Source organism: Mobula hypostoma, chromosome 12, assembly GCF_963921235.1.
Source record: "Mobula hypostoma chromosome 12, sMobHyp1.1, whole genome shotgun sequence".
Classification (NCBI taxonomy): Eukaryota; Metazoa; Chordata; class Chondrichthyes; order Myliobatiformes; family Myliobatidae; genus Mobula; species Mobula hypostoma.
The window spans coordinates 784,973-1,073,330 of NC_086108.1; the positions used below are offsets into that span (position 1 = coordinate 784,973).

At 44.4% G+C, this 288,358-nt stretch overlaps 2 protein-coding genes across 5 annotated transcripts in view; both read left to right on the plus strand.

Moving 5' to 3' along the window:
- The window catches only part of ppp1r37 (protein phosphatase 1, regulatory subunit 37), a 169,439-nt gene extending 128,891 nt beyond the window's left edge, over positions 1 to 40,548 (plus strand). Inside the window, exons 10-13 of the mRNA XM_063063474.1 lie at positions 10,351 to 10,517; positions 23,243 to 24,236; positions 31,071 to 31,163; positions 33,854 to 40,548. Coding sequence (XP_062919544.1) covers positions 10,351 to 10,517; positions 23,243 to 24,236; positions 31,071 to 31,153 — 1,244 coding nt within the window. The 3' untranslated portion in view covers positions 31,154 to 31,163; positions 33,854 to 40,548. The remainder of the gene's footprint in view (positions 1 to 10,350; positions 10,518 to 23,242; positions 24,237 to 31,070; positions 31,164 to 33,853) is intronic.
- Positions 40,549 to 97,721: 57,173 nt separating this feature from the next.
- On the plus strand, positions 97,722 to 227,015 carry clasrp (CLK4-associating serine/arginine rich protein). 4 transcript variants are annotated; one of them, XM_063063476.1, is made up of 21 exons: positions 97,722 to 97,994; positions 109,257 to 109,397; positions 109,532 to 109,629; positions 110,815 to 110,916; positions 118,412 to 118,491; positions 120,316 to 120,400; positions 125,087 to 125,229; positions 143,687 to 143,783; positions 144,982 to 145,060; positions 147,051 to 147,124; positions 149,779 to 149,820; positions 155,813 to 156,031; positions 170,727 to 170,975; positions 176,983 to 177,186; positions 178,749 to 178,788; positions 186,701 to 186,761; positions 187,471 to 187,529; positions 202,143 to 202,189; positions 206,428 to 206,510; positions 224,611 to 224,638; positions 225,449 to 227,015. In XM_063063476.1, exons 2-21 carry the CDS (start codon positions 109,299 to 109,301, stop codon positions 225,489 to 225,491), a joined length of 1,932 nt encoding a protein of 643 aa, XP_062919546.1. In that variant the 5' UTR covers positions 97,722 to 97,994; positions 109,257 to 109,298; the 3' UTR covers positions 225,492 to 227,015. The 4 variants fall into 4 exon arrangements, 3 of the variants coding, with proteins under 3 accessions (XP_062919546.1, XP_062919548.1, XP_062919547.1); XM_063063477.1 differs by lacking the exon at positions 97,722 to 97,994 and adding an exon at positions 98,201 to 98,260; XM_063063478.1 differs by lacking the exon at positions 186,701 to 186,761 and having other exon boundaries at positions 178,749 to 178,792.
- The last annotated feature ends 61,343 nt before the right edge of the window (positions 227,016 to 288,358 follow it).

Sequence of the window (288,358 nt, forward strand, 5' to 3'; positions counted from 1 at the left end):
GCTCAGTAGGTGGAGCAGCATCTGTCCAGGGGAATAGACAGTCGTCCTTTCAGGTGCAGACCCTTCATGTAGATGAAGGGTTCCCAACTTGGGTCCACGGACTCCTTGGTTAAAAAAGTGATCTACATCAGTCCAGATGAAGGGTCCTAACCCAAAGACGTCAACTGTCCATTACCTGCCATTAATGCTGCGTGACCTGCTGAGTTCCTCCAGCACCTTGTGTGTTGCTTCAGATTTTGAGAGGAATTGGCAGGCAAGAAAGTTGAGAATCAGGATTAAAAGTAAGGACTAAAATTTTTAAAAATTCTACTCAGCAGGCTATGAATCTTTGGAATGCTATCCACTAGAGAGCTATGGGCACTCAGATATTGAGTCTGTTCAAGGCTGAGATCAGTGAATTCTTGATCACTGAAGGAATTAGTCCATAAGACATAGGAGCAAAATTAGACCACTGGGCCCATTGAGTCTGTTCCGCCATTCAATCATGGCTGATCCTTTTTTTTTCCCCCTCCTTAGCCCCACTCACAGTTACCTTTGATGCTGTGGCCAATCAAGAACCTGTCAATCTGCGCCTTAAATACACCCAACGACATGGCCTCCTCAGCGGCCCGTGGTAACAAATTCCACAAATTCGCCACCTTCTGGCTAAAGGAATTTCTCCACATCTCTATTTTAAATGGACGCACCTCTATCTGGATGCTGTGCCCTCTTGTCCTAGACTTCCCCACCATGGGAAACATCTTTTCCACACTTGCTCTGAATAGGCTTTTCAACATTCAAAAGGTTTCAATGAGATTCCTCCCCCCCATCCTTCTAAATTCCAGCAAGTACAGTTCCTCATATTCCCAGAATCATCCTTGTGAACCTCCTCTGAACCCTCTCCAATGGTAGCACATCTTTTCTTATATGAGGAGCCCAAAGCTATTCACAGTACCTATTCACCAGTGCCTTATAAAGAAAGCCTCAGCATCACATCCCTGTTCTTATATTCTAGATCTCTTGAAATGAATGCTAACATTGCATTTGCCTTCCTCACCACTATCTCAGCCTGCAAGTTAATCTTTAGGGTGTTCTGCACAAGGACTCCCAAGTCCCTTTGCATCTCAGATTTCTGAATTTTTTCCCCGTTTAGAAAATAGTCTGCACATTTTCTTCTTCAACCAAGGTGCGTTTTCCAGCGTTATATTTCATTTGCTGCTTTCTTCCCATTCTCCTAATCTGTCTTAATTCCTTTCACACCCTTCCTGTTTCTTCAACAGTACCTGCCCCTCCACCAGTCTTCGAGTCATCTGCTTACTTGGCAACAAAGCCATTGATTCCATCATTTAAATCATTGATATACAGCATAAGAAGAAGTGGTCCCAGTGCAAACCCCTGCAGAACACCACTAGCACTGGCAGCCAACTGGAAAGGGATTAGGGATCCTTTTATTCCCACTCATTGCTTCCTACCAATCAGCCAATGCTCTAACCATGCTAGTAACTTGGTAAGCAGCCTCATGTATGACACCTTGTCAAAGGTCTCTGAAAATCCAAATATACAATATTCTCTGCATCCCTTTTATCTCTCCTGCTGTAATCTCCTCAAAGAATTACAACATGTTCGTCAGGCAAGATTTTCCTTTAAGGAAACCATGCCTGACTTTGTCCTATCTTGTCCTGTGTCAACATCTACTCCATAACCTCATCATTCACAATTACCTTCAACAACTTCCCAGCTACTGAGGTCAGGCTAACTGGTCTATCATTTCCTTTCTGCAGCCTCCCTTCTTTCTTAAAGAGTGGAGTAATATTTACAATTGTCAGGCCTCCGGAATCATGCCAGAGTCCAATGATTCTTGAAAGATCAGTACTAATGCCTCCATAATCTCTACTGCTACCTCTTTCAGAACCCTAGGGTGGAGTTCATCTAGTCTGGGTGACTTATGTTCTTTTACGTCTTTCAGCATTTTGTGCACCTTCTCCCTTGTAATAGTAACTGCACTCACTAATACTTTATACTTTATTGTCGCCAAACAATTGATACTAGAACGTACAATCATCACAGCGATATTTGATACTGCGCTTCCCGCTCCCTGGATTACAAATATTAAATATTAAAAATAGTTTAAAATTAATAAATATTTTAAAAATTAAATTATAAATCATAAATAGAAAAATGAAAAGTGAGGTAGTGCAAAAAAACCGAGAGGCAGGTCCGGATATTTGGAGGGTACGGCCCAGATCCGGGTCAGGATCCGTTCAGCAGTCTTATCACAGTTGGAAAGAAGCTGTTCCCAGATCTGGCCATACGAGTCTTCAAGCTCCTGAGCCTTCTCCCGGAGGGAAGAGGGACGAAAAGTGTGTTGGCTGGGTGGGTGGTGTCCTTGATTATCCTGGCAGCACTGCTCCGACAGCGTGCGGTGTAAAGTGAGTCCAAGGACGGAAGATTGGTTTGTGTGATGTGCTGTGCTGTGTTCACGATCTTCTGCAGCTTCTTCCGGTCTTGGACAGGACAACTTCCATACCAGGTTGTGATGCACCCCAGAAGAATGCTTTCTACGGTGCATCTATAAAAATTAGTGAGGGTTTTAGGGGACAGGCCAAACTTCTTTAGTTTTCTCAGGACGTAAAGGCGCTGGTGGGCACTTACTTCTCTTCCCTCACACCCTTCAACATCTGGCAAACTGCTAGTGTCTTCCACAGTGAAGATTGTTGCAAAATACTCATTTAGTTCATCTGCCATCTCCTTATTCCCCATTTTTATTTCTCCAGCTTCATTTTCTAGCAGCCCTGTACTCACTCTCATCTCTCTTTTTCTTTATATAATTGAAAAAGCTTTTTCTATCCATCTTGATATTGTTTAGAAACATAGAAAATAGGTGCAGGAGTAGGCCATTCGGCCTCCAGACTCAAAGTACAACAAGATCATCCACCTTATTTCTTATACTCCATGCATTGAGGTATAACTCTTTTTTCTGCATTTGCTACCCTTTTTGATTCTGCATCCCTAATGCACTGATACTCACCCTGCTATCTGCAATTTTGTCCTATCATCTGCCTGCCCTTCCTGATAGTCTGACTGCATGCTTTCTTTGCTTTTTTACCATCTGTCCTATCCTGAGTCCCTTCACTCTGGTTCCCATTCTCCTGCCAAATTAGTTTAAACCCTGCCCAACAGCTCTAACAACCCTGCCTGCATGATATAGATGCAACCTGCCCCTTTTGTACAACTCATACCTTCCCTCTGAAGAAATCCCAATAATCCAAGAACCTGAAGCCCTGCCCCCATACCAGCTTCTCAGCCACACATTTATCTGCCAGATCTTTGTACCCTGGAGGTCCTGCTTCTCAGTTTTCTGCCTAGCTCTCTAAATTCTCCGTTCAGGACCTCATTGCTTTTCCTTCCCATGTCATTGGTACTAATATGTACCAAGACATCTGGCTGCTCTCCCTCCCTCTTCAAAATGCTGTGGATGCGATCCGAGACATCCTGACCCTGGCGCTTGGGAGGCAACATACCATCTGGGTGTCCTGTTCACGCCCACAGAATCTGCTGTCTGTTCCTCTGACTATTGAGTCCCTTATCGCTACCACTCTCGCCTTCTCCCTCTTTCCCTTCTGCACCACTGACCCATCCTCAGTGCCAGAAACCTGGTTTCTGGAATTGAAAGATAAAGAAGTGCAGGAGGGTGCTGGAATCATGATCTTATCCTTTAGCACCCATTCAAGACTCCATTGCATCTGCTCTGAAAACACTGAATTCTCAATGTGCTGTGCCAAAGCAAACACTGCTGCTGTTTGACTATCAAGCTTGCTGATGTGAACTGGGGCGATCGTTCAGTATATTGTCTTTGGCTGTATTATTTTTGGGCTAAGAATTCAGAGGAAAGAAAGTTCACTCAGATTCCTAATCCCATTTTGCTTTCCTTTTGGAAGTGTAGATAATACAGGTTAATTTTTTATTTCAAAGTATGCTTTAATTTTTTTATTTTTATTTTGAGATTCAGCATGGCAACAGGCCCTTCTGGTTCAATGAGCCCATGCGACCCATTTACACCCACGTGATCAATTAATCTACCAATCCGTACGTCTTCGGAATGTGGGAGGAAACCGGAGCATTCAGAGGAAACCCATGCAGTCATGGGGAGAACATACAAACCCCTTACAATAGGGACAGATACAGAGGGGAATTGAATGGAAGAGAAGTGAAGTGATGCCACAACTTTATAATATATTGGTCAGGCTTCAGCAGGAGTATTACATGCAGTTTTGGTCACTGTGCTGTAGGAAGGATGTGGTAACGCTAGAGAGGGTACAACGAAGGATAGGTCATTCCTGTTATGTGGAGAGACTAGATCTATTTTCCATGGAGCAGAGTTGACTTAAATTGAAGAATATAAAAGGATGAGGGGTATAGAGTCTGATTTATTTATTCAATTCAAGTTTAATTCTCTTTCAACCGTGCATGAATACAGCCAAAAGAGACAGCATTACTCCAGGGCAAAGGTGCAAAACACAATACCAACAGCCACACACAGCACAAAGCACATATAGCGCATACAAGATAGCAAGCACATGTAAGACATCAGTAAAGTACAGCCACACAAAAAAATAGTCCAGACCCCGAGTCCATGAATGCCGCAGAAATCTGCAGTCGACCACAGTACAGCTTGTCTTCTGCCAAGCGAACACTGCGGGGCGATACTGAGTCCAGCCTGGATGCCGTGCCACACCCCTCCCAGTGAGTGCACCAGCTTCAGTGCCTCTCTCCAAGTCTCTCTCAACAGGCTACTACAATGCAGCTTGAGGCCGAGTCCGTGAACGGTGCAGAAATCTGCAGCCGACCAGAGTACAGCCTGTCTTCTGCTGAGCAAATACTTGGGGGGATAGGGGCAGCACCGACTTATCACGTGTATATCAAAACATAGCGAAATGTATCATTTGCATTAACAACCAACACAATCTAAGCATGTGTTGGTGGCAGCCCACAAGTGTTGCCACACTTTCCAGCACCAATATAGTATGGCCACAGTGTTAGATCGGGTACAGTTGAATTGCCTTGGAAGAGAGGGCTACAGGCCAAATACTTGAAGAGGGGATTAGTACAGCTGGTCATTGCCCACTTGTCAGTGTGAACATTGTGAGCTGAATGGCCTGTTTCCATGCTGTATGACCCTGATTTTGTGACAATATTCAAGTCAATATTTTCATAACAATTTATGTTATTAATATTTCTTAACATTAGCAGTTTATCAGTTATCTACTGTATCCAGTGCTCCCAATGTGGCCTCCTCTACATCGGTGAGACCTGTACTGTACAAAAGTCATAGGCACATTTATATAGCTAGAATGCGTAAGACCTTTGCACAGTACTGTATTTGTTAACATGGAGTGGAGAGTGAGGTGGTAAATCTGGCAGGGGCAAAGGATTTTGGGAATGACGTGTGTGGAGCACTATGGGAGGAATGTGGGGCAGATGGCAGAGGAGGAGTTCCGGGGGTGGAAGGGACTGTTGGGGGGTGGTGCGGCTGCAGACATATTCAGCTCTGAGACACCAGGCAAAGTCATTTGATTCCAAACTATTGATTTATTGATCATTACAGAATGTCTCTTTGGTGCTTCCCACTCCCTTCCCTCTCCCTTCCCTTTTTCCCAACTGTGATTCCCCTCTCTCCACCCTCGCTCCCACTTTCAGTCCACAATAGAGACCCATATCAGAATCAGGTTTATCAACACTCACACATGTCGTGAAATTTGTTTTTTTTTTTGCGGGGCTGCAGGAGTACAGTCCAATACATGAAATTATTACTGTACTGTTCAAAAGTCTTGGGCACTCTAGCTATATATATGTGCCGAAGACTTTTACACAGTACTGTAGATTGGAAGACTACTTTGTTGAAGACCTTCACTCCATCTGCAACAAGCACGATTTCTTGTTGCCAGTCATTTTGATTCCAATCCCCATTCTCATTCCAACATGCCTCTGGTCTTCTCTACTGCCACAATGAGGTTGCTCACAGGTTGGGGGAGCAACACGAATGGCACGAATATTGATTTCTCACAGTAATTTCTCTCTCCCTCCACCTCCTTTCTTTTTCCATTCCCCATTCTGTTTCCCTTCTTATCTCTTCTCCTCACCTGCCTAGCACCTCCCTCTGGTTCCCCTCCTCCTTTTCTTTTTCCTATGGGTCACTCTCCTCTCCTATCAGATTCCTCCTTCTAGAGCCCTTTACCTTTTCCACTTTTCACCTCCCAGCCTCTTATTTGATCTCCCACCCCACCCAGCCACCGAGCTACCTCCTCACCTAGCTTCATCTATCACCTGCCAGCATGTACTCCTTCCCCTTTCCCCACCAGCATAGTCTGACTTCTTCCGCCTTCCTTTCCAGTCCTGATGGAGTGTCTCGGCCTGAAACCTCAGCTCTTTATTCCCCTCTGTAGATGCTGCCCCAACCTACTGAGCTCCTCTTGCATTTTGGGAGCGTTACTGATGTTATTAATTGTTGTTCCTTTACAACCTAACACATCCTTTTATTCCTACATCCTACATGCCAAACACTTCATTCCTTGTAATGTAGAAGATTGATAGAGGTATACAAAATTTTGAGGTGTATAGATAGGGTAAATGCAACATTCCACTAAGGTTGGGTGGGACTATAACCATAGATTAAGGTAAAAGGTTAAAATTTTAAGAGCAACCTGAGGGGAAACTTCTTCACTCGGAGAGTAGTGAGAGTGTGGAGCGAGCTGCCAAAGCAAGTGGTGTATGCGAGCTCAATTTTAACGTTTGGAAAGGTACATGAATAGGGAGGGGTATGGAGGGATATGGTCCGGATGCAGGTTGATCGGAATATGCACTTTAAATGGTTTTGGCACAGACTAGATGGGCTAAAGGTTCTGTTTCTGTGTTGTACTTTTCTATAACTATTCATCTGTGTTCTCAGAGATTTCAGCCAACCTGTGTCACACAAAATTGACTCGTGCATGGTGTCTTTAAGATATTCTTCTGAAATACATCTTGCCCTACCCACTTAGTAAAGCTGGCAGACAGATTGTGAACCAGTACACCACCACATAGGCGCCTATCTTTTTTATCACTAATTTTTTTTTATTGCAACACCAACAATTTACATTCAATACAACCATTTGCCGATCACATTTTGACTGTTTAACCCGGCCACCCCCCAACCTTCATCACCATCCCCCCTCCACCCCTCATCCTCTTCCTCATCCCCATCCCCCCTCTACCTCTCTCCCCCCCAATCCCTCGCCCCTCCACCAACCAACTGAATAGTAGTACATACACAGACAGAGCACTCCTATTTTAACAGAAGATCTTTTAAGTTAGATATCAAATTTATCCACATTGAGATTGTGTTTGGTCGTGCATCATTTACTCTTGCTAATGATAGTTCCAGGTAAGAAATGTTCTAAAAGCTCTGAAGCCAGTGAGTACTTGAAATATCATGGGGAGATTTCCAGCGCTGGACTACAATCTTCTTAGCTGCAGTTAGGCCTGTCAGCCAGACTTTGCACATTTTTTCCGTAAGAGAAAGGTGGGAGACATCATTTAGAAGATGTACAGCAGGGTCCATTGGTAATTGTACCCCTGTTAGTTCTGTAAGAGTACTGGTAACCTTTCCCCACAAACCAAAAACCCCTGGACATTCCCATACAACATGTATAAAAGAGCCAACGGTTCTGTGGGGGCAAAATGAGCAATATGGGTCAGGAACCAGTCCCATTTGATGTCTAATTCTCGGTGTTAAATATGCTCTATGACAAAATTTCAAGTGTATGTATGATTTGGGTTTTTTGAAACAGCGGCAGCATTATCCCAAATCGCATCCCAGTCTAAACCTTGTCCTAATTCAGATATGTCCCTATACCAAGCTTTCATTCCTGATGTGGGCATATATTTCTGGGAGTTTAATTTATCATAGATATATGACACTATCTCCCCTGGAGCACTCTGTATCCAACTTAAAATGGGATGGTCCTTTAAAACTGACCCCCAGGGAATGCCATAGGCTTTACAAGCTGGTCTTACTCTAAAGTAGAAGAGAGTGTTTATCAATATTATATCGAGATATCAGTTCTTGAAAGCTAAGGATAGTACTTGCCCCATTAATATCTTGAAGAGTAGTAATACCTTTATCCTCCCAAGTTCTGTTAGTGAATGGTTTCCCTCCTCTTTAGAAGATGATTATTGTTCCATAATGGAGATGATTTGCACCATACGCTTTTAAATTTTAGGAATTTTTCTGCTGCTCTAAACACTTGTAGCATATGGGTTAGAATTGGACCGTAATACAAATCACATGTTTTGGTAGACATACCTATAAGGAGAAAGTCCTTCAACCTTGTTGATGCTATTAGCTCTTGTTCTATGTTTTTCCATGATGAAACTTTATCCTCCTCCATCCAATAGCTAAGACTTTTTAATAGAAATGCCCAGTGATACAATTTAAAATTTGGTCGTGCCAATCCCCCATCCGACTTTTTGAATTGTAGAGCTGACCACTTTATATTGGGTCGTTTACCATTCCAAACATAGCGTCGTAGTAAGGAGTCCAGTTTTTGCCAATATCCTGCTGGAGGTGCAAGTGGGATCATTGAGCTGATAGAATTAATGCGGGGTAAGATGTTCATTTTAATGACCGATATACGGGCTGGGACTGATGCTGGCAGGTGTCTCCACCTATTAATATCATCTTCTATTTTTTTTTTCAAAATTAAATATAAATATAAATAAAAATAAAAATAATAAATAAATAGTAATAAATAACAAGAACATGAGATTATAAGATGAAAAGTTCTTAAAATAAGATCATTGGTTGTGGGAACATCTCAATGGAAGGGGCAAATGTAGTTATTCCCTCTTGTTGAAAAGTGAGATGGTTGAGGGGTGGTAACTGTTCTTGAACCTGCTGCTGCGAGTCATGAGGCCCTTGGCAGCAGTGAGCCGAGAGCCTGACCTATGTGGTGGGGATCTCTTGACAAGGCTTTGTTTCATTGGCCAACTGTAGATCATGGAGTTTATCCAGAATGTGATAGAGCCTTTACTTCTCAATGATAACTTTGTCATTGGCCAGATTCTATCCTGCAGAACTCACCAGTCAGTCTCTGGTTAACATTTTCTCTTTTGAGATCCAGCTTTTTGTAACATTCATTGCCAAAAGTTCAAAGTAAATTTATTATTGAAGTACATACTGCATATGTCACATATGCAACCCTGCGATCCATTTTCTTGCAGGCAATTTCAATAAATCCATAACAGCATGGTACCGTGGTGGTTAGCTCGATGCTTTGCAGACCTGGCGACCTGCTGCCTGTTAGAAGTTTGTATGTTCTCCCCATGACTGTGTGCTTCCTCAGTGTTCTCCGGTGTCAAAAGGCATACCAGTTGTTGGGTTAATTGGTTATTATAAATTGTCCCGTAGTTAGGCTAGGATTAAATCAGTGGTTGCTGGGCAGCACGGCTTGAGGAGCCGGAAGGGCCATTCCACGCTGTTTTTCAGAAAAAAAGAATAATAACCATTATAGAATCAATGAAAGACTGCACCAACTAGGATGTTCTACCAGTGTGTAAATACAAAAAGAAAGAAAGAATAATAATAAATAAATGAGCACTAAATATCGCAAACAATGGCTGGGGAGTTCTTGAAAGTGAGTGCCTAGGTCATGGGAAAATTTCAATGATGGGGCATGCGAAGTTGAGTGAAGTTATTGCCTTTGGTTCAGGATTCATTGTCAATGGAACTAATTCCCAGAATTGTTTATCTGGCAGGGTGGAGATGTGTCTCTACGAAAGGAGTTGAAAGGCACTCCTTCCCTCTGCTAACCTGCGGGTCACCCTTGGGTAAGGTGCAGATCAGGGTCATATGAAGCCACACGAGCAGGTGGTGGATGGTCATATGAACAGCTGGTGCATATCACAATCCTGGTTATGCAACCGCTGATGCCAGGCCAGGCAGACAATCTCTGAAGAGTATTGATAATGGCTGGGGTCACCCATCTTGTAAAGACACTGCCCAGAAAAAAGCAATGGCAAACCACTTCTGTAGAAAGATTTGCCAAGAACAATCATAGTCTAGACCATGATTACCTACGTCACGCAACACCGCACATAATGAATGAATGCTTACCTGGCATCATTCTGGGGCTGCCTTTGTGCAAAGGACCATGTAGGTACAAGAACGTGAAGTATTGTGCGAAAGTGTGGTGTTCATGCTGTATGACTTTATGACCAAGGTGGTTTACTACCTTGTTTTCAAGGGCAGTGAGGATGGGCGGTAGTGCTAGCCTTGCCACTAACGTGCTGATGCTGGGGAGCAAACAAATATAATGCCATGGTCTTTTCTCCCAGGTGCCGTGGCTGTGGCGGAGTTCATTGCTGACAGCCCCCGTCTCCTCCGGCTGGATCTACGAGAGAATGAGATCAAGACTGGTGGGCTCATGGCTCTCTCGCTAGCTCTCAAGGTCAACCATTCACTGCTGAGGCTTGACCTGGACCGGGAACCCAAGAAAGAAACGGTTAGTGTTTTTACAAATCAAATACTCAATCTCTTAAATCTCACATTCCTTTCCAGAATCCCAGATTTGGAACTTACTGTTCTACATTCTCTTCCTACATTTCACAAAGATCTTAAATGTAAATGTAAATGAGCCATCAATTCCTGCTTCATTCCTGATTTCAGTTACATTGCCATGGGATGGTGGTGGGTGGAAGCAAGACAGAAAGTACACTCAGTGACTACTTTAGGTATTGCATGCTCCTGGTCTCCTGCTACAGGAACCCATCCACTTCAGGGTTTGACATGTTGTGTTCAGAGGTTCAGAGATGCTCACCTGCACACCACTGTTGTACATATGGTTATTTGAGTTATGTCACCTTCCTGTCAGCTTGGATTGATGATGAGGCTGCCCTCATCGTCGCTGGTGACTTTAATAAAGCATCACTCCGTCAAGTCCAATCAAGTCTGTCCGAAGTTTTATCAATACATCCAGGTGAGCACAGGGGGAGATAAACATACTCGACCAGTGCTACTCGCCCTTCTGCAATGCTTATAAAGCACTCCTCCGCCCGCCATTTGGAAAATCGGATCCCTGCTCCATCTTGCTTATACCGATTTACAGGCAGAAGGTGAAACACAACCGTCCGCTGTTGGTCCGACCAGTCGGTCTCCATGGTACATTACTGCTTTGATTACATCAGCTGGAATGTCCTTCATGATGAGGATGTCTCCAGGTTCATGGAAGGGGTCACGAGCTTCATCCGGAAGGGCATCGAGGATATTGTCCCCCAAGAGTCGGTCAGGGTCTATCCAAGCCAGAAACCGTGGATCAACAGTTCCATGCAAGCAGCACTAACTGCGTGAGACAGAGCTTGCATTGCTGGTAATCAGCAGGAACTCAAGAAATACAGCTACAATCCGCGCAAAGTCATCAAGGCAGCAAAATGACAATACACGAACAAGAACCAGACACAACTCTTCACCAACAACAAATGCAGCTTATAGCAAGGTCTGCACACCATTGCAGCCTTCAAAGCTTAAATGCAGCGGTGTTTCCAACATTGCTGCCTCTCTCCCAGATGAGCTAAATCTTTTTTACACTTGTTTTAACATCACCAACATTGAGCCCCCAAGGAGAGCCGCCAAAACTACCTGCACCTTGGTCATCTCTGAAGCTGAAGTACGCAAGTGTTTCCAACGAGTGGACAGTTGTAAGGCTGCAAGACTGGATGGCATCCCAGGGCGGGCACACAGGATGTGCTCTGCACAACTGGCAGACATTTTTAATCTCTCCCTCTCCCAGTATAGAGTGCCCTCCTGCTTCAAAGCATCCACTATTGTCCCTGTACCTAAAAAGACCATGTCTGAACGACTGGCGTCCTGTTGCACTCACCTCAATAATAAACAAGTGCTCTGAAGGGCTGGTCATGCAGCCTGCTACCACCCACACTGGACCCCCTACAGTTCGCCTACTGACACAACTGATCGACAGTTGATGCATTAGTAGCCACAGCTCTACATTACTGTCCTTACACATCTGGAGAAGGATGCTTATGTGAGAATGCTGTTTTTGGACTACAGTTCAGCATTCAACACCATAACTCCAGGCTTGACAAGAAACTCAGAGACTTGTTCTACACCCTGCCCTTGTGTAGCTGGTTCCTGGACTTCCTGTGGGCTCCCTCACCTCTGTCCCTCTGACCCTCAACACAGGGCTATGTACTAAGCCCCCCTCCTTTACTCTCTGTATACCCATGACTGTGTCACCACCCACAGCTCCAATCAGCTAATTAAATTTGCTGATGATACTACATTGATTGGCCTAATCTCAAATAATAATGAGGCAGCCTACAGAGAAGATATCATCACCCTGACACAGTGGTGTCGAGAATACAACCTCTCCCTCAATGTCACAAAAACAAAGGAGCTGGTTGTGGACTACAGGAGCAATGGAGACATCAATAGACATCAATGGATCTGGGTTGAGAGGGTGGACAGCTTTAAGTTCCTCAGCACACACATCACCGAGGACCTCACGTGGTCTGTACATACCGGCTGTGTGGTGAAAAAGGCACAACAGTGTCTCTTTCACCTCAGATGGTTGAAGAAGTTTGGTATGAGCCCCCAAATCCTAAGAACTTTCTATAGGGGTACAATTGTGAGTATCCTGACTGGCTGCATCACTGCCTGTATGGGAACTGTACTTCCCTCAATCGCAGGTCTCTGCAGAAAGTGATGCGGACAGCCCAGCACATCTGAAGGTGTGAACTTCAGCCTATTCAGGACATTTACAAAGACAGGTGTGTAAAAAGGGCCTGATGGATCATTTGGACCTGAGTCATCCCAACCACACACTAGTTCCAGCTGCTACCAACCGGGAAACGATACCGCAGCATAGAAGCCAGGACCAACAGACTCTGGGACAGCTTCTTCCACCAGGCCATCAGACTGATTAATTCATGCTGATACAATTGTATCTTTATGCTATATTGACTGTTCTGTTTACATACTCATCATCATCATCATCATCATGTGCCATACTCTGCCAGAGCCTCGGTGACCACTTTCTTCTGCGATCTGTCGGCAGTCAAACCTCTTGTGTCTCTGGCAGTGAGGCTGGTCCACTTCTTGATGTTGTTGATCCAGGTTGTCCTCTGTCTGCCTCAGGAGGGGGTTCCTTCTACTCTGCCTTCAAGCACAGGTGCGTTCCAGTGTGTCATCAGTTCTTGAGATGTGTCCAAAATAGCGAAGTTTCCTCTGGATAATGGTTTCCAGAAGTATTGGTTTTGTTCCATTCTTTTCTAGATGAAATTGTTGGATCTCCTTTCAATGTATGATACCCTGAGGATCCGTCTGTATGTCCACAGATCAAATGCTGTCAACTTCTTTTCATCAGCTGCTTCGAGGGTCCATGTTTCACAGCCATATAGGGTTACTGGCCAGACGAGATTCTTGAGGAGGCGTATCTTGGTGTCAGTGCTCACAGATCTATCTTTCCAGATGTTCCAGAGTTTGGTAGTGCTTGTGCGTGCCATTGCTAGCCTTCACCTTATTTCCTTGCTGCATTCGTTTGTGTCATTTAGTCCTGCACCAAGGTATAAAGGAGGACACTTCTTCGATCTTGTCGTTTCCGATGTAGATGTCAGCTTGAATTGCAGTTTTACTTATCACCATAACTTTGGTCTTTTTGCCATTTATCAGCAATCCAAATTCAGCAGAGACTTTTGCAACATTATTGAGTAGCGCTTGTAGGTCTTCTGTTGTGGCTAGCAGGGCTGTGTCATCTGCGTATCTCAAGTTACTGGTGGTTCTTCCTCCTGTTTTAATGCCCGTGTTGTCTGGAATTGCCAGTCTCATGATCATCTCAGTGTAATGTTAAAAAGGTGTGGAGAAAGGACGCAGCCTTGGCGGACTCCTTTCCCGTTGCAGAACGATTCAGTCTCGCCAGATGTGGTCCGAAGGCTGGAGGATTGCATAGCATACAGTGTTTCTAGAAGAGACACTAGGCGTGGTGCCATGCCCAGTTGAATCATTGTTGTCCACAGTTTGGTGTATTGGACACGGTCAGATGCCTTTGAGTAGTCTATGAAGCAAATGTACAGGGGGGTATTGACCTCTCTCATTTTCTCCATTATTAGGCACATGTTGAAGAGCTGGTCCCTGGTACCTCGGCCACTCCTGAAGCCAGCCTGTTCGAGTGCAATTTCTCTATCTACATAGTTCTTTAGTCTCTCAGAGATGATTATGAGTAGAACCTTGCTGGCGTGTGTTATCAATACAATTGTTCTGTAATTACTGCACTGCAGGAGGTCCCCTTTCTTGGGAATAGGAATGTAGACAGATTTTCACCAGTCTGTTGGCCATTTGCCAGTTTTCCAAATGGCACAGACAATGCGGTGCAAGATGTGGGCCACTGAGGTGCCTGTTGCTTTCAGTAGTTCCGCAGGTATGTTGTCTGGACCAGATGCTGTATTCTTTTTAATCATCTTGATTGTTCTTTCTGCTTCTGACAGTAGTGGCTATGGTTCATGTCCTAGTGTTATCCAGTCAATGGCTTTGTCACGGTCTTCATTCTCGTGATTTTCGTAGAGTTTCTTCGTGTACTCGAGCGGCCTTTCCCTCACATCTGCATCTTCTGTCAGTATTTTTCCTCCGTCATTTTTGATTGCACCAATTCGTAGTGTGAAGGTGCCGGTAAGTTCTTTTACTGCAGCATAACTATCTTGCTGTTGTGCTGTTGCCTTGGTTAGCCTCATTTTCCATGTTGGAGCAGATGCATTGTAGGTATGCCTCTTTGTGAAGCCTGCAGTGTCACTGGACTTCACACTTCAGCTCCTTGTATTCCTTACTTGTTCCTTTCTGACCTTTCACCAATCTCTTCTTTTCTACTGCATGCAGCGTTTTATTTGTGATCCATTCTGTGCTTTTATGCTTGCGTCGTTTTGGAATGTGTTTCTCTGCTGCTGTTGTCAATGCACCTCTTGTTGCGTTCCAAAGTTCTTCTGGTTCGACCTCTTGTAAGTTCAGCAGGGCTTCAAAACCATAGCAAACCTCTAAGCTGAAAGAGTTTGGTATGTCTGAGAGATCATATCTGACTGGTGGTTTTGCTTGTTTAACGTTCTTAAACCTGAGCTTCATCTTGGCCAACAGCAGTATCACAGTCAGCTCCCAGATGTGTCCTGCGTTTCAGAATATTTGATCTCCATCTTTTGTACATACTATTTACAACAAATTACTATAAGTTGCACATTTAGATGGCGATAACGTAAAGATTTTTACTCATGTATGTGCAGGATGTAAATAATAAAGTCAATTCAATTCAATGGATTGGCCTGGTTATTCTCCTCTGACTTTGTTTTTGCCCACATAACTGCTGTTCATTGTTTTTTTGTTTTTTGCACCATTTGCTGTAAACTCCAGAGACTGTTGTGCATGAAAATCCCAGGAGATCAACAGTTTTAGAGACACTCAAGCCACCCCTTCTGGTACCAACAATCAATGGTCAAAGTCACCTAGATCACATTTCTTCCCCATTCTTATGTTTGGTCTGAACAACAACTGAGCTTCTATGTGCATTGAGTTGCTGCCACATGATTGGCTGATTAAATATTAAATATATGCATTAATGAGCATATATACACGTGTACCTAATAAAGCGGCCACTGAGTGTAATCATGACTGCTGGCTACTGAGAGTTGGAGCTGCCATGATAGGCCAGTTGGCCTTTTCCAGATCTCAGTTTTGCGTGGTTGACTATAGTTTTTTTTTAAAAACCTTTTTCCCTAGATGTCTCTGTTTGAATCACGGGGTGCAGATACAAGAATGCTTTGTATGGCAACACACATTGAATGTTTGATGGTGTACAGTAGAAAGGGAATTGTAGTTGTTAAAGAAAGCTATTCATGAGTAGAAGATGCATGTGAGCTTTACGGGAGAGGGTGTCTATATATGAGATCTTTGGTGGACTGAGTGTGACTTCCCAATAGGGTCGGTCGGCTTGATATTCTACTGGCTTTGTCATCGAGAGACCTTGGTGAAGATGTGAGACAAGACACGTGGTTGAAGTGAATTGGGGAGCAAGAAGCCATTTGCTGCCTTAAGCCTTCCCTGCCATTCGTTCAGCTCACACTTCAAAGTTCAATGTAAATTTATCATCAAAGTACACGTACCTCACCACGTACAATCCTCAGGTTCATTTTCTTATGGACAAACTCAATAAATCCATAATAGAATTATAGCCATAATAGAATCAATGAAAGACCGCAATAACTTGGATGTTCAGAGTGCAAAAGATGAAAAAATTGTGCAAATATGAAAAGGAAGAAATGATAATAAATAACTAAGCAATAAATATCTTGAAAGTGAGTCTATTGGTGGTGGGAATATTTCAATGATGGAGCAAGTGAAATTGAGTGATGTTATCCCCTCTGTTCAAGAGCCTGATGGTTGAGGTGTAATAACTGTTCCTGAACCTGGTGGTGTGTATCCTGAGGCTCCTGTACCTTCTTCCTGATGGCAGCAATGAGAAGAGAGCATAGTCTGTGTGGTGGGGATCTCTGATGATGGATGCTGCTTTCCTGCTACAGTGTTTCATGTAGATATGTTCAGTGGTGAGGAGGGCTTGGGTACTTTGGTGCCAATATCCACCCTGGTTCTATAGTCCTTAATACCTTGTCTTACAGAATCTATCAACTTTCCATTTCCAATTACTAATCAACTATCAGAGCATTTGATTGCTCTGGGCCAGAATAAGGGGGGATCTCATTGAAATCTATCGAATGTTGAAAAGTCTGGATAGAATGGCTGTGGAGAGGATGTTTCCTCTAGTGGGGGAGTGTAAGACCAGAGGGTACAGCCTCAGAATACAAGGACATCCCTCCGGAACAGAGATGAGAAGGAATTTCTTTAGCCAGAGGGTAGTGAATCTGTGGAATTCATTGCCACAGGTGGCTGTAGAGGCCAAGTTTTTGGGTATACTTAAAGCAGAGCTTGATAGATTCTTGATTAATGCTATGGGGAGGAGGCAGGACAATGGGATTGAAAGGGATAATAAATCAGCCATGATGGTATGGCATAACAGACTTGCTGGGCTAAATGGCTTAATTACAAGCTGTGCCAGCCTGAGCACACTCAAATATTTTATCGTAATATATAGAATATTGAAGAGTGTAGCATAGTCCATGCCCTTTGGCTCACAGTGTTGTGCCAACCCTTCAACCTACTCAGCAATCTATCTAACCCTCCCCTCCTACATGGACCAGAATCCTCCATTTTCCTTTCACCCACATGCCTATCTAACAGACTGTTAAATATCCCAAATCTGTCAGTCTCTCCACCACCCCACAGCAATGTATTTCAGACACGTACCACTCTGTATGTAATAAACCAGCCTCTGGCATCTCCACGAAACCTTCCACGTTAAATGGATGTCCTCTGATATTGGCCATGGCCATCCTGGGGGAAAAGGCACTCTGTCTGTGCCCCTTGTACGACTTTAGCAGGTTCAATGGTTCAACTTAGTATCAGAAAATGTATATAGTATACAACCTGAAATTCTTGTACTTTGCAGAGATCCACGAAACAGAGAAAGAAACCCCCCAAAGAATGAATGACAGAAAACATTGGAGCCCCAAACTCCCCCCTCCCCAACGCACAAGCAGCAACAAAAGTATCGACCCCCCACCCTCCCACTCCCCGTACTTACCCCGTCATGTAAGCAATATCAAAGTCCCCAGAGACCATGATCTAAAAACCATCAAAAACTACTGACCATCCCAACACTTTGATGCTTCAGACACGCTTCCTTTCCCCCTCCCTCTCTCTCTCCCTCCCTCTCTCTCTCCCTCCCTCCCTCTCTCCCTCCCTCCCTCTCTCCCTCTCTCCCTCCCTCCCTCCCTCTCTCTCTCCCTCCCTCCCTCCCTCTCTCTCTCCCTCTCCCTCTCTCCCTCCCTCTCCCTCTCTCTCTCTCACATGAGGGAGAAAGAGATATTGCTGCTGCAACAGTGAGTGGGCAGATCAACAGCTCATTGTTTCGATGTTACAGTCCGCCGTGTCACTTATCCAAATTCTCTCAATTCGAGGACCTACAGCCTTCCACTCACTATCTCTCGAGTGCAGGGGCCTTCTTTTGATAGCTGTGCTTACTGCCGACTATCTCAATGATTCAATCTCCCGCAAAACTTCAATCGGCAAGACCAGTGAGAAATTGGGTGGTCCACAGGGCCGCGCCCCGAAGGCGCATGACTTCCCGGCTGCTCCAGGAGATACTGCTCAGCGAGTTCCGAGAGTGAGTACCCACTGCCTGTGAAGAACCTTGTTTGAGTGCAGCTGTACATCACGGATTCCGACAGGATCCTAGCCACCTTGAAAAAGAAAAGAAAAAGACATGAGAAGAGGGTTTGCCTCTCGTCCTCCTTCACTCCAAAGCAAAATGCCCTAGCTCAGTCAACCTTTCCTCATAAGATATGCTCTGTAATCTAGGCAGCACCTGGTAAGCCAGAGACTTTTCTTACCAGGGCAGAAATGGCTAATACAAGGAGGGGAGGGGCATAATTTTAACATGATTCAAGAAGAGTATCGGGGGATATGTCACAGGTAGGTGCTGAGTGTATGGGTGTATTGTTGCCCTGCAGTTGCGAGTTCCTGACCAGCTTCACTCGCCTCAGCATTGGATTACAGACTCCAGTTGTGCCTTGCAGCCATCGGGCTCCTGACCAGCTTCACTCACCTTCGCACTGAACTGGTTCCATGGCAATGGACTCACTTTCAGGGACTCTGCGGTTCATGTTCTGTGTTTGATTTATTTACTCATTTATTGTTTGCACGCATTGGATATTTGTCTCTCTTTGGTGTGTGTGTGGGGCGGGGGGGGAAGGTTCATGGATTCTCTTGTGTTTCTCTTTGTGGCTGCCTGCATGACGATGAATCTCTAAGTTGTATATAGTATGCATACTTTGGACGTAGAATGTTTTGCCAGGCATGATGGTATAGAAACATAGAAACATAGAAAATAGGTGCAGGAGTAGGCCATTCGGCCCTTCGAGCCTGCACCGCCATTTATTATGATCATGGCTGATCATCCAACTCAGAACCCCGCCCCAGCCTTCCCTCCATACCCCCTGACCCCCGTAGCCACAAGGGCCATATCTAACTCCCTCTTAAATATAGCCAATGAACTGGCCTCAACTGTTTCCTGTGGCAGAGAATTCCACAGATTCACCACTCTCTGTGTGAAGAAGTTTTTCCTAATCTCGGTCCTAAAAGGCTTCCCCTCTATCCTCAAACTGTGACCCCTCGTTCTGGACTTCCCCAACATCGGGAACAATCTTCCTGCATCTAGCCTGTCCAATCCCTTTAGGATCTTATACGTTTCAATCAGATCCCCCCTCAATCTTCTAAATTCCAACGAGTACAAGCCCAGTTCATGCAGTCTTTCTTCATATGAAAGTCCTGCCATCCCAGGAATCAACCTGGTGAACCTTCTTTGCACTCCCTCTATGGCAAAGATGTCTTTCCTCAGATTAGGGGACCAAAACTGCACACAATACTCCAGGTGTGGTCTCACCAAGGCCTTGTACAACTGCAGTAGTACCTCCCTGCTCCTGTACTCGAATCCTCTCGCTATAAATGCCAGCATACCATTCGCCTTTTTCACTGCCTGCTGTACCTGCATGCCCACTTTCAATGACTGGTGTATAATGACACCCAGGTCTCGTTGCACCTCCCCTTTTCCTAATCAGCCACCATTCAGATAATAATCTGTTTTCCTATTTTTGCCACCAAAGTGGATAACTTCACATTTATCCACATTAAATTGCATCTGCCATGAATTTGCCCACTCACCCAACCTATCCAAGTCACCCTGCATCCTCTTAGCATCCTCCTCACTGCTAACACTGCCACCCAGCTTCGTGTCATCCGCAAACTTGGAGATGCTGCATTTAATTCCCTCATCCAAGTCATTAATATATATTGTAAACAACTGGGGTCCCAGCACTGAGCCTTGCGGTACCTCACTAGTCACCGCCTGCCATTCTGAAAAGGTCCCGTTTATTCCCACTCTTTGCTTCCTGTCTGCTAACCAATTCTCCACCCACACCAATACCTTACCCCCAATACCGTGTGCTTTAAGTTTGCACACTAATCTCCTGTGTGGGACCTTGTCAAAAGCCTTTTGAAAATCCAAATATACCACATCCACTGGTTCTCCCCTATCCACTCTACTCGTTACATCCTCAAAAAATTCTATGAGATTCGTCAGACATGATTTTCCTTTCACAAATCCATGCTGACTTTGTCCGGTCATTTCACCGCTTTTCAAATGTGCTGTTATCACATCCTTGATAACTGACTCCAGCAGTTTCCCCACCACCGACGTTAGGCTAACCAGTCTATAATTCCCCGGTTTCTCTCTCCCTCCTTTTTTAAAAAGTGGGGTTACATTAGCCACCCTCCAATCCTCAGGAACTAGTCCAGAATCTAACGAGTTTTGAAAAATTATCACTAATGCATCCACTATTTCTTGGGCTACTTCCTTAAGCACTCTAGGATGCAGACCATCTGGCCCTGAGGATTTATCTGCCTTCAATCCCTTCAATTTACCTAACACCACTTCCCTACTAACTTGTATTTCGCTCAGTTCCTCCATCTCACTGGACCCTCTGTCCCTTACTATTTCTGGAAGATTATTTATGTCCTCCTTAATGAAGACAGAACCAAAGTAATTATTCAATTGGTCTGCCATGTCCTTGCTCCCCATAATCAATTCACCTGTTTCTGTCTGCAGGGGACCTACATTTGTCTTTACCAGTCTTTTCCTTTTTACATATCTATAAAAGCTTTTACAGTCCGTTTTTATGTTCCCTGCCAGTTTTCTCTCATAATCTTTTTTCCCCTTCCTAATTAAGCCCTTTGTCCTCCTCTGCTGAACTCTGAATTTCTCCCAGTCCTCAGGTGAGCCACTTTCTCTGGCTAATTTGTATGCTTCTTCTTTGGAATGTATGTAGGGACGTTTAAGAAATTCTTACACAGGCACATGGATGATAGAAAACTGGAGGGCTGTGTAGAAGGGAAGGGTTAGATTGATCTTAGAGTCGGTTAAAAGGTTGGCACCACATCATAGGTGGAAGGGCCTATACTGTGCAGTGTTCTCTATGACCACTGGAGCTCCAAAATAATTTGAAGCACTTTAACCTGAAGCCTCTGAAGCTTGAAACATTCCAAAGTTTAAAAGTAAATTTGCTATCAAAGTACACGTACGTCGCCGTATACACCTGACATGCATTTTCTTGCAGGCATGCTCAATAAATACATAATAGAATAATAACTATAACAGAATCAATGAAAAACAGCAACTTGGGCATTCAACTGGTGTGCAAGAGACGATACCATTGCCATCACCTTCCACCTGGCCCTAACCCACCTGGACAAAAAAGACACGTACGCTCGAATGCTGTTCAGTTCAGCATTCAACACGATCATTCCTCAGAAACTGATTGGAAAGCTAAGCCTACTGGGCCTGAACACCTCCCTCTGCAACTGGATCCTGAACTTCCTGACTGGGAGACCTCAGTCACTCTGGATTGGAAGCAGCATCTCCAACACCATCACACTGAGCACGGGTGCCCCCCAGGGCTGTGTGCTCAGTCCACTGCTGTTCACTCTGCTGACCCACAACTGTGCTGCAACACACAGCTCGAACCACATCATCGAGTTCACCGATGACACGACCGTGGTGGGTCTCATCAGCAAGAACGACGAGTCAGCATACAGAGAGGAGGTGCAGCGGCTAACGGACTGGTGCAGAGCCAACAACCTGTCTCTGAATGTGAACAAAACAAAAGAGATGGTTGTTGAATTCAGGAGGACACAGAACAACCACTCTCCACTGAACATCGACGACTCCTCCGTAGAGATCATTTAAGAGCACCAAATTTCTTGGTGTTCACCTGGCAGAGAATCTCACCCGGTCCCGCAACACTAGCTCTATAGCAAAGAAAGCCTAGCAGCGTCTCTACTTTCTGCAAAGGCTGAGAAAAGTCCATCTCCCACCCCCCATCCTCACCACATTCTACAGAGGTTGTATTGAGAGCATCCTGAGCAGCTGCATCACGGCCTGGTTCGGAAATTGCACCATCTCGGATCGCAAGACCCTGCAGCGGATAGTGAGGTCAGCTGAGAAGATTATCGGGGTCTCTCTTCCCGCCATTACAGACATTTACACCACACGCTGCATCCGTAAAGCAAACAGCATTATGAAGGACCCCACACACCCCTCATACAAACTCTTTTCCCTCCTGCCATCTGGCAGAAGGCTCAGAAGCATTCTATGACCAGACTATGTAACAGTTTCTTCCCCCAAGCCATCAGACTCCTCAATACCCAGAGCCTGGACTGACACCAACCTACTGCTCTCTACTGTGCCTATTGTCTTGTTTATTATTTATTGTAATGCCTGCACTGTCTTGTGCACTTTATGCAGTCCTGGGTAGGTCTGTAGTCTAGTGTAGTTTTTGTATTGTTTCATGTAGCACCATGGTCCTGAAAAAGTCTCATTTTTACTGTGTACTATACCAGCAGTTACAGTCAAAATGACAATAAAAAGTGACGACTTGATTTGATGTGTTTGTGCATGTGACCTCCTTTTAGAGAGGCATCCATTAACTTGTCATTATAAAGTATCTATAAAATATAATACAACAGGCCAGTTCTGTAACTGATAGCTTGTTAGGATGCTGGAGCAGGAATCCAGTTGCAGACCCAGTACTGTGCACACAGTGATATTAATTGAGTAACAAATCCCGAGGTGCAAACGAAGTCGACATCAAAGTTCAGGCAGAGATCAGAACATCCAGAGAGATCCAAAAACCAGAATCGGGAAATAGTCAGAGTCGATTTTCAGATGGGCAGAGTACAGATACAAATACTGGAAAGGCTCAGGAAAATTCCCTGGCACAATCTGGCAGCAATCAGGTGAAAACACAGGACTGAAATACACTGAACAGTAAACAGAGAGGCAGGTGATAGGTGGAGCACAATGAGACCCAGGCGGCAGCAAAACAGGTGATAATGAGAAACAGATGATAATGGAGTACTCAGTAACACAGAGGCCGGAGCAGAGCAGAGCAGGAGTGGGGACAGGAGCACATGGCAGTACAAAACCACAGACTGACAGCTAGGGGGAAACACTCAAAAAGACAGAGTTCAACTGGAGGTACTGACATAGCTCTCCATTTCTCTTCTCAGGTAAAGAGCTTCATTGAAACTCAAAAGGCCCTGCTCACCGAGATCCAAAATGGTTGCAAAAGGAATTTCATTCTTGCAAAGGAAAAGGAAGAGAGAGAACAGAAGATGCGACAGTCTGCCTCAATGCCCGAGATCTCCGTGACTCTGTGCGATAAGACAGATGAGTTGCAAAATGTCCAAACCTGCCCAAGGGGCGAGGAATCAGGAAATGGAGGTGCCCAGGGAAGTGTTCCGAACATGACTGAGGACACTGAGCACTTGGATGGTGCTGATAAATCGAGGGTTTCTACCCTCTCCGTGGAATGTAATTTGACTGAACAAGATGAATCGGTGCCACAGGCTGGTCTGATCAAGCCACTTAACTCTGAACAACAGCAGGCTGCTTCAGAAATGCCTTCTGGGAAGGAGTCTGTCACGGATTCCAAGGCCGATGGTGTGGATAGCCCAGCCACAGTTGATAACCCGCAAGATAACACTGAATTATATCCTGCAAAGTCGGAAAGCCCAGTCGCTGTCAGCCCGCCAGTGGAGGTCCCGTCACGAAACAATGAGAGGCTTGTATCCAGCCCAGGGAGAGGACACAAAGTCTTTGTGGTGACCAGAGTGGAAAGCCCACCGGAGGACCCCAGTAATCGTGACGCACAGTGGGGAGAAGAAGCACTGCAGAGCGAAAAGAATAGGACCACAGATAATGAGGCAGAATCCCCCTTGGAGCCTTGTCAAGGTTCAGTACCAAGCACTACAGCAGCTTACACAGTTCCAGCCCCAGCCTCGGAAAGAAGTCTCCAATCCAGGAGCCTGCCGAATCAGGAAAAGCCGGTAGAGTACACTGAGCATGACTTTGAGACGGTCTGTGCTAAAGACTGTGATCATGTGATGCATGGGGGCACCTTACCGAATGGATTCAAAGCCGACCTTGTGCATAGACTGCCTGAATTAGCAGTGTTAGCAACAGGGACGGATGACAAAGTGTTGAGCTGCCACATCGAGCAAGGTAAGGGTTATACTCTTGTTAAGGATCATTCTCGGGCTGTGTAGTAGTAATGCATAAACAGATGCTGGAAATCTAAACAACGCACACACAAAATGCTGGAGGAAGTCGGCAGGTCCAGCAGCATCTATGGAGAGAAATAAACAGTTGACTTTGCGAGCTGAGACCCTTCTTTAGAACTGAGAAGGAGGGGGGAAGATGCCAGAATAAAAAGTTGTGGGGTGAGGAGGGAGAAGGAGGCAAGCTGGAAGGTGATGAGTGAAGCCAGGTGAGTGGGAAAAGCCAAAGACTGGAGAAGAAAGAATCTGATAGGAGAGGAGAGTGGACCAGAGGAGAAAGGGAAGGAGGAAGGGACCTCAGAGGGAATAATGAGCAGGTGAGAAGATATAAAAGGTCAGAGTTGTTGTTCGTCCATCGTTGATGTCGATGAAGACCTCGACACTATTATTGATGGTGTCGAGACTAGCGCTTGATTTGGATTTAAGTGAAGGAAAGTTGTGCAGTGTCAGCCTCACTCTCTCTTCCCAATTCCCATCTGGGTCCAGTGGCAAGACAGAGTCGAGGCGGCTGGAGATGGGACTAGGCGCAGTGGATGATCAGGGCAACTTCTGTTCTACACGTTCCACGATGCTTGCAGAGACTGCCTTCTTGACCATTGGACCTTCCATTGGTCTCATCTGCTCAATCCACCGGAGTCTGTCTTCACATGCTGGGATAGACAACTCCCTATCTCACCGAGGGTTTGAGACCCGTCGGCTACCCTCACCTGGTTTAGCCGGCTCGTCGAAGCCATTGCCCGGGGTGTGGTCGCTGTCGCATGCAAACAGCTACGGGGAGCCACAGGTGAGAGCTGAGTGCCAGGTGGGGACCAAAGGTGGATTAACCGCCTTGAAAAGGACACGACGTGTTCCCCCACCAGAGGTGCTACCCCTCCCTGACACCCCATACACCCCAAAAGGTCAGAGTGGGGAATAGAGGAAGGGGGGGGGGTTGTTTACAGGAAGGAGAAATTGATATTCGTGCCATCAAGTTGGAGGCTACCCAGACAGAAGATAAGGTGTTGCTCCTTCACCTTGAGGGTGGCCTCCCCTTGGCACTAGAGGAGGCCATGGACCGACGTGTCGAAGCAGGAATGGGAATTGCAATTGAAGTATTTGGCCATCAGAAGTTCCCACTTGTGGTGGATGGTGCAGAGCTGCTGGACGAAGTGGTCACCCAATTTACGATGGGCCGCACCAATATAGAGGAAGCCAACCACGGCTGACAAGCTCAATCTGCCCGAAGTGACTGGTTTTATGGCACCAGTAACCTGTCTTTGCCCCTTCTCCTGTCAGTAGAAATGGTTCCACTGGGCTTAGTATCCAAGCCATACATGAAGGCCAGGATCTGGAATTTAACTTCCAACTGATTCTCCATGGCTAGTGAAACTCGAAATTGGATGTTGGATATTCTCAATCCTATTGAAACTACATAGGAAGACAGCAGCTAAATGTTCCTGCTATTAACTAATTGTTAAAGGTGTATCCCTGTCACTTAAAGCACATTGCAGGACAGATCTTTTTTGTCTATTACCCTTCTGTTTTATAGAGTCATAGAATTCTACAGCACAAAAGTGGGCATTAGGTCCATCTAGTCTGTGTTGTTCTATTATTCTGCCTAGACCCATCGACCTGCACATGGACCATAGTTCTCCATACCCTTCCCATCAAATGATTGCATAGACTATGTTACTGCAATGCATTTTTTACTGGCCTTCCAAAGCAATCTCTTGACAAAGATCAACATTGCTCCTAGACTTTTAAATGAAGCCAGGATGAGGGAGCTTATCACTCCCGCCCTAGCTATGCTGCATGGGCTTTTAGAATTGATTTTAAAATTCTCTTTCGTCAGAATCAAAATCAGGTTTAATATCACCGACATATGTGATGAAATTTGTTTAAACTTGTTTTTAAAGCCTTGTTCTCAATGGTCTGAGTCTGGAGTACAGAATCACTTTTGCTTTTTTAATCCTGCTCGCACTCTCAGGTCTTCTTTTGCCAGGCTTATAAATTTAAACAATCTCCCTCAAACGATAATTGGCAGGTCACTTTTTTTTGAACCACATTCCTAAATTGTGGAACTCAATACTAAATCTGTAAGGGATGCAGACTCAGTTGGCACTTTTATACGCCAGTTCAAAACCTATTTATTTAACCTTACTTTTAACTAACATTTTTTATCTTTTATTTTCATGTTTGCAATTAATCCCATTGTAAAGCACTTGGAATCACATCATCATCAGGTTTTTGCAGCTGTGGGGTTCTAACATTTTCTGTCATTTATTCTTCGTTTTATTTTCTCTCGGTTTCATGGATGTCTGTGAAGAGTATGGATTTCAAGTTGTATACTGTAAACATTCTCTGATATTAAATTGAACAACTGTATGAAAATTGCTCCATAAATAAGTTGTTATTATTATTATTCCCATCCATGTACTTATCCAAAATTCTCTTAAATGTTGAATTCAAACCCACATCCACCACTTTTGCTGGCAACTCGTTCCACACTGTCACCACCTTCATGTTCCACTCAAATCTTTTGCCTGTCTCCCTTAACTCATAACATCTGGTTCTAGTTTCACCCCACCTCAGTAGAAAAAGCCTGCTTGCTTTTTATCTTATTTATACCCCTCATAATGTTGTATATAAAATTTATACGAATCAGTTGTAAATTCATGGGCCCATCCTCAATACAATAACAAAAGGGGTGTACCTTGGGTGTCTGGAGTTTGTACTTGTGGAACAGACATCAGTGTTAAACGTTCAGGAGGCTTCTGCTAGTTGAGATATACTACCATTATAAATGTGAAGTTCTGTAGATCTGCCTGACTATTTTCAAAATGTTAACTTTGGGTGAGTGATTATAGTAGTTGAGTCTGTAGTTAGTCATTTGATGCTTTTCCAGTTCCAGCTTCTGTGTGTCAGTCACAACACTGTAATATGACAGCTCAGTCAAAGCAGGAGCTGAATTCCTTGGTTTTATTGGTAATATGGTGGAATGCATGTTGTCCCTTCTACATCATTCTGCACCCTGTCCTACCTTTCATGTTACAGGTCGACCTTCACTAATCCGGCACCATTGGGACCCAGGGAGTGCCAGTCACATTAAGCATAATCAGTGCCGGATTATCAAAGGAACCGGATTACGGGTAGTCGGATTAGTGAAGCTCAACCTGTACCACTGTTTGTTCGTTCGTTATATGCTGTGTCATATGACAAAGATTGTTGCTTCCAAATTTTTTCTATAGAAGTGGTTTGCCATTGCCACCTTCTGGGCAGTGTCTTTACAAGACAGTTGACCCCACCCATTAGCAATACTCTTCAGAGTTTGTCTGCCTAGCATCAGTGGTCACATAACCAGGACCTGTGATGCACCAGCTGCTCATACGACCATTCACCACCTGCTCCAATGGCTTCCCGTGACCCTGATCAGGGAGGTGGGGGCTAAGCAGGTGGTACACCTTGCCCAGACTAGCAGAGGGAAGGAGTGCCTTACACCTCCTTTGGTAGAGACATATCTCTACCCCGCCACCCCATGGACCACAATGTACTCTAATCCATAGAGTCATAGATACATACAAAAAAGAAACATGTTTTTAAGCCTACCAAGATAGCACTGACCATCAACAACTAATAATACAACACCAGTCCCATTTTTTTTAAAACTTCTCCCCACATTCTCATTGGCTCCTTGCAGTTTCTACCTCTCACCTACACCTTGAGCAAATTACAGCGGCCAATTAATCTATCTGGGTGGTGGGGTGGAGATACATCTCTTCCAAAGGAGGTATCAGACACTCCTTCCCTCGCTGGCCTGCAGGTCACCCTTGGGCAAGGTGTAGCACCTGCTTAGCCCCTCCAACCCCACCCACCCTCCACCCAGTCAGTGTCAGGCGAATCCATTGAAGTAGGTGGCAGATGGTCATATGAGCAGCCAGTGCATATCCCAAGTCCTGGTTATGCAACCACTGACTCCAGGTTGAAAATCTCTGAAGTGTATTGCTGATGGCTAGGGATCACTTGTCTTGTAAAGACACTGCCCAGAAGGTGGCAATGGCAAACCATTTCTACAGAAAAATTTGTAGAGAAAAGAAAAATCATGGTCATTGACCATGATTGCCCATGTCTTACGACATGGCATATAATGATGATGATGAACTAACCTACCAACTCACACATCTTTTGAGCAGGTGAGGAAACTAGAGCACCTCGGGGGTGGGGGGAAGCCTGAGTGGACAGGGGAAACATGCAGACTCCACTCAGGGAGCAGCAGAGGTCAGGAATGAACAGAAGTCGTTGGAGCTGTAATAAGACTAGGCAGAATCACAGTTTGGCTTGGAATCAATGGGCCAAAGGGCCTGTTTCTGTGATGCTATGACAAAGCATGTAGGGGATTGGGGAATATGACATGGAAAATTGATGTGCGCCAGCCTTGGTTTTAAATGGTGAAGTTGTCATCATCATCATCAGCTGCCGTGCCCAGTTTGAGCTTTGACTGCCATGGCCCACACACTCCTGTTTCGGGTCAAGTGTACCAATTCATTGGTGTTCATTTCCAGTTCTCTGGCTGCTGTCTCCATCATCATTTATCTTTTGTCTTCCTCTCGCTTTCTTCCCTTCAATCTTCCCCATAATTACCGTGCATTTTAACTGCTCTTTCCTAATCACATTTCCAATGAAGTTACGTTGCCATTTCATGATCTCATACATTATCTCTCTTTTTGTGTTTGCTCTGTTCATGACATCCTCGTTAGATATTCGTTTCGTCCATGATATTCTTTGCATCCTCCTCAAAAACCACATCTCTGCTGCTTCAATTTGTTTCCTCATGTTACTAGATATTGTCCAACATTCTGAGCCATATAACATAACTGGATAAACATAACATTTCAGTATTCTGAGGTGGGTTGTCATGCCTAGTTTAGTATTGGTCAGTATACTCTTCATTCTCGTAAAGATGTCTTTTGCCATCCCCATTCTTCTTTTGATGTCCATATCACATCTGCCATCTGATGTCACCCAGCTTCCTAAGTAGCAAAAGTTCCGTACTTGTTTTATGCCTTCCCCTTTTATTCTCAGCCTGCAGATAGGATTCTCCTTCTTTTTGGATATCACCATACATTCTGTCTTTTTGCAATTGATAGACTCATTTTTGCACTTTCTTCAACAATTATATCAATTAAATTTTGTAGTTCTTCCTCCGTACTTGCAATTAACGCAGTGTCATCTGCATATCTAAAATTATTGACGTTTTCACCGTCAACTTTGATTCCCAAGATGTATCTTGTTTTTTGTAATATTGTTTCACTGTACACATTAAATAAATCAGGGGAGAAAACACACCCTTGTCTGATGCCTGTCTTGATTTTCGTAAACTGACTCACTTCTCCATCTATTCTTAAAGCGGCAGTTTGTTCCCAGTACAGATTTCTGATTAGGCAGAGGTCTTTCGAATCTAGATCTAGAGTTTTCTGTAATATTTCAAATAACTTATTGTGCTTCACTTTATCAAATGCTTTTGTGTAGTCGATAAAACAAACAAATCTTTTTGCACTTGAATAGCTCATTCTGATAGTATCCTTAACATCAATATTGTGTTTCTTGTACCTTTGTCTTTCACAAATCCACATTGTTCTTTGCCTATTTCAGCTTGTGTCTTACTTTTAGCTCTTGTCATCAAAATTCTCAGAAGTATCTTTGTGATGTGACTCGTTAAACTTATGGTCCTATGTAATTCACATTCTAATGCTCCAGGTTTCTTAGGAAAAGTGATAAATACTGATTTTGTCATCTCTTCTGATACTATTCCAGTCTCATAAATGTTATTGATTAAATCAGTAAGTTTTTCAATTCCATAATCTTCAAGGGCGATAATTTGTTCTATTACTAATTCATTAGGACCTGCTGCCTTTCCTTTCTTCATCTTATTTATTGCATTACAGACTTCAGATTTTAAAATACTTGGACCTTCAATGTTTTTCTTAATTTTTAGTTTTTTCCTCGATCGTCTTCAAACAATTCCTGAATATACTCAGTTCATCTGTTCATAATCTCATCTTTTTCCATGATAATGGTACCGTCCTTTGCTTTCAAAATTCCACCTGAAGAACAGAGGAGCTTTTTACCAGTGATATTCTTGATTTGTTGATGTAACCTTTTTGGATCAGTAATAGGGATTCTTTCTATTTGCTCACATTCCTGGTTCAACCATTCTTTGGCTTTTTGACATAAGCTTTTAACTTATGTCAAAAAGCCAAAGAAGAATGGTGAAGTTATAATGAAATAAATATGGAATGAGTAATTAATGAAGTATTAAATGGCAAAACAGTAATGAAGAACCTTATTGTCTATTTTTGCCCTCTTGTACAATGGGAAATCAGGACTTCAGTATGTTTTCTTGCTAATATTCTCCCACCTTCCCCACTGTTCCTTCCAACTATTCATTCCTCACTCAATTAATGGAAATGTTGATATTTCTGCACTCCACACTGTGCAAAGGTTAGTTTCACGAGCCCACCACTATCCAGGACAGTTAACAGGGCTAGGGTAGAATATGGGTCCAGGTGAAGGGTTTCGGCCAGAACGTCAATTGTTTACTATTTTCCATGCCTGCTGAGTTCCTCCAGCATTTTGTGTGTTGCTTTGATTTCCTGTATCTGCAGGCTTTCTACTGTTTAGAATATGGGACTTTAATCAATTGAACCATTGCAAGCTTCTTAATACTCTAAAATCCAGTTGCCTTTTTCATTTCTGTGTTCTTTCCCTCTCTGTTAATAGATATGATTGTTTTTTTTTAAAGAGTTTACAAGTCCTAAAACTGAAAAGGAGTTGGAGAAGTTACTGCTGGAAGCGAGCCAGGAAACCTGTCGTGAAACATCCTGAAGCTGAGCCGGTAAGGAGGTTTCCCATTTCTAATTTTTAAAAAAGACATTAAAAACCCTATTGATGAATCGCATGACTGGACTTGCTGCAAACGAACTAAAACTCGGGTAAGAGGAGGAAAAAGCTACAACAGCTTCTTCCAACAATAGGTGGCTAATTTCTCTGTTGAACAACACCTGTGAGTCTTGTTTGATCTGACCTGTGCTTGACTCCAGGCCCTCACTGATATCATCAACTGACCTCTACATATATACAATCAAATGAAACCGCATTCCTCCAGACCAAGAAGCACTCACTCAGAATACATTTATCACAAATAGCACAATAAACAAAATATAACCACAAATAACTTTGTAAAATATAATTCAAATTTCATATAGCGTTCAACACAGGTATACAATAAACAGTACAGTAAATAGCTCACTGTCCTAGTAACAACACCTCGGTGATGGCAGGGTATTCATTAGTCTTGTTCCTGCACTCACACTTAGTCCTAGTTCAAAGGCAGTTAGCCATGTACAATAAATTCTGGGCTTGCCAATGATGTCCGCATTCTGTGAACAATAAATTTATAACATCTACACTTTAGAGTCATAGAAAAGTACAGCTCAGAAACCGGCCCTTCAGCCCATCTAGTCCGTGCCAAGCCATTTAAACTGTTGACTATCATCGATCTGCACCAGGACCAAAGCTCTCCATGCCACTACCATCCATGTACCTATCCAAATTTTGCTTAAATGTCTAAATCAAGTTTGCGTGCACCACTTAAGCTAGCAGCTCATTCCATACTCTCACGACTCTATGACTGAAGAGGTTTCTCCTCATGTTCCCCTTAACTCATGACCTCTGGTTGTAGTTCAACCCAACCTCAGTGGAAAAAGCCTACTTGCATTTACCCTATCTATACCCCTCATAATTTGGTATACCTCTATCAACTCTCAATCTTCTGCATTCTTCTACGCTATTCATCTTTCCTTATAACTCAGGTCGTCCAGACCTGGCAACATGCTTGTAAGTTTTCCCTGTATTTATTTATTTTGCTTAAACAGTCAAAAGATCTCTGCCTCATCTGCTCTGTATAGCAGGAAATGTTTCAACAGCCCTTTACATATAGAAACAAGTTCTGACCTGCTTCCTTTCTGAGAATCTTTTAAGCAAAGAGATTTTGTCACTAACTTTTCGACATGAGGCGATGGTCATTCTCAGTTATTTGCCAATTTTAAACCTTTTATTCGAATTTCTTTTATCCTGCCCCATAATATGAGTGGCAAACACTGCCTGGTTCGTCACAAGCTTTTTGTTTCCTTCCATCCAGTCCACAATGTGTTGGTTCAGGAAGACTGGATACTTGCTAACCTGACTGTTCTCTTTTCTCTCCTCTCTTCTGGGAGAAGATACAGAAGCTTGAAAGCCTAAGCAACCAGATTCAGGAATAGCTTCTTCTGCACTGCTGTCAAATTGTGAACAGCTTTGGGCCCCATATCTAATGAACCAAGATAAGAATGAGGAGGAGGTGGGGGACCCCAATGAAACCTACCAGATATTGAAAGGCTGGGAAAGAGTCAACATGGAGGGTCCTGAAGGAGGGTCTTGACGTGAAATGTCTATAGATGCTGCCTAACCTGAGTTCTCCCAGCATTTTGGGGAGTTTTCGATAGTGCGAGAATTTAGGACCAGAGCCTTGGAACAAAAGGACAACTCTACAGAACAGATGGGGAGGAATTTCTTTTGCCAGAGGGTAATGAATCTGTGAAATTCATTGTCCCAGATAACTGTGGAGGCCAAGTCATTGCATATATTAAAAGTGGAGGTTGGTACGTTCTTCATTAACAAGGGAGTCAAAAGTTAAAGGGAGAAGGAAGGAGAGGGAAAATAAATCAGCAACAATGGAATGGTGAGTAGACAATGGGCAAAATGGCCTGCATCTGCTACAGTGACTTATTATGGACTTCCATACCAACCAGCTCCTTCACATTCCCTTTCCAGTGGTACTGTCAGGTTCTCCAGCTCCTGATTCCAGCTCTTGGTCTTCTATGATTGTCATATCAGCATTTCTTTTTACACTGCTCCAGACTGCACTCTGAACTTCCCACCATTCTGCTGTCGTATGTATTATTGTTGTGTTTATTACTGCCGTCTGCACTGTGAGCCTCCTGCAAGCAAGAATTTTCACTGCGCCCTGGTCTTGATGGCAATAAACTAATCTGAATCCTATCCCAACGTTGTCGTCGTCAAACTTTTCTGCAAAAGTTGTTTGCCATTGCCTTCTGGGTAGTGTCTTAACAAGATGGGGGACCCCAGTCATTATCAATACTCTTCAGAGATTGTCTGGTGTCAGTAGTCGCATAACCAGAACTTGTGATATGAATCAGCCGCTCATATGACTCTCCACCACCTGCTCACAAGGCTCCTCGTGACCCTGATCGGGGAGGCTAAGCAGGTGCTACACCTCGCCCGAGGGTGATCTACAGGCTAACAGAGGGAAGGAGCACCTTACACCTCCTTTGGTAGCAATGTATCTCCACTCCAGCACCCAAATCCCAACATACCGATATTTAAATTACCTTCCTCCAGCATTCCAAGGAGTAGGTTACATGGTCACAAGTGTGTAATTGGGCGGTGCGGGCTCGCTGGGTCAGAAGGGCCTGTTATTGTGCTGTATCTCTAAACAAATTAAATATTTTTTGTCTTCTTCGACAGTGTCCTTTGGGTCCTGCTGGATGTACTGAAGCTGACCTTGAAGATGCCTGTGCAGTTCCCCCACCTACCTACTCTCCAATCCTTCTCCTCCTCAAAAAAAAACAAAAAAAAAAGATTTTTCTCTCCGACTTCTCCTCACTGCCTCTCTCACGGTGTCAGACTGCCCACCGCCGACCTGCGTCACTCATCGCCTGCAGCAACGGCTCATTCCATCCCTCCTGCAGGGAATGAGTTCCTGCTGACCTGGTTTCATTTTGGTTGGAGTGGGTACCAAAGACGTGTCACCCAGGGGAAAAGAGGTTGGCTTGCAGTGTGCAGTCCAGTGGAAGGGTGGTTCCTCCTCACTGGGATGAAGCTGTCCCGACACAAGAAGTGTCATTGTCTAGAATCTGAATGAGTCAACCCCTTGCACTATAGATTTTCTACATTATATTGTAAATGTATTGCATTATATTGTAACAAGGCTTGGTTTAGCCAGTGAACTGCATTTCCCTATTTCCACTATTGACGTTAGTCCTAGCAAGAGGTAGGACCAATATGTTCCCCTTTCCCAAAACTGACTTGTCTCCACTGTGTCTGTCTCTGTGTTATTGACACTATTTGTTTGTGGATGGTGGGGATGAAAACATTGCACTAGTAAAGGGAATTTTCAGCCCAGGTACTCTTTATGGTATATCTCACCATGAGGCTTTCTCCTTTAGAAGCTATTTAGGTTGGTCTTTATTGATGTTGGTTTAATGTTTTGAGGAAGTGGATCGTGCAAGGCATTCGCAGCTTGAACACTAGGATCTTCATTTAGGAGTGTGGTCGCACTGAGGTTTGTACCTGCTGGGAGCGATCTCGTTATAAACCATGTAAATAGCTGTACATGGTTATTGATCATCTCAGTGACCTACAAGCAACTGGAGAATAACTATTTGAAGTTTAATGATTTTGGTCAGTGACACTAGTCAGAATCACTACAGAACAGATCATTGGTTCGCTGTTGCATTGAATGTGGGAGCTAGCTGCGTGCAAATTGGCTGTGACCTCCCTTGCTTTATAATAACAATCGCACATCAGAAGTTATTGTCTGGATTGAACTTTGTGGTGTCCTATGCCCATAAAGACACCAAATGCGTGCAAGTCCTTTCTTTTCTGGTGATGGTCCTAACCCTTATGTAAAGTCAGTCATTCTGTGTGGATTTCTGCATTTTCTTGTCAAATTTTCAGGGAACAGGAGGCTGAAAGTGATGGAAATCACTTTAATCATGATTCTTGACTCGGTTGCCAAAAATGCCTAGTGATTTTTTTTTTAAAGTGTGGAAAAATAGTGATTGTGCTCTTGCGATCAATCAAATTTACACAGGAGCTGTTTTCGTTTTGTCAGACAGTGACATTTAAGACTAAAATTGCCCCTGGTAATGGATTAGACTGCAATACTTAGGGAACCTCCCTTGCTCTGTGTGAGTTTCCTGGCACAAGCACTGCTTATTTTAAACACCACATCAACCAAAACTGATGATTGCTCAAAGCCAAAGCCACGGCGTCATTCCATTCTTCCTGCTGCGAGCCGTTTGCTGGGCAGCTGACAACGCCGCCTCTGCGGCGCTGTCTTTCCAATCAGTCAGAAAATTTATCTTGAAACCTTTGGTGTCTAGAATGTGCCGGAAAACCACCACACATCTGGCAACAAATCTCTGGGCTGGCTCCTTCATAGAGCAGCCATTACAAGTATTAAACAATTTCCGTCCATCATTTTTGATTTTGCTTTCGATATCAGGTACCAAATATTTTTGCTTTTTAATGTAATATTTTGGTTCCCCGATATGTCAAATAAGGCACATGGCTTCAAGCTTGTGCAGTATCCCTTGCAATGACCTGTCTACTGAGAAGAATGGTCTGTATTTTGGCTTGGCTGAGAGAGAAATCACACAGGATCCGTAAGCTTTGATGTTTCCTTATACTGTCTCTGGGTACACTATAGAACTACATCGATCTCTTTCTACACTGATTCCTGGAAGGATTGCTTTGTGGTACAGAGTAATAAACAAAAGCAAAGTGTGATATTGATAATATAGATCAAATTATTGATGATTCAGTCCCTCTATCTCATGCGATGTTTAGGGAAAATAAAGATTAGCTTCTTTGATATAAACTAGAGTTATCTTACCCAGCTTTAGCCGCAGTGTCGCATTACCTCAGTATTAATTTACTGCCATTTAAAATCAATTTCAACTTCAGCCTATTCTTTTCAATTGAAAGAAATTTCCACTCGGAAAAGCTGTAGGGGGTCAGATGGAAACTGGTTGCCTTGTCTGTGACAGGCGTAATGTGCAAAGAATTAAGGCTCTATTTGGTACCACAGGGACTAGACTGGGTCAGGAGCAGGATATTTGCTCCCAGTTCTACCTCGGTGAAGATGTAGTGTTTACGCTCACTGTGTTACACTCTTTTCCTTATGCAGAAAAGATTTATAGTCATAAAAATGGCAATAAGGAAAGGTTAATAATAATACATCCAACTCTAATGGAATAGAAACTAGCGTGTTTTGTAGAGAAATGAATGCTTCAATTCAGGCTATCATATCAACATTAATTCATTAAGGCTTTCCTTTTATGTGTTATTGTCTAGGTCTGAAGTTTTTATAGGTGTGTGTGTGTGTATGTATGTTTGTGCGTGGGTGCACGTTTGCTTGCCTCACATGGGAGATAGGCTTGTGATTTAGAGAAGGCAAGCTGACCCTAGCATGCTGAGCAGCGGGTATATGTTACCCGGGCACGCTTCACAACCTCAGTTGCAGCTCAGGGTGTACACGGATCATCATTTGCCAACTCCTGACCCCAGCTACGAATATACAGGCTGCTTTTAAAATTCCTGTGATGGTTGGTCCCTCTGACTTACAAGCAAACAATGAGGCACTAGCCTAGATCCTACCAGAACTCAGCATCTTCTCTAAGACTTGCAAAAGAATCGTGACAAATAGGAACGCATGCATGTTGCAAGTGGACACAGACCAAGCTGAAACCACATGACGGACAATGCAAAGTTGCAGAAAGACCAATACAGACCGACTTTTCTATGAAGTGTGTAAGTCGCAATGTGCAGTCATTGGTATGAATCAGCATGTGGTCCGCGTGTATGACCAACTGGAGAAGCTCTCAGGATGGTAGTGGAGAGAGGAGAACTTAGCACATCCTCATTTCTTACTAGTGCATCTACAAAGTCTGCCTGCGATACGAGCGGTAGGTTGTTGCTCCAAGAGTTGTATCTGACTGATCCCAAATGAAACTGGTGGAGTCATCTACCCTATCATCTGAGTGCTCGACTGCAGAGCTGGTCTAAAAAGTGCAATAAATGCCATGCAATGAGCATAACTGCATGCAGGTTACACTTGGACATGTATAAATAAACTGATGCTGTGACTTTCTAGCCTTTAAATGCAGAGAATCTGCATATAGCATAACACTATGTATAGAGGTACGTGTTAACTTGTGTCACAGGGCTGCTTAAAGTCTGATTCTATATTTTTTTTCCCTGATGTGTACTCTTGAGGTCTTGTTGTAATAATTGTGAATTGTTTTTCTTCCCCTCCCCCCCCCTTTTTTTTGACTGATTCACACACTTGAGGAGTGACGTGGCTGATGCAAAGATGTTACTTGACACTGTCCGGGCACTGCAGCAGTCTGGGGAAGGAGTGGGGTTTTGCATCCTGGCAACAAACTCTGCCAGATCCAGGCTGTGATTACTACTTTTTGATTTCAGTGGGTCTTGCTCTCATTTTAAAAACTCAGCACTGAACATCCTCCATTGCAGGTTAAACATCTGCTGGAGCTCCAAATCCTCTTCATAACATGTTATGAAGGCATCTAGGATCGACGTCTGAAATAAATGGGTAGATACAATGGGCCCAACAGTGGGGAGAACAGCCCTTCTGAGAAATAATACACTACAGTGACATAATTAGCTTTGGTTTACATTTCCTGCTCAAAGCAATTAAAACGAGTGCAATCCCAGACACACTGTCAATGTAATGAGTCTGGGATCTTCCTCACAATGAGGGTACATTTATTCACAACTGTTGTTCAGCAGCATTCCAACTGCATCCCTTCGAGGCTATGTGTATGAAGGCGAATACTTCTGAAACCATTTACTTGTCCCTAAATTACCCAAAGGGCTTTTAGTTTTAAAATGAGCTAATTTGTTTGTGGACTATGCAGTGAGATTGGTGGATGTGTTTGGATCCATATTGAATTTTTTTTTATTATTCTTAAGCTGGATTTGGGAATCACTGGTGGAGCTCTTATTTGTGGAGTTCTTTCTATTACCCTTGAAAAGTGGTGGTGGGATTAGAACGCAACATTATGTTTTCCATCTACCCTTGAGAAGATGGTGGTGGTATTGGAAACTAATGAGGACTGTCTGATTCAGGGCAGGAAGGGAGTGACAGTATTATTTTCTACTGAACCATGCTGGGTCAAGAAACCATCACATCCCCTCCCACCCCCAAGATTAACTTGCACTCATGCAGGTCAGTGATGGACTTCCCAGTAGGGCAGAGAAAAATTGGCCATGGCTCTCAACATTGGACTTGTACTGAGTCCTGGGTTGGATGCCTCCCCGCCACACACCCAAGCAGTGTCTCTGGTCAGATAACTGAATGCCAAAAGGTGTCACCACCTTTGTCAGAGGAGGGGAGGAACCTGAGGCAAAAAGCGTGTTTGCAGTGTTAGGGCAGTGATCACAGTGGGCCAGATGTCTGATTCCACAGGAAGGGAACCTGAAGGAAACAGGGACAAGATCTTGAGGATGAATTGGGTCATGGCACGTTGCAATTTGTAACTCACAATGTGATCAGAAATCAGAGAGGGATGAGTACCATTTTCCCCACTGAAACACAAGATGCAGAGGCTGGTTGATGGAGATAGAAGGGAAACCAACTGATGATTCCTGATTCTACTTTATTAAGCAATTGTTATGGTTTTAAGAATTACGTGAGGTGACCTTTCTGGATGGAGAATGCATCAGCTGCAACACTACTATCTGTGGGTTCAGAACATATCAGCTTGGTTCCCCACCGCCTGACCCAGCACAGTACTCTGGACAAAGCCAGCACCAACTCCATCCTTGTATACTGACCCCTCATTGCCTCATAGTAACCCTAGTTGGTCCCTATACAAAAAAACTGTCCACACCTGATGCAGTTTAAGTATGTTGAGGATTTCCTGTTTCCAGCAATACTTTGGACACAGGTGAAAGATTTTCAGTGCTGTGGAAACTTAGTGCAATCTGCCTGTAAGTGTTGTAGAGTACCAAAGTAAATCCAGGAATTTGTGATTCCACAGTTTAAAATAATTTCCACAAATGACACAGATGACTACTGAGAAGCCCAGCCAATCCTGGGCCAGTTATTCTGTTCAAGAGTTGACTCTAACTAACAACTGGGAGCCAGGCTAAAAATCTTTCCCGCACTGATGTCTACTAGCTGATTTACTTTTTCTTGTGCCTTCACTACCTCCCACCTTTTATGCAGCTTCTCATTGTCATGGGGTAATTTCATAGGTTGTGGTGGGATCCTTCCTGTCCACATCAAGCTTAACACAGCACTCTGTGTCTCTGTCTGCCTCTCCCTATCTCCCTCTCCTCCCACCATCACTTCTCCAATTCCACCTCACCCCTCACACTCCTTTCTCTTTTTCTTTTCTGTTCCATACCCAACTCTCAACCATATAATTTCTTTTGCTTCCTATCTGAAGCTCCCTGACCACAACACTGGCATTTAAAGTCACCACAGCTGTCGCTGTCACTAAGCCTAACCCACTGACTGTAAAGATGGCCAGTTACTCAGACCAACCTCTGCCATATCCTCCTGTCAACCTGAAGACTATCACAATGGTTATTATTTTCCGGAGAAATCATACACTTTGTATTTCTTTAATCAGCTCATAGGAACTGCCAGTATGCTGTGTTTTGAATCCTTTGTTAGAGTGCACCATGGAAGTATTGGGGGTTCACCTGGAGTTGTTGCTTTTTGTCCATGTACCTGTGGGTGACAGAGCATGCATCTCCGCCCACAGTCTGTCCATGTTGATGCCTCCTCAAGTACCTGCACTTGTACAAGCCACTTGATTGGTCTGTTGATTCTGTTGAAGTGGATGTACCCTCCACTGGGCCCCTCTAGGTCTCTGAGATGAACCTAATGGAATTATGTGAGTTTTAAACATCTTTGGATTTATTCAGAATCTTGGGTAATAATTACAATTAAAAAATTCTTTAAGTTAAACTGAGTCATTTTGCTGTGCTGCTCTTCCACTATATGCATTGCTGGCTGGGAATTCAGTGATTGAACTGGCTGACGCAATGGAGCCAGCTCTATCATGGGCACTAGCTTCCTTACCATTGAGGACATCATCAAAAGCTGAACCTCAAAAAGCAGCATCCTCACCATCCAGGACATGCCCTCTTCTCATTACTACAATCAGAAGCCTGAAGACGCTCACCTAGCATTTTAGGAACAGCTTCTTCCGCTCTGCCAAAAGATTTCTCAACAGTCCCTGAACACTACCACACTATCTTCCTCTTTTTTATATACTCCTTGTAACTTATAGTAATTTTCCTTATGTATACCATTGTACTATTGCCACAAAACAGCACATTTTCTGAAATACATCAGTGATAATAAACCTGATTCTGATTTACAGACCTCACTTGAGGTATGTTTCTCTCAGTGCCCTAACCCAGTCAATTTATCATTGCTCTTCCTAGCAGTGTTCTTTCTTTCTAGAGTTGTCTGGGATACAGTTATCTCTGGTGATCCTTTTCCAGGCATTCACAAGAACTTAGTGAGATAATGTAGCCATATAAGACACAGGAGCAGAATTAAGCGATTCGGACCATTTAATCTGCTCCTCCAGTCAATCATGGCTGATCCCAGATCCCGCTCTCAACTCCATATACCTGCCTTCTCACCATATCCTTTGATGCCCTGACTGATCAGGAAACTATCAACTTCTGCCTTAAATATGCCCACAGACTTGACCTCCACCACAGTCACTGGCAGAGTTTTCCACAAATTCACTACTCTCTGGCTTAAAAAATTCCTCCTTACCTCTGTTCTAAAAAGTCACCCTTCAATTTGGAGGCTATGCCCTCTAGTTCTGGATACCCCTTCCATAGGAAACATCCTCTACACATCCACCATATCGAGTCCTGTCAACATTCGGTAGGTTTCAATAAGATCCCCACACATTCTAAATTCCAGTGAGTACAGGCCCAAAGCTGTCAAACACTGCTCATTTGTTAGCCCCTTCACTCCTGGAATCACCCTCGTGAACCTCCTCTGGACTTTCCAATGACAGCAAATCCTTTCTGAGATATGGGGCCCAAAACTCTTATCAATATTCTAAGTGCAGCCTGACTAGTGTCGTATAAAGCCTCAGAATTGTCTCCTTGCTTCTATATTCTATTCCCCTCGAAATAAATGCCAACATTGCATTTGCTATCTTTACCACAAACTCAACCTGTAAATTAACCTTCTAGGAGTCTTGCCTTCTGGAAATCCAAGTAATTGACATCCACTGCCTCTCCTTTGTCCACCCTGCTTGTTAGTTCCTCAAAGATAGATCTGTCAGGCAAGATTTCCCTTTACAGAAACCATGCTGACTTCAACTTATTTTATCATTGGTCTCCAAGTACCCTGAAACCTAATCCTTAATAATAGATTCCAACACTTTCCCAACCACTGAGGTTAAGCTATAATTTATTTTGCCTTCCTCTGTTGTTAAAGAGTGGAGTGACATTTGCAATCATCCAGTCGTCCTGGACCATGCCAGAATCAAGTGATTCTTGAAAGATCATGACCAATGCATTCCACATACTTGGATCCTCCCTACAACCAGCCCCAACCTACTTCCCCTGCAGTTATATATACACACACACACCATTTCCACCTTGGTGATGTTGCCCAACACAGCAGCTGCTGAATCCCACTTCCCTGTCTTTGTTACCTCACGTTTGACAATTCCAGCGCTGAGGAGCGGCCTGCAAGTATCGCCACACTTGCTGCGACAATGTAGCATGCCCACAGGATACTGAATCTAACCCATACATCTTAGGCATGTGGGAGAAAACTGGAGCACCCAAAGGAATCCCACATGCACAGATCACCCACGTCATATGAGACAGCACCTGCCCCAACCACCTCTGGCAGACCATATACCCATCATACCCTGTGTAAAGAAATTGTCCCTTGGGTTCATTTTAAATCCCTCCCACTCACCAGAAACCTATACCCTTCAGTTTTGGGTTCCCTTTTCCTCAGAAACAGACAATTAATGTTCACCTTGTCTAGGCACCTCATGACTTTATACACTTCTATAAGATCATCCCATAATCTCCTATTCTCCAAGCAATAATGTTCTAGCCTTCCCATCTCTCCCTGTAACTCAGGCCATCTAGTTTTGGCAAAATTCTTGTAAATCTCTTATCCCCTGCCAGCTTAATTACATCTACACTATAACAGGGTAAGAAAAATTCACCACAGTACACTACTTAAGGCTTCGCAGAGATCTTGTACAACTGACATGATCAACATCATTATGTGCCGTGTTGTATGACTTGGGTGATCATGGTCTTTCCACAACCATTATTGTTCTTGGCAAATTTTTCTACTGAGGTGGTTTGCCATTGCCACCTTCTGGGCAGTGTCTTTACAAGATGGGTGACCCCAGCCATTATCAATACTCTTCAGAGATTGTCAGCCTAGCATCAGTGGTATGCACCAATTGCTCCCATAGCTTCACGTGACCTTGATCGGGGTGGGGAGTGTGCATTAAGCAGGTGCCACACCTTGCCCAAGGGTGACCTATAAGCTAGCGGAGGGAAGGAGGGTCTTACACCTCCTTTGGTAGAGGTGCATCTACACCCTACAATTGTAATATCTCCAATTCATATGCTCAAAACTCTGACTGATGAAGGCAAGAATCTTGGTTAATATGTTTAAATCTAAGTCTTTACTATCTATTTGGACATACTTAGAAGATTCTTTGGTACTTTAGATTATGAAGACATGCAGTCCTCTTTTATTGTCATTTAGTAATGCATGCATTAAGAAATGATACAATATTTCCTCCGGTGTGATATCATAAAACACAGGACAGACCAAGCCTGAAAAAAACTAACAAAACCACATAATTATAACATATAGTTACAACAGTGCAACAATACCATAACTTGATGAAGAAGTTCATGAGCACAGTAAAAGTTCAAAGTCTCTCAAATGTCCCACATCTCACACAGACGGGAGAAGGAAGAAAAACTCTCCCTGCCATACCCGACCATGGTCCGACTCTGAGTCATCTGAAAACTTCGAGCTCTGATCAGCTCTCTGACACCAAGTACTGAGCGCCATCTCTGTCCGAACAATTCGACCTCCTTCTTGGTCACCAACAGCAGGCAAAGCCGGGGATTTTGAGGCCTACCCTGTGAAAGATTCCGGACCGCGCAGTAACAACGGCAGCAAACAAGCGTTTCAGAAATTTTTCCAGATGTTCCTCTGTGCTTTCACGTCCATCTCCATCAAATCAGAATTGCCCATGGCCCCTATTTAGTAGATAAGATATCATTTTTCATCGGAGGGCTGCGCACACGCGGTGTGCTGCTTCTCTTCTCCTCCCGCCATTAGATACATCATTAATAGAAACATAGAAAATAGGTGCAGGAGTAGGCCATTCGGCCCTTCGAGCCTGCACCGCCATTTATTATGATCATGGCTGATCATCCAACTCAGAACCCAGCCTTCCCTCCATACCCCCTGACCCCTGTAGCCACAAGGGCCATATCTAACTTCCTTTTAAACATAGCTAATGAACTGGCCTCAACAGTTTGCTGTGGCAGAGAATTCCACAGATTCACCACTCTCTGTGTGAAGAAGTTTTTCCTAATCTCGGTCCTAAAAGGCTTCCCCTCTATCCTCAAACTGTGACCCCTCGTTCTGGACCTCCCCAACATTGGGAACAATCTTCCCGCATCCAGCCTGTCCAATCCCTTTAGGATCTTATACGTTTCAATCAGATCCCCCCTCAATCTTCTAAATTCCAACGAGTACAAGCCCAGTTCATCCAGTCTTTCTTCATATGAAAGACCTGCCATCCCAGGAATCAATCTGGTGAACCTTCTTTGTACTCCCTCTATGGCAAAGATGTCTTTCCTCAGATTAGGGGACCAAAACTGCACACAATACTCCAGGTGTGGTCTCACCAAGGCCTTGTACATTAAGTGTGGAACACACTATTTTCTCTGTATCCCTGCATCCATATATCTAATGATCCCATTGAACAGCAGAGTCATGTGATCCACCTGTGTCCCAAGCAATAGTTTCTCAAACATTCGGTTTTGCAACAAGACCCAGAAACTCATGATTTTTTTTAAAAAGTACAGTAATCTGAAATAGCAGAAAATGCCAGAACAATCAGGAGGTCAGGCGGCATCTGTGGAGAAATAAACGCTTTATAGAACATGGAACATTACAGTGTTGTACAGGCCCTCCAGCCCACAATGTTGTGTGTTGCTCACCTCACTACAGGAAGGATATGGATACTATAGGAAATTTACAAGGCTGTTATCTGCATTCGAGAGCATGCCTTATGAGAATACATTGAGTGAACCCGGCCTTTTCTCCTTGGAGAGATGGAGGATGAGAGGTGATATGATAGAGGCATATAAGGTGATGACAGGCATTGATCATGTGGATAGTCAGAGGCTTTTTCCCAGGGTTGAAAGTTGTTTAGAAGTAGGTACAGGGGGGATGTCAGAGGTAAGTTTTTTTTACACAGTGAGTGGTGGGTGTGTGGAATGCACTGCCAGCAATGGTGGTGGAGGTGGATACTTTTAAGAAACTCTTAGATAGGTACATGGAACCTAAAAAAACAGAGGGCTATGTGGTAGGGAAATTCTAGGCAGTTTCTAGAGTAGGTTACATGGTCGGCACAACATTGTGGGCTGAGGGGCCTGTAATGTGCTGTAGATTTCTATGTTCTATGTTGTGTTGAACTTTTAAACTACTCTAAGATCAATATAATTGTTCCTTCCCACATAAACTTCCTTCTTTCTTTCATCTAAGAATCTCTTGTATTTCTCTGATGTATCCTGGCAATGTGTTCCACACACCCACCACTCTGTTAAAAAAAAAACTACCTCTGACATCCCCCTCCCCTATACTTTCCTCCAACCAGATTAAAATTATGCTCCCTTTGTTTCAGCCATTTCTCTCTGGGAAGAATTCTCCAGCTATCTACTAAAACATCTTATCATTTTATACACCTCTATCAAGTTACCTCTCATCCCGCTTCTCTCCAAAGAGAAAAGCCCTAGCTTGATCAGCCTATCCTCATAAGGCATGCTCTTCAATCCAGGCATCATGCTGGTAAATTTCCTCTGCACCCTCGATAAAGCTTCCACATTCTTCCTATAATATAGTGACCAGAACTGAATACAATAATCCAAATGTGGTCTAACCAGACTTTTAAAGAGCTTCAGCATTACCTCACAAACTCCCGCCCAATGAAGGCCAACACATCATACACCTTCTTAACCTGGTATTTGGTTTTCTAACCGTGAACATCTAAACTCAAAGACCTTAAGCCCAATTGGATATAAATAGCCACAAGTGCTCTCCCTAAAGGGTGTTGCCCTTTCTTCAAAGACTAGTTTACTTCCCTGTTTATTCTCCATGGTGAGCTTAGCTGCTAACACCCACTATTCATGTGGAAGAGACATCCAGCTAACAAAGTAGTTTAAAATAGTTCATTTATTTTCAATGATACATATATAAACCCAAACAACATTCTTAAAACACACTTAAAACTCACAAAGGATTTCTACCTTAAGCACTTCTAAATTACAAACCATTTCTAAAACACAAAGGATTTTGAAAGCAGTTACAATTCCTATAAACTAAAAAGACATGCAAAAGATGCAGAAATACAAGTCATCTGTCACAGAAACTGAAGCAAGAGGAATGGATTCTAATTCACCCCATGTTTCTTTCACGTTTCTTGTTGTTTCCTAACCATTCCTAATAATCCTGCACTGCTCTGTACATTCATACTGTTTCTCTGGCACTTTGGTGAACATACACATATAATATTTCCACAGATACCCTTTTTACACAAATGGTCTAAAAGTCTCTTTGGAGATACATTTACCAGCTTACACACAATTAAAGCCGTAAAGCTAACTTCCTTGAGTACATAAACCTTTCAACTATAAACACATCACTTATTTGATATGCAGTACTAAATGATACCATCTATCTGATCTGCAATGTTCCTTGAACTAAGCAATTTGGTCAGCTTGTCTGAAACAAATGAAATTAAATAATCCATTGTTTTACACTGCACTTTTTGCTTGGACTCGTGCTATGAGCCAGCAAATCTGAGCTATAACAGAGCTTGTTTGCTAAGCTGTGTTTTTAACCTCACTGTCAGGGTCCAGATCAAGTCCTCAGCATCCTTAAGTGGGAGGGTGAACAGCCAGAGGTTGTGGTCCATGTAGGTGCTAATGACATTTGTAGGAAGAGTGCCAAGGTTCTGCAAAGTGAATTCAAGAAGTTGATCGCTAAGTTAAAAGGCAGGACCTCCAGGGTTGTGATCTCAGGATTGCTACCCATGCCACATGCTAGTGAGGCCAGAATTAGGAAGATCATACAGTTTAACACATGGCCAAGAAGTTGGTGCAGGAGGGAGGGATTTAGATGGGGCTCTTTTCTTCCAGGGAAGGTTGGACCTGTACAGAAGGGATGTTTGAACTTAAAATGGTCTAGGACTAATATCCTAGAGCGAAGGTTGATCAAGCTGCATGACTGGCAGCCCAGTATTCTGGGATTCTGTTGTTTTAGATGGAACAGAGCAGGAGGGATTAAAGGAGTGGTGTTACTAGTCAGGGAAAATATTACAGCATTGCTCAGTCATGACAGACTGGAGAACATGTCGAGTGAAGCACTGGAATATGATGGTAACCAAGATGGGAGAGCAGAAACCTGATTGGATGAGGGATGTTCCAGAGGGGTATAAATACCACTGGACTAGACATGCTCAGGTACCATCCCTGATGAAGATCGCGGAGTTTGTCATCAAAATGTTGGTTACAATTGATACCTGTACAACACGGGTGCAGTGCCAATTGTTTAGGTGCCGGGGCTGTACGAAAGGTGATTGATAAGTTCGTGGCCTGAGGTTATACAGCTCTCGTTACATGCATGTGCATTTCAACTCTTTGAGTGATTATGCAGAAAATTTGAAGTTAATAACTTTTGTGGTATTTCTGTTTCAGATAATTGAAAATTGCTAGGTTTTCTAAAATTGACTCCTTCCACCTCAGGCCATGAACTTATCAATCATCCCTCGTATATCACACCCAATTTGTGTACCTGCTCATTTCATGCACTGGGCAACTTCCTTGCCCCGTTCATGTAATAAGCAGGTACACAAATTGGGTGTGACATATATATATGAATAGGGCTTCTTATAATGTCAAGCACTAAACCAAGATGAAAGAAATATATGAATTCCAGAGCTCCACACAAATATAGTGAGAGTTAAGACATTAACAAGACTATAGCCTATCACTACATTTCAGTGTATAACTGGTACAATAAAACATATAATATTTAATTTAATAATATGACCAAGTATTGCATGGCTGCACTCACTAATTATTGTAAAATATAATTATCAAGCAAGTGAAGAAAAAGATGGTAATCATGTATTTTACCAATTTAAAAGTAATTGTCTACTTACCAAATGCCACCAATGAGAAGTTTCACAATAATTTCCACAAAAGGTCAGGCGTAATATGTGTTTGGGGGTCTGAAGCAACTCTTGTCCTGGTGTCATCTGTTGATCTGTGGTACCGCAGCCATGATGTGACATACGGCTCAGGATTCCACAGAACTAGAGGAGGTCCATGTAGTTTAACAAACATAGGTACTGATACATGATCTATGAGAATCCTTGAGCCTGTTGTTGTTATTATCAAGTTCATGTGACTGAATGCTCTCTCTCACTCAGCAGTACTAATAGGAATAACTTGTGAACAGCTCAGAAATGGATGTAAATCTTGGGGGATGTGGTGTCCATGATCCTCCACATAATCTCTGAAGGCATTTATTACAGAGGAAGAACCTCTTACAGAGAGATGATATTGCAGATTCTCCATAATTAGGCGGTATTTCAGCATGCTAGTTATCTTTATCAAGGACACACATTTCATTTAGCAGGGATTTATACATACTTTGAGGTTTAGAAGTTTGAGAACCTTTCAAGGATGTTGCCATGAACATACGGTGCTGCAAATTGTTTATAAGACTAGTGAGAAACTGTAGATAATTAATGGAGACAATTTTGTTTTTGCTTGTTAAGGTAATTTCTCCAAACTTCCCCTTTTCAACTGCCTCTTGAGTGAGTTTTTGTACCAGGTTGCTCTTTCAGTCCATGCAGTGATCTTAAGCTCTGTTGGATCAGTTTGTTTGCATAAACAATCGTAGTAGTGTGTTTCTGTAAACACTCTGACAGTAAACCAGGTTCATGCAACATGCCATACATTAGAGCTAAGTCCAATAGAAACTGTTCTGAAGAGAGTATTTTCAACAGACCTTCATAGGTTTTTCTGTCACTCCCAGATCTTGTTTCATCCTTCATTGCTTTTTCAAAATGAAAACGCAGTGCTTCATAATTTTGCCACACTGCTGAAAGTGCTCGAAACGAGCTAGCTACCCACCTGGTGCCCAGAACACGGCCTATTTTGCAAATTTGTTGTTCTGGTTGAGAGGCACATTCAGACAGTTTCTTTTGATTTAGAGGTGATCTACTGTAAACAGAGTACAATTTCTCCATAAATGATTGACAATGATTTATTACATGAACTTCTCTCACCTAATGCTAGTTCTAATCTGTGATTAAGACAGTGCCAAATTATCACATCAGGGTAATGTTCCTTGAGAATTGTAGCAACACCAGATTTGACACCAAGCATTATGCTCGCCCCATCACTAGCAAATGCTACAAGGTTCTCTTTCAAGTAAGAGTCATCAAACCCATGGTCATTGAGACAGTTCAATAGATGCTCAGCAATAGTTGCAGCTTTCTGATCAGGCAGTTCAATTAGATCTAAAAACATAAAATGGGGATCATCTTCCTTATCACTTTCTCATTTCAAATAAACTATTAGGGCAGTCATGCACTTTGGTAGTAGAAATAAATGTGTGGACTATTTTCTAAATGGGGAGAAAATCCAGGAATCTGAGATGCAATTGGAATTGGGAGCCCTTGTGCAGAACACCCTGAAGGCTGACTTGCAGGTTGAGTCGGTGGTGAGGAAGGCAAATGCCATCTTACCATTCATTTCAACAGGTCTAGAATACAAGAGCAAGTATGTGATGCTGAGGCTTTATAAGGCACCGGTGAGGCCTCACCTTGAGTATTGTGAACAGTTTTGGGCCCCTCATCTTAGAAAAGATGTGTTGGCATTGGAGAGGGTCCAGAGGAAGTTCACAAGGATAATTCCAGGAATGAAAGGGTTATCATACAAGGAATGTTTGATGGTTCTGGGTCTGTACTCACTGGAATTCAGAAGGATGAGAGGGAATCTCACTGAAACCTTTCGGATGTTGAAAGGCCTAGACAGAGTAGATGTGAAAAGTGTGTTTCCCATGGTGGGAGAGTCTAAGACAAGAGGTCACAGCCTCAGGATAGAGAGGCACCCTTTCAAAACAGAGATGTGGAGAATTTCTATAGTCAAAAGTTGGTGAATATGTGGAATTTGTCACCACATGCAGCTGTGGAAACCAGCTTGTTGGGTGTATTTAAGGCAGATATTGATAGATTCTTGATTGGACACGGGATCAAAGGTTACAGGGAGAAGGCCGGGAGCTGGGGTTGAGGAGGAGATTTCAAAAAAAAGGATCAACCATGATTGAATGGTGGAGCAGGCTCGATGGGCCAGATGGCCTAATTCTGCTCCTTTGTCTTATGGTCTTAATGCTCAGGCTTGTTGATTCATCAATGAGAACAGAAAATTTGTCATTTATCTGCTTGATATGCTGGCAAATTTTCTTTTTCATATTAATGGCTATGTGATTAATTATCTCTGTAGCACTAGTGTGGGAATGCAGTCCAATTCCAATGTCAATACCATTAATTGTTTGAAGTTCCAATAAGTCAAAGTGATCAAAGTATGGTCTGTCATTCTGAGCTAAATAATATGCAGAATGAAAAATTGAACAAGTTGCCTTTAGATGCGAAGCATTCATAGTGTCACATAATTTTCCAAGAACATCTTCACTAGCTATACTTTCAGCACTTAGACCAGCAGTGTGAGCTTTTGATAGTCAGTGATCAACAATTTTTTTTTCTGAGCGACTTCAAGCGTATACTTCGATCGGCTCCATAATAGGAGACTTGGTACATCTGCCATTCATTTGAAAGCCTCAAACCCTTAGAAGTGAAAAGTATCAGATTGCTTTTGTTTGCAGTTTCACATACTTTACATTCAAGTTTATCATCCTTGAAGTCTAACCAGGGATAAGTTTCCTTCTTTTTCTTCCACATTTCTTCAGTCCAAACATCTGAACAGGGATACAATTTCTTCGAAGGACCATTACTTTCAGAACTGCATTAGGACCCGGTTAGAAAATTTGAACTAGAAGCAGGCGAAACACAGTTTTTGTCACTTTTACTGTTATCACTTTTGCTGTAAAAATAGGGGACAAGTTCTCCTCTACAATCACTCTGAGCACCGGTGCCCCACAAGGCTGTGTACTCAGCCCCCTGCTGTACTCACTGTACACCCATGATTATGTAGCCAAGTTTCCATCAAACACAATATATGAGTTTGCTGATGACACAAAAATTGTAGGCCATATCTCGGGTACTGATGAGTTTTGAGTACAGAGAGGAAATTAAGAACCTGGTGGCATGGTGCGAAGACAATAACCTATCCCTCAACGTCAGCAAGACGAAGGAATTGGTTGTTGACTTCAGAAGGAGTAGCGGACCACACGACCCAATTTACATCGGTGGTGCGCAAGTGGAACAGGTCAAAAGCTTTAAGTTCCTTGGGGTCAATATCACAAATGACCTGACTTGGTCTAACCAAGCAGAGTTCACTGTCAAGAAGGCCCACCAGCGCCTTTACTTTCTGAGAAAACTAAAGAAATTTGGCCTGTCCCCTAAAACCCTCACTAATTTTTCTAGATGCACCATAGAAAACATTCTTCTAGGGTGCATCATAACCTGGTATGGAAGTTGTCCTGTCCAAGACTGAAAGAAGCTGCAGAAGATCGTGAACACAGCACAGCACATCACACAAACCAATCTTCCGTCCTTGGACTCACTTTACACCGCACGCTGTCGGAGCAGTGCTGCCAGGATAATCAAGGACACGACCCACCCAGCCAACACACTTTTCCTCCCTCTTCCCTCCGGGAGAAGGCTCAGGAGCTTGAAGACTCGTACGGCCAGATTTGGGAACAGCTTCTTTCCAACTGTGATAAGACTGCTGAACGGATCCTGACCCGGATCTGGGCCATACCCTCCAAATATCCGGACCTGCCTCTCGGGTTTTTTGTGCTACCTCACTTTTCATTTTTCTATTTTCTATTTATGATTTATAATTTAAATGTTTATATTTACAAATTTTTACTATTTTTAATATTTTTAACATTTAATATTTGTAATCCAGGGAGCGGGAAGGGCAGAATCAAATATCGCTGTGATGATTGTACATTCTAGTATCAATCGTTTGGCGACAATAATGTATAAAGTATAAAGTATTAGTCTCTTGTACGTTATTCTTGTTACACTCCTCAGCTTGTTTATGAAAGAAAGAAGTTAACGTTGTTTGCTTCGAAGCCATAGGGTTGTTAGAGAGAAAGATTTACTTTTGTATTTGCGAGTAATCCATGGATCACCACAAATGTAGCCTTATTAATACGACTGAGTGGGAGCAGACAGCAAGGCCCACAGCACTTAGCAGTGTCCGTAAGCAGGTATGAAAATAACAGAAATAAAGCAACACACATCAAAGTTGCTGGTGAATGCAGCAGGCCAGTCAGCATCTCTAGGAAGAGGTACAGTCGACGTTTCGGGCCGAGACTCTTCGTCAGGACTAACTGAAAGAAGAGCTAGTAAGAGATTTGAAAGTCGGAGGGGGAGGGGGAGATCTGAAATGATAGGAGAAGACAGGAGGGGGAGGGCAACCTGATGGCATAAACATTGACTTCTCAAACTTCCGCTAATGCCCCACCTCCCCCTCGTACCCCATCTGTTATTTATTTATATACACACATTCTTTCTCTCTCACTCTCTCTCTCTCCTTTTTCTCCCTCTGTCCCTCTGACTATACCCCTTGCTCATCCTCTGGGTTCCCCCCCCCCCGCTTGTCTTTCTCCCCGGACCTCCTGTCCCATGATCCTCTCATATCCCCTTTGCCAATCACCTGTCCAACTCTTGGCTCCATCCCTCCCCCTCCTGTCTTCTCCTATCATTTTGGATCTCCCCCTCCCCCTCCAACTTTCAAATCTCTTACTAGCTCTTCCTTCAGTTAGTCCTGCCGGAGGGTCTCGGCCTGAAACGTCGACTGTACCTCTTCCTAGAGATGCTGCCTGGCCTGCTGCGTTCACCAGCAACTTTGATGTGTGTTGCTTGAATTTCCAGCATCTGCAGAATTCCTCGTGTTTGAGAAATAAAGCAAATAAGCTTTTTACACTTTTAGCCACCTAAGTTGGAGCCATGTAATCAAGTATGAAACAAGAACGTCTGATGAACGATTGGTAAAGCCACGAATATTGGTGAATATTAGTATCAAAAGCGGTAGGTTGGCAACTCTGCCTCGTACCGTTTCTCTCACAGAAATGGTTGGACAGGAAGTGTACCTGTGTGTGTGGATACTCACAATATCCTCACACATCGGGTATTACATGGTTAGACCAATACAGATCCTGTTTAGTCTTTAAGTATATAAAAAGTGAAAGAAGCTTGAATCTTTACAGAAATTATTGTCGTATCTATACAAATAAAAAATGTCGTATTTTGGAAGTGACAATTGTTAACCGGGAGAAGAGCAACTATTTGGGAGGTTTGGAAATGTGTTTCATATCGTTCATTTCCTCACTAAATTACTCTTTTTCCTATCAACACAAAGAGAAAACGAGCCTCGTTCCATGCAACTATAGTTGGTGGAGCTCGGCCAAGGGGTTGATCTGCTATTAATGATAGCTGAAATGAAGTAAAACTAGCTTATAGCCTAGAAATGTTGTTTTTTCCCATTTGGCTTGTAAAAATAACTAAATTCACTTTATCCAGATGTAGAAGAGGATTTTGGATGATTACCTTGAATATTTAATCAAAATCAGGTTGAAGATAAGTGAGCAGTGAATTTTTCTTTCATTATTTTCGACTTTTAACCTTAGGTTTCGATGTTCATTCCTTGCTTAATATAGCTCCTACCTGGAATCCAATGGTACCCGTTGGAAAGAGCAGAAAAATGCGTACACTTGTGTACAGTCGTCCCTCGGCAGGAGAGAGACTGAAGGTCTGTGAAATGGCGGGAGGCTACAGCAGGGAAAACAACGGGTCGAGCGAGGACGAATTTCACAAATACCTAAATAAAAAACAGTCACAGCCCCAGGATTCCACCAAAAACGATCAAATATACTATCCTAATGTTATTAGTGGTATTTTCCCCACCAGCCACCACCCCTATCCACAACATAGTCATAGTCATACTTTATTGATCCCGGGGGAAATTGGTTTTCGTTACAGTTGCTCCATAAATAATAAACAGTAAGAGAACCATAAATAGTTAAATAGTAATATGTAAATTATGCCAGCAAATTATGAAATAAGTCCAGGACCAGCCTATTGGCTCAGGGTGTCTGACCCTCCAAGGGAGGAGTTGTAAAGTTTGATGGCCACAGGCAGGAATGACTTCCTATGATGCTCTGAGTTGCATCTCGGTGGAATGAGTCTCTGGCTGAATGTACTCCTGTGCCCACCCAGTACATTATGTAGTGGATGGGAGACGTTGTCCAAGATGGCATGCAACTTGGACAGCATCCTCTTTTCAGACACCATCGTCAGAGAGTCCAGTTCCATTCCCACAACCTCACTGGCATTATGAATGAGTTTGTTGATCCTGTTGGTGTCTGCTACCCTCAGCCTGCTGCCCCAGCACACAACAGCAAACGCTATCGCACTGGCCACCACAGACTCGTAGAACATCCTCAGGATCGTCCGATAGATGTTGAAGGACCTCAGTCTCCTCAGGAAATAGAGATGGCTCTGACCCTTCTTGTAGACAGCCTCAGTGTTCTTTGACCAGTCCAGTTTATTGTCAATTCGTATCCCCAGGTATTTGTAATCCTCCACCATGACCACACTGACCCCCTGGATGGAAACAGGGGTCACTGGTACCTTAGCCCTCCTCAGGTCTACCACCAGCTCCTTAGTCTTTTTCACATAAAGCTGCAGATAATTCTGCTCACACCATGTGACAAAGTTTCCTACCGTAGCCCTGTACTCAACCTCATCTCCCTTGCTGATGCATCTAACTATGGCAGAGTCATCCGAAAACTTCTGAAGATGACAAGACTCTGTGCAGTAGTTGAAGTCCAAGGTGTAAATGGTGAAGAGAAAGGGAGACAAGACAGTCCCCTGTGGAGCCCCAGTGCTGCTGATCACTCTGTCAGACACACAGTGTTGCAAGCACACGTACTGTGATCTGCCAGTCAGGTAATCAGGAATCCATGATACCAGGAAAGCATCCACCTGCATCGCTGTCAGCTTCTCCCCCAGCAGAGCAGGGCGGATGGTGTTGAACGCACTGGAGAAGTCAAAAAACATGATCCTCACAGTGCTCGCTGGCTTGTCCAGGTAGGCGTAGACACGGTTCAGCAGGTAGACGATGGCATCCTCAACTCCTAGTTGGGGCTGGTAGGTGAACTGGAGGGGATCTAAGTGTGGCCTGACCATAGGCCAGAGCAGCTCCAGAACAAGTCTCTCCAGGGTCTTCATGATGTGGGAGGTCAATGCCACCGGTCTGTAGTCATTAAGGCCGCTGGGGCACGGCGTCTTCGGCACAGGGACGAGGCAGGATGTCTTCCACAGTACAGGAACCCTCCAGAACCTCAGGCTCATGTTGAATACATGGCAAAGTACTCCACATAGCTGAGGGGCACAGGCTTTGAGCACCCTGGTACTGACACCATCCGGTCCTGCAGCCTTGCTTGGGTTGAGATGTTTCAGCTGTCTTCTCACCTATTCAGCTGTGACGCCCACCGTGGTGGTTTCGTGTGGGGAAGGGGTATAGTCATGAGAGCAGGGTGGGGGACTGTGAGGAGGGGTAGGAGGGGAGAGTGGAGTATGTGTTGGTTGGGGGCCGACAACAGATGGCTCATGTGGGGGATGGGCAGGGGTCACAATGTCAAATCTGTTAAAGAACCCCCACTTCTGTATAATTCCCTCTATTTAATATGCGGCGAGAAACCCACTGGCTGTTGATGGAGTCGCAGCGTTTTTATAGTTGCTCCTACTCTACTTAATTTATCGTTTCCAACTTGTTTTGAAAACTTACTTTTAAACGCAACATTGTTTTACGATGAGTCGTGCCAAAGCTACTGAAAAAGAAAAGAACCCTCCTGTAACTTTGGAATCTATTATGGAGACACTTTGGAAGAATAAAAATGAACTTTCGGAGGAGCTCCAGCAGAAATTCCAGCAACTCCACGGGTAAACGAATGGATGTAAAATTGGATTCTATTCAAAAAACTTTAAGTGAACATGATAAGCGGATAAAAGAGAATGAAGACACTTTGACGATGTTGGATGTCAAGATTGATGACCTGGAAAAGATCTGTGATAAACAGTCAAAGGTTAATGAAACATTAAGACAGAAGATTATCGACTTAGTAACTAGAAGCAGAAGAAATAATTTACGTATTCTGGGTTTTAAAGGGTTAATGGGAGGCAATCAGCCTTTGGAATATTTTGCAAACCTTTTGGCTAATTTATTTCTGAATATTTTAAAATCTCTACCTAAAATAGACCGAGCTCATAGACTGCCAGTACCAAGACCTCCTCCAGGAGAACGACCCCGTTCACTGATAATTTGTCTTCACAACCTTCAAACAAAGGAACTATTAATTTATGAATCTCATCGGAAAGGTATGATTGATTATGAAGGCCAGAAGATCAGAATTGTGGAGGATTTTTCACCCGAGGTGTTGAATGAACACTTCAAATTTTAAAAGTTTATGTCGGAGTTGTATAATAAAGGTTTTAAACCCTCTCTTTGTTACCCCACTCATCTTAGAATCATTTTGAAAAATGGCTCTCAGAAATGGTTCCGTTAGACTCAAGAGGTGCAGGATTTCTTAATTTCCGAATCAGTAGCTGAAGTTTAACTATTCAATAATTTCCTACATAAATCTAAGTTGTGTCTGCCTGATGGATACTTTTTTTTTAGAATTAGCAGTCTAACTGTTCATTACTTTCTTTTATGAACAATTTTTTTTTTACTTTTGGTATATCTTAGTATCTAATTTTTTTGTACTTTTATTTCTTTGCTTAGAAAATTAAGGACTTAACATTAGTAAGTTTTCATTGAGTTGATACTTTCCAAGTTAATATGTTCTGATTTTTCTTAGTTCTTTTTAATACTTTATACTACATTTTTTCATGAGGTTTTTTTAATAGGTTTAATTTTGCTCTGTTTTTTGTTGTGTCTTGTTGGAATGCAGTTAGCCTTGGAAATTTTTTGAAGCTCAGCCAGTAGATTGTTTTGGGAGGGTAATGTTGGTAGGTTTAGCTGTCGACTGCTGTTTAGTTGACTTTCTCTCTTTGGGTGGGGGTGGGGGTGGGTTTTTTCTTTTCTATCAGCTGTTTGGTTCTCTTAGCTTCATTTGTTGCTTGGTTACTTTATCTTAAAGCTCATTGTTTGGATTTAATGTGCATTCCAGCGGTTTTTATTCTAACCTCTCTTTTAAGCAATATTTAAAATGGACCATACTATTGATTTACTTAGTTTTAATGTGAAAGGATTAAACCACCCTGTGAAATGTAATAAGATATTTAATTATATTAAGAAATTGAATATCTCAATTTTTTTTACAAGGAACACATGTTCATAAATGTGATAATTTACGTCTTTTCAGCCATTGGAAGGGCTTACTGTTTTATTCCTCCTTTCAGGCTAAGACCAGAGCAGTTTTGATTCTTACAGACAATTCAGTTTCTTTCATTCAACATAATGTAGTGTCTGATACCAATGGGCGTTTTGTTATGGTGTCAGGGAAATTAGATAATAAATTAATGGTTTTTGCTAATTTGTATGCCCCGAATATAGATGATCTAGGCTTTTTTGAACACTTTTTTTCGCTTTTACCAGATTTAAGTCTGTGCTCTCTGGTTTTAGGTGGAGACTTCAACTGTTGTTTAGACCCTGTTTTAGATTGCTCCTCTTTTAAACGATTGACTTTTCGTAGATCTGCCTCCTTTATCCAGCCTTTTTTAATGAAATTGTCATGGTCCGGTCCGTGAAGTCCACATTCTGGTTTACAGTCCGGTCTATCGATCCTTGTTCTGGGTTTTCCTGTTTTCTCCCATGATCTGTTGGGTGCCTTAATTGAGGCACCTGATTCTCGTTGTGGGCTGGCACATAAATACCTCTTAAACCTAGGATTCCCTGCTAGACTGTTTCCTTCCCCTCCCCATCTGAATCCCTGGCAGTCACCTTAGCAGTTTATCTCAACAGTTACCTTGGCACTAATCTTCGTCTGTTACCTTCATCTACTACCTTGCCTGCAACCTCGCCTGTGTCCTCATCTGTATCGCCATCTAGTTCAACCACTGGAGTGACACTGGAGCCTTGCCACTCCAAGAAACTATCTATTGTTGAGTTTGGAACTATCTCTTTGTGTCCCTGTGTTTAGTGTCCGTGTCAAAGAAGAGTCCCGGCCCTAGGTCCTGTTCCCAAGGAGGGGTCCGAGCTCTGTGTTCTGTGTTCCTGTGTTCCAAGTTCCAGGCACCATGTTCCAGTCCCATCCAAGTCAAGGCTTCGTGTTCTCGTCCCGTCCAGGAGTCCCTCAGCAGCTTACCTCGGTTAGTGTCCTCAGCAGTCATCCTGGCCCTGCGTCCTGGAAAGGGTCCTGGCCCTGTGGAAGCATCCCGGTCCTGCGTCCTAGAAAGGGTCCCGGCCCTGTGCTCCAAGGAGGAGTCCCGGTTCCGTACCCAAGAGCCTAACTAAGCCAAGTCCAAGAGCCGAGCCAAACCTAGTCCAAGAGCCATGTCCTGCCCTGGAGTACCTCGTCCAGTCCACGTCCAAGGCTCTGTGTTCCTGTTTTCCAAGACCAAATCCAGGCACCGTGTTTCATCCCTGTCCAAATCTGAGCTTTGTGTCCATCATCTCGTTCTGGTGCCTCGCCCAGCCCAAGAGATCCTTGCCCAGGGATTTTCCTGCTGGCCGCTGATGGAGTAACAGCTCTCTGCTGCTGCTTCTAATTTACTTATTTTTCTCTCCAACCTTTTGAAATTCTACTGTTAGATGGGTTATTATTTTACTATGACTAATAAAGCAGCTTTGGAAGCTATTATGGGCTCAATTCAAAAGCTTACTGAGGAGTTTCAACAGTTCAGAAAAGAAATCAGCACTGAAATTAAACAAATAGGTACGAACTAGAAGATATTCAAGCAATTGTAACCGAATATGATAAGAAGATAAGTGAACGTGAAGATGTTATTACTTTACCGGACGAGAGAATGGATGATTTGCAAAAGCTGTACGAAAAACAATCCAAGTCCAATTTAGCTAATCAGCTGAAACGGTTAGACCAAGGGTATGCCTTGGCTCCAGAATCTGCCTTATATAAATGATGTGTTGAGACTAAAACTAAATATGATCTCCTTTTAACTTATCCAATTGAAACCCAACTCCTAAAAGATAAAAGTCAATTTTATATTCATGGAGATTAAAACAGGTAAATTATTGGCTGATCAAATTAAAACCTTAATAGCTAAACAGTAGATTAGAGAAATATGCAAAGCTAATGGGACAACTGATTTAGAAATAAATGATACTTTTAGAGAATTTTACTCTAAACTCTATAGTTCTGAATCTTCTGAGGATAACACTGTAATGAACAATTTTTTAGATCAACTAAACATTCCTACAATTTCTGCCGATAACAGAAAGTTGTTGAAACAACCTATTTCTTTTGAGGAAGTTGTGGAGGCTGTGCGCTCATTACGTTTGAGGAATGCTCCGGGTCCAGATGGATTTTCTGGAGATCTTTTCCTCACTGCTTATATCTCATTTATGTTCAGTTTTTTCGGATTCATTTAAGCAGGCTTCCATTTTGCTCATTCTTAAAAAGAATAAGGATCCAACTGAATGCTCTTCTTATAGACCAATTTCTTTACTTAATGTTGATACTAAGATCCTATCTATAGTTTTGGCCCATAGAATTTAAAATATTTTACCATCTGTCATTTCTGATAACCAAACTGGATTTATTAAAAATCGATATTCTCACTTTAATATTCGTCAGTTATTAAATGTTATTTATTCTCCTTCTAACATGGTATCGGAATGTGTGGTATCCCTAGATGCTGAGAAATCTTTCGATAGAGTTGAATGGAATTATTTATTTAAAACTTTAGAAAAATTCAATTTTGGACCCGTTTTCATTCAATGGATTAAATTACTTTATTTAGCTCCTTCCGCTAGGGTTATCACTAATTCTCATAATTTGAAACCACTCAAGCTTCAACGTGGCACTAGACAAGGCTGTACGTTGAGCCCTTTGCTTTTCCATCTGGCCTTAGAACCCTGAGCCATTGCCTTTCGAGAATCTAATGATATCACCTGTATTTTAAGAAGAGACATTATTCATGAAGTCTCGCTGTACGCTGATGATCTGCTGCTATTTATTTCCAATGTTGAAACTTCATTACCGCATGTGCTTTCTTTACTGTTTTAGCCAGTTATCAGGTTATAAATTAAACCTACATAAAAGTGAACTTTTCCCTTTGAACAATTTGATACCAACAAATTCTAACCTTCCTTTTAAAATTGTAAAAAACCAATTTACCTACTTAGGTGTAACAATCACTAAAAACTATAAATGTCTACTTAAAGAAAATTTTCTTACCCTATTGAATCACGTAAAAAGGATACTATTAAATTGGTCACCTCTTTCGTTATTGCTGATTGGTCAAATTAACTCTATCAAATTGAATATCTTACCTAAATTTATACATCTTTTTCAGGCATTGCTGATTTTTATTCCTAAATTTTTTTTGACTCTCTTGACTCTATTATATCTTCTTATATATGGAAGAATAAACATTCTAGATTAAATAAAATTCATCTTCAGAAAGATAAAAAGAATAGAGGATTAGCCTTACCAAACTTTAGGTTTTATTATTGGGCAGTTAATATAAGAAATCTTACATTCTGGTTATATTACATAAGTCATGAGAATTGCCCGATGTGGGTTTCTTCAGAAGCTAACTCTGTTAATAAATTTTCTATTATTTCTCTTCTTGGATCCTCACTCCCTTTGTCTCTGAGTAAGTTAACTGATAATCTGGTAGTTTTTTTTTAGATTATGAAGACACGTAGTCCTCTTTTATTGTCGTTTAGTAATGCATGCATTAAGAAATGATACAATATTTCCTCCGGTGTGATATCACAAAACACAGGACAGACCAAGACTGAAGAAACTGACAAAACCACACAATTATAACATATAGTTACAACAGTGTAACAATACCATAGCTTGATGAAGAAGTCCATGAGCACAGTAAAAGTTCAAAGTCTCTCAAATGTTACACATCTCACGCAGACGGGAGAAGGAAGAAAAACTCTCCCTGCCATGCTGACCACAATCCGACTCTGAGTCATCCGAAAACTTCAAGCTCTGATCAACTGTCCGACACCGAGTACTGAGCGCCATCTCTGTCTGAACGATTCGACCTCCTTCTCGGTCGCCAACAGCAGGCAAAGCCGGGGATTTTGAGGCCTACCCTCCGAAAGATTCCCAACCACGCAGTAACGACAGCAGCGAACGAGCGTTTCAGAAATTTCTCCAGATGTTCCTCTGTGCTTTCACACTTTGAGAATTTGGATACAATTCTGAAAATACTTTGGCTTATTGAGATTTTCTCTTTCGAGTCCCATTTTTTCTAATTATTTTTTAAACCTTCTATGATTGATGTGGCTTTTAACAAATGGGATAGATTAGGTATTAAATGCTTTCAGGACTTGTTTGTAGAGGGAAATCACTTTTCGTTTGAACAACTGTCTACTAAATATAGTTTACCCAAAACTCATTTTTCTCGATACCTACAAATAAGAGATTTTTTACGGTCTCAAATAAGTACATTTCCTAAAAGTCCCAATAAGAATCTACTAGATGTAATTTTTAATTTGAAACCTTTCTATAATGGATCTGTATCAAATATTTATAATATGCTGTTGGGAATGAGAAGTGTTTCTTTAGATAAAATTAAAAATCTTTGGGAACAAGATTTACAGACTTCAATATCTGAGGAAACTTGGCATCAAATTTTCAAATTGGTTAACACTTCATCGTTATGTGCCCCCCACTCTCTCCTACATTTTAAAGTGGTCCATAGGGCCTATATGATCAAGGATAAGTTGCCCCATTTTTATTTAGATATATCACCATATTGTGATAAATGTAATAATAGAGAAGCTTCACTCATTCACATGTTTTGGCCATGTCCGAGTCTTGGAAAATATTGGAAAGAAGTATTTCAAACTTTCTCGATACTTTTCAAAGTAAATTTTAAGCCTAATCCTTTGACCGCTTTATTTGGTATTGTTGGAGGAAAGGATATTATTTTGGAGAAATCTGATTTGCACATTTTGGCTTTTATTTCTCTTATGGCCAGAAGGATGCTCTTGCTTAAATGGAAAGATACAGCCCCTCCTATTCACGGTCAATGGTTACATGATGTGATGTCATGTTTAAACATAGAGAAGATTCGATGCTCAATCTCTGAATCTAGTCAAGACTTTCAAACATTCTGGGGACCTATTCTGAATTATTTTCAAAACCGTTGATTTGTTGTTAAAGCACAGATGATGATTTATAACTTTCTTTCCTTCTTTTCTTTACTAATCAGTTTCGGTCTTGGTAGTGGGTTAGATTTTTTATATAATAAAATTACTATATTTCAATGTTATGAATTAATTAACCTGTATGAATATAGAGTAAGGAGTCTTCATATGCAATTTAGTATAATGTATTAATATATATTTTTTCCTGTATTCTGTATTCTTATATATAAATTAATAAAAATATTAATAAAAAGGAGGGAGTTCCTCGCCCAGGCCGGTGCTGGGGTACCTCATCCTGTGCTGGTGTACCTCATCCTGTTCTGTAGCCACGTCCTGTCCTTGCCAAGATCCTAGTCCAGACTCCTTGCCTAGACCCAGGTTCCGGTTCCAAGTCAAGACCCAGGTTCTGAGTCCTTGTCCGGACTCTGGTTCCGGAGTTCCGAGTTCCTAGTCTAGGCTCCTTGTTCCTAGTTCCACCTCTGGGTCCTGTGCTTCTAGCTCAAGTCCTAACCCAGGCCTTGAATCCTAGTCTTGTCCAGGGCCTGTGTCAATGTCCAGCATTGTTTCTTCCTGACTCACCTTGCTGTCTCGATAATCCTAGTCCTGTTCCTAGAACTTCAGTGTCTGTGTCTTGCATTTGCGTCCGCTACCAGCGCCCCCCTTGTAACAGAAATGTGATTTTGTTGATGTTTGGCACTTTTTGCATCCAACAGATAGAGAGTACTCATTTTTTTCTCATGTTCATCATACGTATTCCAGGATTGATTTTTTTTTATTGATAGACAATTGATTCCATTGGTTCAATCCCGTGAATATAAAGAAATTGCTGTTTCAGATCATGCTCCTGTGTTTTTATCTTTAAATCTTCCGGGTGTCTCCTGAATAAACAGATTCTGACGTTTTAATCCAACTCTGTTATCTGATAAGGATATTAAAAAATTTTTGAAGAGACAAATTACTCTTTTTTTTTATGAGAATACGCCAGAAGAGACTTCTAGTCTTATTTTATGGGATGATTTTAAGGCTTATATTAGAGGACAAATTATTTCTGTTACCGCAACTGTTAAGAAAAAATAAAGAGAGAATTGAATTAGCTAATCAGTTGAAACAATTAGACCAAAAATATGCTTTGGCTCCAGATCCTGCTTTATATAAAAGACATGTTGAAATTAAAACTAAATATGATCTGCTTTTAACTTATCCAATTGAAACTCAACTTTTAAAAGATAAAAGTCAGTTTTATGTTCATAGAGATAAAACGGGTAAACTATTGGCTAACCAATTAAAGACCTTTATAGTTAAATGCCAAATTAAAGAAATATGTAAAGCTAATGGTGATAAAACATCTGATCATTTAGAAATAAACAATACTTTTGGAGAATTCCATTATAAACTTTATAGTTCTGATCCTCCTAAAGATAATATTGTAATGAAAAATTTCTTAGATCGATTAAACATTCCTACACTTTCTGATGATAATCAAAAATTGCTGAATCAACCCATTTCTTATGAGGAAATTGCAGTTGTTCACTCTTTGCAATCGGGGAAGGCTCCAGGTCCCGATGGATTTTCTGGAGAGTTTTATAAAGTTTTTGCCTATTTAAATTTGGTAGGTTGCCGCAATCTTTTTATGAAGCCTCTATTTCGCTTATTCTTAAGAAGAATAAGGATCCAACTGGATGTTCTTCTTATAGACCAATTTCCTTACTTAATGTTGATACTAAAATTTTATCTAAACTTCTGGCTCATAGAATTGAAAATACTTTCCCATCTATTATTTCTGATGATCAGACTGGATTTATCAAGAGTCGATACTCCCACTTTAATATTCATCGTTTATTGAATGTTATTTATTCTCCTTCTAAAGAGATATCGGAATGTGTGACATCCTTAGATGCTGAGAAAGCCTTTGATCAGGTTCAATGGAATTATTTATTTAAAACTTCAGAAAAATTTTTAACTTTGGGCCCGATTTTATTCAATGGATTGAATTACTTTATTTATCTCCCTCCACTCAGGTTCTTACTAACTCTCAGAATTCTAAACCATTTAAACTTCAACGTGGAACCAGACAAGGTTGTTCTTTGAGTGCTTTGCTTTTTGATTTGGTCTTAGAACCTTTAGCTATTGCCTTCTGGGAATCTAATGATATCACTGGTATTTTAAGGAGGGGTATTACTCACAAAGTGTCGCTCTATGCTGATGACCTTTTGCTCTACATTTCTAATGTGGAGTCTTCTTTACCTTCTGTACTTTCTTTACTCTCCTGCTTTAGTCAGTTTTCAGGACATAAACTTAACTTTCATAGGAGTGAACTTTTTCCTTTGAATAATTTGGTATTAGTTAACACTAACCTTCCTTGTAAAATTGTAAGAAATCAATTTACTTATTTGGGCTTAACAATTACTAGGAATTATAAATTCCTTTTTAAAGAAAATTTTTTTACACTTCTGAATTATGTTAAGAAGGCACTATCAAATTGGTCACCTCTCTCTTTATCATTGATTGGCCAAGTTAATTCTATTGAAATGAATATTTTGCCTAAATTTTTATATTTATTTCAGGCCGTACCTGTTTTTATTCCTAAATCCTATATATGGAAAAATAAAATTTCTCAATTAAATAAAGTTCATTTTCAAAAAGCTAAAAAGAATGGAGGTTTAGCCTTACCCAATTTTAGGTTTTATTACTGGGCAGTCAATATATGAAATCTTATGTTTTGGTTATATTATATTAATTGAAAGGACTGTCCAGTGTGGGTTTCTTTCGAAGCAAATTCTGTTAATAAATTTTCTATCATTTCTCTTCTCAGATCCTCAATTCCTTTATCTTTAAGTAATTTAACTGATAATTTTGTAGTTAAACACGTTGTGAGGATTTGGGTACAATTTAGAAAATATTTTGGTTTATTGAGTTTTTTCACTTTCAAGTCCCATTTTTTCTAACTATTTTTTTAAACCTTCTATGACTGATGTAGTTTTTAAAGAGTGGAATAGATTGGGTATGAAATGTTTTCGGGATTTGTTTGTTGGAGATAGTCTCTCTTCATTTGAACAACTGTCAGCTAAGTATAGCCTACCCAAAACCCACTCTTTTCGTTATTTAAAATTAGAGACTTTTTGCGTTCTCAAGTACATACATTTCCTAAAAGTTCAGATAAGAATTTACTTGATACAATTTTTAATTTGAAAGTCTTCCATAATGGATCTCTGACTAATATTAATGGAATGTTGTTTGGAATGAGAAATATTCCTTTAGACAAAATTAAAAATCTCTGGGAACAAGATTTACAGATTCCAATTTCTGAGGATACTTGGAATCAAATTTTTTTAATTGGTTAAAAATTAAAACTTCATCGTTATGTGCCTGTTATTCTCTTCTACACTTTGAAGTGGTTCATAGGGCCCACATGACTAAAAATAAGCTGTCTGGTTTTTATTCGGATACATCTCCCTATTGTGATAGATGTAACAATGGAGAAGCTTCACTAATCCATATGTCTTGGACTTGTCCAAGTCTTGGAAAATGTTGGAAGGAAGTGTTCCAAACTTCTTCAGTGCTTTTTAAAGTAAATTTTAAACCTAATCCTTTGACTGCCTTATTTGGTATCGTTGGAGGAAATGATATTATGCTGGAGTCACATGATTTGCATATTTTGGCCTTTATTTCTCTTATAGCCAGGAGGGCATTGTTGCTGAAGTGGAAGGATGCCTCTCCACTTACTCATACTCACTGGTTACATGATGTTGTGTCATGTTTACATTTAGAGAAGATCCGCTGTTCAATTTCTGAACCTAGACAAGATTTTTTAACATTGTGGGGACCTTCTTTGAATTATTTTCAAAATCTTTGATTTGCTATTAAGCACAGATGTTGGCTAACAATATGTTTTATTATATGTTAAGAATTTTTTCCTTTTCTTTTTTTTAACCAAACAGCTGGGTTTTTTTTTCTGGTAGTGGGTTTAGATTTCTTTGTTTAATAAAATTACCTCTTTTCAATATTATGTTTAAACTTAATGTATACGGATATGGTGTAATAAGACTATATTTGTGATTCCAATATATTGTGATCGATATATATTATATATCCTACTGTACTCTGTATTCTTTTATGTAAGAAATCAATAAAAATATTGAAAAAGAAGATGCGTCCGCTGTTAAATTTGCCGCTTGTTACAGAGGTACCGGGACAGCACTCCAGCAGCACTGCTCCCCTGCTGTATGAGGCTGGAAACCTGAGAAGAGTTTTTTCCTCAAACTTACAGAGTTTTTCAAGGAAGTTACTCTTAGATAATTTTGGGTAGATAATTTGTTTACACTTAAATCATTTTGGCCACCAGACTTCTGTTTTAACTGTTTGCCAATGCGCTTCCTAAAAGGGTGTGAACACCAGCCATAGTTTGACCTAATGCTGCAGTTTCGAAGACAGTATCATCTATACATTATAAATATTAATTGTCTTCTATGTTAGCATGGGAAATGCCAAATAAATGTATCGTAGACTTAACTTACATTCCTAAAGGCTGTGGATACCAACCCAGACACGTTGGCGTTAGAAGGAAAGGATGGTGTGATATTTTGTATGCAGCTTCAAAAGAAAGTATTGTCTATGCATTGTCTGTAACTTTTTAAGTAGCGGTTGCCTTAGTGTTTAGCATATAAATATCGAGCACACATTTAGCTAGCAGACCTTTCTGCGGAAAGCGTCTCCTTCCGTATGATGCCTGCTGTACCTTGTTGTGTTGAATAAAGAAGCTGCTTTGTATCTACCGGTGACTCTGTCTCTCCAGTGATTTCATCCACGCTACAACAGTTACCAGGAAAGATGATGAAGGCAAGGCAGTGAATGTTATCTACATAGACTTTAGCAAGGCATTAGACAAGGTCCTGCATGGTAGATTTGTCAAGAAGGTTCAGTTGTTTGGCATTCAAGATGAGATAGAAAATTAGATTGGACGTTAGCTTTATCGGAGAAGCCAGAAAGTGGTAATAGATGGTTGCTTCTCTGACTGGAGGCCTGTGACTAGTGGAACGCCACAGGAATCGGTGCTGGGTCCATTGTTGTTTGTCATCTATATCAACGATCTGTTTGATAATGTGGTTAACTGGATCAGCAAATTTGAGTGTGACACCAAGATCAGGGGAGCAGTGGACCGCGAGGAAATTTGTCATGGCTTGCAGCGAGATTTGGACCAGCAGGAAAAATGGGCTAAAAAATGGTGATTGGACTTTAATACTGAAAGGTGCAAGGTTTTGCACTTCTGTAGGATCAACCAGGGTAGGTCTTACAGGGTAGGGCACTGAGGGGTATGTAGAACAAAGGGATCTGGGAATACAGGTCCATAATTCATTGAAAGTTTCATCACAACGTAGATAAGGCCATTAAGAAAACTTTTGGCACATTGGCCCTCAGAAATCAAAGTATTGATTACAGGAATTGGGGTGTTATGTTGAAGTTGTATAAGACATTGGTGAGGACTAATTTGGAGTAGAGTGTGCAGTTTTGGTTGCCTATCTACAGGAAAGATGTAAGTAAGGATGAAAGAGTACAAGGATGTTGCTGGGTCTGGAGAACCTGTGTTAAGGGAAAGGTAGAATAGGTTAGAATAGGTTATTCCTTGGAATGTAGAAAATTGAATGGAGATTTGATAGAGGTATACAAATTATGAAGGGTATAGATAGGGTAAATGCAAGCAGGCTTTTTCCACTGAGGTTGGGTGTGACTACAACCAGAGGTTATGGGTTAAGGTTTAAAGGTGTAAAGTTTAAGGGGAATACGAGGGGAAACTTCTTCAGTCAGAGGGCGATGAGAGTGTGGAACGAGCTCCCAGCATAGGTGGTGCATGTAAGCTCAATTTCAAAGTTTAAGAGAAGTTTGGATAAGTACGTCGACGATCGGGATATAGAGGTTATGGTCCCGCTGCAGGTCGGTGGGAGTAGGCAGTTCAAATGGTTTGACATGGACTAGATGGGCTGAAGGACCTGTTTCTGTGCTGTAGTTTTTTTATGACTCCAAAAGAAATATACTTTATACTTTATTGTCGCCGAACAATTGATGCTAGAAAGTACAATCATCACAGCGATATTTGATTCTGCGCTTCCCGCTCCCTGGTTTTCAAATATTAAATATTTAAATATTTAACATAGTAAAAATCAGTAACTATTAAAAATTTAAATTATAAATCATAAATAGAAAATAGAAAAATGGAAAGTAAGGTAGTGCAAAAAAACCGAGAGGCAGGTCCGGATATTTGGAGGGTACGGCCCAGATCCAGGTCAGGATCCGTTCAGCCGTCTCATCACAGTTGGAAAGAAGCTGTTCCCAAATCTGGCCGTACGAGTCTTCAAGCTCCTGAGCCTTCTCCCGGAGGGAAGAGGGACGAAAAGTGTGTTGGCTGGGTGGGTCGTGTCCTTGATTATCCTGGCAGCACTGCTCCGACAGCGTGCGGTGTAAAGTGAGTCCAAGGACGGAAGATTGGTTTGTGTGATGTGCTGCACCGTGTTCACGATCTTCTGCAGCTTCTTCCGGTCTTGGACAGGACAACTTCCATACCAGGTTGTGATGCACCCTAGAAGAATGCTTTCTACGGTGCATCTAGAAAAATTAGTGAGGGTTTTAGGGAACAGGCCAAATTTCTTTAGTTTTCTCAGGAAGTAAAGGCGCTGGTGGGCCTTCTTGACAGTGAACTCTGCTTGGTTGGACCAAGTCAGGTCATTTGTGATATTGACCCTGAGGAACTTAAAGCTTTTGACCTGTTCCACTTGCGCACCACCGATGTAAATTGCGTCCTGCGGTCTGCTACTCCTTCTGAAGTCAACAACCAATTCCTTTGTCTTGCTGACATTGAGGGATAGGTTATTGTCTTCGCACCATGCCACCAGGTTCTTAATTTCCTCTCTGTACTCAAACTCATCATTACCCGAGATACGGCCTACAATTGTTGTGTCATCAGCAAACTTATATATTGAGTTTGATGGAAACTTGGCTACACAATCATGGGTGTACAGTGAGTACAGCAGGGGGCTGAGTACACAGCCTTGTGGGGCACCGGTGCTCAGAGTGATTGTAGAGGAGAGCTTGTCCCCTATTTTTACAGCCTGGGTCCTGTCTGTGAGGAAGTTGAAGATCCAGCTGCAGATCTGAGTGCTAAGGCCCAGGTTCCGGAGCTTAGGAATCAGTTTATTTGGAATGATGGTATTAAAGGCAGAGCTGTAGTCAATGAAAAGGAGCCTTACGTATGCGTCTTTATTCTCCAGGTGTTCTAAGGAGGAATGTAGGGCCAGAGAGATGGCATCTGCCATTGACCTGTTGCTCCGGTAGGCGAATTGCAAAGCGTCGAGGTTGACCAGTAGGCTGTGGTTGATGTGTGCCATAACCAATCTCTCGAAGCACTTCATAGCAATTGATGTCAGAGCCACAGGTGGATAGTCATGCAGGCATGTCACCTTGCTCTTCTTCAGCACCGGGATTATCATTGCCTTCTTAAAACACGAGGGGATCTTAGACTGAAGCAAAGAGCAGTATTAATATTAATTGGATATTTACCCAAGCAAGGCTGCAGGACGGGATGGTGTCAGTACCAGAGTGCTCAAAGCCTGTGCCCCTCAGCTATGTGGAGTACTTCGTCATGTATTCAACCTGAGCCTGAGGCTCCGGAAGGTTCCTGTGGAAGACGTCCTGCCTCGTCCCTGTGCCGAAGACGCCGCGCCCCAGCGACCTCAATGACTACAGACCGGTGGCATTGACCTCCCACATCATGAAGACCCTGGAGAGACTTGTTCTGGAGCTGCTCCAGCCTATGGTCAGGCCACACTTAGATCCCCTCCAGTTCACCTACCAGCCCCGACTAGGAGTTGAGGATGCCATCGTCTACCTGCTGAACCGTGTCTACGCCCACCTGGACAAGCCAGTGAGCACTGTGAGGGTCATGTTTTTTGACTTCTCCAGTGCGTTCAACACCATCCACCCTGCTCTGCTGGGGGAGAAGCTGACAGCGATGCAGGTGGATGCTTTCCTGGTATCATGGATTCTTGATTACCTGACTGGCAGACCACAGTACGTGTGCTTGCAACACTGTGTGTCTGACAGAGTGATCAGCAGCACTGGGGCTCCACAGGGGACTGTCTTGTCTCCCTTTCTCTTCACCATTTACACCTTGGACTTCAACTACTGCACAGAGTCTTGTCATCTTCAGAAGTTTTCTGATGACTCTGCCATAGTTGGATGCATCAGCAAGGGAGATGAGGCTGAGTACAGGGCTACAGTAGGAAACTTTGTCACATGGTGTGAGCAGAATTATCTGCAGCGTAATGTGAAAAAGACTAAGGAGCTGGTGGTAGACCTGAGGAGGGCTAAGGTACCAGTGACCCCTGTTTCCATCCAGGGGGTCAGTGTGGACATGGTGAAGGATTACAAATACCTGGGGATACAAATTGACAATAAACTGGACTGGTCAAAGAACACTGAGGCTGTCTATAAGAAAGGTCAGAGCCGTCTCTATTTCTTGAGGAGACTGAGGTCCTTTAACATCTGCCGGACGATGCTGAGGATGTTCTACGAGTCTGTGGTGGCCAGTGCTATTATGTTTGCTGTTGTGTGCTGGGGCAGCAGGCTGAGGGTAGCAGACACCAACAGAATCAACAAACTCATTCGTAAGGCCAGTGATGTTGTGGGGATGGAACTGGACTCTCTGACGGTGGTGTCTGAAAAGAGGATGCTGTCTAAGTTGCATGCCATCTTGGACAATGTCTCCCATCCACTACATAATGTACTGGTTGGGCACAGGAGTACATTCAGCCAGTAACTCATTCCACCGAGATGCAGCACAGAGCGTCAGAGGAAGTCATTCCTGCCTGTGGCCATCAAACTTTACAACTCCTCCCTTGGAGGGTCAGACACCCTGAGCCAATAGGCTGGTCCTGGACTTATTTCATAATTTACTGGCATAATTTACATATTACTATTTAACTATTTATGGTTTTATTACTATTTATTATTTATGATGCAACTGTAACGAAAACCAATTTCCCCCTGGGATCAATAAAGTATGACTATGACTATGACTATTTACCTAGAACTGTTTGTGATCTTACATGTGGCAGCTGTTGTGTTTAAAACACAAGCTTAGCAAACATGAGCAAGAGGCCTTGGAAGCAAATATCCATCACAAATCACCATACCCTCTTACACAGCAATTTTGAGGGATCTGTGGACGTGCACCTCAGTATTCCTCTATTACTCCCACTGCTGAGAATCCTGGCATCAAACCTGCAGCTTGCTTTCGGCTTTGACCTTGCAAAGTGAATCACTTCACACTTTTCTGGATTGTGCTCCATCTGCCACTTCTCCACCCAGCTCTGCATCCTGTCAAAATTAGTTAACGTTTTAGGTCCAGATCAAAAGTTGTTGCCATGGAAATTTGTAGGTGTCAAAGCCATGCCTGTCTTGCTCTGGGATATGTGGAATTTTTACCCACTTTCCCAAATCTTTATCCAGTATATAATATTGAATCAATAATGCGTCAAATCTTTTTCTGGTGCATTGCTCTTGCTTCCTGCAGTCACAGACAACTGAAAACTGTCACCACTTTTGCTGACACTTATCCCCTGCCCTCAATTTCCCACGAGTCTTTCCTCCTCTTTCTACCTCCATCTCAAGTGATAGGCTAGCCTCAAAAATCCTTTAGCCACCCATAGATTCCTACAAGATCAGACCCCTTGGTCCTCCAAGAGGACCACAACTGTGTTGTGGTCTGGAGGCTCGCACGCCTCAATGATCCAGGCAGCTATGGTGACTGGAATCGGGGCTTTTTGCTGTGGCTCTTGGCAGTGCCACCCATATTATACAGGTTAAAGGGTAGAGGCCAGACTAAGAGTGCTCCACTGGTCCTCCGGGTTTGGGAGGTTCAGCTCAGGGCTAACAACCGTGGCTGGTCAAACAAAACTGTTATAGAAACAGCAAACAATAATCTTCAAGATGCATGCAACAGTATTCCTGAGTCTCCACCCGGGACTTGCATGACTGACAGTAGTGAAAACCGAGAGGAAGCTACGGACACGATGAATGAAACCCTGAACACCACCAGAGACGGAGACCCTTCACTGCTGCTCTCAATGCTAGCAGGTGTAATGAGCAGTACGTAAGGACACATAATGATCTTACTGCCTGTAAGGAACCCCTCCTCCTGTAGGGATTGCACCATTCAATTCTCTCATTTCCTCCAACTGCCTTGTATTCTCTGTGGACACCTTTGCAACATCTTCCATCCACCGTCAGAGAGGAGGTACAGGAGCCTGAGGTGCTGCAGTGAACATTTTGAGAACAGCTATTTCGCCCACACCCCCACACCCAGCATCATCAATCATAGAACAGCACGGGAATAGGCCACTCAGCCTACAGCATTGAGCCAAAAATGCAAATCAGTACACCCAAACACTAATCCCTCCTACCTACACCATGTCCACATCCCTCCATCTTCCTCACATCCACGTGCCTCTCCAAATGTCTCTGCCCCTACCACCAGACCAGGCATCCGCCCTACGCCCGGATCTTGTACTGTGGTCAACGGAAGACAAGAAAATAATTCTGGTTGAGCTGACTGTGCTGTGGGAAGAGGGATGGGAAGAGGCCCACGAGAGAAAGGCCTTGAAGTACCAGCCCTTAGTGCAGGAGTGTAAAGACGAGGGATGGTAGGCATGGTTGTTCCCTGTGGAGATCGGCTGCAGAGGTTTCCCAGTCAAATCAGCATGGCTGTTGTTGTCAGATCTGGGCCTGGACGAAAGGAGCAAAAAACAAGTAGCTCGTAGGATGGGGGAAGAGGCAGAAGGAGCCTCTTGTTGGATTTGGAGTAGGCGAGAGGAGGGGAGCTGGAAGCCAGGAGCAGATGGGCAGTGATTTGGCCACCACTGCTGGCCCACCAACTGGAGAGTGTTGTGGTTAAGGGTCGAAACACTCGGTGAAGGTTGGGAACCACCTGATGACATCTGCTTCTGGCTGAAGGCTACAGTTACCTTATAAAGTAACTGGAGAATGCACCCTAACAGGTGTTTGTAACAAGTGTCCACTCGATCTGCCTCTCATAACCTCGATCAGATCTCCCCTCAGCTTCCAACACTCCAGAGAAAACAACCCAAGTTTATCCAGCCTCTCATGATAGCATATAATTCTGAACACTAACTTATTATTCTGCTTTTCCATTATTTATTTATTTTTGTCACTAATGGTAATTTTTATGTCTTCCACAGTGCTCCTGCAACAAAACAAGAACATTTCACAAATGCAGGCAGCATGTTACTGTAGCAGTCCATGTAACACTATTACACTCCTACTGACCCAAGTTCAACCCTACTGCCCTCTGTTAAGGAGTATGCACATTCTCCCCGTCACTATTTACGTTTCCTCCAGATCCTCCATTTTCCTCCCACATTCCAAAGACGTATGGCTTAGTAATTTAGTCGGTCACATGGGTGTAAGCGGGCGGTGCAGGCTCATCGGATCAGAAGGGCCTGTTTCTGTGTTGATTCTCTAAATTAAAAATGTTAGTGATGACAAACTGATTCTGAATCTTATTACATAGAAACATAGGAAATAGGTGCAGGAGTAGGCCATTCGGCCCTTCGATCCTGCACCACCATTCAGTATGATCATGGCTGATTATCCAACTCAGAACCCTGTACCAGCCTTCCCTCCATACCCTCTGATCCCTTTAGCCACAAGGGCCATATCTAACTCCCTCTTAAATATAGCCAATGAACTGGCCTCAACTGTTTCCTGTGGCAGAGAATTCCACAGATTCACCACTCTCTGTGTGAAAAAGTTTTTCCTAATCTCGGTCCTAAAAGGCTTCCCCTTTATCCTCAAACTGTGACCCCTCGTTCTGGACTTTCCCAACATCGGGAACAATCTTCCTACATCTAGCCTGTCCAATCCCTTTAGGATTTTATACGTTTCCATCAGATCCCCCCTCAATCTTCTAAATTCCAGAGAGTATAAGCCTAGTCGATCCAGTCTTTTATCATATGAAAGTCCTGCCATCCCAGGAATCAATCTGGTGAACCTTCTTTGTACTCCCTCTATGGCAAGAATGTCTTTCCTCAGATTAGGGGACCAAAACTGCACACAATACTCCAGGTGTGGTCTCACCAAGGCCTTGTACAACTGCAGTAGTACCTCTCTGCTCCTGTACTCGAATCCTCTCGCTATAAATGCCAGCATACCATTTGCCTTTTTCACCGCCTGCTGTACCTGCATGCCCACTTTCAATGACTGGTGTATAATGACACCCAGGTCTTGTTGCACCTCCCCTTTTCCTAATCGGCCACCATTCAGATAATAATCTGTTTTCCTGTTTTTGCCACCGAAGTGGATAACCTCACACTTATCCACATTAAATTGCATCTGCCATGAATTTGCCCACTCACCTAACCTATCCAAGTCACCCTGCATCCTCTTAGCATCCTCCTCACAGCTAACACTGCCACCCAGCTTCGTGTCATCCGCAAACTTGGAGATGCTGCATTTAATTCCCTCATCCAAGTCATTAATATATATTGTAAACAACTGGGGTCCCAGCACTGAGCCTTGCGGTACCCCACTAGTCACCGCCTGCCATTCTGAAAAGGTCCCGTTTATTCCCACTCTTTGCTTCCTGTCTGCTAACCAATTCTCCATCCACATCAATACCTTACCCCCAATACCTTATTCTGAGCCCTGACGATATGCTAACCCAGTGGACACTGCCATGTTTTTATCAGGTACCACTACTCATCTCCTCTGGAGAGATAAAGAACCACTTGGGCACTACAGTAGCGTAGTGGTTAGTAAGACACTATGACAACTTAGGGTGTTGGAGTTCAGAGTTCAATTCCTGTCATCCTCTGAAAGGAGCCACTGTACGTCCTCCCATGGAATGCAGGAGGCTTCCCTAGGTGCCCTGGTTTCCTTCAACAATGCAAAGATATACTGGGTTGGATAATTGTCCCGTGAATAGGTTAGGGTTAATCGGGGTTGTCAAGGGTTGTCAGGACAGTGCTGCTCAAGGGGCTGGAAAGACCTACGCCACGCTGCATTGCTAAATAAATGAATAATTCAAGGAATGAAGAACAATTTCCTTGGCCTTCAACTTAAATCCCACCAGCATCTGCACTCAATGGATTTTCCTTCACAACATACAGGTCCAACAAGACTCCACCACAGAAACATATTCATTGTGTTCGAGTGGCATCTCTCCCCAGTGATGGCGGGGGGAGTCAGCGAGGCCATGGGATCGCTGGTTCCTTTCCTTGGAAGGACTGTTTTCAAGCGGTATCTCTCCCCAATGATGGCAGGAGGTCGTTTCTCAAAATTCTATGATTTATGTGATTATTGGACTGTTGGGGGTGGTTTGGGGTTTGATGTTCTAACTGCCATTTTCCTTGTGGGCAACCTGTTAGTCTTTTGTGGAAGGAAGAGTTGGGGCTGGGCGGTTGGGATTTGCGAGTTTTTGTTTCTTTTCCTTTTGGGGCAGGTTGATGTCTTTACTTTCAATGATGGCTGTGGTTTTTCTGTATTTCATGTCTATCTGGAGAAGACAAATATCAGAGTGCATTGTATTCTACATACATATTTTGACAATAAGATGAACCTTTGAACCTTTGATATTCCCCTTCCTTCTCATTCAGCAACAAACAACTCCTCAGACGATGGCACTTTCCCATAACCCTCTCCTTTCCACCATCCAGGCACCTTCCAGTTGGTCCTTCCAGTGAGGGAGCTCACCTGCACCTTTTCCATTTTAACGTACCACATCCAGAACTGGCAAGGTGGTCTCCTTGGAGACTTGGTGACCACTTTGTAGAAGATCTATATTTAATTTGCAAGAGTCATTAACAACAAATTGGGTGAGAAACGTAGTGTAGTTATAACTACTTCCATTAATCAGTTTGTTTTCACCAATTAGTGATTTTTTTTTAGATTATGAAGACACGCAGTCCTCTTTTATTGTCATTTAGTAATGCATGCATTAAGAAATGATACAATGTTCCTCCAGAATGATATCACAGAAACACAAAACAAACCAAGACTGAAAAACTGACAAAAACCACATAATTATAACATATAGTTACAACAGTGCAAAGCAGTACCGTAATTTGATAAAGAACAGACCATGGGCACAGTAAAAAAAAGTCTCAAAGTCTCTCGAAAGTCCCATCATCTCACGCAGATGGTAGAAGGGAGAAACTCTCCCTGCCATGAACCTCCAGCACCGCAAACTTGCCGATGCAGCACCCTGGAAGCACCCGACCACAGCCGACTCTGAGTCCGTCCGAAAACTTCGAGCCTCCGACACCGAGCACCGAGCACCATCTCTGCCGAGCGCTTCGACCCCGGCCCTGGCAACAGGCAATAAGGCAAATCCGAGGATCTGGGGCCTTCCCCTCCGGAGATTCTCGATCGCACAGTAGCAGCGGCAGCGAAGCAGGCATTTCAGAAGTTTCTCCAGATGTTCCTCCGTGCTTCTTACGTCCATCTCCATCAAATCAAGATTGTGCACGGTACCTACTTAACAAATACCGATATCATTTCGATATCATTCCGCCATCTTCTCCTCCCCTTGTTCTATCCACTCTTACCTCACCACAACAAATGAAAATTGACTGCTCTTTTCAAATACAATCCAAAGACAGAATATAGAAGAGTACAGCGAAGGAATGAGCTCTTCGGCCCACAATGTTGTGCTGAAACAGCTAAAAAGGAAATCAAAAACACCCAAACACTAATCCTTTTTAACCTACATAATATCTACACTCCTCCATCTTGCTTGCATCCACATGCCTATCCTAACAAATCTCAAAAGTCTCTATCGTATTTGCCTCTACAACCAGACCAGGCAATGCATACCAAACATCCACTGCTCTCTGAGTATAAAACTTAAACCTCATGTCCCCCTTGAACCTAGCCCCTCTCAACTTCAAAGCATGACCTCTGGTATTTGACATTTCTACCCTGGGAAACAGATACTCTCTGTCCAGTAAATCTATGCCTCTCTTAGAAACCAAAACCATAGAAAAACTACAGCACAGAAACAGGCCTTTTGGCCCTTCTTGGCTGTACTGAACCATTTTCTGCCTAGTCCCACTGACCTGCACACGGACCATATCCCTCCATACACCTCCTATCCATGTATCTGTCCAATTTATTCTTAAATGTTAAAGAAGAACCCGCATTTACCACCTCGTCTGGCAGTTCATTCCATACTCCCACCACTCTCTGTGTGAAGAAGCCCCCCCCTAATGTTCCCTTTAAACTTTTCCCCCCTCACCCTTAACCCATGTCCTCTGGTTTTTTTCTCCCCTTGCCTCAGTGGAAAAAGCCTGCTCGTATTCACTCTATCTATACCCATCATAATTTTATATACCTCTATCAAATCTCCCCTCATTCATCTACGCTCCAGGGAATAAAGTCCTAACCTATTCAACCTTTCTCTGTAACTGAGTTTCTCAAGTCTCGGCAACATCCTTGTAAACCTTCTCTGCACTCTTTCAACCTTAGTAATATCCTTCCTGTAATTTGGTGACCAAAACTGAACACAATACTCCAGATTCGCCCTCACAAATGCCTTATACAGACTCATTATAACATTACAGTTCTTAAACTCAATGCTTTGATTAATAAAGGCCAATGTACCAAAAGCTCTCTTTACGACCCTACCTACCTGTGACACCACTTTTAGGGAATTTTGTATCTGTATTCCCAGATCCCTCTGTTCTACTGCACTCCTCAGTGCCTTACCATTAACCCTGTATGTTCTACCTTGGTTTGTCCTTCCAAAGTGCAATACCTCACACTTGTAAGTATTAAACTCCATCTGCCATTTTTCAGCCCATTTTTCAGTTGGTCCAAATCCCTCTGCAAGCTTTGAAAACCTTCCTCACTATCCACTACACCTCCAATCTTTGTATCATCAGCAAATTTGCTGATCCAATTTACCACATTATCATCCAGATCATTGATATAGATGACAAATAACAATGGACCCAGCACTGATCCCTGTGGCACACCACTAGTCACAGGCCTTCACTCTGAGAAGCAATTCTCTACCACCACTCTTTGGCTTCCTCCATTGAGCCAATGTCTAATCCAATTTACCACCTCTCCATGTATACCTAGCAACTGAATTTTCCTAACTAACCTCCCATGCGGGACCTTGTCAAAGGCCTTACTGAAGTCCATGTAGACAATATCCACTGCCTTCCCTTCATTCACTTCCCTGGTAACCTCCTCGAAAAACTCCAATAGATTGGTCAAACATGACCTACTTCGCACAAAGCCATGTTGACTCTCCCTAATAAGTCCCTGTGTATCCAAATTCTTGTAGATTCCGTCTCTTAGTACTCCCTCCAATAACATACCCACTATCGGCGTTAAACTTACTGGCCTATAATTTCCCGGATCACTTTTCGATCCTTTGTTAAACAACGGAACAACATGAGCCACTCTCCAATCCTTCGGCACTTCACCTGGAGACACTAACATTTTAAATATTTCTGCCAGGGCCCCCGCAATTTCAAAACTAGTCTCCTTTCTGCCAGGGCTCCTGCAATTTCAACACTAGTCTTATCTCTTGAAAAGCCCCAACAGATCTCCCCTCAAAGTTGGGTGCTCCAGAGACAAGCAACGCAGGCTAATCCAGACTCTCATGACGGTACATGCCCTCTAAACCGGTCAGCATCCTGGTAAATCTCTTCTGCGAAGGCCTCAAAGGCGGCAGCATTTGTATGTGGACAGTGAGAGCCTCTATGGAGGCGAGACAGTCAATGATTATGTTTACTGCAGAGATGGGATGGGGATTGTTATTGTTACTGTATTTTACTGTGAGGGAGGGGATGGGGATTGTTATTGTTACTGTATTTTACGGTGGGGTAGGGGATGATGATTGTTATTGTTACTGTATTTTACGGTGGGGGAGGGCATGGGGATTGTTATTGTTACTGTATTTTACTGAGGGGGAGGGGATGGGGATTGTTATTGTTACTGTATTTTACTGTGGGGGAGGGGATGCGGATTGTTATTGTTACTGTATTTTACTGTGGGGACGGGAATGGGGATTGTTATTGTTACTGTATTTTCCTGAGGGAGAGGGGATGGGGATTGTTATTGTTACTGTATTTTACTGTGGGGGGGGACGGGGATTGTTATTGTTACTGTATTTTACTGAGGGGGAGGGGATGGGGATTGTTATTGTTACTGTATTTTACTGTGGGGAGGGGATGGGGACTGTTATTGTTACTGTATTTTACTGTGAGGGAGGGGATGGGGATTGTTATTGTTATTGTTACTGTATTTTACTGTGGTGAGGGGATGGGAATTGTTATTGTTACTGTATTTTACTGTGGGGAAGGGATGGGGATTGTTATTGTTACTGTATTTTACTGTGGGGGAGGGGATGGGGATTGTTATTGTTACTGTATTTTACTGTGGGGAGGGAATGGGGACTGTTATTCTTACTGTATTTTACTGTGAGGGAGGGGATAGGGATTGTTATTGTTACTGTATTTTACTGTGGGGGAGGGGATGGGGACTGTTATTGTTACTGTATTTTACTGTGGGGGGGACGGGGATTGTTATTGTTACTGTATTTTACTGAGGGGGAGGGGATGGGGATTGTTATTGTTACTGTATTTTACTGTGGGGAGGGGATGGGGACTGTTATTGTTACTGTATTTTACTGTGAGGGAGGGGATGGGGATTGTTATTGTTATTGTTACTGTATTTTACTGTGGTGAGGGGATGGGAATTGTTATTGTTACTGTATTTTACTGTGGGGAAGGGATGGGGATTGTTATTGTTACTGTATTTTACTGTGGGGGAGGGGATGGGGATTGTTATTGTTACTGTATTTTACTGTGGGGAGGGAATGGGGACTGTTATTCTTACTGTATTTTACTGTGAGGGAGGGGATAGGGATTGTTATTGTTACTGTATTTTACTGTGGGGGAGGGGATGGGGATTGTTATTGTTACTGTATTTTACTGTGGGGGGGGACGGGGATTGTTATTGTTACTGTATTTTACTGAGGGGGAGGGGATGGGGATTGTTATTGTTACTGTATTTTACTGTGGGGAGGGGATGGGGACTGTTATTGTTACTGTATTTTACTGTGAGGGAGGGGATGGGGATTGTTATTGTTATTGTTACTGTATTTTACTGTGGTGAGGGGATGGGAATTGTTATTGTTACTGTATTTTACTGTGGGGAAGGGATGGGGATTGTTATTGTTACTGTATTTTACTGTGGGGGAGGGGATGGGGATTGTTATTGTTACTGTATTTTACTGTGGGGAGGGAATGGGGACTGTTATTCTTACTGTATTTTACTGTGAGGGAGGGGATAGGGATTGTTATTGTTACTGTATTTTACTGTGGGGGAGGGGATGGGGACTGTTATTGTTACTGTATTTTACTGTGGGGAGGGGATGGGGACTGTTATTGTTACTGTATTTTACTGTGAGGGAGGGGACGGGGATTGTTATTGTTACTGTATTTACTGTGGGTGAGGGGATGGGGATTGTTATTGTTACTGTATTTTACTGTGGGGGAGGGGACAGGGATTTTTATTGTTACTCTATTTCACTGAAGCGGCGGGAATGGGGATTGTTATTGTTACTGTATTTTACTGTGGGGGGGGACGGGGATTGTAATTGTTACTGTTTTTTACTGTGGGGGAGGGGATGGGGATTGTTATTTTTACTGTATTTTACTGTGGGGGAGGGGATTGGTATTGTTATTGTTAATGTATTTTAAAGTGGGGGAGGGGATGGGGATTGTTATTGTTACTGTATTTTCCTGAGGGGGAGGGGATGGGGATTGTTATTGTTACTGTATTTTACTGAGGGGGAGGGGATGGGGATTGTTTTTGTTACTGTATTTTACTGTGGGGAGGGGATGGGGACTGTTATTGTTACTGTATTTTACTGTGAGGGAGGGGATGGGGATTGTTATTGTTATTGTTACTGTATTTTACTGTGGGGGAGGGGATGGGGATTGTTATTGTTACTGTATTTTACTGTGGGGAGGGGATGGGGATTGTTATTGTTACTGTATTTTACTGTGGGGGAGGGGATGGGGATTGTTATTATTACTGTATTTTACTGTGGTGAGGGGATGGGGATTGTTATTGTTACTGTATTTTACTGTGGGGAGGGGATGGGGATTGTTATTGTTACTGTATTTTACTGTGGGGGAGGGAATGGTGATTGTTATTGTTACTGTATTTTACTGTGGGGAGGGGATGGGGACTGTTATTGTTACTGTATTTTACTGTGAGGGAGGGGATAGGGATTGTTATTGTTACTGTATTTTACTGTGGGGGAGGGGATGGGGACTGTTATTGTTACTGTATTTTACTGTGGGGAGGGGGTGGGGACTGTTATTGTTACTGTATTTTACTGTGAGGGAGGGGAAGGGGATTGTTATTGTTACTGTATTTACTGTGGGTGAGGGGATGGAGATTGTTATTGTTACTGTATTTTACTGTGGGGGAGGGGACAGGGATTTTTATTGTTACTCTATTTCACTGAAGCGGCGGGAATGGGGATTGTTATTGTTACTGTATTTTACTGTGGGGGAGGGAATGGGGATTGCTATTGTTACTGTATTTTACTGTGGGAGGGGATGGGGATTGTTATTGTCACTGTATTTTACTGTGGGGAGGGGACGGGGATTGTCATTGTTACTGTTTTTTACCGTGGGGGAGGGGATGGGGATTGTTATTGTTACTGTATTTTACTGTGGGGAGGGGATGGGGACTGTTATTGTTACTGTATTTTACTGTGAGGGAGGGGATGGGGATTGTTATTGTTACTGTATTTTCCAGAGGGGGAGGGGATGGGGATTGTTATTGTTACTGTATTTTACTGTGGGGAGGGGATGGGGACTGTTATTGTTACTGTATTTTACTGTGAGGGAGGTGATGGGGATTGTTATTGTTATTGTTACTGTATTTTACTGTAGGGGAGGGGATGGGGACTGTTATTGTTACTGTATTTTACTGAGGGGGAGGGGATGGGGATTGTTATTGTTACTGTATTTTACTGTGGGGAGGGGATGGGGACTGTTATTGTTACTGTATTTTACTGTGGGGAGGGGATGGGGATTGTTATTGTTAGTGTATTTTACTGTGGGGGAGGGGATGGGGATTGTTATTGTTACTGTATTTTACTGTGGTGAGGGGATGGGGATTGTTATTGTTACTGTATTTTACTGTGGGGGAAGGGACGGGGATTGTTATTGTTACTGTATTTTACTGTAGGGGAGGGGATGGGGACTGTTATTGTTACTGTATTTTACTGTGGGGAGGGGATGGGGACTGTTATTGTTACTGTATTTTACTGTGGGGAGGGGATGGGGATTGTTATTGTTAGTGTATTTTACTGTGGGGGAGGGGATGGGGATTGTTATTGTTACTGTATTTTACTGTGGTGAGGGGATGGGGATTGTTATTGTTACTGTATTTTACTGTGGGGGAAGGGACGGGGATTGTTATTGTTACTGTATTTTACTGTGGGGGAGGGGATGGGGATTGTTATTGTTACTGTATTTTACTGTAGGGGGGACAGGGATTGTTATTGTTGCTGTATTTTACTGTGGGGGGGACGGGGATTGTTATTGTTACTATATTTTACTGAGGGAGAGGGGATGGGGATTGTTATTGTTACTGTATTTTACTGTGGGATAGGGGATGAGGATTGTTATTCTTACTGTATTTTACTGTGGGGAGGGGATGGGGATTGTGATTGTTACTGTATTTTACTGTGGGGAGGGGATGGGGATTGTTATTGTTACTGTATTTTACTGTGGGGGAGGGGATGGGGACTGTTATTGTTACTGTATTTTACTGTGGGGAGGGGATGGGGATTGTTATTGTTAGTGTATTTTACTGTGGGGGAGGGGATGGGGATTGTTATTGTTACTGTATTTTACTGCGGGGGAGGGAACGGGGATTGTTATTGTTACTGTATTTACTGTGGGGGAGGGGATGGGATTGTTATTGTCACTGTATTTTACTGAGGGGGAGTGGATGGGGATTGTTATTGTTACTGTATTTTAATGTGAGGGAGGGGATGGGGATTGTTATTGTTACTGTATTTTACTGTGGGGGGGACGGGGATTGTTATTGTTACTGTATTTTACTGTGGGGAGGGGACGGGGATTGTTATTGTTACTGTTTTTTACTGTGGGGGAGGGGATCGGGATTGTTATTGTTACTCTATTTTACTGTGGGGGAGGGGATTGGTATTGTTATTGTTATTGTTACTGTATTTTACTGTGGGGAGGGGATGGGGATTGTTATTGTTACTGTATTTTACTGTGGGGGAGGGGATGGGGATTGTTATTGTTACTGTATTTTACTGTGGGGAGGGGATGGGGATTGTTATTGTTACTGTATTTTACTGTGAGGGAGGGGATGGGGATTGTTATTGTTACTGTATTTTACTGAGGGGGAGGGGATGGGGATTGTTATTGTTAATGTATTTTAAAGTGGGGGAGGGGATGGGGATTGTTATTGTTACTGTATTTTACTGTGGGGGAGGGGATGGGGATTGTTATTGTTACTGTATTTTACTGTGGAGAGGGGATGGGGATTGTTATTGTTACTGTATTTTACTGTGGGGGAGGGGATGGCGATTGTTATTGTTACTGTATTTTACTGAGGGGGAGGGGATGGGGATTGTTATTGTTACTGTATTTTACTGAGGGGGAGGGGATGGGAATTGTTATTGTTACTGTATTTTGCTGTGGGGGGGGACGGGGATTGTTATTGTTACTGTATTTTACTGTGGAGGGGACGGGGATTGTTATTGTTACTGTATTTTACTGAGGGAGAGGGGATGGGGATTGTTATTGTTACTGTATTTTCCTGAGGGAGAGGGAAAGGGGATTATTATTGTTACTGTATTTTACTGTGGGGAGGGGATGGGGATTGTTATTGTTACTATATTTTACTGTGGGGAGGGGACGGGGATTGTTATTGTTACTGTATTTTACTTTGGGGGTGGGGATGGGGATTGTTATTGTAACTGTATTTTACTGTGGGGGAGGGGATGGGGATTGTTATTGTTACTGTATCTTACTGTGGTGAGGGGATGGGAATTGTTATTGTTACTGTATTTTACTGTGGGGAGGGGATGGGGATTGTTATTGTTACTGTAATTTACTGTGGGGAGGGGATGGGGATTGTTATTGTTACTGTATTATACTGAGGGGGGGATGGAGATTGTTATTGTTACTGTATTTTACTGTGGGGAGGGAAGGGGGACTTTTATTGTTACTGTATTTTACTGTGAGGGAGGGAATGGGGATTGTTATTGTTACTGTATTTTACTGTGGGGGAGGGGATGGGGATTGTTATTGTTACTGTATTTTACTGTGGGGGACGGGATGGCGATTGTGATTGTTACTGTATTTTACTGTGGGGGAGGGGATGGGGATTGTTATTGTTACTGTATTTTACCGTGGGGGAGGGAATGGGGATTGTTATTGTTACTGTATTTTACTGTGGGGGAGGGTCAGGGATTGTTATTATTACTGTATTTTACTGTGGGGGATGGAATGGTGATTGTGATTGTTACTGTATTTTACTGCGGGGGAGTGCATGGGGATTGTGATTGTTACTGTATTTTACTGTGGGTGAGGGGATGGTATTTGTTATTGTTACTGTATTTTACTGTGGGGGAGGGGATGGGGATTGTTATTGTTACTGTATTTTACCGTGGGGGAGTGGATGGGGTTTGTTATTGTTACTGTATTTTACTGTGGGGAAGGGGATCGGGATTGTTATTGTTACTGTATTTTACTGTGGGGGAGGGGATGGGGATGTTATTGTTACTGTATTTTACCGTGGGGGAGGGTCAGGGATTGTTATTGTTACTGTATTTAACTGAGGGGGAGGGGATGGGGATTGTTATTGTTACTGTAGTTTACTCAGGGGGAGGGCATGGGGACTGTTATTGTTACTGTATTTTACTGAGGGGAGGGGATGGGGATTGTTATTGTTACCGTATTTTACCGTGGGGGAGGGGATGGGGTTTGTTATTGTTACTGTATTTTACTGTGGGGGAGGGGATGGGGATTGTTATTGTTACTGTATTTTACTGTGGGGGAGGGGATGGGGATTGTTATTGTTACTGTATTTTACTGTGGTGAGGGGATGGGAATTGTTATTGTTACTGTATTTTACTGTTGGGAGGGGATGGGGATTGTTATTGTTACTGTATTTTACTGTGGGGAGGGGATGGGGATTGTTATTGTATTATACTGAGGGGGGGATGGGGATTGTTATTGTTACTGTATTTTACTGTGGGGAGGGAAGGGGGACTTTTATTGTTACTGTATTTTACTGTGAGGGAGGGGATGGGGATTGTTATTGTTACTGTATTTTACTGTGGGGAGGGGATGGGGATTGTTATTGTTACTGTATTTTACTGTGGGGGAGGGGATGGGGATTGTTATTGTTACTGTATTTTACTGAGAGGGAGGGGATGGGGATTGTTATTGTTAGTGTATCTTACTGTGGGGGAGGGGTGGTGATTGTTATTGTTACTGTATTATACTGAGGGGGAGGGGATGGGGATTGTTATTGTTACTGTATTTTACTGTGGGGGAGGGGATGGGGATTGTTATTGTTACTGTATTTTACTGAGGGGAAGGGGATGGGGATTGTTATTGTTACTGTATTATACTGAGGGGGATGGGGATTGTTATTGTTACTGTATTTTAGTGTGGGGAGGGAATGGGGACTTTTATTGTTACTGTATTTTACTGTTAGGGAGGGGATGGGGATTGTTATTGTTACTGTAGTTTACTCAGGGGGAGGGCATGGGGACTGTTATTGTTACTGTATTTTACTGAGGGGAGGGGATGGGGATTGTTATTGTTACTGTATTTTACTGTGGGGGAGAGGATGGGGATTGTTATTTTACTGTATTTTACCGTGGGGGAGAGGATGGGGATTGTTATTTTACTGTATTTTACCGTGGGGGAAGGGATGGGGTTTGTTATTGTTACTGTATTTTACTGTGGGGGAGGGAATGGGGATTGTTATTGTTACTGTATTTTACTGTGGGGGAGGGGATGGGGATTGTTATTGTTACTGTATTTTACTGTTGGGAGGGGATGGGGATTGTTATTGTTACTGTATTTTACTGTGGGGAGGGGATGGGGATTATTATTGTTTTATACTGAGGGAGGGATGGGGATTGTTATTGTTACTGTATTTTACTGTGGGGAGGGAAGGGGGACTTTTATTGTTACTGTATTTTACTGAGGGGAGGGGATGGGGATTGTATTGTTACTGTATTTTACTGTGGGGGAGAGGATGGGGATTGTTATTTTACTGTATATTACCGTGGGGGAGGGGATGGGGATTGTTATTGTTACTGTATTTTACCGTGGGGGAGGGGATGGGGTTTGTTATTGCTACTGTATTTTACTGTGGGGGAGGGGATGGGGATTGTTATTGTTACGGTATTTTACTGTGGTGACGGGATGGGAATTGTTATTGTTACTGTATTTTACTGTTGGGAGGGGATGGGGATTGTTATTGTTACTGTATTTTACTGTGGGGAGGGGATGGGGATTGTTATTGTATTATACTGAGGGGGGATGGGGATTGTTATTGTTACTGTATTTTACTGTGGGGAGGTTAGGGGGACTTTTATTGTGACTGTATTTTACTGTGAGGGAGGGGATGGGGATTGTTATTGTTACTGTATTTTACTGTGGGGGAGGGGATGGGGATTGTTATTGTTACTGTATTTTACTGTGGGGGAGGGGATGGGGTTTGTTATTGTTACTGTATTTTACTGTGAGGGAGGGGATGGGGATTGTCATTGTTACTTTATTTTACTGTGGGGAGGGGATGAGGATTGTTATTGATACTGTATTTTACTGTGGAGGAGGGGCTGGGGACTGTTATTGTTACTGTATTTTACTGAGGGGGGATGAGGATTGTTATTGTTAGTGTATTTTACTGTGGGGGAGGGGATGGGGATTGTTATTATTACTGTATTTTACTGTGGGGGAGGGGATGGGGATTGATATTGTTACTGTATTTTACTGTGGGGAGGGGATGGGGATTGTTATTGTTACTGTATTTTACTGTGGGGAGGGGATGGGGATTGTTATTGTTACTGTATTTTACTGTGGGGAGGGGATGGGGATTGATATTGTTACTGTATTTTACTGCGGGGTAGGGGATGGGGATTGTTATTGTTACTGTATTTTACTGTGGGGGAGGGAAGGGGGACTTTTATTGTTACTGTATTTTACTGAGGGGAGGGGATGGGGATTGTTATTGTTACTGTATTTTACTGTGGGGGAGAGGATGGGGATTGTTATTTTACTGTATATTACCGTGGGGGAGGGGATGGGGATTGTTATTGTTACTGTATTTTACCGTGGGGGAGGGGATGGGGTTTGTTATTGTTAATGTATTTTACTGTGGGGGAGGGGATGGGGATTGTTATTGTTACGGTATTTTACTGTGGTGACGGGATGGGAATTGTTATTGTTACTGTATTTTACTGTGAGGAGGGGATGGGGATTGTTATTGTATTATACTGAGGGGGGGATGGGGATTGTTATTGTTACTGTATTTTACTGTGGGGAGGTAAGGGGGACTTTTATTGTTACTGTATTTTACTGTGAGGGAGGGGATGGGGATTGTTATTGTTACTGTATTTTACTGTGGGGGAGGGGATGGGGTTTGTTATTGTTACTGTATTTTACTCTGGGGGAGGGGATGGGGATTGTTATTGTTACTGTATTTTACTGTGAGGGAGGGTATGGGGATTGTTATTGTTACTGTATTTTACTGTGGGGAGGGGATGGGGATTGATATTGTTACTGTATTTTACTGCGGGGTAGGGGATGTGGATTGTGATTGTTACTGTATTTTACTGTTGGGGAGTGGATGGGGATTGTTATTGTTACTGTATTTTACTGTGGGAGAGGGGATGGGGATTGTTATTGTTACTGTATTTTACTGAGGGGGAGGGGATGGGGATTGTTATTGTTAGTGTATTTTACTGTGGGGGAGGGGATGATGATTGTTATTGTTACTGTATTTTACTGAGGGGAAGGGGATGGGGATTGTTATTGTTACTGTATTATACTGAGGGGGGGATGGGGATTGTTATTGTTACTGTATCTTAGTGTGGGGAGGGAATGGGGACTTTTATTGTTACTGTATTTTACTGTGAGGGAGGGGATGGGGATTGTTATTGTTACTGTATTTTACTGTGGGGGAGGGGATGGGGATTGTTATTGTTACTGTATTTTACTGTGGGTGAGGGGGTGGGGATTGATATTGTTACTGTATTTTACTGCGGGGTAGGGGATGTGGATTGTGATTGTTACTGTATTTTACTGTTGGGGAGTGGATGGGGATTGTTATTGTTACTATATTTTACTGAGGGGGAGGGGATGGGGATTGTTATTGTTACTGTATTTTACTGTGGGAAGGGGATGGGGATTGTTGTTGTTACTGTATTTTACTGAGGGGGGGATGGGGATTGTTATTGTTACTGTATTTTACTGTGGGGAGGGGATGGGGATTGTTATTGTTACTGTATTTTACTGTGGGGGAGGGGATGGGGATTGTTATTGTTACTGTATTTTACTGAGGGGGAGGAAATGGGGATTGTTATTGTTAGTGTATTTTACTGTGGGGGAGGGGATGGTGATTGTTATTGTTACTGTATTATATTGAGGGGGAGGGGATGGGGATTGTTATTGTTACTGTATTTTACTGTGGGGGAGGGGATGGGGATTGTTATTGTTACTGTATTTTACTGTGGGGAGGGGATGGGGATTGTTATTGTTACTGTATTTTACTGTGGGGGAGGGAAGGGGGACTTTTATTGTTACTGTATTTTGCTGAGGGGAGGGGATGGGGATTGTTATTGTTACTGTATTTTACTGTGGGGGAGAGGATGGGGATTGTTATTTTACTGTATATTACCGTGGGGGAGGGGATGGGGATTGTTATTGTTACTGTATTTTACTGTGGGGGAGGGGATGGGGATTGTTATTGTTACGGTATTTTACTGTGGTGACGGGATGGGAATTGTTATTGTTACTGTATTTTACTGTTGGGAGGGGATGGGGATTGTTATTGTTACTGTATTTTACTGTGAGGAGGGGATGGGGATTGTTATTGTATTATACTGAGGGGGGGATGGGGATTGTTATTGTTACTGTATTTTACTGTGGGGAGGTAAGGGGGACTTTTATTGTTACTGTATTTTACTGTGAGGGAGGGGATGGGGATTGTTATTGTTACTGTATTTTACTGTGGGGGAGGGGATGGGGATTGTTATTGTTACTGTATTTTACTGTGGGGGAGGGGATGGGGATTGTTATTGTTACTATATTTTACTGTGAGGGAGGGGATGGGGATTGTTATTGTTACTGTATTTTACTGAGGGGGAGGGGATGAGGATTGTTATTGTTAGTGTATTTTACTGTGGGGGAGGGGATGGGGATTGTTATTATTACTGTATTTTACTGTGAGGAGGGGATGGGGATTGTTATTGTATTATACTGAGGGGGAATGGGGATTGTTATTGTTACTGTATTTTACTGTGGGGAGGTAAGGGGGACTTTTATTGTTACTGTATTTTACTGTGAGGGAGGGGATGGGGATTGTTATTGTTACTGTATTTTACTGTGAGGGAGGGGATGGGGATTGTCATTGTTACTTTATTTTACTGTGGGGAGGGGATGAGGATTGTTATTGATACTGTATTTTACTGTGGAGGAGGGGCTGGGGATTGTTATTGTTACTGTATTTTACTGAGGGGGAGGGGATGAGGATTGTTATTGTTAGTGTATTTTACTGTGGGGGAGGGGATGGGGATTGTTATTATTACTGTATTTTACTGTGGGGGAGGGGATGGGGATTGATATTCTTACTGTATTTTACTGCGGGGAGGGGATGGGGATTGTTATTGTTACTGTATTTTACTGTGGGGAGGGGATGGGGATTGTTATTGTTACTGTATTTTACTGTGGGGAGGGGATGGGGATTGATATTGTTACTGTATTTTACTGCGGGGTAGGGGATGTGGATTGTGATTGTTACTGTATTTTACTGTTGGGGAGTGGATGGGGATTGTTATTGTTACTGTATTTTACTGAGGGTGAGGGGATGGGGATTGTTATTGTTACTGTATTTTACTGTGGGGAGGGGATGGGGATTTTTATTGTTACTGTATTTTACTGAGGGGGGGGATGGGGATTGTTATTGTTACTGTATTGTACTGTGGGGACGGGATGGGGATTGTTATTGTTACTGTATTTTACTGAGGGGGAGGGGATGGGGATTGTTATTGTTAGTGTATTTTACTGTGGGGGAGGGGATGATGATTGTTATTGTTACTGTATTTTACTGAGGGGAAGGGGATGGGGATTGTTATTGTTACTGTATTATACTGAGGGGGGGATGGGGATTGTTATTGTTACTGTATCTTAGTGTGGGGAGGGAATGGGGACTTTTATTGTTACTGTATTTTACTGTGAGGGAGGGGATGGGGATTGTTATTGTTACTGTATTTTACTGTGGGGGAGGGGATGGGGATTGTTATTGTTACTGTATTTTACTGTGGGGAGGGGATGGGGATTGTTATTGGTACTGTATTTTACTGTGGGGGAGGGGCTGGGGATTGTTATTGTTACTGTATTTTACTGAGGGGGAGGGGATGGGGATTGTTATTGTTACTTTTTTTTTACCGTGGGGGAGGGGATGGGGTTTGTTATTGTTACTGTATTTTACTGTGGGGAAGGGGATCGGGATTGTTATTGTTAATGTATTTTACTGTGGGGGAGGGGATGGGGATTGTTATTGTTACTGTATTTTACCGTGGGGGAGGGGATGGGGATTGTTATTGTTACTGTATTTTACTGAGGGGGACGTGATGGGGATTGTTATTGTCACTTTATTTTACTTAGGGGAGGGGATGAGGATTGTTATTCTTAGTGTATTTTACTGTGAGAGAGGGGACGGGGATTGTTATTGTTACTGTATTTTACTGTAGGGGAGGGGATGGGGATTGTTATTGTTACTGTATTTTACTGTGGGGAGGGGATGGGGATTGTTATTGATACTGTATTTTACTGTGGAGGAGGGGCTGGGGATTGTTATTGTTACTGTATTTTACTGAGGGGGAGGGGATGGGGATTGTTATTGTTAGTGTATTTTACTGTGGGGGAGGGGATGGGGATTGTTATTGTTACTGTATTTTACTGAGGGGGAGGGGGTGGGGATTGATATTGTTACTGTATTTTACTGCGGGGTAGGGGATGTGGATTGTGATTGTTACTGTATTTTACTGTTGGGGAGTGGATGGGGATTGTTATTGTTACTGTATTTTACTGTGGGGAGGTAAGGGGGACTTTTATTGTTACTGTATTTTACTGTGAGGGAGGGGATGGGGATTGTTATTGTTACTGTATTTTACTGTGGGGGAGGGGATGGGGATTGTTATTGTTACTGTATTTTACTGTGGGGGAGGGGATGGGGATTGTTATTGTTACTGTATTTTACTGTGAGGGAGGGGATGGGGATTGTTATTGTTACTGTATTTTACTGAGGGGGAGGGGATGAGGATTGTTATTGTTAGTGTATTTTACTGTGGGGGAGGGGATGGGGATTGTTATTATTACTGTATTTTACTGTGAGGAGGGGATGGGGATTGTTATTGTATTATACTGAGGGGGGGATGGGGATTGTTATTGTTACTGTATTTTACTGTGGGGAGGTAAGGGGGACTTTTATTGTTACTGTATTTTACTGTGAGGGAGGGGATGGGGATTGTTATTGTTACTGTATTTTACTGTGAGGGAGGGGATGGGGATTGTCATTGTTACTTTATTTTACTGTGGGGTGGGGATGAGGATTGTTATTGATACTGTATTTTACTGTGGAGGAGGGGCTGGGGATTGTTATTGTTACTGTATTTTACTGAGGGGGAGGGGATGAGGATTGTTATTGTTAGTGTATTTTACTGTGGGGGAGGGGATGGGGATTGTTATTATTACTGTATTTTACTGTGGGGGAAGGGATGGGGATTGATATTGTTACTGTATTTTACTGCGGGGAGGGGATGGGGATTGTTATTGTTACTGTATTTTACTGTGGGGAGGGGATGGGGATTGTTATTGTTACTGTATTTTACTGTGGGGAGGGGATTGGGATTGATATTGTTACTGTATTTTACTGCGGGGTAGGGGATGTGGATTGTGATTGTTACTGTATTTTACTGTTGGGGAGTGGATGGGGATTGTTATTGTTACTGTATTTTACTGAGGGTGAGGGGATGGGGATTGTTATTGTTACTGTATTTTACTGTGGGGAGGGGATGGGGATTTTTATTGTTACTGTATTTTACTGAGGGGGGGATGGGGATTGTTATTGTTACTGTATTGTACTGTGGGGAGGGGATGGGGATTGTTATTGTTACTGTATTTTACTGTGGGAGAGGGGATGGGGATTGTTATTGTTACTGTATTTTACTGAGGGGGAGGGGATGGGGATTGTTATTGTTAGTGTATTTTACTGTGGGGGAGGGGATGATGATTGTTATTGTTACTGTATTTTACTGAGGGGAAGGGGATGGGGATTGTTATTGTTACTGTATTTTACTGTGGGGAGGGGATGGGGATTGATATTGTTACTGTATTTTACTGCGGGGTAGGGGATGTGGATTGTGATTGTTACTGTATTTTACTGTTGGGGAGTGGATGGGGATTGTTATTGTTACTGTATTTTACTGAGGGTGAGCGGATGGGGATTGTTATTGTTACTGTATTTTACTGTGGGGAGGGGATGGGGATTTTTATTGTTACTGTATTTTACTGAGGGGGGGGATGGGGATTGTTATTGTTACTGTATTGTACTGTGGGGAGGGGATGGGGATTGTTATTGTTACTGTATTTTACTGTGGGAGAGGGGATGGGGATTGTTATTGTTACTGTATTTTACTGAGGGGGAGGGGATGGGGATTGTTATTGTTAGTGTATTTTACTGTGGGGGAGGGGATGATGATTGTTATTGTTACTGTATTATACTGAGGGGGGGATGGGGATTGTTATTGTTACTGTATCTTAGTGTGGGGAGGGAATGGGGACTTTTATTGTTACTGTATTTTACTGTGAGGGAGGGGATGGGGATTGTTATTGTTACTGTATTTTACTGTGGGGGAGGGGCTGGGGATTGTTATTGTTACTGTATTTTACTGTGGGGAGGGGATGGGGATTGTTATTGTTACTGTATTTTACTGTGAGGGAGGGGATGGGGATTGTTATTGTTACTGTATTTTACTGAGGGGAGGGGATGGGGATTGTTATTGTTACTGTATTTTACTGAGGGGGAGGGGATGGGGATTGTTATTGTTACTTTTTTTTACCGTGGGGGAGGGGATGGGGTTTGTTATTGTTACTGTATTTTACTGTGGGGAAGGGGATCGGGATTGTTATTGTTAATGTATTTTACTGTGGGGGAGGGGATGGGGATTGTTATTGTTACTGTATTTTACCGTGGGGGAGGGGATGGGGATTGTTATTGTTACTGTATTTTCCTGAGGGGGACGTGATGGGGATTGTTATTGTCACTTTATTTTACTTAGGGGAGGGGATGAGGATTGTTATTCTTAGTGTATTTTACTGTGAGAGAGGGGACGGGGATTGTTATTGTTACTGTATTTTACTGTAGGGGAGGGGATGGGGATTGTTATTGTTACTGTATTTTACTGTGGGGAGGGGATGGGGATTGTTATTGATACTGTATTTTACTGTGGAGGAGGGGCTGGGGATTGTTATTGTTACTGTATTTTACTGAGGGGGAGGGGATGGGGATTGTTATTGTTAGTGTATTTTATTGTGGGGGAGGGGATGGGGATTGTTATTATTACTGTATTTTACTGTGGGGGAGTGGGTGGGGATTGATATGGTTACTGTATTTTACTGCGGGGTAGGGGATGTGGATTGTGATTGTTACTGTATTTTACTGTTGGGGAGTGGATGGGGATTGTTATTGTTACTGTATTTTACTGTGGGGAGGTAAGGGGGACTTTTATTGTTACTGTATTTTACTGTGAGGGAGGGGATGGGGATTGTTATTGTTACTGTATTTTACTGTGGGGGAGGGGATGGGGATTGTTATTGTTACTGTATTTTACTGTGGGGGAGGGGATGGGGATTGTTATTGTTACTGTATTTTACTGTGAGGGAGGGGATGGGGATTGTTATTGTTACTGTATTTTACTGAGGGGGAGGGGATGAGGATTGTTATTGTTAGTGTATTTTACTGTGGGGGAGGGGATGGGGATTGTTATTATTACTGTATTTTACTGTGAGGAGGGGATGGGGATTGTTATTGTATTATACTGAGGGGTGGATGGGGATTGTTATTGTTACTGTATTTTACTGTGGGGAGGTAAGGGGGACTTTTATTGTTACTGTATTTTACTGTGAGGGAGGGGATGGGGATTGTTATTGTTACTGTATTTTACTGTGAGGGAGGGGATGGGGATTGTCATTGTTACTTTATTTTACTGTGGGGAGGGGATGAGGATTGTTATTGATACTGTATTTTACTGTGGAGGAGGGGCTGGGGATTGTTATTGTTACTGTATTTTACTGAGGGGGAGGGGATGAGGATTGTTATTGTTAGTGTATTTTACTGTGGGGAGGGGATGGGGATTGTTATTATTACTGTATTTTACTGTGGGGGAGGGGATGGGGATTGATATTGTTACTGTATTTTACTGCGGGGAGGGGATGGGGATTGTTATTGTTACTGTATTTTACTGTGGGGAGGGGATGGGGATTGTTATTGTTACTGTATTTTACTGTGGGGAGGGGATGGGGATTGATATTGTTACTGTATTTTACTGCGGGGTAGGGGATGTGGATTGTGATTGTTACTGTATTTTACTGTTGGGGAGTGGATGGGGATTGTTATTGTTACTGTATTTTACTGAGGGTGAGGGGATGGGGATTGTTATTGTTACTGTATTTTACTGTGGGGAGGGGATGGGGATTTTTATTGTTACTGTATTTTACTGAGGGGGGGATGGGGATTGTTATTGTTACTGTTTTGTACTGTGGGGAGGGGATGGGGATTGTTATTGTTACTGTATTTTACTGTGGGAGAGGGGATGGGGATTGTTATTGTTACTGTATTTTACTGAGGGGGAGGGGATGGGGATTGTTATTGTTAGTGTATTTTACTGTGGGGGAGGGGATGATGATTGTTATTGTTACTGTATTTTACTGAGGGGAAGGGGATGGGGATTGTTATTGTTACTGTATTAGACTGAGGGGGGGATGGGGATTGTTATTGTTACTGTATCTTAGTGTGGGGAGGGAATGGGGACTTTTATTGTTACTGTATTTTACTGTGAGGGAGGGGATGGGGATTTTTATTGTTACTGTATTTTACTGTGGGGGAGGGGATGGGGATTGTTATTGTTACTGTATTTTACTGTGGGGAGGGGATGGGGATTGTTATTGTTACTGTATTTTACTGTGGGGGAGGGGCTGGGGATTGTTATTGTTACTGTATTTTACTGAGGGGGAGGGGATGGGGATTGTTATTGTTACTTTTTTTTTACCGTGGGGGAGGGGATGGGGTTTGTTATTGTTACTGTATTTTACTGTGGGGAAGGGGATCGGGATTGTTATTGTTAATGTATTTTACTGTGGGGGAGGGGATGGGGATTGTTATTGTTACTGTATTTTACCGTGGGGGAGGGGATGGGGATTGTTATTGTTACTGTATTTTACTGAGGGGGACGTGATGGGGATTGTTATTGTCACTTTATTTTACTTAGGGGAGGGGATGAGGATTGTTATTCTTAGTGTATTTTACTGTGAGAGAGGGGACGGGGATTGTTATTGTTACTGTATTTTACTGTAGGGGAGGGGATGGGGATTGTTATTGTTACTGTATTTTACTGTGGGGAGGGGATGGGGATTGTTATTGATACTGTATTTTACTGTGGAGGAGGGGCTGGGGATTGTTATTGTTACTGTATTTTACTGTGGGAAGGGGATGGGGATTGTTGTTGTTACTGTATTTTACTGAGGGGGGGATGGGGATTGTTATTGTTACTGTATTTTACTGTGGGGAGGGGATGGGGATTGTTATTGTTACTGTATTTTACTGTGGGGGAGGGGGTGGGGATTGATATTGTTACTGTATTTTACTGCGGGGTAGGGGATGTGGATTGTGATTGTTACTGTATTTTACTGTTGGGGAGTGGATGGGGATTGTTATTGTTACTGTATTTTACTGAGGGGGAGGGGATGGGGATTGTTATTGTTACTGTATTTTACTGTGGGAAGGGGATGGGGATTGTTGTTGTTACTGTATTTTACTGAGGGGGGGATGGGGATTGTTATTGTTACTGTATTTTACTGTGGGGAGGGGATGGGGATTGTTATTGTTACTGTATTTTACTGTGGGGGAGGGGATGGGGATTGTTATTGTTACTGTATTTTACTGAGGGGGAGGGGATGGGGATTGTTATTGTTAGTGTATTTTACTGTGGGGGAGGGGATGGTGATTGTTATTGTTACTGTATTATATTGAGGGGGAGGGGATGGGGATTGTTATTGTTACTGTATTTTACTGTGGGGGAGGGGATGGGGAATGTTATTGTTACTGTATTTTACTGAGGGGAAGGGGATGGGGATTGTTATTGTTACTGTATTATACTGAGGGGGGATGGGGATTGTTATTGTTACTGTATTTTACTGTGGGGGAGGGGATGGGGATTGTTATTGTTACTGTATTTTACTGTGGGGAGGGGATGGGGATTGTTATTGTTACTGTATTTTACTGTGGGGAGGGGATGGGGATTTTTATTGTTACTGTATTTTACTGAGGGGGGGGATGGGGATTGTTATTGTTACTGTATTGTACTGTGGGGAGGGGATGGGGATTGTTATTGTTAGTGTATTTTACTGTGGGGGAGGGGATGGTGATTGTTATTGTTACTTTATTATACTGAGGGGGAGGGGATGGGGATTGTTATTGTTACTGTATTATACTGTGGGGGAGGGGACGGGGATTGTTATTGTTACTGTATTTTACTGTGGGGGAGGGGATGGGGATCGTTATTGTTACTGTATTTTACTGTGGACAGGGGATGGGGATTGTTATTGTTACTCTATTTTACTGTGGGGAGTGGCAAAGCGATTGCCTCAGAGCCTTGGCAGTCTATTTTTAAGCCAGGCATGGATTTTTGGTAATAACTGTTCCTGAACCTGGTAGTGTGGGACCTGAGGCTCATTGTGGTGCGTGAAGTTATGCACACTGGTTCAGGAGCCTGATGGTTGTGGGGTAATAACTGTTCCCGAACCTGGTGGTGTGGGACCTTAGGCTGCTCTACCGCCTGCCCGATGCATGGTTTGAAATTTTGGGGTCATTCCTGAGTTTGGCTGCAGGAAAGTGAATCTCAGTGTTCTATATGTTGATATATATACACTTTCATAATAAGATTTACATTGAACTTTCATGATGGGTGCTATGTGGTGGCGGTGCTCTGTCGATGATCTCCTCTCAAATACTTAGCGCCCAGCCAAGATCAGTCCACAATTTATTAGGTTTTTCTTTTAGGGAGTTTGCTGTCCTCAAACAGGTCACAACAATAATTGCGTAATTCCCGTGATATGGAAATATACCATGGTCAGATTAGAGACTTCAGATGCGGGAATCTGGAGCAACACACAATGTGTTGGAGGAACGCAGCAGGTCGAGCATAATCGGGAGGAAAGGAATTATTTTCTTTCTTGGTTTTGTGGCTGGCTGGAAAAGAAAAATTTCAGTTCTATACGTTGATAATAAATGAATCGCTGAACCTTTTTGAATTTTTGTTTTTTTTTGGTCGGGACCCCTGCCTTCAAGACTATAAGAATGGAAAACATCGTCTCGGCCCGAAACGTCAACCGTTTGCTCTTTTCCATATATGCTGCTTGACCTGGTGAGTTCCTCCACCATTTTATGTTTGTTGATTGGATTTCCAACATCTGCAAATTTTCTCGTTTTTGTAAAACGTCCTTTATCATTTTGCCCTGGAACTTGTGCTAGCGAGAGAAATGCAAGGGGGAAGATTTCCTCTGTCGGATATGAGCGGGGCAGAAGTGGCTTAACAGGGGGCGGAAATGGTCGGGGGAATATTTTCGGGGCCGCGATCCCAAGGGGGAGACTAAGATGGCGGAGTGAAGAGCGAGGTGGAATCTGCTGAAGGTAGTTGGGACGAGGAGATCGCGGGAGCGGAGCGGGTCAGGGCGAGCGGTGCTGCCCTGAGCTCCCCTCTGAGCAGTGGGGAATGAAGCTGGTAGCAGTGGGGCGGTGGGAGAAGGGTTCGCGGGGAAGGGAATGGCTCCTGGGCCCTGAAGGGGCGGGTAACGGGGAATGCGGTGAATAGAGGGGAAATATTTGGGAATTAGAGTTTACTGGGCCATTGGGGAGTGGGATCGCAGTGATCGAGGTGTTCTCGGAGGAATGGGGAGTGGAAGAGCTGGGGATTGAGGTCAGTGGGTAATGAATGAGGTCAGTCTGTTGGGGTAATCAGGGAACTGGACATGGAGGCAGGATTACTTGGCTATTAGGCAGAGTTGGTGTCACGGTGAATGAGGTGATTAGAAACGGTGGGGTTACTGGAGGAGGGTGTCATGGGGGACTGGAGGAGTAAGAGATTGAAGTCTCTGGGTAATGAATGGGGTCAGTCCTTGGTGGGATGATCGGAACTGAGCAATTGAGCCGGTGTCATTGGGCAGACTGGGGTCACGGTGAATGAGGTGATTAGAAACGGTGGGGTTACTGGAGGAGGGTGTCATGGGGGACTGGAGGAGTAAGAGATTGAAGTCTCTGGGTAATGAATGGGGTCAGTCCTTGGTGGGATGATCGGAACTGAGCAATTGAGCCGGTGTCATTGGGCAGACTGGGGTCATGGTGAATGAGGTGATTAGAAACGGTGGGGTTACTGGAGGTCTGAGGAATGGGGGAGTGATTGAGGATTGAGTTCAATGGGTAATGAATGGGGTCACGGTCGTGGAGTATTCAGAGAACTGGGCAATCGAGTTGGTATCATTGGACAGAACGAGGCCACGGTGAATGAAATGATTAGAAACGGGAGGAGAGATGAGAAAATTAGATGGCAAGTATGGACTGGAATATAGAAAGGGGAGGGAACAGACCAAGGCTGGGATACAGGAAGGTGTGGAAGTCATAAGAGTGGATTGAAGTTGAGTAGCTGAGAAATGAGGATAAGGGCTGGTGAATAGTCTGTGACGAGTGGAGATGGGAAAGAAACATAGAAATATATGGATAGTTTCGGGGAGGTGAAGTGGATGACTGGGGAGTTAGGGGCAATAAGTCATGGATGGTGTGGAACAGGGAGGAGAATGGGGTGGGTTTTGGGACCCAGCAATACTGATGACTTGGAAGTCCAGGACTGTAGACAAAAAGGGAAGATTTATATTCAGTGGCACCTTTCCCCATTTTGGGAAGTCTCAGCGTTCTTGACACCCACCTAAGTACTTCTGAAGCATAGTCATTTTTAAAGATTATATTACCTCTAAAATTTTGGCCACAGTGATCCGCTGTATTTATTTCTGGATCTCAATGCTTAAGAGCAGCAGTTCCCAACCTTTTCTATGCCTTGGACCCCTACCATGAGCCAAGGGGTCTGTGGACCCCTGTTTGGGAACCTCTGCTCGAGAGAGACACCGTGACACTGGAGATGGGGAAATCACCAGTTAGCTGGGGTTGCTCTCATTGGAATGGAGAAAATAAAAAGTCTGTTGCAAAAGTCCAAAGTAAATTTACTGTCAAATACATATATGTCGCCATCTACTACCTGGAGATTAATTTTATTGCAGGCATTTACAGAAAAATAAAGAAATTCAATAGAATTTATGAAAATCTATCCATAAATAAATCTGACAAGCAACCAATGTACAAAATAAGACAAATTGTCCCAATAATAAAATGAGTAATATTGAGAACATGAGTTGTAGAGTCCATAGATGGTGGAATCATTTCAGAGTTGTGGTGAGTGAAGTTGTCTATACCAGTTCAGGAGCCTGATGGTTGTAGGGTGATAGCTGTTCCTGAACCTGAGGCTTCTCTACATGAGTTATAAGGAAAGATTGAATCAGTTAGGACTTTATTATTTGGAGCATAGAAGATTGAGAGGAGATTTGATAGTGGTATACAAAATTATGGGGGGTATAGATAGTGTAAATGCAAGCAGACTTTTTCCACTGGGGTTTGGCTGGACGGCAACCAGAGGTCATGGGAAAAGGGTGAAAGGTGAAAAGTTTAAGGGGAACACGAGGGGAAACTTCTTTACTCCGAGGGTGGAGAGAATGTGGGGGGTGTGGAGGGCTGTGGTCCTCGTGCAGGCCGATGGGAGTAGCAGTTTAAATGGCTTGGCATGGACTAGATGTGCTGCTTCTGTGCTGTACTTGTCTATAATTCTACCTCTTGCCTGATGTTCATAGTAGAGAGTATGTCCTGGATGGTAAGCTTTCTGCTTCTGGCATTGAGCACTCTGAGTTTGTTTGTTCATTCGTTATGTGCCATATCGTGTGACATGGATGATCATGGTCTTTCCATGACCATGATTGTTTTTAGCAAGTTTTTCTACTGAAGTGATTTGCCATTGCTGCCTTCTAGGCTGTGTCTTTACAAGACGGATGACCCCAGCCATTACCAATACTCTTCAGAGATTGTCTGCCTGGCGTCAGTGGTCGCATAACCAGGACTTGTGATAGGCAGCACATTCTGAGCGTTAGTTTATCTAAGGGAGATGACCCAAATGCTGTTATCCCTTATAGAATCACCAATATAAGATGTGCGTGGATGTGTGTGGAGCTGTGTTTCCACAGGTACACTTCTGTAGCTGGATTACTAACCCCATCTGGAATTGATAGTCTCGGACCCCCTTCACTTCCCATCTCCTGATGCACCTCCAGCTTCGTTCTCCCGCAGATGATGATCAGTTCTTTGGTTTTGTCGATATCGAGTGAGAGGTTCTCCGTGATTCCCTCCTGGGAGAGGTGAATTGTAAGAGAGGCCAGCAGTTATTTCTACATCAAACCAGACAGTATTGAGTAGAAAGTGTGACTGCAAGTAAGGGGAATCCAGGAGATGGCTCTGGATCGAATCGATCTGGAAGAATCGGAGCTTGTCCAGTGTCTGAGATTCTTGCTCCCTGTGTGGGTGTAACAGGGGTCTGTTGGAATGATGAACACTCGTAGTTTAAGCAGGGAAGAAAACTGTAGTTGTAATTGGGGATAGTCAAGTCAGGGGAATAGACAATTCAGAATCAGGTTTAATATCACCAGCATATATTGTGAAATTTGTTAACTTTGCTGCAGCAGTACAATGAAATACATAATTATAGAAAAAAATCTCAATTACATTAAGTATATATATGTCCGTTAAATAAGTAGTGCAATAAAACAGAAATAAAAAAGTAGTGAGATAGTGTTCATGGATTCAATGTCCATTTCGAAATTGGATGCCAGAGGGGAAGAAGCTGTTCCTGAATCATTGAGTGTGTGCCTTCAGGCTTCTGTACCTCCTTCCTGAAGGTAACGAAGAGAAGAGGGCATGTCCTGGGTGGTACGGATCCTTAATGATGGATGCTGCCTTTCTGAGGTACCGCTCCTTGAAGATGTCTTGGATACTATGGAGGCTGGTACACGTGATGGACTGACTAATATTATGAGTTTCTGCAACTTACTTCGATCTTGTGCTGCAGAACCCTCCCCAAAAAAACCCTGTCTTGTGATGCAGCCAGTCAGAATGCTCTCCATGGTACATTTGTAGAAGTTTTTGAGTGTTTTAGTTGACAAACCAAATCTCCTCAAACTCCTGATGAAATATAGCCGGTGTTTTGCCTTCTTTATAGCTGCATCAATAGGTTAGGTCCTCAGAGATATTGACCACCCAGGAACTTGAAAATGCTCACTCGCTCCACCCCTGATCCCTCTAGGAGGACTGGTGTCTCATCTTACCCTTTCTGAAGTCTACAGTCAGCTCTTTGGTCTTGCTGATATTGAGTGCAAGGTTGTTGCTACAGCGCCACTCACAAAGGCACTGTTGCCAGCCTGGTGCCCGGATTTGGGACATCTCAGTCGTTGACCTGCAGAGGAATTCAGAGTGGGAGAGGAAAGATCCTGATGTCATGGTCCATTAGAAAAACAAGGAAAGACAGAAATTGAGTAGCTCGGGACTGAATTAAAGAATAGAACCAAAAAGTTAATCATCTCTGGATCTGAGTCATGTACAAATTGGCGCTGGGTTAATAAGATTAGAGAGTTAACCGTGTTGCTCAAAGATTGGTATGGGAGAAGTGTGTTTGAAATAGTGGGACATGGGCACTAGAGGGAGCAGTTTTGATGGGGGTGGAATCCACCTTAACCGTGGTTGGACCAGGCGGGTTTAGTTGTGTAACTAGTCTGTGGATGGGGCTGTAAAATAGGTAGTAGGGGTGGACAGCAGATACAGTCAAAAGAAAAGAGATGATAAAAGTTTTATAACTGCTAGTTCATTACTTCCTCATTTATATACTGAACATCCCCAGTGATGAAGGCAAGCATTCTATATGCCTTCTTTGCCGCCCTGTCTAGTTATGTTGTCGCTTTTGACAAGCTGTAGACTTGGAGTACAATTTCCCTCTCAGAATCAGGTTTAATATCAGCAGCATATGTCGTGAAATTTGTTGTTATGCGGCAGTAGTACATTGCAATACGTAATAAAACTAAATTACAGTAAAGTATATGTACAGTTGCAAGAAAAGGTTGTGAACCCTTTTCTGCATTAATTGCTCATAAAATGTGGTCTGATCTTCATCCAAGTCACAACAATAGATGCACACAATCTGCCTAAACTAATAACACGCAAACAATTGTACTTTTCATGTCTTCAGTTGAAAACATTGTTACATCATTCACAGTCCAGGCTGGAAAAAGTATGTGAATCCTTGTATTTACTAACTGTTAGAACCTCCTTTAGCAGCAATAATCTCCCCCAAAAGTTTCCTGTAGCTGTTGATCAGACTTGCATAGTGGCAAGGAGGAATTTTAGACCATTGCTTCATATAAAACTGTTTTAGTTCATCAATATTTCTGGGCTATCTTGCATGAACATCCCTCTTCAGGTCACGCCACAGCATCTCAATTGGGTTAAGGTCTGGGCTCTGACATGGCCATTCCAAAACACAAATTTCCTTTGTTTTAAGCCCTTCTGTTTTTGATTTATTCTTGTGTTCCAGATCATTGTTGTGTTGCATCATCCAACTTCAGGACTGTGACCACATTCTCTTGTAAAATGTCTTGAAACATATTTGAATTCATTGTTCGCTCAATGATTGCAAGCTGTGCAGGCCCTGAGGCAGCAAAGCAGCCCCAGATCATGATGCTCCTTCCACCCTGCCTCACAGTTGGGTTGAGGTTTTGGTGTCGGTGTGCATTCTCCATTTTCTGCCAAAAGATTCGACTTTTGTCTCATCTGTCCACAGAACATTGTCCCAGAAGCATTGTGGAACAACCAGGTGGTCTTTTGCAAACTTGGGATGTGCAGCAATGTTTTATTTTGGAGAGCAGTGGTTTCCTCCGTGGTGTCCTTCCATGAACATCATTCTTGTTCTGCGTTTTTCTTATAGTGGACACATAAACAGAAACAATAGCATGTTCTGGAGATTTCTGCAGGTCTTTTGCTTTTACCCTTGGGTTCTTTTTCACCTCCTCCAGCATTGCACATTGTGCTCTTGTTGTGATCTTTGTAGGATGCCCGCTCCCAGGGAGAGTAGCAACAGTACTGAATTTCCTCCATTTGTAGACAATTTCTCTCACTGTGGACTGATGTCTTTAAAAATGCTTTTTTAGCCTTTTCCAGCTTCATGTATCTCTACAGTTTTCATCTAAGGTCCTCTGAAGGTTGCTTTGACTGACATAGCAATGGTGCACATAAACATATCTTTCTTGAGAACAGCAGGCTCTGTCAGTAACCTGGCTTTGTCATTTTTTATAGGGCAGTGCACCTCTACAAAAAGTAGTGAGGTAGTGTTCGTAGGTTGACTGTCCATTCAGAAATCTGATGGCAAAGGCGGAGGAGCTGTTTCTAAACCACTGAGGCTTCTGTACCTCCTCCTTGATGTAGCAATGAGAACAAGGCATGACCTGGGTTATAGGGGTCCTTGGTGATGGACGTGGCCTTTCTGAGGCCACGCTCCTTGATGATATCCTGGTTACTGTAGAGGCTAGTGCCCATGATGAAGATGACTAAGTTTACAACTTTCTGCGGCTTATTTTGATCCTGTGCAGGAGCACCATACCGAATGGTGATGCAGCCAGTTAGAATGCTCTCCATGGTATACCTGTAGAGATTTGTGAGTCTTTTAGGTGACATGCCATATCTCCTCAAACTCCTAATGAAATATAGCCACTGTTGTGCATTTTTTTGTAATTGCATCGATATGTCAGGACCAGATTAGATCTTAAGAGATATTGGCACCCAGCAGTCAAGAGAAAGAGAGTCACTGAAAGTCTAGAAAAAAATAAGAAATTAACTTCAGGCATCATGTGGAGATTGAGAAGATGGGTGTTGAATACAGGATTAGGTATGTATTTGATTGCAAACAGTATATGCTAGATGAACCCTTTAGTGCGGATAGAAATTGGTAGGTACAGCATTGTGGGCATCACCAAGTTGTGGCTGAAAGAAGATCATATTTGGGAGCATAACATAGAACCTGTCCTAATCCACATTTACCAGATCCTTTCTAATACCATTAAAACTAGCCTTTCTCCAATTTAGAATTTCAACTCAAGGACCAGTCCTATCCTCCATAATTGTCTTGAAAGTAATGGCATTAGGATCAGTAGGTGCAAAGTGTTCCCCTACACAAACTCCTGGCGCCTGCCTTGTCTCATTCCCTAATGAGAGATTTAGTATCCCACTCTGTCTACTTGGATCTCTACACATTGACAAACTCTATACCATCCAGCCCTTTTACAGTGTGGGAGTCCCAGTGGAAAGTTAAGATCACCAACTCTTCTAAATCCAGTGGATTGTTGGATGGTTTATATCTCAGTAATGTGGTTATCCTTTTCTTGTACCTCAGTTCTACCGTATAGCCTCACTAGACAAGCTCTGCAGTCTGTCCTGATTGAACACTGTTGTGATATTTTCCCTGACTAGTAATGCCCACCTCTCCTCCTTTAATCCCTCCCACAGTGGACCCCCAGAATATTGAGCTGCCAGTCGTGCCCCTCCTGCAGACAAATCTCAGCAATGGCTACGATGTCATCATTCCAGGTGTTGATCCATCCCCTGAGCTCAGCTGCCGTTCCTATCATACTTCTTGCTTTGAAATATATTCAGGTCGGGACACTAGTCGCACCATTCTCAGCCTTTTAACTCACTGAAGTCTTACCAGCATCTGCCTTCGAAACCACTCCACTAACTGTTCTGGCCCTCTGGTTCCCATCTTCCTGCGACTCTAGTTTAATTGCCCCCACCTCCCCCCATGCAGCACGAGCAAACTTTCACACTAGGATATATTAGTCCCTCTCTGGTTCAAGTGCAAACCACCCCTGCTGTACAGGTCCAGCCTTCCCTGGAAGAGAGCACAATGGTCCAAAAATCTAAATGTCTAGCTCCTGCACCAATTCCTTAGCCACGCGTTAAAACTATGATCTTCCTAATTCTAGCCTCACTAGCATGTAGCACGGGTAGCAATCCTGAGATCACAACCCTGAAAGTCCTGCCTTTTAACTTGGCATCTAACCACCTGAATTCACTCTGCAAGACTTCACCAGCCACCCTACCCAAATTGTTGTTAACAACCTGGAGCAGAGCCTCTGGCTGCTCACCCTCGCATTTTACACATGTTACATACTTGATCTGAGATGTACCTAACCCTGGCACCCAGGAGGCAACGTACCATCTGGGAATCTTGCTCTCATCCTCAGAACCTCCTGTCTGTTCCCCTAACCACTGAATCCCCCATCACTACAGCTCACCTCTTCTCCACCCACCTTCTCTTCTGAGCCACAGGGCCATACTCAGTGCTAGAGATCTGACTGCTATGGCATTCCTCTGCTTGGTCAAACCCTCCACTGGTATCCAAAGCGAAATACCCGTTATTGAGGGGAATGGCTACAGGGGTAACCTGCACTGGCTGCCTATCGTCTTTTCCCCTCCTGATGGTCACCTAATTACCTGTGTTCTGTACCTTAGGAATAACTACCTCCTTGTAACATCCAAGGATACACATTGTATTTAATAGACAGACAGATAAGCAGAGGGAGTGGAGTTGCTCTGTTGGTAAAAATGGAATCAAATGCTTTGTGAGAAGCAATATAGGGTCAGAAGATGGAGAATCCTTGTGGGTAGAGGTAAGAAACTGCAAAGGTAAAAAAAACAACAGTTGTATGCAGTACCATGCAAAAGTTGTAGGCACCCTAGATTTTTTAGGTGGTTTCAGATGGTATGGCTTCCATGGAGCTGTGATCTCAACGTCATTGAGGCTCTCTGGGATTCCCTGGAGATACAGAAATAAGGAGACAGCCAAAGTCTGAAGAGAGCTTTTGGTACATTGGCCTTTACTAATCAAAGTATTGAGTATAAGAGCTGGAATGTTATGATGAGGTTGTATAAGGCATTGGTGAGGCCGAATCTGGAGTATTGTGTTCAGTTTTGGCCACCAAATTACAGGAAGGATATAAATAAGGTTGAAAGAGTGCAGAGAAGGTTTACAAGGATGTTGCCGAGACTTGAGAAACTCAGTTACAGAGAAAGGTTGAATAGGTTGGGACTTTATTCCCTGGAGTGTAGAAGAATGAGGGGAGATTTGATAGAGGTATATAAGATTATGATGGGTATAGATAGAGTGAATGCAAGCAGGCTTTTTCCACTGAGGCAAGGGGAGAAAAAAAACAGAGGACATGGGTTAAGGGTGAGGGGGGAAAAGTTTAAAGGGAACATTGGGGGGGCTTCTTCACACAGAGAGTGGTGGGAGTATGGAATGAGCTGCCAGACGAGGTGGTAAATGCGGGTTCTTTTTTAACATTTAAGAATAAATTGGACAGATACATGGATGGGAGGTGTATGGAGGGATGTGTGCAGGTCAGTGGGACTAGGCAGAAAATGGTTCGGCACAGCCAAGAAGGGCCAAAAGGCCTGTTTCTGTGCTGTAGTTTCTATGGTTTCTATGATGCTTGGAATAACCTACCAGCTGATTTTCTTCTAAACCTGAAAGGTAGTGTACCCAAGGGAATTGACGCAGTTTTGGTCACACCAAATATTCATTTGATATAGTTTTTTAGTGTTTACTGCTCTTTATAGTATTTTTTGTGATATTTAGGAACTTTTAGTTTCATTATTTTTGAAAATGGCTTCATTTCAGAATTTTTTTTTAACATGTGGATACAATAGGGTCTTAAGACCCTCTTAGGTGGGTAAATGGAGCTTAGAAAAATAGAAGGTTATGTGCTAGGGAAATTCTAGGCAGTCTGTAGAGTAGGTTACATGGTGGGCACAACATTGTGGGCCAAAGGGTCTGTAATATGTTGTAATTTTCTATGTTCTAGGTAGCTAAGACTTGTGCACTTTTATAGGCTTTCGCATAATAGCCAACAGATTACAACAGGGGATATAAAATGTAAGGAAGGCAATGTTACAGTGGTCATGAGGGACTTCACTATGCAGGGACACTGGGAAAATCAGGTTAATACCATAAGATATAGGAGCAGAAGTAGGCCATTTGGCTCATCGAATCTGCTCCACCATTCAGTCATGGGCTGATCCAACTCTTCCAGTCATCCCCACTCCCCTGCCTTCTCCCCATACCCTTTGATGCCCCGGCTAATCAAGAACCTATCTATCTCTGCCTTTAATACACCCAATGTCTTGGCCTCCACAACAGCTGCTCGTAGCAACAAATTCCACATATTTATTACCCTCTGACAAAAGTAGTTTCTACACAGCTCTGTTCTGAATGGACGCCCTTCAATGCTGAAGTCGTGCCCTCTTGTCCTAGACTGCCCTGCCATGGGAAATAACTTTGCCATATCTAAGTATAACAAACTGCAAGTGCAAAAAGAAAGAAATAATGATAATAAATAAGCAATAATTATTGAGATAAAGAGTCCTTGAAATTGAGTACATAAGTTGTGGGAACATTTCAATGATGGGGCAAGTGAAGTTGAGTGAGGTTATCCCCTTTTGTTCAAGAGCCTGATGGTTGAGGGGTAGTAACTGTCCTGAACCTGTTGGTGTGAGTCCTGAGACTCTTGTACTTTTTACCTGCTGACAGCGGTGAGAAGAAAGCATGTCCTGGGTGGTGGGGGTCCCTGATGAAAGATGCAGCTTTTCATGTAGATGTGCTCAATGGTTGGGGAAGGCTTTATTCATGATGGAGTCCCTTACTTTATACTTTATTGTCGCCAAACGATTGATACTAGAACGTACAATCATCACAGTGATATTTGATTCTGCGCTTCCCACTCCCTGGATTACAAATATTAAATATTAAAAATAGTAAAAATTAGTAAATATTAAAAATTTAAATTATAGGTCATGAATAGAAAATAGAAAAATGGAAAGTAAGGTAGTGCAAAAAAACCGAGAGGCAGGTCCGGATGTTTGGAGGGTACGGCCCAGATCTGGAGTAGGCCATAGCCACTAGTTTTTGTAGGATTTTCCATTCAAGGGCATTTGTGTTTCCATGCCAGGCTGTAATGCAGCCATTCAATATACACCCCATTGCACATCTGTAGAAGTTTGCCAAGGTTTTAGATGTCATGCTGAATCTTTGCAAACTTCTAAGGAAGTGGAGCTGCTGATGTGCTTTCTTTGTAATTGCACTTGCGTGCTGGGTCCAGGCAGCTCCTTCGAAATAGTAACAAGCCCCTTTCCTCTCAGGACCGGCTGATCTGGCTCATCCTGACTCTGGTGGGTAAGGGTGTGTCCTCTGAATTCCCAGCCTTATGATAGTATAAATAATGTACATAGCATGGAAAAAATCACCCAACAATCTCGGCAATATCGCTTGACTAGACTTCTAGTCATCTGTTGTGATGTTAGTGTCAGATTTGATTCATAATGATCAAATTGAGTTACGCAGCACAGAATCAGGTCCTTTGGCCCAATGTTAAAGATGCTTTTGTAATGCATGCTGTACCTGACAATGATGCAGGATTATAATTGCAACCTTCCTTTTCAGGCTTGCAGCCCTTGACTACCTTGCCTCTTGTCCAGGATCAGGATGTGGCACGAAGCGCGAAAACACGAGCGCAAGCTGCGTGGGATGATGGTTGACTACAAGAAGCGAGCAGAGCGGCGCAGGGAGTACTACGAAAAGATTGTGAGCTTGTTGTAACCTTCACTGTTTCGTGTGTGTTTTTTGTGGTAGATATGTTAAAATAGAAACTTCTATAGATTAATAATGTTTCAGTGCATGGTTAACTATTGTCTTGTAAATGGTATTTTGGATTACAGAAGAAAGATCCAGCGCAGTTCCTGCAGGTTCACGGCCGAGCTTGTAAGATCCACCTGGACTCTGCCGTGGCCCTTGCTGCAGAAAGCCCCCTCAACATGTAAGTCGGGATAGAAGCTGTTCTTGTGTTTGATGATATGTGCTCTCAAACCTTTGTTCTTGCTGCTTGACAGCAGAGGGGAGAAGAGAGAGTGACTGGGGTAGTGCAGTTGGAATCACAGACATGGAGATGATTTATGTCCAGTGTGAATTTGATGGACTCCCCTCTCTATTCCCATAGATATTTAATTCCTTCCTTAAAGAGCGTTAGATAAGTTTAAAAGCAAGGATGTAATGTTGAGACTTCATAAAGCACTGGTGAGACCTCACTTGGAGTATTGTGAGCGGTTGTGGGTCCCTTATCTAAAGAAGGATGTGCTGACATTGCAGAGGGCTTGAAGGAGGTTCACGAAAATGATTCCAGGATTGGAAGCTTATTATATGAAGAGTGTTCGGTGGCTCTGGGCCTTTACTCACTGGGTTTCAGAAGAATGAGGGGGGCGGGGACCTCATTGAATCCTATCGAATGTTGAAAGGCCTCAACAGAGTGGATGTGGACAGGATGTTTCCTATGGTGGGAGAGTCTAAGACCGGAAGACACACCCTCTGAATAGCGGGGCGTCCTTTTAGAATGGCGATGAGTATTTTCTTTAGCCAGAGAGTGGTGAATCTGTGGAATTTGTTGCCTCAGGTGGCTGTGGAGGCCAAGTTACTGGGTATATTTAAGGCTCTTGATTAATCAGGGTGTGAAGGGATATGGGGAGAAGGCAGGAGATTGGTTCTGAAAGGGAAAATGGATCAGCCATGATGAAATGGTTTGATGGGCCAAATGGCCTAATTCTGCTCCTATATGTTATAGTCTTATTGTCTTAGATCATTAGTATGTTGTGTGCTGTATCATATGACATGGCAATCATGGTCGCCCACTAGCAATTCTATAATTTCCTTATCAACATTACCATTATCAAGTTATGCAGTATTGGAAGTACATTCCTGTTTCTTTATTTTTGGTGGTCTTAACTGTGGATGGAGTCTGGCCAGGAGTTGTAAGGCACTCCTTCGCTCTGCTAGCCTGCCGGTTACCCTTGGGCAAGGTGTATTCCTGCCAGCCCATTCTGTGCACTGAAGGGAATTCTGCAGTCTGCTCTGTGAGGACTGATTCTTGTATATGTGATTTAGGCCATCACTGTCCGATTCACTTTTGGCTTTCAGCCTCACTGAATATTGGCTTACTTCATTTTCCTAGGATGCCGTGGCAGGGCGATACAAACAACATGATCGATCGATTTGATGTCCGTGCTCATCTGGATTATATTCCCGAGTATACTCCACCTTTCCTAAGTGCTCTGTGAGTATCCTCCATAAATGATAGCAATGGGTTGTGGCTGATGACAGGGTGGGAGTTGCAGGTCATCCTCCATTCCTATTGCCTGTTATGCCGCTGGTGTCTGGGGCAGCAGTGAAGGTCCTCCTTCTCTAGTGGTGTTCACCGTGCCAGTAACTTTCACAACTCTCAGTCATACAAGTCCCATGTGGAGACTCAGCAATACCATCGCACTGCGATGTAGAAAGATTCTTCATTGCTGCTTCCGTAACGGTTTTGTTTTACCAGTCAGGATTGTTAGTCCTGAGCTGAAGGACTGGTGGATCACTCTTTGTTTGGCCTCTACCTTTCGACCTGTTTGGCATGGGTGACCCAAAGCACAAAACCCTGACTCCAGCCAACGTAGCTGTCTGGATCATAGAGGCATGTAAGCCTCTAAACCCTACAACAAGGCTGCAGTCCTCTTGGAGGATTGTCCTCCGTAACCGATAGCAATGGATAGTGACTGATGGTAGTGTGGGGTTTTCTCCCAAGTCAAAGTCCGAAGTTCAGAATTTGAGAAGGAGAATCTAAATTCAGATGTATCAGTGTAGTAAAGGGAATTACAGAGGCATGAGAGAGGAGGTGGCCAGAATTGATTGGAAAAGAACACTGGCAGGGATGATGGCAGAGCAGCAATGCTGGAATTTCTGGATGCAATTCAGAAGGCACAGGATATATACATCCTAAAGGAAGAAGTATTCTAAAGGCAAGATGACACAACCATGGCTAGCAAAGGAAGTTAAAATCAACATAAACGCCATAGAGACGTAATATAATAGAGCAAAAATTAGTGGGAAGTTAGAGGATTGGGAAGTTTTTAAATACCAGCAGAAGGCAACTAAAAAAGTCATTAAGAAGGTAAAGATGTAATATGAAAGTAAGCTAGCTAATAATATTATAGAGGATACCAAAAGTTTCTTCAGATACATAATGTGTAAAACAGAGGCGAGAGCCGATATTGGACCACTGGAAAACGATGCTGGAGAGGTGGTAATGGGGAACAAGGAAATGACAGACAGACTGAATAAGTATTTTGCATCATTCTTCACAGTGGAAGACACTAGCAGTATGGTGGAAGTTCCAGGTGTCATGGGTCATGAAGTGTATGACATTACCATTACTAGAGAGAAGGTTCTTGGGAAACTGAAGGTAGACAAGTCACCTGAACCAGAGCCTTTTCTGGTTGGCTGCCAGTGACTAGTGGTGTTCCATAGGGGTGTCTGTTGGAATCAATTTTTTTTTACATTATATGTCAGTGATTTAGATAATGGATGTTTCCTGTGTTTGGAGAGTAAGACCAGAAGACACAGACTCGGAGTAGCGGGACGTCCTTTTAGAATGGAGATGAGGAGGAACTTCTTTTGCTAGAGAGTGATGAATCCGGAAATCATTGACACAGGTGGCTGTGGAAGCCAAGTCTTTATGCATATTTAAGGCAGAAGTTGATAGATTTTTGATTGGTCAGGGCATGAAGGGATGCAGGAGGAAGGCAAGAGATTGGGGCTAAGATAGAAAATGGATCAGCCATGATGAAATGGCAGAGCAGACTCGATGGGCTAAATGGCTCCTATATCTTATGGTAAATTTATGATCAAAGTACATAGCAGAAGGACTTGAGACAGATTAGGAGAATGGGCAAGAAAGTGGCAAGATAAATACAATATTGGAAAATACATGATCATGCACTTTGGTAGTAGCAATAAATGCAGGGACTATTTTCTAAATGGGGAGAAAATCCAGGAATCTGAGATGCTTTGGGAGTCCTTGTGCAGAACACCCTGAAGGTTAACTTGCGGGTTGAGTCAGTGGTGAGGAAGGCAAATGCAATGTTAGCATTCATTTCAAGAGGTCTAGAATACAAGAGCAAGGATGTGATGCTGAGGCTTTATAAGGCACTGGTGAGGCCTCATCTTGAGTATTGTGAACAGTTTTGCGCCCCTCATCTTAGAAAAGATGTGCTGACATTGGAGAGGGTTCAGAGGAGTTTCACGAGGATGTTTCCAGGAATGAAAGGGTCATCATACGAGGAACGTTTGATGGCTCTGGGTCTGTACTCGTTGGAAATCAGAAGGATGGCGGGGGGGAATCTCATTGAAACCTTTCGAATGTTGAAAGGCCTAGACAGAGAAGATGTGGAAAGTATGTTTCCCATGGTGGGAGAGTCCAGGACAAGAGGGCACAGCCTCAGGATAGAGAGGCACCCTTTTAAAACAGAGATGCAGAGAAATTTCTGGTGGTGAATTTGTTGCCACGTGCAGCTGTGGAGGCCAGGTCATCGGGTGTATCTTAAGGCAGAGATTGATAGGTTCTTGATTGGACATGGCATCAGATGTTATGGGGAGAAGGTTGGGAACTGAGGCTGAGGAGAAGATAAAAAAAAAGGATCAGCCATGATTGAATGGCAGAGCAGACTCGGGCCAGATGGCCTAATTCTGCTCCTATGTCTTATATACAACCAAACAGCCAATGTGCAAAGAAGACAAACTGGGCAAATAAAAATAAACAAATAAATCAGTACTATTAAGGATGTGAGTTGTTGAGTCCTTAAAAGTGATGGTTGAGGGGTAATAACTGTTCCTGAACCTGGTGGTGTGGGACCTGAGGCTCATTGTGGTGAGTGAAGTTATCCACACTGGTTCAGGAGCTTGATGGTTGTGGGGTAATAACTGTTCCTGAACCTGGTGGTGTGGGACCTGAGGCTCATTGTGATGAGTGAAGTTATCCACACTGGTTTAGGAGCCTGATGGTTGTGGGGTAATAACTGTTCCTGAACCTGGTGGTGTGGGACCTGAGGCTCATTGTGGTGAGTGAAGTTATCCACACTGGTTCAGGAGCCTGCTGGTTGTCGGGTTCCTGATCCTGATGGCGTCGGACCTAAGGCTCACGTATCTCCTGCCTGAGAGCATGGATTTGATGATGGGGAGGTCCTTAATGATGGATGCTGCTTTCTTGCAGCAGTGCTCCTTGTAGATGTGCTGAATGTCCACAACTGCATAAGCAGTTTCAAGTTCCTGGGTGTCAAGATCTCTGAGGATCTAACCTGGTCCCAACATATTAATGTAGTTACAAAGAAGGCAAGACAGCGGCTATACTCTATTAGGAGTTTGAAGAGATTTGGCATGTCAACAAATACACTCAAAAGCTTCTTTGGATGTACCATGGAGAACATTCTGACAGGCTGCATCACTGTCTGGTATGGAGGGGCTACTGCACAGGCCCGAAAGAAGCTGGAGAGGGTTGTAAATATAGTCAGCTTCATCTTGGGCACTAGCCTACAAGGTACCCAGGACATCTTCAAGGGGTAGTGTCTCAGAAAGGCAGTGTCCATTATTAAGGACCTCCAGCACCCAGGTCATGCCCTTTTCTCACTGTTACCATCAGGTAGGAGATACAGAAGCCTGAAGGCACACTCTCAGCGATTCAGGAACAGCTTCTTCCCCTCTGCCATCCGATTCCTAAATGGACACTGAACCCTTGAACACTACCTCACTTTTTTTATTATATAGTATTTCTGTTTTTTTGCACTATTTTTAATCTATTCAATATACGTATACTGTATAAAGTATATGAAATAATGTTTGCTTATTATTTTTTTCTTCTATTTTATGTGTTGCATTGAAGTAAGTTAACAAATTTCACATCACCTGCTGGTGATAAACCTGATTCTGATTCTGAAGTGTGGGCAATGTAAAATTTAAGAGGGAGTTGAGCCGAAATAGCTTCCTTCTGTTATATTAGGAAATAAAGAAAAATAGAAAGGCTACAAACCAAGAACTCCAAGGTAACATTAAAAGTACATCACAAAAACACACCTTTTGGCCCATCTCAACCATTTAAATTGCCTACCCCCATTGACCTGAACTGCACCTATATCCCTCCTTACCCCATCTGCACAAGCACCTCTATGCACAGTTATAATGAAACGGCCCTCTTGCAGCAGCATTACAGATGCATAGTATTATATAAACAGCATTCACATGAAAAACATAAACAACGTGTTTTTTACAAAAATAATGCAATTAGAATTTTGAAAAAGCACCGTCAATTTTAGTGATCAAGGTGTTCAAAGCATCTTGCTAATTTTTCGTGATTCGGGTTCGGTCCTGATGAAGGGTCTCGGCCCAAAACATTGACTCTTTATTCCCCTCCAGAGACTCTGCCTGACCTGGTGAGTTCCTCCAACATTTTCTGTATGTTGCCCAAGTTTTCCAGCGTCTGCAGAATCCCTTGCGTTGTGGGTAGAGTTGTGCTGGCTGGTTCAAGAATTGTATTGTTGAAGAGAAGCTCTTGAACCTGGTGGTGTGGAACTTCAAGCTTCTATCCCTTCTGCCTGATTGTATCTGCGAAAAGGTGGCATGGATGGAACAGTGGGGATTTTTGATGATAGACGTTGCCTCCTGAGCTACTACCAGTGATAGGGAGGGATGTGCCTGTGGTGCTTCTACTCCCCTCTGCAACTTTTTACATTCTTGAGCTTTTGAATTGCCATTGCGAACAGTCAGGCAAAAACACAGGCTATAAAACACAAAAACAAAGGAGTGCATATTCTGTTCAGCTCAGTGCTCAATATCTGCAGGCTGCCCCAATTCAAAGTCACCCAAAAATAGCACCAGAAAAAGGAGCGACCAGAAAGTATCTCATCATCTGAATTACAATCCAAGCCACAAACCTCGTTGATAAAACCTTAACACGAGAAAATCGGCAGATGCTGGAAATTCAGGTAACACACACAAAATGCTGGTGGAACGCAGCAGGCCAGGCAGCATCTCTAGGAAGAAGTACAGTCGGCATTTTGGGCTGAGACCCACCAGCATTTTGTGTGGGTGTTGCTTGATAAAACCTTGCCTCGGCACCATCCTCTGACAGCATCGAAGGGGAGAGAGAGGTCATTCAAGTGAAGGGACAGTCCTTCAGGAACAGCAAGTGAGGGGGGAGAGAGAGAGAGAGGGAGAGACCATCACATGCAAACGCCTTCTCTGGCAGCAGCGAGCAAGAGGCGATGGCACTGAACACTTGCTCGCCTTCTGCAGTCGCCCTGGTGTTTTCAATCTTCCTCGCCGCATTAATCGGTAAGAAATGGAGTCAAACATGGGCTTGTGCCCGGCTTGCAAGCTTCTCGGCTTTTAGAAGGCCACTTGTCTCCTGGCACCCACTTGGAGACAGCAAAGCGCTAGATCATTCAATTGGCCCCAAAAAAAAACACCATCAGACTGTAGATCACAGGCTCCAACAGTTCCAGAGCCACATTTGAAAGAAAAAGAAGTGAAAGAAGCAGTTTCTTGGGCCATCTTGAAGATGTTGATCATGTTACATTGTTCACTAGTGCCATCCCAGGCATTTAAAGCTACTGACCATCTCCACTAATGTGGACTATGCACATTCACGATCCCTCTGCAGTGGTTTGCTACACAAATACAGTGGCTGGATAGGTCCCAAAAGTGGATGAAGCTGAGCTGATTTTAGTTTCCTGAAGTCGACAGAAGAGCTGCAGTATTATCATCAGAGGGTGGAAGGCTGGGAGATGTTGAGTCAGATGCTGTGCCTCCAGCTGGAAAGTGAATGTGTGATGGAGGACAGTCTGCGTGAATATCAGTGCTGAAAGGGAGCTGTTTGCAGTGACCCAGTTGCCTTGACTGATGACACTTCATTGAAGTGGAGTTCAGTAGCTTGGGGAAGAGGGCTTCTTATTGTGATGGAACAGTTCCAAGAGACTGACTTCAAGAATAGCAGGAGAAGAGTGTGGGATCGAGGGCTTTGTATATCTGTATACAAAAGAGGAATGCAGTAGAACAGAGGTATTATAGAAACAGATCTATAATCCCTTGAAAGGACTGTCATTGATATATAGGGTCATAAAGAAGTTTTCGGCACATGGGCCTTTGTATTGAGAAGAGAAGTTGGATGTAATGTTGAAGTTATATAAAATGTTGGTGAGGCCAGATTTGGATCGTGCATATCTGCTCGCCTACCTACAAGAAAGATATCAATAAGGTTGAAAGAATACAGAGGAAATTTACAAGGATGTTGCTGGGCCTTGAAGACCTCAGTTATAGGGAAAGGGTGAAGTGGTTAGGACTTTATTTCCTGGAGCATAGGAGAATGAGGGGATACTTGATAGAGGTATACAAAATTATGAGCAGTACAGATGGGGTAGAAGAAAACGCAAGCAGGCTTTTTCCATGAAAGTTGGGTGAGACTAGAACTAGAGGTCGCAGGATAAGGGTGAAAGGCGAAATATTTAAGAGTAACCTGAGGGAGAACTTAGAGAGTGGTGGTGGACACAGGTTCAATTTCAATCTTCAACAGAAATTTGGTTAAGTATAAAGATGCAAAGGTTATGGAGGGCAATGGTCCATGTGCGGGTTGATGGGACTAGACGATGTAATAGATCAGCATGGACTAGATGGGCTAAAGGGTCTGTTTCTGTGCTGTAGTGCTCTGCGTTTACAGAACCCATCTCAGGCCATCTGTATCAGTTCAGAGCTATTCCACTAATTTCCCCTGTAACCTTAAAAGATTAAATATTGGCTTTAATTGTCTCACGTACATCGAAACATTAATAGTAAAGTGTGTCTTTTACGACAACAGCCAACACAGTCACAGGATTGTGCCTACCATTAACTGAGGAGTCTGTGGACCCCAGGTTGGGAACCCCTGCTTTAGAGAAAACACAAACATCCTGCTCACTAAAAATGACCTTGTCGGAAAGCGCTGCTTATTCAACAGGGTGAGACCTCGTCTTCTGTGGAGTGACAAGATGCGCAGCACATCGAGAAGTGCCATTTGCACAACACAGAGATGCAGAGAAGCACACACAAAATGCTAGGGTAACTCAACAGGTCAGACAGCTTGTATGGATAGAAATAGTCGACATTTCAGGCCGAGAGTTTGAGGGTGCAAACATAATGAATCCAGGAGATATCTAAGCAACACACACCAAATGTTGGAGGGTTCAGCAGGTAAGGCAGCATCTATGAAGGGGAATAAACAGTGGATGTTTTGGGTTAAGACCCTTCATCAGGACAATTTCTAAAATTGGCAGCAGATAAGTATTTTAAGGAATTATCTTCTGAAGAAATGGATGATTTTATCTGAAGGAACTTGGAGATATTTCAAGCACTAGTTTTTAATCTTTAAATAGAAATTATTCACCAAATATAACAAGGTAAACATTTATACATATTCAAGGTGTGAAAGCAAATAGCATCTAGCAGTTCAGCCAGTAATTTGTACGAGTTTATTTGTAGAGTTGTAAAGGCAAATAAAGCTATTAATGAACAAACGTGTTGAAATTTTTGGCACATTCGGCCTACTGTGTCTGGGCCAGCTGAAGGAAAGCAATCCAGCTGAATTCCACCTTCCAGGTCAACAGTCTTGTTGGCTCCTGTGACTCCAATTGATGCAAATACCTTCCAGAATTTCAGTCTGCATTTCCTTATTTAGAACATGCAACCAACCTTTATTTTCCTGTTTCCAGCTCTCCAGAACATGACAATGATGAACGGAAATGTAATTATGAGCGATACCGAGGTTTGGTTCAGAACGATTTTGCAGGCAGTAAGTGTTGAAGCATCTGACTCACTAGTTTTTCGTTGAATTCTTAATAGATTTTTTCTTCCCCAATAACTCAGTGAGTTGATTGCATTTGATCTAACAAGAACTTGACCTGTTTCACATAGTTTACTCCCTTTGTAAATCGTCCTTCCTGCACCTTTTCCACTTCGTCATGTGTACTTAATTCAGCAATTGGCTGACTCTGTGGGAGAGGAAGAGTGAAAATCGGGAGAAAAGCACTCTGCTGCTATACTGATGAGTAATTTGTGCTTGCAACATTTTTGTGAAGGCAGTGATCTCTCTTGTTTTGAGTTCCTGGCTTTTAATTTTAGAAACTAGACCATAAGACATTTGGCCTATCGAGTGTCTCTGCTATTTCATTACGGCTGATCCATTTCCTTCTTAACTCATTCTTCTGCCTTCTCCCCATAACCTTTCGCTCCTTGACTAATCAAGAACATTTCAACTTCCGCTTTAAATACACCCAGTGACTTGGTGTCCACAGCCACCAATGGCAATGAATTCCACAGATTCACCACCCTCTGGCTAAAGAAATTCCTCCTTATCTCTGTTCTGAATGGATGTTCTTCTATTTTTTGGCTGTGCCCTTTGGTCCTAGACTCCCCACCAAAGGAAACACTGTCTTCACATCCACTCTTATCTAGGCCTTTCAAAATAAGGTAGATTTCAATGAGGTTCCCCTTCATTCTTCTCAATTCCAGCGAGTAAAGACCCAGAGCCTCCAATCACTGCTCATATGATAAGCCTTTCATTCCTGGAATCATACTCGTGAACCTTCTCCAATGTCAGCATATCCTTTCAAAACTGCTTACAATACTCCAAGTAAGGCTTCACCAATGACTCAGCATTACATCTTTGCTTTAATATTCTAGTCTTCTCGAAATGAATGCAACATTGCATTCACCTTCCTCACCACTGATCCTACCTGCAAATGAAATTTTAGGAAATCCTGCACAAGGACTCCAGAATCCCTTTGCACTCGGAGTTTTGATTTTTCTTCCTGTTTAGAAAGTGGTCTGTGCTTTTATTCCTTCTACCAAAGTGCCATTTGATTAAAGAGCACAGTAGATGCTCTTCGGTCCACAATGTTGTGCTGAACTTCTAACCTACTCTTAAGATCAATCTAACTCTTCCCTTCTACATAGCCCTCCATTTTTCTACCATTCATGTGTCTATCCAAGAATTTCTTAAATGTCCCTAATGTATCTGACTCTACCAGCAGCCCCGGCACTGCATTTCACCATTCTGTGTGGGGGGAAAAGAAACTTAACCTTTGACAACTGTTATACTTCTCTCCAGTCACCTTAAAATGAAGCCCCAATGTATTAGCGATTTCCACCCTGGGAAAAAATCTCTGGCTGTCCACTTTATGTATGCCTGTTATCTTGTACGCCTCTTTTGTTTAGAGCAGTCACCTGGCTGATCTTTATTACCTCAGTGGGACAACACAGTAACGTAGTGGTTAGCACAATGCTTTACAGTACCAGCGACTGGGGTCCAATTCCTACCACTGCCTGTACGTTTTCTCTGCAACCGTGGGTTCTTCCCACAGATTGTTAGGTTAGTTGGTCATCATAAGTTGTCCCGTGATTAGGCTAGAGTTAAGTCGGGGATTGGTGTGTGGCGTGGCCAGAAGGGCCTATTCCGCACTGTATCTCAATAATAGTAATAATAACCTCCAGCCGCATGGTGAGATGTAGCCAGAGGTGATAAAGATTAGCCTGGTGAAGTCACCTGTGGGCCCAGTGAGTTATCTTCTGTGTGGCCACCAGCCTCCCGCCACTCACTTTTCCCTTTGCATTCCAGTTGCTGAGGAGCAGTGCCTGTACCAGATCTACATCGACGAGCTGTACGGAGGCATGCAGAAGCCTAACGAAGATGAGAAGAAGAAGTATGTGCAGGGTCCAGGGGGAGGGAGGGTAGAAAAATGGAATGCAAAACAACTATGCATTGTCTTTTTTTTTTGTTGTTCCCTGGTCCCCTCTGGTACCATAGTGGCAAGGTGGGCCAGATTTGTGCTGAGTGTGTCCTTGATACCCTTTGTGAATAGGGGCTGGAGGGGTGGGTGGGTGGGAGGGTGAGGGGAAATGGTGTGCGCTGCTTCTACCTCTGTTATCTGCTGAGGGTTGTCAGAGTGCCCGGCTGTTACCCCCATCCCACCCCACCCCACAGTAATAGCTTGTGGTCACTCCTTGTTGCAAGTGTCAGCCCCTGTAAGGCTGAGTCGTCAACAGAGGAAGTGTTTAAAAATTGGGAAAGAAAATATTCAAAAAGTTCAAAATAAATTTATTATCAATATGTATATGTCACCATATGTTACCCTGAGATTAATTTTCTTGCATGCATTCATTGTAGCTATATTGGTAAGAATTCCGTGATGTTGATAATTAATTTCTGTCTAATTCTGAGCTTGGCAACATTTTTTGCCAATGTGGTGATCCGTTTTCATTTTGAGTTCCTGGCCCCTCATTACATTGACAATAAGACCTTGAAATCATTAGAATAGGAACAAATTAGGCCATTCAGCCCATCTAGTCTGTTTCATCATTCTGTCATGCTGATTTATTATCTCTCTCAACACCACTCCTGCCTTCTTCTCATAACCTTTGATGCCCTTACTAATAAAGAATCTGTCAACTTCCTCTTTAAATATACCTAATGACTTGGCCTGCACAGCAGTCTGTAGCGAGAAATTACACCCATTCACCATCCTCTGGCTAAAGAGTTTCTTCCCCATCTGATTTGTAAGGTTGATCTTTTGTTCTGAGGCTGTGCCCTCTGGTCCTGGACTCTCCTACCATAGGAGATGTCTACTCTATCTAGGCCTTTCAGTATTCCATAGGTTTCAGTGAGATTCAGCCCCCATTCTAAATTCCAGTGTCTGGAGGCCTAGTGTGTATTGCTCCTGTTAGGGTAGACTCCGTAACAAAATAATCCGCCCTGTCCCCTTAAGGTCACACAATTCTAGAGAATGATACCTTTCTGCATCATGGCTTATGTTGAATTGAATCGTCCAGGATTATAAAGTCTTTCAGTCTTCCAGCTGAAGTGAAATCTGCAAACCTTAAATCATTCACTAAAGACAGCTGTTGAAAGTTCAGATTTTAAGAAATCTTCCATTTATGTATTTTCATATTTCATCTCTTAGAAATTCTGCAATTACATTCAATGTTTTCGAAACGGCTTCTCCCCCTTCGCATTCAGATTTCTGAAGGATCCATGAACATTATTGCATTATTTTCCTCTCTTTTTGCACTACTTACAGTATACGTATAGTTCTTAATGTAGCTTGTAGTAGTATTTTTTTTCAGAATCAAGTTTATTATCACTGAGCAACACACTCAAAATGCTGGAGGAACTCAGCAGGCCAGGCAGCATCTCTGAAAAAGAGTACAGTCGTCATTTCGGGCTGAGACCCTTCAGCAGGTCTGGAGAAAAAAGGCTGAGGAGTAGATTTAAAAGGTGGGGAGGGGGAGAAAACACAAGGTGACAGTTGAAACCTGAAAGGGGGGGAATGAAGTAAAGAGTTGGGAATTGATTGGTGAAAGAGATACAGGGCTAGAGAAGGGAGAGTCTGATAGAAGAGGACAGAAGGCCATGCAAGAAAGAAAAGGGGGGAGAATCACTAGAGGGAGGTGATGGGTGAGCAAGGAGATAAGGTAGGAGAGGGAAAAGGGGAGGGGAAATAGTGCAGGGGTGGTGGTGGTGGAAGTTCGAGGAATCAGTGTTCATGCCATCAGGTTGGAGGCTACCCGGATGGAATATAAGGTGGTGTTCTTCCAACATAAGTGTGGCCTCATCAAGACAGTGGAGGAAGCCATGGACAGCCATATCATAATGGGATACGAAATCAAAAAGGGTGGCCACTGGGAAATCCCGCTTTTTTTGGTGGACAGTGAGCAGGTGTTTGGCGGTTTTCTCCGGTCCTACCGGAGGATCTCGGCCTGAAATGTCGACTGTACTCTTTTCCATAGGTGCTGCCAGGCCTGCTGAGTTCCTCCAGCATTTTGTGCCTGTTGCTTAGATTTGCAGCATCTAGATTTTCTCTTGTTTACGATTAGATTATTATCACTGACCTATATTGTGAAATTTATTGTTTTGTGGCAGCATTATGGTGCTTTACATAAAATGCATTATAATATACTGTCTTATTATAGTATGCAGCTTATATATTTACATCTTGTATTCCACCTGGGTAGCCTCTGATGGCATGAGTATCAATTTCTCCTTCTGGTGAACAAATACCCACTGCCCCCTGACCTTTCCCATCCACCCAGTTTCACCTATCACCTTCCAGCCAGCCTCCTTCCCCTCCCTCCACCTTTTTATTTTGGTGTCTTCCCCCCTTCCTTCTCAGTCCAGAAGAAAGGTCTTGGCCCGAAATGTCGACTGTTTACTCTTTTTCCATAGGTGCTGCCTGATCTACTGAGTTTCTTCAGCATTTTATGTATGTAGTTTTTGATTTCCAGCATCTGCAGACTTGCTTGTGGTATTATACCGTATGTATATAATTACATAAATTATACTATGTATTACACTGTACTGCTGCTGCAAAACAAATGCCAGTGGTAATAGACTTCTGATCCACAGAATTCACTACACACTCGTCTGTTCATTTGGGCTGAAGGTTCTGGAGCAGAGGTTCTTCATCCGGGTGGTACATTAGCCTAGTGGTTACGTCCAGGGTTCAGTTCCTGACATTGCTGCCTATAAGGGGTTTGTAGGTTCTCCCCGTGACAGTGTGGGTTTTCCTCCGGTTCCCTCCCGCAGTCCAGAGATGTACTGGTTAGTAGTTTAATTGGTCATCGCAAACTGTCCGATGATTAGGCTGCGGTTATAGAGGTGAGTTTCCAGGCGCACAGCTCTTTGGGCTGGAGGGGCCTGATCTGTGTTGTTCTATAAATAAATAATAAATATGAGCTGATACTGTGATATTTAAGCTGATTTTATGCAGAGTGACTAACAATGAAATGTAACTTTTAATGACTTGAGAGCCAAGAGTAGGACACATCATCCAGCCTTCGAGCCTGTTGGCCACTCAGTAAAATAGTACCTAAACCAATCTTGGCCTCAATGTTACTTAACTGCTTTCTACCCATTCTCCTTGACTTCACGGTAGTGTAGCAGTTGTAACTAAGCTATTAGAGCCCCAGCGACCGAGGTTCAATTCCCGTTGCTATCTGTAAGGAGTTTGTATGTTCTTCCCATGGCTACATGGATTTTTCCGCATGCTCTGGTTTCCTCCCACATTAAGATGCATGGGTTGGAGTTAGTAAGTTGTGGGCATGCCAGAACTGTGGAAGCATTTATAGGTTGCCCAGCACAATCCTTTGCTGATTTGATCTGACACTAACAATGTATTTCACTATCTTTCGATGTACATGTGACAAATAAATCTTTAATTCATTTTGCTGTAAGCTTTCAGCCTTTGCCTCGCATATATTCAGTGACTGATATCTGGCGTAGAGATTTACAGTTCTCTGAAAGAAGAAATTCGTCCTTATTTCCATCTAAAAAGGGCAGCCACCATTTCTGGAACATAGAACAACACAGCATAGTACAGGCCTTTCAGCTCATGATGTTGTGCCAAATTTTTAACCTATTCTAAGATCAATCAAACACTCCCCTCCTACGTAGCCCTCCATTTTTCTACCATTTAAACTGAGTTTTTTTAAATGCCCGTAATGTGTCTGCGTGTAACGTCACCCCTGGCAGGATGTTCCACATACTAACACTCTCTGTGTTTTAAAAAGAACCTCTGACATGTCTCTGTACCTTCCTGCAATCACCTCAAAAATATGTCCCCTCATATTAGCCGTTTCCACCCCGGGAAAAAGTCTGTAGCTTTTCACTTGATCTGTACCTCTTACTTGACACCTCTATAGTTTCTGCAATTAATCTTCCGCTGTGGGAAGTATCCTGTCTGTATTCCCCTGTCGATTCTGCTCAAAATCTTACGTGTTTCAATAAGATCACCCTTCATTTTTCCATTTTTTGATGAACATATCAAATAATCCAGATAAGAAAAACCCTGGATCCCAGGATTCAGTCTAATCAGTGGTCCCTGCACTGTCTGCATTGTAATCCTGTCCCTCCTTAAAGATGGGCACAGTGCACAGAACGTTAAACTGCACGTGGTAGATCAGCTGAGGTCCCGCCCTCGCCCTGTGTAAAGCTCCCCTCCATACTCCTTACAATAGCAGCCAGAGAGTATGCCCAAATTCCTGGGGACTGCGAAGAATGCCTGTCCCTGGTCTATCTTTTTTTTATTGATGAAGCACTAGAACAGCTCCTATCGGCCCAGCGAGCCCAGGCCATCCAAATACACCCATGTGAACCTACTAACTGTACACCTCTGCTGAGTAAACCCACGTGGTCATGGGCAGAAAGTACAAACTCATTATAGGACGACTGCAGGACTTGAACCTGAATCCCTGGCGCTGTAACCGCTACTCTACTGCGGCACCCTCTGCGAATAATGATTTACTTTTGCGTTATTACGCAGACATGTTGATCGGCGTAGGAAATTTTTCCATTGAATGACCTGCTAGCCATTTCTCCACCTTGTCCCCAACAGATTAGCAGAGAAGAAAGCATCGATTGGCTACACTTACGACGACTGCTCAGTAACTACAGATGAGAAGGCAGAGGAGAAAGATGAAGACTACGAGGATGACTCAGATGAGAAGAGTGATTCCGATGAAGAGATACCAGACATAGGTGAGCTGTAAATTATACACAGGAGATTCTGCAGATGCTGGAAATCCGGAACAACACCCTCACAAAATGCTGAAGGAACTCAGCAGGTCTGGCAACATCTATGGAGAGGAGTAAACAGTCAAGGTTTTGGGCCAAGACCGTAAACATCGACTGTTTATTCCTCTTCACGGATGCTGCATGACCTGCAGAGTCCTTCCAGTAGTTTATGTGTTGAGCTGTGCAAGAGGAAACTCGCTGGCTGGAACAGCAGGGGGTGCTGTTGAATGTTTAAACTGAAAGGGAATGAGTTAGGTAGCAGCTGAAAATATTCTCAGGGTTGGTTAATACCTAACAACAAAGGTTGCATTCCTAACCCGAGGGTTTTCCCGTGGTTCAGCATTTGGCTTTCAGAAGGATTAAGAATGAGGAAGTTAATAAAGTGGTAAAGTAAATGCCCAGGGAAATTGTTGTTGTTGTTGTAGTACTAGTAGTAGTAGGGAGTAGTCTGTTATGCTGTTGGCGTTTAGGGCAGCAATGAAGATCTTTCATCTCTGCCGGTGTTCAGGGCTTCCTTCATCATGTCAGTAGCTTCAGCTTGGCTTCCACCACTGTCAGTCACGCAAGTCCTGGGTGGAGTCTCGGGAATACCGTTGTACTCATGTAGAAGGATTCTTCATTGCTGTTTCTCTAATAGTTTCTGGAGGCCCAATCATTGGTAGGAGCAGCGCACTTGGACGAGGTTACTCGCAGGTCGGCGAAGCTCATACAAAAGGAGAAATTTGCAGTTGTTCAGACATTCTGGAGGCCCAGTCAGCGGCGGGAGCAGAGCACTGTGAATTAAATAAAAGTACAGAAGGGACAAGCAGGACGGCCATTGTGGGAGTAGGCCAGAGGTGAGAGTAGGAGGGTCAGGCTTTGACTCGAGGCTTCTACAAGGAGAGGCTGAGGCCGAAAGAAACAGGTTAGAAGGGTAGTTTTCCCTTTCATTATTTGGTCTTGCTTGCCCATTGTACAATGCAGACAGGATGGCAGATATGGCAGTGGAATGCTCCTCCTGTAGGATGTGGGAATGGTGGCATTCCTGATGACTACACTTGCAGGAAGTGCAGCCAGCTCCAGCTCTTGAAAGGCCGCATTAAGGAGCTGGAGCTAGTGTTGAACGAACTAAGGATGATCTGGCAGGCAGAACAATTGATAGGTAAAACTTTTGAGTTGGTGGTTACACCCTGAGTGCAGAATTCAGAGAGAACACCGAGAGAGGTAAGGGGAGAAAGGAGCCAGTGCAGGATTCCCCTGTGGCCTTTCCCCTCAGCAACAGGTATACCCCTTTCGATACTGATGAGGGGGATGACCTCTCTGGCAAGGCAGCAGCAGCCAGACCAATAGCATTGTGATCAGCTCTGAGTTCCAGAAGGGTAGGGTAAGGTCAGGTGGAGCATTAGTCATATGGGACTTGATAGTTAAGGAGACAGATAGAGGATTTTGTGGCAGCAAAAGAGATGCCAGGATAGTGTGTTGCCTCCCTGATGCCAGGATCCAGAATGTCTCTGAGCAGTTGCAGAATATTCTTGAAGGGGAGGGTGAGCAGCCAGAGGTTGTGGTACCGATGACACAGACAGGAGAGAGGTAGAGGTCCTGTGCAGTAAGTTTAGGGATTTTGGAAGGGGGCTGATCTTCTGAAACAATTTTGGGCAGCACATTTTCCAATTTAATTGCCATTATTTTAGAAAGAATTTTAAAATCTACATCCAACAAAGACCTGTAGATGGTTTGTACTCTGTGCGGAGGTTGACCAGTGGTGTTCCGCAGGAATCTGTTCTGGGACAACTCCTCGTTGTGATTTTTATAAATGAACTGGATGAGGAAGTAGAAGGGTGGGTTAATAAGCTTGCTGATGATACAAAAGTTGGGGGTGTTATGTATAGTCTGGAGGGTTGTCAGAGGTTACAGTGGGACACCGATAGGATGCAGAACTGGGCTGAGGAGTGGCAGATGGACTTCAACCCAGATAAGTGTGAAGTGGTTCATTTTGGTAGGTCAAGTTTGAAGACAGAATATAAATGGTAAAACTCTTGGCAGTGTGGAGGATTAGCGAGATCTTGGGTCTGTGTCCATAGGACACTCAGACCTGGTGTGCAGGTTAAGAAGATATATGGTGTGATGGCCTTCATGAACCGTAGGATTGAGTTCAAGAGCCGTGAGGTAATGGTACAGCTATATAAGACCTTGGTTAGACCCCACTTAGAGTACTGTGTTCAGTTCTGGTCGCCTCACTACAGGAAGGATGTGGATACTATAGAGGGAATGCAGAGGAATTTTACAGGGATATTGCCTGGATTGGAGAGCGTGTCTTTTGAGGATAGGTCGAGTGAACTTGGCCTTTTCTCCTTGGAGCAATAGAGGATGAGAGGTGACCTGAAGAGGTGTGTAAGATGATTGAGAGGCATTGATCCTGTGGATAGCCAGAGGCTTTTTCCCAGGAGTGAAGTGAGGGGGCATAGTTTTAAGATGCTTGGAAGAAGGTACAAGGGGGATGTCAGAGGAAAGTTTTTCACACAGAGGCGGGTGTGTGTTATGCACTGCCAGGGACGGTGATGGAGGCAGATACAATAGGGTCTTTTAAGAAACTCTTAGATAGATACATGGAGCTTAGAAAAATAGAGGGCTATTAGTAGGGAAATTCTAGGCAGTTTCTGGAGTAGGTGACATGGTTGGCACAACATTGTGGGCTGAAGGGCCTGTAATGTGCTGTAGATTTCTATATTCTATGTTCTAACAGTTTTGTTTGACCAGTCAAGGTTGTTAACCCTGAGCTACACCCTCGAATCTGGAGGACTGGTGGGCCACTCTTGGTCTGGTCTCTACCCTTTTACCAGTTTAGCATGGGTGACCCTACTAAGAGCCAAAGCATAAACTCCTGACTCCAGCCAACGTAGCTGCTTGGGTCATTGAGGCACGCAAGCCTCCAGACCTAAAGTCAAGTTCGGTTTTTCTTGGAGGACTGGGAAATCGATGTTGGTATTAATTTCCATTTGTACCTCAGTCGCAGTGGCTTGTGTAGAAGTGGTTTGGAATTATCATTGCTATTGGTTTACAGGTTTCCCCCGCCATCCGAAGGTAGAGCATTCCTATGAAACGGTTCGTAAGCCAGAATGTCGTAAAGGGAAGAAGCAATTACCACTTATTTATATGGGAAAAATTTGTGAGCGTTCGCAGACCCAAAAATAACCTACCAAATCATGCCAAATAACACATAAAACCTAAAATAACAGTAACGTATAGTAAAAGCAGGAATGGTATGATAAATACACAGCCTATCTAAAGCAGAAATACTTCTCTGCAATCATTGCCTGCACTGTTCTCTGTAGCAAAAATCTCATGCAAGCGCTCTCGGCAAAAACACTCTCTCCAGTAACCTTATTATTCTGCTCTCCACTCCCTCCGCACTAATCCTAACCTTATTATTAAACCCGCTGATAAGGGGGATGCTGTTGTAGTCTGGCGTACTGACCTCTACCTTGCCGAGGCACAGCGACAACTCGCGGATACCTCCTCTTATTTACCCCTCGATCGTGACCCCACTAAGGAGCACCAGGCCATTGTCTCCCACACCATCACCGACTTTATCCGCTCAGGGGATCTCCCATCCACTGCTACCAACCTTATAGTTCCCACACCTCGCACTTCCCGTTTCTACCTCCTACCCAAGATCCACAAACCTGCCTGTCCTGGCCGACCTATTGTCTCAGCTTGCTCCTGCCCCACCAAACTCGTTTCTGCATACCTCGACACGGTTTTATCCCCCCTTGGTCAATCCCTTCCTACCTATGTTCTCACGCTCTTAAACTTTTCGATGATTTTAAGTTCCCTGGCCCCCACCGCTTTATTTTCAGCATGGATGCCCAGTCCCCATATACTTCCATCCCCCATCAGGAAGGTCTCGAAGCTCTCCGCTTCTTTTTGGATTCCAGACCTAATCAGTTCCCCTCTACCACCACTCTGCTCCGTCTAGCGGAATTAGTCCTTACTCTTAATAATTTCTCCTTTGGCTCCTCCCACTTCCTCCAAACTAAAGGTGTAGCTATGGGCACCCGTATGGGTCCTAGCTATGCCTGCCTTTTTGTTGACTTTGTGGAACAATCTTTGTTCCGTGCCTATTCTGGTATCTGTCCCCCACTTTTCCTTCGCTACGTCGACGACTGCATTGGCGCTGCTTCCTGCACGCATGCAGAGCTCGTTGACTTTATTAACTTTGCCTCCAACTTTCACCCTGCCCTCAAGTTTACCTGGTCCATTTCCGACATCTCCCTCCCCTTTCTAGATCTTTCTGTCTCTGTCTCTGGAGACAGCTTATCCACTGATGTCTACTATAAGCCTACTGACTCTCACAGCTATCTGGACTATTCCTCTTCTCACCCTGTCTCTTGCAAAAACGCCATCCCCTTCTCGCAATTCCTCTGTCTCCGCTGCATCTGCTCTCAGGATGAGACTTTTCATTCTAGGACGGGGGAGATGTCCTCCTTTTTTAAAGAAAGGGGCTTCCCTTCCTCCACTATCAACTCTGCTCTTAAACGCATCTCCCCTATTTCACGTACATCTGTTCTCACTCCATCCTCCCGCCACCCCACTAGGAATAGGGTTCCCCTGGTCCTCACCTACCACCCCACCAGCCTCCGGGTCCAACATATTATTCTCCGTAACTTCCGCCACCTCCAACGGAATCCCACCACTAAGCACATCTTTCCCTCCCCTCCTCTCTCTGCATTCCGCAGGGATCGCTCCCTACACAACTCCCTTGTCCATTCGTCCCCCCCATCCCTCCCCACTGATCTCCCTCCTGGCACTTATCCGTGTAAGCGGAACAAGTGCTACACATGCCCTTACACTTCCTCCCTTACCACCATTCAGGGCCCCAAACAGTCCTTACAGGTGAGGCTACGCTTCACCTGTGAGTCGGCTGGGGTGATATACTGCGTCCGGTGCTCCCGATGTGGCCTTTTATATATTGGTGAGACCCGACGCAGACTGGGAGACCGCTTTGCTGAACACCTACGCTCTGTCTGCCAGAGAAAGCAGGATCTCCCAGTGGCCACACATTTTAATTCCACATCCCATTCCCATTCTGACATGTCTATCCATGGCCTCCTCTACTGTAAAGATGAAGCCATACTCAGGTTGGAGGAACAACACCTTATATTCCGTCTGGGTAGCCTCCAACCTGATGGCATGAACATCGACTTCTCTAACTTCCGCTAATGCCCCACCTCCCCCTTGTACCCCATCTGTTACTTATTTTTATACACACATTCTTTCTCTCAATCTCCTTTTTCTCCCTCTGTCCCTCTGAATATACCCTTTGCCCATCCTCTGGGTCCCCCCCCCTTGTCTTTCTTCCCGGACCTCCTGTCCCATGATCCTTTCGTATCCCCTTTTGCCTATCACCTGTCCAGCTCTTGGCTCTATCCCTCCCCCTCCTGTCTTCTCCTATCATTTTGGATCCCCCCTCCCCCTCCAACTTTCAAATCCCTTACTCACTCTTCCTTCAGTTAGTCCTGACGAAGGGTCTCGGCCTGAAACATCGACTGCACCTCTTCCTAGAGATGCTGCCTGGCCTGCTGCGTTCACCAGCAACTTTGATGTGTGTTGCTTGAATTTCCAGCATCTGCAGAATTCCTGTTGTCTCCAGTAACCTTTAAGCTATGAAGCTGCCAAATCATACCAAATAATGTATAAAAATACACAGCCTATATGAAGTAGAAATAATGTATGTACAGTGTAGTATCACTTACTGGAATCGGGAAGACGGTGCCGAGCACACTGATGATGGTGTTAGGCTGAGTCGATGGAGATTGGGGTGGTGCAGTGGCCCCCACCCTCTGGGCCGGGGAACGATACTGTTCCGCGAAGCATGTAGCGGTACAGCGGTAGCCGGGACGCACCCAGAACATCTTTAAGAAAAAAGCCGAAATAAACAAGTCATAGTCATACTTTATTGATCCCGGGGGAAATTGGTTTTCGTTACAGTTGCACCACAAATAATAAATAGTAATAAAACCATAAATAGTTAAATAATAATATGTAAATTATGCCAGGAGGTAAGTCCAGGACCAGCCTATTGGCTCAGGGTGTCTGACCCTCCAAGGGAGGAGTTGTAAAGTTTGGTGGCCAGGGGCAGGAATAACTTCCTTTGACGCTCTGTGTTGCATCTCAGTGGAATGAGTCTCTGGCTGAATGTACTCCTGTATGTAAATGCCGGCCCAGATCAGAGGCGACGCAATCGGCAATCGCCTCTGATCTGAGCCGACAGTTATGTGCCGGGCAGCACCTGATTAATTAGGTTGTTTATTTCAGCTTTTTTCCTTAAAGATTTGCTGGGTGCGTCCCGGCTACCGCTGCATTCTCCGCAAATCGGTATCTGTCGGCGGCCCGGGGGTTGGGGCGGTGGGACACTGAGGTGTCGTCTGTTTCCATCAGGTCCGGCAGGTCATCTTCTTCTATGACTGCCTGCCTCGATGTTGAAGGTCGAGGTTCGTCGTCTGCTGTGGCTGATTGGAAGGCTTGCTTGACTGCTTAGCCTCGCGCATTTTTCTATCATAAGCACTCAAACCATCTTGCAAATATGCCCTAAACCTACGTAGCCTTTCAAAATTAAAATCGTACTTTTCTGCATTTATTGCAGCGAAAATCTCACGCAGTTGCTTCACATTCAGTTCCTGGATGACTTCACTTTCGGTCAGTTCGCTACTGCATTCGGTTTTGATTGTTAACCTTTCCTCTTCCAATTGCATCAGCTCTTCATCTATCAGTTCTTGGTCATGGGATGCCAAAACCTCTTCAACATCATCTTCGTCAACTTCCACAAGCCAAACTCACTTTGTCCTTACTTCGTTCACCACAATCGAATGTCTAGTTTTACGCTAAGTGTAACACCCTTATGAGCTCTTTTAGGCTTTTCCAATACCTTAGAACTCATCTTGTAAACGGATGCTCACAGGCACGTGTTTAAGCACTACTGGCTAGAATGCAGTTCCGAATCCGGGGGAGAGTGGCTGCTCGGGGCGTGCACTGCCTTTTATCGCGCACTGCTTTTTTCGCATGCTGCCTTTTTTCGTAACAGTGAAAGCACCTTCTGTTAGCGAAAACAGGGAACTAATGTAGGTCTTTCGTAACAGTGAGGTTTCGTAAAGCGAACGTTCGAAAAGCGAGGAACACCTGTATTATCACCACATGTACGGAGATACAGTGAAAAGCTTGTCTTGCATACTGTTCATACAGATCAAGTCATTACACAGTGCAGTGAGGTAGAACAAGGTCAGACAATAACAATGCAGAATGAAGTGTAAAAGCTACTGAAAAAGTGCAGTGCAGGTAAGCGATAAACTGCAAGATCATTACAAGGTCGATGGTGAGGCCAAGAGTCCATCTTCTATTGCAAGAAATTCATTCCAGAGATTGATAACAGTGGGGTAGAATCTGTCTTTGAGCCTGGTGGAATGTGCTTTCAGGCTTTTGTTTCTCCTGTCTGATGGGAGAGGGGAGAAGACAAAATGTCTGGAGTGGGTGTGGTATTTAATTATGTTGGTTGCTTTACTGAGGCAGTGAAAAGTGTAGACAGTCTAAATGGGGGGTATTACAATGCAACTAGCTATTTGCATTGGAGGTGTTCTGGACCGTCTTATTGTATAAGAGTCTGATAAGACCATAAGACATTGGAACAGAGTTGGGCCATTCAGCCCATCGAGTCAGCTCTGCAATTTCATCAAGGCTAATCCATTTCCCCCTCAACCCATTCTCTTGCTTTCTCCCCATAACCTTTCACTCTCTGACCAATCAAGAACCTATCAAACTCTGCCTTAAGTACACCCAATGACCTGGCCTCACAGCCGAAGCGCAGATTCACCACTGTCTAGCGAAAGAAATTCCTCATCTCCTTACTAAATGGATGTCTCTCTATTCTGAGGCTTTGCCCTCTGGTCCTAGACTCTTCCACCACAGGATACATCCTCTCTGCATCCACTCTATCCAGGCCTTTCAATATTCGATAGGTTTCAATGAGGTTCTCCACTCATTCTTCAGAATACAACAAGTAAAGGGCCAGAGCCTTCAGTCACTCATACAATAAGTCTTACGTTCTTGAATTCATTCTCCTGAACCCTCTCCAATGTTGGCGCATCCTTTCTTAAATATGGGCCTGAAAATGCTCACAATACTCACCAGAACTTTGAAAAACCTCAGCATTACATCCTTGCTTTTATACTCTAGTCTGCTCAAAATGAATACTAACATTGCATCTGCCTCCTCACCACCAACTCATCCTGTAAATTAATCTTTAGGGAATTCTGCACGAGGACTTGTAAGTCCCTTTGCACCTAGGATTTTTGAATTTTGTCCCTGTTTAGATAATAGTCTGTGCTTTTATTCCTTCTACCAAAGTGCATGACCATACACTTACCGACACTGTATTCCATCTGGCAGTTCTTTGCCCATTCTCCTAATTTGTCTAAGTCCTTCTGCAGGCTGCCTGCTTCCTCAATCTACCTGCCCCTCCACTTATCTTTGTATTTCTGCGCAAATGGCCACAAAGCCATCAATTCCATCATCCAAATTATTGAGGTATAATGTAAAAAGAAGGGGTCCTGACACAGACCCCTGTGGAACACCGTTAGTTCCCGACGGCTCTTTATTCCCACTCTTTGCTTCCTGCCAATCAGCCACGACTTTATCCGTGCTAGAATCTTTCCAGTAATACCATGGGGTCTTACCTTGTTCAGCTGCCTCATGTGTAGCACCTTGTCAAAGGCCTTCTGATAGAGAAGACTGATGCAAAATACTTATTAATTTCATTCTTCATTTCCTTGTCTCCCATTACTACATCTCCAGTGTCATTTTCCTTCAGTCCAATATCTACTCTCTCTTCTCTTTTACTCTGTATATATCTGAAAAACTTTTAGTATCCTCTTTGATATTATTGGCTAGCTTACCTTTATATTTCATCATTTCCCTCCTTATGACTTTTTTGGTTGCCCTCTGTCAGTTGACTTCTCACTAATTTTTGCTCTATTATATGTCTTCTCTTTTTCTTTTATGTTGCCTTTGACTTCCCTTGTCAACCATGGTTGTGTCATCCTGCCTTTAGAATACTACTACTGTGGGATATATCTATCCTGCGCCCTCCGAATTGCTCCCAGAAATTCCAGCTGTTGCTGCTCTGCCGTCATCCCTGTCGGTGTTCTTTTCCAATCAATTCTGGCCAACTCCTCTCTCTTGCCTTCATATTTCCCTTTACTCCACTGTAAAACTGACTTTAACGTCTCCCTCTGAAGCTGCTGGGTGAATTCTATCATATTATGATCACTGTCTCCTCAGGGTTCCTTTACCATAAGCTCCCTAATCAAATCTGGTTCATTAGGGTTAGGGTTAATGCATTAAACAACGCTGTAATGCGTTACACAACACCCAGTCCAGAATAGCTGATCCTCCAGTGGGCTCAGCCACAAGCTGCTCTAAAAAGCCATCTCGTAGACATTCTAGAACATAGAATAGTACAGCACAGTACAGGCCCTTCGGCCCACAATGTTGTGCCGACCCTCAAACCCTGCCTCCCATATAACCCCCCCTCTTAAATGCCTCCGTATACCTGTCTAGTAGTCTCTTAAACTTCACTAGTGTATCTGCCACCACCACTGACTCAGGCAGTGCATTCCACGCACCAACCACTCTCTGAGTAAAAAACCTTCCTCCAATATTCCGCTTGAGTTTCCCACCCCTTACCTTAAAGCCATGTCCTCTTGTATTGAGCAGTGGTGCCCTGGGGAAGAGGCGCTGGCTATCCACTCTATCTATTCCTCTTATTATCTTGTACACCTCTATCATGTCTCCTCTCATCCTCCTTCTCTCCAAAGAGTAAAGCCCTAGCTCCCTTAATCTCTGATCATAATGCATACTTTCTAAACCAGGCAGCATCCTGGTAAATCTCCTCTGTACCCTTTCCAATGCTTCCACATCGTTCCTATAGTGAGGCAACCAGGACTAGACACAGTACTCCAAGTGTGGCCTAACCAGAGTTTTACAGAGCTGCATCATTACATCACGACTCTTAAACTCTATTCTTCGACTTATGAAAGCGAATACCCCGTAAGCTTTCTTAACTACCCTATCTACCTGTGAGGCAACTTTCAGGGATCTGTGGACATTTACCCCCAGATCCCTCTGCTCCTCCACACTACCAAGTATCCTGCCATTTACTTTGTACTCTACCTTGGAGTTTGTCCTTCCAAAGTGTACCACCTCACACTTCTCCAGGTTGAACTCCATCTGCCACTTCTCAGCCCACTTCTGCATCTATCAATGTCTCTCTGCAATCCTTGACAATCCTCTACACTATCTACAACACCACCAACCTTTGTGTCGTCTGCAAACTTGCCAACCCACCCTTCTACCCCCACATCCAGGTCGTTAATAAAAATCACGAAAAGTAGAGGTCCCAGAACAGATCCTTGTGGGACACCACTAGTCAAAATCCTCCAATCTGAATGTACTCCCTCCACCACCACCCTCTGCCTTCTGCAGGCAAGCCAATTTTGAATCCACCTGGCCAAACTTCTCCGGATCCCCTGCCTTCTGACTTTCTGAATAAGTCTACCGTGTGGAACCTTGTCAAATGCCTTACTAAAATCCATATAGATCACATCCACTGCACTACCCTCAACTATATGCCTGGTCACCTCCTCAAAGAACTCTATCAGGCTTGTTAGACACAATCTGCCCTTCACAAAGCCATGCTGACTGTCCCTGATCAGACCATGATTCTCTAAATGCCCATAGATCCTATCGCTAAGAATCTTTTCCAACAGCTTTCCCACCACAGACGTAAGGCTCACTGGTCTATAATTACCCAGACTATCCCTACTACCTTTTTTGAACAAGGGGACAACATTCGCCTCCCTCTAATCCTCCGGTTCCATTCCCGTGGACAACGAGGGCATAAAGATCCTAGCCAGGGGCTGAGCATCTCTTCCCTCGCCTCGTGGAGCAGCCTGGGGAATACTCCGTCAGGCCCCGGGGACTTATCCGCCCTAATGTATTTGAACAACTCCAACTCCTCCTCTCCCTTAATATCAACATGCTCCAGAACATCAACCTCACTCATATTGTCCTCACCATCATCAAGTTCCTTCTCATTGGTGAATACTGAAGAGAAGTATTCATTGAGGACCTCGCTCACTTCCATAGCCTCCAGGCACATCTTACCACCTTTATCTCTAATCGGTCCTACCTTCACTCCTGTCATCCTTTTGTTCTTCACATAATTGAAGAATGCCTTGGGGTTTTCCTTTACCCTTCTCGCCAAGGCCTTCTCATGCCCCCTTCTTGCTCTTCTCAGCCCCTTCTTAAGCTCCTTTCTTGCTTCCCTATATTCCTCAATAGACCCATCTGATCCTTGCTTCCTAAACCTCTTCTTCCACCTGACTAGATTTTCTACCTCACTTGTCACCCATGGTTCCTTCACCCTACCATTCTTTATCTTCCTCACCGGGACAAATTTATCCCTAACATCCTGCAAGAGATCTCTAAACATCGACCACATGTCCATAGTACATTTCCCTGCAAAAACATCATCCCAATTCACACCTGCAAGTTCTAGCCTTATAGCCTCATAATTTGCCCTGTCCCCAATTAAAAATTTTCCTGCCCTCTCTGATTCTATCCTTTTCCATGATAATGCTAAAGGCCAGGGAGCGGTGGTCACTGTCCCCCAGATGCTCACCCACTGAGAGATCTGTGACCTGACTCGGTTCATTACCTAGTACTAGATCTAGTATGGCATTCCCCTAGTCGGCCTGTCCACATACTGTGACAGAAATCTGTTCTGGACACTCTTAACAAACTCTGCCCCATCTAAACCCTTGGAACTAATCAGGTGCCAATCAATATTAGGGAAGTTAAAGTCACCCATGATAACAACCCTATTATTTTTGCACCTTTCCAAAATCTGCCTCCCAATTTACTTCTCGGTATCTCTGCTGCTACCAGGGAGTCTATAGAGTACCCCCAACAGTGTAACTGCTCCCGTCCTGTTCCTGAGTTCCACCCATACTGACTCAAAAGAGGATCCTTCTACATTACCCACCCTTTCTGTAGCTGTAATAGTATCCCTGACCAGTAATGCCACCCCTCCTCCCCTTTTTCCCCCCTCTCTATTCCTTTTAAAGCACTGAAATCCAGGAATATTGAGAATCCATTCCTGCCCTGGTGCCAACCAAGTCTCTGTAAGGGCCACTACATCATAATTCCATGTATGTGTCCAAGCTCTGCAAATTCTACATATTCTGTCTCTTGGGATCCAGCACCAACCTGATTTTCCCCAATCTACCTGCATATTGAAATTCCCTGTGACTATTATAACATTGCCCTTTTGACGTACCTTTTCTATCTCCAGTTGTAATTTGTAGCCCACATTCTGGCTACTGTTTGGAAGTCTGTTTGTTGTTCGTCCATCGTTGATGTCAATGAGGACCTCGACACCATAATGACGGTGTCGAGACTAGCGCGTGATTTGGATTTAAGTGAGGGAGAGTTGCGCAGCGTCAGCCTCACTCTCTCTTCCCAATTCCCATCTGGGTCCAGTGGCAAGACAGAGTCTAGACGGCTGGAGATGGTCTGTATATAACTCCCATCAAGGTCTTTTTACCCTTGCAGTTGCCTTAGCCCAACCCACAATGATTCAACACCTTCCGATCCTATGTCACTTCTTTGTAATGATTTGATTTTATTTTTTGCCAACAGAACTACGCCACTCCCTTTCAATACATCGGATGTTAAGCTCCCAACTATAATGTTCTTTCAGCCACAATTCAGTGATGCCCACAATGTCATACCTGCTAAGCTCTAGCTGCGCTACAAAATCATCTACTTTATTCCATATACTGTGTGCATTCAAATATAACATCTTCAGTCCTGTACCTGTCACCTTTTTTGATTTTGTCCCCCTTTTACACTGGAATTCATCCCACTGTCTGCAATTTTGCCCCATCATCTTCCTGTCCTTCCTGACAGTCTCATTACACACTGCCTCCACTTGTAAATCAACAGGCCTATTTCATTCCTCTGCCAAATTAGTTTAAACCTTCTCCAACAGCTCTATCCTGCAAGGATATTAGTCCCACTCATGGGCAGTTGTAACCCGTCACTTCTGTATAGATCATATCTTTCCCAGAAGGGATCACAATGATCCAGAAATCTGAACCTCTGACCCCTGCACCAGTTCCTCAGCCACACGTTCATCTGCCAAATCATCCTGTTCTTACCATCACTGGCACATGCCACAGGCAGCAATCCAGAGATTACTACCCGGGCGGTTCTGTTTTTCAGCTTTCTACCTAGCTGCCTAAAATCTCTCATCAGGACCTCCTCATATTTCCTACTTAAGTCATTGGTGTCGATATGTACCAAAATTTCTGGCTGCTCACCATCTCCCTTTAGAATGCTGTGGACCCGATCCAAGATGTTCCTCACCTTGACACCCGAGAGGCAACTTACCATCTGTTGACTATCATCCGCGCCTGCAGAATCTCGTGTCTATTCCTCTAACTGGAATCCCCTGTAACTACTGCATTCTTCTTCTCCCCCTTCCCTTCTGAGCCACTGTGCGGGGCTCAATGCCAGAGACCCAGTCGCTGCAGCTTCCCTCACCTTTGTTAGGTCGTCCACCTCAACAGTATCCAAAATGGTGTACTTATTATTGAGGGGAATGGCCACGGGTACTCTGCACTGGCTGGCTGATTCCCTTCCCTCTCCTGACAGTCATCCATTTACCTTACAACTTAGGTGTGGCGCGTGGCCAAGTGGTTAAGGCGTTGGTCTGAAGGTCGTGGGTTCAAGTCTCGGCCAAGGCAGCGTGTTGTGTTCTTGAGCAAGGCACTTAACCACACACTGCTCCAATCCACCCAGCTGAAAATGGGTACCGGCAAAATGCTGGGGGTTAACCTCGCGATAGTCTGGCGGGGGTGTGGGGAGTCTCGTACTCTCAGTCACTTCACGCCATGAAAACTGGCATAAGCACAGGCCTGATGAGCCTGTAAGGCTCGGGACAGACTTTAAATTGCAACTTAGGGGTGATTGCCTCTCAGTAACTTCTATCTATCAACTCTTCAGTTTCCCTTATGATCCGAAGGTGATTGACTTGGAGCTCCAGTTCCTTAACACTTTCTTTGTGGAGCTGCAGCTCAGTGCACCTGGTGCAGATGTAGTTTTCCAGAAGATCCGGAGGTTGTCCAGAATTTCCACAGCTGTTGTAAATCTAGTCAAGGAGAAAAGAAGAGCTTACAAAAGGTTCAAAAAACTGGGTAATGATAGGAATCTAGAAGGTTATAAGGCTAGCAGGAAGGAGTTTAAGAATGAAATTAGGAGAGCCAGAAAGGGCCATGAGAAGGCCTTGGTGGACAGGATTAAGGAAAACCCCAAGGCATTCTACAAGTACGTGAAGAGCAAGAGGATAAGACGTGACACAATAGGACTAATCAAATGTGACAGTGGAAAAGTGTGTATGGAACTGGAGGAAATAGCGGAGGTACTTAACGAATACTTTGCTTCAGTATTCACTATGGAGAAGGATCTTGGCGATTGTAAGGATGACTTGCAGTGGACTGAAAAGCTTGAGCATGTAGATATTAAGAAAGAGGATGTGCTGGAGCTTTTGGAAAGCATCAAGTTGGATAAGTCATCGGGACCGAACGGGTTATACCTCAGGATACTGTGGGAGGCGAAGGAGGAGATTGCTGAGCCTCTGGCAATGATCTTTGCATCATCAATGAGGACAGGAGAGGTTCTGGAGGATTGGAGGGTTGCGGATTTTGTTCCCTTATTCAAGAAAGGGAGTAGAGATAGCCCTGGAAATTATAACCAGTAAATCTTACTTCAGTGGTTGGTAAGTTGATGGAGAAGATCCTGAGAGGCAGGATTTATGAACATTTGGAGAGGCATAATATGATTAGGAACAGTCAGCACGGCTTTGTCAAAGGCAAGTTGTGCCTTAACGAGCCTGATTGAAGTTTTTGAGGATGTGACTAACACATTGATGAAGGTAGGGCCGCAGATGTAGTGTATATGGATTTCAGCAAGGCATTTGAGAAGGTACCCCATGCAAGGCTTATTGAGAAACTAAGGAGGCATGGGATCCAAGGGGACATTGCTTTGTGGATCCAGAACTGGCTTGCCCACAGAAAGCAAAGAGTGGTTGTAGATGGGTCATAATCTGCATGGAGGCCGGTGACCAGTGGTGTACCTCAGGGATCTGTTCTGGGATCTTTACTCTTTGTGATTTTTATAAATGACCTGGATGAGGAAGTGGAGGGATAGGTTAGTAAGTTTGCTGATGACACAAAGGTTGGGGTGTTGTGGATAGTGTGGAGGGCTGTCAGAGGTTACAGCGGGACATTGATAGGATGCAAAACTGGGCTGAGAAGTGACAGATGGAGTTCAACCCAGATATAGTGAGGTGGTTCATTTTGGTAGGTCAAATATGATATCAGAATATAGTATTAATGGTAAGACTCTTGGCAGTGTGGAGGATCAGAGGGATTTTGGGGTCTGAGTCCAAGGCTGCTGTGCAAGTTGACTTTGTGGTTCAGAAAGCATATGGTGCATTGGTCTTCATCAATCGGGGGATTGAGTTTAGGAGCGGAGAGGTAATGTTGCAGCTACATAGGACCCTGGTCAGACCCCACTTGGAGTACTGTGCTCAATTCTGGTCGCCTCACTACAGGAAGGATGTGGAAACCATAGAGAGGGTGCAGAGGAGATTTACAAGGATGTTTTGGATTGGGGGGCATGCCTTATCGGAATAGGTTGAGTGAACTCAGCCTTTTCTCCTTGGAGTGACAGAGGATGAGAGGTGACCTGATAGAGGTGTATAAGATGATGAGAGGCATTGATCATGTGGATAGTCAGAGGCTTTTCCCCAGGGCTGAAATGGCTAGCATGAGAGGGCATAGTTTTAAGGTGCTCGGAAGTAGGTACAGAGGAGATGTCAGAGGTAAGTTTTTTACGCAGAGAGTGGTGAGTGCGTGGAATGGGCTGCCGGCGGCGGTGGTGGAGACGGAAATGATGGGGTCTTTTAAGGGACTCTTGGATGGCTACATGGAGCTTAGAAAAATAGAGGGCTATGGGTAAAGCCTAGGTAGTTCTTAGGTAGGGACATGTTCGGCACAACTTTGTAGGCTGAAGGGCCTGAATTGTGCTGTAGGTTTTCTTTGTTTCTATCTCACACAAAGAACACAACACAGCCATTCTCACTGCTCGAACTATGCACTAGCAGATGAAGAAAAAGAAGAAACTCACTGGATACTTAGCTCATCCAAGCCTGTTCTCACTGAAGTTTAATAAGCCAAAGCCTCCCCACTCTAACTCTGGTCTACTCCAACAATGGTCGCGCCGCGTGTCCCTGCCTTACTTTTATCGGCCCTTGATAATGAATTGCGACTGCGCTGCTGATGAGAAGGAAAATCCGGTGAAAGCTCCACACCTCTTGCTCCCGGATCTGTGTGAGGCCTCCTCCTCCTCCTGCAACTGTACCGCCGCGAAGAAAATAACAGTGGGATAGTATCTGTCCTTGAGCCTGGTGGTATGAAAAGATGAGCTGCTCCTTCGAGCTGGAGTCTAAAATACATGTTGTGTATGCAAAAATAAAAAGCTGCCTCTCCCAACTCCTCCCCTTTCCAGGCCCATTGAAGGGTCTGGGTCTGAAACATGGGCTCTTAATTCCTCTCCATAGATGCTGCTAAGTTCCTCCAGCATTTTGTGTACGTTACTCTGGTTAATCATTAAGATGGAAAGCCTCAGTAGCTCTTTGCAATAACAGAGCATCTGTACCATAAACGTGAGTGCTGAGTTGCTAATTAACCTACAATGAGTTTCAAGGTGAAGCGTATGTTCCATTTAATTTTATCAAATATCATGTGAGGTTGATAAGCTGAGCCAAGATTATTGCTTTCGGGTGTTACATTGGTAGGTTTGTTTTGAAGTTTTGTTGTGTAGGGAATCTCAGCAGGCAGTTTGAGAGCTAGAGTTGCATTTATGTAGCACCATTCACATCTCTTTAAACACATCCCAGACTGCTTTACAGCCACTGAAACACTTGTAATTGAACAAAATGAAAGATTTTCCATTTTGGTCATGTTTGAGAGGGAGAAGTGCAGTTTTTCACATACCACCTCCCTGATGGGTGTAATGAGAAGAGGGCATACCTTGAACAATGAGAGTCGTTCACAATGGATGTCACCTCCAATGAGGACATCTTCAAAAGGTGATGCCTCGAGTGGGGGGGGGCGGGAGATTGGGGCTGAGAGAAAAAAAATGGATCGTCCGTGAAAAAATGGTGGAGCTGAATCGATTGGCCAAATGGCCTGATTCTGCTCCTATATCATAGAGTTTAGCCCTTTTCAATTATGTTGTCTTTTATTCTTCTAAACTCCAGATAGAATAAACCAATCTCATCTCATGAGACCACCTTCTGAGCTCTAAATTCAGATTCTTACAGATACATGTAGAGATGGCCCAAGTTCTGATTTATTCAAAGGACCCGCAATAAATATACAGAATTATGAGGGGTATAGATAAGGTATATGCAAGCAGGCTTCTTCCATCAAGGTCAGGTGGAACTACAATGCGAGGTTATAGGTTAAGGGTGAAAGGTGTAAAAGTTTAAGGGAATATGAGGGGAAACTTCTTCACTCAGAGGGTGGTGAGAGTGTGGAATGAGCTGCCAGCGCAAGTGGTGCATGCGAGCTCGACTTCAACGTTTAATATGTTTAGATACTTCATGGATGGGAGGGGTATGGAGGTCTGTGGTTCAGGTACAGGTTGATGGGAGTAGGCAGTTTAAATGGTTCAGCATGGACTAGATGGGCCAAAAAGCCTGTTTCTGTACTGTACTTCTCTATGACTTTAAGTAATAGGAACAGAATCGGGTCATTCAGCCCATCGAGTCTGCTCTACTGTCCGATCATGACTGATATATTATCCCTCTCAACCCCAGTCTCCTGCCTTCTCCCCATAAGCTGTGATGTCCTTACTAATGAAAACCTATCAGTCTCTGCTTTAAGTATCCCAATGACTTGGCCTCCGCAGCCATTGGTGCCACTGAATTCCACTGATTCACCACCTTATGGCTGGAGAAATTCCTTCTCATCTCTGCTCTAAAGGGATGTCCTTGTATTCTGAGGCTGTGTCTTCTGGTCCTGGACTCCCCTACTATTGGAAACATCCTCTCTACATCTACTCTATCTAGACCTTTCAATATTCAATGAAGTGTTTTGACAATGTGAATGTTCTTTTTGCATAGAAATGTTTGGAAAGAATTGTGGATGTCAGAATGTACGGTGATCTACTGTATGCTTTTCTGGAAATGAAACAATTGTCGGCTGCTAACTTAATTGATTAACACTTGGAGGTTTCTGAATGTTTATGTCTTGCCTTTCAGATGTTGAAGTGGATGTTGATGAGTTAAACACTGAGCAGACCTTGGAGCTGAACAAACTCGCTACCACTTACGGGATGTCTGAAGGTGACTTTGTCAGGTGAGGCGAGCTTTTCCCTTTTCTCTCTCCCCTGATCGACCCACCCCATTTCCCCTCCATCTGCGCATTACTCACATGTTCCCATCTTCGCTCCCCAACTCCCCATTTGGTTCCATGCTCCACCTTCCTCTCCTGTCTGATTCCATCACCTGCACCCCTTTGTTGCCGCTACTCATCTACTCCCAGCCTCGGACACTATTCCTACTCTCCCCTCCTCTATCAGCCTATTACCTCCTCAACTGGATTTACCTATCACCTGCTAGTTTTTGCTCATTCTCTTCCCTCCACTCTATACCCGCTATCTCTCCTTTATCCTTCCATTCAGATGAAAGGTCTCGGCCCAAAATGTCGTCTGTCCATTTCCCTCCAAAGATGCTACCTGATCGGCTGAGTTCCTCCAGCAATGTGTTTGTAGAATTCACTAAAACATTTCTGTTGATCGGTGGATACGCAGCATCTTGTGTGGTTCCAAGTCAGTCAGAGGAGAAACGGTTTCTGGTTCATTCTTATGTTCTGAGTTGGTCCTCCAATGACAGATGATGGTGGGACCTATGAAGGATACACTGTCCCTTTGGACTTGGGCAAGAAAGAGCTTGCATATATGTAGAACATTCTGCAGTCCCCATCATACTTTTTGGTAGTCACTTGGCTAATTGTGGAGGAAGAGAGCTCATTGGGTGGAAGAAGGTAGCTTCTAAGTTTAAAGTAAACTTACTATCAAAGTTATTTCAACACAGGTTCATTTTCTTGTGGGCATACTCCATAAATCTATATAATAATAACCATAACAGAATCAACAGGAGACCGCCAACTTGGGTGTTCGACCAGAGTGCCAAAGATGACAAACCGTACAAGTAGAAAAAGAAAGAAATAATATTAATAATTAACTAAGCAATAAATATTGAGAACATGAGATGAAGAGTACTTGAAAGTGAGTCCATTGGTCATGGGAACCACTTGCCCTACCATAGTCAAAACCTTTGAAGAGAGACATTTTATTACCTAACCTTTACAATTAATTGACTCCCAAATTGGGCATTTGAGGGGATGGATAGGTGTTCCACTCTCAAATTCCTTAGCCACCCTGTTGGATATCCAGTACAAGGAACAAGGGATCACTGGTGATCTCCATTGTGTAGAGGGTAGGGTTGAGGGTCTGTTGATGGGTGGTATAACTGGTCTTTATTTCTATTGGAAGGATGCTTCGGAAAGACAAAGAAGAAGTGGAAGCAATCAAACATGCCAAAGCCCTGGAGGAGGAGAAGGCGATGTACTCGGTAGGGATATTCATTCATCAGTGGTTCATTTAATATCAAGGAATGTATACAAAGTCAAAGTAAGTTTTTTATAAATACATGTATGTCACCACATACAACCTTGAGATTCATTTTCCTGTGAGAATGCTCAGCAAATCTATAGAATAGTAACAACAACAGGGTCAATGAAAGATCAGGTAGCACATAGAAGATAGCAGACTGTGAAAATGCAAATATAAATGAATAGCAATAAATAACGAGAGCATGAAATAACAAGATAAAGAGTTCTTACAGTGAGATCATTGGTTGTGGGAACATCTCAATAGATGAGTGTAGTTTTCCCTTTTTGTTCAAGAACCTGATGGTCGAGGGGTAGTAACTGTTCTTGAACCTGGTGGTGTGAGTCCTGAGGCTCGTCTGCCTTCTGCCTCATGGCAGCAGTGAGAAAAGAGCATGGCCTGGGTGGTGAGAATTTTTGATGATGGCTGCTGCTTTCCTAAGACAATGTTTCATGTAGATGTTCTCAGTGGTTGGGAGGGCTTTACTCGTGATGTACTGGGCTGAATCCATTACCTTTTGTAGGGTTTTCCATTCAAAGGCATTGGTGTTCCCATACCAAGGTGTGATGTAGCCAGTCAATACACTCTCCACTACACATCTTAGAAGTTTGTCAAAGTTTTTGATGTCATGCCGAATCTCCCCTGCTGTTGTATACAGTATATAACTTGAAATTTGTACTCTTCACTGACAAAGGAACCCCACAGAATGAATGATCGAAACATCAAAGCCCAGCAGCACCCTGCCCCCATTTCACGTAAGCAGCAGCAAGAGCATTGACCTCCCCCCATCTGTGCCAGCAGAAGCTCTGACCACACCCCCCCCACCATGCAAGCAACAGCAGAAACACCCCAAAGAGACCTTGATCCAGACGCCTTCAAAACTACAGTCACAACCCAGCACTTCGGTATCCCACACAGGCTCTTTCTTCCAGCAACAACGAGGGGCTCCCAGTTTCATAGAGTCATAGAGGAGTATAGCTCAGAAACAGACTCTTCAGCCCAGATAGTCCATGCTGAAAACCATTTAAACTGTCTACACCCATATGTCTCTGCACTGGGACCATGGCCCTCCATATCCCTAATATCCATGTACCTATCCAAGCTTCTCTTGGACGTCGAAATCGAACTTGCATGGACCACCTGTGCTGGCAGCTCATTCCACACTCTCACGACCCTCCGTGAAGAAGTTTCCCCTCATGTTCTCTTTAAACTTCTCACCTGTCACCCTTAAGCCATGACCTCTAGTTGTAGTCCCTCCCATCCTATATACCTGTTGTTATACATTCTGTTGTATCTAATGAGAAGGACTGTCCAAAGTGCAAAGTAAATTTATTATCAAAGTACATATATGTCACCATATGCGTGAGATTTATTTTCTTGTAGGTGTACTAGAACCATAAAAGAATCAATGAAAGGCTGTCCAACTTGGGCGTTCAACCAGAGTACAGAAGGCACCAAGCTGTGGAAATACAAAAAAAAGAAATAATAATAAATAAGCAAAAAATATTTTGAACATGAAATGAAGCGTCTTTGAAAGTGACTCCATTGGTTGTAGGAACATTTCAAATGAAGTTGAGTGAAGATATCCCCTTTGGCTCAAGAGCCTGATGGTTGAGGGGTAATAACTGTTCCTGAGCCTGGTGGTATGAGTCCTGAGGTTCCTGTACCTTTTTCCTGATGGCAACAGTGAAAAGAGACCACGTCCTGGGTGGTGAGGTTTCCCTGATGTTGGATGCTGCTTTCCTGCAACAGCGATTCACGTAGATGTACTCATGATGGGGCAGGCTTTACCCACGGTGGACTGGGCCGTATCCACAACTTTTTCTAGGATCTTCCGTTCAAGGGCATTGGTATTTCTGTATCATGCCACGAGCATCCTCTATGTGCGTCTCCATGGCTGCCAGTATCAGATGCAGAACAGGTTTAATTATTTTGGTGTGTGTTCTTTGCAGGGACGAAGGTCTCGTCGCCAGCGGAGAGAATTCAGAGAGAAGCGCTTGAAGGGGAGAAAAATCAGTCCACCCAGGTACCCTGTGTTTAAACTCAGCTCTTTGCTATCTATGGTTTTAAAACACTTTCTTAATCTTGACCACTCTTTGTCAGGGTGACGCTGTACTGTTGATGTCAGATTAAGGAAACTCCGTTAATTTCTACTGCACCTACTGTGAGGAGCTCTATGTCACAAATGCAATCAAGTGCTTCTATACTCCATGGAATATGGCAGCCCAACTTGTGCATCTCAGTTTGCTGTAAGCAGCTGCCTGTGAATAGCCTGGTGGTCAGGGCTGATGCTGTGTTGGGACCTTTCACTTTCAGCTGAGAAGGGAGTTGTGGGCCTCAGTTTCACATCTCTGATCATAAAACCATAAGACATAGGAGCAGGATTAGGCTATACAGCCCACCAAGTCTGCTCCACCATTCATGGCTGACTTACTTTCCCTCTCAACTCCATCCTCCTGCTTTCTTCCCGTAAGCTTTGACATTCGTACTGCTGAAGAACCTATCAACCTCTCCCTTATGTATACCCAATGACTTGACTTCCACTTCCTTTTGTGGCAATGAATTCCGTGGATTTACCACCCTCTGAGTAAAGAAACTTCTCCTCATCCGTGTTCTAAAGGGACGTCCCTGTATTCTTAGCCTGTGTGCTCTGGTCCTAGATTCTCCCATTAGTTGAAAAATCCTCTTCATGTCCACTCTGTCAAATATTGAAAGGCCAAGATAGATTTAAATGAGATCACTTCTCATTCTAAGCTCTAGTGAGTACAGGCCTAGAGCCATCAAACACTCCTCATTCCTGGGATAATTCTCCTGAACCTCCTGAGCACCTCCCCAATGCCAGCACATCCTTTCTTAGATAAGAGGCCCAAAACTGTTCACAATACTCCAAATGTGGTCTGAACCCTCAGCATTACATCGTGCACACTAGCCTGTTCGAGTCTCTGATCTACATCTTGAACCCTAATTCTGCTCCTATCCCTTATGATCTTAAATCTCACCACTAGCTCTTCCCACCATTAAGTACATTTACAAAGAGTGCTGCCACAAGAAAGCAGCAGCCACCATCAAGGTCTCCATCATCCAGGCCATGCTCTCTTTTCGCTACTACCATTGTGCAGGAGGTACAGGAGCCTCAGGTCCCACACCACCAGGTTCAGGAACAGTTATTACCCCTCAACCATCAGGCTCCTGAACCAGTGTGGATAACTTCACTCACCACAACAGTGAATTGATTCCATAGCCTACAGACTGTCTCACTTTCAAGGACTCCACAACTCATGTTCTCATTATTACTTAGTTACTTTTTTATCTTTTGCACATTGGTTGTTATTTGTGTTTTTCATAAATTCTATTGTATTTCTTTATTTTTCTGTAAATGCCTGTAAGAAAATGAATTTCAAAGTATTATCTAGTATAGTTTCAAACAACAGGAATTCTGCAGATGCTGGAAATTCAAGCAACACACATCAAAGTTGCTGGTGAACGCAGCAGGCCAGGCAGCATCTGTAGGAAGAGGTGCAGTCGACGTTTCAGGCCGAGACCCTTCGTCAGGACTAACTGAAGGAAGAGTGAGTAAGGGATTTGAAAGTTGGAGGGGGAGGGATGGAGCCAAGAGCTGGACAGGTGATTGGCAAAAGGGATACAAGAGGATCATGGGACAGGAGGTCCGGGAAGAAAGACGGGGGGGGGGGACCCAGAGGATGGGCAAGAGGTATATTCAGAGGGACAGAGGAAGAAAAAGGAGAGTGAGAGAAAGAATGTGTGCATAAAAATACCCCATCTGTTACTTATTTTTATGCACACATTCTTTCTTTCACTCTCCTTTTTCTCCCTCTGTCCCTCTGAATATACCTCTTGCCCATCCTCTGGGTCCCCCCCCCCCCCCGTCTTTCTTCCCGGACCTCCTGTCCCATGATCCTCTCGTATCCCCTTTTGCCTATCACCTGTCCAGCTCTTGGCTCCATCCCTCCCCCTCCTGTCTTCTCCTATCATTTTGGATCTCCCCCTCCCCCTCCAACTTTCAAATCCCTTACTCACTCTTCCTTCAGTTAGTCCTGACGAAGGGTCTCGGCCTGAAACGTCGACTGCACCTCTTCCTACAGATGCTGCCTGGTCTGCTGCGTTCACCAGCAACTTTGATGTGTGTTGCTTGATCTAGTATAGTTTGATTGTTATATGTCGTGTCGTATGACGTGGCCAATCTTGGTCTTTCCATGACCATGTTTGGTCTTGGCAAATTTTTCTGCAGAAGTGGTTTGCCATTCCCTTCTTCTGGGCTGCGTCTTTACAAGACAGGTGACCCCAGGCGTTATCAATACTGTTCAGAGATTGTCTGCCTGGCGTCAATGGTCACATAACCAGGAATTGTGATCTGCACCAGCTGCTCATACAACCATCCACCACCTGCTCCCATGGCTTTGCGTGACCCTGATCGGGGTGGGGGGGCTAAGCAGGTGCTACACCTTGCCCAAGGGTGACCTGCAGGATAGCGGAGGGAAGAAATGCCTTACACCACTTTTGGTAGAGATTATCTGGTACATAGTACAGTTTTGTTATTAAATTTATTTTTGAATTTGAACATTGGCAGGGTCTGACAGCTAAAGGGAGACTGGGGGGGTGGGTAGAGGTCATCAATGTGTTTCAGAGTCAGTTTTTAATATGCTGTCTTTTCTGTTTCAGTTATGCTAGGAGAGACAGCCCAACTTATGACCCATATAAAAGGTAATTACACTACACAGTTTGACATTGAAACTCTGTTCCATGTGGTGCTTCTCATTATAACAATTTAAAATGAATACTGCGCAGAAATGGGTTTTGGTGGCAAAAGGAGATTGAAAACGAAGAGTTGTTTGTGTCACATTTTAAGTCATAGAGCAAGGAACAGCCCATCCAGTCCCTGTGAAACTGTTATTCTGCCTAGTCCTGATCTGTGCCTGAACCATAGAGTTCCATGCTCTCCCCATCCATGTTCTTATCCAAACTTCGATCTTTAATATTGAAATCGAACCCACAAGCACTACTTTTGCTGGCAGCTTGTTCCACACTTGCGCCACTCTCTTGAGTGAAGAAGTCCCCCTCATGTTTCCCTTAAACATTTCACCTTTCACCCTTAACCCAAGACCTCTAGTTGTAGTCCTACCCAACCTCAGTGGAAAAAACCTGTTTGCAGTTACCCTATAATTTTGTATACCTCTAACAGCTCTCCTCTCAATCTTCTACGTCCCAAGAAATGTCCCAAATATCTACAGTTCACTTTCTCTGTCTTTTGAAGGATTTAAGATTCAAGTCTGTTTATTATGTGTACACCGACATAGTTTGTGTTAACAACCAACACTGGGGGCAGCCTGCAAGTGTTGCCATGCATTCTGGTACCAACATAGCATTCCCACAGTGCTCGGCAGAAAACAACAAGCAACAAAACACGCCTCGTTCGTCCCTCTCACACAGGCACGTATGCAATTCTCCAACCCAAGAGAGCCTCCAGCCTCCAGGAAAGACCAGGGCTTATCTTTTACCTCTGTGCTGCTTTCCTGCAAGTTTCTTAAGGTTGTCATGCCCACAGGGAGGGGTTATGGGGATAAGCTTCCACAGCCTATTAAATGCTTTCAACGGTGTGCATCTCAGGTAGTTTTGACAACCAATTCCAGCTCCTGGCTTTCTTTTGTGGCTTAGCTACTGAGCCAGGTGGAACATTTCTGCTGACTGGAGAAGGGGCAAAGGTGGGTCGCTAGCACTTCAAAGCTATTCTGCCCGGACATATGGGGCTTGTCAGCTGTGGGTGGCTGCTCAACGAGGAGAAGGAAAACTCTGATCTCAAACTTCGACTGCATTGCAGACTTCAGTAGTTGGGAAGATGTTGGAGTCCATTTTTAATTACGAGGTTTCAGGGCACTTGGAGGCACATGATAGAATAAGCCAAAGTCTGCATAGTTTCCTTAAGGGGAGATCTTTCCTGGCAAGTCTGTTGGAATTCTTTGAGGAAAGAATAGGCAGGAGAGTTGGTAGATGTTGTTAATTTAGATTTTCAGAAGGTCCTTGACAAGGTGCCACACACGAGAGCAACTTAAGAGTCCATGATATAACAGGAGAGATACTAGCATGGACAGAAGATTAGCCAAACGGCAGGAGGCAAAGAGTGGGAATAAAGGGGCCCTCTCCTGGCTGGCTGCCGGTGACCATTGTGGTCTGCTGGGGTGGGTGTTGGGATCGCTTCTTTTCACATATGTCAGTGATTTGGATGACAGAATTGATGGCCTTGTGGCCAAGTTTGCTGACAATACGAATGCAGCCCCCTGACCGGGTCCATAAGCAAATTTGGCTTGTTGGCTGGCTCTGCTAACAGCCACGTGACTCAATGGGAAAAAGGTTACCTTCTACAAACAATATATGTCTAGGGTCAGTATAATTTGGGGTTCAATCAAACAGGAACGTTGTGATGAAGAAACCTCAATTGGAATGAATGCTGTGTAAATACTACCTGTGCACAATTATTGGTTGGCAAGAAATAACAGATTGTGCACCATACAAAAATTTAAAGTAGATTTACTAATTTCAACTTTATTAAACAGCTATTAAGAGAAAGAAAAGAAAGAAAAAATAAATTAAAAAACCCTTTACAGTTAAACCAGTCTAAATGTGTACACAATATTGGAGCTTGTATCTTCCAAACCTGGGTGTTCAGGGTTGTATTTCATACTCATGGTGAGATACCCATGGTCTGCATGAAAACACATGCCATCTTTTCAGACTCCCCTCATAAGCATCTCGAGTAAGTGGGATCTCTCTCTCAAGAGTATTGTGTTCCTTCTTGGAGCCATTGATCTGCACAAAGCACTTCTTGCAACGGGCCTCTCCTTCCCACAGCATTCTGAGGCATCTTTCCTGCTGTCCTCTTCTGAGCTCCCGCCAAAAAGACCCCAAACCAGAGTACTGTCCGTTACAAATCTCGCTCCACTCCGCCCCACTCTCTCTAGAACTTTCTCCTGATTCCACCATCCTGATTGGCTGACACAACATTCCTAAGTTAAACAGCAGGGCTTTTTATTTTGGCCGAAACTAATTGCAGAAACTGCTCAAATGAAATACCTACGGCATAGAAATCTTAACCAGGCCATTACATGAAGAAGGGGGAAGGGGTAAGTACTATTGAGAATGGGCAAAGAAGTGGCAGATGAATATCGGTAGGGAAGTGTATGGTCATGCACTTCGGTAGAAGGAATAAAGGCACAGACTCATTTCTACGTGAGGAGAAAGTTCAAAAATTAGCAGTGCAAAGGGACTTGAGAGTCCTTCTGCAGGAGTCCCTTAAAAATTAACTTGCAGGTTGAGTTGGTGATGAGGAAGGCAAATGCAATGTTAGCATTAATTTCAAGAGAACTAGGATATAAGAGCAAGGATGTGATATATTGTGAGCAGTTTTGGGTCCCTTGTCTAATAAGAGATATGTTGGCGTTGGAGAGGGTCCAGAGGAGGTTCTTGAGAATGATTCCAGCAATGAAAGTTAACATATGGGGAGCATTTGATGGCTCTAGTTCTGTACTTGCTGGAGTTTAGAAGAATGGGGGAGGATATTACTGAACCCTATGGAATATTGAAAGGCCTAAATAGAGTGGACGTGGAGAGGATGTTTCCTGTATTTAGTGAGTATAGGACCTGAGGGTAAAGCCTCTGAATAGAGGGATTTCCATTTAGAACAGAGGTGAGGAAGAATTTCTTTAGCCAATAGGTAGTGAATATATTAAATTCATTGTCATAGATGGCTGTGGAGGACAAGCCCTTGGGTATATTTAAAGTGGAGATTGGTAGTGTTTTGATTAGTCAGGGCATCAAAAGTTACGGGGAAAAGACAGAAGAGTGGGTTGAGAGGGGTAATAGATCAACTATGATGGAATGGCAGAGCAGACTTAATGGCCAGATGGCATAATTCTGCTCCAATGACTTAATGGTATATACACATTCATGGGAAAAATACCCGAGGAAAATTCTGGAGCTGTCATCCGTAAGGCAGTCCTACATTGAGATCAACGCTGACTGGTAACTCCTGAAACGCTGCTGGTGCCAAACTGTATCGGGCTCTGCAGTTCCTTTAGATTCATTAGCTGCATGGAGAGGGGAGCTTACTACATAGGCAACAGCATGCTCTCCATATCGTACTGCCCTGGCTTGCGTATCAACTGGCGGTAACAACGTAAGCAGCTAGGACATAACAACCTGCCAAAGAAGGGCCTCATCTGGCCTCAACATATTCCTACACTAATCCCACCTCATTTCATCCACTTTACTACAGTTAATGGAGCCGCCATCTTGCAGCTATAGTGACCTGAAATATCGCGTCAGCAGCTATATTTCATTAGGAGTTTGAGATTTGGTATGTCACCAAAGACACTCGCAAATTTCTACAGATGTGTGTATCATGGAGAGCGTTCTAACAGGCTGCATCACCGTCATGGATAGCCTCCAAACTAATGGCATGAACATCGATTTCTTGAACTTTCAGTAATGCCCCGCCGCCTCCTTCACCAGTCCCCATCCTCCTTTCCTTCTCTCACCTTATCTCCTTGCCTGCCCATCGCCTCCCTCTGGTGCTCTTCCCCCCTTTTCTTTCTTTCATGGCCTTCTATCCCCACCTATCAGACTCCCCGTTTAAAGCTCTGTATCTCTTTCACCAATCAACTTCCCAGCTGCTTACTTCATCCCTGCACCTCCCGTTTTCACCTATCACCTTGAGTTCTCTCTTCCTTCCCCCACCTTTTCAATCTACTCCTTATCTTTTTTTTCTCCAGTCCTGCTGAAGGGTCTCGGCCCGAATCGTCGACTGTACTTTTTTCCATAGATGCTGCCTGGCCTGCTGAGTTCCTCCAGCGCTTTGTGTGTGTTGCTCGGATTTCCAGCATCTGCAGATTTTCTCTTTCTTTGCATCGCTGTCTGGTATGGGGTGTGGGGGAAACAACTGCACAGGACTGAAATAAGCTGCAGAGAGGTATAAACTTGGTCAGTTCTGTTATGACAATAAAGTATAAAGTAAAGTATAAGTATGAGCACTAGCCTCCGCAGAATCCAGGACACCTTCATGGAGTGATGTCTCAAAAACAAGCGGCATCCATCATTAAGGGCCCCCATCGCCCACGTTCTCATTGTTACCAACAGAGGGGAGGGACAGGAGCCTGAAGGCACACACTCAAACAATTCAGGAACAGCTTCTTCCCCTCTGCCATCCAATTTCTGACCGGACAATGAATCCGTGAACACTACCTCACTAATTTGCTTTCGCTCTTTGTACTGCTTATTTAACATTTTTAATATATACTGTAATTTGCAGTTTTTATTATTATGTATTGCATTGTACTGATACTACATAACAACAAATTTTACGACATATGCCGCTGATATTAAACCTGATACTGATTCTGAATCTGGTCCAATCCTGACTCGTGTGTGTGGAGTTTGTATGCTCTACCCATGATCCTGTGGCAGGTCCAGCTTCTCTCATGTCCCAAGTTGTCCCTCGTATGTAAATAATGGATAGAATCCAGGCAAAATTAAAGGGAAACATAAATAATGAGAGACTGCAGATGCTGGAAATCCAGAGCGATACACACAAACCGCTGATGGAACTCAGCAGGTCAGGCTCAGAATAAAGAGTCAACGTTTCGAACTGAGACTCATCCTCAGGACTGGAAAGGAAGGGGGAGTAGTTCAATCTGGCAGGATATATGTGACACACACAAAATGGTAGAGGAACTCAACAGGTCAGGAAGCATCTATATAAATGAATAAACAGTCAACGTTTTGGGCTGAGTTCCTTAAAAGCAATGTTGGGGGAAATGAAATGGGATTAGTGTGGATGGGTGCTTGATGGTCAGAATGGACCTGACGGGCCAAACTGCCTGTTTCCATATGGTATCACTTGACACCTCTCCTGTTTGATCAGGAATGCACTGTTCTGTGCTATAGTACAATTTCACAGTAACTGCACGCCTCTCGATATTACTCAGACTTCATGATGATGAACAGGTGACTTTTGATGTTCTAAATGACTCTTAATAGCAGCCTAAACCTTCCCTCTCAAATAGCCCTCCATTTTTCTATCATCCATGTGCCTAACTAATGTGTCTGCACTACAGGGGGTTTTATGCCATGAAGCCTTACCTTTGACTGAGGGGTCTGTGAACCTGCTCTTATGTATCCGGCAGTGCGTTCCATGCACCGACTGCTCTCTGTGTAAAAGAAAATATACCTCTCACGTCAACACACACAAGATGCTGGAGGAACTCAGCAGGTCAGGCAGCATCTATGGAAATAAACAGGTAGTCAATTTCTCAGCCCTGAAGAGGGGTCTTGGCCAAAACATCGACTGCTTATTCACTTCCATAAATGCAGCCTGACCTGCTGAATTCCTCCAGAATATTGAATGTGTTGCTCTGGATTTCCAACAACTGCTGACTTCCTGGTGTTTACGATTTACCTCTCACTACCCCCATACTTTCCTCCAGTCACCTTAACATAACGCCCTTTCATATTAGCCATTTCTGCCTTGGGGAAGAGTCTTTGGCTGTCCACTCGATTCTCCTGAGTGTTGAGGAATTGAGTTAACTCTTTGAATTAGATCAGTCTGCTATTAAACCTAATTTCCCAGTTGTGGATCTATCCACAGTGCTTGAGTGATCATAGTCCGATGTAACGAGTTGTCCTGTGGCGTTTGCTGATGTTCTAGGTCACAGTCTGAGTCCAGCTCAGGGACGAGGTCACGGTCGCGATCGAACTCGCCTACCCACGAGGAGAAGATCACCTACATCACAAGCTTTGGCGGCAGTGAGGACGAGGGCGGATCGATGGCGCAGACTGGGGTGACCTCTGCCAAGGCCCCAATTGGCAGGCATCGGAACTCCAACACGCAGCAGGGCTCTGGCACAGGTCATGCCAGCTCCTCCCGGTCGGTAACTTTCAAAATCTTTCCTTTTCCATTCCCAAAGCCACTGATTTTGCTGCTAGAGGGAAAGGTCAGGACTTCTAAAGAATGAAGGTTTTGCAGCCAATCATCTCATAGCGTTCAGACAGATTGGGAGAATGGGCAAAGCAGTGGCAGTTGGAGTGCAGTGTGGTCATGCCCTTTGGTAGAGGGAATAAAACTGTAGACTATTTTCTAAACAAGGAGCGAATTCAGAAATCGGAGGTGCAAAAGGACCTAAGAGCCCTAGTGCAGGATTCCCTAAAGGTCAACTTGCAGGTTGCGTCGGTGGTAAGGAAAGCAAATGCACTGTGGGCATTCATTTCAAGAGCACTAGAATATAAAAGCAAGGATTTGATGCTGAGGCTTTATAAGGCATTTGTAGATTGCTCTTGGAGTATTGTGAGCGGATTTAGGCCCCTTCATCTAAGAAAAGATGTGCTGGCGTTGGCAAAGGTCCAGAGGAGGCTCATGTAAATGATCTCGGAAATGAAATGGTTAGCATTTGAATCTGGGCCTGTACTCATTGGAGTTTAGAAGAATGAGGGGAGATCTCATTGAAACCTACCGAACACTGAAAGGGGTAGATAGAGTGGATGTGGAGAGGATGTTTCCTATGGTGGGGGAGACTTGGACCAGCGGGTACAGTCTCAGAATACAAGGATGTCCCTTTTGAACAGAGATGAAGAATTTTTGTTGCCAGAGGATGATGAATCTGTTGAATTTATTGCCACAGACAGCTGTGGAGGCAAAGTTATGGGGTATATTTGAAGTAGAGGTTGATACATTCTTGATTAGTCAGGGTGTTAATGGTTTCAGGTAGAAGGAAGGAGAATGGGGTAGAGAGGGAAAATAAATCAGCCCTGATTGAATAGCAAAACAGATTCGATGAGCTGAATGTCCTAATTCTGCACCTGTGTTCTTTGATGTATAACCTTGCCCTGAGAAATGGCAGCCTCTTGAACGGTGCAGATTGTTTGCATTAACGAGCCGAGAAGATTAGGGCAATTGATACCAAACATGGCTTTTTAAAGCATCATCATCATAGAGAGAAGGTCAAGAGTTCAGTATAAACAGATTTGGTAAATGCATTTAACTGTCATGTGATGGAAAAGTATAGTGATTATACTCACATTTATACAGATGGTGTGAAGGAACCTGAAACAGGAGTGATAGGGTTTGGGGTGGTAATACCAGCAAAAGAAATTGGAATCAGCAGAAGAACATCTAATAAGTTAGGAGTGTTTACAGTGGAGATGCTGGCGGTGTTGGTTGCGTTGCAATGGGTGCAGAAAGCCAGACAAGTCAAAGCATTGATATGTTCAGATTCATCCTCAGTTCTAGCAAGTTTAAGGTCTTTTCACACAAACAGTCGGCAAGATGTACTTTATGAAGTCCTTCAGTTAGTTACAAGAATTGCAAATCAGGGAGGTCAGGTAAAATTTCTATGGGTTCCAGCACATGTAGGGGTGAAGGGGAATGAGAGGGTGGATGAGTTGGCAAAGAGGGCGTTAAAGAAAGAAAATGTGGAAATGCACATTAGTATCAGTAAAGCAGAGGTTAAGTGTGTAATCTCGGAAAAAGTCAACCGAATGTGGCAAGAAAGATGGGACGGGAGGGGAAAGGGAGGCATTTATATCAAATACAAAAGAGTGTTGCAGGTACGAGGGTAGGTAATGGAAACAGAAGAGAGGAAATTGTGTGGACTAGGTTAAGGCTGGGGCATTGAGCATTAAACAAAACATTGAAAATGATAGGGAAACACCAGACAGGATTGTGTGAGGAATGTCAGGAAGAGGAGTCAGTAGAACATCTAGTTTTGTGTTGCAGGAAGTATGGGATACAGAGAGAGATGATGAGAAATAAATTAAGGGAGTTGGGGATGCAGGAATTCACATTAAAAGGGTTGCTGGGCATGGGTGAGAGAGCACAAGTCCGGGTATTTTTAGCATTTTTAAGGGGTACAGGGGTTTTTTATAGAATATGGCGAATAAACAGGAATAGGATACTAGGGTGGTCAAAGATGGGAGGGTGAAGTGTAGGTTTGTGTGTGTGTGTGTGTGATTGGGTGAAGGGATTTAGAATGTATGTCTAGTGCACATTCTGGAGCAGAGGGTGGCGGTAATGCACCATTAAACTGGATGCCAACCGCCGTAAAACAAGATACAGACAGACAGACACAGCTAGTGGTAGGCTCACATTTCAGCAATCCTGAACACTGATGCTGTGTGTGACCGCATGAGGTTCTCATGGCCACTGCAGCTTCCTGCCACATCCCAGAGCTGTGTAGGTTGGTAGATTTAATTGGTCGCTGTATATTGCTGCTGATATCGGAGTGAACGGTTGAATCTTTGGGGAATTAAGAGAAAGCAAAATGGGATCTGTGTAAATTAGTACTCGATGGAGGGTGCAGTGGCTGAAGGGCCAGTTTCTGTGCTGTGTAACTTTGTGAAGACCTGTGATGTCCAAGGGAGCTATTGATGGTGTCTAGTTACTAGAAGTTGGACAGTTGGTGTAGTAAGCCATGAGCCACTTGCGCTTCTTGTGCCCACATGTCCATAAGACATAGGAGCAGAAATAGGCCATTTGATCTGTTGTAACGTGAATAAAGTCACTGGAGAGATACTGAAGCTGGATACAGAAGTGTTCTATTCAACAAAAACATACAACAGGCATCATATTGAGACACTCTTGGTGGAAGAGGCCTCCCCATCAAATATTACATGACATTTTTATATGCTAAATATAAAAGCAGGACAATTCTATAGTTATAATGTATCTACAATGCTTCCTTTGAGTTACACCTAGTTTTCATACAGCTCCTTCTCTGCACCCACACTCCAGACACCCAAAATGTACGTCAATCAGCATTGTCTGCTTTGTAATCAACTCCAGACCACAGCTCCAGGAAAACTTGTTCAGGGCTGCATGTTAAATTTAATCTACAATCCATGTTCATGTGTGAAGATTGGGGTGAAGCTAATATTTGCTATATACACTGACTCCAGAATACGTCTTAACATAACGTATTGAATCTGTTTCACTGAGCATGAATGACAATAGAACATGAGGATGAAATGTTTTTACTCAGTCATGTTAACCACAATACGATTCATCCCCTATTCCTCTTCTTGATGCTGTGGGACATGGAGCCTGAGTCCTAAGTTACACGGTTCAATGGTTGTATACAGTATACAACCTGAAATTCTTATTCTTCGCAGACAAACATGAAACAGAAAAACCCCAAAGAATGAATGACAGAAATATTACAACCCCAAAAGCTCCCTGTCCCCCTCCCACGCGCAAGTAGCAGCAAAAAGCATCAGCCCTCCCCCCACTTTCTCCAGCAAAAGCACGGACCTCCTTCCCCCCTTGCAGGCAGTAGCAAAGCCCCCAAAGAGACCTGGACCAAGAAGCCATCAAAAAACTACTATCCATTTTAACACTTCAACATGTCAGGCAGGCTGTCTTCTATAATCATAGAATGATACAGCGTGAAACAGGCCCCTCAGCCCACTGAGTCTGCGTTGACCTTCAAGCACCTGCGTTTACACTGTCCAACACTAACCCGTTTTATTATGTCTCGGAGAAATGTGGTTTCAAATGTTAGTGGTCCGAGTCTGTGTTGTGCACCTGTATGACCCAAGAGAGGTGTAAAATTTAAAATGAGCTGAAGTACAGGTATATAGGAAAGTGAATGGACTAATGGGCGGTGGGGTGGAGATATGTCTCTACCAAAGGAGATGTAAGGTGCTCCTTCACTCTGATAGTCTGCAGGTCATCCCTGGGCAAGGTGTGGCACCTGTTTAGTGACCTGGTCAGGGTCACGTGAGGCTGTGGGAGAAGGTGGTGGACGGTCATATGAGCAGCTGATGCATATCACAACTCCTGGTTATGTGACCACTGACGCCAAGTAGATAATCTCTGAAGATAATGGCTAGGGTCACTCGTCTTGTAAACACATTGCCTAGAAGAAGGCAGTGGCAAGCCACTTCCATAAAATTTGCCGAGAACAATCATGGTCGTGAGACCAAGATCGCCCACATCATACGACATGGCATATGATGATGATGAATGAACTATTCAGGGATTAAATCTGTACTTTCCATAATGGTTAAACTAGTGTGGATCATTCCACCTCTTTTCAGGGATTGGTAGGTCTGTTTGGTGTGAATATCAGAGTCACCTCACACGCTTTCATCAAGAGTGAAGCTTCATTCTGCCAGTCTGCTGGAGAGCCCCAAATCCATGGGGGTGAGTGGGGTTAAATAGTCGAGCACACATTTTGACCTGTGTTACTGAGTATAGAGGCAGAGGCGGGCAGGTCTACTCAAGTACTAAGCCTCACAAGCGATGGCAATGAATAGGGAAAATAAGTGGCAGGGAGGGAGAGGTGCCCAGATTATCAGTTGAAAGCCTGAAGTGCGCCCACGTCAGTGAAAGAGCTGGTGACTCAGCTCTGGATAACCACAGCCTGCTCCAGAGGGAATTACTTTTTCATGACAGTGACGATAAACACCGTTGCCATCAGATTGAATTTCAAATCCCTCGTACTAAAGTTCAAAGTAAATTTTATTATTAAAGTACACATATGTCACCATATAGAACCCTGAGATTCATTTTCCTGTGGACATGCTCAATAGAGGGCTAAGGATATCCTAGGTAATTTCTAAAGTAAGTACATGTTCAGCTGAATTGTGGGCTGAAGGGCCTGTATTGTGCTGTAGGTTTTCTATAAATCTATAGAATAATAATCATAACAGAATCAATGAAAGACTGCCTGACTAGGGCGTTCAACCAGAGTGCAGAAGACAACAAACCGCAAATACAAAAGGGAGAAACAACAGTCATAATAAATAAATAAATAATAAATATCGAGAACATGAGATGAAGAGTCCTTGAAAGAGAGTCCATAGATTGTGGGAACAGTTCAGTGATGAGATGAGTGAAGTTATCCCCTGTGGTTCAAGAGCCTGATGGTAATAACTGAACTTGGTGGTGTGAGTTCTTAGGCTCCTGTACCACCTTCCTGATGGCAGCAGCGAGGAGAGCGCATGGCTTGGATGGTGGGGTCCCTGATAATGGAGGCTGCTTTCCTGCGACAGTGTTTCAGGTGCCCAGTGGTGGGGTGAGCAGTGTCAACCACTTTTTGCAGGATCTTCCATGTCAGGGTATTGGTGTTTCCATATCAGGTTGCGATGCAGCCAGTTGATTTACCCTCCACTACACATCTATAGAAGTTTGTCAAAGCTTTAGATGCCCGAATCTTTGTAAACTTCTAAGGAAATAGAGGCACAGCTGTGCTTTCTTTATAATTGCACTTAAGTTCTGGGCCCAGAGAAGGTCCTTTGAAGTAATAATGCTGAGGAATTTTGAGGTTGCTAACCCTCTCCACATCTGATCCTTCTGAGAGGACTGCCTGATGGACCTCTGGTTTCCTTCTGAAGTCTATGATCAGTTCCTTGGTCTTGCGGGGTATTGAGTGGCACCACTCAGCCATACGAGACGATATGGATTGTGAGGTCTCCGTAAACCTCGATTTACTGTTTTAGTCTCTCTGCCCAGTGGAAGTGATTGTTTGGTAATCTGAGCGGGATTAGAGGCTAATGGGAAAGATGGTTTCCTACAACACAGTGTTATTTAAACTAGAGTGTGACTTAAACTTACAGTGTGCTGTCATTAATTTAGGGGAGTGTGTCTTGAAGAAATATAGAAAGATAAAAAAACTGCAGCACAATACAGGCCCTTCGGCCCACAATGCTGTGCCGAACATGTACTTACCTTAGAAATTACCTAAGCTTTCCCATAGCCCTCTATTTTTCTAAGCTCCATGTACCTATCCAGGAGTCTCTTAAAAGACCCTATTGTATCTGCCTCCACCACCGTCACCAGCAGCCCATTCCACACACTCGCCACTCTCTGTGTGAAAAAAACACTTCCTCCCGACATCTCCTCTGTACCTACTTCCAAGCACCTTAAAACTCGTAATAGCCATTTCAACCCTGGGAAAAAGCCTCTTGCTATCCACACGATCAATGCCTCTCATCATCTTATACACCTGTATACGGTCACCTTTCATCCTCCATCGCTCCAAGGCAATGGGACAGTCTGCAGTTCAACTTCTAAACCTAAGAGGTTCTGCATATGCTGGGAATCTTAATGCTGGAGGAACTCAGCAGGTCAGAGAGTATCTATGGAGAGGAATGGTTATAGCCCAAAGGAAGGAAGTGGGCAAAATCTAGAATAAGTGTTTGATGGCTCTGGACCTGTACTCACTGGAATTGAGAAGAATAAGGGGTGGCCTCATTGAAACCTATCGAATGATGAAAGGCCTCGATAAAGTGGATGTGACGAGGATTTTTCCTATACTGGGGAGTCTAAGACCAGAGGACACAGCGTCAGAATAGAGGGGTGTCCCTTTGGAACAAAGATGAGGAATTTCTTTAGCCAGAGAGTGGTGAATCTGTGGAATTCCTACCACAGATGAGGAGGCCAAGTCATGTGGTATATTCATTAGTTATCGTGTGTTATCTGTTCTACTGTGCTTTAGATTCTGGTTTGGAGAAATATTGTCTTGTTTCTATATACATTATAACCATATAACAATTACAGCACGGAGACAGGCCATCTCGGCCCTTCTAGTCCGTGCCAAACTCTTACTCTCACCTAGTCCCACCGACCTGCACTCAGCCCATAACCCTCCATTCCTTTCCTGTCCATATAGCTATCCAATTTAACTTTAAATGACAACATCAAACCTGCCTCAACCACTTCTGCTGGAAGCTCGTTCCACACAGCTACCACTCTCTGAGTAAAGAAGTTCCCCCTCATGTTACCCCTAAACTTTTGCCCTTTAACTCTCAACTCATGTCCTCTTGTTTGAATCTCAATGGAAAAGGCCTATCCACGTCAACTCTATCTATCCCCCTCATAATTTTAAATACCTCTATCAAGTCCCCCCTCAACCTTCTACGTTCCAAAGAATAAAGACCCAACTTGTTTAACCTTTCTCTGTAACTTAGGAGATGAAACCCAGGTAACATTCTAGTAAATCTTCTCTGTACTCTCTCAATTTTGTTGACATCTTTCCTATAATTCGGTGACCAGAACTGTACACAATACTTCAAATTTGGCCTTACCAATGCCTTGTACAATTTTAACATTACATCCCAACTCCTATACTCAATGCTCAAATTTATAAAGGCCAGTATACCAAAAGCTTTCTTCACCACCCTATCCACATGAGATTCCACCTTCAGGGAACTATGCACCATTATTCCTAGATCCCTCTGTTCTACTGCATTCTTCAATGCCCTGCCATTTACCATGTATGTCCTAATTTGATTAGCCCTACCAAAACGTAGCACCTCACATTTATCAGCATTAAACTCCATCTGCCATCTTTCAGCCCGCTCTTCTAACTGGCCTAAATGTCTCTGCAAGCTTTGAAAACCTACTTCATTATCCACAACTCCACCTATCTTAGTATCATCTGCATACTTACTAATCCAATTTACCACCCCATCATCCAGATCATTAATGTATATGACAAACAGCATTGGACCCAGTACAGATCCCTGAGGCACACCACTAGTCACCGGCCTCCAATCTGACAAACAGTTATCCACCACTACTCTCTGGCATCTCCCATTCAGCCACTGCTGAATCCATTTTACTACTTCAATATTAATACCTAATGATTGAACCTTCCTAACTAACCTTCCGTGTGGAACCTTGTCAAAGGCCTTACTGAAGTCCATATAGACAACATCCACTACTTTACCCTCGTCAACTTTCCTAGTAGCCTCTTCAAGAAATTCAATAAGATTTGTCAAACATGACTTTCCACGTACAAATCCATTTTGACTGTTCCTAATCAGACCCTGTCTATCCAGATGATTATATATACCATCTCTAAGAATACTTTCCATCAATTTACCCACCACTGACGTCAAACTCACAGGCCGATAATTGCTAGGTTTAGTCTTAGAACCCTTTTTAAACAATGGAACAACATGAGCAATACGCCAATCCTCCAGCACCATCCCCGTTTCTAATGACATTTGAAATATTTCTGTCAGAGCCCCTGCTATTTCTACACTAATTTCCCTCAAGGTCCTAGGGAATATCCTGTCAGGACCCAGAGACTTATCCACTTTTATATTCCTTAAAAGCGCCAGTACTTCCTCTTCTTTAATCATCATTGTTTCTATTACTTCCCTACCTGTTTCCCTTACGTTACACAATTCAATATCCTTCTCTTTAGTGAATACCGAAGAAAAGAAATTGTTCAAAATCTCCCTCATCTCTTTCGGCTCCACATATAGCCGTCCACTCTGATTCTCTAAGGGACCAATTTTATCCCTCACTATCCTTATGCTATTAATATAACTGTAGAAACCCTTTGGATTTAGTTTTACCTTACTTGCCAAAGCAACCTCTTATCTTCTTTTAGCTTTTTTAATTCCTTTCTTAAGATTCTTTTTACATTCTTTATATTCCTCGAGCACCTCATTTACTCCAATTTGCCTATATTTATTGTAGATCTCTCTTTTTTTCCGAACCAAGTTTCCAATATCCCTTGAAAACCACGGCTCTCTCAAACTTTTAACCTTTCCTTTCAACCTAACAGGAACATAAAGATTCTGTACCCTCAAAATTTCACCTTTAAATGACCTCCATTTCTCTATTACATACATCCTTCCCATAAAACAAATTGTAAGCACAAAATAATCTGCAGATGCTGGGGTCAAAGCAACACTCACGACAAGCTGGAGGAACTCAGCAGGTCGGGCAGCGTCCGTGGAAAAGATCGGTTGATGTTTCGGGCCGGAACCCTTCGTCAGGACTGTAGGGGGAAGGGGCAGAGGCCCTATAAAGCAGGTGGGGGGAGGGTGGGAAGGAGAAGGCTGGTAGGTTCCAGGTGAAAAACCAGTAAGGGGAAAGATAAAGGGCTGGGGGAAGGGAGGCAGGGAGGTGATAGGCAGGAAAGGTGAAGAAAGAATAGGGGAAAACACAATGGGTAGTAGAAGGAGGCGGAACCAAGAGGGAGGTGGTAGGCAGCTGGGGGAGGGGGCAGAGCGACATAGGGATAGAGGAAGGGAGGGGGAGGGAATTACCGGAAGTTGGAGAATTCTATGTTCATACCAAGGGGCTGGAGACTACCTAGATGATATATGAGGTGTTGCTCCTCCAACCTGAGTTTAGCCTCATCATGGCAGTAGAGGAGGCCATGTATGGACATATCTGAATGGGAGTGGGAAGCAGAGTTGAAGTGGGTGGCTACTGGGAGATCCTGTCTGTATTGACGGATGGAGCGGAGGTGCTCGACGAAGCGGTCCCCCAATCTGCGTCAGGTTTCACTGATGTAGAGGAGACCGCACTGGATGCAATAGATGACCCCAATAGACTCACAAGTGAAGTGTTGTCTCACCTGGAAGTACTGTTTGGGGCCCTGAATGGTGGCAAGAGAGGAGGTGTAGGGACAGCTGTAGCACTTGCGCTTACAGAGATAAGTGCCAGATGGGAGATCCGTAGGGAGGGACGTGTGGACCAGGGAGTCGTGGAGGGACCGATCCCTGCGGAAGGCAGAGAGGGGTGGAGAGGGAAAGATGTGCTTAGTGGCACATCGTAGTTGCATAAAACAAATTGTCCCAATCCACTCCTAAATCCTTTCGCATCTCCTCAAAGTTAGCCTTTCTCCAATCAAAAATCTCAACCCTGGGTCCAGTCCTATCCTTCTCCATAATTATATTGAGAGACAAATGGCGTTGTGATCACTGGACCCGAAGTGCACCCTAACACATACCTCTGTCACCTGACCTATCTCATTCCCTAAAAGGAGATCTAACACTGCCCCTTTTCTAGTTGTTACCTGTATGTATTGCTGCAAAAACCTATCTTGCACAGATTTTACGAACTCCAAACCATCCAGCCCTTTTATAGAATATGTTTCCCAGTCTATGTGTGGAAAATTAAAATCTCCCACAATCACAACCTTGTGCTTACAACAAATATCTGCTATCTCTTTACAAATTTGCTCCTCCAATTCTCGCTCCCCGTTAGGTGGTCTATAATACATCCCTATAAGCGTTACTACACCTTTCCCATTCCTCAATTCCGCCCAAATAGCCTCCCTAGACGAGTCCTCTAATCTATCCTGCCAAAGCACCGCTGTAATATTTTCTCTGACAAGCAATGCAACACCTCCCCCTCTTGCCCCACCGATTCTATCACAGCTGAAGCAATGAAATCCAGGAATATTTAGTTGCCAATCACACCCCTCCTGCAACCATGTTTCACTAATAGCTACAACATCATATTTCCAGGTATCAATCCATGCTCTAAGCTCATCCACCTTTCTTACAATGCTCCCAGCATTAAAATAGATGCATTTAAGAAACTCTCCACCTCTTACTCTCTGTTTATCCCGAATGGTGCAAACAACTTTGTTATCTTTTTCTTCCTTCTCCCCTACATCTTCAGTCCCAGTGCTTCCGTCCTCTGTCCCCTGCCCACCCTCCCTCACACACCGTCCACCAGCTCTCTCCATCTGTGAACCAACCTCCTCCCTCCTAATCTCTTCAATTTGATTCCCACCCCCCAACCATTCTAGTTTAAAGTCTCCCCAGTAGCCTTCGCAAATCTCCCTGCCAGGATATTGGTCCCCCTAGGATTCAAGTGCAACCTGTCCTTTTTGTACAGGTCACACCTGCACCAAAAGAGGTCCCAATGATCCAGAAACTTGAATCCCTGTCCCCTGTTCCAATCCCTCAGCCACACATTTATCCTCCACCTCATTCCATTCCTACTCTCACTGTTGCGTGGCACAGGCAGTAATCCCGAGATTACTACCTTTGCAGTCCTTCTTCTCAACTCCCTTCCTAACTCCCTATATTCTCCTTTCCCTTTTCCTACCTATGTCATTGGTACCTATATGTACCACAACCGCTGGCTCCTCACCGTCCCACTTCAGGATATCTTGGACGCAATCAGAAACATCCCGGACCCTGGCACCAGGGAGGCAAACTACCATCTGGGTCTCCTGACTGCGTCCACAGAATCGCCTATCTGACCCCCTTACTATCGAGTCCCCTATTACTACTGCCCTCCTCTTCCTTTCCCTACCCTTCTGAGCTACAGGACCAGACTCTGTGCCGGAGCCACGGCCACTGTCGCTTCCCCCGGCTAGGCTGTCCTCCCCCAGTAGTACTCAAACAGGAGTACTTATTGTGAAGGGGCACAGCCACTGGGGTACTCTCTATTACCTGACTCTTCCCCTTCCCCCTCCTAACCGTGACCCACTTGTCTGCCTCCCGTGGCCCTGGTGTGACCACCTGCCTGTAACTCCTCTCTATCAACTCCTCACTCTCCCTGATCAGACGAAGGTCATCGAGCTTCAGCTCCAGTTCCCTAACACGGTCCCTTAGGAGCTGCATCTTGGTGCACCTGGCGCAGATGTGGACGTCCGAGAGGCTTGGAGGCTCCAGGACCTCCCACATCCGACACTGAGAACAACAAGCTGCCCTCACACTCATACTTCCCCCTTTCCTCAAACGACAGGAAAAATTGAAAACCAAACCTACTTTGTCTCGCCTGTTTCCGACTAAGCCTGTTGAGCCAAAGCCCTTAAGCCTTCACTCTGCTCCCGGCTCACTCCGCTGCTCGCAAAACGATGCTGCCTGCTGTATAAGGCTGTGTTCCTTTCAAATCTTCCGCGCTTCACTGCCTGACGTCACAAGCCTGTGCAGTCCTGCCTCTCTTAACTCCGATGATGAGAAGATATGATTATAAGATTATATGGTTATATATGTTATGTACATGTACAGTATATAGTTAAATGACAATAAACGTGAGTTAAAGCAGAGGCTGATAGATTCTTGATTGGTCAGGGCATGAAGGGATATGGCAAGAAGGCAGGAGGGAGATGGAGTCACCAGATGGACCAAGCAGACTCATTCTGCTCCTGTATCTTTGCTCTAATAAGAAGGTAGAGAGAAGGAGTGGAGTACAAGCTGGCAGGTGATAGCTGAGGCCAGGTGAGAGAGAAGGTGAGTGGATGGGTGGGAAGGGAGAGTGAAATAAGCTGGGAGGTGATAGGTGGAAGAATTGGGAATGGAAACAGAGAAGGGGTAGGGGAGAATTTACTAGGAATTAGAGAAATTGATATTCATGCCATCAGGTTGGAGGCTACCCAGATGGAACATGTAATGGTGCTCCTGCAACCTGCATTTGGCCTCATAGTGGCAGTAGAGGAGGCCATGAACAGACATGATAGAATGGGAATGGAAAGTCGAACTGAAATGAGTGACCACTGGGAAATCTTGCAGTGGACAGTTTTACTTAAACGTATGCATTATGATTAAAATGGGGCAATGTGACTTCAGTAGGATTGTGTGCAATGATGGCATAAAAAGTTTTTCAGGAGCTTGGGTAATAAAGGAAAGTATAAGGAGGTTGAACTTGTTGTCTTTGGAAGCAGAGTTTGAGATGATCCAGCTGAGATTTTTAAGCTTATAAATGAAAGTGGTATAATATTCAATGGACCAGTATAGCACAGGACAGACATTTCAGCCCATAAAGATGTACCAAATTAATTAACCTAATGATCCCTAATTACACTAATGTCTTCTGTCTGCATGTGGTCCATAAGACTCCATTCTCTATATATTCCTGTGCTTATCTAAGAGCCTCGTGTTTCTGAATTGCTGAGTGTGTGTCTTCAGGCTCCTGTACCTCCTTCTGGATGGCAGCAGTGAGAAGAAGGCATATCCTGGGTGGTGGGGGGTGCTTAATGATGGATGCCACCTTTCTGAGGTATCGCTACCTGAAGACGTCCTTGACACTACGGAGTTCTGGAGCTGACTAAGTTTACAAATGTGTGCAGTTTATTTTGATCCCATGCAGTAGACCCCTCTCCCCATACCAGATGGTGATGCAGCCAGTTAGAATGTTCTCCACTGTTCATCCGTAGAAATTTGGGAGTGACTGATGATACACCAAATCTCCTCAAACTCCTAATGAAATGTAGTCACTGTTGTGCTTTCTTTGTAGCTGCATCAATATGTTGGGTCCAGGTTATGTCCTCAGAGATGTTAATGTGCAGGAACTTGAAATTGCTGACTCTTTCCACTTCTGATCCCTCTATGAGGACTGGTGTGTGTTCCCTCACTTTACCCTTTCTGAAGTCCACTATCTTTCTGACATCTGAGTCCAATCAAACAGCTGATCTATCTCGCTCTGGTATGCTATGGAAGTCTAGCTTGCCTGTAGAATCAAAGCATTAAAGACAGCACCTGGCAATAGGGAATGGGAAGATCCCACAAATAGTTTACAGATGTGGGTCAATACAAGGCCTACTGGGAGATGTACTGACATGTACTGAGGTCTCATGCAGCTGAATAGCTTTGCTATGCTCTAGAAAGTATCAGGCAGTATTCCAGTTGTTGTAAGGTATTGGGTCCAAAGCTGGAGTGAGGGGTTTTGAGAGAGATGCGGAGGGTGGAAATTTCGAACAGAAATGAGGAGGAATTTCTTTAACCAGAGGATAGTGATCTGTGGAACTCTTTGTCACAGACAACTCTGGAGGCTAAATCATTGAGTATATTTAAGGCAGAGGTTGGTAGCTCTTGATTAGTCAGGGCATTATAGGTTATGGGGAAAAGCAGGAGAGTGGGGTTTAGAAGGACAGTGTTCCTAGTTTTAAAGAAAGGTCCCTAAAACATGGCGATGAATCAAATGGATTTAATTCTGGAATAGTTTATTTTATGTAAGATTGAAGGAGTCAGGCCTGCAGCTGAAACATTTCTCTAATCTTAGTCCGAACACCTCAGGTTCATTTGTTTGGTTTAAGGAGTGCATTCTCCAGGGACCGCTGCTGTGTTGTCTGAGTTGCAAATGGATACTGAATTGGGTGTTGTCTTGTGCTACATCTTGAATGCTTTTCTACATTAGAGCTGCAAATGGTGTTATGTAGAAATGGGCAAGTTTGAACATGCAGAAACCCAGCCAACGATTGCAGCATCAAAGCTGTTAACCTGAAGACATGATGTTAAACTGAGAGCCTATTGCAGGGATGTGAGACTGCTGGACACGGCTTCAGAAGAGAGCAAAGGAGTTCTCCACAGTATAAAAGTAGAAAGTGTCGTCAAAACATCCAGGAGTGATAAATAGTTAACATTTCAGACTGATGATCTACCATCAGCTCTATCTTTACAACAGCTGTTCCCAACCTTTTTTATGCCATGGACCAATACCATTAAGCAAGAGGTTCGTGGACTTCAGGTCAGGAACCCTTGCTTCAGGGGATGAATATTGGCTGTGATACAATGCTCCACACATCTAAAACCTTCCATGAATCCTTTGTCATCTTCATGCACCTCTAGAGGAGTCAGAATGTGCTGCCATTTAATGTAACCTTGCTTGACCTAAGAAATGTCACCTTCAAGAAAGCAAGAGTTTCTCAGTGGAGTGGAGTGTCGGAGTGGACAAAGTCACTGACTTATCTTGGCTCAAACCAAATTCAATTTCAAACCCAGGCGAGGTGTTCTTGTTTCTCTCGATCTCCTTGTGTGTGTAATATTGTGCGTTTGTGGGTTTCAGCATACGAAAGCCTCAACAGATTCAGTTTTGGTGCCGGCAGACTATCGTTTATACTTTACTATGTTTCTGTATTCCTCAGGCGCCGCTCCTCTTCCTCTTCCTCGTCACAGTCTCGATCAGGCTCTCGCAGCCACCGATCCCACGGGCACCGGCGGACGAGGTGCTACTCCCGCTCCCGGTCCCGCTCGCGCAACAGGCACTACTCGCGATCGTATGGCCGCTACACCAGAGGAGGATCCCGGGACGGGCACCACTGCTCCCGCTCACACTCGCGCTCGGCTGACAGGACACGCTACATCAGCTCCCGCAGTCGTGGCAGGAGATCCAGGTATGGTGACGGCATCTGCTGCCCGGGTACAGATAGAACAGCACAATTGATATTACACTTCACAGCACACAGCTGTAAGATCAGGGTTCAATTCCCACAGCTGTGTGTAAGGAGTTTGTACATTCTCCCCATGACCTCAGTGTGTTCTGCTTTCCTCCCACATTCCAAAGACGTATGGCTTAGGGTTAATAAGCTGTGGGCACGCTACCGGAAGCTTGGCGACTCTCGCAGGCTACCTCCAGTACATCTTTGGACCTTGTTGGTGGTTGACGCAAATGACACATTTCACTGTGCGTTTCGATGTTTCAATGTACATGTAGTACAAAGCTAATCTCTTTAAAGCAGTGGTGGGAGCAGATTGAACAAGCACCACTGATCCACAATGGCAGAGGGTTAACCTTATGATCTGGCTACTGTGATCTTGCTGGATTTGAACAGCTTCCCGCAGTCATGGCAGGAGATCCAGGTATGGTGACAGTTCTGCAGTGGGAATAGGTGGGAAAATGTTGGGGAACATTAAACAAGCAGCACTATGTAAGAAGTGGGACTGAGGGGTTTTCAGAGAGGAAGCTTTGGAAGAGTGGTGAGGAGATGCTGGTGATGATAATGGTTTACTTGCTATGATCTTGCCTCGTTTTGACAGTCTCAAGGCAATGGGTTTTGTATTATAGAATTTAAATTCTTTTCCTTGTAAGAATTAAGGACATAAAGTTCAGGGTAAATTTATTATCAAAATCCAATGTGGGGACTGCAGGAAATATCACATCAGCCAAGATGGGAAAAAACAGCCCACAAGGATCCATGAACATCAACCGTAAAGCGAAACGACCAACTCTCCCTTGTCTCTACCACGAAGATCGAGAGGGCATAAATTTGACTGGGCATTAGTGAAAGTCATAGCACAAGCAAACATGTGGTGTTCATGAGGATTCCTAGAAGCATAGTTTTCCATGAACAGTTCTGTAAACAGACGTGTAGACCTCAATCCCATGTATGAGCCAATGCAGGCAAAATTCAAGTCAACACATGGAGTTGATGCAACCAGTCAGCAGCATGATCTCCATGCATCGCAATTGAATTTCCATAATGACAACCAATTAGCTGATTGAAAGGTATATAAAGCTCAAGCACTCGGAGGACACACCACAATCAACAGTGCACATTTGCAAATGGATTGTCAAGGTTGGAGAACAACTCAACCCAATTATCAAAGTGTGTATATATCACCATTTACTACCCTGAGATTCACTTCCTTGCAGGCATTCACAGTAAGTACAAAGAAATACAATGGAATCAATGAAAAAATATGCCCACAAATAAAGACTGACAAGCAATGTGCAAAAGAAAGCAAACTGAGATACATTAAAGAATTAAAAATAAATAATTAGTACAGAGAACATGAATTTATAGTCTTTGAAAGTGTTCGTAGGTTGTGTTCAGTAATCAGAGTTGTGGTGAGTGAAGTTATCCACACTGGCTCAGGAGCCTGATGGTTGTGGGGTAACAACTGTTCCTGAACCTGGTGGTGTGGGACCTGAGGCTCATTGTGGTGAGTGAAGTTATCCACACTGGTTCAGGAGCCTGATGGTTGTGGGGTAATAACTGTTCCTGAACCTGGTGGTGTGGGACCTGAGGCTCATTGTGATGAGTGAAGTTATCCACACTGGTTCAGGAGTCTGATGGTTGTGGGGTAATAACTGTTCCTGAACCTGGTGGTGTGGGACCTGAGGCTCATTGTGATGAGTGAAGTTATCCACACTGGTTCAGGAGCCTGATGGTTGTGGGGTAATAACTGTTCCTGAACCTGGTGGTGTGGGACCTGAGGCTCATTGTGGTGAGTGAAGTTATCCACACTGGTTCAGGAGCCTGATGGTTGCAGGGTAATACCTGTTCCTGAAGCTGGTGATGTAGGACGTAAGGGTACTGTACCTCCTTCCTTATGGTAGCAGTGAGAAGAGAGCATGCCGTGGATGGATCAAAATAAAAAAATGTTGGAGCAACTCAGCAGGTCAGGCAGCATCTATGGAAATGAATAAATAGTGGACGTTTCAGTCGAGACCCTGTTGATGAATGCTGCTTTCTTATGGTATTGCTGCTTGTAGATGTGCTCAATGGTGGGAAGGGCTTTTCCTGTGATGGACTGGGCTGTATCCACCTCGTTCATGGGCACTGGTGTTTCCATATTAGGCTGAGATGCATCCGGACAAAATTATAAGTAATAGCTGAAACAAATTTATGTCTGTAATAATAAGATAAACCACCTTAGATGTGCAAACTAGTTATAAGGGCAACATTCACCAGGAACTATCACCTTGTGTACTGAGCTGTTAACAGGCACTTAGATTGGGTGTTAAACTGATGGTCGACCTTGAATGCTCTCCTGCATTATGGGTGAGAAGCCAGTGTCATTGCAGATGGAACCTTCTGGTATCAGAGCCACTGGTTGCACCAGCAGGAGGTGTTAACTTTCACTTGCGACTTTCACCTAAAGTTAACAGAAAGCGAGATTTGAAGTCATCAAGGCTTTTCAGAGAATAAATATTGAGATGCTTCTACTCTCAGTGGGCACATTATTAGATACCTCCACTACCTAATAAAGTGGCCACTGAGTGTATGTTCATGGTCTGCTGCTGCTACAGCCCATGCTTCACATGTTGTGCATTCAGAGATGCTCTTCTGTACACCACTGTTGTAACGTGTGGTTATTTGAGTTACTGTCACCTTCCTGTCAGCTTGAACCAGTTTGGCCGTTCTCCTCTGACCCACAGAACTACCGCTCACTGAATGTTTTTTGATTCTCGCACCACTCTCTAAACACGAGGGCAGGGGTTTCCAACATGGGGTCTACAGACCTCTTGGTTAATGGTAGGGGTTAGGGAACCCCTGCTGTTGAGACTGTTTTGTGTGAAAAATCTCAGGAGATCAGCAGATTCTGAAATACTTCTATCTGGAGGAGAGGCTGGGGAGATGAAGCTCGGTCTGTTTGGTCTGGAGGAGAGACTGGGGAGGCTCGGCTCGGTCTGTTCTGTCTGGAGGAGAGGCCGGGGAGACGAGGCTCGGTCTGGAGGAGAGACTGGGGAGGCTCGGCTCGGTCTGTTCTGTCTGGAGGAGAGGCTGGGGAGGCTCGGCTCGGTCTGTTCTGTCTGGAGGGTGGGGCTCGGTCCGTTTTGTTTGGAGAGGCTCAGTCTGTCCGTTTGTATAGGGCCTATCAGCGGAGTCAAAAGAGCTGTATGAAGAAGAGGTGTTTCTCGCAGGTCTGAGGCAGTCATTTAAAAAGAGAGCTTTGAGGGCGTTTGTCCATTGTATAGGAGTCAACAGAGCTCTATGAACTAAATAAAAGTACAGAAGCGATAAGTGGAGTGGCCATTTTTGGGAGTAGGCCAGTGACAAGAGTAGAAACGACAGGCTTTAGCTCAAAGGAGGCTTTGGCTCTATGTAAAGTGTCTGTTAGGATTTCTTTTTATCTTTTTTTCCCCTCTATTACTGTACTATTTAAGTGGCTGTGGTGTTGGAGAACTGGAAGACCTAGAGTCTCCTGGGGAACTACATCTGTGTGAAGTGCATCCAACTGTAGCTCCTTGAAGACTGTGTTAGGGATCTGGAGCAACAACTGAATGACGTTTGGCTTGTTAGATAGAGTGAGGAGATAATTGATCAAAGTTTCAGGTAAGTAGTCACCCCGAAGTTGCAGGAGACAAGTAGCTGGGTGACCGTCAGGTGAAATGGAAATAGGCAGTTAGAGCAGAGTACGCATGTGACCATTACCCTCAAAAACAAGTATACCGCTTTGGATACTGTTGTGGGGGATGACCACCTGGGAGAACGCCACGGTGATTGGTTACAGGCACTGAGGTATGATGTTGTGGCCATCACTGAACCGTGGCTGAAGGATGGTCGTAGTTGGGAGCTGAATGTCCAAGGTTACACGTTGTATCAGAGGGACAGGAAGGTAGGCAGAGTGGGTAGTGTGGCTCTACTGGTAAAGAATGGTATCAAATCAGTAGAAAGATGTGACATAGGATTGGAAGATGTTGAATCCTTGTGGGTTGAGTTAAGATACTGCAAGGGTAAAAGGACGTTGATGGCAGTTATATACAGGCCTCCCAACGGTAGCTGGGAGGTGGACCACAGATTGCAACAGGAAATAGAAAAGGCGAGTCAAAAGGGCAATATATGGTAGTGATAGGTGATTTTAACATGCAGTTTGATTGGGAAAATCAGGTTGGAAATGGATCTCGAGAGTGAGTTTGTTGAATGGCTAAGAGATGTTTTTTTAGAGCAGTTTGTTGTTGAGCCTACTAGGGGATCAGCTATACTGGAGTGGGTGTTATGTAATGAACTGGAGGTGATTAGGGAGCTTAAGGTAAAAGAACCCTTAGGAACCAGTGACCACAATATGATTGAGGCAACACACATCAAAGTTGCTGGTGAACGCAGTAGGCCAGGCAGCATCTCTAGGAAGAGGTACAGTCGACGTTTCAGGCCGAGACCCTTCGTCAGGGTCTCGGCGTGAAACGTCGACTGTACCTCTTCCTAGAGATGCTTCCTGGCCTGCTGTGTTCACCAGCAACTTTGATGTGTGTTGCTTGAATTTCCAGCATCTGCAGAATTCCTGTTGTTTACAATATGATTGAGTTCAACTTGAAATTGAAGGTTTTAAAGGTACATTTAATGTCAGAGAAATGTATACAATATACATCCTGAAATTCTTTTTCTTTGCAACCATTCACAAAAACAGAGGGGTGCCCCAAAGAATGAATGACAGTTAAATGTTAGAACCGCAAAGTACCCCCCAGCTCCCCCCACCCAAGCATAAGCAGCGGGAAAGTAGTGATTTCCCTGCCTCCAGCAAAAAAAAGCATCGGCGCCCCCCCACTGAGAACTCAGGCGTGCAGCAAGGCGTCAATAAAGAGACTTGCAGTAGCCCATAGTCTACTTGTTCACCCAGTAACTCGACATAGCACAGGCTCTCTCTCCCCCGAATAAGCAAAAAAAGAAGTGTCCCTGTTTCACAGTGAGAGGGGAGACATAACAAGCAACTCATTGATTTATGATGTTGAAAGTCTGTTGCGTCATTTTTTCTGAGCTCTGTGCCCAAAGAACTCGGTTCTCTGGGCACACAGCCAGAAGCTAGCTTGCTGCTTTTGTACTCCCGCGACACGCTAGTTTCCTGTGGAGGCACCAACCTCAAGCTTCTAGAGCCACAAAACCCCGGAACCCTGAAGGCGCGCTAGTCTTCTAGAACGCGTCCTTGGTATGTTGAATAGTGGCCAGTCGTGAGACCCCGAAAGCGGGTCCCATTCCCGCAAAGAACCAAAATCGGCGTGTAACTCCAGGTCAGGGTCTTTAAAAGAACCCTGAAAGGGAAAAATGGAGATATTGAAGATAGAAATAGAGCAGTTTCGGAAGATGCAAGCAGAGGAGTTGCCGTTAAGCGCCATCGTCCTTCTGAGCTCCAGCCATTCCTTCTCCATTCCTTCTCAGTGCTGAAGAAGAGTCTTGGCCAGAAATGTTGACTGTTTATTCATTTCCATAGACGCTGCCTGACCTGCTGAGTTCCCCCAACATTTTGTTTGTGTTGCTTTAGAAATTTATGACACCGGGGTGATTTTATTTATTTATTTAGTGATCCAGCGTGGTAACAGGGCCTTGTGGCCCAATGGCACCCAATTTCATCCTACTAACCCATACATCTTTGGAATGCATAAGGAAACTGGAGTTCACGGACAAAACCACACAGTCACAGGGAGAATATACAATCTCCTTCCAGACGGCAGCAGAAATGAACCTGGGTTGCTGGTGTAATTGTAGCTTTACGCTAACTGCTGCCCATGTTATGTGTGGGTAGTTAATGTAGGCGTAAATGGTGGTGTAGTACATGAAAATCTATTCAGTGTACAGTCTGCGTTGGAGTGGAAATCGGATTTGGGGGCAGTTTCCACCGTAATCATCTATGTATTTGGCTGCTCCTGTGATGCTGTCTTAAAGCATTTCTCCTTCCCCCGAGGTCGCGGAGTCACTCGCGTTCGGACGACCGTTACCGCAGAAGCAGCAGGGGAGGCTACAGCTTGAGTCGACGCAGGAGCAGCAGCAGCCGGAGCAGCAGCGGCAGCCTGAGCCGCTCGCAGAGCCAAAGCAAGTCTCTGTCCCCCGTGAAAGAGAGCCTGGGGAAGGTGGCTGCCTCACCTGCCACCAGCGAAAAACTGAAAAAGTACGACTGCACTCTCTCTGCCCCTCGCTCCCTCTTCACCTCCGCCCCTCGCTCCCTCCTCTTCACCTCCGCCCCCTCGCTCCCTCCTCTTCACCTCCTCCCCCTCGCTCCCTCCTCTTCACCTCCGCCCCTCGCTCCCTCCTTTTCACCTCCGCCCCTTGCTCACTCCTCTTCACTTCTGCCCCCTCGCTCCCTCCTCCTTACCTCCGCCTCCGTGTACAGCCTTGGTTTCCATATTGTGTGAGGGATGTCAAGGCACTAGAGAGAGTTCAGAGAAGGGCAGCTAAACTTATTCCAGGTCTGCAGGGTATGAGTTATGAAGAAAGATTGAAAGAATTAAATCTTTTTACCCTAAGTAAATGTAGAAGGAGAGGAGACATGATAGAAGTGTTCAAAATCATGAAGGGTATAAGTAAACTGGATGCCAGCTGCTAGTTCAAAATTAATCCATTATCGAGGACACGGGGCCATAAGTGGAGACTGGTTAAAGGGAGATTTCAGACTAATCTCAGGAGGCATTCCTTTACAGTGAGTTGTGAACACATGGAGCAAACTATCTAGTTGAGTAGTTGAGAGTACTTTCAAATCTAAACTCAATAGTTATTTAAACTAACAACGTGAATAGGACTTTGGAAAGCTTTGTTGGGCCGAATGGCCTGTTCTTGTCAAAAACTTTATAATGTTCTAGAATACTGGATCTAAGGACTAGAAGTATTATTGGACTTTGTGGGCGTTCAAATTCCTTATTTGCGTGATCAATCATCCAAATAGAATCTCCACATTAAAGGCAAATAATACTTCAGAATTAGTAATTGACCAATAGTAAGTAACACTCTAGAACCCTAATAGAGTCATAGAAAGCTACAGCATAGAAACAGGCCCTTTGGCCCATCTAGTCAATGCCGAATCATTGAAGTTGCCTACTGTCATTGACCTGCACCGGGACCATAGCCTCCTTACCCCTGCCATCTGTTTACCTTTCCAAACTTCTGAATGTTGGAGTCGCAGCTGCCACTTACGCTGACAGCTTGTTCCACACTGCCTCCACCCTCTGAGTTTTCCTTCATGGTCCCCGTGAATCAGGGGTTCCCGGTCCTTTTATATCATGGACCCCTACTATTAACCAAGAGGTCTCTAGGCCCCAGGTTGGGAAACCCTGCCTTACACATTTCACCTTTCAGCTTTAGTTGCAGTCTCACCCAACTTCTGGAAAAAGCCTGCTTGCATTTACCCTATCTATATACCTCTATCAAATCTCCCCTCAGTTTTCTGTGATCTGCTTATTTTGTATCTGTATGCCAAATAGCTTCATATGCCAGTTGGTCAGTATCTATATTTAACTAATCCTAAACAATTCTGCTTAAAAATTACATTTTTTAAAATTCAAATGTTAGAACAGTTTGGTGATAGGGGCCAGGCTGTTCTCTTTGTGTGCAACTAAATAGTGTGTTTGAGGATCGAGTGTAAGTTTTCAGAGACCGGTTCATCGGCGATGACACTGTGATTGTGTTAAGTTGACCCTCTGTCTCTCTTCCCCCCCCCCCCTTTTTTCTCATTCCCAGGTCTGACACTCCTGTGGGTAAAGAGTCCGGAGCTGCCAAAGTCAGTAAGAATTTTATCTCACCTCCGTTAAACACAGCCCCTTCTGAAAACCTCACAGAAACACTTATGCAGCCTCAAGTAGTCTTTCAGCAACTTTTAGTCGCTTTCTAACCTGAAATTGTCCTTGATGCTGTGTTACTGGTAACACAGCAGAGAGCACGCGAGTTTGGCAGCACCTTAAACACGTTCCGCTTTCATAAGGTCCTTTGTGTTTCCAAACGGTGCCAAGAACTCAAAGTGCTAAATTTTGTCTTTCCTATGAGAATCTGAAATTCTAAAATGTTGCACCAAATGTAAATTGTTATAACTTTTCACTGTGCTGCTGCGGGTTTTTCCATCCTCTGACCATTGCCTGCTGTCTATAGTTTGCAAGGACATGATACGTTTTGCTATGTCAACTGTCACAATGCTGTTACATGTGATTATCATTAGGGGGCTCTGTGGAAAAGGTTTATAAAATGCATCTCAAATATCCTTTATTTCAAAGATACACTATTTAAGATTGATTGAGATACAGCACAGAATAGGCCCTTCCAGCAGTGCCGCCCAGCAATCCCCTGGTTTAATCCTAGCCTAATCCAGGGACAGTTTACGACGACCAATTCACCTACCAATCAATGCGTCTTTGGACTGTGGGAGGAAACCAGAGCACCCGGAGGAAACCCACGTGGTCACAGGGAGAGCGTACAAACTCCTTACAGGCAGCGGTGGAAGTTGAATCCAGGTCACTTGTACTATAAAGTGTTGTATTAACCACTGCACTCCCTTATGTCACTGATTGTGTGCAAGAGTAGAAATACTTTACAAGTGTCGCCTGAATAATTCCAAGTTGCTATTTATTTCTGGTGATTTTACATTATTTATTCGTGGATTATGGCAGATTTACACAACATAAGGCATTTGGCTTAATGAAGAGCGGCATAGTAAGTTACCGCAATGCTATGATAGCACCAGCAACCTGGCTTCAATTCCCACCACTGCCTGTATGTTTTCCCAGTGACGATATGGGTTTCCTCTGGTGCTCTGGTTTCCTCCCACAGTCCAAAGACATAGGCTTTTAGATTAATTGGTCACATGGGTGTGATTGGGAGGCACAGGCTCGTTGGGCCAGAAGTGCTTGTTACTGTACTTGTTGCCCAGTACGCCGCTGACATTTAGGGCAGGAATGAAGGTCGTCCATCTCTGGTGGTGTTTGGGGCTTCCTTCATCGTATCAGTAGCTTCCTCTCAGTTTTCAATACTGTCACTCAAGCAAATCCCAAGTGGAGACTCAGGAATACTGTTGCACTCAGTTGTAGGATTCTTTAGTGCTGTTTCTGTAACAGTTTTGTTTGACCAGTCGGGGTTGTTAGCCCTGAGTTAAACCCCTGAACCTGGAGGACCGGTGGACCACTCTTAGTCTGGCCTGTACCCTTTGACCTATTTGGCATGGGTGACCCTACCAAGAGCATAAAGCCCTAACTCCAGCTAAAACAGCTCTCTGGATCATTTGGGCATGCAAGCCTTCAAACTCAACAACAAGGTTGTGGTCCCTTTGGAGGCCTGATACTGTGCTGCTTCTCTAAATCTGAAAGTTTCAATTAGTGCCACGCTTTTGAAGATTTAAAAAATAAAAATTAACTTTATTTGTCGCATGTACAGAGAAATATGCTGTCTGTGTCAAACCAAATCAGTGAGGATTGTGTTGGGCAGCCCTCTAGTGTCGCCACATTTCCGGTGCCACAACTCACTAACCCTAACCTGTGTGTCGTTGGAATGTGGGAGGAAACTGTGTCGTGTGGAGGAAGCCTAAGTGGTCATGGAGAGAAAATACAAACTCCTTACAGACGGTAGCGGATATCGAAACCCACATTCCAAAGACATACAGATGGGTTAATAGGTAAATTATCACATGGGTGTAATTGGGTGGCACGGACTCATAGGTCTAGTTACCATGCTGTATCTCTAAATTAAACAAAACAATACAAAAAAAGTCTTCTGAGTTGGACAAACTCAAGTCCTTGTGTTCCGTCAATGGTTGGTGCTGTTACTGTGTGCTGCCACGTAACAACTATATCAAGAGGGAAAAACCTGATTCATGTTCTCAAGTTGTCTTGTGACATAGGAAGCCATTTGGCACATCTGTGATCCTATGCCGGCTCTCCTGGCAATCTCATCACTCCCATTCTTCCTTCATTTCCCTTTCATGTCCACAGCTTTACCTAGTTCTTTTGCTACCCACTACACTAGGGGCAACCTGCAGTAACCAGTTAGTTTCTTTTATGGAGATGCAGCATGGAATAGGCCCTTCATGCTGTGCTGCCCAGCAAACCCCCAAATTAACCCTAGCCTAATCACAGGACAATTTACAATGACCAATTATCCTACCAACTGGTTGGTCCTTGGACTGTGGGAGGAGACCAGAGCACCCAGAGGAAACCCACACGGTCCTTACAGGCAGCAGCAGCGATTGAAACCGGGTCGCTGGTACTGTAAAACTTTCTGCTAACTATTATGCTACTTGCTGCCCACAAATGACAGGAAATCCGCACGGTCACTGGGAGAACATGTGAACTCTGCACAATATCACTGGATGTCAGGACTGAACCCAGGTTGATTGAAATGTTCAGCTGCCTGTATCATTAACACTTACTCTTGGGCAGATCTTGGTACAGTTAGCAAGCCGTTACTGTGTGTCTTTCATGCAGAGATACTTGAGCAAGGTTTAAGTAAATATATTAGGATGATTCAGTTAGCATAACACTGTTACAGCACTAATGACCCAGGTTCAATTCCCACTGCTGCCTGTAAGGAGTCTGTATATTCTCTCTGTGACTGTATGGGTTTCCTCCGGGTGCTCCAGTTTCCTTCCACGGTCCCGAGACGTATGAGTTAGTATGTTAATTGATCAGGAGTGTAATTGAGTGGCGTCGGCTCATTGCAGAGCAAGGCCCTCTTACCGTGCTGTATCTCGAAATAGATAAATGGTCAACTGTGCCCAAGAAACCGTCCAGAGAGAATTGGGTATTGAGGTAATTGCAATATGCACAGATGTTGCATAGAAGGAGGTTTGGATGCCATTAATAGAGGGAGAAGCAGAATGCGACTAAAGTTTCAGACTGCAGTGTTGAATAAGGGTTGGGTTCCTGAATAGCTACAGGGTTAAGTAATATCGGGATGCTAGGGCTATGTCAGTGATGTGAAATGCCCGTCCTACCAGCAATTAGTATAGTAAATAATACAAAAAACTGGAAGCAGTCAGCTCAGGTAGCAGCTGTGCAAAGAAAAAAAAAGTAGTTTACATTTCAGGTCTGTGATCGTTTGTCTGGTAGGACCATAAGACATAGGAGCAAATTAGGCCCCAAGGCGCATCGAGTCTGCTCTACCATTCCATCATGGCTGATTTAATATTCCCCTCAACCCCATTCTCCTGCCTCCTCCCTGTAACCTTTCATGCCCTGACTAATCAAGAACCTATCAACCGTGGAAGTTCACGAGAGTGATCCTGGGAATGAAAGAGTTAATGCACCTTATGTGGAGCGTTTGATGGCTCTGGGCCTGTACTTGTTGATATTTAGAAGAATGGGGGTGGGTGGGAATCTCATTGAAACTAATAAAATATTAGAATGCCTAGATAGAGTGGACATAGAGAGGATGCTTCCTCAAGTGGGAGAGCCTGGGACCAGAGAGGACAGCCTCAGAACACAAGGACATCGGTGTAGAACAGAGATGAGGAGGAATTTCTTTAGCAAAAGGGTGTTGGGTCTGTGAAATTCATTGCCACAGACAGCTATAGGGGCCTAGTCATTGGGGGTAGTTAAAGCGGAAGTTGATAGGTTTTTGTGTTAAAGGTTTTGGGGAGAAGGCAGAAGAATGGGGTTGAGAGGAAAAATAAATCAGCCGTGATGGAATGGTATGGAGCACACTCAGTGGGCCGAATGGCCCAATTCTGCTGCTGTGTGTTATCATCTTAACCACTCTTCCTGTTGATATAAAAGACCACATGGCACTACTGGAGAAAATCGGAGGCGTTCTCCACTGCCACTTGGCTAACACCATAATGCTGGTTGAGCTTACTTGCAAATCAGCTGCTGTACCTCCAAAATTGCAGCACCAATTACACTTCCCTGGCATCTAAAGAATACAACTGCAGGTTCCTTTCTTTTACATTCTAGAGAGGGGCTTGTGCTCAGCTCTCCAGCCTTGCGAATCCTATCCAGCTGTCACTCACTGCATCTGTGGAGGAGAGAGCGATGTCTGGATGTCAGATTCTTGATGCACAGTATTGAGCTGAGCCCCAGAGATATCTGACCCTGACTACCCCATTGCCACTAAAATTTTGTGCTGTCTCAACATGGGACACTACAGCACAGTCTATAAGTTGTGCTGACCTTCTAAGTCACTGTAAGATCAATCTAACCCTTCCACCCCCACCCCCACATAGCCCTCCATTTTTTTTTTATCACCCATGTGCTTATCTAAGAGACTCTTCAATATCCCTAATGTATCTGTCTCTACCACCACCCCTGGCAGGGTGATCCACACACCCTCTGTAAAGAAAAACGTACCACTCACATTCCCCTTCAATCATCTTAAAATTATGCTGCCTCACATTGGCCAACTCTGCCTTGGGGGAAAACGTCTGTGACTGTCCGTGCGATCTGTGCCTCTTACTATCTTTATCAAGTTGCCTCTCATGCTGTTTCGCTCCCACGAGAAAAGCCCTAGCTCGCTCAACTTATTCTCATAAGACATGCTCTCTAATCCATTTAGCATCCTGGTGAGGTGAATTTAATATACCTGGGCAGTCCATGCTCACTGACTCTATACCTACCCATAGTGCCCTCACCGTAATACCTGTAATCCGGTGTTCAAATCCAGGTCCAGGTCTGTCAGTGGTAGCTTTTGTTGCCAAGACGTTAGAAAGCAAAACAGGTTTTGGTGTTTGGTGAAATCCCAGAGAGCTGTTTGTGCTCAGCAGCAAGATCCCAATGGGATGGGCTGCTCAGGACTGCGATATGTCGTAGCAGCACATGCAGAATACTGGAGGAACTCAGCAGGTCAGGCTAAGTGGATTTTCGGCATCTGATGTTTGAAATATGTCGCACCTTTGTGGATGGTGGGGAGGAGTAAACATTTCTGGCTGAGCTCCTTCATCAGGATTGAATGCCTTATATTCCGGCTGGGCATGTCCATCGATCTTTCGAATTTCTTGTAATTCCTCCCCCCGTTCCCTTCTCTCTTTCTCCATTTCCCATTCTGGCTCCCCCTCACCTGCTCATCACCTTCCTCTGGTTCCCCTCCTTCCCTCCCTCCTGTGGTTCTCTTTCCTCTCCTACCAGACAACCTCTTCCTCCCATCACCTCCCAGCTTTTTACTTCATCTCCCCACCCACCCACACACCTTCCCCCTCACCTGGTCTCATCTATCACCTGCGAGCTTATACTATTCCCCTCTCCCTCACCTTCTTATTCTGGCATCTTCCCCCTGCCATTCCAGTCCTGATGGAGGGTCTCAGCCTGAAATGTGGACTGTTTATGCCTCTCCATAAGCCTGACTTACTGAGTTCCTCCAGCAATTTGTGTGTTGCTCCCTTTTCCCAGCATCTGCAGAATCTCTTGCATTTGTAATATGTTGTACCCTTGTGGTTGTGCCCCTGTGGGATAGGTCCAGCTGGAATCTCCTTGAAGGGCTGGGTGTTATCCTCAAAGTTCAAAGTACATTTGTTATTTAAGTATGTATGCATTATGAGGGGTGATTGCTAAGTTCGTGGCCTAAGGTAGATGGAGTCAATTTTAGAAAACCTAGCACATACATTTTTCAACATAGTACCCTCCTACATATACATACTTAGTCCAGCGGTCATGGAGTATACAGATCCCTTCTTTGTAGAAGTGGTCCACAGCAGGAGTGATTGATAAGTAAGGTAGAAGGAGATGAGTTATTAACTTCAAACTTTCTGCATTATCACTCAGAGTTGAACCGCACGTGCATGTAACGAGAGTGTCTTGGATCTCCAGGTGGTCCACAATAGGGATGATTGATAAGTTCGTGCCCTAAGGTAGAAGGAGATGAGTTATACCGCTTTCGTTACATGTACGTGCAGTTCAGCTCTTTGAGTGAAAATGCAGAAAGTTTGAAGTTAATAACTCATCTCCTTCTACCTTAGGCCACGAGCTTATCAATCACCCCTGCTGTGGACCACTTCTGGAGGTCCAAGATGCCAGCTTCTACAAAGAAGGGATCCGTATGCTTCACGACCACTGGACTAAGTGTCTAAATGTAGGAAAAATGAATGTGCTAGGTTTTCTAAACTTGACTCCTTCTACCTTAGGCCACGAACTTATCAATCACCCCTTGTATACAACTTTGAGGTTTGACTCCAGACAGGCAGACACAAAACAAAGAAACCCAAAAGAGCCCATTTTTAAAAAAAGATTACCAAGTGCACAGAGACAAAAAGCCAAATCGCGCAAACAATAATTGAATCTAATTCAAGTTTAATTGTCATTCGTCCATACATGAATACAGCCAAAGGGGCAGCATTACTCTGGGGCAAGGTGCAAAACACAGTACCAACAGTTACACACAGCACAAAGCATGCATAAGATAGCAAGCTCAAATGGTATTGCAATCATGCAATAAAAGTCAAAAGCTCATGCTATCTATCCACAGTTGACCACATTAGAGACCGTCTCCTGCCGAGCAAACGTTTGGGGGCAGGGGCAACACCAACTCCAGCCTGGATGCCATGCCACAGCGCACCAGCCCTGACGACACTGGTTTGAAGCATAAAAATCAGCAAGCAAATAGTGTTCTGAGGCCCACAAAGAGAGTACATCCCCACACCCTTAGATCAGCGCAGAGCCAAGCAGCAGGCTGAATCGACCTGTCCCTCGCCTCAGGGCCCAGACGTGCTGACTTTTTCCATCTGGCCCGGTGCCCAAGTCATCATTCAAACTTCGGTTTCAGTGGCTTGGGTAATGCTCTGGGACTCGGACCCCACCGCCTTGATTCAACCTGTACGTGTCCTTTCCATTTGGGCCTGAAGGGGTGGGCCAGACCTGGTGCTGCGATCGTTGGTATTTGCATCATTGGCGTGTGTGGAGTTTTCCACACTGCTTGTTGCAGCTGCGCTGTGACTCAGCACTGCTTGCTGGCTGTAACTTGGAACACGATTGTCACTAAATAATAACATATTATTAGGATTGTAGAAAATTGAAAACCAGCGTACCATACATCTTCATAACAACGTTGCAGCTCTATAAAATCCGAGTTGGACCACACTTGGAGTATTCTGTTCAGTTCTGGTCACCTCATTTATAGCAAGGATGTGGAAGCTTTAGAGAGGGTTCGGAAGAGATTTGTCCAGCTGCTGCCTGGTTGAGCGAGCTAGGGCTTTTCTTTGGAGAGGAGGAGGTAGAGGGGTGACTTGATAGGGGTGTGCAAGAAGATGAGAAGCGTAGATTGAATGGGTAGCCAGAGTCTTCTTCCCAGAGTGGAAATGGCTAATAAGAGGGGGCATGATTTTACGGTGAATGGAGGAAAGTATCGGGGAGATGTCAGAGGTAAGTTTTTTTTTAATAGGGAAAGTGGTGGGTGCTTGGAACATCACGGGCCAAAAGGTCTACACTGTGCTATAATATTCTGTTTTTCTATGTTTCTGAATGTTTTGTATGTAATAAATCCTTTGTTTGCATTTTTCTAGCATATGGTGAGCCTGTAAATTTAATTTGAAATCTCGGGACTTAAGTGTCCACGGCGTGCTCCTGTTGTCCTGCACCTCAGCTGGTTGAGACATTTATAGTTTCCAGAAAGAAAAAAAATGAGCACAATTCTCTCCAGCTCCCCTCGGGCCGATGCTACAGTGTTTAATACTGTCTGAACCTGAAGCATTGTTTCCCCTTGTAAATGTTACTTCGTTTCTCTTGCAGCCGAAGCTAACGCCACAGGAGAAACTGAAGCTTCGCATGCAGAAGGCACTGAATAAGCAATGTAAGCACGCGTGTCCTGGGCTGCAGGGCTCCCCTGCGGTGTTATTGCTGCACGGAAGCTGCCCTATATCGCCAAGGGGATTCGGGGGACTCTGAACAAAGAGGGCAAGTCACCATTTAGAGTCTGTGATCATGTAGAGTCCTAGAGTGCAATGCTTTATCATACCAGCGACCTGGGATCATTCCTACTGCTGCCTATAATGAGTTTGTACGTTCTCCCCGTGACCACATGAGTTTCCTCCGGGTGCTCCGGTTTCCTCCCACAGTCCAAAGATGTACCGGCTGGTAGGTGAAATGCTCATTGTGCAGCAGCAGGTCATTCCAATACAGAATAATAAAAACTATGATTTACAGTGTGTGTTTATATGTATATGTGTACTTTTAATTAAATTTAACATTATATAGATACATAATGATAAATTAACTAAATAATGCAAAAAGGAAGAAAAATTAGTGAAGTAATGTTCATCTGTCAGAAATCTGCTCAAGTCTTTGGTGATGTACCAGATCTCCTCAGACTCTGAATGACATGTAGCCACTGTCTTCAAATCACATTTAATCCATGGTGGGTGTTAGTAGAGTGACAAAGCCTGCAGGGTTGAGTCAGGTGGGGATGGCAGAGGCATGAATCACGACTGTATTATCTGGGGGTGGTAACTTGTCACGGATGCAGGCGTGACCTGTTTGTTTTTTTTTTGTTTTGTCGGCAGTTAAAGCAGACAAGAAGGCTGCACAGGAGAAACAGCTACAGCAGGAGCAGGAGCGACAGGTAGGCCTCCAGAGTAGCAGGCACTCCCACCACCTACGTCTCTGGTTACACCATAGAACAGTATGGGCCTTTCAGCTCACAGTGTGGTGCAGAACTTCAACACTCTCCAAGATCTGTCTCACTGTTCCCTCCTGCATAGCCTTCCATTTTTCTATCACCCATGTGCCTATCTAAGAGTCTCTTAAATGTCCCTACTGAATCTCCCTCTACCACTAGGACGTCCCATGCACCCACCACTCTGTTTAAAACAAACCTACCTCTGACTCCCCCCACCCTCTGATACTTCCCTATAAACACCTTAAAGTTCTTGTGTATTACCTATTTCCTTCCTGGGAGAAAGGTCTTTGGCTGTCCATGCCTCTTATCATATTGTGCACCCCTGTCAAGTCACCATTATTGATGTAACACACACACTGTGCTGGAGGAACTCAGCAGGTCAGGCCAAAGCAATACACATAAAATGCTGGAGGAACTCATGAGACTATAAGACAAGGGAGCAGAATTAGGCCATTCAACCCATTGAGTCTGTTCCGCCATTCCATCATGACTGATCCCAGATCTCATTCAACCCCACACACCTGCCTTCTCGCCATATCCTTTGATGCCCTGACCGATCAGGAAAGGATTGACTTCCACTTTAAATATACGCACAGACTTGGCCTCCACCGCAGTCTGTGGCAAAGCATTCCACAGATTTACCACTCTCTGACTAAAAAAAATTCCTCCCTACCTCTGATCTAAAGGGCCACCGTCAGTTCTGAGTCTGTGCCCTCTAGTTCTGGACAACCACCATCATAGGAAACATCCTCTCCACATCCACCCAATCTAGTCATTTTGGTAGGTTTCAATGAGATTCCCACCACATCCTTCTAAATTCCAGTGAGTAGAGGCCCAAAGCTGCCAAATGCTCCTCATGTGTTAACCCTTCCCAGAGTCATCCTTGTTAACTTCCTCTGGACTCTCCAATGATAACACATCCTTTCTGAGATATGGGGCCCAAAACTATTGACAATATTCTATTCTAAGTGTAGCCTGACTAGTGTCTTATAAAGGCTCAGCATTCTCTTCTTGTTTTTATATTATATTCCCCTTGAAATAAATGCCATCATTGCATTTGTCTTCTCTACCACAGACTCAACCTTAAATTAACCTTTTGGGAGTGTTGCTTGAGGAGTCCCAAGTCCCTCTGCACCTCTGATGTTTGAACGTTCTCCCCATTTAGATAATAGTCTGCATTATTGTTCCTTTTACCAAAATGCATTATCATACATTTCCCAACACTGTATTCCATCTGCCACTTTCTTGCCCATTCTTCCAATTTGTCTAAGTCCTGCTGCAATCACATTGCTTCCTCAGCGCCACCTACCCCTCCACATTCATTGCCTCTCCTTTGTCCACCCTGCTTGTTACTTCCTTGAAGAACTCTAACAGATTTGTCAGGCAAGATTTCCCTTTACAGAAACCATGCTGACTTTGACTTATTTTATCATTAATCTCCAACGCTTTCCCAACCACTGAGGTTAGGCTAACTAGCCTATAATTTCCTTTCTTTTGCCTTTCTCTCTTCTTAAAGAGTGGAGTGACATTTGCAATCTTCCAGTCCTCCGGGACCATGCCAGAATCAATGCATCCATTATCTCTTCAGCAATCTCTCTCAGGTCCCTGAAATATAATCCATCTGGTCCAGGTGACTTATCTGCCTTAAGACATTTCAGTCTCCCTAGCACATTTTCCTTTATATTAACAATGGCACTCACTCCTGCTACCTGGCACTCTTGGACCTCTGGCACACTGCTAGTGCCTTCCACAGTGAAGACTGATGCAAAGTACCCTTTAAGTTTATCTGCCATTTCTTTGTTCCCCATTACTCCCTCACCAGCATCATTTTCCAGTGGTTCAGTATCAACTCTCATCTCCCTTTTATTCTTTATATAACTGAAAAAACTTATAGTATCCTGTTTTATATTTGCCCTCATATTTAATCTTTTCCCTTCTTTTAGCTTTTTTAGTTGCCTTTTGTTTGATTTGGAAAGCTTCCCAATCATCTAACTTCCCATTCACTTTTGCTACCTTATAAGCCCTTTCCTTGCTTTTATGCAGTCCTTAACTTCCTTTGCCAGCCACAGTTGTCTACCCCTGCCATTTGAGAACATCATCTTCTGTGGGACATATCTATCCCGCATCTTGTGAACTATCCCCAGAAACTCCAGCCATGTCTTGCTGTGCCATTGTCCCACCAATATCCTCCTCCAATCTACATGGGCAAGCCCACAATGTCATACCGACGATTGCATCACGTGTTCGTCTGTCTTATTCCGAATGCTGTGCTCTTTTAAATACAGCATCTTCAGTCCTGCGTTTTTCATCCTTTTGAATTTTGCCTCTGTGGTACAATTTAACTCTTTGTTCTGTCTGTTTTTGTACCCAATCATTGGCTTGTCCTTCCTTACATTCATATTACACCCATCATCTACTGGTAAACCTGCTGGCTCATCCTCAGCTCTATCAAACTGGTTCCCATCCCCTGCCATATTAGATTGAACTACGCCAAACAGCTCTAGTAAACCTGACCACATCCCCCTGCCATATTAGATTGAACTACGCCAAACAGCTCTAGTAAACCTGACCACAAAAATATTTGTCCCTCTTAGATTCAAGTGCAACCCGTTCCTTTTGTTCAGGTCCCGTCTACCCTAGAAAAGGTCCCAGTTATCTGAAAGTCTGAATCCCTGCCCCCTGCTCCAATTCTTCAGCCACACATTTATCTGTCACCTCATTCTATTCCTATCCTCACTGTCACATGGCAGAGGCAACAATTCTGAGATTACTACCCTGGAGGTCCTGCTTCTCAGCTTCCTTCCCAACTCCCTGTATTTTTTTTTAGGACCTCCTCCCTGTTTTCTGCTCATGTTGTTGGTACCACAACTTCTGGTGGCTCACCCTCCTTTTCCAAGTAATATATAGATGCATCCAGAAACATCGTGGACCTTGGCACTGGAAGGCAAACTACCATCCGTGTTTCCTTCTTGTGTCCACAGAATCGGCTATCTCTCCCCCTGACTATAGAGTCCCCTAATACTGCTGCCATCCTCCAGTTCCATATAACCATATAACCATATAACAATTACAGCACAGAAACAGGCCATCTCAGCCCTTCTAGTCTGTGCCGAACACTTAGTCCCACCGACCTGCACTCAGCCCATAACCCTCCATTCCTTTCCTGTCCATATAGCTGTCCAATTTAACTTTAAATGACAACATCGAACCTGCCTCAACCACTTCTGCTGGAAGCTCGTTCCACACAGCTACCACTCTCTGAGTAAAGAAGTTCCCCCTCATGTTACCCCTAAACTTTTGCCCTTTAAATCTCAACTCATGTCCTCTTGTTTGAATCTCTCCCGCTCTCAATGGAAAAAGCCTATCCACATCAACTCTATCAATTCCCCTCATAATTTTAAATACCTCTGTCAAGTCCATCCCCCCTCAACCTTCTACGCTCCAAAGAACAAAGACACAATTTGTTCAACCTTTCTCTGTAACTTAGGTGCTGGAATCCAGGTAACATTCTAGTAAATCTTCTCTGTACTCTCTCTATTTTGTTGACATCTTTCCTATAATTCGGTGACCAGAACTGTACACAATACTCCAAATTTGGCCTTACCAATGCCTTGTACAATTTTAACATTACATCCCAACTCCTATACTCAATGCTCTGATTTATAAAGGCCAGCATACCAAAAGCTTTCTTCACCACCCTATCCACATGAGATTCCACCTTCAGGGAATTATGCACCATTATTCCTAGATCCCTCTGTTCTACTGCATTCTTCAATGCCCTGCCATTTACCATGTATGTCCTTTTTTAATTAGTCCTACCAAAATGTAGCACCTCACATTTATCAGCATTAAACTCCATCTGCCATCTTTCAGCCCACTCTTCTAACTGGCCTAAATCTCTCTGCAAGCTTTGAAAACCTACTTCATTATCCACAGCACCACCTATCTTAGTATTATCTGCATATTTACTAATCCAATTTACCACCCCATCATCCAGATCATTAATGTATATGACAAACAACATTGGACCCAGTACAGATCCCTGAGGCACACCACTAGACACCGTCCTCCAATCTGATAAACAGTTATCCACCACTACTCCCTGGCGTCTCCCATCCAGCCACTGTTGAATCCATTTTACTACTTCAATATTAATACCTAACGATTGAACCTTCCTAACTAACCTTGCGTGTGGAACCTTGTCAAAGGCCTTACTGAAGTCCATAGACACAACATCCACTGCTGTACCCTCGTCAACTTTCCTAGTAGCCTCTTCAAAAAATTCAATAAGACTTGTCAAACATGACCTTCCACGCACAAATCCATGTTGACTGTTCCTAACCAGATGATTATATATACCATCTCTAAGAATATTTCAGTTAATTTACCCACCATTGACGTCAAACTCACAGGCCGATAATTGCTAGGTTTACTCTTAGAACCCTTTTTAAACAATGGAACAACATGAGCAATACGCCAATCCTCCGGCACCATCTCCGTTTCTAATGACATTTGAAATATTTCTGTCAGAGCCCCTGCTAGTTCTACACTAATTTCCCTCAAGGTCCTAGGGAATATCCTGTCAGGACCCAGAGACTTATCCACTTTTATAATCCTTAAAAGCGCCAGTACTTCCTCTTCTTTAATCATCATAGTTTCCATAGCTTCCCTACCTGTTTCCCTTACCTTACACAATTCAATATCCTTCTTAGTGAATACCGAAGAAAAGAAATTGTTCAAAATCTCCCCCATCTCTTTTGGTTCCACACATAGCTGTCCACTCTGATTCTCTAAGGGACCAATTTTATCCCTCACTATCCTTTTGCTATTAATATAACTGTAGAAACCCTTTGGATTTATTTTCACCTTACTTGCCAAAGCAACCTCGTATCTTTTAGCTTTTCTAATTTCTTTCTTAAGATTCTTTTTACATTCTTTATATTCCTCGAGCACCTCAATTAGTCCGTGCTGCCTATATTTATTGTAGATCTCTCTCTTTTCCGAACCAAGTTTCCAATATCCCTTGAAAAACATGGCTCTTTAACCTTTCCTTTCAACCTAACAGTAACATAAAGATTCTGTACCCTCAAAATTTCACCTTTAAATGACCTCCATTTCTCTATTACATCCTTCCCGTAAAACAAATTGTCCCAATCCACTCCTTCTAAGTCCTTTCGCATCTCCTCAAAGTTAACCTTTCTCCAATCAAAAATCCCAACTCTGGGTCCAGACCTATCCTTCTCTATAATTATATTGAAACTAATAGCATTGTGATCACTGGAGCCGAAGTGCTCCCCAACACATACCTCTGTCACAGACCTATCTCATTCCCGAACAGGAGATCCAACACTGCCCTTTCTCTGGTTGGTATCTCTATGTATTGCTGCAAAAAACCATCCTGCACACATTTCACAAACTCCAAACCAAAAAGCCCTTTTACCATATGGGCTTCCCAACCTATGTGTGGAAAATTAAAATCTCCCACAATCACAGCCTTCCCTTTTGAGCTTCAGGGCCAGACTGAGTTCCAGAAGCTTACCCTCCCCCCCTGCAGCAGTGCACAAAACGAAGTTAGGGGGACGGTCACAGGGGTGCTCTCCACTATCTGACGTTCCCCCTTCCCTCTCCTGGCAGTCACCCATTTATCAGCAGGTTAGGCAGTATTGATGGCCAGAGCAATACACACAAAATACCGGAGGAACTCAGCAGGTCAGGCAGCACCTATGGAGAGGAATCAACGGTTGGTGTTTTGGGACAAAATCCTTCATCACGCCCCAAACATGACTGTTTATTCCTCTCCATAGCTGGTGCCTGACCTGCCGAGTTCCTCCAGCATTTTGTGTGTTTCTCTGGATTTCCAGCATCTGCAGAATCTCTTGTGTTAGCATTGTTGATGATGTGGGCCTTTAGAGGTGGGGTGTAGAGGTTTTGCTGTCTGCTCACTCGGTAGAACCTATTCTCTCTGTGGCGTTATGGAGTGGGGGAGCTGCAAAAAGGCCATCAGGAACATCACAGAGGCTGCTGAGCAAGCCTCCAGATGGCTATGGATCAAGAAGTGTGATCCATGGACCAGTGGTGCTGGGACACAAGCCATGGCCTAATCAATGCTGGTTGGGTCACCTAGGCGAGGGCATCTGATGTTGAAAGACCCAAAACAGCCGACGACCCCAGGTTATGAATTCCAGCCCATCTGAGGATGTATCTCAGCATCATGAGGCTGAGAGATGTTCAGTAATGGGAGGAAGCTGTCTGACCACCTTGAGTTGCATTACATCACAGCAGATCTAACTCAGCTCTGGGTAACCTTGTTCCCTTGTGTGATAAGAAATGAAGGGTTCAATGTACGTTTATTATCAAAGTATGTATACATATACAACCTTGAAATTCGTCTCTTTACAGGCAGCCACTAAACAAAGACAAAAGAACCCATTTAAAAAAAGAGTCTGTCAAACACCCAATGTGCAGAGAGAGAAAAACAAGTCATGCAAACAGTAAATGCAAGCAAATAACATTTTGAACTGAAGTCCACAAAGGGAGTTTGTCCACAGATCCTTAGTTCAGTGCAGAGCCAAATAAACCTCATGGAGCAGCGAGCTGAACTGGCCCAGTTGAGTTTTACAATCTGGCCCAGCGCTTAACTCGTCATACAAATATCGGGTTCTGTCACTTTGATATGCTCTGGTATCCAATCTTGCTCCAATGTTATTTGGAATCTCCCACTAGATATTTTCTCAGTATCCACTGGAATAAATCCCTTTAAAATCCACCACATGATCGTACCAGGGCAATCTAAACCCAGATTTCTACAAACATCTCTTGTAATTTAAACCTTTGTAAACATCATGTTGAATTAGCATTGTGCTACTTCAAGAACACTAGAGGTGTGATAATCAGGCAGTGATTATTACTACACTAATATTTACAGTCTTAACGATTATTCTGCACTTGTGAAATTATAGCAGATATTAGTTAATTTGTCTTCAGGTCTGGTTTCATATCCCAGACGAACCCCCAAATGTGACTGACTGAGTCACTGGGGACGCTGAAGATGACGTTCTATTCAATGCAGTAGATCGTCTGGAGGGAATCTAGTTGTCCTCTCCTCAATAATGTTAGAAACATGGAAAACCTACAGCACAATACAGGCCCTTCAGCCCACAAAGCTGTGCCGAACATGTCCTTACCATAGAAGTTACCTAGGGTTACCCAGAACTCTCTATTTTTCTGAGATCCATGTACCTATCCAGGACTTAAAAGACCCTATCGTATCTGCCTCCACTACCGTTGCTGACAGTCCATTCCACGCACTCACCACTCTCTGCGTTTAAAAAAAACTTACTCCTCACATCTCCTCTGTACCTAGTTCCAAGCACCTTAACACTAAGCCCTCTCGTGCAAGCCATTCCAGCCCTGGGAAAAAGCCTCTGACTATCCACACGATCAATGCCTCTCACCATCTTATACACCTCTATCAGGTCACCTCTCATCCTCCGTCGCTCCAAGGAAAAGAGGCCGAGTTCACTCAACCTGTTCTCATAAGACATGCTCCCCAATCCAGGCAACACTCCTTGTAAATCTCCTCTGCATCCTTTCTATGGTTTCCACATCCTTCCTATAGTGAGGTGACCAGAACTGAGCACAGTACTCCAAGTGGGGTCTGACCAGGGTCCTATATAGCTGTAACATTACTTCTTGTCTCCTAAACTCAATCCCACGATTGATGAAGGCCAATGCACTGTATGCCTCCTTAACCACAGAGTCAACCTGCACAGCAGCTTTAATTGTCCTATGGACTCGGACCCCAAGATCCCTCTGATCCTCCCCACTGCCAAGAGTCTTACCATTAATACCATATTCTGCCATCATATTTGACCTACCAAAATGAACCACCTCACACTTATCTGGGTTGAACTCCATCTGCCACTTCTCAGTCGAGTTTTGCATCCTATCAATGACCCGCTGTAACCTCTGACAGCCCTCCACACTGTCCACAACACCCCCAACCTTTGTGTCATCAGCAAATTTACTAACCCATCCCTCCACTTCCTCATCAAGGTCATGTATAAAAATCACGAAGAGCAGGGGTCCTGGAACAGATCCCAGAAACACACTACTGGTGACCGAACTCCATGCAGAATATGACCCGTCTACAACCACCCTTTGCCTTCTGTGGGCAAGCCAGTTCTGGATCCACAAAGCAATGTCCCCTTGGATCCCATGCCTCCTTACTTTCTCAATAAGCCTTTCAGGGGTACCTTGTCAAATGCCTTGCTGAAATCCATATACACTACATCTACTGCTCTGCCTTCATCAATGTGTTTAGTCACATCCTCAAAAAATTCAATCAGGCTCGTAAGGCACGACCTGACTTTAACAAAGCCATGCTGACTATTCTTAATCATATTATGCCTCTCCAAATGTTCATAAGTCCTGCTTCTCAGGATCTTGTCCATCAACTTACCAACCACTGAAGTAAGACTCACTGGTCTATAATTTCCTCGGCTATCTCTGCTCCCTTTCTTGAATAATGGAACAACATCCGTAACCCTCCAATCCTCCAGAACCTCTCCTGTCCCCATTGATGATGCGAAGATCATTGCCAGAGGCTCAGCAATCTCCTCCCTTGCTTCCCACAGTAGCCTGGAGTACATCCCGTCTGGTCCCAGTGACTTATTCAACTTGTTTTCCAAAAGCTCCATCACATCCTCTTTCTTAATATCTACATGCTCAAGCTTTTCAGTCCACTGTAAGTCATTCCTACAATTACCAAGATCCTTTTCTGTAGTGAATACTGAAGCAAAGTACTCATTAAGAACCTCTGTTATCTCCTCTGGTTCCATACACACTTTTCCACTGTCACACTTGATTAGTCCTATTCTCTCACGTCTTACCCTCTTGCTCTTCACATACTTGTAGAATGCCTTGGGGTTTTCCTTAATCCTGTCTGCCAAGGTGTTCTCATGGCCCCTTCTGGCTCTCCTAATTTCTTTCTTAAGCTCCTTCCTGCTAACGTTATAATCTTCTAGATCTCTATCATTACCTAGTTATTTGTACCTTTCATAAGCTCTTCTTTTCTTCTTGACTAGATTTACAACAGCCTTTGTACATCACGGTTCCTGTACCTTACCATCCTCTCCTTGTCTCTTTGGAATGTATCTACACAGAACCCCACACAAATATCCCCTGAATATTTGCCACATTTCTTCTGTATATTTCCCTGAAAACATCTGTTCCCAATTTGTGCTTCCAAGTTCATGCCTGATAGCCTTATATTTTCCCTAATAGAACATAGAACAGTACAGCACAGTACAGGCCCTTCGGCCCACAATGTTATGCCGACCCTCAAACCCTGCCTCCCTTATAACCCCCCACCTTAAATTCCTCCATATACCTGTCTAGTAGTCTCTTAAATTTCACTAGTGTACCTGCCTCCACCACTGACTCAGGCAGTGCATTCCACGCACCAACCACTGAGTGAAAAACCTTCCTCTGATATCCCCCTTGAACTTCCCACCCCTTACCTTAAAGCCATGTCCTCTTGTATTGAGCAGTGGTGCCCTGGGGAAGAGGCACTGGCTATCCACTCTTGTCTACTCCTCTTAATATCTTGTATACCTCTATCATGTCTCCTCTCAACCTCCTTCTCTCCAAAGAATAAAGCCCTAGCTTCCTTAATCTCTGATCATAATGCATACTCTCTAAACCAGGCAGCATCCTGGTAAATTTTCCTCTGTACCCTTTCCAATGCTTCCACATCCTTCCTATAGTGAGGCGACCAGAACTGGACACAGTACTACAAGAGTGGCCTAACCAGAGTTTTATAGAGCTGCATCATTACATCACGACTCTAAAACTCTATTCTTCGACTTATGAAAGCGAATACCCCCGATAAGCTTTCTTAACTACCCTATCCACCTGTGAGGCAACTTTCAGGGATCTGTGGACATTTACCCCCAGATCCCTCTGCTCCTCCACACTACCAAGTATCCTGCCATTTACTTTGTACTATGCCTTGGAGTTTGTCCTTTCAAAGTGTACCACCTCACACTTTGAGTTGAACTCCATCTGCCACTTCTCAGCCCACTTCTGCATCCTATGAATTTCTCTCTGTAATCTTCGACAATCCTCTACACTATCTACAACACCACCAACCTTTGTGTCGTCTGCAAACTTGCCAACCCACCCTTCTACCCCCACATCCAGGTCCTTAATAAAAATCACGAAAAGTAGAGATCCCAGAACCAATCCTTGTGGGACACCACTAGTCAAAATCCTCCAATCCGAATGTACTCCCTCCACCACGACCCTCTGCCTTCTGCAGGCAAGCCAACTCTGAATCCACCTGGCCAAACTTCCCTGGATCCCCTACCTTCTGACTTTCTGAATAAGCCTACCATGTGGAACCTTGTCAGATGCCTTACTAAAATCCATATAAATCACATCCACTGCACTACCCTCATCTATATGCCTGGTCACCTCCTTAAAGAGCTCTATTAGGCTTGTTAGACATGATCTGCCCTTCACAAAGCCATGCTGACTGTCCCTGATCAGACCATGATTCTCTAAATGCCCATAGATCCTATCTCTAAGAATCTTTTCCAACAGCTTTTCCACCACACGTAAGGCTCACTGGTCTATGACTACCCAGACTATCCCTACTACCTGTTTTAAACAAGGGGACAACATTCGCCTCCCTCCCATCCTCCGGTACCATTCCCGTGGACAATGAGGACATAAAGATCATAGCCAGAGGCTTTGCAATCTCTTCCCTCGCCTCGTGGAGCAGCCTGGGGAATATTCCGTCAGGCCCTGGGGACTTATCCGTCCTAATGTATTTTAACAACTCCTCACCTCCTCCTCTCCCTTACTCCAATTAAATGCATTCCTTACTTGTCGATTCCTATCCCTCTCCAATGCTATGGTAAAGGAGATAGAACTGTGATCACTATCTCCAAAATGCTCTCCCACTGAGAGATCTGACACCTGACCAGGTTCATTTCCTAATACCAGATCAAGTACAGCCTCTCCTCTTGTAGGCTTATCTACATATTGTGTCAAGAAACTTTCCTGAATACACCTAACAAACTCCACCCCATCTCAACACCTCACTCTAGGGACATGGTAATCAATATTTGGGAAATTAAAATCTCCCACCACGACAACCCTGTTATTATTACACCTTTCCAGAATCTGTCTCCCTATCTGCTCCTCGATGCCCCTGATACTCTTGGGTGGTCTATAAAAAAAACACCCAGTAGAGTTATTGACCCCTTCCTGTTCCTAACTTCCACCCACAGAGACTCCATAGACAATCGCTCCATGTCTTCCCTCCATGTTTTATACCTTCTGAACACAAAGACACTTAATCAGTTTTACTGGCTATAATGACCTACTTTACCATTTTGAATGTGGACAGGTAACTTGCACAATTACATATTTTATAATGGTTGCACATCCCAACTAGCAGGACCCCTTTGAATGTTCAAATACTGGCAGCACACACAAAATGTTGGAGGAATTCAGCAGGTCAGGCGTCATTCCTGGCCTCAGTTTGATATGGTACTCTTCCTTCAGTGCCCCCAGGTCTGGGAACAACTCCCAGTTACTTCTCCTGCCACTGAATATTGTTTAGCGAATCCAGCCTTGCAATGAGATTCAGCTTCTTGAGGGCATGTCGTCCCAGTCGTGGTGAGAAGAGATTCTGAACAAAATAGACATCCTTTTTTAACTGTTTCTCATTTTTTATGGATGGAAGTCGTAATCATTTCTTTCACACTGAGCTTCTGTCTCCCTAGTCTGATGAGCACTTTTTTTTGTTGGGTTTTGTGTAATGCCTGTTTCCTTTGCCAGTTTTTCAAACAGACGTTTGGGATATCTGTGACATCTACCCCAGTGTCCACTTTGAACACCACTGCCTCATTTTTCAACTGAACTGTAGTACACCAGACGGATTGAATCTAGAGCCCCAAGGAAATCTCTCTATTTGTCAAAAATCACAGCTTTTGACGTCCTGACTTTTAGAATGGGCAACTCTATTGCATTGGTGGCACGTCAGTTGTTTTGCTGGACAGAACTCTTTGACGTGGACGCAACATCACCTGAAGTTGGACACTTTACTTGCTCTTTGTTCCGCTCATCTGTTTTGTTCCCTCTTTCTGACTGTACCTTGTTTCCTCTCATATATCACATTTTGCTTTTCTGTGAAATATTCTTTGACTTCGTCCTGCAAAGTTTTGTGCTCCTTTTTCTGAGCAGATGTCAGTCCTAATCCATCCCTGATGTCATCTGCTTTGTTGTCCATGCAGTATATCAGTCTGCTTATCAACCTCTGCCTTAAATATACCTAATGATTTGATCTCCACTGTTGCTTGTGGCAACAAATTCCACAGATTCGCCACCCTCCGGCAAAAGAAATTCCTTCCTCATCTCTGTTCTAAATAGATGTCCTTCTGTTCTGAAGCTATGTCCTTTGGTCTTAGACTCCTCTGCCATAGGATGCATACTCTCCACATCCACTCTATCGAGGCCTTTCAACATTTAATAGTTTTCAATGAGATCACCCCTTTATTCTTCTGTGTTCCAGTGAGTATAGTCATCAAATGCTCCTTGTATGAAAAGCCTTTCAAACCCGGAATCATTTTCGTGAACCTCCCTTGAACCCTCTCCAATGTCAGCACATTCTTTCTTAGATAAAGGGCCCAAAACTGCTCACAATAATCCAAATGCTCCTCACCAGTGCTTTATAAAGCCGCATTAACCTTGCACTTCATAAGGAGGAGTTGAGTGTCTGTGTTTGTGTGTGCATGCGAGCATGTGTGTGTGTAAAAGAGAGAAGCAAGATGCATAAAAATTGAGAGAGACTTGATGAGGATACTGAAGGCAGAAGGAAGGGTTGGTTCATCAAACAGACTGGCAGGAAGCTTGGTGGGATGAGAGGGTATTGTAGAGGATGGGCCAGGGGTCACTGAAAATGAGGGTGAGAGGACAAGGAAGTGGAAGTTATGGGTCAAGGTTAAAGTCACCACTGGTGAACAGTGGAGGGTAACGCTTTACCGTAACAGCGACCCAGGTTCAGTTTGTGCTGCTGCCTGTCAGGAGTTTGTACATTCTCCCCGTGACCACGTGGGTTTCCTCCGGGTGCTCGGGTTTCTTCCCATGATCCAAAGATGCATCGGTTGGTATTTAATTGGTCATTGTAAATTGTCCCGTGATTAGGCTAGGGTTAAATTGAGGGATTGCTGGGTGCACAACTGGAAGGGGCAGAATGGCCTGTTCCATGCTGTATCTCAATAAATAAATAAGGCATAGGAGTGGATTATGATGTGGTCTGCTGCTGTAGCCCATCCACTGCAAGGTTCAACATGTTGTGCATTCAGAGATGCTCTTCTGCGCACCACTGTTGTAATATGAGGTTTTTGAGATACTGTTGCCTTCCTGTAGACTTGAACTAGTCTGGCCATTCTCCTCTGACCGCTCTCATTTAAAAACAAGTGTTTCACCCACAGAACTGTCTCTCTGGATGATTTTTGTTTGTACTCAAGAGACTGAAATCCCAGGAGATCAGCAGTTTCTGAGATACCCCCCCGCCCCCCCCCCCCCGCAATCTGGCACCAATAGTCGTTCCATAGTCAACGTCACTCAGATCACATTTCTTCCCCGTTCTGATGTTTGGTCTGAACAACAACTGAACCTCTTGATCGTGTTAGCATTCTATTATGCACTGAATTGCTGCCACATGATTGACTGTTAGGCATTTGTATAAACAAGCATGTGTTCAGGTGTACCTAATAAAGTGGCCACTGAGCATGAAAGGAAGTCAGTTTGGCCCAGCAAATCTGTGTCGTATCACAGAGCATTAGTTTTCCCTGTAATCCCCTTTCTCCCACATTCCTTTCTAGTTTAAGTTTAATGTCATAGGCATAGTAAAACCCAGGGTATAAATGCCAAGAAAGTCAGCTTTTTCCAGCAGTGGTTCAGTACAGTACAAATATGTTAACATAAAGTTCATTAACATAAATTGTACCTAACTTACATGGCCAAAATAAACATAACATCAGTGCAAGTTGAGAGAAAGGAAAGGAAATGTAGTCTGCGGTAGTGTTAGGGTTGTTCAGGTCAGTGGTTGATGTCAGAGCCCTGTTGCTGAACCCTGAGCTGTGGGTCTTCTGGCTCTGTACCTGCTGTCTAATGGCAGCGTTGCGAAGAGGGCACAAATGGTGGGGGTCCCTTATGGACGTTGGATGTTGTCCATAACCCACATCCTTTGATACTCCACATTGAGGGCATGGGGCAATTTACAGTGGCCATTTAACGCACTGACCTGCAGGTTGATTGGATGTAGGGGGGAATCTGTGTGGTCACAGGCAGAACGTTTACTCTGAACACAGACGGTGTCCGATGTCAGTATTGGACGCCTGAATGTGACTTTGGCAGCAAGGTAAAGGAGAAGGGCGAGCAGTATGCATGGAGGGGAAGTGCAGTTGCTTCATTGGGTGAGGGAAGTCCCTGTTACCTATCGACAACATGCAGTCACAGTTTTTCTGTTCTTCCTTTCAGGAACGGGAGGACGAGCTGCGAGCAATGGCTCGGAAAATTCGCCTGAAGTAATTCTCTTCTCCCTCTCCACCCTCGGTCCCCCACTCCCCCCTCTCCCCCGGTCCCCCTCTCCCCCCTCGGTCCCCCTCTCCCCCTCTCTCCCGGTCCCCCTCTCCCCCTCTCCACCCCGTCGGTCCCCCTCTCCACCCCCTCTCCCCCCTCGGTCCCCTTCTCCACCCCCTCTCCCCCTCTCCCCCCTCGGTCCCCCTCTCCCCCTCTCCACCCTCGGTCCCCCTCTCCACCCCCTCGGTCCCCCTCTCCACCCCCTCGGTCCCCCTCTCCACCCCCTCTCCCCCCTCAGTCCCCCTCTCCCCTCGCTCCCCCTCTCCCCCTCCTGCCTGCCTGCCCTGGCAAACCGCTGCAAAGCTGCTGCTGATAAGAAAGCCAGTTTCACTGTGGGTGACCTGGGGAGAGTGGGGTGGGTTTGCATGGTTCGTAAACCTGCAGTGGGGAGTGACATTAATTTATACTTTAATTTATGCGTCCTCATGTCTCTGAGCCTCGTGGAGAATTTTCTAACCTACTGAGGCTTGGTGGGTTAATCTGATGAAGCAAGTCACCCCCACCCACCACCACCTCACCAGGGCACTGTCCTTTTCTCGGGTCTAACCCCAGCCCGTGATCTCTCGGCAAGCTGTCAGACAGCAAGTCCATCCCCCTCAGCATTGCCACAAGTCCCACTGTTCACTGGCAATCTGTGATTTCCCTTTATCCGAGTGCGGTGCAGACTGTTTCAGAAGGCTGTTCTGGATCTGTAGGTCTGATTCTATCCCCTATGTAAACATAAGTGAACCACACTTCTTTCGTGGCAGTCTTGTGCCTTCACAGCCTTGCTGGAGCCTGCATTTAATTCCAGGTTTATTAATTACTTGGATTCAATTCCCCGGCTCTGTTGATGGGAATTAGACCCGAGCCTGTAGACACCTGCACGCCAGCCCTGCAGATTAACCTTTCTGCAACTCTGTGCCACATTATTCCCAGTGACATCCGCAGCCAGTGCCTGTGTGGTTTAACTATGGACCTTCCTGGACTAGGAGCCACAGCAGATTACTGCATGGCTTGCTGCTGGTGCATCTTTATCTTTTGTACAGTAAAGATTAGTGCAGAATAACAGGTGAAGTATTCAAGGTTATTCAGCACACTTTCCAGCTCTCGGGGACAAGAGGATTGCCTGTTGTTTAAGTTGCTGACTTCCCCACAGGATGCCTCCTGACCCTCGTAGAACTTGTTAGTTCCTCAGAGTCTGGTATGTTATATTCCCGGAAGAATCAGTTTGTGCCATCATCTGTAACAACTTAAAAATAATAAGACCATAAAGAGTAGGCCATTTGGCTCATCGAGTCTGCTTTGCCATTCCAATATGGTTGGTTTATTTTCCCTCTCTACCCCATTTTCTTTCCTTCTCCCCGTAGCCTTGAAGCCCTGACTAATCAAGAACCTGTCAACCTCTGCTTTAAGTATACCCAATGGCTTTAGCTTCTGAATCCAGAAGTCATTTGTGATCCATGATATCTTTTTGGTTGGCACAACACTCTCCAGTGCACCTGCTGAAAGGTCGGGCTCAGTTCCCGAATGCCTGTAAGGAGTTTCTACATCCTCCCCGTGATCACGTGGATTTCTTCCGGACACTCTGGTTTCCTCCCACATTCCAAAGATTAGAGTTAGTAAAATTTGGGCGTGTTACATTGGCACTAGGGGCATGGCGACACTTGCAGCTGCAAGGGACACATTTCACTCTGTTTCCATGTATATTGAAAGTTGTGCAAGATGTTAGCGAGGCCTAATTCAGAGTACTGTACAGGAAAACATAAATAAGTTTGAACGAGCACGGAGAAAGTTTTCAAGGACGTTGCTGGGTCTGGAGGACCTGAGTTATAAGGAAAGATTGAATAGGTTAGGAGTTTATTCTTTAGAATGTAGAAGATTGAGAGGAGATTTTGTAGAGGACTATAGATAGGGTAAATAGAAACAAAGAAAACCTACAGCACAATACAGGCCCTTTGGCCCACAAAACTGTGCCGAACGTGTCCCTACCTTAGAAATTACTAGGCTTACCCATAGCCCTCTATTTTTTTTCTAAGCTCCATGTACCTATCCAAAAGTCTCTTAAAAGACCCTGTTATATCTGCCTCCACCACCGTTGCCGGCAGCCCATTCCACGCACTCACCACTTTGAGTAAAAAACTTACCCCTGACATCTCCTCTGTACCTACTCCCCAGCACCTTAAACCTGTATCCTCTTGTGGCAACCATTTCAGCCCTGGGAAAAAGCCTCTGACTATCCACATGATCAATGCCTCTCATCTTATACGCCTCTATCAGGTCACCTCTCATCTGCCATCACCCCAAGGAGAAAAGGCCGAGTTCACTCAACCTGTTTTCATAAGGCATGCTCCCCAATCCAGGCAACATCCTTGTAAATCTCCTCTGCACCCTTTCTATGGTTTCCACATCCTTCCTCTAGTGAGGTGACCAGAACTGAGCACAGTACTCCAAGTGGGGTCTGACCAGGGTCCTATATAGCTGTAACATTACTTCTCGGCACTTAAACTCAATCCCATGGTTGATGAAAGCCAATGCACCGTATGCCTTCTTAACCACAGAGTCAACCTGTGCAGCAGCTTTTAGTGCCCTATGGACTTGGACCCCAAGATCCCTCTGATCCTCCACACTGCCAAGAGTCTTGGCATTAGTACTATATTCTGCCATCATATTTGACCTACCAAAATGAACCATTTCACACTTATCTGGTTGAACTCCATCTGCCACTTCTCAACCCAGTTTTGCATCCTATCAATGTCCCACTGTAACCTCTGATAGCCCTCCACACTATCCATAACACACCCAACCTTTGTGTCATCAGCAAATTTACTAACCCATCCCTCCACTTCGTCATCCAAGCAGGCTTTTTCCATTGAGGTCAGGTGGGGCTACAGCTAGAGGTTATTGGTTAAGGGTGAAATGAGAAAAGTTCAAGGGGGAAATTTCTTCACTGTGGGGGTCGTGAGATTGTGGAATGAGCTGCCAGCACAAGTGGTGCATATGAGCTTGATTTCAATGTTTAAGAGAAGCTTGGATGGGTACGTGGATGTAGGGCTATGGTTCGGTGCAGGTTGATGGGAGTAGGCAGTTTAAATGGTTTAGCACAGACTAGATGGGCTGAAGGGCCTGTTTCTGTGACTCTATGTGTGACAAATAAAGCTAGTCTTCTTTAACAGTTACTGGCCAGGAGCTAAGATTTTAGCAGGCTGATACCACTGCTGGCTCCCAGTTAACGGAGGGTGATAAGTCCTGTTCTTGAGGGCTGTGCTGTGATCCTTTAGTATGCCCAGTGCCGTAGAGGTCAAACTAAGAGTGGTCCACTGGTCCTCCAGGTTCAGGGATTCAGCTTAGGGCTAAAACCCTAAATTGTTCTGGAAACTGCAATGAAGATTCCTTCTATCCAGACAGAGATGGAGGACCTTCACAGCTGCTCTATATGTCAACAGCGTAACGGGCTGTAAGTAAGTCCATGTTGAAAATGTCAGTAACAACGTGACAATCATCAGTGTTTGCGGACACACAACCCAGTGTCGAGCAGGGTAGGACATGTAGATGAAAGGAGAGTAGTTTTGAGTAGAGGAGCAGTGAGCACAGCCCTACTACAGTGCCAGTGACCCAGGCTCCATTTGATGGCTTTGTACGTTCCTCCCTGTGACCTTGTGGCATTCCTTTGGGTGCTCTGAACGGGTTAGGGTTAGTAAGTTGTCCACGAGCCATGTTGGCACTGGGTTTGTAATTGATCAATTGGTTACGTGTGTGATGTGGGCTCATTGGAGCAGAATGGCCTGTCACCACGTTATATCTCGTAATAAAGATAAAGATAAAGATGAGCTTTATTTGTCACAGGTACATTGAGGCATAAAGTGAAATGTGTCACTTTGTGTCCGAGTGTTGTGTAGGGCATCCTATAAGTGCCGGCATGTTTCCGGCACCAACGTAGCATGCCTGTGACTCATCAACCCTAACCGGTGCATCTTTGAAATGTACAGGAAGCCAGAATACCCGGGGGAAAACCACTTAGACACGGGGAGAACGTACAAACTCCTTACGGACAGCAGCAGGATTTCAGCCCCAAACACTGGTGCTGTAAAGCGCTACGCTAACCAATATTAAAAGGAAGCTCCCCTGAAGCCATCTGTGTGCACAGCTGCCAGGTGAAGGGTGAGTCCGAATGATGCATGTTGTGCTTTGTTCCTTTCCTTAGGGAGAGGGAACGCAGAGACAAGGAGCGAGATGAGTGGGAGAAGGAGTACCCGAGGAGAAGTCGCTCTTCCTCGCCGAGATACGGTGCGTGTCAACTGTGCAGAGGGTTGTGGTGGTGGGAGGGGAAATGAGTGCTGGCCCTGGCTGCTGCAGGACTTCTGAGCATTGGCTCTCAGCATGTGTCACTCTGGGGGAGCTGGGCAGACACAAGTGAATGAACTACAGAACGTTAGCTCCGGGCTCACTTGGAGCTGAGCACACAGGCCAAGACCATAAGACATAAAGTAGAAGCAGAATTAGGGCATACAACCCACTCCACCATTCAATCAAGCTGATTTATTTTCCCTCTTAACCACACGCTCCTGCTTCTCCCCGTAACCTTTAATGCCCTTACTAATAAAAACTTAACAATCTCTGCTTTAAATATACCCAATACCTTGGCCTCTACAGCCGCCTGTGACAGTGGATTCCAGGTTCTTGACCCCCTGGCTAAAGAAATTCCTCCTCATCTCTTTTCTAAAAGGATGTCTCTTTATTCTGAATCTGTGCCCTCTGGTCCCAGACTCTCCCTCTATTGGATACATCCTCTCCATGTCCACCCTATCTAGGCCAGGGGTTCCCAACCTGGGATACCCGGACCACTTGGTTAGTGGCAGGGTTAGCATTAAGAAGGTTGGGAAGCCCTGATCTAGGCCTTTCAATATTTGATAGATTTCAGTTGGATCCCCCCCTTCTTCATTCTTCTAATCCTAAACAGTACAGGCCCAGAGCCAATCAAATGCTCCTCATACATTAACCCTTTCTAGCTGTAGAATAGTTCACTCGAGGAATGGGGTGGTTGAGAACTTGGAGTCAGTTTTGTCTTAAAATGCCAATAACTATTCCGTACAGTTTTCTACCATGTTGTAAAGGCAGCAAATGGTCATAGTGTACAGTTTCTGGCTGTCCCATTATAGGAAGTATGTTACAGGCTTTGGCAAGGATGTAGAAGAGGGTTTAGCTGAAAGCTGCCTGGATTAGAGGTCATGAACTGTAAGAGGAAGTTGACAAGCTTGGGTTGTTTTCGCTAGAGCCTCAGAGGTTGAAGGGAGACCTGGTGGAAGGTATTATTATTATGAGAGGCTCAGACAGGGTATCTTTTCCCCCACAGTAGGGCATGTATTTAGAGGGAGGAAAATTTAAGGGAGATGTGTGGAGCGGACTGCTATGGGTAGTGTTGGTAGTGGCTTTTAAGAAGCTTTCAGTCAGGTGTATCAATATGCATGGAATGGAGAGAGTTGGATCATGTGGAGGTAGATGGCATTAAGTTTAATTTGGTATAGGGTTCAGCACACACACGATGGGCCGAAGAGCCTGATCCTCTGCTGTACTGTTTGATAAGAAAGAAATTATTTACAAGAATAAACCTCATAAAGACTTTAATTCTTATGTTCAAGTCAAGTCAAGTTTATTGTCATTTAGCTTTATGAATGTATACTGTCAAGCAAGACGTTTCTCCAGATCAGGGTGTCAGGCACTGTACACATAACACACAATAGCTTAGGGAAAATAAGGATAAAATCTACAGATGAATTACACATAAATAAACTAAAGTGCATAAATTAAATATGGTCAGGCACAGAACAGGTTAACCTGTGAAATTTCAAATGTGATGCCGCAGGGAGCTCAGAAGTCCAATGGCCTGAGGGAAGAATCTGTTTACCATCTTGACTGTTCTTTGTGCTGGATGAATGGGTGGGATCCTTGATAATACTAAGGGCCCTGTGTACACAGACTTCCTGATAAATGTCCCTGATGAATGGTAGGGGTTGTTGTATTGAAGTTTTATAAGATGTTATTGAGGCCATATTTGGAGTATTTTGTGCAGTTCTGGTCACCTACCTACAGATAAGTTAATAATAAGATTGAAAGAGTACAGAAAAGATTTACAAGGATTTGTCGGGACTTGAGGACCTGAGTTAATAGGGAAAGGTAAAGAAAGCATGACAGCAGCTATATTTCATTAGGAGTTTGAAGCGAATTGGTATGTCACCCAAGATACTTGCAAGTTTCTACAGATGTACTATAAAGAACATTCAAACTGCTGCATCACTGTTTGGTATGGGGGTGCTGCACAGGACTGGAAAAAGCTGTAGAAAGTTGTAAACTCTGCCAGCTTCATCACGAGCATTAGCCTCCCAAACATCCAGGACACTTTCAAAAGGTGATGCCTCTATTATTAAGGATGCCCATCCCTCAGGATGTGCCCTCTTCTCATTGCTACCATCAGGGAGGAGGTACAGGAGCCTGAAGACACACACTCAACAGTTTAGGAATAGCTTCTTCCTCTCTGCCATCGGATTTCTGAATGGACAATGAATAATTTTTTAAAATCGTTTTGCACTGCTTATTTAATTTCCTTTTTTTATACATATAGTAATTTATAGTTGTACTACATATTACAATGTACTGCTGCCACATAAAAGAAATTTCACGACTTATGTCAGTGATAATGGACCTGATTCGGATTCTGAAGGTTGAATAGGTTTGGACTTTATTCCTTGGACTGTAGGAGAATGAGGGGCAATTTGATAGAGGTATAGAAAACTCTGAGGGATATAGATAGGGTTAATGCAAGCAGGCTTTTTCCACTGAGGTTGGGTGAGACTAGAACTAAAGGTTATAGGTCGGGGTGAAAGGTGAAGCATTTAAGGAGAGCATGAGGGAGAGCTTCACTCAGGGGTCGGTGAGAGTGTAGAATGAGCTGCCAATCGAAATGTTAGAAGTTTGGATAAGTACGTGGAGATGGTCCTAGTGCGGATCAAGATGGGATTAGGGAGAATAGCAATTTGGCATGGACTAGGTGGGCTGGAGGGCCTGTTATGTGTTGTAGTATTCTACTCTGAAACTCAAATAATCTGCGCTAGTGGCACAACTACTGACTCATGCGTGATGTTTCCCTGAGACCTGCCGAGGCCCAGGGTTCCCACACTGCAGTGACACTTTCCAGCCAGGTCCTGGGTTTCCCCCGCTGAACGAAACTCGCCACAGCCGAGAATCCCCTCTGCCAATTCCAGCTCTCTTTTTTTGGATGCACCAGGAAATTTATTACAGGACTGTGAAATTAAAGTGTGTTGGGGTACCTTAACATCCAGTAGTCCGGTAAGTCGGACACCACCAAAGTTTCTACTGTGCCAGATTACTGGAGTTTTCATCCACTGTGAGCCGTAGTAATGCGTCTTCCCAGCAGGTGGCGCCTGCCCCTCATCTCACGCCCAGTTGCAGATAAAGTTTACCTCCAAGCCTTTAAAGTCATCGCCTGCAGGTTCAGTGCCCAGCCCGTCAGTCAGGTGCTGCAGACTGAACCACACACAAAGGCGATCGACATCTGTTTTTAATGTCAACGTCTTTAATGTAGCGTTGCGTCCCAAGGTGCTGGCGTAAACAGCAATTAGCAGCAAGCCACATGAGGTACAAGGGGCAGGCACTCAGAGCTTAGTCAAACACACAATCTCAAAAACAAGTTGGGAGGCAGTGGGGTTTACAGAGGGAATTCCCAGAATTTGGGTTTTTGACAGCTGAATTCATTGGTAAATTGGTTAATTATTGAGATACAGTGAAAAGCTAGCCTTGCATACTATTCGTACAGATCAGTTCCTTACATGGTGCATTGAAGCAGAACAAGGTAAAACAATAAAAGAATACAAAATAAATGGTTACAGTTACAGGGAAAGTGCAATGCAGGCAGGTAATAGTGCAAAGATCTAATGAGATAGATTGTGAGGTCGGGAGTCCATCTTGTACTCGGGAACTATTTGATATTAGATCATAAAACAAAGGAGCAGAATTAGGCCATTTGCCCCAGTCGAGTCTGCTCTGCCATTCAATCATGGCTGATTTATTTTCCCTCTCAAGCCCAGCCTCCTGCCTTCTCCCCACCTTTACTAATTTGACACCCTTCCTAATCAAAGACCTCGCAACCTCTGCTTTAATTATACACAATCACTTAGGCTCCGCTGCCATCTGTAGCAATGAGTATCTTTAGCCTCTGCCTAAAGAAATCCCTCTCAGATTTGTTTTAAAGGGGCATCCTGTTGGCCTGAGGCTGTGCCCTCTGGGCTTTCACTCCCCCGCTAAAGGAAACATCCTCTCCCATCCACACTCATTCTTCTAAACTTAGCCAAGTGCAGGTCCAGAGCCATCAAATGCTTTTCATATGTTAACCCTTCCATTCCCATGAATGTCCTCTGGACCCTCTCCAATGGCAGCACATCCTTTGTTAGATAAAGGGTCAAAAACAGCACACAGTACTCCAAATTGGTCTGAACAATGCCTTTTACAACCTTCATACAATAGACAATAGGTGCAGGAGTAGGCCATTCGGCCCTTCGAGCCAGCACCGCCATTCACTGTGATCATGGCTGATCATCCACTATCAGTATCCAGTTCCTGCCTTCTCCCCATAACCTTTGATTCCACTATCTTTAAGAGCTCTATCCATCTCTTTCTTGAAAGCATCCAGAGACTTGGCCTCCACAGCCTTCTGGGGCAGAGCATTCCATATATCCACCACTCTCTGGGTGAAAAAGTTTTTCCTCAACTCCGTTCTAAATAGCCTACCCCGAATTCTTAAACTGTGGCCTCTGGTTCTGGACTCACCAATCAGCGGGAACATGCTTCCTGCCTGCAGCATGTCCAATCCCTTAATAATCTTATATGTTTCAATAAGATCCCCTCTCAGCCTTCTAAATTCCAGAGTATACAAGCCCAATCGCTCCAATCTTTCGACATATGACAGTCCCGCCATCCCGGGAAATTAACCTTGTGAACCTACGCTGCACTCCCTCAATAGCAAGAATGTCCTTCCTCAAATTTGGAGACCAAAACTGCACGCAGTACTCCAGGTGTGGTCTCACCAGGGCCCTGTACAGCTGCAGAAGGACCTCTTTGCTCTTATACTGAATTCCCCTTGTTATGAAGGCCAGCATGCCATTAGCTTTTTTCACTGCCTGCTGTACTTGCATGCTTGCTTTCAGTGACTGATGTACAAGAACACCTAGATCTTGTGCTTCCCCTTTTCCTAACTTGACTCCATTTAGATAATAATCTCCCTTCCCGTTCTTACCACCAAAGTGGATAACCTCACATTTATCCACATTAAATTGCATCTGCCATGCATCTGCCCACTCACCCAGCCTGTCCAAGTCACCCTGCATTCTCATAACATCCTCCTCACATTTGACACTGCCTCCCAGCTTTGTGTCATTGGCAAATTTGCTAATGTTACTTTTAATTCCCTCATCTAAATCATTAATATATATTGTAAACAGCTGCGGTCCCAGCACTGAACCCTGTGGTACCCCACTGGTCACCGCCTGCCATTCCGAAAGGGGCCCGTTAATCACTACTCTTTGTTTTCTGTCAGCCAGCCAATTTTCAATCCATGTCAGTACTCTGCCCACAATACTGTGTGCCCTAATTTTGCCCACTAGTCTCCTACGTGGGACTTTATCAAAGGCTTTCTGAAAGTCCAGGTACACTACATCCACTGGCTCTCCCATACAAATGTTGACTGATCGTTTCCACGGATGCTGCCCGACCTGCTGAGTTCCTCCAGCGTGTTGTGAGTGTTCCTTATACAGCCTCACCATTACATACTTGCTTTTATATTTTAATTCTCTGGAAATGTAGATTGTTGCTGATATCCCCACCTCCACTGGCAGGAAGTTCTAGATAAACAACCAATCCGTCTAAAAAAACAAAGTACCCATCAGATCCCCTTTAAAATTCTTTTCTCTCATCATAAACCTGAGCTTTTTTGTTTTTTGATATCCTTACCACTGGGGGGGTGGGGGCGAAGATTTTGCCTATCTACCCCATCTATGCCTTTCATAGTCTGTAATCCCTGAAAACAGATAACAAAATTAGGAGTAAGTATTCAATTCTGATCACCCGTTGCAGAAAGAATGGTGTCTTTGAAGATAGTGCAGAAGAGGATCACCAGAATCCTGCCTGCATTAAAGGGAAGGTACTATCAGGAGTGGTTGGACAAACTTGAGTGGTAGAGGCTGAGGGGAAACCTCAGAGAGAGTTGTAAGATTATGACATACAAAATCTTATCATCTTAGGGTTGTAAAAAAAGCTTTTGGCACATTGGCCTTCATAAATCTAAGTACAGGAGATGGGATGTTATGTTGAAGTTGTATACAATGTCGGTGAGGCCTGATTTGGAGTATCGTGTGCAGTTTTGGTCACCTACCTACAGGAAAGATGTAAATAAGGTTGAAAGAGTACAGAGAAAATTTACAAGGATGATGCCAGGTTTGGAAGACCTGATTTAGAAGAAAAGATTAAATAGTTAGGACTTTGTTCCTTGGAACGTAGAAGATTGAGGGAAGATTTTATAGAAGTATACAAAATTATGAAGTGTATAGATAGGGCAAATGCAAGCAGGCTTTTTCCACCGAGGTTGGGTGGGACTACAGCCAAAGGTCATGGGTTAAGGGTGAAAAGTTTAAGGGAAACATGAAGGGAAGTTTCTCTCGGACAGTGGTGAGAGTGTGAAACGAGCTGCCAGCACAAGTGGTGGATGCGGGTTCGATTTGAACATTTTAAGAGAAGTTTGGACAGGTACATGGATGGGGAGGGTTATGGAGGGATATGATCCTAGTGCAGGTTGATAGGAGTAGGCAGTTTAAGTGGTTTCGGCACGGACTTTATGGGTCAAAGGGCCAGCTTCTCTACTGTACTTTTCTATTGTATAGAGTAGCTAGCCAATGCCTTTTTCCCAGTATCATAATGTCAACTACTAGAGGACGTGCATTTAAACTGTGGGAGGAAGTTAGAAGTATAATGTGTGGGGCTGGTTTTTAACTCTGCTGCCAAGGTTAGTGATGGAGGCGCATATGATAGAGGTGCTTACGAGGCAGAGAATGAAGGGATATGGACCACATGCCGGCAGAAGGGGTTGGGTGTCATTGGCATAAAGCTCAGTACAATATTGTAGGCCAAAGCTCTGTGTACAAGCAGGTAGCTGGTGACACCCGCAGGACATTGAACTGTGTCCATAGAGTTGCTGTCTGCACAAGCAGGCAGTTTCTGTTCAAAACTCTTTGAAATGCTATTCCAAGGGAAAATGCTAGAAAAAGCAACCCCCACTCCTCCCCATTCCCTGCTCTGCTGGTCTCTCCTAACAGATTCTGTCTTCTAAAGCCCTTTGTCCTTTGTCACTTTCCCTCATCCCGTCCCTTATCTGGCTTTCACCTCCAACACTCGTCCTGGAACACCAACCATCCATTTGCCTCCACAGTTGCTGCCTGACCCACTGAGTTTTTCCAGCATCTTTGTGTCTCTCGCTAGATTCCCGCATCTGCTGCCTCTCGTGTGTCTGTTCTAGAAAGACCCAACAGGTCAAGCATCATCTGTGAAGAGGGAACAGTATTTAACATTCTTGTGTTCGGTCTGCAGCCCTCATTATAGGAAGGATGTGACAGAGGATACAGAGGAGTTTACCAGGATTAGAGAGGACATCTTATGAGCAATGGAGGATGAGAGGTGACTTGATTGGGTGTGTAAGATGATAAGAGACATAGATCGAGTGGACAGCCTTTCTCCCCCACGGTAGCGATTGCCAGTACCAGAGGACGTCCAGTTAAATTTAGTGAGATATCAGAGGTAGATTTTATTTTATTCAGAGAGTGATGAATGTGTGGATCACCTTGCCAGTGGTGGTGGTAGTAGAGGTAGATACATTACAGACATTAAGAGGCTCTTAGATAGGCATATGGGTGACAGAAGTGGAGGGCTGTGGAGTATGTAGGAGGGAAGGGTTAGATTAATTGTGGAGTAGGTTAAAGGGTCGGCACAACATTGTGGGATGAAGGGAATATATGAGCTGTGCTGTGCTGTAACGTCCTGTGTCCTTTTACTGATATGAGTATTTCCAGCAAATTTGACTCTCTCTTCAGCTTCTGAAGTTTGCAGATATTTTGCTTCTATATAAAACACTGGTTAGGCTGGGCTGCAGTTGTATGCACAGTTCTGGTCACCGCACTTACAGGAAGGATATGAGAGTAGTGAGGGATTTGCAGAGGAGATTTACGAGGATCTTGGCTGAACTAGGGAGACCATGATAGTTTCCTTTGGAACAAAGACACTGAGTCATAGAGTCGGACACCACGGAAACAGGCTGTGAGCTCCACACCAGCAATTGAGCACTCTTCTACAATAATCTTGTTTAATTTCACTCACACTCCTACCAAACCCTGCCAGATTCTACTGCTTCTGTATGGGCGCTTCACAGTGCTAGTCATTGGGGTTTAATTCCTGCCCCAGTCTGTTAAGGACTGTGACCATGTGGGTTTCCTCCGGGTGCTCCAGTTTCCTCCCACAGTCCAAAGACAGATGGTGAGAGTTAGTAAACAGTGGACATGCTACGCTGGTGCTGGAAAAGTGGAAACATGGCAACACTTGCAGGCTACCCCAGCACATCCTCAGACTGTGGTGGTCGTTGATACAAACATTGCATTTTCAATATTTTGATGTCCATTGGCAAATAAAGATAAGAATCTTTTAAAGATCAGTTTTGTTTCTCAAACGTACAGAGAACATACAATCAAATGTAACATATCAAATCAGTGAGGATTGTACTGGGCAGCCCGCAAGTCTCACAATGTTTCAGGCACCAACACAGCATGCCCACAACTTACTAATCCTAACTTTGTATGTGTTTGGGAGGCTCATCTCTGAGATCTCTCACACAATTTCCAGCAGCAATTAACCAAGCAACCCGCACGTATTTGGAATGCAAAAAACACTAACATGGCCACAGGAGAACATGCAAACTTCACACAGCTATCACCGGAGAACAGGATTAAACATGGATCACTGGAGCTGTGACACAGCAGCTCTGACAGCTGCACCTGACAGATAAAATTGAGAGACTGGTAGAGGTGAACAGTAAGGACATGATGTTGTGCTGTTTGCTGAGCTTGGCAATTAGCTTGCAGGCGTTTCATCACCAGTCGAGGAGACGTCCTCAGTGCGCAGTTGTTTCTCTCTGGGGGTGCTGGTGTTTATATACTCCCCCACCCCACTTGCCTCAGTCCTGATTGGCTACCCCTTTGTTTATCACAGGTCAACTGAAGGGGTAGCTTATCAGGACAAAGGGAAGAAAATGGTCTTTCTTTCTATTTATTTTTACTTCCTTATCTCTCTGTCGCCATCTCTCTATCTGTCTATCTCTGTCTCCATCTATCTATCTATCTCTAACTCTCTCTCACTTGGAATAGGTAGAGACATATCTCCACCTTACCACCCTGTATAAATTAAAGGGACATAGATAGAGTCATAGAGTACTACAGTACAGATACAGCCCTTTGGCCCATCTAAGGCCTGGTCTTCTGTTACCACTGTCTACCATGCACCACCTTAACCAATGACCTCATTTAAGCTAGAGTGTTGGAATCTTTTTCCCAGAGTAGAAATGGCAAGGGGAGGAGGCAAGTTTAAAGAGGATTATTTATTACCTGTCCATCTATCTTGATGTCTACCTATCTATCGATTGAGATATAGTGTGGAATAAGCCCTTCGAGCCAGGTTGCCCAACAGTACCCCAGTTTAACCCTAGCCGAATCATAGGACGATTTACAATGACTAAGTAACATTCCAACTGGTACATCTTTGTGGGAGGTAGCCTCAGCACCTGGAGGAATCACATGTGGTCATGGGGAGAATGTACAAACTCCTTACAGGCCGCAGTGGCACTTGAACCAGGGTCACCTGTACTGTAAAAGGTTGTGCTAACCCCTACGCTACTGTGCTGCGCAGTGTTGAACGTAAAGTGCCAACACTTTGGAATGTGATTGGGAAGAACTGTGGCATGCAGTAATGTGGACTACACTCAGAAGCGGCAGTAATCTAATTAGATCCATTTTTATTGGGCAGAGACATGATGGGCTGAATGGCCTTCTGATGCTGTAAATGTCTGCTTTCTGGCACACTTTCCAGAAGCCCTATGTCAGTGGCCATACCTCTGGTACACTGCCACTGAATTCTGCAGTACCCTCCTGAAACCACCTCCCTCACCTGCCTTTTAAGATGCTCCTTAGTTTTAAGAGGAGGTTATTTATTTGACTACCCAAGATACAATTGTACTCATATTTAAGCTTCATTAACTTATTATAATCTTCAGAGCATTTCGAAGCCTGGTATGTCGCTTTGAGGGTTGGGAGAGTATTCTCAATCTCTAATAATCGCCCTTCTCTTTCCCTCTTAAGTGGATTCATATGAAATTATATACCCACGAATTACAACTTTTAATGTCTCCCAGAGTATGGTATCTGACACCTCGCCGTTATCGTTAATTTCTATAAAATCTTTTAATCTGGTGGTGATATTTTCTATAAATTCCTTATCGGCGAGTAGGGAGGGGTTAAAATGCCAGGAATAGATTCGTTTGGGAAGGGAGAGATTTAGGGACATTGTCCAGGGGCTATGGTCAGAAATTAATCTATTATGATATTTTGTATTGGTAACACGAGGTATTAAATGAGAGTCAATCAAAAAATAGTCTATTCTGCTATAAGATTTGTGAACATGAGAATAATAAGAATAGTCCTTGTTGGTGGGATGTTGAACCCGCCAGATATCTACTAAATTTCTAGATTTAATCAAATTATTTAGGACCTGCACTGACACGATATTTGACGGCAGACGGGAGGACAATCTATCTAAATATGGATCTAGGTAGCAATTCAAGTCACTGCCGATTATTATATTTGAATTACTGGCATCTGGAAGTAAATCAAAAACTTTCCTAAAAAAATTTGGCTCGTCTGTGTTTGGACCATAAATATTAAGGGAGGTTAGCGGAAATGAATTAATGGTGTCAGAGGTCGTGATAAACCTGCTGAGAGGATGTGTGGTCATGGTTAATGGTAAGGCTCACTGGCATTGAAAAAAAAGGTTAGTAACCCCCTGGTTTACCTGATGATGCCCTCCGGGGTCATTTCACTGACGGGAACCATGTGAAATCATGTTGCCAGTAATTCATGTCCCACTCGAATCATAATAGATCTATTGCAAGAATGTGGCCACTGTGCGTGTCGGTGATTGATTGCACCGTGACTGCACTAATGGGACTCGCTCTTCATGTGCGTTTTCAGGTTCAAATTTTCATCCCGGTGGGCCTGGTTCACAGCTCCTGCACTACAAGTTACCCTGCATGTACCGTTACTGACCTGACCCAGTAAACACGTGTGCTCAAGAACTGTTGTAGTTCTTGCCCCATGCATACGTAAGAGCACCTGGTTCGGCAGTATCTGAGGAAGTCTGCAGTCTTTCCCAGTCTCTGCAACACTGCCTTAATCTCCTGTTCTGCTCTTGGGTTTCTGTGTTGTTTCAAGAAAGAAATGTTTTATACTGACTGGGAGGGGAATGAGAAACCAGCTGGTTCTGTTTTCAATTCCTTCTCTCAACTCCCCTCCACTAATCCTAACCTACTGCAGTGAGTTTAGCCTGGTTGAGAAAGAGCTGGCAATATATAACATCTCATCACATCCCCCAGGCCTATTGAAGTAAATTGGGTTTCCCTGCTCTTGACCTGATGCCTCTCAGTCAGAAGGTGCTGGGGTCAATTCCCACTGCAGGTGGACCCCCTCCTAGCACAGTACAAAGGGAGCTCTGAGATTTGTGTCCCCTCGGGCAGTTCTGTGGAAGATGCACGTGTTTTAGGAGAAGATCGTTGAGCGAGCTAGGATTTTCGTTTTTGAAGCAAAGGAGGATGAGAGGGACATAAAATGTCAACACTTCATTCCTGGTGAAGGGCCTTAGCTCGAAATGTTGACTCTTTATTCCCCTCCATTGACCGAAGTTCAAAGTACATTTAATATCAAGGAATGTATACATTATACAACCTTGAGATTCATCTCCTTACATGCAGCCAAAAAACAAAGAAATCCAAGAGAAAAGACTGACCAACACCCAATGCGCAGAGAGAAGCAAATGGTGCAAACAATAAACGGAAGCAAATAGCATTTGCAATGAAAGTGAGTCGTCAGACATGAAGCCCAGAGCAAGGCCTCAGCCTCAGCCTCAGCCTCAGCCTGACCTGTTGAGTTCCTCCAGCATTTTGTCTTTGTTACTCAAGATTTCCGGCATCTGTAGAATATGTGTTTATGAGAGATGACTTGATAGAGCAGTATAAGATAATAGAGAGCGATGCAGTGGACAGCCAGTGCCACTTTCCTAAGGCAGAAGCAGCTAAAATGAGAGGTCATAACTTTAAGGTGTATGGAGGAAAGTATAGGGGGATGTCAGAGGTTTGTTTTTTCACAGAATGTGGAAGCATTACCAGAGTGGTGGTAGAGGCTGATACAATAGGGACACTTAAAAGACTGTTAGATGGGCACATGGATGATGGGAAAATGGAGGTCTGCGTGGAAGGGAAGGGTTAGATTGATCTTGCATTAGGTTAAAGGGTTGGTACAACATTGTGGGCCAAATGGCCTGTACTGTTCTACGTTTGCTGTTTAATTCCTGTTGCTTTCTCCCCAAGCACCACCACCCCCCCCCCCCCCCCCTGTCACCCAAGTGCCAGCTTGTTACAGCCATGCAGAGAGATCCAACCTTTTTGGTCTAACTGGAACGTCACCAGTCCTAAGGAATTAGCAGCCACACGCTGCTGTGGAATGCCTTTGTAGATTGTGTGCTACAACCAGCCAACACTGAAAAAACAGGCCACACTGTCACTCTGTGTCCTTCCTCACTGCGTTTTACACTGAGTGGGGCCTCAGTCTGAAGTGTGGTCACTGGTGTAGCATGTGCTGTGGCCAGTGTAACTTCCCCCAAACTTTCAGGTTTACCGTCTTATTTCACTATTTCGGATGGTGGTTCTGTGCCTTCCTGAGTCACTAGGGTGTGAGTCACCACCTGAGTGGGAGACCTCATTGCAAGTCCTACAGCAATCAAATAGGCCCTTTGGCCCTCCTCATCCATCCTAGCCCGTGTGTGCCCATTTATCAGAACAGCACAGGGACTGGCCCTTTGCCCCTCCCCCAGAAGTATATGGCAAATGTAATGCCAGTTTAAACCAATCCCATCTACCTGGAGCGATGCCCCAGAAAGGTGGTGTCTGTCATTAAGGACCCCATCACCCAGGGCATGCCCTCTTCTCATTGCTACCATCAAGAAGCAGATACAGAAGTCTGAAAACACACACTCAACGATTCAGGAACAGCTTCTTCCCTCTGCCATCTGATTTCTGAATGGATATTGAACCCATGAACACTACTTTTTAATTCTGTTTTTAGCTCTACTTACTTAATGTAGCTATTTAATATTAAAATGTACTTTGAATGTAATTCATAGATTTTTTTAAATATTATGAATTGTTTTGTACTGCTGACATAAACACACCAAATTTCATAACACATGCCAGTGATATTAAACCTGATTCTGAATCTGTAAGTGGTCAGATCCATCCAATCCTGCCTGTTATGTGCCTGTCCAAACACCTCTATTGTACCCACTTCTAACACCTGCCCTGGCAGCATGTGCCAGCCACCAGTTGCTCTCTGTAAAGCATGGAAAAACACATCACAGGAGCAGGCCCTTTGATCCACAACAATTGTACTGAACACAGTGCCGAATTAAGCTGAATCTCTTCTGCTTGTACCTGATCCACATCTCTCCATTCCTTGAATATTCCTGATAATATGTAAAAAGTCTCTTTATCGCCTATTGTATCTGCTTTCACCTCTCGCTGGCAGCCCAACCCTGCTGCCTTCAAATCTCTAATTTAAAAAAATATTCTTGCTCCCTACATCCTTGGGTGGAATGGTAGCTTAGTGGTCAGCATGACGTTTTACAGTACAGGTGACACGGGTTCAATTCCCACTGCTGCCTCTTAAGAGTTTGTATGTTCTCCCTGTGACTGTGGGTTTCCTCCCACAGTCCAGAAGCATACTGGTTGGCAGGTTAATGGGTCATTGTAAATTATTCTGTGATTATGCTAGAGTTAAATCGGGGGTTGCTAGGCGGCGCAGCTCCAAGGTCTGGAAGGGCCTGTTCTGTGCTGTATCTCAATCAATTAATCAATCATTGGACAAATACGAAATGCTGGATTTCCAGCATCTACAGATCTTCTCTTGTTTGAGATAGATATCCAGATAGATAGAAAAATAAATAATACTCTTTATTTCCCTTTGTCTTGAATGCATGTCCTCTAGTACTTGACATTTCTACTCTGGGTAAAAGATTCTGACACTCTAGCTTAAACGAGGTCATAGGTTAAGGGTTTAAGGGGAACATGGGCGGTGGGCACCAAGCTGCCAGTGAAAGTGGTGGATAATAGACAGTGGTAACAAAAGACCAGGCCTAGATGGGCCAAAGGGCTGTATTGTACTGTGGTGCTCTATGACTCGTATCTATGTCCCTTATAATCTTACATGGGGTGGTGGGGTGGAGATGTGTTTCTACCAAACGAGGTGTAAGGCGCTTCTTCCCTCTGCTAGTCTGCAGGTCACCCTTGGGCAAGGTGTAACACCCCCACCCCCAAGCAGGGTCATGTGAAGCCATCGGAACAGATGGTGCAGATCACAAGTCCTGGTTATGTGACCACTGATGCCAGGCGGACAATCTCTGAAGAGTATCGATAATGGCTGGGGTCACCCGTCTTGTAAAGACACTGCCCAGAAGAAGGCAATGGCAAACCAGTTCTGTAGAAAAAATTGCCAAAAACAATCATGGTCATGGACGGACCATGATCGCCTACATCATATGACAGGGCACATAATGAATGAGCAAACCTTATCTATAAACTTGTGTTGAGTTTTTCTCCCCACAACCTGCTATAGGTCTGGTACCCTTTATGACAGCTTGCCTGGCACTGTGGCACGCTAGTGTGGTTAGCACAATGCCTAACGGACAGGAGCCTGTGTTCTCCCAATGACCGCATGGGTCTCCTCCAGTTGCTCTGGTTTCCGCCCACACTTCAAAGACAGGTTAATTGATCATTTGTAAATTGTTCCAAGATTAGGTTAGGGTTAAATCCGGCTCAAAGGGCTGGAAAGTCCTGTTCCATGCTGTGTGTCTCTCTTAAAGTCATAGAAGATTACAGCATAGAAAAAGGGCCTTTGGCCCATCTAGTCCATGCCAAACCATGTCTGTGAAAAGAAAAAGAACTCAGCAAATCAGGCAGCATCTATGGGGGGCCGGGGGGTGGGGGAGTAGGCAGTCTACGTTACGTTTCTGGCCAAGACCCTTTTTAAGGACTTTTTGGCCCAAAACTTTGACTGTTTACTCCCCTTGATAGATGTAGCATGAGTTGCTGAGTTCCTCCAGCATTTTGTGTGTGTGGTAAGATTTTCAGCATCTGCCGAACTTCTTGTTTATGTGACTTACTATGCTGTTGGATGTATGAGTGGCCCTGTTAGTCAACTCTACACGTATGCTTTATCTTTTGACTTTAGCAGTTGGTGTGGCTTCACTAACCAAGCATGTGGACAGATCTCTCCTGCGGTAACTTCCCAAAACCCAGTCTAACTGTGTGCTCAAATGGATGGTATGCAAAACAAGGTCACTGACACAAGAGACGGTGGCAGTAATTGTACCTCAATTGGCAACCGTCGAGGATCTGTGCTCTAAGTTCCCTTTACTAAATATCTTTGCCTTTCTGTTGTTTTTAACGCTTCTCAAACACAGCCTCTTCAACTTAGTTTTTGAAGGTCGAGTTTGAAGGCAAAATTTGGGGGCGACACAGTAGCATAAAGGTTAGCACAATGTGGTCAGTACCAACAACCCAGGTTCAGTTCCTGCCACTGCCTGTAAGGAGTTTGTACTTTCTCCCCGTGACTGTGTGGGTTTCCTCCCACAGTCCAAAGATGTACCGGTTGGTAGGTTAATTGGTCGTTGTAAATTAGTCATGATTAGGCTAGGGCTAAGTTGAAGGTTGCTGTTATCATGGCTAGAAGGGCCTGTTCCGTGCTCTGTCTCAATACATAAGTAATTAAGGATACAGGGTTAATGGCAGGTTCTTGGCAGTGTGGAGGAAAAGAGGGATCTTAGGGTCTAGATCCATAGATCCCTTAAAGTTGCCACACTAGTTGATAGGATTGCTAAGAAAGTGTATGGTGTTTTGGCCTTCATTAGTTGGTGATTGACTTCAAGAGTTAGGAGGTATATAAAACCCTGGTTGGACCACACTTGGACTATTGTGTTCCGTTCTGGTTGTCTTATTATGGGAAGGATGTGGAAGCTTTAGAGAGGATGCAAAGGAGATTTACCAGGATGCTGCCTAGATTTTGCTGTGGTCTCTTACACTGCAGGAAGAGGTGTTTCAGTCCCTTTCCTCCATGTTTTTGCTGATCAACGACTAACCATGACCTAGTCTCCCTGGCCTTCCAAGAACTGATTTCAGATATTTATTCCTTTCCAAATGCTGTTGGGTTTTTTTGCTCCCATTGTTCCAGCAATGCCCCTGTATCTTGTTACACACTCAGTGTTCAGTGGGTAACAACGAGGGTTGCTTGGAATCTGAGATTTGCTGTCCGAGTGGGTGGAAGAGGCAGAGAGACTCTCAGCATCTAAGGAGCACGTGCTGAAGTACAGGAGAGCTCTGAGTAAGTACTGGATAATTGGGAGTATTGTGAGCAGTTTTGGCCCACTTATCTAAGAAGCAATGTGCTAGCATTGGAGAGGGTTCAGAGAAGGTTCACAAGAGTGTCCTGAGAATGAAAGGGTTAGTATTTGAGTAGTGTGTGATACTCACAGGAGTTTAGAAGAATGGGGGTGTGGGAGGAGATCTCAGTGGGACCTATCGAATATTGAAAGGAAATATCCTCTCTATATCCACTTTATTTATGCCCTAGATAGAGTGGATGTGGAGAGGATATTTCCTCTACTGGGAGAGTCTAGTACCAGAGGGCACAACCTCAGAATAGAGGGACGTCCATTTAGAACAGAGATGAGGAGGAATTTCTTTAGCCAGCGGCTGGTGAATCTGTGGAATTCATTCCCACTGATGACTGTAGAGGCCAAGTCTTTGAGTTGAAAAGTTCTTGATCAGTTATGGGGAGAAGGCAGGAGGAAGACATTGAAGGGGAGAATAAACCAGTCATGATGGAACAGCACTTGGTGAGCCAGATGGCCTAATTCTATTTCTATGTCCTATGGTTTTATGATATAAATAGAGCCAATAGACAGCAGATGCTGGAATCTGGTACAATGTACAATCTGCTGGAGGAACTTGGTGGAGGAGAGAGGATTTGTTAACGTTTCGGGTCAAAACGCAAGGCCTGATTCAGGATTTCTCCCTGAGCCGTCAACAATTGTCCTCCTCTGACAGGTTCTGCTCAACCTCCTGAATTCCTCCCACGCGTTATCGCCAAAGTAAGCTGCTGGCTACTGAACTGCTAGGCTGGAGAGCCTGTTTCTGATCTCTGTCTCTGTGAATTTGTGCCACCTTCACCTGTAGTGGAATACTGGAATGGCAAAGCTTACAGGTACACTTGGCCGGTCAGGCGGTGTCTGTGGAGAGGAAAGCAGAGTCTTTAGTTCAGATCATCGACACTTTTCTCCAACAAAGTGACTTTTGGTGCTTTTTGCTCTTTTTTATTTCAGATTTCCTGCACCTGCAGTCTTTTGCTTTTCCTTCAGTAGTAAGGCCATAGGACACAGGAATTAGACCTTTTAGGTCATCAGATCTGCTCCACCATTCCATCATGGCTGATTTATTTTCCCGTTCAACCCCATTCTCTGCCTTCTCCCCGTAAGCTTTAACACCCTGCTTTAAATACCCCAATGACTTGGCCTCCATAGCTGTCTGTGGCAATGAATTCCTCAGATTCACCACCCTTTTCTTCCTCATCTCTGTTTTAAAGTGAAGTCCCTCTGTTCTAAGGCTGTGCCCTTTGGTCCTAGGTTCCCCCATCATAGGAAACATCCTCTATCAAGGCCTTTCAGTATTTAGTGAGTTTCATAGCGATCCCCTCGCCCCATCATCCTACCGAACTCAATTGAGTACAGGCCCAGAGACAGCAAATGCCCCAGAGGCCGTCAAGCTATTGGGTAGACTGTGCTCCTCTGGGGGTTTTAGGTTGGAATTGTTCCCAGGTCCCAGCAACAGCTGCTGTCTGGTCTATGCCAAGTGTTCACCAGTTCTATGTCCCAGCCCGCTAATTTTCTCCTCTCCTTTCACTCCCCAAAGGTCGTGATTACAGCAGTTCATCACGGAGGTAAGCGAAGCCATTGCTCGTGCCACTGGCCATGTCCTCTCACTCTGTCTGAGGCCTCTGCACTCTGTCACCTCATCTCCCCTCTTGGGTGTTGGGGGTGTTAGTTTGGGCGGGTCAGTTTCTGGTCCTGGAACTGGTGGTGGTGAGGGTCCCGTACTCCTCCTCCCACTCTCCTGCACCTTCCATCCTGTCCCTGCTGTGTGTACACGCTGCTGTCGGCAAGATTGAACAAGATCTAGGGTGTAGGTCTGGCCACGATGAGCCCTCCCCCTTTCTCCGGGGCTTGGTTTCAGCCGCTCACCCAACTGCTGTCCTCTGTTCACCACTATCTTCCCCTCTCCTTCCGTCTTGTCCCTCATCCACCATCTTATCGCTCCCTGCCTTCTTTCTTTCTATTCCCCTCTGCCTTCCTTTCTATTCCCTTCCCTTCCTGCCAATTTCCTTCCTCTTCCCTTCCCACTTCTCCCCCGCACCTTCCCCCTTCGTCCACCCTCGCCCTCCCTTCAGCCTTTCACCTCCTCCTTCCACTTCTCACTCTTTACCTCCTTGCTATTTCCTTTCCTTCTGTCTTCCCTCCCTCTCCTTGCCCCCTCCTTACCCCTTCTACAATCCAGCTCAGCTGTCTCTGCCTGACTTCACCCAGAAGATCAGAGGTCACTGGTGGTCATAATGTTAAAGGCCATTCAGCCCACATTGTCCCTGCTCTTCCTCCATCCGCCCATCTTCAGCAAACGGTTCAGTGTTTTGTGGTGAAGGTTAAGACAGGAATTGATTTCAGCGAGCACACCATGCAATCATCTTATTTTCCAGGCGTTCTCGTTCGCATTCGAGGAGCCCGCACCACCGCCATTAGAGACGGCAGAAATCTCCGGTTACTGTTCCTTAGAACCACGTGATGACCCGGCACCGTCTGCTAGAACAGGAGGAGCCAGATGTGCGTGCGTGTGTGTGTGTGTGTATGTATGTGCATGTGGTATGCACATCAATAGAATCCAACAATTAGTTTCAGCTTCTCCTTCCTACCGCAATGTGAACCACCAGGAGCTGGAACCTACTGGGATGTGTAGTTGCCAGCTGTCTCCCGGAGCACTGACGGACAGACTGGCTGGATGGAAGTACCTGCAATCATCGCTGTTTCTCCAGCAGGCCTTCAGCTCCAGTCAGTGTTGGCAACTTTGTAGTGCAGTTGTGTGAGTGCACAAACAATACATTTATGTGTGCATGCAAGTGAGTGTGTATGTGTGTGTGTTGTTGTTGAAGCCCACATTCTGCGCTCCCCCTGTACTGTGTTGTGGTTCGATGGAGGTGCCCCCAGCTTGCAGGGTCATGTACCCTCAAGTGAATATACATCTTTGAGCCTCCCCAGAGACCAGGCAATGTGACCGGCACCTGCTTGTCATAGTGCTGACTGCCACATTGAGTAATGTTTGGTTTTCCTTTCGCACTGATGGACTCAGATAGTTTCTTCCCCTGCCCCCGCCCCTCCCCAGCTGACTCAGTTGCCTGGGACTATTCCTCCTCCCAATGCTAGTGGTATCTTGTGTCCGGGGCCATCCTGGAGTCCAAGTGGGACTTGCATCCATCCGGGTAAGTCTCCTGTGGCCCAACTCGGTCGGCAGCCACTGTCCACTGTGTGCACAGGCACCCCACTCCAGCAGGCCAGCTTCCCCTGAGTAACCTGGGCAATGAATCCCTGTAACAACGCTCCACGGACCAGACAGGAAACAAAGATGCACAGGAACTAGCTGCTTCGGCACCCTAGATTGGGGGCCGCTCTTGGAGGAAGCACCTGTCTTGGTTTGGACGATGTGGGTTTGTCCGACAGTCACGCCTGTCGGTCTATTTTTAAAAAGAAACTTTTTTTCTAGAAGACCATCCTTAGTGTTTGTGAGCAGAAGTTTTATCATGGTCAGCCCAACCCCAGACAGGGATCTCTGAAACTTATAGCTGTGTAAGAGGTGCCAACTCTGCCCATTTATCCTCTCTGAACATGATTACTGTGCCAGCTTACTTGGTATCTCAAACACTGCCTTGGGATTAAATTCCACTCCGTCTGCAAGTTTGACACTTCTCACATAGATCCCACACTTTCCATCCTCTTTGTTGGCCTAAGTAACTCTGGTTGTATTAACAAGTGGGTTTGCATTTATTCAGTCTCTAATCAACCCAGGGAGGGCTCTTCTCATGAACCTGCAACACTGTGGTCTTATATTCTCGCTGTACTCATCACTCCTGTGGGAGATCTGTTTCTGATCAAACACTCTTTGGAGGCAAACGTTAAAACTTTCTATGGAGTTTGTCTTGTACAGTTTGTAATTTTTCCTGCAGTTTCTGTAAATTTATCTACTTTAACAAAAATAAAAGTTTTTCTTATCAGATGTCACTACTTTTTGTCTGAAGTAAAGTTCTAGTTTAATGAAATAGCTGCATACGTTGCTACTACACAGCTCATACATACATTGTCCCATCACACAGTCCTGGGGCAGTGACGGCCCAGATAAGCATAGTGATGCTCCCTCTAAACTGTCCCAGGGAAGGGACGGCCCAGGATAAACGCAGTGGTGCTGCCTGTCTACTGTCCCTCAGTTCTGAAACCTCCTCCCTGCTCTTGCTAATTTGATGCCCTTGCTAATCAATCTCTGCTTTAAATATACCCACTGACTTGGCCTCCACAGGTGTCGGTGATAATGAATTCCACAGATTCCCACCCTCTGGGTAAAGAAATGCCTTTTCATCTCGTTTTTAAAGGGATGTTGTTCCTTCTGATCGTTGACTCTTCCTCTATCCAGACCTTTCAATATGTGATCGGTTTCAGTGAGATCCCCCTCATTCTTCTAAACTCCAGCAAGTACGGGGCCAGAGCTATCAAATGCTCCTCGTACATTAACCCTTTCATTCCTGGAATCATTTTTGTGAAGCTCCTCTGGACCCTCTATAATGTCCGCACATCCTTTCTTAGATAAAGAGACCCAAACTGCTCGCAGTTCTCCTTGTGCAGTCTGACCAATGCCTTATAAAGCCTCAGCATTACATCCTTGCTTTTGTATTATAGTTCTCTCAAGATTAGTGCTAACAGTGAACAATGCCTTCATCAGCACTGACTCAACCTGCGAGTTAAACTTTAGAGAATCCTTCACAGGGGACACCCACATTCCTTTGCACACCGAAGTTTTGAATTTTCTCCCCATTTACAAAATAGTCCACTCCTTTATTCCTTCAGTCGGTGCACGACCATACACTTCCCCACAGTATGTCCCATCTGCCACTTTTTTTGCCCATTTCCCCAATCTGTCTAAATCCCACAGACACCAACACTACCTGCCCTTTCACCTATCTTTGTATCTTCTACAAGGTAGTCAAAAAGCCATCAATTCCTTTATCCAAATCATTGACATATACGGTAATGTGAAAAGAAGGTGTCCCAATACTGACCCCCTGCTGAACACCTGTCACCAGCAGTCAATCAGAAAAGGCCCATTTTATTCCCACTGCTTCCTGCAGTCAGTCAATCTATCCATTCTAGTACCTTTCCTGTAATGGGCTCTTCTAAAACACCCTCATGTGCGGCACCTTGTCAAAGACTGGAAAATCCAAGTTGTATTCGGTGTCATGTATGTACGTTTGTACTTTGATAATTACTTTCAACTTTGAACTTTGTTATCTGGCCCATTATTTCCACAAGGAATTCCAACAGATTTGTCAGGCAAGATTTAGAAATAGAAAACCTACAGCACAATACAGGCCCTTCGGCCCACAATGCTGTGCTGAACATGTACTTTAGAAATTACCAAGGGTTTCCCATAGCCCTCTATTTTCCTAAGCTCCATGTACCTATCCAGGAGTCTCTTAAAAGACCCTATTGTATCTGCCTCCACCACCGTCACCAGCAGCCCATTCCATGCACTCACCACTGCATAAAAAAACACCCCTGACATCTCCGTAACACACATCAAAGTTGCTGTTGAACGCAGCAGGCCAGGCAGCATCTCTAGGAAGAGGAACAGTCGACGTTTCAGGCCAAGACCCTTCGTCAGGAGTCCGAAGGGTCTTGGCCTGAAACGTCGACTGTACCTCTTCCTAGAGATGCTGGGGTCTTGGCCTGCTGCGTTCACCAGCAACTTTGATGTGTGTTGCTTGAATTTCCAGCATCTGCAGAATTCCTGTTGTTTGCATCCTGACATCTCTGTACCTGTTTCCAAGCACCTTAAAACTGTGCCCTCTCGTGCTAGCCATTTCAGCCCTGGGAAAAAGCCTTTGACTATCCACACGATCCAATGCCTCTCGTCATCTTATACACTTCTATCCGCTACCACTTCAAGGAGAAAAGGCTGAGTTCACTCAACTTATTCTCATAAGGCAAGTTCCCCAATCCCCTTAAGAAAATTATACTGACTTGTTGCTCACTATTTTTGAATGTTTCTGCACGGTGGCCCCAGAGGAACACCATCTCATTCAGCTGTATCTATGTATGGTTTGAATGATAATAAAACTAGATTTGATTTGACCTTGGCCTATCTTATCATGTGCCTTCAAGTACCCCAAAACCTTATCCTTAGTAATCTTCCCAACCAATGAAGTAGGCTATGTGGCCTATAATTTTCTTTCTTCTTCCTTCTTAAGGAGTGGAGTGACATTTGCAATTTTCCAGTCCTTGGGAACCTTTCCGAATCTGGTGATTCTTGATAGATCATTACTAATGCCTCCACTATCTCTTCGGCTTCTATGAAAGCAAGTTAAACAGATTATCCATACCTCTCCATTCCCTGTCTGTTCACCTATCTGCTTTCTTACTCATTTATTGCCCATTATACCATTGGTGTTTCGGGCAGCAGTGAAGGTCCTCCATCTCTGGTGGTGTTCAGGCCTCCCTTCATCATGTCAGTAGCTTCCTCTCGGTTTTCGCTACTGGCCCAGGTGGAGACTGGGGAATATTATTGCACTCAGATGTAGAAGGATTCCTCATTGCTGTTTTCGTAACAGTTATGTCTTACCATTCAGGGTTGTTAGCCCTGAGCTGAACCCCCGAACCTGGAGGACTGGTGGATCACTCTCAGTTTGGCCTCTGCCCTTTGATCTATTTAACCCTACCAAGAGCCAAGCATAAAGCCCTGATTCCAACCAACATAGCTCTTTGGATTATTGAGGCAAACAAGCCTCCAAACCACGACGAAGTTGTGGTCCTCTTGGAGGATGTATCTGTCTAAAAGTGTCTTAAACAGCACCATTGTATCTGCTTCCTCCACTTTCCCTGGCAGTGCATAACTTGCCCTGCGTCTCCTTTAAACTTTCCCCGCTTTCACCTTAAACCCAGTCCCTCCAGTTAGCCTAATTTCTACCTGTAGTAAGATCTGACTGTCTTGTCTACCACTGTCTTTCATAATTGTATAATCTTCTAGGTCTTCCCTTGGGCTCTGATGTGTAGAGCAAGCAATGTGTTGGCACAACCTCCCCTTGGATCAACCTTTGCTGAATCAGACAGTAGAACAAAGAACGTAGAAGGATACAGCACAGGAACAGGCCCCTCTGTACACAATGTTGTGCTGAACCGACGAAACAGTAAAAACTAATCCCTCCTACCTACACAATGTCCATATCCCTCCACCTTTCTCAACAGTAAATAAAAAAAAACAACAAATCCCTCCTACCTACACAATGTCCATATCCCTCCACTTTCCTCATATTCTTGTGCCGATCCAAGCATCCTAATGTGTTTGCTTCTACCACCATACCAGGCAGCACATTCCAGCACTCTCTTGAGTAAAAAAAAATTACTCCTCATATCCCTCTTGAACCTACCCCCACCTCCCTCACCTTCAATGCATGTCCTCTGGTATTAGATATTTCAACCCAATTTCTACAAAATAGGCCCTCTGGAAGATCAGAATGGTAATTATCCGTGGAATCAAAAGAGATGGGAAGATTTTAAAATGATTTTTTGCATCTGTATTAACTCAGGAGATGGACGCAAAGTCTAGAGAACTGAGGCAAAGCAGCATGAGTTCCATGGTCCCCACACAGATTACAGAGGAGGAGGTGTTTGCTGTCTTGAGGCAAATTAGGGTAGATAAATCCCTAGGGCCTGACAAGGTGTTGCCTCGGACACCGTGGGAGGCAAGTGCAAAAATTGTCAGGGCCTTAGCAGAGCTATTTAAATCATCCTTAGTGACAGATGAGGTACCAGAGGCTTGGACTATAGCCAATGTTGTTCCGGTTTTAAGAAGGGCTCTAAAAATAAACCAGAAAATTATAGGCTGCTGAACCAGACAGTGGTGGGGAAGTTAGTGGAAGATATTCTAAGGGACTGGATATATTAGTATTTGGATAGACAGGGACTAATTAGAGATAGTCAGCATGGCTTTGTGTGTGGTAGGCTAACCAATCTTATCAAGTTTTTCAAGGGAGTTACCAGGAAAGGTGACGAAGGCAAGGCAGTGGATGTTGTCCATATGGACTTTAGCAGGGCATTTGACAAGGTCCCATATAGAAGGTTTTTCAAGAAGATTCAGTTGCTTGCCATTCAAGATGAGATAGTAATTTGGATTACATGTTGGTTTTGTAGGAGAAGCCAATGAGTGTTAGCAAATAGTTGCTTCTTGACTGGAGGTCCATGACTAGTGGAGTAGCGCAGGGAACAGTGCTGGGTCCGTTGTTGTTAATCAATGATTTGGATGATAATGTGGTTAACTGGGTTAGCAAATTTGCGAATGACACCAAGATTGAGGGTCAGTGAGGAAGACTAGCAGAGCTTGCAGTAGGATCTGGACCAGCTGGGAAAATGACAAATGGAATTTAATACAGACAAGTGTGAGCTGCTGTACTTTAGTACAACCAACCTGGGTAGGTCTTCAATGCGGTATAACAGAGGGATCTGGGAATATTGATCCATAATTCCTCGAAAGTGGTGTCACATGTAGACAGTGTTGTAAAGAAAGCTTTTGGCACATTGACCTTCATAAATCAAGTATTGAGTACAGGAGATGGGATGTTATGCTGAAATTGTATAAGACATTGGAGAGTCCCAATCTGGAGTATTGTGTACAGTTTTGGTCACCGACCTACAGAAAAGATATAAATAAGACTGAAATAGTACAGAAAAAAAAAATTACAAGGATGGTGCTGGGTCTAGAGGACCTGAATTACAAGGAAAGATTGAATAGGTAGGACTTTATTCATTGGAACGTAGCAGACTGACATCTTTGACAGAGGTATACAAAATTATGAGGGGTATAGATAGGGTTAATGCAAGCAGGCTTTTTCCACTGAGGTTCAGTGGGACTACAACTAGAGGTCATGGGTTAAGGGTGAAAGGTTACATACTTAAAGGGAATATGAGGGAGAACCTTTTCACTCAGAGGGTGGTGAGAGTGTGGAACGAGCTGCCAGCACAAATGGTGCATGTGAACTCAGTTTCAATGTTTAAGAGAATTTTAGCTGGGTGCAAGGTTGGTAGGGGTGTGGAGAGCTATGGTCCTGGGGCAGGTCGATGGGAGTGGGCAGTTTAAATGGTTTTCGGACAGATGGGCCAAAGGGCCTGTTTCTGTGCTGAAGTGCTCAATAACTCTAAACACAGATTGATGGAGGGAGAGAGACAGACAGACAGACGGATAGCAAAAGAACAGCTGGCCATGGTCAATGAGTATGTAGGACATTCCTGGACTGTCAGCAAAAAGATAACGGATAGATGCCTAGTTCCTACTAGTGACCATGGCAAGAAGGCAAAGGAATAGGCTGTGGTTGGTGTGTGTGGAGGAAATTCCAGGACCGTCAGTGACAAGGTGACAGATTGGGTCCTTGCTGCCCACAGTGGCCTTGGGGAGTGCATGCTGACTTGTGGTTGCCCTTATCTCCCTGGGCTGCCATCCTGCAGCAGGATACAGGTGTCAGCCTGGGGCCCAAAGGCTGCGGGTCTTGAATAACTCCTGCTCTCAGAAAGGCTAGGGGTGACCTCGACTCGATCACCACAGCTGGAACAGGAAGGAGGGACGAGAGGTTACAGAAAATTTCTGTTCTGTTGCAATATACACAAACTGCTGGTGAAACTCAGCGGGTCAGGCGATATCTATGGAGGGAAATCGACCATTAAGCCCCCATTTACAATTAATCCTACACTGATCCCCTTCCTTTCTTCCCCCTCCCCACAGATTGTGGTGTACATCCACACACTAGGATAAATTGCCAATGAAATTAAAACTATATGTCTCTAGGATGTAGGTGGAAAGCAGAGCACTCAATGAAACTCACATAGTTAAGTGGAGAACGTGCAAACTCCACACAGACAGCTCCCAAGGTCAGGTTCAAACCCATGTCTCTGGAGCTGTGGGTCACAGCTGGTGGTTCTGCATAACCAGAAATAAGACCATAAGACATAGAAACAGAATTAGGCCATTTGGCCCATTGAGTCTGTTTCTCCATTCCATCATGGCTGATTTATTAGCCTCTCAACACCACTCTCCTTCCTTCTTCCCATTATCTTGGACAGTCTGACTAATCAAGAAACTATCAGCCTCCACTTTAAATATACCCAATAACTTGGCCTCCACAGCCATCTGTAGCAAAGAATTCCACAGATTCACTACCATCTGGCAGAACAAGTTCCTCCTCATCTCTGTTCTAAAGGGACAACCCCCCACTCTGATGCTGTGTCCTTAGACACCCCTTACTATGGGAAACGTCTTCTCCACACCCACTCTATCCGTGTCCTCTGGTCCTAGACTCCCCCACTACAGGAAACATCCTCTCCACATCCACACAATCTAGGCCTTTCAATATTTGATAGGTTTCAATGAGATCCCTCCTCATTCTTCTAAACTCCAGGGAGTAGAGGCCTGGAGCCATCAAATGCTTCTCATTCCCAGGATCATTCTCATGAGCCTCCTCAATACCAGTACAGCCCCTCTTAGTTAAAAGTCCAAAACTACTCACAATACCCTAAATGTGGTCTGACCAATGCCTTATAAAGCCTCGACATTACATCCTTGCTCTGATATTCCAGTTCTCTCAAAGTGAACGCTAACATTGCATTTGCCTTCCTCGCCACCAGCTCAACCTGCAAGTTAACCTTTAGGGAATCCTGCAGAGGACTCTCAAGTCCTTTTTCCTGGGTCTTCCAGTGATAACGGGAGCATGTAAAACTGTCAGGCCAGGGGTGGCATTAGAGACAGATACATTAGGAGTATTTAGGAAACACATGGATGATAGAAAAATAGTGGGCTATATAGGAAGGAAGGGTTAGATTGATCTTAGAGTAGGTTAAATGATCAGCAGGATATGGTAGGCCGAAAGATCCTGTCCTGTGCTGTAGTGCTGTTTGTTTAAAATGCTTGACAAACACTCAAAAGCGTTGGAAGAACAACGGGTCAAGCAGCTTCTACAGAGCAAAATGAATTGTTGACATTTCTAGTCAAGACCCTTTATCAGTGAAATGTTTATTTAATTTCCCTCTCATGAGTGTAGTGGTTAGCGCAATGCTTTACATTGCCAGCTGCAAGATCGGTTTTCAGTTCCTGCCACTGCATGTAATGAGATTGTACGTTCTCCCCGTGACTGCCTGTAGTGAGATTGTACGTTCTCCCCGTGACTGCCTGTAGTGAGACTGTACGTTCTCCCCGTGACTGCCTGTAGTGAGACTGTACGTTCTCCCCGTGACTGCCTGTAGTGAGATTGTACGTTCTCCCCGTTACTGCCTGTAGTGAGATTGTACGTTCTCCCCGTGACTGACTGTAGTGAGACTGTACGTTCTCCCCGTGACTGCCTGTAGTGAGACTGTACGTTCTCCCCGTGACTGACTGTAATGAGACTGTACGTTCTCCCCGTGACTGCCGGTAATGAGACTGTACGTTCTCCCCGTGACTGCCTGTATTGAGACTGTACGTTCTCCCCGTGACTGACTGTAATGAGATTGTACGTTCTCCCCGTGACTGACTGTAGTGAGACTGTACGTTCTCCCCGTGACTGCCTGTAGTGAGACTGTATGTTCTCCCCGTGACTGACTGTAGTGAGACTGTACGTTCTCCCCGTGACTGACTGTAGTGAGATTGTACATTCTCCCCGTGACTGACTGTAGTGAGATTGTACGTTCTCCCCGTGACTGACTGTAATGAGACTGTACGTTCTCCCCGTGACTGCCTGTAGTGAGACTGTACGTTCTCCCCATGACTGACTGTAGTGAGATTGTACGTTCTCCCCGTGACTGACTGTAATGAGATTGTACGTTCTCCCCATGACTGACTGTAATGAGACTGTACGTTCTCCCTGTGACTGACTGTAATGAGATTGTACGTTCTCCCCGTGACTGCCTGTAGTGAGACTGTACGTTCTCCCCGTGACTGACTGTAGTGAGACTGTATGTTCTCCCCGTGACTGCCTGTAGTGAGACTGTACGTTCTCCCCGTGACTGACTGTAATGAGACTGTACGTTCTCCCCGTGACTACCGGTAATGAGACTGTATGTTCTCCCCGTGACTGCCTGTAATGAGACTGTACGTTCTCCCCGTGACTGCCGGTAATGAGACTGTACGTTCTCCCCGTGACTGCCTGTATTGAGACTGTACGTTCTCCCCGTGACTGACTGTAATGAGATTGTACGTTCTCCCCGTGACTGACTGTAGTGAGACTGTACGTTCTCCCCGTGACTGCCTGTAGTGAGACTGTACGTTCTCCCCGTGACTGACTGTAGTGAGGCTGTACGTTCTCCCCGTGACTGACTGTAGTGAGATTGTACGTTCTCCCCGTGACTGACTGTACTGAGATTGTACGTTCTCCCCGTGACTGACTGTAATGAGACTGTACGTTCTCCCCGTGACTGCCTGTAGTGAGACTGTACGTTCTCCCCGTGACTGACTGTAGTGAGATTGTACGTTCTCCCTGTGACTGACTGTAATGAGATTGTACGTTCTCCCCATGACTGACTGTAATGAGACTGTACGTTCTCCCCGTGACTGCCGGTAATGAGACTGTACGTTCTCCCCGTGACTGCCTGTATTGAGACTGTATGTTCTCCCCGTGACTGACTGTAGTGAGACTGTACGTTCTCCCCGTGACTGACTGTAGTGAGACTGTACGTTCTCCCCGTGACTGACTGTAATGAGATTGTACGTTCTCCCCATGACTGACTGTAATGAGACTGTACGTTCTCCCCGTGACTGCCTGTAATGAGATTTTATGTTCTCCCCATGACTGCACGTGTTTCCTCTAGATGTTCCGGTTTCCTCCCACATTCCCAAGATATATGGGTTAGGATTAGTAACTTGTAAGCATGCTTTGTTGGTGCCAGAAATGTGGTGACACTTGCAGCTCCCTAGTACAATCCTCGCTGATTTGATTGACAGAAACAATGCATTTCACTATGTGTTTCAATTTTTGTTTGACAAATAATAATAATAATCATTCATTATTTACCATTTCTCCTTCCTACATACTCACTTACAGCCAGTTAGGGCAGCAGTGAAGGTCCTCCATCTGTGTCTCAGATGTAGAAGGATTCTTCATTGCTGTTTCTGTAACAGTTTTGTTTGACCAGTCGGGGTTGTTAGCCCTGAGTTAAACCCCTGAACTTGGAGGACTGGTGGACCACTCTTAGTCTGGCCTCTGCCCTTTGACCCATTTGGCTTGAGTGACCCCACCCAGAGTCAAGGCATGAAGTCCTGACTCCAGCCAACATAGCTCTCCAGTTCATTGAGGCACACTAGTGTCTATACCATGACAAGGCTGTGGTCATCTCAGAGGTTCCCCCATAACATGAGCAAATTTATTTGAATTTATCAGTCTCTTCCATGTTCCAACTTGACAATTTGTCTTTAGCAACAGATACAAAATGCTGGAGGAACTCAGCAGGCCAGGCAGCACCTATGGAAGAGAATACAGTCGACGTTTTGGGCCAAAACCCTTCAACGGGACTGGAGAAAAAAAGATGAGGAATAGATTGAAAAGGTGAGGGAAGGGGAGGGAGAACACAAGATGACAGGTGAAACCTGGAGGGAGAGGGGTGAAGTAAAGAGCTGGGAAGTTGATTGGTGAAAGAGATATGGGGCTGGAGAAGGGGGAAGCTAATAGAAGAGGACAGAAGGCCATAGAAGAAAGAAAGGGCTGGAAGGAGCGCCAGAGGGGAGCGATGGGCAGGCAAAGAGATAGGGTGAGAGAGGGAAAAAGGGATGGGAAATGGTGAAGGGGGCCACTACCAGAAGTTAGAGAAGTCAATGTTCATGCCATCAGGCTGGAGGCTACCCAGACGGAATATAAGGTGCTGTTCCTTCAACCTCAGTATGGTTCCACTGCGATAGCAGAGGAGGCCGTGGATAGACATATCAGAATGGGAATGGGAAGTGGAATTAAAATAGGTGTGCACTGGGAGATCCCGCTTCTTCTGCTGGGTGGAGCATAGGTGCTCAGCAAAGCGGTCTCCCAACCTGTGTCAGATCTCACCGGTATACCCGAGGCCACACCGGGAGCACCGGACACAGTATTTCACCCCAGTGGACTCAGAAATGAAGTGTCGCTTCATCTGGAAGGACTGTTTGGGGCCCTGAATGGTAGTGAGGGAGGAGGTGTAACACTTGTTCCGCTTGCAAGGATAAGTAGGAGATCAGTGGGGAGAGACAAGTAAACAAGGGAGTCACGTAGGGAGCGATCCCTGCGGAAAGCAGAAAGTGGGGAGGGGAGGGGAAGATGTGCTTCGTGGTGGGATCCTGTTGGAGATGGTAGAAGTTATGGAGAATCATGTGCCGGATGTGGAGGCTGTTGGGGTGATAGGTGAGGACAAGATGAACCCTATCCATAGTAGGGTGTTGGGAGGATGGGGTGAGGGCAGACGTGTGTGAAATGGAAGAGATGTGGTTAAGGGCAGCATTTGTGGTGGAGGAAGGGAAGCCTGTTTCTTCGAAAAAGGAGGATATCTCCTTCATTCTGGAATGAAAGAACTCATCCTGAGAGCTAATGCAGTGGAGATAGAGGAATTAAGAGAAGGGGATGGGATCTTTGCAAGTAACGGGGTGGGAAGGGGTACAGTCCAGGTAGTTGCGAGAGTCTGTGGTTTGTAATAGACATCAGTAGATAAGCTGTCTCCAGAGATAGGGACAGAGAGAGCAAGAAAGGAGAGGGAGGTGTCGGAAATGGACCAGGTAAATTTGAGGACAGGGTAGAAGTTGGAGGCAAAGTTGATGAAGTTGACGAGTTCTACATGGGGGCAGAAAGCAGCACCAATGCAGACGTTGATGTAGCATAGGAAAAATGGGGGATGGACACCAGTGTGGGCCTGGAACATAGACTGATCCATGTAGCCAACAAAAAGGCAGGCATAGCTGAGCACCATATGAGTGCCCATGGCTACACCTTTTGTTTGAAGGAAGTGGGAGGAGCCAAAGGAAAAATTATTGAGAGTGACTACAAGTTCCACTGACGGAGGAGAGTGGTGGTGGAGGGGAACTGGTTGGGTCTGGTGTCCAGAAAGAAAGGAAGAGCTTTGAGGCCTCCCTGGTGGGAAATGGAGGTGTACTGGGACTGGACATCCATAGTGAAAATAAGGTGATGGGGGCCAGAGAACATGAAATCATTGACAAGGTCCAGAGCGTGTGAAGTGTATATAGGTAGGAAGGGACTGAACTAGGCGGGATAAAACTGAGTTGAAGTATCCAGATACAAGTACAGCGGGGCAAAAAAAGCTGAGACAATGGGTCTACCTGGACAAGCAGGTTTGTGAATTGTCCACCTACATCGAGCCCCTCAGTCTGGGGGAACTTGTCCTCACTCTTAATGTTCCATCTTAAACATTGACAAACTGTCTTAAGCAACCTCTTCCATGTTGTAACTAGACAACTTCTCTTTAACAGTCTTTTCCACGTTCCATCTTGTCTTTAGCAGTTTCTTATATGTTGTTACTTGACAACATGTCTTCAGCAGTCTCTTCCATTTTCCATCTTGACAACATGTCTTCAGCAGTCTCTTCCATTTTCCATCTTGACAGCTTGTCTTTAGCAGACTCATCCATGATCCAGCCTGACAACTTATCTTTCGTAGTCTCTTCATGACCCATTATAACATCTTTTCTTTAGCAGTATTCCATGTTGTTACTTAAGAATTTGTATTCATCAGTCTCTTCCATGTTCCATCCTGACAACTTGTCTTTAATTCTCCTCCATGTCCGATCTTGGCAACCTATCTTTATCAGTCTTCTTTATGTTCCATCTTGTCTTGTTGTCTTCAGTAGACTCTTCTATGTTCCATCTTCAAAACTTGTCTTCAGTAGTCTCTTCCATTTTCCATCCTGGTAATTTGTCTTTAAGAGTCACATCCATGTCCCAACTTGTCAACCTGTCTTCAGCAGTCTTTTTATGTTCCATCTTGACATCTTGTCCTCAGCAGTCTCTACCGTGTTTATCTTAACAACTTGTGTTTAACAGTCTCTTTTATGTTCCATCTTGTCAACCTAGCTTTACCAAGCAGACAGGAGATTTTGTGGACGTGAGAAGGACACCCACATGGTTTGTTGCCTCCCGGGTGCCAGGGTCTGGGATGTCTCTGACCGGGTGCACGACATCCTGGTACGAGAGGGAAAGCAACCAGAAGTCGTGATACATGTTGGGACCAACGACATAGGCAGGAAGAGGGATGAGGTCCTGAAGTGTGAGTTTCGGGAATTAGGCAGAAGGCTGAAGAACAGGACCTCAAGGGTGACGTTCTCAGGATTGCTGCCAGTGCTACGTGACAGAGATGGTAAGAATTGGAGGAGATGGCAGTTGAATGCGTGGCTGAGGAGTTGGTGCAGGGAGCAGGGTTTTAGATTTTTAGATCATTGGGATCTCTTCTGGGGAAGGTGGGACCTGTACAGATTGGATGGGTTGCACCTGAACTCGAGGGGGAGCAATATCCTTGCAGGTAGGTTTGCTAGCATGGTTCGGGAGGGTTTAAACTAATTTGCGAGGGGGATGGGACCCAGAGCGATAGAGCAGTGAAAGAAGTGCATGAAGTAAAGCCAGATCTAACATACAGAGAGGCTTTGAGGAAAGAGAAGCAGAATAAACAGTGTAAAGACAGTAACGTAGAAGGACTGAAATGTGTGTACCTCAATGCAAGAAGCATCAGGAACAAAGGTGATGAACTGAGAGCTTGGATACAGACATGGAATTATGATGTAGTGGCCATTACAGAGACTTGGCTGGCACCAGGGCAGGAATGGATTCTCAATATTCCTGGATTTCAGTGCTTTAAGAGGGATAGAGAGGGCAGAAAAAGGGGAGGAGGGGTGGCATTACTGGTCAGGGATACTATTACAGCTACAGAAAGGGTGGGTAATGTAGCAGGATCCTCTTTTGAGTCAATATGGGTGGAAGTCAGGAACAGGAAGGGAGCAGTTACTCTACTGGGGGTATTCTATAGGCCCCCTGGTAGCAGCAGAGATACAGAGGAGCAGATTGGGAGGCAGATTTTGGAAAGGTGCAAAAATAACAGGGTTGTTATCATGGGTGACTTTAACTTCCCTAATATTGATTGGCACCTGATTAGTTCCAAGGGTTTAGATGGGACAGAGTTTGTTAAGTGTGTCCAGGACGGATTCCTGTCACAGTATGTGGCCAGGCCGACCAGGGGGAATGCCATACTAGCTCTAGTACTAGGTAATGAACCGGGTCAGGTCACAGATCTCTCAGTGGGTGAGCATCTGAGGGACAGTGACCACCGCTCTCTGACCTTTAGCATTATCATGGAAAAGGATAGAATCAGAGAGGACAGGAAAATTTTTAATTGGGGAAAGGCAAATTATGAGGCTATAAGGCTAGAACTTGCGGGTGTGAATTGGGATGATGTTTTTGCAGGGAAATGTACTATGGACATGTGGTCGATGTTTAGAGATCTCTTGCAGGATGTAAGGGATAAATTTGTCCCGGTGAGGAAGATAAAGAACGGTAGGGTGAAGGAACCATGGGTGACAAGTGAAGTGGAGAATCTAGTCAGGTGGAAGAAGGCAGCATACATGAGGTTTAGGAAGCAAGGATCAGATGGGTCTATTGAGGAATATAGGGAAGCAAGAAAGAAGCTTAAGAAGGGGCTGAGAAGAACAAGAAGGGGGCATGAGAAGGCCTTGGCGAGTAGGGTAAAGGAAAACCCCAAGGCATTCTTCAATTATGTGAAGAAAAAAAGGATGACAGGAGTGAAGGTAGGACCGATCAGAGATAAAGGTGGGAAGATGTGCCTGGAGGCTGTGGAAGTGAGCGAGGTCCTCAATGAATACTTCTCTTTGGTATTCACCAATGAGAGGGAACTTGATGATGGTGAGGACAATATGAGTGAGGTTGATGTTCTGGAGCATGTTGATATTAAGGGAGAGGAGGTGTTGGAGTTGTTAAAATACATTAGGACAGATAAGTCCCCGGGGCCTGACGGAATATTCCCCAGGCTGCTCCACGAGGCGAGGGAAGAGATTGCTGAGCCTCTGACTAGGATCTTTATGTCCTCGTTGTCCACGGGAATGGTACCGGAGGATTGGAGGGAGGCGAATGTTGTTCCCTTGTTCAAAAAAGGTAGTAGGGATAGTCCGGGTAATTATAGACCAGTGAGCCTTACGTCTGTGGTGGGAAAGCTGTTGGAAAAGATTCTTAGAGATAGGATCTATAGGCATTTAGAGAATCATGGTCTGATCAGGGACAGTCAGCATGGCTTTGTGAAGGGCAGATCGTGTCTAACAAGCCTGATAGAGTTCTTTGAGGAGGTGACCAGGCATATAGATGAGGGTAGTGCAGTGGATGTGATCTATATGGATTTTAGTAAGGCATTTGACAAGGTTCCACACGGTAGGCTTATTCAGAAAGTTAGAAGGCATGGGATCCAGGGAAGTTTGGCCAGGTGGATTCAGAACTGGTTTGCCTGCAGAAGGCAGAGGGTGGTGGTGGAGGGAGTACATTCAGATTGGAGGGTTGTGACTAGTGGTGTCCCACAAGGATCTGTTCTGGGACCTCTACTTTTCGTGAGTTTTATTAACGACCTGGATGTGGGGGTAGAAGGGTGGGTTGGCAAGTTTGCAGACGACACAAAGGTTGGTGGTGTTGTAGATAGTGTAGAGGATTGTCAAAGATTGCAGAGAGACATTGACAGGATGCAGAAATGGGCTGAGAAGTGGCAGATGAAGTTCAACCCGGAGAAGTGTGAGGTGGTACACTTTGGAAGGACAAACTCCAAGGCAGAGTACAAAGTAAATGGCAGGATACTTGGTAGTGTGGAGGAGCAGAGGGATCTCGGGGTACATGTCCACAGATCCCTGAAAGTTGCCTCACAGGTGGGTAAGGTAGTTAAGAAAGCTTATGGGGTGTTAGTTTTCATAAGTCGAGGGATAGAGTTTAAGAGTCGCGATGTAATGATGCAGCTCTATAAAACTCTGGTTAGGCCACACTTGGAGTACTGAGTCCAGTTCTGGTCGCCTCACTATAGGAAGGACGTGGAAGCATTGGAAAGGGTACAGAGGAGATTTACCAGGATGCTGCCTGGTTTAGAAAGTATGCATTATGATCAGAGATTAAGGGAGCTAGGGCTTTACTCTTTGGAGAGAAGGAGGATGAGAGGAGACATGATCGAGGTATACATACAAGATATTAAGAGGAATAGATAGAGTGGATAGCCAGCGCCTCTTCCCCAGGGCACCACTGCTCAATACAAGAGGACATGGCTTTAAGGTAAGGGGTGGGAAGTTCAAGGGGGATATTAGAGGAAGGTTTTTTACTCAGAGAGTGGTTGGTGTGTGGAATGCACTGCCTGAGTCAGTGGTGGAGGCAGATACACTAGTGAAGTTTAAGAGACTACTAGACAGGTATATGGAGGAATTTAAGGTGGGGGGTTATATGGGAGGCAGGGTTTGAGGGTCGGCACAACATTGTGGGCTGAAGGGCCTGTACTGTGCTGTACTATTCTATGTTCTATGTTTAAACACTTTTATGTTCAATCTTAACATGTTTTCTTTATCTGTCTCTTCCATCTTGTAGTTTGACAACATGTCTTTAGTAATCTCTTCCATGTTCCAACTTGACATCTTGTCTTCAGTAATCTCTTTCATGTTGTAGTTTGACAGCTTGTCAATAGCTGGCTCTTTCATGTTGTAATTTGACAACTTGTCTTTAACAATCTATTCAATGTCCCATTTGGTCAACCTGTCTGTAGCAGTCTCTTTTATTTTCCATCGTAATATCTCGCTTTTAGCAGTCTCTACCATGTCCCATCTTGACAACTTGTTTTTAGCAGACTCATCGATGTTCCAGACTGACATCTTGTCTTTCATAGTCTCTTCCATGTCCCATCTTGACAACATCTTTTTCGCAGTCCCTCCCATATTAACACTTCAGAACTTGTCCACAGCAGTCTCTTCCATGTTCTATCTCGACAGCTTGTCTTTAGCAGTTTCTTCCATATTGTCGTTTGACAACTTGTCTTTAGCTGTCCCTAACATGTTCGAACTTGACATCTTGTCTTTAGCATCTTTTCCATGTCCCACCTTGACAACTTGTTTTTAGCAGACTCATCGATGTTCCAGACTGACATCTTGTCTTTCATAGTCTCTTCCATGTCCCATCTTGACAACTTCACTTTAGCTGTCTCTTTTATGTTCCACCTTGACATTTTGTCTTTAGCTGTCTCTTCCATGTTCCAACTTGACAAATGTCTTTAGCAGTGTCTTTCACATTGTAGCTTGAAAACTTGTCTTTAACTATCTATTCCATGTCCCATCTGGTCAAGCTGCCTTTAGCAGGCTCTACCATATCCCATCTTGACAACTTGTTTTTAGCAGAGTCTTCCATTTCCATATGACAGCTTGTCTTTAGCAGACTTATTGATGTTCCTGACTGACATCTTGTCCTTCTAGTCTCTTCTCTGTCCCATCTCAACAACTTCTCTTTAAGAGTCTCATCCATGTTATAACTTGACGCCTTGTCTACAGCAGTCTCTTTCATGTTCCATCTTGACGCCTTGTCTTTGGCCGTCTCTTCCATCTTCCAGCCTGATAAATTGTCTTTTGCAGTTTCTTGCATGTTGTAGTTTGGCAACTTGTCTTTCACAGAAACATAGAAAACCAACAGCACAATACAGGCCCTTTGGCCCACAATGCCGTGCCAAACATGCGCTTATTTTAGAAATTACCTAGGGTTACCCATAGCCCTCTACTTTTTAAGCTCCATGTACCTATCCAAGAGTCTCTTAAAAGACCTCATCGTATCCGCCTCCACCACTGTTGCCGGCAGCCCATTCCACGCACTCACCACTTTCTGCATAAAAAACTTGCCTCTGTACCTACTTCCAAGCACCTTAAAACCGTGCTCTCTCATGATAGCCATTTCAGCCCTAGGAAAATGCCTCTGACTATCCACACGATCAATGTCTCTCATCATCTTATACACCTCAATCGGGTCACTTCTCATCCTTTGTCGCTCCAAGGAGAAAAGGCCAAGTTCACTCAACCTATTCTCATAAGGCATGCTCCCCAATCCAGGCAACATCCTTGTAAATATCCTCTGCACACTTTCTATAGGTTCCACATCCTTCCTGTAGTGAGGTGACCAGAACAGAGCACAGTACTCCAAGTGGGGTCTGACCAGGGCCGTATAAAGCTGTAACATTATCTCTTGGCTCTTAAACTCAATCCCATGGTTGATGAAGGCCAATGCACTGTATGCCTTCTTAACCACAGAGTCAACCTGTGCAACAGCTTTAAGTGTTTTATGGACTCGGATCCCAAGATCCCTCTGATCCTCCACACTGCCAAGGGTCTTACCATTAATACCATATTCTGCCATCATATTTGACCTACAAAATGAACCACCTCACACTTATCTGGGTTGAACTCTATCTGCCAATTCTCAGCCCAGTTTTGCATCCTATCAATGTCCCGCTGTAACCTCTGACGGCCCTCCACACCATCCACAACATGCCCAACCTTTGTGTCATCAGCAAATTTACTAACCCATCCCTCCAATTCCTCATCCAGGTCATTTATAAAAATTACTAACAGTAGGGATCCCAGAACAGATCCTTGAGGCACATCACTGGTCACCAACCTCCATGCAGAATATGACCCATCTACAACCACTCTTTGCCTTCTGTGAGCAAGCCAACACTGGATCCACAAAGCAATGTCCCCTTGGATCCCATGCCTCCTTACTTTCTCAATAAGCCCTGCATAGGGTACCTTATCAAATGCCTTGCTGAAATCCATATACACTACATCTACTGCTTTACCTTCATCAATGTGTTTAGTCACATCCTCAAAAAATTCAATCAGGCTCATAAGGCACGACCAGCCTTTGACAAAGCCATGCTGACTATTCCTAGTCAGATTATGCCTCTCCAAATGTTCATAAATCCTGCCTCTCAGGATCTTCTCCATCAACTTACCAACCACTGAAGTAAGACTCACTGGGCTATAATTTCCGGGGCTATCTCTACTTCCTTTCTTGAATAAGGGAACAACATCCGCTACTCTCCAATCCTCCGGAGCCTCTCCTGTCCTCATTGATGATGCAAAGATCATCGCCAGAGGCTCAGCAATCTCCTCCCTCGCTTCCCACAGTAGCCTGGGGTACATCCTGTCTGGTCCCGGTGACTTATTCAACTTGATGCTTTCCTAAAGCTCCAGCACATCCTCTTCCTTAATATCTACATGCTCAAGCTTTTCAGTCTGCTGTAAGTCATCCCCACAGTCTCCAAGGTCCTTTTCCATAGTGAATACTGAAGCAAAGTATTCATTAAGTACCTCTGCTATCTCCTCTGGTTCCATACACACATTTCCACTGTCACACTCGATTGGTCCTATTCCCTCATGTCTTATCCTCTTGCTCTTCACATACTTGTAGAATGCCTTGGTGTTTTGCTTAATCCTGTTCGCCAAGGCCTTCTCATGGCCTCTTCTGGCTCTCCTAATTTTATTTTTAAGCTCCTTCCTGCTAGCCTGATAATTTTCTATATCTCTATCATTACCTAGTTTTTTGAACCTTCTGTAAGCTTTTCTTTTCTTCTTGACTAGATTTTCAACAGCCCTTGTACCATGGTTCCTGTACACTACCATCCTTTCCTTGTCTCATTGGAACGTACCTATGCTGAATGTCACGTAAATACTCCCTAAACATTTGCCACATTTCTGCCGTACATTTCTCTGAGAACATCTGTTCCCAGTTTATACTTCCAAGTTCCTGCCTGATACCTTCATATTTCCCCTTACTCCAAGTAAATGCTTGATCACTATCTCCAAAATGCTCTCCCACTGAGAGATCTAACACCAGACCAGGTTCATTTCCCAATACCAAATCAAGTACAGCCTCTCCTCTTGTAGGCTTATCTACATATTACATAGAAACATAGAAAATAGGTGCAGGAGTAGGCCATTCGGCCCTTCGAGCCTGCACCGCCATTTATTATGATCATGGCTGATCATCCAACTCAGATCCCAGCCTTCCCTCCATACCCCCTGACCCCTGTAGCCACAAGGGCCATATCTAACTCCCTCTTAAACATAGCCAATGAACTGGCCTCAACAGTTTGCTGTGGCAGAGAATTCCACAGATTCACCACTCTCTGTGTGAAGAAGTTTTTCCTAATCTCGGTCCTAAAAGGCTTCCCCTCTATCCTCAAACTGTGACCCCTCGTTCTGGACTTCCCCAACATCGGGAACAATCTTCCCGCATCTAGCCTGTCCAATCCCTTTAGGATCTTATACGTTTCAATCAGATCCCCCCTCAATCTTCTAAATTCCAACGAGTACAAGCCCAGTTCATCCAGTCTTTCTTCATATGAAAGACCTGCCATCCCAGGAATCAATCTGGTGAACCTTCTTTGTACTCCCTCTATGGCAAGGATGTCTTTCCTCAGATTAGGGGACCAAAACTGCACACAATACTCCAGGTGTGGTCTCACCAAGGCCTTGTACAACTGCAGTAGTACCTCCCTGCTCCTGTACTCGAATCCTCTCGCTATAAATGCCAGCATACCGTTCGCATTTTTCACCGCCTGCTGTACCTGCATGCCCACTTTCAATGACTGGTGTATAATGACACCCAGGTCTCGTTGCACCTCCCCTTTTCCTAATCGGCCACCATTCAGATAATAATCTGTTTTCCTATTTTTGCCACCAAAGTGGATAACTTCACATTTATCCACATTAAATTGCATCTGCCATGAGTTTGCCCACTCACCCAACCTATCCAAGTCACCCTGCATCCTCTTAGCATCCTCCTCACTGCTAACACTGCCACCCAGCTTCGTGTCATCCGCAAACTTGGAGATGCTGCATTTAATTCCCTCATCCAAGTCATCAATATATATTGTAAACAACTGGGGTCCCAGCACTGAGCCTTGCGGTACCCCACTAGTCACCGCCTGCCATTCTGAAAAGGTCCCGTTTATTCCCACTCTTTGCTTCCTGTCTGCTAACCAATTCTCCACCCACACCAATACCTTACCCCCAATACCGTGTGCTTTAAGTTTGCACACTAATCTCCTGTGTGGGACCTTGTCAAAAGCCTTTTGAAAATCCAAATATACCACATCCACTGGTTCTCCCCTATCCACTCTACTAGTTACATGCTCAAAAAATTCTATGAGATTCGGCAGACATGATTTTCCTTTCACAAATCCATGCTGACTTTGTCCGATCATTTCACCGCTTTCCAAATGTGCTGTTATCACATCCTTGATAACTGACTCCAGCAGTTTCCCCACCACCGACGTTAGGCTAACCGGCCTATAATTCCCCGGTTTCTCTCTCCCTCCTTTTTTAAAAAGTGGGGTTACATTAGCCACCCTCCAATCCTCAGGAACTAGTCCAGAATCTAACGAGTTTTGAAAAATTATCACTAATGCATCCACTATTTCTTGGGCTACTTCCTTAAGCACTCTAGGATGCAGACCATCTGGCCCTGGGGATTTATCTGCCTTCAATCCCTTCAATTTACCTAACACCACTTCCCTACTAACATGTACTTCACTCAGTTCCTCCATCTCACTGGACCCTCTGTCCCTTACTATTTCTGGAAGATTATATATGTCCTCCTTAGTGAAAGCAGAACCAAAGTAATTATTCAATTGGTCTGCCATGTCCTTGCTCCCCATAATCAATTCACCTGTTTCTGTCTGCAGGGGACCTACATTTGTCTTTACCAGTCTTTTCCTTTTTACATATCTATAAAAGCTTTTACAGTCCGTTTTTATGTTCCCTGCCAGTTTTCTCTCATAATCTTTTTTCCCCTTCCTAATTAAGCCCTTTGTCCTTCTCTACTGAACTCTGAATTTCTCCCAGTCCTCAGGTGAGCCACTTTTTCTGGCTAATTTGTATGCTTCTTCTTTGGAATTGATACTATCCCTAATTTCTCTTGTCAGCCACGGGTGCACTACCTTCCTTGATTTATTCTTTTGCCAAACTGGGATGAACAATTGTTGTAGTTCATCCATGCAACCTTTAAATGCTTGCCATTGCATATCCACCGTCAATCCTTTAAGTGTCATTTGCCAGTCTATCTTAGCTAATTCACGTCTCATACCTTCAAAGTTACCCCTCTTTAAGTTCAGAACCTTTGTTTCTGAATTAACTATGTCACTCTCCATCTTAATGAAGAATTCCACCATATTATGGTCACTCTTACCCAAGGGGCCTCTAATGACAAGATTGCTAATTAACCCTTCCTCATTGCTCAAAACCCAGTCCAGAATAGCCTGCTCTCTAGTTGGTTCCTCGACATGTTGGTTCAAAAAACCATCCCGCATACATTCCAAGAAATCCTCTTCCTCAGCACCTTTACCAATTTGGTTCACCCAATCTACATGAGGATTGAAGTCACCCATTATAACTGCTGTTCCTTTATTGCACACATTTCTAATTTCCTGTTTAATACCATCTCCGACCTCACTACTACTGTCAGGTGGCCTGTACACAACTCCCACCAGCGTCTTCTGCCCCTTAGTGTTACGCAGCTCTACCCATATCGATTCCACATCTTCCCGGCTTATGTCCTTCCTTTCTATTCCTTTCTATATTGTGTCAGAAAACCTTCCTGAAGAAACCTAACAAACTCCACCCTATCTAAACCCCTTGCTCTAGGAAGATGTCAATCAATATTTGGGAAATTAATATCTCCCACCACAATGACCCTGTTACTTTTAAACCTTTCCAGAATCTGTCTCTCTATCTGCTCCTCGATGTCCCTGTTACCATTGGGAGGTCTATAAAAAACACCCAGTCGAGTTATTGACCATTCCTGTTTGTTCCTAACTTCCACCCTCAGAGACTCAGTAGACATTCCCTCCATGACTTCCTCCTTTTCTGCAGCTGTGACACTGTCTCTGATCAACAGTGCCATGCCCCCACCTCTTTTGCCTCCGTCCCTGTCCTTTCTGACACATCTAAAGCCTGGCACTCAAAGTAACCATTCCTGCCCCTGAGCCATCCAAGTCTCTGTAATGGCCACAACATCATAGCTCCAAGTACTGATCCACGCTCTAAGCTCATCCGCTTTGTTCATGATGCTTCTTGTATTAAAATAGACACATCTCAAACCATCAGTCTGTGCGCATTCCTTCCCTATCACCTGCCTATTCTCCCTCTCACACTGCCTACAAGCTTTCTCTCTTTGTGAGAAACCGCCCCTTCCACCTCTTCAGTTCGGTTCCCACCCCCAAGCAATTCTCGTTTAAACTCTCCCCAATAGCCTTCGCAAACCTCCCTGCCAAAATATTGGTCACCTTCGGATTCAAGTGCAACCCATCCTTTTTGTACAGGTCACACCTGCCCCAAAAGAGGTCCCGATGATTCAGAGATCTGAATCCCTGCTCCCTCCCCCAATCCTTCAGCCACACATTTATCCTCCACTTCATTCTGTTCATATACTCACTGTCACGTGGCACAGGCAGCAATCCCAAGATTACTACCTTTGAGGTCCTGCTTCTCAGCTTCTTTCCTAACTCCCTGTAGTAACTTTCCTAACTTTTGTAGTCTCATCCATGTTCCATGTTGACAACTTGCCTTCGGCAGTCTCTTCCATTTTCCAATCTTGACAACTTATCTTCTGCAGACTCGTCCAAGTTCCAGCCTGCCAGCTTGTCTTTCGTAGTTTCTTCCATCTTCCCTCTTGACAACCTCTCTGTAGCAGTCTCTTCCATATTGTAGTTTGACAACTTGTCTTCAGTTGTCTCCTTTGTAAGATCATAAGACCATAAGGCATAGGAGCAGGATTAGGCTATTTGGCCTGTCAAGTCTGCACCACCATTAAATCATGCCTGATCCCTTTTTTCCTCCTCCTCAACCCCATTTCCCAGCCTTCTCCCTATAACCTTTGATGCTGTGTTCAATCAAGAACCTATCAATCTCTGCCTTAAATACACCCAACAGCCTGGCCTCCACAGCTGCGCATGGCAACAAATTCCACAAATTCACCACCCTCTGGCTGAAGAAATTTCTCTGCATCTCTGTTTTGAATGGATGCCTCTCTATCCTGAGGCTGTACCCTCTTGTCCTAGACTCTCCCACCATGGGAAACATCCTTTCCACATCTACTCTGTCTAGACCTTTCAACATTCGAAAGATTTCAATGAGACCGCCCCCCCCATCCTTCTAAGTTCCAGCAAATACAGACTCAGAGCTATCAAACATTCCTTGTATGATGACCCTTTCACTCCTGGAATCCTCCTTCTAAACCTCCTCTGAGCCCTCTCCAATGCCAGCACATCTCTTCTAAGATGAGGAGCCCAAATCTGTACACAATACTCAAGGCGAGGCCTCACCAGTGCCTTATAAAGCCTCAGCATCACATCCCTGCTCTTGTATTCTAGAAATCCTGAAATGAATGCTAACATTGCATTTGCCTTCCTCACTACCAACTCTACCTGCAAGATAACCTTCAGGGTGTTCTGCACAAGGACTCCCAAGTCCCTTTGCATCTCAGAATTTTGGATTTTCTCCCCATTTGGAAAATAGTCTGCATATTTATTTCTACTACCAAAGTGCATGACCATGCATTTTCCAACATTATATTTCATTTGCCACTTTCTTGCCCATTCTCCTAATCTGCCTAAGTCCTTCTTCATCCTACCTGTTTCCTCAACACTACCTGCTCCTCCACCAATCTTCATATCATCTGCAAACTTGGCAAAAAAGCCATCTATTTCATCATCTAAATCATTTATATACAGCATAAAAAGAAATGGTCCCAACACCGACCCCTGCGGAACACCACCAGTCACTGGCAGCCAACCAGACAAGAATGTGGCCACACATTTTAAATCCACGTCCCATTCCCATTCTGACATGTCCATCCACGGCCTCATCTACTGTAAAAATGAAGCCACACTCAGGTTGGAGGAACAACACCTTATATTCCGTCTGGGCAGCCTCCAACCTGATGGCATGAACTTCGACTTCTCTAACTTCCGCTAATGCCCCACCTCCCCCTCGTACCCCATCCGTTATTTATTTATCTATTCATTCATTCCCCCCACCTTTTTTCTCTCTCTTTTTCTCCCTCTGTCCCTCCCACTATAACTTCTTGCCCATCCTCTGGGTTCCCCCCGCCTCCCCCTTTCTTTCTCCCTAGGCCTCCTGTCCCATGATCGTCTCATATCCCTTTTGCCAATCACCTGTCCAGCTCTTGGCTCCATCCCTCCCTCTCCTGTCTTCTCCTATCATTTTGGATCTCCCCCTCCCCCTCCCACTTTCAAATCTCTTACTAACTCTTCCTTCAGTTAGTCCTGACGAAGGGTCTCGGCCCGAAATGTCAACTGTACCTCTTCCTAGAGATGCTGCCTGGCCTGCTGCGTTCACCAGCATTTTTTGTGTGTGTTGCAAGAATCCTTTTATTCCCACTCGCTGCCTTCTTCTGATCAGCCAATGCTCTAACCATGTTAGTAACTTTCCTGTAATACCATGGGCTCTTAACTTGGTAAGCAGCCTCATGTGTGGCACCTTGTCAAAGGCCTTCTGAAAGTCCAAATATACAACATCCACTGCATCCCCTTTATCTATCCTACTTGTAATCGCCTCAAAGTATTCCAACAGGTTCGTCTGGCAGGATTTTCCCTGAAGGAAACCATGCTGACTTTGTCCTGTTTTGTCCTGTTACCAAGTACTCCATAACCTCATCCTTAACAATTGACTCTAACATCTTCCCAACCACTAGGTCAGGCTAACTGGTCTATAATTTCCTTTCTGCTGCCTTCCTCCTTTCTTAAAGAGTGGAGTGATATTTGCAATTTTCCAGTCCTCTGGCACCATGCCAGTGTCCAATGATTTTTGAAAGATCATTGTTAATGCCACCACAATCTCTACCCTTACCTCTTTCAGAACCCTAGGGTGCAGTTCATCTGGTCCAGATGACTTATGTAGTTTTAGGTCTTTCAGCTTTTAGAGCACCTTCTCCCTTGTAACAATAACTGCACCCACTTCTCTTCCTTCATGCACTACAACATCTGGCACACTGCTAGTGTCTTCCACAGTGAAGACTGATGCAAAATACTTATTTAGTTCATCAGCCATCTCCTTGTCCCCTGTTATTATTTCTCCTGCTCATTTTCTAGCGGTTCTATATCTACTCTCATCTCTCTTTTACATATTTGAAAAAGCTTTTACTATCCATTTTGATATTATTTGCTAGCTTGCTTTCATATTTCATCTTTTCCTTTCTAATGATTCCTTTAGTTGATCTCTGTAGGTTTTTTAAAACTTTCCAATCCTCTATCTTCCCACTAATTTTGCTTTGTGTATGCCCTTTCTTTTGTTTTTACATTAGTTTTGACTTCTCTTGTCAGCCATGGTTGTATATTTTGCCATTTGAGTATTTCTTCATTTTTGGAATACACATGTTCTGCACCTTTCTCATTTCTCCCAGAAACACACACCATTGCTGCTGTGCTGAAATCCCTGCCAGCAGCTCCTTCCAATTTACTTTGACCAACTCCTCTCTCGTATTTCAAGTTGAACTCAATCATATTGTGATCACTGGTTCCTACGGGTTCCTTTACCTTAAGCTCCCGAATCACCTCTGGTTTATTATATAACACCCAATCCAGTATAGCTGATCCCCTTGTAGGGTCAACGACAAACTGCTCTAAAAAGCCCATCTCTTTGGCATTCAACAAACTTACTCTCTTGAGATTCATTACCAACCTGATTTTTCCAATCGACCTGCATGTTAAAATCACCCATGACTATCATAACATTGTCCTTTTGACTCGCCTTTTCTATTTCCTGTTGTAATCTGTGGTCCATCTCCCAGCTACTGTTTGGAGGCCTGTATATAACTGCCATCAGGATCCTTTTACCCTTGCAGTTTCTTAAATCAACCCACAAGGATTCAGCATCTTCTGATCCTATGTCACATCTTTCTACTGATTTGATGCCATTCTTCACCAGCAGAGCCACACTACCCCCTCTGCCTACCTTCCTATCCCTCTGATACAACGTGTAACCTTGGACATTCAGCTCCCAACTACAACCATCCTTCAGCCACGATTCAGTGATGGTCACAACATCATACCTGACAATCTGTAATAGTGCAAGAAGATCATCCACCTTATGTCTTATACTCCACGCTTTGAGATACAACACCTTGAGTACTGTATTTGCTACCCTTTTTGATTTTGCATCCCTGATGTACTGGTATTTCACCCTGTAGGCTGTGACTAAGTCCCAACACCTGCCTACACTTCCTGACAGACTGACTGCACGCTATCTTTACTTTTTTACCATCCGTCCTATCCTGAGTCCCATCACTCTGGTTCCTGATCCCCTGCAAAATTCGATGAAACCCTCCCCAACAGCTCTAACAACCCTGCCCGCGAGAATAGCGGTTCCCCCTCGGGTTCAGGTGCAACCTGTCACTTTTGAACAGGTCATACCTCCCCCAGAAGAGATCCCAATGATCCAAGAACCTGAAGCCCTGAACCCTGCACCAGTCTCTCAGCCACACATTTATCTGCCAAATCATCCTGTTTCTACCCTCACTGGTACATGGCACAGGCAACAATACAGAAATTATTACCTGGGAGGTCCTGCTTCTCAGCTTTCCACCGAGCTCTCTAAATTCTCTTTTCAGGACCTCTCTGCTTTTCCTTCCTATGTCATTGGTACCGATATGTACTAAGACATCTGGCTGCTCCCCCTCCTTCTCCAAAATGCTGTGGACGTGATCTGAGACATCCCTGACCCTGGCACCTGGGAGGCAACATACGATCCGGGTGTCCCGTTCACATCCACAGAACCTCCTGCCTGTTCCCCTCACTATCGAGTCTCTCATCAGTAACACTCCCCTCTTCTCTCTCTTTCCCTTCTGCACCGTGGTCCCGTGCTCGGTGCCTGCAACCAGGTCGCCATGGCATTCTCCCAGGAGGTCATCCCCCACAGAAGCATCCAAAGTGGGATACTTATTTTTGAGGGGAATGGCCACAGGGCTGCTCTGTGCTAACTGCCTATTCACATTTCCATTCCTCCTGACGGTCACCCAGCTACTCACCTCCTGCAACTTCGGAGTGACTACTTCCCTGTCACTCTGATTGATGATCTCCTCACTCTCCCGTATAAGCCGCCGGTCATCCAGCTGCTGCTCCAGATCCCTAACACGGTCTTCAAGGAGCTGCAGCCGGATGTACTTCACGCAGATGTAGTTCCCCAAGAGAGTCTGGGTCTCCCAGTTCTCCAACATCTGGCATGAAGAACATAAAACCACCAATTACTAAACCAGGTACAGTAAAAGAAAAGCAGAAAGAAAACCTTAACAGAAGCTTATCCAGAGCCAATGCCTCTTCCGAGCTGAAGCCCCCTTTGAGCCAAAGCCTGACGCTTCCACCCTCCCGACAATGGCCGCTCTGCTTGTCCCTCCTGTACTTTTATTTAGTTTGCAGTGTTCCTGCTCCCGTGGCTGACAGGGCCTCTGCAATGGCCAGATGCCCGCGAAGCTCTCTTTTTAAACAAGTGCCGCTGACCTGCGAGAAACCTCTTTGCAGACACCTCTTTTCGCACCACTGACAGGGCCTGTGCATGTTCCATCTTGACATCTTGTCTTCAGCAGACTCTTCCCTGTTCCATCTTGAAAACTTGTCTTCAGCAGACTCTTCCCTGTTCCATCTTGACATCTTGTCGTTAGCTGTCTCTTCCATATTGTAGTTTGACAATGTCTTTAGAAGTCTCTTCAATGTTTCAGCTTGAAAACTTATCCTTAGCCATTTGTTCAATGTGCCTATTGACAAATGTCTTTAGCAGTTACTTGCATGTTGTTACCTGACAACATGTCTTCAGCAGTCTCCTCCATGTTGTAGTTTGACAACCTGTCTTTAGCTGTTTCTTCGATGTCGTAGTTTGCCAGCTTGTTTTTTTGCAGTCTCTTTCATATTGTTACTTGTCATTTTGTTACTTTCATGTTCCAATTTGAAGTATTGTCTTTAGCAGTTTCTTCCATGTTCCAACTGAAGCAGCCCTTCAACCTGTGTATAGCAATATCTTCCATGTTACATCATGACAACTTGTCTTTAGTATTCTCTTCTATTTTCCAGCTTGACAACTTGACTGTAGCCATCTCCTCCATGTTCCAACTTGGCAAATTGTCTGAAAGAGTCCTTCCCATGTTGTAGTTTGACACCTTGTCTTCAGCAGTCTCTTATATGTTCTATCCTGACAATCTGTCTTTACCAGTCTCTCCATATTATATCTTGACAACCTGTCTTTACCAGTCTATACCATGACCCAGCTTGACAATCTGTCTTTACCAGTCTATACCATGACCCAGCTTGACAACCTGTCTTTACCAGTCTATACCATGACCCAGCTTGACAACCTGTCTTTACCAGTCTATACCATGACCCAGCTTGACAACCTGTCTTTAGCAGTCTATACCATGACCCAGCTTGACAATCTGTCTTTACCAGTCTATACCATGACCCAGCTTGACAACCTGTCTTTACCAGTCTATACCATGACCCAGCTTGACAACCTGTCTTTACCAGTCTATACCATGACCCAGCTTGACAATCTGTCTTTACCAGTCTATACCATGACCCAGCTTGACAACCTGTCTTTACCAGTCTATACCATGACCCAGCTTGACAACCTGTCTTTACCAGTCTATACCATGACCCAGCTTGACAACCTGTCTTTACCAGTCTATACCATGACCCAGCTTGACAACCTGTCTTTACCAGTCTATACCATGACCCAGCTTGACAATCTGTCTTTACCAGTCTATACCATGACCCAGCTTGACAACCTGTCTTTACCAGTCTATACCATGACCCAGCTTGACAACCTGTCTTTAGCAGTCTATACCATGACCCAGCTTGACAATCTGTCTTTACCAGTCTATACCATGACCCAGCTTGACAATCTGTCTTTACCAGTCTATACCATGACCCAGCTTGACAATCTGTCTTTACCAGTCTATACCATGACCCAGCTTGACAATCTGTCTTTACCAGTCTATACCATGACCCAGCTTGACAACCTGTCTTTACCAGTCTATACCATGACCCAGCTTGACAATCTGTCTTTACCAGTCTATACCATGACCCAGCTTGACAACCTGTCTTTAGCAGTCTATACCATGACCCAGCTTGACAATCTGTCTTTACCAGTCTATACCATGACCCAGCTTGACAATCTGTCTTTACCAGTCTATACCATGACCCAGCTTGACAATCTGTCTTTACCAGTCTATACCATGACCCAGCTTGACAACCTGTCTTTACCAGTCTATACCATGACCCAGCTTGACAACCTGTCTTTACCAGTCTATACCATGACCCAGCTTGACAATCTGTCTTTACCAGTCTATACCATGACCCAGCTTGACAACCTGTCTTTACCAGTCTATACCATGACCCAGCTTGACAACCTGTCTTTACCAGTCTATACCATGACCCAGCTTGACAATCTGTCTTTACCAGTCTATACCATGACCCAGCTTGACAACCTGTCTTTACCAGTCTATACCATGACCCAGCTTGACAATCTGTCTTTACCAGTCTATACCATGACCCAGCTTGACAATCTGTCTTTACCAGTCTATACCATGACCCAGCTTGACAACCTGTCTTTACCAGTCTATACCATGACCCAGCTTGACAATCTGTCTTTACCAGTCTATACCATGACCCAGCTTGACAACCTGTCTTTAGCAGTCTATACCATGACCCAGCTTGACAATCTGTCTTTACCAGTCTATACCATGACCCAGCTTGACAATCTGTCTTTACCAGTCTATACCATGACCCAGCTTGACAATCTGTCTTTACCAGTCTATACCATGACCCAGCTTGACAACCTGTCTTTACCAGTCTATACCATGACCCAGCTTGACAACCTGTCTTTACCAGTCTATACCATGACCCAGCTTGACAATCTGTCTTTACCAGTCTATACCATGACCCAGCTTGACAACCTGTCTTTACCAGTCTATACCATGACCCAGCTTGACAACCTGTCTTTACCAGTCTATACCATGACCCAGCTTGACAATCTGTCTTTACCAGTCTATACCATGACCCAGCTTGACAATCTGTCTTTACCAGTCTATACCATGACCCAGCTTGACAACCTGTCTTTACCAGTCTATACCATGACCCAGCTTGACAACCTGTCTTTACCAGTCTATACCATGACCCAGCTTGACAACCTGTCTTTACCAGTCTATACCATGACCCAGCTTGACAACCTGTCTTTACCAGTCTATACCATGACCCAGCTTGACAACCTGTCTTTACCAGTCTATACCATGACCCAGCTTGACAATCTGTCTTTACCAGTCTATACCATGACCCAGCTTGACAATCTGTCTTTACCAGTCTATACCATGACCCAGCTTGACAATCTGTCTTTACCAGTCTATACCATGACCCAGCTTGACAACCTGTCTTTACCAGTCTATACCATGACCCAGCTTGACAACCTGTCTTTACCAGTCTATACCATGACCCAGCTTGACAATCTGTCTTTACCAGTCTATACCATGACCCAGCTTGACAATCTGTCTTTACCAGTCTATACCATGACGCAGCTTGACAACCTGTCTTTACCAGTCTATACCATGACCCAGCTTGACAATCTGTCTTTAGCAGTCTCTTGCATGTTGTTGTTTGACAATCTGTCTGTAGCAATCTCCTCCATGTTCCATCTTGACAACCTGTCTTTACCAGTCTCTTCAATGTTCCAATTTGTCAACATCTTTGGCAGTTTCTTTTATGTTCCGTCTTGACATATTGTCTTTACTAGTCTCTTCCATGTTCCTACTTGAGAACTTGTCTGTAGCAGCTACTTCCATGTTCTAGGTTGACAACTTGTCTTTTTCTCATTGTTGCCATCGTTTCGTTTTCTGAACGCTTAAATCTTCCCAATTCTCACACTCCATGTCTGGTTTCTTGCTCTTTTCTCTTGATCTAACATTACCTATACCTTCACTTGCTATCCATGTTGGTCTATCATTCCTTAAAGGGATATATATGACATAAACTGTGAATTAATTCCTCAAATGTTAGTCATGGCTTGTTTACACTGATGTTTTAAATAAGATTCCAAATCTGTTGTGGTCAAAGCATGTGTCATGGCTTTGTAGCCTGTTTTATTCAGACTTAACACCAAAGTAAGTCACTCAGTTTTAATACAAAATTGCTTCTTACAGTGGGTAGTGAAAACTGCCCAACACACCACCTTCTCCAGCCTACCTGCCATCAAGGACACACGGTGCCTATAAGAAGTATTCCACCCCCCCCCCCGCTTTAATATGACATCACTGGTGCAGCAATTGGTTTTAGAAGTCACATAACTAGTTAAGAGGAGATACGTTTTGTGCAGATCTGTGTGCAGTCAAGGTGTTTCAATTGATTGTAGTAAAAATACACCTGTATCTGGAAGGTCCAACTTCTGGTGAGTCAGTATCCTGGCAAAAACTACACCATGAAGACGAAAAGAACACTCCAAGCAACTCTGCGAAAAGGTTATTGAAAAGTCAGGAGATGGATACAAGAAAATTTCCAAGTCACTGAATATCTCAGCTAAGTTAATCATCAAGAAATGGAAAGAATATGGCACATCTGTAAATCTGCCATCCTCAAAATTGAGTGACCGTCCAAGTGAGGACTAGTGAGAGAGGACACCAAGTGACCTACAACATCTCTGGAGGAGTTACAAGCTTCAGTGGCTGAGATGGGAGAGACTGCACATACAACTGTTGCCCGGGTGCTTCAGCAGTCACAGCTTTATGGGAGAGTGGCAAAGAGAAAGCCATTGTTGAAAAAACTCACATGAAATCTTGGCTAGAGTTTGCCAGAAGCCAGGTAGGAGACTCTGAAGTCAGCTGGAAGAAGGTTCAATGGCCTGGTGAAACCAAAATTGATTTTTTTGGCCATCAGACTAAACACTATGTTTGGCGTAAACCAAACACTGCACATCATCAAAAACACATAATCCCTACTGTGAAGCATGGTGGTGGCTGCATCGTGCTGTGGGGATGCTTCACTGCAGCAGGCCCTGGAAGGCTTGTGAAGGTAGAGGGTAAAATGAATGCAGCAAAATACAGGGAAATTCTGGAGGAAAACCTGATGCAGTCTGCAAGAGAACAATGACTTGGGAGAAGATTTGTTTTCCAGCAAGACAATGACCCCAAGCATAAAGCCAAAGCTACACAGGAATTTCTTAAAAACAAAGTTAATGTCCTGGAGTGGCCAAATCAGAGTCCAGACCTCAATCCAATTGAGGATTAGTAGCTGAACTTGGAAAGAGTTGTTCACACATGATTCCCATGCAATCTGACAGAACTTCAGCAGTTTTATGAAAATGGGAAAAATTGCGGTGTTCAGATATGCAAAGCTGATAGAGACCTATCCACACAGACTCAAGGCTGTAATTGCTGCAAATGTGCTTTTACTAAATACTGACTTGAAGGGGATGGATACTTATGCAATCAATTATTTTGTGTTTTATATTTGTAATTAATTTAGATTACTCTGTTTTCACTTTAACACAAAAGAGTCTTTTTCTGTTGATCAGTTGTCAAAAAAGCCAATTTAAATCCTTTGTGATTCAAAGTTGTAAAACATGAAAACTTCCGGGCTGAGGGGGGTGGGTGAATACTTTCTATAGGCACTGCATATTCAGTATGGTTACATAAAAATGGCCAGCAACATCATAAAGGATCCCACCCATCCTGCTCCTAGACTGTTTGTCCCACTCCCTGCAGGAGGGTGGCTACGTAGCATCCACACCAGGACCATCAGACCCACAGATAGTTGCTTTCCCCAAGCAGATAAGTTGATCAACACCTCCACCCACCTACCCACGCCTCCCCACCCCCAACCACCACTACTTTATCATTTCCTGTCAGAACCACCTTCTGTACTCCTGTACCTAGCGTCACTTTAAGGACATAAGGCATTGGTGGCAGCGGAAAGCAGGCACAGCACCAACCAAATGCAGTGAGTCCTTTCTCCTTGCATGGGGTCTTTTCTTATTTTTTAAACCATAAAAGAGAGAGTCTAGCAGAGCGGCCATCTTTGGGCTGGCCATCGTCGGAGTGTGCTTTGATTCAAAAGGCTTCGACGAGAGGAGGCTGAGGTCAAAGAAACAGTTAAGAAGGGTAGGTTTTTCCTTTTGTTATTGCTGATTTGGGCTTGGTTGCCCATAGTACAGTGCAGACAGGATGACAGATATGGCAGTGGAATGCGTAGCCCTCCGGTGAAAAATGATATTGTATCTGTTAAATAGGGGCCGTGGACAAATCTGATTTGATGGAGATGGACGTGAAAGTACAGAGGAACATCTGGAGAAATTTCTGAAACGCCCGTTCGCTGCTGTCGTTACCGTGTGGTCAGGAATCTTTCGGAGGGTAGCCCTCAAAATCCCCGGCCTTGCCTGCTTTTGGCAACCGAGAAGGAAGTCGAATCGTTCGGACAGAGATGACGCTCAGTACTCGGTGTTGGAGAGCTGATCAGAGTTCGAAGTTTTCTGATGACTCAGAGACGGATTGTGGTCGGGCATGGCAGGGAGAGTTTTTCTTCCTTCTCCCGTCTACCTGAGATGTGGGACATTTGAGAAACTTTGAACTTTACTGTGTTCACGGACTTCTTCATCAAGTTACGGTATTGTTGCACTGTTTGTAACTATATGTTATAATTATGTGGTTTTGTCAGTTTTTTCAGTCTTGGTCTGTCCTGTGTTTTGTGATATCACACCGGAGGAAATATTGTATCATTTCTTAATGCATACATTACTAAATAACAATAAAAGAGGACTGCGTGTCTTCATAATCTCCTGTAGGATGCGGGAATTCATGAAACCTGATGGTCTCTCTGATGACTATGCTTGTGGGAAGTGTAGCCACCTCCAGCTCCTGAAACACCGCATTAAGGAGCTGGAGCTGGATTTGGATGAACTGGAGATCATCCAGGAGGCAGAGCAATTGATAGATAAGACTTTTGAGCAGGTGGTTACATCCAGAGTGCAGGGTTCAGGGAGCAGATGGGTGAACACCGAAAGAGGAAAAGGGAGAAAGAAGTCAGCCCAGGGTCCCCCTGGGGCCATTCCCCTCAGCAACAGGTATTTCCCTTTGGATACTGATGAGGGGGTGACGTATCTGGGCAAGGCAGCAGCAGCCAGATCAATAGCACTGTGCTTGTCTCTGAGCCTCAGAAGGGTAGGGTGAGTCAGGCAGACTCAGCCATGGGGTACTTAATAGTTAGGGAGACAGATAGGAGATGTAAAGAATCACCAGGATAGTGTGTTGCCTTCAGGGTGTTAGGGTCGAGGATGTCTCAGAGCGGTTGCTGAATATTCTTGAAGAGGAGGGTGAGCAGCCAGAGGTCTTGGTACATGTTGGTACCAATGACATAGTCAGGAGAGGGATAGAGGTCCAGCACAGTAAATTCAGGGAGCTGGGAAGGAGGCCAAAGAGCAGGACCTCCAAGGTGCTAATCTCTGGATTACCCCCAGTGCCATGAGCCAGTGAAGGTCAGAACAGGAAGATAGCACAGATGAACGAGTGGCTGAGGAGATGGTGCAGGGGGCAGGGTTTCAAGCTCTTGGATCATTGAACCCTTTTCTGGGGAAGGTGTGACCTGTACAAGTGGGACGGGTTGCAGCTAAAGTGAAAGGAACCAAAATCCTGGGAGGGAGGTTTGCTAATGCTATTGGGGAGGGCTTAAACTAGATTTGCAGGGGGTTGGGAACTGAAGTGAAGAGGCAGAGGATGGGGTGGTTGGCACACAGTAGAGACAGCTTGTAGGGAGTTTGTCAGGGAGGATAATCAGGTGTTAGAGCAAAGATGCACTCAGTCAGATGGTTTGAGATGTGTCTATTTCAATGCAAGGAGTATCATAACAAGGCGGATGAACTTAGAGCGTAGATCAATACGACGAACTATGATGTTGTGGCCATTACAGAGACTTGGACGTCTCAGGGGCAGGAATGGCTGCTGAGTATGCCAGGCTTTAGATGTTTCAAAAAGGACAGGGAGGGAGGCAAAAGAGGTGGGGGAGTGGCGTGGCTAATCAGGGATACTATCACGGCTGCAGGAAAGGAGGAGGTCATGGAGGAATTATTTACTGAATCAGTGTGGGTGGAAGTCAGAAACAGGAAGGCAGCAATAACTCTACTGGACCTCCCCCCATTGTAACAGAGACATTGAGGAGTAGAAAGGGAGGCAGATTCTGCAACGGTGCAATAATAGAGTTATTGTGATGAGTGATTTTAACTTTCCTCATATTGACTGGCATCTCCTTAGAGCAAGGGTTTTGGATGGGGTGGAGTTTGTTAGATGTGTTCAGGAAGGTTTCCTGATTCAAAATGTCGATAAGCTAACTAGAAGAGAGGCTGTAATTGATCTGGTATTGGGAATCGAAGCTGGTCGGGTGTAGTGATCACAACTCTATCTCCTTTATCACAGCACTGGAGAGGGACAGGAGCAGACAATTTGGAAAAACAGTTAATTGGGGTAGGGGGAGATATGATGTTATTAGGCAGAAAGTTGGGAGCATAAATTGGGAGCAAATGTTCTCAAGAAAATTCACGGCAGAAACGTGGCAAATGTTCAGGGAACATTGGCATGGCGTTCTGCATAGGTGTGTTCCACTGAGGCAGGGAAAGGATGGTAGGGTAAAAGAACTATGGTGTACAAAGGATGTAGAAAATCTAGTTAGGAAGAAAAGAAAACCTTCTGAAAGGTTCAAGAAACTAGGTACTGTTAGATCTCTAGAAAATTACAAGGTTGCCAGGAAGGAGTTTAGGAATGAAATTAGGAGAGCTAGAAGGGGTCATGAGGAGGCCTTGGTGAGCAGGATTAAGGAAAACCCCAAGGCATTCTACAGGAATGTGAAAAGCAGGAGGAGGAGCTGTGTGAGAATAGGACCAATCAGGTGCGACAGTGGAAATGTGTGCATGGAGTCGGAGTAGGTAATGGAGGTACTTAATGAATAGTTTACTTCAGTGTTCATCAGGGAATAGGACATTGGCAATTGTGGGGATGACTTTCAGCGGACTGAAAGCTTGAGCATATAGACATTAAGAAAGAGGATGTGCTGGAGCTTTTGAAAAGCATTATTTAGGTAAGTCACCAGGTATGAATGAGATATATGGCAGGCTACTGTGGGAAGCAAAGGAGGAGATTGCTGAGCCTCTGGCGATGATCTTTGCATCATCAATAGGGATGTGAGAGGTACCGGAGAACTGGAGGGTTGCAAATATTGTTTCTTTGTTCAAAAAAGTGAGTTGAGATAACCCGGGAAATTAAGTGGTGGGCAAGTTGTTGGAGAAGATCCTGACAAGCAGGATTTATGAGCATTTGGAGAGACATAATCTGATTAGAGATAGTCAGCATGGCTTTGTCAAGGACAGTTTGTGCCTTACAAGCCCGATTGAGTTCTTTGAGGATGTAACAAAACACACTGATGAAGGTAGAGCAGTGGATGTAGTGTATATAGATTTCGGTAAGGCATTTGATAAGGTTCCTCGTGCAAGGCTCATTCATAAAGTAAGGAGGCATGGTATCCAAGGAGACCTTGCTTTGTGGATTCAAAATTGGCTTGACCACAGAAGGCAAAGGTGGTTGTAGGTGGTTCGTATTCTACATGGAGGTCGGTGACCAATGGTGTTCCGCAGGGATCTGTTCTGTGACACCTCCTCTTTGTGGTTTTTATAAATGACCTGGATGAGGAAGGAGAAGTGTGGGTTAGTAAGTTTACTGATGACACAAAAGTAGGGGGTGTTGTGGATAGTCTAGAAGGTTGTCAGAGGTTACAGTGGGACATTGATAGGATGTAGAAATGGGTTGAGAAGTGGTAGATGGAGATAAACCCATATAAGTATGAAATAGTTCATTTTGGTAGGTCAAATTTGAAGTCAGAATATAGTATTAATGGTAAGACTCTTGGCAGTGTGGAGGATCAGTGAGATCTTGGGGTTCATGTCTATAGGACACTCAGAGCTGGTCTGCAGGTTGACAGTGTTGTTAAGAAGGCATATGGTGTGTTGACATTCATCAACTGTGGGATTGAGTTCAAGAGCCATGAGATAATGTTACAGCTATGTAAGACCTTAGTTAGACCTCACTTGGAGTACCGTGTTCAGTTCTGGTCACCTCACTACAGGAAGGATGTGGATACTGTAGAAAGAGTGTGGAGGAGATTTACAAGAATATTACCTGGATTGGAAGGCATACCTTATGAGAATAGGTTGAGTGAACTTGGCCTTTTCTCCTCGTAGTGACTAAGAAAGAGAGGTGACTTGATAGAGATGTATAAGATGATGAGAGGCATTGATCGTGGGGATAGTCAGAGGCTTTTTCAGGGCTGAAATGGCTCACAGGAGGAGGCATAGTTTTAAGGTGCTTCAAAGTAGATCGGGGGATATCAGAGGTAAGATTTTCGTACAGAGAGTGGTGGGTGTGTGGAATGCACTGCCAGTGATAGTGGTAGAAGGGTATACAATATGGTCTCTTAAGAGACTTAGATATTGTGTTGTGAACAGTTTTGGGCCCGTCATCTTAGAAGAGATGTGCTGGCATTGGAGAGGGTCCAGAGGAGATTCACAATGATGATTCCAGGAATGAAAGGGTTATCATATGAGGAACATTTGATGGCTGTGGGTCTGTACTTGCTGGAATTCAGAAAGATGAGGGGGGGATCTCATTGAAACCTTTCCAATGTTGAAAGGCCTAGACAGCGTAGATGTGGAAAGGATGTTTCCCATGGTGGGGGAGTCTAGGACGAGAGGGCACAGCCTCAGGGGAGAGGGGCACCCTTTCAAAACAGAGATGTGGAGAAATTTCTTTGGCCAAAGGGTGGTGAATTTGTGGACTTTGTTGCCACATGCAGCCGTGGAGTCCAGGTCTCGGGTGTATTTAAGGCAGAGATTGATAGGTTCTTGATTGGACATGGCATCAAAGGTTACGGGGAGAAGGCTGGGAACTGGGGTTGAGGAGGAGATAGGAAAAAAGGATCAGCCATAATTGAACGGTGGAGCAGACTCAATGGGCCAGATGGCCTAACTCTGCTCCTACGTCTTATGGTCTAAATAGGTACATGGAAGTTAGAAAGATAGAGAGCAATGTAATAGGGAAATTCTAGGCAGTTTCTAGAGTAGGGTACGTGGTTGGTACAACATTGCAGGCCAGAGGGCCTATAATGTGCTGTAGATTTCTATGTTCTATACAACAAACCTATTTATATAAGCTATCTTTCTTACGTATCGTAGTGTAGTAGTTAACACAACACTTCACAGTCCAGCCACCCTTGTTCAATTCTTGATGCTGCCTGTGAGGAATTTATATGTTTTCCCTGTGACCTTTTACAGTCCAAACATGTATGGTTAGTGGGGTAACTGATCATTGTAAATTGTCCCGTGATGAGGTCAGGGTTTAGCTGTGGTTTGCTGGCTGGCACGGCCTAAAGGGCTGGAAGGGCCTATTACACACTGTATCTGAATAAAGGAATGAAAGTAGTTATATTTATTGTGTTTTCTCTATTATTATATTCTTTATCTTATTGTGTTTTTGTGCTGTAACATACCCAGAGTAACAATTACAGAACTGTGCAAAAGTCGCAGTATATACCATTTGTATATATCTAGGGGGTCTAAGACTTTGGTACAGCACTGTATTTGTCAACGTGAAGCAGAGAGTGATTTGTAAATCTGGCAGGAGCAAAGGATGTTGGGAATGGGGACAGTGGAGTGCCACGGGAGGGGAGTGGGACAGGTGGCAGAGAGGGAGTGCCAGGGGTGGGGGGTGGTGGCGTGGGTGCAGACACACCCAGCCCTGAGACACCAGCCAAGGTCATCTGATTCCAAACAATTGGTTTATTGATCATTACAGAATGTCTCTCTGGGACTTCCCACTCCCTCCAATCTCCCTTCCCCTTTTCCCAGTCATGATTCCCCCCTCCCTGCCCCTGTCCCACTCTCAGTCCACAACAGAGACCCATATCAGAACCAGGTTTATCATCACTCTCCCGTGTCATGCAGTTTGTTTTTCCTGTGTGGCAGCAGCACAATGCAATGCATAATATTAACTACAGTTCTGTGCAAAAGTCTCAGGCTCCCCTGCTAAGGGTTTTGCACAGTACTCTACTTAAGGTGGAGAGGAATGAATAGTTGAAAGATTCAGTAAGTAAGGGTGAAGGAAGACTGATACAGAAGACAAGATGAGGCCAACGTCGACAAGTCATGATCATATTGAGTGGCGGGGTAGACTTGATGGTCCAAGCAGCCACCTCCTCTGCTTCTGTATTGTTGTGTTGTGGTCACTGTTTTCTCTAGGGGGATGAGGGGTGTGTTGGGGAGAGACAGGATTCATGTGAGTGAGAGTGGTCTGAGAGATAGAAAGGACTTGATGGGCTGAATGAATATTAACAGATTTGAGGGAATTACTGTTGGAGATGATGGAGGAGACGAGCTGGGGACCGAGTGAGAAGGGAAAGGAAGCAACTGTGAATGTCCTGCTGGGACAGGGGTCTTTTCCTGGTGCTGAACACTATTGTGAGGTGCCATTATTCTGTAGCAGTTAGCACATCACCTTACAGTGCTAGTGGTGAGATAGGGGTTCAATGTAAGGGGTTGGTGCGTTCTCCCCAGGACCACGTGGATTTCCTCCATTGGCTCCAGTTTCCTCCCACAGTCCAAAGCTGTAGGGGTTAGGCTCAGTAACTTGTGGACACCTGAAGCATGGTGATACTTGCAGACTGCCCCCAGCACAAACCTCATTGATTTGATTCGCTGCCAACGCCACATTTCACTGTATGTTTCGATGTACATGTGACAACTAAAGCTAATCTTTATAATTTTCTGTGGTTATCTGGGGGATCTTGCTATGCACAGATCAGACAGATCAGATTTGCAACGGTGAGGACACTTGTCGGCTTGAGATGGTGTAGGGTGCGATAAAAAGGCAAGGCTTTCTGCAGAGCCCATGCCTCTAACCACATACCTCCCCCAGTCTGATCTCACCTACCACCTGTCAGCTTGTACACCTCCTCCTCCCTCTCCTTCTTATCCTGGCCTCCTCCTCCTTCCTTTCCGGTCCTGACGAAGGGTATCTGCCCAAAATATCGACTGCTTATTCCCCCTCATCAATGCTGCCCGAACTGCTGATTTCCTCCAGGATCTTAGAACATGTAATATTGTGCAGAAGTCTTAGGCACATTTATATAGCAAGGGTGCTGAAGACTTTTGCACAGTACTGTAGTAATTTTATGCATTGCACTGAAATGCTGCTGCAAAAAAAGAAATTACTTGACATGTGAGTGATGATAAACCTGATTCTGATATGGGTCTCTACTGAGAGTGGGAAGGGACAGGGAGAGGGGAATCATGTTGAGGAGAGGGGAGGGAGTGGAAACACAGAGAGCCATTCTGTAATGGATCAGTAACCCAGTTGTCTGGTGTCTCAGGGCTGAGTGTGTCTGCACTCCTCTGCCACCTGTCCCCCACCCCTCCTGGGGCCCTCCACCCTCACCGTTTCCAAAATCCTTTGCTCCTACCAGATTTACAAACTCACTCTCCACTCCACGTTAACAGATACAGCACTGTGCAAAAGTCATACGCATTCTGTATGTGTAAACATATGTCTGTACGTTCTCCCTGCGACTGCGTGGGTTTCGTCCGGGTGCTTTGGTTCCCTCCTACATTCCGAAGACGTACTCGTTAGGGTTAGTGAGTTGTGGGTACGCTATGTTGGCACCAAAAGCACAGCCGCACTTGCAAATCGTCGTACTGTAAATCTGGTGGGGGGAAGGGATCACAAACAAGATGCAGATGCTGATGACCGTACTGTTTTCCTAGTGGCTGCCTGGCCTGCTGCATTCCTCCAGCATTTTGTGGGAGCACAGGACGTTGGGAATGGTGAGGGTGGAGCACTACAGGAGGGGTGTGGGACAGGTGACAGGGAAGCAGTGCCGAGGGTGGGGGCTGGTGGCGTGGGTGCAGACACAGCCAGCCCTGAGACACCAGGCAGGGTCATTTGATTCCAAACAATTGGTTTATTGATCATTACAGAATGTCTCTCTGGTGCTTCCTGCTCCCTCCCCTCTCCCTTCCCCTTTTCCCAACCATGATTCCCCTCTCCCTGCCCCCTTCCCACTCTCAGTACACAATAGAGACCTATATCAGAATCAGGTTTATCAACACTCACGTGTGTCATGAAATTTGTGTTTTTTGTGGCAGCAATACAATGCAATGCATAACATTACTACAGTACTGTGCAAGGTTCTGAGCCACCCCAGCGATATATATCTCTGTATGCTTCCTGTGGTGCCTCTGTACAAAGTGGTGTAAAATGGGTAAGGTTTCATACTCTTGAGGTTACGGTGACAGGCGGACAGACCTTGTCATCCCTTCCACTCCCATGAAGGGCCTTGAAGCGGCTTTTAACTCCCCCAGGAACAGGATGACGTCAGCAGGTAGCATAATGACAGACTCCATCTCATCAAACGCATCATGCCTGGCAACCCCATCTTCCTCAGAAGCAGTGTTGATGTCTCGATAAACAACAGCTTGTTGTTTATGGGACTGGTTTAATGTGTGGGAAGGTCCCAGGGCACTACACCAGAGTGTTATCAAACATAAACTGATGCCGATCTACCTGAGGGGATACGAGGGCTGGAAATGCAAAGATGGGTGGGAGGGAGAGGAGAGCAGGAAGGTTGAAGGGGGGATTTGAGAGCTCAGGGGATGAAGGGGAGGGCAAGGAATTTGAAGCTGGGAGAGAGCTCAGGGGAGGGATAGGAGGGCAAGAGAGGAGGGAGAAAGCTCAGGGGAAGAACAGGAGGGCAAGATGTTGAAGGGTGGATTTGAGTGCTCGGGGTAGTGATAGCAGGGCAAGCAAGTCGAAGAAGAGGAAGAGAGCTCAGGGGAGGGAGAGGAGAGCAAGGATATTGAAGGAGGGAATTGAAAGCTCGGGAAGGATGAGGAGGGCAAGGACATTGAAGGGGGAAGTTGAGAGCTTGGGGGAGTGAGAGCAGGGAGAGGAGAGCTCTCAAGATGGAGAGGAGAGCAAGAGAGGAGGGAGTGCTCTCGGGATGAGAGGAGGGAAAGATTGAAGAGGGTATTTGAAAGGAGGGCAAGGAGGTTGAAAGGGGGAATTGAGAGCTCGGGAAGGGTGAGGAGGGCAAAGATGCTGAAGGGGTGATTGATGATTGGAAGCTCAGGGTCGGAAGTGGAGGGCAAGGAGGTTGAAGAGGAATTCGAGAACTCAGGGGAGTGAGAAGTGGGCAAGGACATTGAAGGGGAATTTGAGAATGGGAGGGAGAGTAGGACATGTAAGTTGAAGGGGGGATTTGAGGGCTCAGGAGAGGGAGAGGATGGTGAGGGGGTTGAGGGGGAATTCGATAACTCAGGTGAGACAGAGGAGGGTGAGGATATTGAAGAGGGCACTTCAGGACTCATGGGAGGGAGGGAAGGCTAAGGAGGTGGAGGGGTATTCAAGAACTCAGGGGAGGGAGAGGAAGGCAAGAAGGTTGAAAGTGGAGATTTGATAGATCAGGAGATGAAGTGCCATTGCTATTACAAAGGAAAAAGAGCTGGCAAACTGAAAGGTCTTAAGGTGGATAAGTCGCCTGGGCCAGGTGGACTATATCCCAGACTACTGAGAGAGGAAGCTGAAGAGATAACGGATTCATTGGTCATGATCTTTCTAGGTTTAATTGATTATGGAATGGTCCCGGAGGACTGGAAGATAGCAAATGTCACTCCACTCTTTAATGAAGAAAGAAGGCACAAGAAAGAAAATTATAGGCCAGATAGCCTAACCTCAATGGTTGGGAAAGTGTTGGAGTCTATTATTAAGGATGAAGTTTTGAGGTACTTGTGTGGGCACATGGCCAAGTGGTTAAGGCATTCGACTAGTGATATGAAGGTCGTGAGTTCGAGCCCCAGCCGAGGGAACGTGTTGTGTCCTTGAGCAAGGCACTTGATCACACAGTGCTCTGCGACGACACTGGTGCCAAGCTGTATGGGTCCTAATGCCCTTCCCTTGGACAACATTGGTGTCGTGGAGAGGAGAGACTTGCAGCATGGACAACTGCCGGTCTTCCATATAACCTTGCCCAGGCCTGTGCCCTGGAGAGTGAAGACTTTCCAGGCGCAGATCCACGGTCTCGCAAGACTAACGGATGCCTTTATTTATTTATGAGGTACTTAGACACTAATGATAAATGAAGTCAAAGTTGGCATGGTTTCTGTAAAGGGAAATCTTGCCTAAGAAATCTGTTAGAGTTCGAGGAAGTAACAAGCCGGGTGGACAAAGGAGAGGCAGTGAATGTCATTTTCTTGGAGTTTATGAAGGCATTTGATGAGGTGCCATGCGTGAGGCTGCTTAACAAGATAAAATCCAATGGCATTACAGGAAAGTTACAGACATTGGTAGTAGATTAGTTGATAAGCAGAAGGTAGCAAGTGGAGTAAACGGGATCTTTTCTGGTTGGCAGCTGGTGACTAGTGGTATTCCTCAGGGGTCAGTATTGGGACCGCTGCTTTACACATTGTTTGTCAATGATTTAGATAATGGAACGGATGCTTTGTGGCAAAATTTGTGGATGAAAGGAAGATGGGTAGTGTTGAGGAAGCAAGTGATTGCAGCAGGACTTAGACAAATTGGAAGAATGGGAGAAAAAGCAGTGGATGGAATACAGTGTTGTGACAAGTATGATAATGCATTTTGGTAAAAGGAGCAATAGTGCAGACTATTATCTAAATAGAGAAAGGTTCAAACAAGAGAAGTGTAAAGGGACTTAGGAGTCCTTGTGCAAGACCCCTAGAAAGCCAGAAAAACAGAGGGCTATGCTAGGGGAAATTCTAGGCAGTTTCTAGAGTAGGTTACATGGTCGGCACAACATCGTGGGCCGAAGGGCCTGTAATGTGCTGTAGATTTCTATATTCCATGTTCTATGTTCTATGGTTAAGAGAGAGAGTGGTAAAGAGGCAAATGCAATGTTGGCATTTATTTCAAGGGGAACAGAGTATAAAAACAATGAGATAATGTTGAGCCTTTATTTGACATGAGTCAGGCTGCACTTGGAAAATTGTCAACAGTTTTGGGTCCCATATCACAGAAAGGATGTGTTGTCATCGGACAGAGTCCAGAGAAGGTTCCCAAGGATGATTCTGGGAATGAAGGGGTTAACATATGAGTAGTGTTTGGCAGCTTTGGGCCTGTACTCACTGGAATTTAGAAGAATTTGTGGAGTTCTCATTGAAACCTACCGAATGTTGAAAGGACTAGATAGGGTGGATGTGGAGAGGACGTTTGCTATGGTTGAGTATGCAGAACTAGAGGGCACAGCCTCAAAATTGAGGAGTAACCTTTTAGAACAGAAAAAGGTGGAATTTTATAACCATATAACAATTACAGCATGGAAACAGGCCATCTCAGCCCTTCTAGTCCGTGCTGAATACATATTCTCACCTAGTCCCATCTACCTGCACTCAGCCCATAACCCTCCATTCCTTTCCTGTCCATATACCTATCCAATTTTTTTTTAAATGACAAAATCGAAGCTGCCTGTACCACTTCTACAGGAAGCTCATTCCACACAGCTACCACTCTCTGAGCAAAGAAGTACCCCTTCATATTACCCTTAAACTTTTGCCCCTTAACTCTCAACTCATGTCCTCTTGTTTGAATCTCCCCAACTCTCAATGGAAAAAGCCAATCCACGTCAACTCTATCTATCCCCCTCATAATTTTAAATACCTCTATCAATTCTCCCCTCAGCCTTCTACGCTCCAAAGAATAAAGACCCAAATTGTTCAACCTTTCTCTTGTAACTTACGTGCTGAAACCCCGGTAACATTCTAGTAAATATCCTCTGTACTCTCTCTATTTTGTTGACATCTTTCCTATAATTCGGTGACCAGAACAGTACACAATACTCCAAATTTGGCCTCACCGATGCCTTGTACAATTTTAACATTACATCCCAACTCCTATACTCAATGCTCTGATTTATAAAGGCCAGCATACCAAAAGCTTTCTTCACCACCCTATCCACATGAGATTCCACCTTCAGGGAACTATACACCATTATTCCTAGATCCCTCTGTTCTACTGCATTCTTCAATACCCTACCATTTACCATGTATGTCCTATTTTGATTAGTCCTACCAAAATGTAGCACCTCACATTTATCAGCATTAAACTCCATCTGCCATCTTTCAGCCCACTCTTCTAACTGGCCTAAATCTCTCTGCAAGCTTTGAAAACCTACTTCATTATCCACAACGCCACCTATCTTAGTATCATCTGCATATTTACTAATCCAATTTACCACCCCATCATCCAGATCATTAATGTATATGACAAACAACATTGGACCCAGTACAGATCTCTAAGGCATACCACTAGTCACCGGCCTCCAACCTGACAAACAGTTATCCACCACTACTCTCTGGCATCTCCCATCCAGCCACTGTTGAATCCATTCTACTACTTCAATATTAATACCTAACAATTGAACCTTCCTAACTAACCTTGCGTGTGGAACCTTGTCAAAGGCCTTACTGAAGTCCATATAGACAACATCCACCACTTCACCATCATCAATTTTCCTAGTAGCCTCTTCAAAAAACTCAATAAGCACAAATCCATGTTGACTGTCCCTAATCAGACCCTGTCTATCCAGATAATTATATATAACATCTCTAAGAATACTTTCCATTAATTTACCCACCACTGACGTCAAACTTTCAGGCCGATAATTGCCAGGTTTACTCTTAGAACTCTTAGAGGCGAGGAAGGTTTGGCATTCATTTTCTGTTGTTATTTGAGGAGAGTATGAGTGTGAGGGCAGTTTGCTGTTCTCGGTGTCGGATGTGGGAGGCCCTGGAGTCTCCAAGCCTCCCGGACGTCTACATCTGCACCAAGTGCATCGAGATGCAGCTCCTAAGGGACCGCGTTACAGAACTGGAGCTGCAGCTCGATGACCTTCGTCTGGTCAGGGAGAGTGAGGAGTTGATAGAGAGGAGTAGCAGGCAGGTGGTCACACCGGGGCCACGGGAGGCAGACAAGTGGGTCACGGTTAGGAGGGGGAAGGGGAAGATTCAGGTAATAGGGAGTACCCCGGTGGCTGTGCCCCTTAACAATAGGTACTCCTGTTTGAGTACTGTTGGGGGGGACAGCTTACCCAGGGGAAGCGACAGTGGCCGTGCCTCCGGCACAGAGTCTGGCCCTGCAGCTCAGAAGGGTAGGGCAAGGAAGAGGAGGGCAGTTGTGATAGGGGACTCGATAGTAAGGGGGTCAGATAGGCGATTCTGTGGACACAGTCCAGAGACCCGGATGGTAGTTTGCCTCCCTGGTGCCAGGGTCCGGGATATTTCTGATCGTGTCCCAGATATCCTGAAGTGGGAGGGTGAGGAGCCAGAGGTCGTGGTACATATAGGTACCAATGACATAGGTAGGAAAAGGGATGAGGTCCTGAAAGGAGAATATAGGGAGCTAGGAAGGGAGTTGAGAAAAAGGACCGCAAAGGTAGTAATCTCGGGATTACTGCCTGTGCCACGCGACAGTGAGAGTAGGAATGCGATGAGGTGGAGGATAAATGCGTGGCTGAGGGATTGGAGCAGGGGGCAGGGAATCAAGTTTTTGGATCATTGGGACCTCTTTTGGCGCAGGCGTGACCTGTACAAAAAGGACGGGTTACACTTGAATCCTAGGGGGACCAATATCCTGGCAGGGAGATTAGCGGGGGCTACTGAGGTGACTTTAAACTAGAGTGGTTGGGGGGTGGGAATCAAATTAAAGAGGCTAGGCGAGAGGAGGTTAGTTCACAACAGAGGGATGGGAACCAGTGCAGAGAGACAGAGGGGTGTAAAGTGAGGGTAGAAACAAAAAGTACTAAGGAGAAAAGTAAAAGTGGCAGGCCGACAAATCCAGGGCAAGCATTAAAAAGGGCCACTTTTCAGCATAATTGTATAAGGGCTAAGAGAGTTGTAAAAGAGCGCCTGAAGGCTTTGTGTGTCAATGCAAGGAGCATTCGTAACAAGGTGGATGAATTGAAAGTGCAGATTGTTATTAATGATTATGATATAGTTGGGATCACAGAGACATGGCTCCAGGGTGACCAGGGATGGGAGCTCAACGTTCAGGGATATTCAATATTCAGGAGGGATAGACATGAAGGAAGGGGAGGTGGGCTGGCGTTGCTGGTTAAAGAAGAGATTAACGCAATAGAAAGGAAGGACATAAGCCGGGAAGATGTGGAATCGATATGGGTAGAGCTGCGTAACACTAAGGGGCAGAAGACGCTGGTGGGAGTTGTGTACAGGCCACCTGACAGTAGTAGTGAGGTCGGAGATGGTATTAAACAGGAAATTAGAAATGTGTGCAATAAAGGAACAGCAGTTATAATGGGTGACTTCAATCTACATGTAGATTGGGTGAACCAAATTGGTAAAGGTGCTGAGGAAGAGGATTTCTTGGAATGTATGCCGGATGGTTTTTTAAACCAACATGTCGAGGAACCAACTAGAGAGCAGGCTATTCTGGACTGGGTTTTGAGCAATGAAGAAGGGTTAATTAGTGATCTTGTCGTGAGAGGCCCCTTGGGTAAGAGTGACCATAATATGGTGGAATTCTTCATTAAGATGGAGAGTGACATAGTTAATTCAGAAACAAAGGTTCTGAACTTAAAGAGGGGTAACTTTGAAGGTATGAGACGTGAATTAGCTAAGATAGACTGGCAAATGACACTTAAAGGATTGACGGTGGATATGCAATGGCAAGCATTTAAAGGTTGCATGGATGAACTACAACAATTGTTCATCCCAGTTTGGCAAAAGAATAAATCAAGGAAGGTAGTGCACCCGTGGCTGACAAGAGAAATTAGGGATAGTATCAATTCCAAAGAAGTAGCATACAAATTAGCCAGAGAAAGTGGGTCACCTGAGGACTGGGAGAAATTCAGAGTTCAGCAGAGGAGGACAAAGGGCTTAATTAGGAAGGGGAAAAAAGATTATGAGAGAAAACTGGCAGAGAACATAAAAACGGACTGTAAAAGTTTTTATAGATATGTAAAAAGGAAAAGACTGGTAAAGACAAATGTAGGTCCCCTGCAGACAGAAACAGGTGAATTGATTATGGGGAGCAAAGACATGGCAGACCAATTGAATAATTACTTTGGTTCTGTCTTCACTAAGGAGGATATAAATAATCTTCCAGAAATAGTAGGGGACAGAGGGTCCAGTGAGATGGAGGAACTGAGCGAAATACATGTTAGTAGGGAAGTGGTGTTAGGTAAATTGAAGGGATTGAAGGCAGATAAATCCCCAGGGCCAGATGGTCTGCATCCTAGAGTGCTTAAGGAAGTAGCCCAAGAAATAGTGGATGCATTAGTGATAATTTTTCAAAACTCGTTAGATTCTGGACTAGTTCCTGAGGATTGGAGGGTGGCTAATGTAACCCCATTTTTTAAAAAAGGAGGGAGAGAGAAACCGGGGAATTATAGACCGGTTAGCCTAACGTCGGTGGTGGGGAAACTGCTGGAGTCAGTTATCAAGGATGTGATAACAGCACATTTGGAAAGCGGTGAAATGATCGGACAAAGTCAGCATGGATTTGTGAAAGGAAAATCATGTCTGCCGAATCTCATAGAATTTTTTGAGCATGTAACTAGTAGAGTGGATAGGGGAGAACCAGTGGATGTGGTATATTTGGATTTTCAAAAGGCTTTTGACAAGGTCCCACACAGGAGATTAGTGTGCAAACTTAAAGCACACAGTATTGGGGGTAAGGTATTGGTGTGGGTGGAGAATTGGTTAGCAGACAGGAAGCAAAGAGTGGGAATAAACGGGACCTTTTCAGAATGGCAGGCGGTGACTAGTGGGGTACCGCAAGGCTCAGTGCTGGGACCCCAGTTGTTTACAATATATATTAATGACTTGGATGAGGGAATTAAATGCAGCATCTCCAAGTTTGCGGATGACACGAAGCTGGGCGGCAGTGTTAGCAGTGAGGAGGATGCTAAGAGGATGCAGGGTGACTTGGATAGGTTGGGTGAGTGGGCAAATTCATGGCAGATGCAATTTAATGTGGATAAATGTGAAGTTATCCACTTTGGTGGCAAAAATAGGAAAACAGATTATTATCTGAATGGTGGCCGATTAGGAAAGGGGGAGGTGCAACGAGACCTGGGTGTCATTATACACCAGTCATTGAAAGTGGGCATGCAGGTACAGCAGGCGGTGAAAAAGGTGAATGGTATGCTGGCATTTATAGCGAGAGGATTCGAGTACAGGAGCAGGGAGGTACTATTGCAGTTGTACAAGGCCTTGGTGGGACCACACCTGGAGTATTGTGTGCAGTTTTGGTCCCCTAATCTGAGGAAAGACATCCTTGCCATAGAGGGAGTACAAAGAAGGTTCACCAGATTGATTCCTGGGATGGCAGGACTTTCATATGAAGAAAGACTGGATGAACTGGGCTTGTACTCGTTGGAATTTAGAAGATTGAGGGGGCATCTGATTGAAACGTATAAAATCCTAAAGGGATTGGACAGGCTAGATGCAGGAAGATTGTTCCCGATCTTGGGGAAGTCCAGAACGAGGGGCCACAGTTTGAGGATAGAGGGGAAGCCTTTTTGGACTGAGATTAGGAAAAACTTCTTCACATAGAGAGTGGTGAATCTGTGGAATTCTCTGCCACAGGAAACAGTTGAGGCCAGTTCATTGGCTATATTTAAGAGGGAGTTAGATATGGCCCTTGTGGCTACGGGGATCAGAGGGTATGGAGGGAAGGCTGGGTGGGGTTCTGAGTTGGATGATCAGCCATGATCATAATAAATGGCAGTGCGGGCTCGAAGGGCCGAATGGCCTACTCCTGCACCTACTTTCTATGTTTCTATGTTTCTAACCCTTTTTAAACAATAGAACCACATGAGCAATATGCCAATCCTCCAGCACCATCCCCGTTTCTAATGACATTTGAAATATTTCTGTCAGAGCCCCTGCTATTTCTACTCTGACGAGGGAATATTCTGTCAGGACCCGGAGACTTATCCACTTTTATATTCCTTTAAGGCGCCAGTACTTCCTCTTCTTTAATCATCATACTTTCCATAACTACCCTACTTTTTTCCCTTACCTTACACAATTCAATATCCTTCTCCTTAGTGAATACCGAAGAAAAGAAATTGTTCAAAATCTCCCCCATCTCTTTTGGCTCTGCATATAGTCGTCCACTCTGATTCTCTATGGGACCAATTTTATCCCTCACTATCCTTTTTCTTTTAATATAACTGTAGAAACCCTTTGGATTTATTTTCACTTTACTTGCCAAAGCAATCTCATATCTTCTTTTAGTTTTTCTAATTTCTTTCTTAAGACACACTTTTGGTCCCTCTTCCCTCCAGGAGAAGGCTCAGGAGCTTGAAGACTCGTACGGCCAGATTTGAGAACAGCTTCTTTCCAACTGTGATAAGACTGCTGAACGGATCCTGACCCGGATCTGGGCCGTACCCTTCAAATATCCAGACCTGCCTCTCGGGTTTTTTGCACTACCTTACTTTCCATTTTTCTGTTTTCTATTTATGATTTATAATTTAATTTTTAATATTTACTATCGATTTGTAATCAAGGGAGCGGGAAGCGCAGAATCAAATATCGCTTTGATGATTGTACGTTCTAGTATCAATTGTTTGGCGACAATAAAGTATAAAGATTCTTCTTACATTCTTTATATTGTCTGCAGTAATGAATTCCACAGATTCACCACTCTCTGATGAAAGAAATTCCTCCTCATCTCTGTTCTAAATGAATGTCCCTCTATTCTGATTCTGCGCCCTCTGATCTTTGATCCTCCCACCATAGGAAACACCCTCTCCATACCACTCTATCCAAGCCCCATATTATTCAGTAGGTTTCAATGAGAATCCCTCTCATTCTTCTAAACCCCAGTGAGTACAGGCCCAGAGCCATCAAACACTTCTCATAGGTTAACCCTTCATTGCTGGGCTCATTCTCATGAACCTCTTCTGAACCCTCTCCAATATCAGCCCATCCTTTCCTAAATATCATCATTACCACGTGCCCTGTCATGTGACGTGGGCAATTTCTGTCTTTCCATTACCATGATTGTTCTTGGCAAATTTTTCTCCAAAAGTGGTTTTCCATTCCCTTCTTCTGGGCAGTGTCTGTACATGAGAAGTGACCCCAGGCATTATCAATATCCTTCAGAGATCAATACTCTTCAGAACTTGTGATATGCACCAACTCTTCCTATGACCATCCACCACCTGCTCCCATGACTTCATGTGACCCTGATTGGAGGGAGGGGTGGGTTAAGCAGGTGCTACACCTTGCCCAAGGGTGACCTGCAGGCTAGCGGAGGGAAGGAGAACCTTACATCTCCTTTGGGAGAGCTGTATCTCCCGGGTTGAGAGAGATGGTTGAGATATGGGAACCAAACTGAAGAGGCAGAGGAAGAGGCGGTTGGCTTAAAAATAAAGAAAGCTTGGAGACAGTGCGAGAGGGATGATAGGCAGGTGATAGAGAAGGGACGTGCTCAGACCAATGGTGTGAGATGCGTCTATTTTAATGCAAGGAGTATGAACAAAGTGGATGAGCTTAGAGCATGGATCAGTACTTGGAGCTATGACATTGTGGCCATTACAGAAATTTGGATGGCTGTGGGACAAGAATGGTTACTTCAAGTGCCAGGCTTTAGATGTTTCAGAAAGGACAGGGAGGGAGGCAAAAGAGGTGGGGACGTGGTACTGTTGATCAGAAATAGCGTTACGGCCGCAGAAAAGGAGGAAGTCATGGAGGGATTGTTTACGGAGTCTCTGTGGGTGGAAGTTAGGAACAGGAAGGGATCAATAACTCTTCTGGGTATTTTTCATAGGCCGCCCAATAGTAACAGGAACATCGAGGAGCAGATAGGGAGACAGATTCTGGAAAGGTGTAATAATAACAGGGTTGTCATGGTGGGAGATATTAATTTCCCAAATATCGATTGGCATCTCCCTAGAGTGAGGGGATTAGATAGGGTGGAGTTTGTTAGGTGTGTTCAGGAAGGTTTCTTGACACAATATGTAGGCAAGCCTACAAGAGGAGAGGCTGTACTTGATCTGGTATTGGGAAATGAACATGGTCAGGTGTCAGATCTCTCAGTGGGAGAGCATTTTGGAGATAGTGATCACAATTCTATCTCCTTTACCATATCATTGGAGAGGGGTAGGAACAGACAAGTTAGGAAAGCTTTTAATTGGAGTAGGGGGAAATATGAGGCTATCATGCAGGAACTTGAAAGCATAAATTGGGACCAGATTTCTCAGGGAAATGTATGGAAGAAATGTAGCAAATGTTCAGGGGATATTTGCGTGGAGTTCTTCATGGGTACATTCCAATGAGACAGGGAATGGATGGTAGGGTACAGGAACCGTGGTGTACAAAGGCTGTTGAAAATCTAGTCAAGAGAAAAGAAAAGCTTACGAAAGGTTCAAAAAAACTAGGTAATGATAGAGATCTAGAAAATTATAAGGGTAACAGGAAGGAGCTTAAGAATGAAGTTAGGAGAGCCAGAAAGGGTCCATGGGAAGGCCTTGGCGGGCAGGATTAAGGAAAACCCCAAGGCATTCTACAAGTAGGTGATGAGCAAGAGGTTAAGACGTGAGAGAATAGGACCAATCAAGTGTGACAGTGGAAAAGTATGTATGGAACCGGAAGTGTGCATGGAACCAGAGGTACTTAATGAGTACATTGCTTCAGTATTCACTACAGAAAAGGATCTTGGCGATTGTAGGGTTGACTTACAACAGACTGAAAAGCTTGAGCATGTAGATATTAAGAAAGAGGTTGTGTTGGAGCTTTTGGAGAGCATCAAATTGGTTAAATCACTGGGACCGGATGAGATGTACCAGGGAGGAGATTGCTGAGCCTCTGGCGATGATCTTTGCATCATCAATGGGTCAGGAGAGGTCCCGGAGGATTGGAGGGTTGCGGATGTTGTTCCCTTATTCAAGAAAGGGAGTAGAGATAGCCCAGGAAATCATAGATCAGTGAATCTTACTTCAGTGGTTGCTAAGTTGGTGGAGAAGATCCTGAGAGGCAGGATTCATGAACATTTGGAGAGGTATAATATGATTAGGAATAGTCAGCATGGCTTTGTCAAAGGCAGGTCGTGCCTTACGAGCCTGATTGAATTTTTTGAGGATGTGACTAATCACATTGATGAAGGTAGAGCAGTTGATGTAGTGTATATGGATTTCAGCAAGGCATTTGACAAGGTACCCCATGCAAGGCTTATTGAGAAAGTAAGGAGGCATGGGATCCAAGGGGACATTGCTTTGTGGATCCAGAACTGGCTTGCCCACAGAAGGCAAAGAGTGGTTGTAGACAGGTCATATTCTGCATGGGGGTCGCTGACCAGTGGTGTGCTTCAGGGATCTGTTCTGGGACCCCTACTCTTCGTGATTTTTATAAATGACTTGGATGAGGAAGTGGAGGATGGGTTAGTAAATTTGCTGATGACAACGGTTCGGGGTGTTGTGGATAGGTGTGTAGGGCTACCAAACGTTACAGTGGGATATCGATAGGATTCAAAACAGGGCTGAAAAGTGACAGATAGAGTTCAACCCAGATATTGTGAGGTGGTTCTTTTTGGTAGGTCAAGTATGATGGCAGAATATAGTATTAATGGTAAGACTCTTGACAGTGTGGAGGATCAGAGGGATCCTGGGGTCCGAGTTCATAGGACACTCAAAGCTGCTGTGCAAGTTGATTCTTTGGTTAAGAAAGCATATGGTGCATTGGCCTTCATCAATCATTGGATTGAGTTTAGGAACTGAGAGGCAAAGGTGCAGCTATATAGGTTGTCAGGTTGGAGGCCGGTGACTAGTGGTGTGCCTCAGGGATCTGTACTGGGTCCAATGTTGTTTGTCATATACATTAATGATCTGGATGATGGGGTGGTAAATTGGATTAGTAAGTATGCAGATGATACTAAGATAAGTGGAGTTGTGGATAATGAAGTAGGTTTTCAAAGCTTGCAGAGAGATTTAGGCCAATTAGAAGAGTGGGCTGAAAGATAACAAATGGCGTTTAATGCTGATAAATGTGAGGTGCTACATTTTGATAGGACTAATCAAAATAGGACATACATGGTAAATGGTAGGGCATTAAAGAATGCAGTAGAACAGAGGGATCTAGGAATAATGGTGCATAGTTCCCTGAAGGTGGAATCTCATGTGGATAGGGTGGTGAAGAAAGCTTTTGGTATGCTGGCCTTTATAAATCAGAGCATTGAGTATAGGAGTTGGGATGTAATGTTGAAATTGTACAAGGCATTGGTAAGGCCAAATTTGGAGTATTGTGCACAGTTCTGGTCACCGAATTATAGGAAAGATGTCAACAAAATAGAGAGAGTACAGAGAAGATTTACTAGAGTGTTACCTGGGTTTCAACACCTAAGGTACAGAGAAAGGTTGAACAAGTTGGTTCTTTATTCTTTGGAGTGTAGAAGGTTGAGGGGGGACTTGATAGAGGTATTTAAAATTATGAGGAGGATAGATAGACTTGACATGGATAGGCTTTTTCCATTGAGAGTAGGGGAGATTCAAACAAGAGGACATGAGTTGAGAGTTAAAGGGCAAAAGTTTAGGGGTAACACGAGGGGGAACTTCTTTACTCAGAGAGTGGTAGCTGTGTGGAACGAGCTTCCAGCAGAAGTGGTTGAGGCAGGTTCGATGTTGTCATTTAGAGTAAAATTGGATAGTTATATGGACAGGAAAGGAATGGAGGGTTATGGGCTGAGTGCAGGTCGGTGGGACTAGGTGAGAGTAAGCATTCGGCATGGACTAGAAGGGCTGAGATGGCCTGTTTCTGTGCTGTAATTGTTATATGGTGAAATGGTTATGTAGGACCCTGGTCAGACCCCACTTGGAGTACTGTGCTCAGTTCTGGTCACCTCACTACAGGAAGGATGTGGAAACCATAGAAAGGGTGCAGAGGAGATTTACAGGGATGTTGCCTGGATTGGGGAGCATGACTTATGAGAATAGTTCGAGTGCACTCAGTTTTTTTTTCTTGGAGCGATGGAGGATGGGAGATCACCTGACAGAGGTATATAAGATGATGAGAGGCATTGATCACATGGATAGTCAGAGGCTTTTTCCCAGGGCTGAAATGGGAAGGTACGGTTTTAAGGTGCTTGGAAGTAGGTACAGAAGAGATGTCAGGAGTAAGTTTTTTACTCAGAGAGTGGTGAGTGCATGGAATAGGCTGCAGGCAACAGTGGTGGAGGCGGGTACGATAGGGTCTTTTAAGAAACTCCTGGACAGGTATATGGAGCTTAGAAAAATAGAGGGCTTTGGGTAGCCCTGGGTAATTTCTAAAGTAATGACATGTCTCAAAGCTGGGCTGAAGGGCCTGTATTATGCTGTAGGTTTTCTATGTTTCTCAGTTTTGGAGAGGAAAAGGGTTAGAAACAAGGGATGGTTAATTTGGAGCGAGGTCAGTGAGAGATGAGGGTGGGCCAGAAGCAGAGAGTGGGAGAGTCCCTTCTCCTCAAGGCTTCTGGACACCCCCGCTATGGCTGGCCCGAGCCCGTGGTGACAAGAGCAGATGTTTCGTGTGCAGTCCTCCCAAGATGCCGGACCAGTGGTGAATGGCACGATCTCACAAATGGCTACATGGAGTGACTGATCAGGATACCATGTCACCTCTGCAGTGGGAATGAGAGTGGGGGGTGGGTCACTAATGTTTAATGTCTATTTGTCGGTGGTCCACGATGAAACCAAATGATATCTCCTCTAGCCAGTGCTGCCTGGATGAGAGAGCATGTCTTATGAGGACAGGGTGAGCAAGCTGGGGCTTTTCTCTTTGGAGTGAATGAGGATGAGTGGTGACTTCATAGAGCTGTACAGGATGATAAGGGGACTATGAGGCCCTCCATTAGTCAGGATCAGCTGTGCATGTTGCGTCCCAGCTGTCCACATGGTATGCAAGCCAGGGCAGTACGATATGGAGAGCAAGCTGTTGTGCATGTAGCAAACTCTCCCTCTGCACACAGCTGATGAGCCCAAGGAAAAGGCAGAGACCGATACAGTTTGGCACCAGGTTTGGTGGTGGAATCAGATATACTCGGGTCACTTGCGAGGCTCTCAGATTGGAACGTGGATGAAAGAAAGCTGGAGGGCTATGTGGGAGGGAAGGGTTCAATTGATCTTAATTGGCTGGCATAACATCGTGGGCTGAAGGGCCTGTGCTACATACGCCTCCTGCAGCATCACGGTTGATCTATTAGCTATCTACACATTCCGCTGCCTTGGGAAATCTGACAGAATAATTAAGGAGCCCTCACATCCCAGTCATTCTCCCTTCTGTCCCCTCCCATTGGGCTGAAGGCCCTGTACTGCGCTGTGTCATTCTGTATTCTAGTTCAGAGCAAAGAATATAGAGGGGTCCTCCGCTGGTCAGGGTCGACCATAGATGCTGCATGCCAGCTGTCTGTGTGATACACAAGCCTGGGCAGTACCCTACAGACAGCAAGTATAGCAAGCACCTCCTCTCCACGCAGCTGATCAACCCAACGGAACGGCAAAGACTGATCGTGTTTGGCATCAGCAGCGTTGCAAGATTTGTCAGTCAGCATTGAACTCAATGTAGGACTCCAGCTGCGGATTTTTCCCCTGGGGTTTACTCCTAAAGCCTTCCCCATGACTGGGTATAGCCACAAGACGGTGGAAGTTTGTCCGAGTTTTCTTTCTCTTGGGTGAGCTGCCTGTCACAGCTGACGAGCCCCATCTGCCCGAAGCGACCAGTTTTAAGGCGCCAGTAACCCACCTTTGCCCTTCCTCCTGTCAGTAGAAACGGTTCTGTCAGGCTTAGTAGCTGAGCCACATGTGAAGGCCAGGAGCTGGACGGTTGTCAGAGGGTACATAGAAACATAGAAACATAGAAAATAGGTGCAGGAGTAGGCCATTCGGCCCTTCGAGCCTGCACCGCCATTTATTATGATCATGGCTGATCATCCAACTCAGAACCCAGCCTTCCCTCCATACCCCCTGACCCCTGTAGCCACAAGGGCCATATCTAACTTCCTTTTAAACATAGCTAATGAACTGGCCTCAACAGTTTGCTGTGGCAGAGAATTCCACAGATTCACCACTCTCTGTGTGAAGAAGTTTTTCCTAATCTCGGTCCTAAAAGGCTTCCCCTCTATCCTCAAACTGTGACCCCTCGTTCTAGACCTCCCCAACATCGGGAACAATCTTCCTGCATCTAGCCTGTCCAATCCCTTTAGGATCTTATACGTTTCAATCAGATCCCCCCTCAATCTTCTAAATTCCAACGAGTACAAGCCCAGTTCATCCAGTCTTTCTTCATATGAAAGACCTGCCATCCCAGGAATCAATCTGGTGAACCTTCTTTGTACTCCCTCTATGGCAAAGATGTCTTTCCTCAGATTAGGGGACCAAAACTGCACACAATACTCCAGGTGTGGTCTCACCAAGGCCTTGTACAACTGCAGTAGTACCTCCCTGCTCCTGTACTCGAATCCTCTCGCTATAAATGCCAGTTCGCCTTTTTCACCGCCTGCTGTACCTGCATGCCCACTTTCAATGACTGGTGTATAATGACACCCAGGTCTCGTTGCACCTCCCCTTTTCCTAATCGGCCACCATTCAGATAATAATCTGTTTTCCTATTTTTGCCACCAAAGTGGATAACTTCACATTTATCCACATTAAATTGCATCTGCCATGAGTTTGCCCACTCACCCAACCTATCCAAGTCACCCTGCATCCTCTTAGCATCCTCCTCACTGCTAACACTGCCACCCAGCTTCGTGTCATCCGCAAACTTGGAGATGCTGCATTTAATTCCCTCATCCAAGTCATTAATATATATTGTAAACAACTGGGGTCCCAGCACTGAGCCTTGCGGTACCCCACTAGTCACCGCCTGCCATTCTGAAAAGGTCCCGTTTATTCCCACTCTTTGCTTCCTGTCTGCTAACCAATTCTCCACCCACACCAATACCTTACCCCCAATACCGTGTGCTTTAAGTTTGCACACTAATCTCCTATGTGGGACCTTGTCAAAAGCCTTTTGAAAATCCAAATATACCACATCCACTGGTTCTCCCCTATCCACTCTACTAGTTACATCCTCAAAAAATTCTATGAGATTCGTCAGACATGATTTTCCTTTCACAAATCCATGCTGACTTTGTCCGATCATTTCACCGCTTTCCAAATGTGCTGTTATCACATCCTTGATAACTGACTCCAGCAGTTTCCCCACCACCGACGTTAGGCTAACCGGCCTATAATTCCCCGGTTTCTCTCTCTCTCCTTTTTTAAAAAGTGGGGTTACATTAGCCACCCTCCAATCCTCAGGAACTAGTCCAGAATCTAACGAGTTTTGAAAAATTATCACTAATGCATCCACTATTTCTTGGGCCACTTCCTTAAGCACTCTGGGATGCAGACCATCTGGCCCTGGGGATTTATCTGCCTTCAATCCCTTCAATTTACCTAACACCACTTCCCTACTAACATGTATTTCGCTCAGTTCCTCCATCTCACTGGACCCTCTGTCCCTTACTATTTCTGGAAGATTATTTATGTCCTCCTTAGTGAAGACAGAACCAAAGTAATTATTCAATTGGTCTGCCATGTCCTTGCTCCCCATAATCAATTCACCTGTTTCTGTTTGCAGGGGACCTACATTTGTCTTTATCAGTCTTTTCCTTTTTACATATCTATAAAAGCTTTTACAGTCCGTTTTTATGTTCTCTGCCAGTTTTCTCTCATAATCTTTTTTCCCCTTCCTAATTAAGCCCTTTGTCCTCCTCTGCTGAACTCTGAATTTCTCCCAGTCCTCAGGTGAGCCACTTTCTCTGGCTAATTTGTATGCTACTTCTTTGGAATTGATGCTATCCCTAATTTCTCTTGTCAGCCACGGGTGCACTACCTTCCTTGATTTATTCTTTTGCCAAACTGGGATGAACAATTGTTGTAGTTCATCCATGCAACCTTTAAATGCCTGCCATTGCATATCCACCGTCAATCCTTGAAGTGTCATTTGCCAGTCTATCTTAGCTAATTCATGTCTCATACCTTCAAAGTTACCCCTCTTTAAGTTCAGAACCTTTGTTTCTGAATTAACTACGTCACTCTCCATGTTAATGAAGAATTCCACCATATTATGGTCACTCTTACCCAAGGGGCCTCTCACGACAAGATCGCTAATTAACCCTTCCTCATTGCTCAAAACCCAGTCCAGAATAGCCTGCTCTCTAGTCGGTTCCTCGACATGTTGGTTCAAAAAACCATCCCGCATACATTCCAAGAAATCCTCTTCCTCAGCACCTTTACCAATTTGGTTCACCCAGTCTACATGTAGATTGAAGTCACCCATTATAACTGCTGTTCCTTTATTGCACACATTTCTAATTTCCTGTTTAATACCATCTCCGACCTCACTACTACTGTTAGGTGGCCTGTACACAACTCCCACCAGCGTCTTCTGCCCCTTAGTGTTACGCAGCTCTACCCATATCGATTCCACATCTTCCCGGCTTATGTCCTTCCTTTCTATTGCGTTAATCTCTTTTTTAACCAGCAACGCCACCCCACCTCCCCTTCCTTCGTGTCTATCCCTCCTGAATATTGAATATCCCTGAACGTTGAGCTCCCATCCCTGGTCACCCTGGAGCCATGTCTCTGTGATCCCAACTATATCATAATCATTAATAACAATCTGCACTTTCAATTCATCCACCTTATTACGAATGCTCCTTGCATTGACACATAAAGCCTTCAGGCACTCTTTTACAACTCTCTTAGCCCTTTTTAATGCTTGCCCTGGATTTGTCGGCCTGCCACTTTTACTTTTCCCCTTTGTACTTTTTGCTTCTACCCTCACTTTACACCCCTCTGTCTCTCTGCACTGGTTCCCATCCCTCTGTTGTGAACTAACCTCCTCACACCTAGCCGCTTTAATTTAATTCCCACCCCCCAACCATTCTAGTTTAAAGTCACCTCAGTAGCCCCCGCTAATCTCCCTGCCAGGATATTGGTCCCCCGAGGATTTAAGTGTAACCCGTCCTTTTTGTACAGGTCACACCTGCGCCAAAAGAGGTCCCAATGATCCAAAAACTTGAATCCCTGCCCCCTGCTCCAATCCCTCAGCCACGCATTTATCCTCCACCTCATCGCATTCCTACTCTCACTGTCGCGTGGCACAGGCAGTAATCCCGAGATTACTACCTTTGCGGTCCTTTTTCTCAACTCCCTTCCTAGCTCCCTATATTCTTCTTTCAGGACCTCATCCCTTTTCCTACCTATGTCATTGGTACCTATATGTACCAGGACCTCTGGCTCTTCACCCTCCCACTTCAGGATATCTTGGACACGATCAGAAATATCCCGGACCCTGGCACCAGGGAGGCAAACTACCATCCGAGTCTCTGGACTGCGTCCACAGAATCGCCTATCTGACCCCCTTACTATCGAGTCCCCTATCACAACTGCCCTCCTCTTCCTTGCCCTACCCTTCTGAGCTACAGGGCCAGACTCTGTGCCGGAGGCAGGGCCACTGTCGCTTCCCCCGGGTAAGCTGTCCCCGCCAACAGTACTCAAACAGGAGTACCTGTTGTTAAGGGGCACAGCCGCCGGGGTACTCCCCATCACCTTCCTTTTCCCCTTCCCCCTCCTAACCGTGACCCACTTGTCTGCCTCCCGTGGCCCCGGCGTGACCACCTGCCTTCCACTCCTCTCTATCACCTCCTCACTCTCCCTGACCAGACGAAGGTCATCGAGCTGCAGCTCCAGTTCCGTAACGCGGTCCCTTAGGAGCTGCATCTCGATGCACTTGGCGCAGACACACGCCACTGGGAGCATTTAATAGGTACTGGGAGTTTGTCCCCATTATCACCCCTGGCCATAACAACCTTAAGGAACCATAGAAGATAGAACGATACAGGCCCTTTGACCCACGATGTTGTGCCAGCCTTTTAACCCACCCCAAGACTAACCTCACCTTACCTTCCTACATAGCTTTCTATTTTTTTTTCCCTTTTATCCAGGTGCCTATCTAAGACTTTCTTAAATGTCCCTAATTTATCTGCCTCTGCTGCCAGTACTGGCAGTGAGATCCACATGCTACCCAGTCTTCAAAGTTCAAAGTAAAATTTATTATCAGAGTTCATACATGTCACCACATACAACCCTGAGATTCTTTTCCTGTCGGCACACTTAGCAAATCTATAGAACAGTAACTGTAAACTGTAAATATCAGGAACTATGAACTTTAAA

Excerpts from the sequence above, each read along its gene's own strand:
- clasrp (XM_063063476.1), top strand. The coding sequence starts at position 109,299 with ATGTGGCACGAAGCGCGAAAACACGAGCGCAAGCTGCGTGGGATGATG. Across the intron at positions 202,190-206,427 it reads GCTCGGAAAATTCGCCTGAA|GGAGAGGGAACGCAGAGACA; the intron begins GTAATTCTCTTC and ends TCCTTTCCTTAG. Across the intron at positions 224,639-225,448 it reads TACAGCAGTTCATCACGGAG|GCGTTCTCGTTCGCATTCGA; the intron begins GTAAGCGAAGCC and ends CTTATTTTCCAG.